Source organism: Equus quagga, chromosome 7, assembly GCF_021613505.1.
Source record: "Equus quagga isolate Etosha38 chromosome 7, UCLA_HA_Equagga_1.0, whole genome shotgun sequence".
In the NCBI taxonomy this organism is placed as follows: Eukaryota; Metazoa; Chordata; class Mammalia; order Perissodactyla; family Equidae; genus Equus; species Equus quagga.
This window is the reverse complement of record NC_060273.1, coordinates 109,415,053-109,703,410: the sequence shown is the minus strand read 5'-3', so window position 1 is coordinate 109,703,410 and position 288,358 is coordinate 109,415,053. Positions and strand designations below refer to the sequence as shown.

The window sequence follows — 288,358 nt, the reverse complement described above, 5'->3', positions numbered from 1 at the left end:
TGCCTCAAAGGCAAAGCTAACCCAGGGACAACCACAGTCTACTAATTCCTCTCCCCAACAGGCACTATTCCTTACAGGAGAGGCCAAGTTGAAACAAACAGATATAATCTTGAAAGAATAAACAGGCGCACACACACATACAGAGAAAAGCCTGGGAGTTTCCTGGCATTCTTTACACTTTTTGTTTGTTCCACCCAGTTAACTTTCCAAACATCTGCACTGTGTTTTTTTGCTCCAGGACAAGGACCTGAATAGAAGACACCACAGACACTCCCGCACTCCACCCCACCCCCACAGTACCCTTTGCCCTTCTGTTTGGTTGAGCCAACTGAAAACCCAGCAGAGTACTGGAGGGAAGCACAGGGCAGAGTGATAAAAGGGTAGTCAGGATACTTACTCTCCAGTTCCCTGTATGAGAAGTCACCTTGGAGTGGCAGCACCCTCTACTCCGACCAAAGGTCCCAGCTTCTCTCAAGGTGGTTCTTCTCCCAGGAGGCTGTCTTCTTCCAGGTTACAGAAACCGCTCCCCTCCTTGTTTCTTCAGGTCAAGAGTGATAACAGCTGTTACTGGCCTCAGGATACAACCTTCTACCACTTTTTAAAATATTCCCTTTATTAAACCATTCTTGAATTGTGCCATTTGCAGTGTGTCACTGTATCTGCTGGAACCCTGGCTGATAGACATGACAGTAGACAATATACCTGCCTCATTCCCTAAGTAGCCTGAATAATGCATAACAAGGGCGCAGAATAAACATTTAATTCATTAAAGAAAAGAAATGAAAGAAAATCTGCCTACAGGACTTACGTTTAAAATCAACAATGGAAAGGTCTTTCTGCTTTTCTGTTCCCTCCTTTGGTGATTATCTGGGAGAGGCATTTAGACTAATCATACTGTCTCTCTGCCTTAGGTCTCCTCTCCAACATCTCACTGGACTCTTAAAATAGCTTTAACTGCTTTCTCTGTCTTGATTTTAGATCTCCTGCAATTCATTCTCTGTGCAGCAGTCAGGTTGATTTCTCTAAAAATGCATATCTTACCCCTGTTGTTCCCAAGCTCCTCACAGGCTTGTAGATCAAACCCAAACTTTTGAACACGGCACATAAAATTTTCCATCCCTAGTTCCTACCATCCTCCTTAGACCCATCTTATCACATCCTTAATGTGAACCCTCAAACCCGGTTCCAGTTGCACTAAACCACTTCCTTTCTCCAAACATATCATGCCTTCTCTTGTGATCTTGCTCATACACTGTTTGTTCTTTTTTCGCTCCCTCATTCTTTGCCAGAATACTTCCTACACATTCTTCCCGAGCCAAAACCAGCATTATTTCATTCTAGAATCAAAGGTCCTTTCAGGAGCCTCCTGAGCTCCCACAGTGCCCCTATGCTTCCATTTCTCAGGGCATTTCTCATCTTGACTTGCAATTTACTCCTTATTTTACTATCTCCTTTCAGTGTTCAATATGCCCGGCATATATAAAGTGAACAGTAAATACTTGTTCAACGGATGAATGAACGAATCAGCCAGTCAATATGATCAATCTGAGCATAATTACTACTTGATTCAAATCCTATTTTCCAATGCTGATAACTTGAACATCCTAAAGATCTTCACTCTGACAGTAATCTGGCATATCCCCTCCAAAATAAAGAACTTTCAAGATGGACATGTTCTTGATCAAATATATTCTGGAAGCACATAAAGAGAAAAATAGTCTGAAAGTAGATTAGCGATCATGAAAGAAAACGAGTAAGAGATTTACCAAATGACAAAGTTCAAATCTCCTTGTCTTTACAACACTTTAGATATTTCTAATAGTTCCCTATTTTATATTCCTCATAGAAATCTGACATTTGCTATTTTTTAGGTACTGTTCAAGTTCTGTGTCAGAGATTTTGTTATTGCTTCAACATAAATGGATTGGCTAACACAATTGAAAAGAGAATTTATTAGAAAATTGTTAGGTAACTCAGAGTTTCAGTGAGAATAACAAAGATCCAAACTGGGAAAAAGGATAAAGGCAGGGATGCTCCCAGGGTCAGGGATGCTGTTGCTGCTAAACCACTGGAATGCAAGAACTCCAATTATTTTTTCTTTTCTCTGCCCATTAATCATGTGCACGGCACCTGGATATACACTCTAAGATTTTTACAATGGGGGAGGCGTAATTCTCTAAAAGGAAATGAAATGCCATTACCAAGAGCACAGAGACTAGATGCTGAGGTAAGGATACAAAGCCACTATGTGAAACAGCACGTGTCCACTGAAATTGGATTTAGTCATTTTTTTAAACTTAAGAAATGAAAACCAAAGTCCATACCTTAATGAATAAGACACAGTGATGGACTTAGGGACTTAAGAACACAGCCCACAGAAATAAAATATGATGAAGGAGTAAAAGAGAATAATTTTAAAATGTGTTTTGGATCACAAAATTCCATTAATTCAGGTCTAAGTTCCTATACCAAAACTAAACATCAAAACTCCCTTGAATATTTAAAGTTATTATTTGTTTGTGATATAAAATAGTTTAACTTTTTAAAGAATTTTCCTTCTATTGAAATGCTTTAGGACTATTATCTTTTCTTTCTTTCTGTTTTTTTGGGTTTTTTTGAGGAAGATCAGCCCTGAGCTAACATCTGCTGCCAATCTTCCTATTTTTGCTGAGGAAGACTGGCCCTGAGCTAACATCCGGCCCATCCTCCTCCAATCTATTTGTGGGACGACTGCCACAGCACAGCCCACCAAGCGGTGCCATGTCTGCACCTAGGATCCAAACCGGCGAACCCCAGGCCACTGAAGAGGAATGTGTGCACTTAAGCGCCACGCCACCGGGCCAGCCTCTAAGACTATTTGCTTTTTCCCTCTGTAAGAACCTTTTTCAGTGGGAGAACACAGCTAATCCAAGGGGACATTCAACGGAATAAATAGATTTGATACACCAAAGAAATATCACATTATGGGAACTGTTCAGAAAAGCAATTAATCAATAGACTAGGATGTACTTATTCTGTCATTTCCACCGTGATGTGCAAACTAAATGCCATGCTTTTTGTTGTTGCTGTTTCACATAGCTTGCAGAACGTATTACAGAATTATAGGTTGTCCACCCAGGATGTATGTCTAATCTCAAAATAAACACACCGTCCCATTTGTTTTGGTCCCCTTTAATATCAATTACAATGACTGTCAGTTTGACACAATTTTAGCACAAAGATTATAAGATTATACCTGGCTGTCTATCACCCATGGAAGGAAAGTTCAACATTTCTCAGCTCTATTATACTAGCCTTTTTCCATCTGCCTTCAACATTTATAGCCTTCTAAAGAAAGGGGGCGTCAAAGCAATAAGGCCCTGTCAGTGAAGACTACAATAAAACAGCTACATATTTTCATGTATAAGCTCCTCATCTACTGGTTACAGCTAGGACTTGGTCATAAACCAACTCACATAAACTTAAGTGAAAAGGCAATTGCTTAGTGCAACAAGATGTTGAATGTGACTTGGCGTTTTGCCGTGAAATTGGTGACTAGGACCTCAAATGAAAACCACAGGCTTTAAACATTGCCCATTCTAACAGGATTACCTCAATTGTCACTAAATGTTACAGGTTAAGTTCTCCAGAAAGCAGCCTCTGAGACAGAGTTTAGAGCACAAGATGTTTATAGAGGAGCACCGTTATAATCAACAATCGTGGAAGAGAATGGAAGGAATCAGAATTGAGCAGAGAAAGAGGCCAAACTGCCTCACAGGTCTGACAGCCTCACTAGGAAAGGTAGGAATCATCTGGAGCTAAAGTGACCCTTCACAGTTGTCCTGCTTTGAGACAAAACAGATGAGCCTTTATAGCCCCTCCTCCGTCAGTCATTGGAGGTGAACTGACCCTGGAAGGTCATGCCTTTAGGTGAGACAAGCCCTCGACAGTGAAGACTATTTGCTGCAGCAGCTGGGATAACAAGTCCCTCCTTGAAGACAGATGTGGGTGGCACATATTCCTGTCCAGACGGGCCCTTTGCACCACTGAGATCCATCTCTGCATATAAGTTTAGGGAACAGCATCTTCAGGAATCTAGTAAGCCCCACTTCTTGGGAGAAATGTGAAAGTTAGTGGACAGAAACTGCTGCCTGGGCCAGTCCCAGTGGCCTAGTGGTTAAGTTTGGCACACTCTGCTTTGGCAGCCTGGGTTTGTTTCCCAGGTGCAGACCTACACCACTCACCTGTCAGTGGCCATGCTCTAGTGGTGGCTCACATACAAAAGAAAAGAAGAAGAAGATTGGCAGCAGATTCTGGCTCAGGGTGTCCAGTCCACAGTTGATACTGATTTTCACCTTCCTCCACTCCCCATGCTAGATTCCCCTGACTCTCAACTACCACCTCTGCTGGTCCCTGGGGCTTTTTTGGTGGTATGACCCAAACTCTCATCCCAGAGGGGACTGGCCCCAAGTCAGTATGCTATTTTCAGGCTAGAGTTGCTATAACCATTAATTTACAGTTAAAAAATGGGCAACAAAAATGTATTAGGCTGTTCAAGCTGCCACAACAGGATATCACAAACTAGGTGCTTTAAACAACAGAAATTTATCTTCTCACAGTTCTGGAGGCTGGACGTCCAAGATCAAGGTTCAGCAGGATTGATCTATGGTAAGGCCTCTCTTCCTGGCTTACAGATGGCACCTTCTCTCCATGCCCTCACATGGCATCTCCCCTTTACATGTGCAGAGAGAGAGAGAGCTCTGTGTATCTTCCCCTTCGTAAAAGGATACCAGACTTATTGGATTAGGGTTCCTTTTTTATGACTTCATTTAACCTAAATTATCTCTTAAGTGCCCCATCAAGCTCCACATTAGGGGCTTAGGGCTTCAACATACAAATGTGGGAGAAGGGATACAATTTATTCCATAAGAAGGAGCATCAAGGGGTATTCAAATAGTTCATCTTGGTTACTTAAGTATTCCTCCCTGCCCCAGTTGCATATCAGAAGTCCTACATTCTCCTGATAATCCAGATCAATTACCCCTCCCAGGATGGTATCTCCACTTCTAGCCTGTTAGTCTCTGGACACAAAGAGTTCAAAATGCCCAGCTGTCTGAGATAGCTTGCAATCCAGTGGGACTCTGGTGAGAATGTGCTCACTTTGGGGACCAGAATACCTAATCCTGCAGAGGGTAGAGTTGCATCCAGCCCCGCTCAGGTCACTATGAGTGACACAGTAACTCTTTGGTTCTGTCAAAGGCAAACACAGTTGAGCATAGGTTAAAGTGGTGAAAACTTTTTATTTTATTTAGATTTTATTTAGTAACTACTTACAGTAGGAGAGAGAGCTGAGCTCCACTCCAATTTGTGCAGAGGTGATTTAGACATTTTAAAGGGAGAATGGTGGGGGGAGATTATGCAAATAAAATATACATTTTAAAGGTTTAGTCAACAAGAACTAACTATCAATATTATTGTCTTTGCATTTCCAAAACAGATAATTGAGTTAGAATTTTTATCTGTAGTTCAATGATAGAGCCAAGCTAACCGTTTCCCATGGATAATTGCCAATGTAACACCAACCATGAACACTACAACAAAAAATATAGTATTACAATAACTAAGATCCATTGCATCACATCTGTGTGCCAAGGATTCTACTAAGCGTTTTATATGACTTATTTCCTTAATCTTCACAAACTTTCTATTAGGCAGTTACTATATATATATTAATTCTAGATCATAAGGAAAGATGCATGCCCCAGACTTATTAAAAAATAAACATACACCTGCATATTTCAAAGTGCATGGTCCTAAAATACATTAAATATTTCTCCATAGTGAATCCTCCTATATTCTACAATACAGATTCAAGTACCTAAATAATAAATTTTTCATAAAGTAAAGCTCACCATGTATTGTCTCACTGAGAAAAACAATAAGCTTTTTGAGGAATTGTCAAATGACTTAGCTGTAAAAGAATAGGATTTATTACCACACAAAAGCTAACTCCTTGATAGAATTTACTCTGTCTTCATTTCACAGGAAGAAAAATAAAATCAAAGTGTCTGCTATTGTCCTCCAGTGCCAGTCAATGTCATTTGAAGCTTTCCAGTTACTGTGTAAAGGCTGAATCGCGGATTTGCATCAACCATTACACTTGTGTCAGAGGAGAAAAAGAGAAGGCGAGATGCGTGGTTATAGAATCATATATTGCCCCAGTCTGCATCACTGACTGGAGGGTACCCATCTCCTGAACCATAGCACAAACACTAATACATTGTGGGATATAGTTCCCAGTTCAACTTAAGTATTCGCTTAAAGTGGATTCCATTGTCTTTAAAATCCTCTAAATAAACCTCTATAACTTTTGAGTTTATTTAAGTTGTCACATTGCCATCTTGTGGCTGCAGTTGGTAGAAGAGGAAACTGATGTCTCTCCCTGATGTCTCTCCCTCTGCTTTGACTTGGGTTTGAATTTTGAGCTTGGGTTATAAAGGCATGATCTCATCTCAACTGCCTGACTGAGTCATGAAAGGTTAAAAATGATCTGTTGCTCTAACTGGAAGCTAAAGGGATCTGATAGAGGACAGTAGAACTATATAATACGGGGATATGATTGCTGAGCAGGAAAAGTCATCTTCTAAATTCAGTATAAAATAAGTAGAAACTAAGTAAAAATCTGAAAAGGTCTTGGTACAAAGCACCATATAGTGTTCCAGAGGAGGACAATGAGGTCAGATTTGCTCAGGAGCCTCTGCTGTTTTCTCTAACTCAGACAATTGCAGAATGACTGCTTTTCAATGGCATAACAGATTGGACATCCAATTCATGCAGCTACAGATCAAGTTTAAAGCAGAAGCCTCTCTAAGCAAAGTCTCTCTGCTTGGCTGATTTGAGAGCTCCACTAAGGCCTGCAGTAAGAAAACTATATTCCCATGTCCACTTTGTTGCCTTAAATTCGCAACTCAATTTTATTGAGTTATTTTTTCCAGAAAAAAAAATCTTCATTTGAAAGATAAAATGTAGCCATACTAGGGCACGCCTTTTAACATCTAATTCATTTGCCTGTGGATTCACTAATTTATCGAAATTTGTCAACATAAGTATTGGGATCTAATATAAAAAGCATGAATTTTGTAAATCAGTAGTTGTTTTTCTAGCATATTCCAGAGCAGGAAAATTTTCAAGAGAAAGGTGACGCTTCTGGGAGACGAAGTAAGCCGATTTTCCTAAGTTAGCTGGGGGGAAGGAATATATCACTGTCTAGAGAGCCTGGGAGGAGGAAAGGGGGAATAAAAGGCAGGGCAGGGCATTTAAAGAAAAATTACTGGATTTGGGAGATTGCATTTTACACTGCCTTAGTTTGAGACTGGTTTGCAATCTATGACCCATGACTATCTCTATGACACTTCAGGGAAACTTGATACAGAGCAAGTGGTAGTTCCCAAGAAGCTGGCACTATGACCAGAAGAAGCAAACACAAGGCTGAAGAGACTCAAAGACCTCCAGCTTATCCAGTAGAGCTCCTCTGCAAGTGAGCTCTCCAAAAAGGTTAGCTGCTCCACACATGAGAGATTTATTTCCAACACCCTATTCATTATGGGAGAATTATACTGATTAATAACTTCAAGGCAAGAAATAGTTCTTGCCATTCTTCAACTTGCCCAGCTAGTCATCAAACTGTGCGAACGACCTAAACTGGTTCTTAGGTTTGGAATGCCATTTTCTATTTCCTTTAAATCCCTACATTTCCACTAATCTTAAAAATGTTATGTTTTATTATTGCAGCGTCCCATTGACTCAAGACATGTGGATTTTTATAAACAGAAATACGTGTCTCTATCTCCACTTCAGGAAATGATTTCTACGCCCTGTATTTATTTCCTACTGTTAAGAGATATGTAGTGAAGATTATAATTTTGGGAACATTCACTGTCCTTATACACATGGATGCTCACTTTAGAAGTTAGCAGAGCTATCACTGCATCTCAGATAATGGCCTACACTTTGATCATCATGGTAATTGCATGACAGTGGTCAGCGGATCACTAGAGACGTTTGAAAATGAAATTACAAAATTGACTTGCTCTTGAAATAGAAGGAAACAATGAAGATAAATCATTTTAATAGAAATAGGAATTCTGCTCATCTCAAACGCCAGTCCTCTGAAGAACATTTGTCTTAGGGAATCTTTGTAAAGACAACTACCAATACAGGAATTTTTGGCTTAAGGAAATTGAAAATAATCTATAACAAGGGGACATTCTGGGAAGTTGAAACACTAGCTTCAGTTTTAACTGACTTTTTTATTTGGGTGAAATAGCTGGTCAAACGAACAAACTCTGGAAAGTGAGACCATCAGGTCAATTACAATATTTACATTGCAAAATACCAGCTTAGGTCAACTTTAAGATGCATTTGTGCATATTTCTCTTACTGTGTTGCAGAGGCCCCAGCTCCAGCCACGTTGCATTCTTTGCTGGGAATCAGAGCTGTCCAGGCATGACTGATGTCTGCTGGAGGAGGTGTGCAAGCAGGTAAGTTTTGTGGCCTGTGCTGATCTTCATGATGGGAAATGGATGCAGGAAGTCTTAGCTTATTCCCAGACTGGAATCTGAGCCAAGTGGCAAGTGGAGCCTCAGGCATATATAATTGAGTTATACTCATTACATACTGGACTTGCTGCCAGTCCTTCAGTAAGAAAACATAAGCTTGAATCAGAAAGTTAACATTCTCTCCAGTTCTGCTAAAACTCATCATAGCCCTAGGGACTGTAACACCCACCACTCTGGGTCCCAACCTTGCAAGTATCAGAAGCTAGGTTCTGGCACTGAGACTAGTAATGTCAAAGAAGGCATCAGCTTTAGTGAGAGACACCATACCCAAGCTTTTCACAGCCAGTGGCCATCATGGAGAGGGCTGCAGCTGCAGAAGAAGATCATGGCAGATGTTCACAAGGTAAGTGAAGAGCGAAACCTTTTATATCTTCTGCCCTCTCCTCCTCTTCTGATAGCTTGGCATAAGCAGCATGATAAGAGCAAGACTTCTAATCTACAGAAGCAGCCTTTTAGTTAAGCTCACATCTGGTAAGGTCATTTCCCTAGCCTGGAATTTTACCCTATTACAAAGCCATAGCCTATCCCCTCACAAATGTGTAGAGCAGGACATGGACAAGTTACTCACCTGAAGCCCTTACCAAGAGAAAAGTGAGTAGTATCGCAAAGCAAGGCCAGCCCTTTGTGTTCTAATCTTCCTTATGCATCAGCATAAATGCAATCTTATTCAGACTTCAGGGTTTTTACTGTTGGTGATGTGTATTAATTTGAAAGCATGCAGCTTAATTTTGTGATAATCAGTTAAGCTCACATGCAGCCTCAGAAAAAATTATGCATTTGGTCTGACAGCGCAATTGATATGAAAATCATAATTGATTAATGAATATAGAATAATTGGATAACATTCATTTTTCTGATTACTTTCATGGGTTTTCTTCGATTAGTCTTACTATCACATATTCCTTTTCATTTTTGACTTCCATTTACCAAAATAGGAAAGATATGGACACTAACTTGAATGTACCTCAGAAGAACAAGATTATATACATGGACAGTTGCCCTGGACAACAATGAACACGAGGCTGCTGGTGTTCTGGCTCCGTTCAGGGCCTTGTTACTGATGACCATCTCTCTTTAAGCCATAAGATAGATCTGAAAAAAAAGTCACTCTGAAGACTATGTGTTGGCTCAGGATATCCTAAAAATACATGAAAGCCTAGCTTTAATCCTGGTGTCTTGCTTGTCGTCTCATGTTACCTTTCCCTCAGCAGAAGCCTGAATTGGGTTGACGAAAAAAGCATAAGTATAGGATGAAAAATAAAGCCAAGACTGGGCAGGAAGACAACATAAGCAAGTGGGAGAAATTTGACTTTGACCACAGACAACCGCTAAAATAACATGCAAAGGCAGGTGTGATTAAAGGTCGAGAGTGAATTTACCTACCCCAGAGGAAAGCTATAGAAACCTATCTGCCATCATTCCCAACTCTGGTCTGAAAGAACAGTCTCTTCCTCCCCTCCATTCTCTCCCCAACCCAAGCTCCATAGGCCAGTTCATTTTTTCATACTCCACGTGGACTAGCCCAACCACATTTCTTCTCAAATTTTACTCAAGATATATTATATTTAAACACGAATCATTCAACCAAATAAGTCAGGGAAATAGGAAAAAAATCTAAGCCTCTAAATTGTCTTATAGAATGTTTAAACGTATAGAGTAAGAAGTAGAAATTGTATTTCATGATTTTTATAAAAAAGCAGAAATATTGTCTTATCCCCACCTAAGACAAAAAATGTACCCTTTCTTTTTCCCAATTAGATTTTACTGATCTTTTTGATACTACATTTTCCCTTGTTATTGAGAATCAATATCGGAATCATAGTCATTCACAGTTTTGAAGACATATAGTCACTGAAATTAATTAAAACTACATGTTTAGACATAAGTAATTCTATGTTTTTCCTTTTTATTGTGTTTCATTTAAAACATAGAGATTTTATATAAATCTTCATCAGAAATCTTCATTGCAATTTAGTTTTTTAAATTATTGGTGATGGAAAGTGGTGTCCTTACATTATTATCAAAAATATATTTTAATTCATGCTGGCCATATGGGATGATCTTGGAAAATATTAAAGGAAGGAATAGGATTCCTTTAATCAGCTCCATCATCCTTCCCTGTGTGTTTATTTACCAGAGTTTCTTGATTGCTCTGGTTCATATTTTACTTCACTATCTTTTAAACATTTATTGAACATTTCTTTGTGGCCTAGTATGTAATATTCGGTCATGGGGGAAAATATTGCACGAATGCATAAAAAAGTGTATTGGATACTGCATGTAAAACGTGATATACATTTATTGGTTCTACTCATTTACTGAATTATTTATATTCACTTAATTAACAATTAATTTGGAGATTATATGGCAGGTTCCCATTTAAATTTTATTTACAAGACCAGTCACAGATTCAATTTTTTTTTAGTCATCGAATACAATTATATTTGAATCAAATCTTTCTTTTGCTTTTAGAAATTTGTTTTCTATATTTTGATTTTATATTATTCAACATTAGGACTTCTATTTTTTGTTACATAATGATTATTGTTATTGCATTTTATTTGTTATCCATGCTTTCTTTAATTTTATTTTATTTGAGTTCAGTTCACTATATCTGTCATTGTTACATGCTGTTTTTTCAAGATCTCTAGCTTGCAAATGCCATGTTTTTGAATTACATTGGTTTTAAGTAATCAAATCTGAGACTTTACTATTAAGCAAAAAAGTTTGGACCACTTACTCTCATTACTAAAATTATTATATTAGGACTGATTTCAGTTTTTGTATCTAATACTTTCTACTTCCATGTTCTCTTGACACTTTTTAAAAATTTCATCCTGGGGCCAGCCCTATGGCCTAGTGGTTAAGTTCAGCACGCTCTGCTTTGGTGGCTCAGGTTTGGTTCCCAGATGTGACCTACACCACTCAACCGCAGCCATGCTCTGGCTGTGACCCACAAAATAGAGGAAGACTGGGAACAGGTGTTAGTTCAGGGTGAATCTTCCTCAGGTGAGAAAATAAAATTTGTCCTCAATGTATGCACTAGAACATATTTATGTTTGTTTTTCTTATTATTTACAAAGCAAAGGCCCTAGATTTCTTTTCTAGGAATTATTTTAAAACAAACAATTCACAAATATTTTAATAAGTTGTATATTTGTGATAATCTAATAAGAAAAATTACTCTTGATTTTCTTTTATTAAGGGCCACTATAAAGAATTAAATTGCTTTATCACATATAACAGAGAAACGTCATGAGAAATATCATGTTGAATTCAGGCTAACTAAATTTAAGATTGTGGGGTTTGCCTGATTGTTGATCTTTATCCTTAGAAAATAATTCCATTGCAATAGAAAAAACCATGAGCATTAGCATTGTCAAGAATTCCACCTTCTCTCTTTCCTTGTGTTTACCATGGTTCTTGATATGTAAGTCATTTATTGAGTCATGATATTGGACACAGGTCCATTGTTTCATCTTGATTCCCCATTTATATTCCATTTATTGCTCACAACAATGATCGCCATGTTTCTGTTACTGCTCTATCTCTATCTTGATTAGGCAGTTGTTACTAAATTGCCTTCCTTCACACTTTCATCGTAAAAAGGAAATCAAAAGTGATTTGAACTTTATTTCAAGCAGTTTATACCATTTATAGTCTTATGGTGTAGATATCCACCTTTTCCAAAAGTGCAAATAACCTTTCCTTTGTTAAAATCAAGTGGAGACCAGCCGTGAAAATTCTCTGAGCAGAGAAAACCAGTTTACGTATATAAATGAAGCTAATTTAGCTTATTTTGCAAGACTCTGGAAATCATAAGCAACACTTAAACTGTTTCCCAAGGTTCACGTGACGTAACGACTAACCAATTTCCTATCATTAAGGAAAATTCTTCTATTATTACTAATCCCTGTGAAGAATAAACAGTCACTGCCTTCTCACTGAATAAGCTGCTTTATAACAATACACTCCTGAGCCTCTTTCTGTGCTTTGATTTGAGTGCTCCCATTTCAAGAACCGTCTTTTGGCGTGTGCCCAATAAACTTCTACTAATTACTACTTTGGTGATTCATTGGCTTTCCTTCTGTTATTTCCGAACTTTTGACACCACCTCCTCCAAAATTCATGTTTTAAAATTATCATCATGGGACTCCCATCTCTAACTATAGAGGATTAAATTTTATAAAACCAACCTTCCTAATAAGAACAAATAGAAAATATGAATAAAATATTTTTAAAACTCTCTTTGACAATGTTAAGGGCCTACAAAGGCAGGAAAGGCTGGAAGTTTTAAGCTATTTGTGGTAGACAGACTCAGAAATGTCCCCAGCTCCCCACTCCTCCCAATTGTACCCACTCCCTTTGCAATTTGACTTTGTAGATCGTCCCATGAAAAGATGGACTCTTTTTCCACACCCGTTGTATACATGTGGATTGGTGATATGCTTTTAGCCAATAAAACACAACTAAAGACATGCTGTGCCAGTTCCAAGCCTAATCTTCAGGAAACTTTTGAAGTTTTCTTCTTTCTCTCACGGATCCCTACCCCTGCCATGTGAACACGTTTAGTGGAGGAGACACACATGTAAGACAGACATGTGGGGCACAGCGAAGGTGCCAACCAACTCAGAACTGTCTAGTTACTTGTAACTGATTTAAAGAGGAAAGTGATCTGAAACAAAAGTCCTCAGCAGAGTCTAGCCTAAATTGCAAACGTACAGAATCATAGCTAAATAAATGGTTGTTATTTTAAGCTAATTTTTGGAGTGGTTTCTTTCACAGCAGTTGCTAACTAATATAATCCTGGAAGAAAGAGAAGTACAAAAATTGAGCTCCAGTAAAACTATCCTTCAGCAATAAAGAACAAAAAAAGACATTCTCAGACAAAGGAAAATTAAAAGAATTTGTCACTAGCAGACCAACCATTGAAGGTGCCTGGCGGGCCTTTCTTCTCCTCTGTGACTCCAGCTGCAGCCACACCCCCAGCCATCGTCCAGGCACCACAAGCTTCAGCTCAGAAGTTCATGCATCCGTGCACCGCCATCTTCTAGAGGCATCAAGGTGTTCCAAAAGGCTTTGGCCTGTCCTCACGCCTCTGCGGGTCGACGGGTCGACAGCTTCAGCTTGCTGTCACTGTCCTGCCCAAAGTGGCCTTCTCTGCTGCCTGCAATTCAGCCTTGCTGCTCCACACAGGCCTGGCCGACAGCCAACCACCAGCTGTCCACCTGGCTGGACCAGCGAGTGTAAGATCATCCGCACCCACAAGAAGGAGTAACTGCAGGGCCCCAACGACACTTCGCCCTCTGCATTGAGAAGTTGCACCAGCTGGAGATGCAAAACATTAAAGGTGGTTTCTAAGAAACCTCCCAGAAATGTGAACGTTTTGAGGACATATTGGAGGAGACAGTAATATATACTAAAAAAAGGAGAAATCAAATATAGAAGAAAGCACCATTTCAAACCAAAAAGTATAATTCTGTTGCTTAAAAAACATAATGTTTAAGAGGGAATAATATGCATTTGATGTGTTGAACAGTCTGTTCCTGAACTAAAATACCTGCCATCACTATAAAATGTCTTCAAGTCTTGTCTCATATTTAGCATTGCGTACTTCCTTTCTCTAATAGGAAAGCCACGCCTTTGATAAGAGTGACCTGCACTTCTAGAGCCATCACAGGAGCTATCTAAAAATACAGCTTTCTCTCTGAAAGCTCAGGCTTCACAGCCATAGATGATTCAGGTACATGGGAAGTGCAAACTCAGTATCAAATCTCTGATCATCGTCATTTGCTGTGAATTGAAATTAAAACCTATATTCATTCACCACACCCAGCCATTAGCCAGCTATGTAATCTCCCTCTAGGTACCTACAACATCAGATCCCCGCCAAAGAGGAGCCGACGGTCCGCACCTGCTGCCGCTCTGATAGAACTGTTTCACAAATGATAGGGGTTTGCTTAATGGACACTTGCCCTCCCACCCGCCTCAGTTCCATATATCCTTTTCTTCCACTCAGGAAACCAAAAAAGGAGTGGTATAGTATTCTTCCCTTTTCAACACATTTATGTTCTCAAAAGAACGTATCCCCTTTAGCTCTCTTTGCTCAATGGATAAAACTACGTGGATGTTGACCATTTGTATGATTTGTGTAATAACTTCTCCCTGCCCATTTCATATCCTTCCAATTCTGTAGGTTAAAAAAAATAGCAGTGATAAGTTTTAAGAGTTTCCCCCAACAAATAAAATAATGGAAAATGTCCCTAGGTTTTAGGCTTTCAGCTTAGTGAAATCCATTTAATTAGGGGGAAAAAACTACGTTATCAAGAATGTAGCTTTTCACCATAACTTTAGAAGCACAGTAATAGTTATCCAAAGCTGTAATTAAGCTGACCTTGGGTTTAGTAGGATAAGCTAGAAGAGGTGAGTATTTGTATGAATGGAAAAAGCCAAGGTCTCAGTTATTTGTGTCAGTTCGTTTATGGTAATATAGAATTAGCTTTTCACGCCCTTTGCTTTAGAATCCACATATTCCCTTCCCCACTAGTCTTGGTCCTAAAGAGGCCTTGTTTTCCCTCTCCTATGCCTTTTAAGAGTGCTAAGTATAGATTATTTTACCACTGGGACACAGCACTACTGCCCAAAGTAAAAGAAGTCACCTCTGGTCAATCAACAAACCGGCAAATATGAAAAACAAATCTTTCTCTTTTCTGAAAGAATTTTCCCATTGCTGCACTGTTGGTGGGGTCTTCCTTCCCTGCTGGAGAGGAGGAAGAACTCAGACCACAGAAGGGCACACATGCTCCTACTCACATGCTAGGAAGTAGATTCTGGAAAGTCAACTTTTCGTCTGCCCAACTGTGTAGCAGCTGCCTTGCCCAGGCTTCCACATGTGCAAAGTTTGATGTGGGATTAATTCCCTGTCAGAGTCACTTCCGCCAGAGCTAAAACGTTGTCACGTCTCTGTCACACATCTCTATTAAGAGCTTTGTGGTGATGAGGACGTGATGCTTCTACTGAACTTTCTTATCCTAGCACGTGCTTCAGTAGTTAAGGAACTTGAAAGATAATTTTCTCTTCCTTTCCCTTACTCCATCCCTATCTTTATTCCCCACACTTACTTTTAAACATTAGTAAAATAATAATTAAAAATCATGCAAAGCCCAGAAAAAAAATAAATAACTAAAAGGAGTTTTTCAATCAGAAAGTAGATGATAAAAGAAAGAACCTTGAAGCATCAGGAAAGAAAAAAACATGGACATATGGAAAAAAATGGAAATATGGGTGCATGCAAATAGATTATCTTTCTTTTCATGAGTTTTCTAAATCATATGTAATGATTAAGACAAAAATTTTAACACCTCTGATACTCAGGACAATGATATTTAAAAATAACAAGAGTAGGTCCTCAATGCAACTCTTGTAAGTTTCTTGTATTGTTTAGGAGTGACAAAAGTACTAACTTAAAGCAGATTTTAATAAATGAAGACTGCATTTTTTTTTTTTTGAGGAAGATTAGCCCTGAGCTAACTACTGCCAATACTTCTCTTTTTGCTAAGGAAGACTGGCCCTGAGCTAACATCCATGTCCATCTTCCTGTACATTATATATGGGATGCCTACCACAGCATGGCTTTTTTTTTTTTGGCCAAGCAGTGCCATGTCTGCATCTGGGATCGGAACCAGCGAACCCCAGGCTGCCAAAGCAGAATGTGCGAATACAGGAAAAGTGGTATAAAGAAAAAAATTTAAAAAAAAACAGATGGGGAACATATAAAACAAATCTCAAGAGAGTAGATTTAAGCCAAATTCTATCAATAATTATATTTGATGGAATTAGACTAAGCTCTCCAAAAAAAAGAAAATCAGTATATGACATAAAAACAAGATCAAATTACACGTGTTTTATAAGAGACACCAAAAGATTGGAAGTCAAAGGATGAGAAAAAACATAATATGCTAAAACTGCACAAGTGAAAGTTGTTGTGGCTGTAGTAAGATCAGATAACTCAGATTTTAAGCAAAATACATTACTAGAGATAATGATGAGAGATTTGATCCAATAGGATAATATAACATTTCTAAATTTACATGCAACTAATAACATAGCTTCAAAATCTACAAAACAAAAATGAACAGAAATAAATGAAGAAAAAATAAATATGTTATCATAGTTACAGGTTTTAATGCATCTCTCTCAACAAGCTTGATAGAACAAGCAAACCAAAAAAAAATCAATAAGAATACACAAGATTTGAACTATATAATTAACACCTCTCTTATGAACATAATTTTTTTAAATGTTATCAGATCAAACCCAGCAACATATAAAAAGTATAATATCTCATCTTCAAGTGGATTTTATTCTGAGTATTAGGGGTAAGTAATAATTACAAAATTAAACAACTTATCTTATTAAAGTATTCAAAATCATATATAATTATGTCAATAAATGTCATTAAATGTGAAAATTATTTGACAAAATTCATTCATGATTAAAATTATTAGCAAAGTATGGAAAGAAATAGATTTCATCTATAAAGAGTATCTGTTAAATTTCAACAACAAAGTTGTATTTAATTATTTAATGGTGAAATTTTGAGAACTTGCCTGCTGAAATTGTGAATGAGACACCTCTGATTACTGTTAAACCTTCCACTCAATATTATACTGAAAGATCTAACTTATATAATACTGCAAAAACCAATTGGATATTTTGGAGACAGAGAAGCAAGAGGGAGTATTTTCTTTTTACTTATATCTTTATGTATTAGTTGAATTTTATACTAGGAACAAATATTACCCTTTCAAATATAATTTTAGAATATTAATTTAAAATCCTATTGTTATAAATTTATCCTCTTGGCTTAAGGCAATATTTTCTGAAAGACACTGTATTTGTCAGGGTTCTCCAGAGAAAAAAAAACCAATAGGATATGTATATATAGAGAGAGATTTATTTTAAGGAATTGGCTCACCCAGTTATGGTAGGCTGACAGTCTGAAATTCATAAATCAGGCAAGGTATCCATGTTGTGATCTTCAGGCTCTTAAAGTCTTCAACTAATTGGATGAGGCCCACTCACAATACAGAGAGCAATTTGCTTTACTCAAATACTTATTGTAAATGTTAATCACACCTAAAAAATACTTTCACAGCAATATCTAGACTACTGTTTGACCATACAACTGGGAACTATCCTATAGCCAAGGTGACACATAATATTAACCATCACTAATAGTATGTGAACAACTACTTGTGCACAGATTATTTTAGGTGAGACATTAATAAACTTTTTGAAACAGTTATGGATGATATTTATTTTAATGTAGACTTGAAAAAGCATACATAAAATATTAAACCCATGATATTAAGCAGGTTATTACAAAGAATAATTCCAAAGCTATTTAAGATAAAATAAATGTATTAATTAAGTAATACTACAAGTTGTATGTGGCAAAAGTTTGAAGGTGGTACTAAAATGACTGAAGTTTGGAACCCTGGCTGAAGAACTTGTACCATTACAAATGAAAATATCCTTTAATGTGAATGAAAATAGTAGATAATTTCCAAGGAGTGGGTTTTGATGAATGAAAGCCATATGCTAAGGATAGCATAGGAGACACATTTTTAGCAGTTAGAAGTAACCAATGAGATAAAAGTAGAAATTAGGTAGGGCTTCTGGGAAATATTTTGCCCCTTTCCCTTCTTCTTTTCTACGGCTAAAAGGAGGATATGATAACTTCAACAACCATGTTGGACCACAAAGCAAGCTTAGAATGAAAGCCATGTGCTAAGAATGGTAGTGTAGAAAGACAGAAGTAGTCAGGGGCCCTGATGATCACGACACCCACATACTAGTCTTTGGCTGCTCACCTCCAACTTCTTATACATGAAGAAAGAAAAAAATCTCTCTCTTGTTTAAACCATTTTAAGTGAACTGCTGCTTCTAGCAGCTGAATGCCATTTCTAACTGCTACAGGAGGGACTTCTAAGGAAATTAGAAAAGGAAAAACACTGAGCAGCAGGTAAGTTAAGAGGACATGTTAAAGACAGGATGTAAAAACAAACTGCTAAAACCAGCCTTGAAACAGACAGCAGCTCAGCTAACAAAGTGACAATTATTGAAATAGTTAAGACTTGTTGACCATACTAACATAGTTTCTTTTTCATTTTAACATTTCATCCTTCCTGAGTTTTGTTTTAATTGAAATGTGATAGAGAAATGTGAATATGGCCGGCCTCAGAATTCTCAATGAGACTTTGACCCTGCACGGTTCTGGACAGGAGGACCGAAAACTGAAAAACGGCAAAAACAAACGTGAGAGGGTATATATGAGCTAAAGGATTAAACATACAAATCATGAAGACCCACAAGAAATAACTAAAGAAAAAGATCACGAAAGAAAAATTAACACTGCTCTTCCATTTTATGGATGACTTAATGATTAATAGCTTTTCGTGGTCTTTACTACTATGTTAAAATCTAAAGAATAACATCTGAATTCACCAAATAGTCTTATTTATATCTTCCTAAAAGCTTCTTCACTTTGCATAATAAATTATTCTTGGATTACTTTAGTAGTGAAATTTTCTTGTGTATTGAATGATATAAAACAAAATATTACAGTGAAATGATTATTACATAAGTACTTACTGGACAAATGAAGAGGACAGTGCTCTGCTGCACAGAGGATGATTATAAGCAGTTTCTTAATTGGAAATAATATTAAGATATGAGGTTAAGGTAGTTACACTTTACAGTACACATGGTAACAGCCACAGGGATGAGCTATTTCAATAATGAAGTTTCCGCCTCTTTGGTTTTTAAAGCAAAATGTGTCCTCATTTTTCAAAATGTTAGACATAGTACTATTTTGTTACCTGCAATCCAGTTCTTAGCACATGCTTTGTTTTTCAGTTTTATTTCTTTCCTGGCTGCTTGCCTCCCACTTTCTAGTCTAAGGAGGTCAAGGAGAAATATATGAGAAGCGAAGTAGTTTTAAATGAGACGCATCATTTAGGATTATAGGAGGAAATAAAGTTAAGAAAGAAAGTCAGAGTTCTTGGCTCAGTGCTCCCAGAGCAGACTGTCTACCTGGAAGAATCAGAGAGGAGTCAGGACAACAGGCCCAGAAGCTCTCCTTCATGCATTTCTCCACCACTGCCTGGGGCCAGACGTCGGAATGATTCACCTCAACAATCCAAAGCCTCAACAGGGATCTAGGACAAAGAGCTTTGTACTTCTTATTATCTTGACTTGTTTCCAGTGGAGAGACAGATCATTGCGGATAAACTGGACTGTGTGACAGTATAAGCATGTAAGCAGATTGGATCAGAACCATTATTGTCATTGGAGGGGGGCCTGCTGTATCAGAGCTTTTCATGAAATGCAGATATTTCACACAGTAGAATTGTGTGAAGCTGTAGTTCTTATAGCGGGACAGTTATCCCACAGAAGTAGACATTTATTAATTAAATGTATAGATTGATTGCTCACACTTCATACAAACTTTAATGTGATAACCCATTTTTGCATCTTACTTGTCACATTTAAGTCTGGAGGACTTATCTTTCTAAATGTAATATAAATGATGTAGTATTTCCTCCCCTCAACTCTATGACTTAAATCAAATCACTCAGAACACTGAAAATTATCATTGCTTGGAATTTTTGTCTTAAATACGTCGAGGGCTTGTGGTAATACCCAAGAGTTGCCAATCCAAAGTTATCCAAGTCATAAAAACAATCTTGCATCTTGAGTTTTCATATGCAGAACAACAGAAGTCAATACATGTCATCACAAATGACCAGGTCCCCGCCTCCAACCGTATTTTCCTGCTTTCACCTCACTCTTAAATCTTCTCAGTTATCAGAATTACTTGAAGTTCTTATGGTGAACTGACTGAATTAGGCTGAAACTGTTATAGCACCCAGATGAGAGGCTATGTGGCCTAGACCAATGTGGCAGCAGCAGAAGAACTGCGTTCATCAAGTTCAGGGTATATACATGTATTTTTTTTTTTTTTGAGGAAGATTACCCCTGAGCTAACATCTGCTGCCAATCCTCCTCTTTTTGCTGAGGAAGACTGGCCCTGAGCTAACATCCGTGCCCCTCTTCCTCTACCTTATATTTGGGACGCCTGCCACAGCGTGGCTTGCCAAGCGGTGCATGTCCACACCCCAAACCAGTGAACCCCGGGCTGCCCAAGCAGAACATGCGAACTGCTGCTGCGCCACCAGGTCCACCCCCATGGGTATATTTTTGAAGATAGAGATGACTGCATTGCTCATGGTTTAGTCATGGTTTGGTTGTGATGTAGATGTCATTTATTGAGATTGAGTGACTATCCAGTTTGTGGGAAAAAGAAGGTTTAGGGTATATGAAGTTTGATAGAGAAATCAATTAGACATTCAAGTACAGAAGTCAAGTAGGCATTTATAGTTATTGAAGTCTGAGTTCAGCAACACAATGAGTGCTTGAGATATAAAGTGGAGAATTACAGGTACAGAGATGGTATTTGAAGCTATGAGTTTAGATCAGATCATCCATGACGTGAGTCTAAATTAAAAAAAAAAAATGCATGGACGAGCACCAGGTGCTCTAATATTTAGTGATTCAGGGGAGGAGAAGAAATCAAAAAGGGAGTTCCAGTGAGGCAAGAGGAAAAGTGTGTGGGGTTTTGAAGAGTGTTGTAGCCCAGAAGTCAAGTGGAGAACGTACTTTTAAAAGATGAGATAGATTAATAGTGCTAAATATGATTAAGAGGTCTAGTAAGGGAACACTGTGGATTGTCCATTGAGTCTCAAAGATGGAGATCACAGAGCACTTATACAGGAGAAATTTTAGTGGAGTCATGGAAATAAAGCTCTGATTGGAGTGGATTGAGAGAATAAGAAGTGAGTAAAGGAAGAGAATGAGTATATCTAAGTCTTTGGAGGACTTTTGCTATAAAATGGATCATGCAACAGTAGCTGCTGGGTCATATGGATCTCGGAGAATTATTTTTAATGGGAAATAACACATTATCTATATACATGCACATGTATATAATGCTATATAATATATAGTTAATAATTACCCAGTAGAGAAGGAGAAACTGAAGATGCTGAGGAGTAATGGGATAATTGCAGGAGGTTCTTGATGTTAGAGTGGATGGCATCCACTGGTCACATGATGGGCAAGACTTGGGTAGGAGCTCAAACTAGTCAACCAAAGCAACAAAAGAGAAAGCAGAGCAAAAATGCAGTGATGCAAGTAGGTGTGCAGATTTGCAGATGGGAAGAGAAGATAGTTTTCTCTTATTGCTCAGATTTTCTCAGGGAAAAAAGAGATAAAACGAGCTGAGATTAGGAATGGGGAGGGTGAGATGAGAATGGGAGAAATAGTTTTCTTGGAAGTAAGAGAGTGAATGTATACTCTGTCGTTATGGTTGAGTGATCCGTTCTTCGGCCCAAGTCTTGCCCATCACGTGACCAGTGGATACCATCCACTAGTCAAGAACCTGCTGCAATTAACTCATAGCTCCTTAGAATCTTCAATTTCTCCTTCTCCACTGGGTAATGGTTTTGCTGGACAGTCCTGAGGACTCACTTGAGATGTATGGTCATAAAGTAAAAAGAAGACCAATAAGCTGGATATTTTTCCCCAGCTACATTCATGTGGTTGGATGCAGGTAGTGAGTGGATAGAAATTTGGATTTAAAGAGCTCGGTGTTTTGCTAGATATGTAAAATTGATGGAGAGATGAGCAGGGGAGTTAGGTGGTCCTCTGCTTCAGGTCATCTCACTTAGTTGTCAATAATTCCTATCTTTGCAGCTCCCTGCATGTATGTGCACACAAACACACAGACACACACACACACACCAGATGAACATAGACTTTAGGAGTCATCAGAATCCTCACAAATTTGCTGCATGCTCGCCCTTGCTGTATACAACTCTCTCAAAGTTTTTAAATCATTTCAAGTTGAACTCTTTAAGTTGAAGCAGACAAAGACATAACATTTGGCTGACAAATTAAAATGGCTCTTAATCAACCCACAGTAATCCTGGAAACTGGGTAACAGACAGAATTTCAAGCATACAAACAAGAAGCTGTGTGAATAATTTATGTTGCAAAAATGATGACCAAACCCTACCCGTATGAATAAGAATAAAAACATCAGTGAATCTACTTCTGTAGGAGGTATTATTAGGTAAATAAGTATGTTTGATGGGAAAATACAAATTATGGATTTTAAAATTATTAATACTACACAAAATTCCTAAAAATTCCACTGTTACAGCTGACCATGTTAAGCTAAAGAGGTAATAAAAAAGTATTAGCTTAGATCTAATGTCTGTGAATGTTGCTTTTGGTCCTCACTATAGCATAAAATTATAGTGAAAAATAAGTACATATTGTGGCTACTAGAAAAATCTCATTCAGATATTTTCTAAATGTTCTGAGTTAAAAACAGGCGTGAATAAAGATATTTACTATGCTCTCAACACTGAAGTCTGTTGTATTATTCTATATAAATGACCCTAAATGTAGTTGAACGTCCACTCCCAAATTATATGGCACTACAGAATTTAGAGTCGATAGAAAGAAATAGAGATGGAATAGACATATATCCAAATATGTAAAGAACGGAACAAAAGGAGCTGATAGAACTCCAGGTGCAGTAGAAATACAGTCTGAGCACTCCACGTGATTGCTAATATCACAATATTATTCTTAAAATGTCTTTCTGACTTATTTTTCACTTATCTAGATCACTCATAGTGGTGATGTTTTACTTCATTTATTTGAGAAAAAAGAATTCAAGTGACTATTTTAGCATAACTAGGAAAAACAAAGTAACAATATACTCTTTTGAGTACCTATTTATTGGCATTTATTTATACCAGTAAGAAATTAAAAGTGGGCCTTGTGTAGCAAGTAAAATGTTTGTTGAACATCTCCTCATGTATATTCTCCTCTTTGTAAGCTTCTTTCTCCCTCCCAATCTCTACCTGCCACTAGGCTATCAGGAAAGGAAGCAGGGTAAATACCATTACAAAAAAGAGACTTTGATTTAAGGGAATTCCTGGTAGACAAGAAGAGAATAGAAAGGTGCTCCCCGAGTCCCCAAGATATGCTAAATAAAGGAGAAACAAGGTGATGACAGAGGCCAACCTATGTTATCATTTTTCCTACCGGGGAAAATTCCTGCTGAGAATGGCAGATGTTGAGAATAGGAGAAGGGGGAGAGGACAATGACGTGTTTACCCAGGATACTCTGGGAAGGCTGCAAGCCGCTGGGGCAGCGGTGAGCAAATCTTTTCTGTGAAAGTCCAGATGTTAAATATTTTAGGCTTTGTGTCCTTTACCATCTCTGCAGCAAATAGTCAACTCTACCCTTATAGAATGAAAGCAGCCATAGACAACCCAAAAATGAATGAGTGAGGCTGGATTCCAATAAAACTTTGTTTACAATATCAGGTGGCACGTGGATTTGGCCTAAAGCTGTAGTTTGCATCCCCCTGGTCTGGGGAAAGGCGTGCATGTGGCCACATTCAACACAGCATATTAAGAGACATTTAGTATCGGCAGAAGGAAGTGGTCAGAAAGACAGCCTAAGGTAGCCCTCTCTTCTAGCTCCCCTCCAACTGTGCGGGCTGCGGAGGGGCTTCAATAGTTTTGCTATACCCTGGCAAAGAGAAACAGTGGCTCATCAGAAGCATACAGATTTGGGATCAAGAGAATGCCGTGTGTAGGAACTTCATGACTGGTAGCAAAAGGTGGGAACCATGTGCTCCAGTAGTAAGTTTCAGCACAGTGCCCTGTTAAATCAATTAAACAAGGAGGCCATTAAACTGAGGTGGCTCTAATTCCCTGGCATCACAGCAAACTGAAATGTAAACCTGTAAATCCTTCAAGGTTACAAAATTGAAACCTAAGGGCAACCAATAACGGACAGTCAACTAGGCCTTAAGTTATAGTCAATCAATAATTTTCTTAGTTTGCTTCGGCTCTTTCTCTATAAATGTCTCTGTCCAGCCTCCTGTGGGTGCAGCACTCCTAACCTCTTCCAGTTGGGTGATGCCCGACTTGAACTGATTGCCACTCAAATAAACTATTAGAATTTTTAATATGCCTCAGCTTAGCTTTTAACAGACCAAACAAACATCCATGGAGCCATCACAGTGATCGCTAATTCAAGGAGCATACACAGGACTAGTCAACCCACAGCAAAGACCAGAGAAAATCAAGGGAAAAATCACTTGATCCACAGACCTTGTCTCCTGACATCACCATGAGGTCACATAAGCCCCACAACGTATGTACCCAAAGATATTTTAGCAAACAGCTGGAATGACAAAAAACATTGTTGAAATATCAAACCATCCCACAGAAGATGAGTTACCAAGTTACATAAAGAAATTCTTTTATTTTTAGCTGGAAATTTGTTGGGGTTTTTTTCATTAATTCTAAAGCTTTGCAGTTAGGACGCTCCCTTAAAGATTGAGTCAATGAAGTCAAGAACCCTCCATAAATCCCATGTTCTATTATTTTGTGACTGTAATAAAGCTTTTGCAAAGACCATTGCTATTTATTTACTTATTTGATTTTTTTTCCTACATGAAAGGAAACCTCATTCGAGAAAGAAGAGATTCTGACTCAATTTCTCTTAGTCATTAGAATATTGTGCAAAATAGAAAGAAAAAGATGCCTGGATCCCTAAAGTTACAGATAACTAACAGTATATGAAAGAACAGGGACAAGCATGCAAAACAAAGAATGAATACCATATTATTATGGTAATTATTATTTCAGAGAATTAATGTAGTATGATAATAATTAATACCACATTTAATTATATAAATCCATATTTTTTCCCCAACTTTTCACTCTTTTTTTATGTTTCTTTTTTTTTTTTTTTTGAGGAAGATTAGCCCTTAGCTAACTACTGCCAATCCTCCTTTTTTTGCTGAGGAAGACTGGCCCTGAGCTAACATCCCCATGCCCATCTTCCTCTACTTTATATGTAGGACGCCTACCACAGCATGGCTTTTGCCAAGCAGCGCCATGTCCACACCCGGGATCCGAACCGGCGAACCCCTGGCTTCCGAGAAGCAGAACATGTGAACTTAACCGCTGCACCACCGGGCTGGCCCCTCAAATTTTCACTCTTAATAAAGGGTAGATGAGTGGTATACAAGCATCCAGATTCTGATCTACGGCTACTCTTAACAAATCCTTTAAATCTCACCATTAAATAAAGAATAATGACTGCCTTTAAGAGCTCCTTTTATTTAAGGACATAGCTAACTAAAATACAAAAATACCCTTAATTGAGATCTCCATTTCCTAATATTTATTCCTTTTAACTACCTAATTCCACAAAGTACAATATGTCTGATCATGATAAAAGGAGGACAAATCATCAGAGCTTTCTTTTTAAGTTTGAATTTGGAATTCTCAAGCAACTTTTTTACCACAGATAAGGAAAAACAGGTCAATGTATTTGTACTCTCTGTAGTTTTACCCTTTTCCAATTTCAGGGCTTTAACCAGATCTTTAGTATTTCCTTGCTTAAAGAGTTTTGCAGAGTAAGAAATAAAATCTTCTCGAAGCTAAGTCTTTCTGCTGCCCTTTGAAAAACATTAGTCTAATGAAGAGATTATTTTAAGCATGATGAGGTGGGGAGAGAAATAGCCAAATCTTCCAGAGGGTTATGACCCTCAATATTGGGAAATAGGATATTGGGAAGTAAACCAAAGGAAAAAGGAGTCAAAATAATGCAATTTTCTTCTCTCTGAGAGGACAATAACCGCACAGAGTATCTCTAAGCTTTTTTCAATGCTCCCAAATCTTCATATTTGCCAGCAGTGATAAAAGCCAAGAGAATGGATTGAGAGGGAGGAAAAAAGGTCAATTGGAGATTACAGGAAGATGAAGAGGCATCTGGCAGGGAAAGTAGCATTCCTATTTCCACTGTAAATTCCCTGACAACCTAGGTTCATTATCTTTGATGCAATATAACTTCATTTCTGATTTATGTATTTTGTGAAGAGAAGTAAAACTTACAAAAGGTAAATGGTGATCGCAATTGATGTATTTCATATTATTGTTTCTTTCAGTTTATTTACCGAGGGGAAAAAAGTCAAATGTTGTCAAATAATCTAGATGATTTCCCATGCTCTTCTACTTACCAGGTTTTCTGCTAGTAAATTTTATGATGCACGCTGTTACTTCTAAGTATGGAAATTTATTTCCTGGACTATACTTAGTTAGAGAGCTGTTAGGAACAATTATTTGCTAGATTCAAAGCTGCCTCAAAAAAGACACCTTTTGTGTCTCGAAAAACATTCACCTTTTGTGAGTGTTCTGTGCAGGGAAGAGAGAGTGAGGTCTTCATGTTACTGTGCCCTCACAGCTCTGAAGTATATTCTTTCGTTTATTTTATAGAGGTTAGTTTGAATAACAAACAGTCATTTAACCTTCTCAAATTTCCGTTTCCTCATTTATTACACCCACCCCAAAAGGTTGTGTAGACTAAAGTTAATATATGTGAAGACACTTGGACTGGTTTCAGAAACATAGCAGATTATGAATATATCTAAACTGGATTGATTCATTAAGTACCAACAATGAGATAAGTGATTTGATGCATGCAAGGGTATATACGGCGCATTCTCTGCCCCAACTTTCTGAGGCACATTCATGGCTAGGTCAGTAACAGAACTTAAAGTATGACCAATAAACTTGCTACACATTAGCATTCTGTCCCTGCCAATGATTTACTCAAGGTATCCTACCTACTTCCTGCCTGGGCCATGGGGAGCCTTTACACCAGGAGCCCAGAACTCTTTCAGCACTGAATGGTCAGCAAGTCAGCACTGTCTGCAGGCTAGGAAGACTCAAAGTTGTGTGGACTAGTCTGAGTAAGTCACTGGACCAAGTTCCACAATGCTTCTCTTCTCCCCACCCTTGGTGCTCCATCATCATTTTAGCCATGACCTTGCTTTCTTGCTTAGGGAAAAATTACGAACAAGTCATGGATAAGCCACATAGAAAATAGCAAGCTCATAATAAATATGCCATGGAACAAAATGACTGGCAGATAATGCCATAGTATGGGAATTAGGTGGATAGGGGACGCATTCGCTAGATTTGTGTGACAAGCAATGTAATTTTTATGATTTGCTTAAGGCAGGGATTTCCATATCTTCTTTAAAAGAATGGGCAATATGATAAAAAGAAATGTGTGTTTTATGTTAGCACTGTGAGGACACTTTTGGCATTTCTTTTCATTTTCTGACAGATGTTTTCCAAGTTTCTCTCTAATATTTCCATAAATCAGTAGCTGAGTATATAAAATTGTGATTATGTAGTCTCTGCAAAATCACAGAAAACCTTTAGGTGGCTAACTTCAATATTTTCAAAATCTGTATATTTTATCTATTTTAAATATTAGTTTTAAATGTTAGTTTAAATTATAAGTAATCAACAACTTTCTGGCACTTCCAGCCTGCTCCATACCTGTGTCAAACTTACTCTCATAACCAGAGAATTCCCCCAGGATGTCAGTAAGTATGGCAACTGTCTTTGTGTAAGCTCCTTGGGATGGGCTGAAGGGACATGGCTAGGCATTGACAATATCTTAGTATAGTAAGGAATGCTAAACAGTCCAAACAATTTTGGATGATTTGAATCTGTGGGACTCAGAGGCAAGTAATAGACTAAGTATAGTCATGTTGATGCGGGGTCGGTGAGTCGAGGAGTCGAAAGAAAGATTTCTTAGACTCTCAAGATCTGGCAGTAGTGCTCTTTTATTTAGAGAATAGTGTGGAATAGCATGGGGACAGGACCCACGGGCAGTCAGAGCTTCTGCTGCTGCTGCATGGGGACAGGACCCATGGGCAGTCAGAGCTCCTGCTGCTGCCACATGGGGACAGGACCCATGGGCAGTCAGAGCTCCTGCTGCCCTGAGTTGAGGGTTAGGGCTAATTTTATAAGGCATGGGTACGTGACTTATTTTTACTGGAAAAAAAAAGATGATGTAAAAAGTCATTAAATGATTTCAGTGCAGATGGGGTCTGGTTATTGTGCGGTCATATAACTGTAGATACAAATCTGGCCATATAGATCGGCATGCAGGTGAGGATGCCCCGGGCTTGTCTCCCTGGGGCAGTCCTAATTCATACCATAAAAAAAGTCCACTGGGTCATATAGTTTGGCATGTAGGCCAGGTCACCTTGGGCTTCTCTAGCTGGGGCAGCCTTAATCCACATCAATGTGAAGAGGAATGTGTAGACCCTAAATCCAGTTTTGGTAGCACTGGCTGCGTGATGCTAATGGGACAATCAGAAATGTGTGCCTGGGACTTGAGAACTGGTTTGGGTGACTCTTATACAGCATAAACGAGAAGACAGGTTGAACAGGAGAAAAATCGACATCTAGACGGCAAGAAGAAGGCCCAAAAAAGGAATAAGCTTAAAGGCTGAAGAAGAACCTAATATTGATGAATTGTTTTCATTGACATTAAACTAGCAGCATTATGCTAGTTTTGCAATGTTAGAATTTTTTTATCCAAGATAATTTGCCTCTAACAATAGTTTGGAGATGTACCAAAATTTTATGGAATATTTGGTTTCGTAGTATTGTTTCTTTCATCACTGATTTAGGAGTGGCTATAAGAGGAAATGTATAGACTAATATTAACAAAAGCAGACTTTGTTCCTTCAGATGTTGGTTTTCAGATATTGCTGAATAAATTCTTCGACTTTCAGAAACATTACCCTGAGGAAAGCCTGAGAACAAATGTCAAAAACTTAAGTCAAAACTAGGTTTTATTTTAGTTAATTCCAAGTGATTAAGAACAAAGTATTTCGTTGAAAGCTAGTTTGTGACTTTATTGTATTTATTGTCACATACCCCATAATAACATCGTCATTCAGTCCAAATGATTTCCTTTGCCATCATTTAAAAAAAATGCTATTTCAATTTTTCCTAATTCATAAATAACCTAAAATAACACTGCCACTGCAAAATTAGCCATTGTTGGGATTGCAAGCGTTCTTCCCTAATCAGTGTCATACTTCAGGTCCAGATGCTTAGCATTTTTGTGACAAGAAAATATGACTCAGTAAGAGCATGTCAGAAATGTACTAGAAGAAAGAAAGAGAAAAAAGACCATGAGGTCCTGTTTGTGAGATTCTTCAGGCTTATTAATTCTCAGGATAGTATCTTAGCAGTGTGGGGACCTGAGGTTGGCCACCCCAAGATATGTCTCTTTGGCATCAGGATTAGTTGAGGCTGATTGCTTTTGATAAACTGGGACAGGGAAGGAGGCTCTGAGGAATGGAACTTGCCCTTTCTTAGGACACATTTACATTTGTAAGGTAAATCTCTATCTGTAAAGGTGCCTCCCTCTCTGTACCAGGAAGAAGAAAGGAGATGACCTTCTCTCTAGAAACTCTTAATCAATACCAAAGGCAAAGACTTAAATCTGCATTTTATAGTCTGGTAACCTCCTGTAACTGACTTCCCTCCCCCTCCCAACGTTGGCATCTCCTTAAAGATTAAGCATCTTTCTTTAGGCTGGGAACCGATTGCAGCACTCATCTGTGACCCCCCCAGCCAAAGGTGACACACCTGCCACCCCACGACATTCACTGAGACAGCAGACCTATCTGCTGTTTCCATCAAGAGCTGTGCTGACAGAGCAGCCTCGTGACTATTGTAAAAGGGACATTTCAATCATATGTGAAACACCCTGTTCGGGGGTATATAACCACTCTGTGCACCCCACTTCTTCGGTGCCCTTTCTTCCTTCGGGAAGAAAGGCCCCGGGCCATGGTTCCTCATAAAGCTTTGTTTAATTTTCTCTTGCTATTCTGTCTCATGTGAATTTAATTCGTTCTCCAGCCAGACGAACCCACATTTGGGAAGAGGGAATGTCTTCCTCCCCTACAGTTTCAATAGTCATACAATAATGCTATAATTTTAACTAATACAGAAAAATATACATAAAGTATAATCTTCTGAAAGGAAAGTTCCAGCACTTTATTTGCACAAGATTTCTATGTCTTACAAATTTTAACACACAGGAAGATTTTTTTTCTCATAATTTAACCATATTCTTCTTTATCGGTTACTTTTTAAAACTCTTTTTTCATAAGGCTATGGAGAATAGGATGATACCGAAATTTAGGTGCTGAATTTGACTCTCTGGCAAATCACACTCTAAGTTTGTTAAAATAATGTAAAAAAATAGTTATCGTACCTATCCTATGTACTAACCTTGTCATTTTTCTGGCAACCCACATAGATTGCTCTTTTTCTCTAAAAACAATTTTTAAAAAGAAGTGTGAAACTTGCCTACTGTCAGAAGGTTGTGGTAATGTTATGGGATACAAACTATTACAACATACAAAAAAGTGAAAATGTATATAAGTATAAGTCTATAATAATCATAGCTTTTTGAAATGTCTGAATCAGGTCAAAACACGGAAGATTACAAACTTTATGTCTAGCATCTGACAAATAGAAACGGCAAGCAATAGTTGGAGTATATGAGAAAGCCATTTGGTGTAAATCTAATTCGGCCTGACTGTTTTTTCCAAAAGGGCTTGACCGTGGCCGTTGAGCAAGCATTGTGTATCTGCTTTAAACATTTACTATGGCAAGAACAAATGCCCTTAAGATAAAGGTGCAACTCCCTCCCCACATACACACATTGGCATTTCCTTAAGGATAAGAATCTTTCCTTAGGCTAGCAACTGATTGCTGTGCTCACCTGTGACCACCCCACTCGAGACAACAGACCTGCCACCCTGCTGCGTTCACTGAGACAGCAGACCTACCTGCTGTGTCCATCAATCGCTGTGCTGACAGAGCAGTCTCGCGACTATTGTAAAACTGACATTTCAATCATATGTGAAACATCCTCTTTGGGGGTATATAACCACTCTGTAGACCCCACTTCTTTCCTTCCCTTTCTTCCTTTGGGAAGAAAGGCCCCATGCCATGGTCCTCACATTTTAGCTCAGAATAAACTCACCCAAATTTTCATTTATAGATTGGTTATGGATTATTTTCATTGACACCTCATAGTCTGAAACCAAACCCAAAAGGTTGGGGAAATATAATTAAAAACAGAATTTCCTCCCAACAGAAAAAAGCTACAATTACAAGTTTTCTAAGGTAAATGCTGTAAGAAAAGAGAGGGAGAAGTCTCTTCCCCTATTTTCCACATGGAGAATTCAGCCACTTGTTTTTAATTTGTCTTTGCCCTTATACATCCCAGGATGCCATAACGAACTCACAATGGCCTGGTGGGAGATTTAATATTTTTAAGAAAACACAGCAATACCTGCTAGCTGTTGTACTCTGTACAAACCACTGGCTTGAGGAATTCAAAGTCTTAACATTTGATTGCACTATATTGCTTTAGATGATGTCATATCTTTGCAAAGCTGGGTTTTCAGCAATCACTATGATAGAAAGCAAGTATCTATGCAAATCAGCGTGGGATAGGAAACAAGGATGGCGGTTTCCAATCGATTCCAAGATTGGAGATATTGTGCATGTCCCACAGGTGCACACAGTAGGAATTGTGATTATTTAACAATGAAATAAAAACATAATTTTTCTTTCTATTTATATGTGTTTTTTTCAAATAAGTATTAAACTTTTAGGAAATAAATATTTATTAAATTCTTGGACTTATCTACTTAATAAAAACAATTGTTAGCCATATCTTTGGGTCTCCATGTGCCATGTAAAAATTCCTGAGACACTAAGTCTGTTGTGCACTAAGAAAGTCCGAGAACCCCTGGACCGGTACCTAATCTCTGCAACTGCTCTGCACCAGCGCAGTGCAGTCAACTCGCCTCAGTCTGCATTCCTCACAGCTTTAATGGTAGAAGGAAAAGTACATGCTCCCTCTCACCCCTGAGAGTTAAGTGCACATTCATTAGAATGGGAATGATTCTAAGATGGTCTTTATATCTAGGACAGATTGAAGATAGCACCAAATTTAGGTTTTGTTTCTCCTCACTATCCATATGGTCCACTGGTGCCTTGTCATAGGAATAATAAAGCATATTATTCATATGTACATGAGCACGAGAATGAATTAATGAAAAAACTAATTTCCAAGAAAATGGAGACATCTACCCAACAGAGGGCCAGGCTTCCTGGGCCTAGCAATTCACTGAAAATTGGGGAAATGCTCCGACAACACATCCTTTCACCAATTAAACATTTATTCATGTATAAATCCAGCAGTCACGGGAGTGGTGAAGAGGATATGACTTTGGGAAAGTCTTGTCTTCAGCTAGAGAAGCATAGCCTATTGCATCTCCGTTCTTTAAGCTTTCATGTGTATAGATTATACATCTGCAATATAGCTAATTATCTAAGAATTGAAGAGAAGGATGAGGAAGGAAACAGAAAGGCAAAAGGAGCTAACCTGTATGCCATTGTACGCTTTTGTGTTCTCTTATAAATACTGGATTCATGAACCATTGCCAGTGAAGTTCATTCACTTTAGCTGGAATGAAACACAATAGCAAGGCAATTTTCTTAATCTCCTGTATGACTTTCCCTCCATGCATTACATTTCCATCCCTCATTTCTTTTGTCTCATTTCATGTCTTCCATTATCGTGACTTTAATGTGCTTACTCCCCAATCTCTTATTGGCCCACATTCAAACCATTTAATGTAAGTAATTAGCTCTCATGTGTCTGAGCCTATGTTATCTCAGCCAGTTCTTTTCACAGCAGTCTTTTGTGAGCATTCTTCTTATATCAGAATTTAAAAGTGTCAGAATAGGATCAATGTCTTTTGAGGACACTGTGGCTTAGTTTTTCACAGTTTCTGGCAATTAATTGCTCTGTTATACTCTTTTGATGAAAAACACAAATCCATTGACAAATGTACTGTTTAATTAAAAAATAATAGGTTAAGTCAGACCAAAATTTAAGAAGGGCTGCTATATTACAGAGTCCCTAAATCCGAAGCCAAATACCAAACAACCACAAAGATATGATGCATACAATGTGCTTAGAGAGACTTTAGGGCAAATTGAAATGAAGTCAGAATTTGCATTCCCTTGATGAAGACAGCCTTAGCATTTCCCTCAGCTTGACCAAACCTTGGTAAAGCTTCTTCCTGACTCCAGCCCGCGCCACCTCCCTTTTCTTAGAACATTACTTTAGAAAAACAGTCTTGTAAATTCTTTCTCTGCCCCTTTGAGATGTAAATATTTTTAAAGCTTCCTGCCTCTTTTACAACCTAGGAATGTCTTTCTCAACAACTAGGGAGCCATCCCTTTGAAATGTAGTCATTAAGGAAGATAGCATCCTATCCCCATTTCCCCCATTTCTGGGGAAAGATAGGAACCTAACTTCAGTGGGCTCTTTGCTCCCAGTTGTAAAGCTACCTCCTGCCATGAAGCTAAGAGAGAGTTTACTGTTCCTTTAGTGGAAGCCATTTGGCAAACACAGACGTCCTATGATCTCCCCTTCACCCCACCTCTTCAAAACCAAAAGGCCTTTTGTTTCTGCTGAGCTGAGTTCAGACTGAGTTCTGGTCTCTCTCCCCTATTGCAACAACCTTGAATAAAGTCTCCTTTTTCTATTTAACTTTGCCCGGGGCAATTTTTGCTTTGACACTCTAACACCCGATAAGATTATAAAATATGTTAGAAACCATTGATTTTATTTCATAGCTTTTTCCCAGGACTGGCTCTGGCCAATCAGCTGGGTGCTGTGGAGCCAGAAAATAAGAATTCAAGAGAATAAGCATTTCTATTTCCAGTTTGTATCAACAAGTGATTCATATTTCAGATGATTAAATTATCATACATTCATGAAATCAATAATGTTTGAAAATAAAAATTAAGACAAGAAATTAAATTTAGTATTTTGCCACTCTTGATTTTCCCTTGGTTCAATTATTTCTTGACAATACATATAGATAACGGAGAAATAAAAATTTAGTCTCGATCTAGACACGGCATTCTGTTTATTCTGCTACCACATAATACAACCCAATATATATTTATTGAAGAAATTTAAAACTATGTTTATATGTTATCCTTTCCTTGAAATTATAGCCATTATATGCAATAATTGTTGCCAGTTTTTAGTCAACTGTCAGATATGGGTTGTTTATGGTTTTAGAATAGGATTGCTGATGGGTTTAGAATACAAAGGAAGGAATCTGGGAGTCAGGTGGGTAGAGGCATTAATCAAAATGGAGAAAACAAGAGAGGTAAGAAAGGAGGCAGAGAGGTAGGGGCAAGGCAGATAGTGAGTTCAGTTGCTGACAAATTGAGTTTATGATGCCTATGATTTAACTCAAGGGAGATGTCCACTATAAGCCTGAATATGGGGAGGCAGATCAAGGCTGGAGTTGGGCATTTGGAAGGCATGAGGGGAGAGAGAGAATTTTCTACAGACGGGAGAACCTTGAACTCTTTAAATGTGAAAGAGATGTGTAGGGGAGGAAGACATTTCCTTTACCTGCTCTGGGTCCTTCTGGCCAGACAATGAATTAAATTCACATGAGGCAGAATAACAGGAGAAAATTAGACAAAGCTTTATAGCATGTGTACATGGCAGAGGCTCAGGAAAACTGAGCAACTCAGCCAACTGGCCGAGGCTGCCTGTTTAAGTATCTTCAGCTACAGACAAGGAGGATGTTTAGGGTAATGGTTTGGGTCTTCAAAGGGGAAGAAGGCAACCCACATGGAAATTCAAAAGCAAATGTTTGGTAAATGGAACTTTGATAAGAGTGGGCTTAGCAAGGATCCGCCCAATCTACTGGAACCCAAAGTTATCTATGGTGATGGCCTGTCCTTGGGACAGGCCTTTATTTTAAATTTCTTTTAGGCAATTAGAGGGGAAAGGTCAAATGTTCTTGCTGAGTCTGAGCCTTTATTGTCTTCAGCTCGAAATAATCTGCATACCAGAATGGCACATCTTGGGGCAGCCTGCCCTCAACCACATCAGATGGAAGAGAGAAGAGATGAATATATTTTACAGAATGGAGGGAAATTGAGTAAGGTCCAGAGAAAAAAGGTTAGAGGGAATCAGGACAGAATGAAGGGACTACCTTTAAACAGGAAGGACCATCTTTTCCGCTGAGATGAGACAAAAGATAGATAAATGTTAATTTGTAAACAGGGTGTAAAGAGACGTAAATAGAAGCTGAGAACAGTCCTATTTAATAGTCTCTCTCCTCTGTAAAGTAAAAAGCACTATCACCTGTGGAAAATGAGGTTAGCATATATAATCAGGGCTTCTAACTGTCTGTTCCACTATGGAGATGGCTCTAACTAAACCAGTTTGGGCATGGAGCTGTGCAAGTCATTTGTGGTCAGGCACTGCCTTGTAACACTACAACAATCCATCAGTTTCTAAATTGCTAATACAGCTGTAACTTTCCTGCATAAAAATCCTAGATAGAGTTGTTGAGTCACTCCTATCGTGTGTTCTGGTGATAATGTGAATACTCTGTATTATATTTCTTTATAGATTTAGCGACTGTAAGAACTGCCTTGGGACGGGGTGGGGGGGGGGCGGCAAGAGAGGAGGGGCTACGTTTCTGTATTATCAGTGTTAGGCTTGGCACCAAACTCCTCTAAAAGAAATGCCTGGTGATAAAATTGAACTGTGTTTCAATGTAATTGATTAAATACAGCTCTATTTAGAAAAGTCCATGAGCACCTAAAGACCGAGTGCCTCTCTCTCTCCCGGCCCCACCCTTCCAATTTTGGGAGCTCAAAACAGTTCCTGGCATTAAGTAAAGGGTCAACAAATGTTTCTGGAAGCTGAATGTTTCTACTTTTTGTTTAAATCTTGAATTACTTCTTGTTAACTCTTCACATCCTTATGATTTATTTCATCAACTACATTCTGAGTTTTTGAGCAGAGTAACTCTAGTCGTAACACTGCATGTTAAAGCCCCAATTGGCTTAAAAAGAAAACTTTGAGAGAGGCAGTTTTGTAAGAAAACCACATAACGTAATGCATTTCTTGGCTACCCAAAAAGGGGTTGAGAATTACAAACACAATTGAAATCACCTTTTAATAGTAAGTATATAATTAGTAGGAGAACATATTATCCACTTTACTATCTGTGGCACTGATGGAAGGAAATGGCAGTATAATAGTAAAACATGTTACTCATTTTAGTATGTACAGAATTCATCCTTACCAATGGAAAGACAGCCTGGTCAAAATTTTGAAATTTATTATTTTTTGGTATTTCTTTTTCTATGCTTTTTAAAGATCACATTCTTTCTATGGAAGATAATTTAAATAGCTATTTGGTATTTAAAAATAAAATATAGAATAATATCAAAAATTCAGTTTTGGTCAATAGCTGGAGAGAAAACCTGTGAAATCAGAAATATGTGCCATTCTATTTCTAAACGAGAAAAGAAGTCAAAATAGCAAAAGCTGCATCCACCAAGTAATTCTCTTTAGCTACTAAATTGTTTCTCAGCTAACTGGAAATCTTTCCAATGATCTGCAATGAGAAAAGGATTCTGGCAAAATTACTAGATGGATAGGAACAATGAGAATGACAAAATGCAAATACAAGATTTACTAAAGAGCCAGAAATACTCTATGAAAAAAAAGGAAATGTTTCAAAAAGCAAAGCGCCTTTACTGCGGTAGTGAAACAACACCGCCACCTGCCGGTGAAAATATAAATTGCAAACCTGGAAAGACAAAGGATTTAAATTTAACGCCTTTTTCTTGAGACAAGCACATTTTTATGTCTAACGCCTCAAATTTGCTTACTAACTAGAACTTCATAAAATATAATTTTTAGCATTAAAAGTGTTATGGGATAATCCCCAAAACTAAAAGTTGTGCTTTGGGTTTTAAAAAAAATCTATTTAGTTATTCCAGTGGTGGGGGAGGAGGGGCGGGTGGAAATCCCTAGCTTTGCAGCCACGGATACCTGGATTCAAGTTCAACTCTGACACACAGTACCTTTTTGGCCTTGAAAACTGAATTCCCTGGGCTTTAGCTGCCTCACCTGTGAAACAATCGATAGGATTACAGTGAGTATAAATGTGGAATACATCTAGCACATTTCCTTGTACCCAATTGATAGGCAATAACTGATACTTTCAACAAACAATAACATTTCACTCATTTTCACTAAAATTACTTGATCTTTGCTATATTTTTTCTGAAAGTGTTTTCACTAGCAGTGTTACCCAACAGAGTTTGCTGCTTGTAATTTTCAGACCGTCAAATTGCCTGTCACAGACGCATGGTAATTATCATTACACCCATTCACTCATAACAGGACAGCCAATAATAGGTTGAGTTAATCTAACCAAAGCCAAAGCAGGATGTATATAAGACAAGGAAAAGAGAGAGGAGAAGGGAAAAAAATTCAGACATGCTGGATACAGTAATTTACTTTTTTCCCTTCCTTGGCGAAGCCTCCGCTTTGCTGACAACTAGCAGAGACCAGAGTGTTCTGTCATTGGGAAGCTAGATGGGTCAGTTGTTTCCACATTCTTTGAAAGATCTCAAGAACATACCTGAGGAGCATGTGCCAAGATGTCTTTGTTTTATGTCTGTTAGTGTCTTTAGCATGTCTACTTAGTTATGTCAAATTGGCTCCATTTTCCTTATCATATTTCTCATATCATGATGACCACATGATGCCATGCACTCAACCCAACTACTCTTGGATCTCCCCATGAAATATCCTGTGGTGAGTGTTATGCCCACATTATTACAGACATAATGCAGGAAAAGAAGGAATTTATCAAGTGCTGTTCTCTAATTTTTTTTATTTCTGAGAGGAAGAGCTTTGGGGAAAATTTAAAAACAGGCCAATTTCTCTCCATTGCTTTCCGACTTTCTCCCACGCTTTCTCCCTGACTCACCTTGCTTCATCCCAGAGAGCCCATCCTTCTGTATGTTTAGAAGCCCCAGCAGTGTAGCTCAACCCTCAGAATTACCCCATTATTCCTTCTCTCTCCTTTGCTTTCAAACCAAACTTTTATTCTCTTAGAAATCAAAATAACGAATAAGAAAACATTAAATCACTGGCAACAAAATGTGATTCATGCCCTTCCCCCCAGCCCTTCAATGTGTTAGTTTACAGCGTCAGTTTCCAACTCTGATTTCACTTTAGAATCACCTAGGAACTTTTTAACAAACGAATTTAATTGGTCCCAAATAGGACTCGAACGTGGTTAATTTTTAAAGCTCCACAAGTGACTTCAATTTTAGTTATTGTTGCCAACCACTCAACCCAAACTCTAGTTAATGAATTTCAAAAAGTTAAGAAATGGATATTTTCACAGGTTAGAGAGGAAAAAATAAGCTAAAATTATGTTTACTTTCTCTGAGTAAGTAAAAGGAGGATACAAAGACAGTAAAGTAACTCGGAAAGGTGGAACTCATGAAAAACAACCTGTAAAGGGCCTTATTCTCATCTCATTGCTCCCTTCAAGTACATTCGGTAGGATCTACTAACCCCCCCCCCCCCCACCCCTTGACAACCTTCTTGGATAAACTCCACAGCTATGTGGCTGTCTTCAGTTAGAGAGCTCCCATTCCTCTCATGCCTCCAAATTAGAACTGACTTGTGAAAAAGCGTCCTACTAAGGGGGAGAGGGGATAAATTCCTCACTGTTCCCTTTCGTCTTCTGTACTCTCTGCATGGGGGACAAGGAGAGGGAGAGGGGTGAAAATCTCATACCACCAGGACCTACATAATTTTCTCTTGACTAACATGGCTGACCTCCATGCCCTCCACTACGCCAGGCCTCCAAAAGCTGGCTTAATTAGGGGGTGCAATTGTGGCTCCACACTGACTTCTGAACTGATCAATTCCCAGACAGACTGATGCTCCCTTGAGCTGATTTCTTAGACTTACTCCCCTGAGTTCCTGTCCCTAGTAGGAGTTCACATCAGGCAGCTCTTTGGGGCAGAGTCCCAACGAGACTGCTCAAGAACGTCACATTTCACATCTCATGGCATGGGAAATTCTCATCTTCAGATGTTGTAAGTGCAGCTATTCCTCTAAGGCTTCCTCTCTGTGTACTGTGGTCCCTAGGCTTAAGCCAGGAACCCAATTCTGTGTTCCCTTCCTGCCTCAACGTATCGGGGACATACTCCATTCTGATGGAACTGAACTCAAAATGCACCATCTTAATATGCACAGTTAAACAATTCGGAAAAAAGACACTAGCATCACCATCACAGGAAATATTTCTGCCAAGCCCTTTTGCAGATGTGGATTAACTATTTCTCGAATGCTGATTTCCTGGTCTAGATAATTGTCCTATGGATATGTAAAATGTTAACATTAAGGGAAGCTGAGTAACACTTTAAGGGGATTTGTATGTACTATTTTTACAACTTTTTATAAGTCTAAAATTATTACAAAATAAAGGTTAAAAAAGAAAGTCAGACAAGTAAATCTAAAAACAAAAAATTAGGATGTCAATTCTTGAGGATAATTTTTATAAGCTAAATTAATTTTAGCTAAAACACTAAAATGTTTTGATCCAATTTACTGATTCAGTTTTAAAAAATAGATTGTCTTTTATTTATTTTTGATCACTCAAATGTAATGTAAAGTTAATGTTTATTGTTTTGGGCACAAAAAAGGCTGGAAGAAGGGCTAGCCCAGTAGCCTAGTGGTTAAACGTGCGCATTCTGCTTAGGCAGCCCAGGGTTTGCAGGCCTGGATCCCAGGTGTGGACTTACACACTGCCTATAGAGCCATGCTGTGACAGCATTCCATATACAAAAAAAATAGAGGGAGGGCATAGATGTTAGCTCAGCAACAATCTACCTCAAGATGATTGGCAACAGATGTTAGCTCAGGACCAATCTTCCTCACCAAAAAAAAGGCTGAAGGAGCCTGAACGTGTTGTAGTGAGGGAAAAAGGACATCAAAAATTAACGTCCAATCTGATTTCTTTGGAAAATAAAATAGTACAAAATTATACTATTTTGATAACCCAAGACAAATTAGTCTTTCCAAAACACATCATTTTTGCGGTGTGAGATATTGCACAACCAACCACCTGCAACACGGATCCTGCTCATGTAAATCTTATACGGGTTTCCCTGCTATCTGAAAGTAGAGTGTTCCTATGAAATCTTGCCCCAGACAAAGAGGAGTAAAGCAAAGGTGTAATTACCATTTATTTATATGGGCAAAATTTTTGAGCATTCCCAGACCCCCAAAATAACCTACCCAAATAAATCGAGATAAAGCACAGATGCGCGCAGACACGGCTCAAAGCGGTGGAGCTTGATGTTGAGAGGCTGGGTGTGGTTCCCGGAGAAGGAGCTTGGCGGCGCCACTGCCGCTGCTCTGCTCCGCATGCGCGCCGCCTCCGGACCGGCTCCCTGCAAAAGAAGCGGTCAATGCAAAAGTGAATATCCTCTTCGGATTTCTCTGGGTTAGCAAAAATAGGTATTAATGTAGGTCTTTCATAAAAACAAAGTGGCGTAAAGCGGACTTTCGGATAGCGGGGAAACCTGTATATCCATCTGTCATACGTGGAAACTACTGTGTGAAAGAATTTTAGTGTTTATTTCATAATGAATGTGGTTTATATAGGATTAAATACACCTGTTGAGATACCAGAAATCATTGGATTAAATAAATTACATTCACCGAGTTCAAAAGTACACTGATTTTCCCTCTCCCAACCATCAAATGTGCGTGTATTCATAAACAGAGGTAAATCATATTTCAAAACGTGCCATTTAATAAGGTTAAACACTTAATCTAGTACAAACATTCTGGCTTTAAAAAATGCATATATACATTTTGCATAATTGTTTACAATAAAGAAAATCTTGAAAGAAAAGAGCTAAAATTTTATTTATATTATACTCTAATTTACATAGCTAAATCAGTTGTATACAGTTCTTTCCATGTATAAAAGCGTTACATTTGTATTTCCTATAATTAAGGAAATTCCAGTGTTATGATAAAAGTTTTAAGACATACATCCAATTATGTACAAAAATCACCATAGGTCCACTTTTAGATTCAAGCACACTTAAAAATCATTATAAATTGTGAAAAATATATATTATGAAAAATTTTGTTTTAAAAGTAGCATAATACCAACCCATATCATCTCGGTGAATCCACAAGTATAAATAATGTTTATAAATCACAATAGTGTCTATACTGCCCTATCATGAAAGGAAGTATTCTTTGTAAATATTTATATTATAAATAAGAGTCTGACTTTGAGTGCAAAATTATTTTCACTTTAACCATTTTCATTAAGAAGTTGGTAAAAATTTACCTTAGAAAATTGAGTGCACTGAATACAATGCAATCCTTGATAACTAAAAGTCATTATGAATGCCAATTATTTTGTGACTTGTGCATCAAACTATTTCTACGTGTGGGGTGACTTTTTCTTCTCTCTAAATTATGTGGCCTTGCCCTAACATGCTTCTATAGTCATTCTGTTTCCCCTCTTGCTGCTGTTTCGCATCTCGATCACTGAGTTCCTGAGGATTTGCTGCTATTTTACAGCTAGAAATTTTTTCTATTCAATTCCCTGCTTCCACATATAAGACACAGCCAGCCTAAACTCTCACTTTAGCCGTGGCGCCAACAGGGGGCAGCACGTAAAATGTGTCTGGCCAGGTGGGAGATTGCTTCTGAATTGAGGTATCACATGTTTGTTCTCCAGCTTGCCTCGCCCTGTCTCTTTGGTTGCTATCAATTTCCTGCTTCCCAAATACCTGGGTTTTTGACTACCCATCTGGTTGCACCTCTGGTGTTTATAGATTCCTGGTTTAAGTAGGTCTGTCTCTGATTCCTGACCCACTGCTCCTCTAATGCTCTAATATTCAAAGGTGCTTGCTAACCTAACTCTAATTCATTCCTTCTTGCATTTCCATTTATAAATGCTACTAGTTTCTTGAATCATCATTGGCCACAGACTACTACCAAACATAACCTCTTGAACTCTGTGAATTACTAGTCCTTCTGATCCTGGTTTCCCACCTGGTCTTTACTCTGTTATTCTGATCACACTGCTTACGTAAAAGGCTAACCTAGGGGAAAGCCGATAATTAATCTTATTAAATTAATAACCTTATTTTATGAAAATTTCAAATGGATATGAACTTCAACACTTTTCTTAATTGGGATAATTCTTGACCAGGTAGAAGTTATTTTTGTTGATGTTCACTGATCTATTTCCTCCATATTCTGAGTAGATAACGTTGGCCTAAATCTGACCCTGATAATAGAGTGTTATAATGTTATCAGATATGTGAAATACTTTATTTCAAATAAGTTAGTTAAACAGCAGAGTTTAATGTTTTAATCAAACAATAATACATGCCTACTAGGAGCAAAGCACTATTTTAGGTGCTATCGGTAATATACTAGGTGATCAGTTTTTAAAATGAGAAAAATTAAAGTACTGAGTATATAAACAGTAATCAATAGTTCACTAAGAGATCTGTTCAAAAGAAAAACGGGCTGACCCCGGGCCGAGTGGTTAAGTTCGCATGCTCTGCTTTGGCAGAGCTTTTGGGGTTTCGCCGGTTCAGATCCCAGGTGTGGACATGGCACCGCTCATCAGACCATGATGAGCACTGAGGCAGCATCCCACATAGCACGACCAGAGGCACTCATAACTAGACTATACCACTATGTACTGGGAGGCTTTGGGGAGAAGAAAAAAAAAGATTGGCAACAGTTGTTAGCTCAGTGCCAATCTTTAAAAAAAAAAAACAACAATAAAACGCATCTAAACCATTAAAAAAAGAAAGAAATCTTTTCATGTCTAATTGGCACTTTACTGAAGCTGGAAGACATGTAATTGAATAATACTATTGCATAATCATAAAAGGTAAGTGTTAAAAATCAGCAATATCAACAAATTATCTCCTGAAATTATTATGTTAAAGTGAAAATAATGTGTATACAATGCTGATATTTCTGTATTCATTATATACCGGAATACAAAGAAGATAACCTATATTCTAATAGTTCAGAAATTTTATGTGATAAAGGACAGACTAGTATCTGTAAATTTAAAAACAATATTATTTAGCCAGCTTTAAATTCATGGGTTTTCAATAGTTTTTGAAAATTATCACAAATTCAATTAGCTTAAATTTTACACTATAAATTTACTAAATAAGCTCAAACTACTGGCAATGATAATTAAAATAAAACAAGTTGTAAGAGGGATAGAAACATCACTTTGTTTTTAAAATGTAAACCGCTTAACTAATCATTGGCATTTTTTTCTAGTTTAGTTTATTAGCTGGGGATTTCAAACCTAGACAATGGGAAGTGTGTGTGTTTTGAGGCTTTTGGTGGGCTTTGAAGGCACACATCTGTTTCTTACATTAAAACAAAAATAAATAAGAGTCCATACATATACAGAAAACACATTTATTTAAAAATACCAATTTTTAAAATATCATTGTCCATATTGGGTAGATAATGCTGCAATGGCTTTGTGCATTCTCACAAATGAAGGCCAATTTTCCAGCTGTAAAATGGTCTCCTTTTTTTCTGTTTCACCCTTAATTTCTTGATTTGTTGAGATCACATTCTACTGAAACAGTAGTCACAACTGAATTCTGACTCCGAAATGTCACATCTGCACCTTCTGGTGGTGGTTTATACAAAAAGACTGCAAGCCCATTGAAGCAAATGGTGATAACTTTACAAATAACACCTAAATATAAAAACAAAAATTAATCATGCATTCAGGCCTTTAATTATTACAAAAATAAATCCTCATTGAGAAATTCTTCACGAATAGCAACTCACTACTTTAAAGAGAAGAAGTATATAGGCATTATGGTTCTATGTTTTAAATTTTTAAACCTTTAGGGAGAAAGGTGATATTCTTCAATAAAACATCTGTATACAATTCAATAAACTAGCCTTTATTTTCTTTTTAAACAATAAAAATGTACAATGATTATTTTATTCTTGGTTATGATTGTACATTCTTTTAAAATGCGTTGTATAGAATTAAGTAAACCTATGTTCTATTTCTAACTATAACACAATACCACAGCTATAAAAACTTGCAAGCAACCAAAAGTCAATGACACAGGAAAATAGCTTACAACATTCTCGAACCTTAAGAATAAGTTGCAGAATTTTTGTGTCCATGATGGAAAATAATTCTAAAAATAAAGAAGGCTTTGGAGTTCTTAGGAGAAAGGCTCTATGGGAATACATCAGATTCAATACTCAATCAAATTTACTTTTAAGTATCAATGAAAAATACACCATTAAGATTCACTTCACAAGCTTTGATTTGTTTTCAAAGAGCTCTGATTCTGAGCTCGGCTATCTCAAGAGAAACTAGTTCTGGCTACAGTACAAGCATTTAAGTGCCAGTTGAATAAATTAAATGACCTCACAATGTAGTTTTTGCAAGGGCTAATTTGTTTGTGTTAATCATTAATATTTTACTCAAAATGTGTATTTGAAAAACAGTAATCTCATTGAGCTAAGCATTTCTTGATTTGTGGCAAGATTAATTACAGAGGTACTACTGTTAAAATGTTTTGGAAAATTTAAAGGTATGTATGTTTTGTGAAAAAAGTTCTCACATTCATCACAGAGTAGGAAAAAGAACTTATCTATATCTTCTGGTCAAAAAGTATAACCATAATTAATGAAATGAATTTCTAAACATAAAACACATTGAATAAAAAAATTTTTAGCAGATAAAAGTGGTGGGAAGATTAATTTTGCCTATGCTAGTCAATCATTTACTCTCCTAATTTTTTTTGGATTTATGTATTTATTTCTTTAGTGGATATTTTATTACACTGTCATTATAAATTCAGACAGTATACTCTGGGTTTTAGCACATGTAAGAGTAATAAGCTATCTTTATACATGTGCCAAAATAATCACAATCACAAGAAAATCAGACATTATGTAAATATGTATACACACACACACACACACATATATTTCTATCTACAATTTCTCTTTTTTTTTTTGGTGAGGAAGATTGTCCCTGAGCTAACATCTGTTGCCAATCTTCCTCTTTGCTTGAGGAAGATTGTCCCTGAGCTAACATCTGTGCCAGTCTTCCTCTATTTTTTGCATGTGGGATGCAGCCACAGCATGGCTTGATGAGTGATGTGTAGGTCTGCACCTGGGATCCAAAGCTGCAAACCCCAGATTGCCAAAGCGGAGTGTGCAAACTTAACCATTCTGCCACCAGTCTGGCCCCAAGATTTCTCTATTTTTAAATACTCTAATTTCTCGTGTGGTTTTTAAAATTTTATCTTACTCTTATAAATTAGATGCATTGCTCTACTTTCTGAATCTTAATTTTCATTTATTGCTTAACCAAGATGATACAGCCAGCAGACTACCAAAGGCAAGAGGGCTAAACATTACAGCTAACTTTCTATGCTATAAAAAGGTTTCTTAAGGGCCGGCCTGGTGGCACAGTGGTTAAGTTTGCACATTCTGCTTCGGTGGCCCAGGGTTCATCAGTTCGGATCCCAGGTGTGGACCTACACACTACTTATCAAGCCATGCTGTGGAAGGCATCCCACACATAAGGTAGAGGAAGATGGGAACGGATGTTAGCTCAGCAACAATCTTCCTCAGCAAAAAGAGGAGGATTGGTGGCAGATGTTAGGTCAGGGCTAATCTTCCTGAAAAACAAAACCAAAAAAAAACGTTTCTTAAATGTGCCTTAGAGCCAAAAGATAATTCCCTACCTCAGCTCTGTGCTTTCCAAAGCCCAAGTACCTAGAGAAGAATCATTCCAGAGAGTTTCTCAGAATTCTCTTTTAGCTTTTCGTCAGACTTCCCAAAAGAGTTTGACAGAAGTTGTTAAAAAATAATTATGTGATAAGTGATGTAATGAAAGCTAAAATGTTATTTTCTTCTTTTTTTAAATTGAGCTTTTCATAACATGCTATGATAACTGATCTCTGCTTCAGGACGGTAAGATAGCCCAACAGTGTGGACTGAAGATGTCAAAACCTAAGTAAGTAACAATAAGATTTGTTTTCCTCTGGACATCATCAATTTACTCTAAAGTTATCAAGAAGTCACCACTTACTTATGGTCACTAGCATCCGCGCCATCTTGATGTTATCATAAATCCAGCAAGCTCCTTTAATTCCACATTCATTAATATCCCAGAGAATACATGTGCTGTCTATAGTGACTCCAAATATAATGGGTCCAGGTATTGTGCCTAGAAGAAATATATGTGAAATACACATGGATAAAGATTACAGTTTATAGTTAAAGATTTTTATATACATGGTTTATACATATATTTTATATAAATAAGTACAGGTATTAATCTGTCCATATGCAAATCAATCAGTTCATGTACAAGTAATAGGAATATAAAGAAACACAGATAAAACATTCTATAATTAATATATATTTCTAATCAATTCAAAAAATATTTTAGTAAAAATCTCTGGCCTATATTGAGGTAACATTTAGTTAAGTAAATATTTTAATTCACTGCTTTTCTAATTTAATGAATGTCTTTGAAATTAGCTATTATACTTTTAAAAAATCAAAATAAATTATTGAGGCACAAAATAAGTCTGCTGAACTACAGTATATGTGTTATGTGTATGCATGTGTGTGAGCATGTGTGTATAATGTGGGTGTATGTATACAGATACATACACACACTGAAATGTATGTGCATGCATGAGTGCACGAGTGCACGCACACAAACACACACGCATTCATACTAACATACCTAGGAGTACTACTATCTTAAACACACAGACCCTCCCTTGTGTGAGGTTGTGAGGCACTAAACTTCCACATAGTTAAGGAGCTTTCAATTGTTACAAACCAAATACATGATTTAAGTGGTATTTCTTAGACAAAGATTCCAGCTACATCCAGCCTGTTCTTCCATGAGCTGCAGCATCACAGAGTCAAAACAGCACTGGACTGAGAGGAAGCAGACCATTTTCCTAGTCTCATTTTCACCATTAATTGTGCAACTATGGGCAAATCCCTGCATCTCTCAGGGCCTTAATTCACTCATCTAAGAAATGGGAAAGTTGGTCTAGTTGGTCTGAGTGATCTCTAATGTTCCCGCTTTTGGTTTTTGTTTTTATAAATGATAGTAATATTATGTGTATAAATATACACACATACAATTATGTGAATAACTTAAGGTTTCTGTCTTTATTCTCATTGTTCTTACATCTGAAGCATTATAAAATTTTCTAGCATAAATGCTTTCTTCCATCAATTCTTAACTAGCCACAATATCTGTGCCACAATTTTTATTGAAATATTTTAACTCATTAGTTTTCACTGCTAACACAATATAATCATATACCAAATGGAGATAAATGCAGTGAGGAAAGGAATTACAGTAGTTATAAATAAGACTATCATAATCTATGTTATTAATAGGTTTTATATGAATAAAATATTCTTTTACTATGCTAATAGAGTATATTAAAGTGTCGATGATCATATGTTATATTTCAAATAATCGCGATATACTCTCTAAGGTTATATTTGCAACAGAATTGGAAACAACAGTTAACCAACCAGGTAGGTGAAACGTAAAGTCATTATTTTCTTATGTGATACATAAATAATATTAGATTTTGAATATTGGAAAACAGCTTTCTTCAATGGCAATTATATAGTTTTCAGTGCATTTAAATTAATTAATTAATAAAAATTAAAGCGCACATACCATAAATGAATACATCAATAACACTAATGAACGGAAATAACCAAGTTACCAATGAATTAAGAAAAACGGCATACCTAATAATCGAAGCAACATAAATTGTATTCCTAATGCTAGAGACCGTTGCCTTTGATTAACACACCTGCAGATATTAAATACACATGAGACCAAAAATGGTTGTGTAGTATATTCACTCTTTGAGCAAATTCATTTTTATACCAGCTTAGCATTTCTAGATTAAAGTAAATGTTATGCACATGAAAGAAACAAAATATTCATAACAGCTTACATACTGTTCAACCTTCCTGGAATTATAAAAGAAGAAAAATGTTGTCTGAACTGAAATACTACAAGTAACACCAAAAAGAGTCAAATGAATTTTAACAAATGTATTGAATATGGATGAATTTTAACAAATGTAAAGAAGAAAGGACATTCATTAACAAGACCTATTTTTGACGATTGTTTAAGTCACGAGTCACATGGACTTCCGCCACAAGCAAATAATTCTTACTCTAAACTCTTACTAACTTTGAGATAGAAATCATACCTATGTGATAAGGGTACAAATATGAGGCAACGGAAAACAGTTCCAGAGGCTCAATCTGATTCAACAGTAATTCTTTAAATAATGACTGTCAACGATGAATGAGACATCATGTTGGCACACAGGGAGTTAGATGAGAGATAAAAGAGACCAACTGGTCTTTAAAAAAAATATGTAGTTGAAGGACAACATAGATAATTTTTCAAAAATAAAATTTTAAAAAGTATATTTTCTATTCTCTAAATAACTCCAATTTCCATGTAATGTCAACAGACTAATTAACATTTTTAGACAGAATCTCTAAAATTTCCAATTGTCAAAAAGCATATGAAAAGGTAGTGATTGAGTATCAAGGAATAAAAATTGAAGAAGGAAAAGGTAGAGTTTGTTAGGAAGGGAACAGAAAGCGTCATGAGCTTATGGAAGGGCAGATAGAAAATATTTGTATAAAGTGGTATAGAAGGAGAAAGAGCAACTGAAAGCATAAAACACCACAAAGAGCCCGGTGACAGCCAGCTTCTTATCTCTCAGCACTGTTTACAGGAAAGTTTAACATCACAACACGTACAGGTCATTCTGATTCTGACATATATGGAGCACACTGTATTTCCATCATTCTCTAATGCAATTGAACATATCTTCATCTTACAACTGAAGCCTCATGACAGAAGCAGAGAAACTAACATCAAGCACATGCCAGGTAGGCAATGTTAAGACACTTTCACATGCATGATCTCATTTAAACCTCATACATCTACAGTCAATGAGGTAGCTTTTCCAATGCCACCGAACTAATGATCTTGTAAAGGCTGAATTGTTATTAGCACCAATGGTCAATACAAACCCTAAATTAAGCCGAGTCCATTTTCTTTTCACTTAATATCTTTCCTTAGGGATGGTAAATTTCACAGCATAATACATACCTTAGGATGGCCACAGTTATAGGAGTACCAGACATAAAGGTAAAAATAATTGCAGTAAAGAAAATGCCAAGGAATATAGGCAAATTTGTACACCGAGTTTCACATTTTCCGGCTCTAGCTTCAAAACGAGAACTTGCTGCAGTAGGTGATATTTCTATCTTCCTTGCAATACAGGAACAGTTGTAATATACCTAGAAATATTAGACATGAAAACACTGAAAGTGCCTATCTTGAAAACATACTTTATCATTGTAAATTAGGTGATCTCTAGACATGGCAAACAGTCTTACACAGTCTTAATCCATACACAACAAATAATGCTGAGAAAGAGTAATTAACCCTGAAGAAATTACGCAAGTGAAAACAAGGGGCCATATGTATGAAGCAGAATCATCTGTATTTGACTTTTGTATCCATTACTTTAACTTGCAATCTATTATTGACTCATGACTTATAAAACAAATTGATAAGAATATAACAATTACATGATCTTGTACATTCTAGACTGCTTTCAATAGTCATAATTGTTCAAATAGTTTTCCTGCTTTCTTCTTTTCTATTATAGGATGTAAAGAAATGCATGCATAGTGACAATCTCACTATCTACAATAGTTTCAAAGAACAAACACTATAATTTTAACAAATGCCACAGTTAAATTAACTAACATGGCACAAGACTTTGGGAAAGAAAATGCTACTTTCACCTAAGCCTTGTTACTATAATTTTCTGAACTTTTCTGACTTGCTTTACCAAGAGTAAACTGTATCTCTCTTAAGATGACATATTTAAGACAATCAAAAACTAGAAGTTATTATATTATCCTGAAGGCTATTTTATATATAAATAACATATTAACTATTTACTATATATACACATATATATGCATATATATATACACATAAATTAATAAGAAATGTTAGAAGTAACATTAGAAAATAATGAGTATCACTTTTGTAGGAAAAGGATTAGATATTTGAAAAATTAGGCATAATTATTTTTTAAAGTCGTTTTACATCTCAATTCCATCCTTACTATAAATCCTTTTGTACGTTTAAGGCCTCAGTAAAGTGAGAGCAGAGCCAAAGTAGTGAAAGGGAAGTGGTGCTTTTCTTGCTCTGAAGGCCAGAGACCTTTTTGGCTGCCAAAGCTCCTCTGAACCACTGGTAGAGACTCAAGAATCCTAAATATGCAGATGACACCCCCAAAACAGACTATTACATACTCAGCAATCGCATATATCAAATAATAAAGTAATGTAGCCCTTAAAAATTTTAAGAAGGAAAACTGAGAACAGTATTTTCTATCTTGATATACTTACAACTCTCTTACATAAAAAAGGATACATTTACCCACAATATAGCTAGCTGTTAGCCAACATCTGTTTTTGTAGTTTGGGTCACTGGTGTGAAATATAAGACTAATATTTCTGTGAACAAACGTGCATAGGTGTTTATTACATTATTATCAATATATTTTGCCTATCTAAAATATTCTATGAGAAAAAAAATCCTGTGAAAAAATAAGTTGTTACATGGACTAACTGGACATAAAAAAGCCAGAACACATAGAAAATTTGGAAGTCAAAATAACTTGTTTTTCCCAAACAATCCCTAGAAGACAATTTAATGTTTAAAATGGCAATTATAGTATTTAGTGAAAAACAGAAATATCAAATTAACCATATCAAAAATAATCAATACCATTTCAAGTGTGCTTTGTGTATTAGATTTTTATTTTAAATTATTTACTTATTTTGGTTTCCTTGTACAGAGTGGTATTTGTGTCTAAACATGTTATGTGAGTAAAACCCTTCCAATACCTTAAATTTTTGTCATAATCCTCTAAGCAGAGTTAGTCAATAGCACCTACTGGTTGTATTTTATATACAGGAAGATGCTGCCTACTTCCACACCTCTCAAAGGCACAGTCACCTTCCAGGTAGTTCCAATTCTATGGTATGCATCACACTCACCTATGGAATTTGGTTTCTTATAACTGACACGAACACCTAATTTTCTCAACCTCTTTTAAAATTAAAGCAATCCCAGATGCCCACTGGTTTGAAGATATGATAACTCTCAGTTTTGGGGTCTTAAAAATCTTCCTGATGTCTTTTACTAAACTTTCATAGGCGCTCCCCGGTAGGGATCTAATTAGTTTTATTTCAAGGATGAAATCTGCACATATGTCATCCAAGTCCCTCAGGTCTACTATGATTCACCACAGACAATTTTTTCTGACATATTTTTCAATGTTCTTAGATGATCATTTTAAAATCTATTTGAAAAAACGTACATTGTTTCTCACATTCTGGTTTACTCCCAGCAGGAAGATCAAATCCTAGGCTTTTGAGATAAATGTTTAATGTATTTATTACACACGAAATCATTAAAGATATGTATATATATATGTAAAAATATATATTTTTGTGTGTATATATGAACATAATGTGTATAACCACACATACATATCCACGTTAGCTTTAGAAGAAATCTGAAACAATTTTATAGATTATTTCAATTACTTCTACTTATTTATGTAGAAATCTTTTCTTGCCATCTTAAACCTATCTTTATATAGGAAAAGAAATGCCATTTCACTAATCCCTATTTCAAATATTTAAAATTGTGCTGTTTGGTCATATAATTCTAACACATCTTATTCATAGTGGTCTCATATCATAGTATGTATTTCCCTCAGGTCTTTCTAAGTTATCACATTTTCTATTAATATATAACATATTATGTACTACTAGTAATGCGAATATTATCTGTTCCAAAGTCTCTTAAATTTAACTAAGGTGACATCTTCAGACTGTAGATGTAGTACAGTAAAAGTCCCCCTGGATTCTCTTCAAGTCCTTAGCTGTATGAAAAAGAAATCAATCTAGGCAAACTGACAGGCATTCTAATACAGAATGAAAAGTAAATTTGTATCTGAGAATGAATTAAGGATTTGGATATTTCCAAACGAATCCATGGTGCTTCAAATAAAAGCAACAAATATCTATTATGTTTCTGTTGTATACACTGTCCTTAGTAAGAACAGGAAAAGTTCTCTGACTTTAAGAGGCATAACGCATAGCTGAGAAAAAATAAACCCAGGTAAATAGTATTTCACTCACTACTGTAACAGAAGTAATGTTACAAAGATGTATGTGAGTAACTGCCAAATTGATTTTTCAACAAGATTTGCACCTGAAGTATAAAGGAAGAAGAATCTTTTTCAGCTGGAGTAGTCACGGGCTTTTTTCTGTTTTTAATTAAGGTAAGAAAAGTTAATATGAAATCTACCCTCTTAACAAATTTTGAGTGTACAATCCATTATTGTTGACGATAGGTACCATGTTGTACAACAGATCTCTAGAGCTTATTCCTCTTACTTGACTGAAATTTTATGCCTGGCTTCTGAACGGAGGAGGTGGGCCAGGAAGGAGGGAAGAGGCCCTGCGTAATTCCACTGGAGGGATAAAGAAGGCCAGCCATAAATATACAAACACACTGCCTCGTGAAGGTCAAGTAGCAGACACGAGTTACCTTTGGCTGTCTTTTTGAAACAGAACTTTTACAACCTGCAAAGCAGGGAGAAAAATATTGGACTCCATCTCCTCCACAAAGAGGATAATAATATGATCGCATGCAGTTACAATCGGCATTACAAGGAGCGGTCAAGTTTCCCAGTGCTCCGGTCCTGTCAACAAGAAATGAAAGATGGGCAAATTATCTATGTTATAACTTTTAATGAACAGTTCAGAAGCATTGTTATATCTTGCTCTTCGGTCATTTATTCAATCACTCAACACATTTAATTTCTGAATGAATAAAACGAATACAATGTCTACCTTTTCACATAGAGCTTAACTTCTTGTGGAAGAGAGAGGCAGTAGAAACAATATTATATAAGGTAATGTCTATCAGTGATAATAAAAATAGGCAAAGTAAGCAAATAAAGCAGAGTTTCTCATTTGATACCCGATAATTCTTTTCTTGGGGGCGAGGGGGCAGGGGAAGCTGGTTCTGTGGATTGTAGGATGTTTAGCAGCATCCCTGCCTTCTACCCACTAGATGCCAGTAGCATCCTCTTAGTTATGACAACCAAAATGTCTCCAGGTACTGCCAAATTTCCCTGGAGTGGGGGCAAAATTTTAAACCTGGAAGGATGAATAAAATCAGGGCCTTCAACATACTGGTTTTATCAATGGGAAAACTGAGGCCCAGAAAGACTAAGTTACTTTTCTTTCTTTGCCAAATATAATACTCCTGATTCCTAAGCTCAGTGTGGTTCCATGCAGCCTCTTAATAAGGAGACAACATCTTTGATAATATAAAGGGTTATCCTAAGCAAAGATACTTCTCCAATCCCTTATTCATTCATTCATTCAACAATATATATATTGACGAAGTGCTAGGTCCCACAATAGGTATCAAGAATACAAAGCTGAGTAAGACAGTCACTGTCCTCAAAGATGTCACAGTCAAGTAATAGAGAGGGACACAGATAACTATACACTAATATGGCGAGTATGGTTATAGATATCTGCAAGGTGTATTTTAGAAGCACTGAGGAATGACACAAAACAAGCCAAAGTTTAGATAAGAGGGTCTGAAGGAGCTACTGCCTGAGATGAGTCATAAAGGATGAGTAATAGTCAGCTGGATAAATGGGGGAGGCGAAGGGCACCTCAGAGAAGCTGGTACAAAGGCACAATGATGAGAAACGGCATCCTATGCGGAGAAATATGACTGATGTCTGGGTCAGAGAGTGAGAAGAAATGTAGCTGGAGAGGAGTCAGAGACTAGATTATTGAGGGCCTAAGGGGCCTTGTTAAAAACAATGGGCTTTAACCTATTTTGAAAAGGTAATCAAAGTATTTTTAGACTGGAAAGTGATATTGTCAAAAACCCATTTTAAAGAAATAATCCTAGGAGTTAAACAGAACATGAATTTGAAGGAAGGGGACCAGTTACAATACCTCAGACAGTAAGTTATGACAATGTATAGGAGAACTCAAATAGGACACTTGATTAAAGGAAACAGACTTGAGAAATATTTTAGATGCAGAATCAGTATGATTTGCTGTTTGATTGATTGAAGATGGGAACAGCATGGAAGAGTCAAGAGTGACTCAGTGTCTACCTTGGTGTTTTGGTAGAGAAGAACAAGTTTTGAGGAAGAGATGAGGTATGGTTTTATACATATTGAGATTAAGAGTCTCAAATTTGGTGAAGAAATTTGGCCTGGAGCTAGCTTTCTTAATAAGCATTTGCATATAGATGTAGCTGAAACCATGAGAGTGAAGATCAACCATATGAAGATTGTAGAGTAAGAAGAGTACAGTGGTATTAGGAGTTCATTTATTTCACGAATACATAGTAAGCTCCAATTATGTGCTAGACTCAAAAGTGGTGGAACTACATCATCTAAAAGAAATAGAGAGAGATAAAGACAGAGAAAGGAAGGAAAGAGAAAAGGAAGGGGAGGGAGGGATTAAATCCCCTACAACCATGAAGCTAACTTCCTTGCACTGGGGTAAAAAACAGTAAATGGGGGGGCCGGCCCCAAGGCAGAGCGGTTAAGTGCCAGAATGCCACCTCAGCAGCCTGGGGTTCCCCAGTTTGGATCCCGGGTGCAGACCTAGCACTGCTTATCAAGCCATGCTGTGGTAGGCATCCCACATATATGTATAGGAAGATGGGCACAGATGTTAAGCTCAGGGCCAATCTTCCTCAGCAAAAAGAGGAGGATTGGCAGCAGATGTTAGCTCAGGGCTAATCTTCCTCAAAAAAACCCAACAAAACAGTAAATGAGTGATTTATCTAAGTATTAGGAGATAATAATTGCTATGTTGCAAAATGATGATGTTTAAGGAGTAGATGGAGAAAAAGAAGCTCATGAAAGAATAAAGAGAAGAATACAAAACAAACTGGAAACATATCAGTGGGGAGTTTGAGGAAAAGGGTGATCAAAAAGTAAATTTTAAGTAATTCTGCATTCTGCCTGGATTCTCCTCTAATTTAGTCCATGGGCTGCTGCTAGATTTCTTTATCAAGCATGATTCTATTCACAAAAGCAAGCATTACAGTCTCTGCCCACAACTAGTTTACAATATAGATGTGGAAATAAGGTGAGAAGACAAAAACTCTCTCTGCAACTCTAGAAATAGCCTCTACACAAGAATTTTTAAATTGAAATTTTCTAATGTATAATTCTCATATTACTGATAAATGATTACTGAGAACATGAAAGTTTAAGACAGTACGGTGCAAACTACGGGAGAAACAAAGAAATATAGCATATATTCCTTATTATCAAGGGTCAGTCCTTTAGCCTATATATTTTATAAAGGTTTACTTCATGAGGTAAAGGGGAAACTGTTATTAGGAAAATTGATTGCTAAGTTTAGTAAGTTGTCCTAATATATACATATTATTTTTAAGATATTTTAAATTTTTAAAATTTTGAATGTTTAAAACATATATGCATATATGCACATATATGTAAATATGAGAAGCATGTTTATCACAAATAGTAGAATTTAAACATTAATTTCTCATTTGAATCCAAACTAGTCTATAACCCTGCCTCTACAATAAGGAAAGATCTCCCTAACCCTATTGCAGTAGCGTGATACATTGGCCCCTTTAAGGTGCTATTTCAATAAGCAATGAAATTCTAGCTATAGGCTCAAGAGAGAAAAAATATTGTGTGTCCTTACTACGCTATTTCATATGTGATGAGGTTCTAAGTATAAAGTAAAACACAAACCACCATTACCAACACTGACTTCCAAAAAAGACCCAAAGACCCTATAGATGTCGAGGCAAAGTAAGAAAAATGGGAAACTTTAATAACTAATAGATTTCTAGAAATATATTTAGACCATCTCCTTTCAGCTGAATTTAGTGTTGTGCCCATATTAAACATATAATAATGAATTCATTTAAAATATTATGAATATTAAAAATATCTCCCGAAATAATCAAAATTATTGATCTTAAGCTTTTTGGATATACTGTTAAACAGGATCAACTTATCAATAAGCCTAATTCATTAATTCATAGTCTCAAAAGGTCTTTTTCACCACCGGTGGTTACATGGCAAAAGGCAAAGATTCTTTGCACCACTCTACTAGAAACCCCACATCTTCACAACCTCTTCTTTCTTCCCCTCACTAACAAAGTATTTCTTGAGTTTCTTAGTCTGTTCTTCTGTCTATATACTTTTCCTTATATACACTTTTCTTGGATGAGGCTATTTTGACTGAACTGTGCATGATACAGACATTTTAATATGCAGGGTACAGAGCTAAAATTAAGAATTTGAGGGGGATAGCTGAGTTGCATAGTGGTTAAGTTTGTGCACTGCGCTTTGGCAGCCTGGGTTTCATGGGTTTGGATCCCTGGAGTGGACCTATGCACCACTCATCAAACCATGCTGTGGCAGCATCCCACATGCAAAAAATAGAGGAAGATGGGCACAGATGCTAGCTCAGGGCTAATCTTCCTCACGAAAAAAAAAAAAAAAGAAAAAAAGAATTTTGGGCCACAGAGAAAAAATAACCTGACAGTCACACTTCCTTTGTGACATTAAATTCTATCTCTGTCTATATTTATATCTACACAAATGCGTGTTTGTGAACGTGCATGTATGTTTGTAGACTCATTTTCGTTTTTTTCATCACTAAGAATGTGTATGTACATTAAGCATGACCTCTATGACCCAGATCTTGATATCTCTCAATGATCAACCCCCACGTCAAACTGACACCAGCTCACTTGCCTTCCCTCTTGATCAGCTTAAGGACAACTCATCTGATGATGACTCTTGTTTAAGGTAAACAATACCAGATGGATTCACATCTACACCATTCACTGGTCAAGGTGATAGGCTAGTGTTAAACTATCCAGAACTTTCTTCTAAAAGGAACATAGAAAAAAAGTAGTTTCTTGGGATACATTTGGGTGAAATTCATAGGTATGAAAGTCAGGTCTGCACAACCTACCTCTACCTAGCTTTCAATATTTCCAGATATTTTTCTAATATTTCCAGACACATGACCTAAATTCCATTCAGACTGGTCCTTGAACCTACCTCACTTTCTAGCATTTATGCCTTGGCTTAATATATTCCCTCTGCCTTTCCTTCTTCTCAAATTTTTCTCTCAAAACTGTAGCCTTAAAGGATATTCAAACTCCATTTCTCTAATATGTCATGAAGCCCTTTCTCAATCCAATCAAAGGAAACTGAAAAGCTCTGCTTCTTTTGCCTTCCATAGTCCTGTCTATCTCTTACTACCTAATGCATTGTTTATTCACTGTTTTCTTTCCCAATCTCTCTTGCTACACAGTAAATTCCTTTAGAGTAGGGATTTTTGCCCTAAAGGTCTGCCAGAGGAAGCAGTCAACAAATGTTGAACAAATGTAATGGAGCTGAACTAAACACTGCTTTAGAACACTCAGCATCTCATTAATGTAAAAGAATGACAGACACGAATAGCAATACAAATCATAGTAATTGTTATTGGCAAACTTTTCCAGACAAAGTACATTTTCTTTAGGTTATCTGAATGCCATTTAACACAAAGTTACAGAGTCCTTGACCTGGAGTACCACCTCCCTCAACAGCCTCAAACCCATGCAACGAGACAATTGAAGCAGTACTGTGGGCTCTGAAATCCACGGCTATGCACCGCCCTCCTGCCTGATCCCCTACCCAGGGCTTAGGATTTCAAAGCTAAACAACCAAGGCAAAGAAAGACAAAGTAGTCAAACCAGTTATAGGTAGAAACATATTTACAGGTCACAACAAGAAGTTATTTATTTCTCTACAATAAACATGAACTTCTAAAGCAGATACAACCATTAGTATCACCTAGGACTACCTTCATTTTAATTTCTCTCCCAGTCTATTTTTAACCCACCTAATAAGAGAATTTCACCATAGGGAGTCATCTCCATTTTAAAACATTTAAATCAATAGAAACACATAAGTGAAACTCTCCCCAGGATGTTGGATCCTTTAAGGCAAAGGTTCTGTAATATTAATCTTTGTAATAAGCATAGTACCCAGTACAGAATAGCTGCTCCTTAAATGCTCTCTGAATACACAACTTTTAATAAGATATCAATTATTTAAATTAAAAAATAAAAACTACATATTCTTACATAGGAGCAGCCTTCCAATTTAAAAAAAAAAAAAAGCCAAGCTCTCATCATTTTATTTAAGAAAGCTTATACTTGGAAATACACACATAGTTGATTGCTCTGGTATTAATAGCAAAAAGCATTGAGATATATTTACCCATTATATGATTCAGACACACCAGCAAATGGCTCATTTTCACAGCTGGCATAAAGAAATACAAAACTCAGCACAAGTGCACACACAGATGAGAGCAGAGCAAACTTCATTATGTTTTTACATGTCATTTTGAATTTCGAAACAAGGACACCACCTAAAATCTGACCGAGAGCAGCTCCAGGAATTAAAACAGCCCCTAATAAAAGAGAAGACACAGCCAGTGAGAAAACACAAGTACACTCAGTAACTCAGACCAATAATTGGAAAACGCCAAAAACAAGCACAATATGGATTTAATATATGACAGCATTCATGTGATTTAGAAACATATGAATAAATGACTTAATAATTATATTAAGTAAGAGATTAATAAAATCAATGTTTGTAATATTAAGATTCATACATATACTCTCTTTAGCTATGTAGCCTCTGTATCTCTCAAGTTCATACAATAGATTGCCCAATGTCAGAAAATGAGAAACTTCTATCAAAATCAGTACAAAGTCTAAATTTCAAGGAGAGGGCTATCCAAAATTCTAAACTATTCTAAGACATTTAATGTAGTAAAGTAAAATTATTAGATTAAGTTAGAACAAAGAAAATGTTTTACCTCCAAGGGTAGCTGCAAAGCTGGATGACAATCCGAATTGATTTTCTATAAATTTAGGTAAAAACGTAGCAAATCCAGTAGTAATTAAGGCTTCTGAAGAAGTTGATACAACTAAACACATAAAGACAGTATTCCTCATCAAATTCTAAAGAAAAAATACAGTTCACCAAATGAATAACTATGATTATACTGCAAAATGCAGCATTAGAATGGTAGCAAGATGAAATGGCAAATTTTTAATAGACAATATAATTATAAAATTTTGGCATTTCTTTCAGCATAAAAGTATAAATATGGATTATAAGTAGCTTTATATATACAATGTTGAAAAAATTATATGTGGAGCACTTACAGAATTGACAGATGATTCATTAGTAGGGTGACTGAGCCTTTAGCATATGCAAGGAACCAGGGAAAGGAGGTAAAAGCCCACTTAGAAATGGTCCCTTCTCCAGCTTACTGTAAATCCCCATACAATCAATCTACACCTTATTTGATATTTTTATTGTGTTTTGAATTCCTATGTCCAGTAAAGGAAGAACTTGACTGTAAGCACATATGAGAATGGTCTCGAAGTCTCAGACGTGAGACTTGAGACTTGCTCTGAGCAAAGGACTCAGTAGTTAAGAACCTGAGATAGGTATAGAGTTAAACAATTTTAAATAGGTCTCTATATTGCTGGACTTCTCAGAATCTTATTACTCTATCAGAGGGGAATATAGAGATTCATTATTCCAATATATTTTACCATAAAGTGAAAACCAAATTATAATTCTGGAATATTAAATGCAAAAAAATTCATAAAACTGAGCAAAACACACACACACACACACACACACGCACCTACCCACACCCACACACGGGAGTTACAAAGGAACAAGATAAGAAATTTAGAAGTCAGAGCCAGATGATCTAATATAACAGTAACAATAATGACAAAAGGAGAAAAAGCACCTGAACGAAGACATGCAACAAGTAAAAAATAATAACAATAAATATTTAAGTCTTCAGATTGACAAGATAACGATTCCTAGCAAGGATTAAAGAAAAAAACACATACTTAGGCATAACCTAGTAAATTTCCTGAAATCAAAAGTAAATGAAAAAATTTACAAATCTGCAAATGGAAAGAATAAGTAAGAATCATAGTAACACAGATCTCAACTGCAACACATTTAAGTAGAAGAAAAGAGCAAAACAACATCCACAGACTACTGGGATTAAATGAACATGATCCAAAACTATTCATCCAGTCAGAAATATCATTCTGACACTCAAGGATACTTAGATGGTATCCTACCTGAGGAAAACCAGCAATAAAATGCTGTATCCAAGAGATCTGAATCAGAATCGAGATCTCGAAGCATGAGACCATAAGGATAAAAAAAGCAGTAGTGAGTAATGACTCTTGATGAGAATATAAACAAGAACTTGTAAAATAAATCAAATAGAAATATATGAAACAGAACAGAACTACTATAAAAGAAAATAATAGTAGTGGGAATAAAAAATTATGAACAATCTCAGCGAAACAACAAGAATGCACCTGTATGGGAGAGAAAGAGGGAGAGTTGAAAGGTGGAATGAATGGAGAAAAACAGTTTAAGGCTTTCATTTGAGGAGAAAAAAAATAATGGAAAGTATAATTTCAAATCTTGAAAAGTTAAAATTATAAACTCCCTTATGTACAAAATTTTTATAATGCTAAATTGAAAGACTGCTTTTCTCCAGAGCACAACAGAATAGACCATACCCTTTCATTTCTTTAACCTTAAATTTAAACCAAGTAAGCACTAACTGCACTTCTTTCACAAGGGAAAAATATTGGTTTGGCATTCTCAAATATATATTTATAATTCAGTGATAATTGTTCCATTTCATAAGGGAAATGGTACGGAATAATGGGCTGTGTGCTAATGAGGAACCACTGAAAATTGATATTGCCAATACGATAACTCATGTTCTTTCAAACATTCTACTCTGGAATAGTTTTGATTTACTCAAAGCACAATAAAACTAAATCTGAAGAGTCGTTTATAAGAGCTAGAATTATAGTAAATAAGCAAAAAGGAATGCATTATGACAATATTTGCATGTGTGTTTATTTATGTGTATATATAATATATACATGTATCTACATATATATTTGTGTGTGTGGCGTATGTGTGGGGGTCTGTGAGTGTAGAGTGGTATTTTACCTTTAGGGCTGCTGGAAAATCTTTAAAACTTTTCCCAAAATTCTGATCTGTCTGTTGTAAGGAACTCTTACTCTGATGAGTCTGGCAAGTTTTTCCCTCGTGAATTTTTGCTGTACCTAAAAAAACAGGAAATGTACTTGCTCTAACACTTCATTCTTCATTTTTAAAAATTCTTACTTTTTAATTGACACACACTTCTACAAGTATAGAAATTCCATAACATAAGGAGCCAGTTCCTCTCTTTGTCAACAAAATTCTATGAATGTCTTTGTCTGTAGTCTGGCTGTACTAAGAGCTAGTATGACCACCATTAGCTACAGAAGTCCCAACCAGTCTAAAAATTAAGATGAGACTATTTTTCTCCAATAACATATTTATTCTCTTTATTTAAAATCTCTCTTAACATCTTTTTTTTTCATTTCAAATCGTTCTCTTTATCATCCTTTAGACATTAAACAAATTATGTTTGAGGCTTTTTTTCCTATACTCTCTTTAATTCTAACGTGGTTTGCAGACAAAATAATATTTGCCATCTATTACCATGTTCCTTGGATATTTAATAACGGTACTGTCAATAAAACTGAGAAAACAGTCAATACATGGAATCATAAGTTGAATGGGCCCAGGGAAGAAAGAAATCAATGAGTCCACCTACTTCTACTCTCCAAATTTTCATTGGCCCATTTCTAAAAGTCAATCATCTAATCCTGTTACATATAACAATAGAAACAACTAAATACCTTCAGCCTAGAGAAAACTACCTTTACAGATACGTAAACTACATATCTGCACTATGTCATTACACAGAAGCAAAATCTCACAGAGAAAGGAATGGATATTCTTTTATATTAATCTTTTCTCTTTGGACAGACTGTTAGTCTTGAAATATGGCAAAAAATGAGTAGACTACAACATGACTGGTGACTATTGGAAAAAAAATACTTGTACTTTCATCAACAAATAATTAACATCAGTAATTTAAAGCAGATTGGCTCTCAAAGTTAGTGACTAACTGAAGACGAACTAACAGTTTACAAGCTAGGAGGTGAATATGTACAGCTTTATTGATTATTAACTGGAAATAAAGAAAAAACATGAATATTAAGATTGCTACCCAATATTTCCTAAATTAAAGACAGATATTCAAAAGTTTGCATAGGCAGACAACTGAGATTCTATAAAACAATGAATTTTCTAGGGTTCTTATTAATCATATAGAAAGCAACATTTGGCCTAGAGTTGAAATAAAACTCCCTGGTGTTAAAGAAAACATTTTTACCTGGTAAATGTTTTGGAAAGCAAGAAAAAGGTAAGATCAAAGACCAAGCAAAGAGCCAAGATACAAGAAATCCAATCCACCAGGCCCCCAGCCATCGCGGATCATCCTCAGTGATATCAATCCTTATGACAGAAAAACGAGAGGTAAAAGTCAACTCTAGCTTGTTAATTAAAACTCAGTTGGGATAATTATATGCTTTAAAACTGAAATGCATATATAGAGTAACATTATTATGATATTCAAATTTTAAGTTGAGCCATTGAGACGAATCAAACAACAGATAGGCATAAATGAAAGGTATAGGAATTATGGTTTACAAAGCATTTCAAAATGGCAAATATGACATGAAAGTTTAAAATATTTAATAGTAAATATAGGTATGCTGAATGTTTGAAAGCATACATAGAATTTCTGAACATTTTTATCTATATTTGACACAGTCGTTACTATATCAAATTAAATACATCTATAGCAAATCACTAATCTATATAAAAGCCCATACACTCTGCTTCAATTATGGCATTCATTTAAATGTAGAATTCTTCTTCATGTGATACCAGTTTTTTATAAGGGTTCTCATATTTTTACATCAACAGGCTCTTCCAAAAAACACATCACTCCTACAACTCATGTAATTCTCCACTGAAATTAAAATGTTCTTTCTTGAAAACCCAGTTCTCCGCTTTAAGGGCTTCTTATACACATCTTTTATATATAGCCTCTAAAAGATTAACCTAGGACTAACAGCTTAAAGAAAAAAGTCATATACCCATGACCAATTTTCTTATTCAATGCTCACAGTCATGCAAAGAATTGTATAGTTATGATTCCCGGTGGTAAAATGAGAAAATATGGCCTCACCAAAGGCCACTAACTTCTCTATTCAGGCAAAGGAGAAAGTAACTCAGTGGTAAAGAGGGCGATTTTGAACTCAAAAAGATCTGCTTCGATTCATGCCTTGGCCACTTACCAAGCTGTATGCCAATCAACTACCTTATTGGGTTATTAAGAAGATTAAATAAAATGGCCCGTAAAATAAGGTGATACACAAAGCATATGTTGTCTAGAACACAGTATGGGATAAATAAACATTACCTACTACTATCCTCCATTGTCACAGTTGTTAAAATCACACACTTGTGATCTCTATGACACCATCAGAGGTACACTAGAACTTAGTCTGAGAATCACAGACTCTTGAGACTCTTTACGCTATCTATCTCTAGCTAAATCTTCTGGAAATACAATTAATATTGATTTAATTCTTCTTTTTGAATGATACAAGGGGTCCTAGACATGGATTTTGAAAATTTTCACCAGGTGACCATTAAGCATCCTTATTTATGAATGAATGCATTATACTAATAGATGGGGTGGCATTAATTTAAGAAGCAATGCAGCCAAAAATATTATATAAAAATTGGTCATATTCAGTTTTTTTCTTGAAAAATCCCTTATGCTATACTAAGGAAATACTGTGAAATGTCCTGTCTATGACGTTAACCTTATTAAAATAAAACACATTTAAATAAAAGAAAAACAGATATTTCCTTGCCTTTGTCCCATACCAACATCAATGTACAGGGTTAGCAGTTGTCCTCCCAACACATAGCCAATAGCAGGGCCTAATATTGACATAGCATAGCCAATTCCTAGAAAAAGAACAAAGACATTGAAAATGGCATTCTGTACAACTTTGCTTTGCATGTCTAATAATAGTGAAGAAAGACAAATATTTTAGTGTAGAAAAATCAAAATGATTAGAATTATATCAAAATTACACATCTTTTCACTAAAAAATATAATTTGAATGGTATCACCTGTCAAGACACGGAGCTTAAAATATATAATTCAATGTAAAAGTTGTTAGACTATAATAATTGCAATAAACCCAACAATTATAAATCCACGGAAAGTTATATCCTGTTGACTGGCAGGAGGGGTAATACATCAACCATTACCCTGTACGGACGGTGACAATAATTATTTACAATTCTTACGGAAGAAAACAATGTGAAATGACAAGTTTTTTCCACTCTGTACATACTCCAAAAATACTTTTTATTCTGCACAACAGCAGCTGATCTTAAAACCTAGATCTGCTCGTTAGTCTGTTTCTTAAAAATAAGCCATTAATTTAAACCCCCACTGTTAGTAAATCTCCCATTTTTACTTGCAGCAGAATTAAACAGACGTTATTTCTCTTGGATACTTAATGTTTTGCCATATATGACATTTGATTTTTGCAAAAAAATTTATGCATACATCAGTATCCTAGTCTATTACCACCTTCTGGATTCTCATTCTCACACACAAATGAAGAGGAATACAGCATACCAAAGCTAAGCGTACATCAATGGCAAAAATGACTGATGTACTAGACCACGTCTCCAAAGTAAAAGTCACGCACAATGATCTAAAAACATGTAAGAACTTTTATTTACCTATCAAGTACCTTACATAAATTATAATATGATTATATTTATATCATAGTTATTAATTCTATTTACCTTATAATTAATATTAATCAATTTAATTCATATAATCAACTTGTTTGTACCTATACTTAATTAAATTAATATAAATTAATTTAAACTTAATTTATATATTGTTACATTTTAAAATGCAAAAAATACATTAGAAAATTTTAAGTATAAAATTTATAAATATGTGTGTATATAGAAAGGATTCATGCTCAAAAAAAATTTTTTTTTTTTTTAAAGATTTTATTTTTTCCTTTTTCTCCCCAAAGCCCCCCGGTACATAGTTGTGTATTCTTCGTTACGGGTTCTTCTAGTTGTGGTATGCGGGACGCTGCCTCAGCGTGGTCTGACGAGCAGTGCCATGTCCGCGCCCAGGATTCGAACCAACGAAACACTGGGCCGCCTGCAGCGGAGCATGCGAACTTAACCACTCGGCCACGGGGCCAGCCCCCATGCTCAAAAAATTTTATGGATAAAAGTACACGATTAAAAATGCTGGAAATAAGTAATTCTCAAATTATCTTTGGTGACAGACCTTTTTTTAAAAATCATTTCCAATTGGGTTTAGACTAATACATTTGTAAGGATACGTTATAAATTTTGTGGAAGTATAAAATTGCTATAAAAGTTTATTTTCATTATCTGACTTATCTTCATGTTCGCATGGTTCCATGAAACACACACTGAGTAGCACTGTCTAGATCACCTGCTTTTTCCAGTCTTCAGCAATTATTCCATGCATAGCGATAAGGACTGTTTTGTATATACTCACAAATATATTCATAAAAAGAAATACATCAAGAAAGCAAAAGATTTAAAGTCTTCAAGTGACGAAAAAGTGAATTTGATATAACTCGAAAATTAGTATAGAGGACTAGTGTTTCCAAACAAATTACTAAGGAAAACTTTTAAAAACTGTAAAAAATACTTTTAAATATCTGCTTGAAGGCAAACAGATAAAAATAGTGAAGAATCACTGAGTCAAGATTCTGGAGGAGACATATCTAGCAAATTGGGACTTAATTTTCCTAGGTATACTTGCTGATTTTCTACAAAAGGCACTGGGAGGGTAAGCAGTCCTTTGCTGGTCTCTAAGAAGCAGGGAAATAAAAGTTGCAGTCCAGAACCCCTGGCTTGGGAGTACATCTTGTAAATGTCACGCACCCTACATTTTAAGTTGGTGCCTAGGAAGCTATACTCTAAATGAAAGGGTGAGTTAGAAGTAAACTTGCCCACATAGTAAGTGCAGCCTAGCTTCAAATAAACTCAATACCTGAAAACAGATAAAGAGAATCCCAGATTGCAGTGTTCCCAAGTACATAAGAGACTGAGACATTATTAAGAGACACACAGAGTGGGTTTGGAAAAAAATTCTTGAACTATAAAATACATTCATCAAAATTAAAATGAAAGAGATCCATAGCAAACTACTCAAAATCAAACTGAGGATTACTAAATTGGAAGATATATCATTAAATCTGTAAATATTTATCAAGAAGCACAGAAGAAACAAAGGATAGAAAATACAGAAAAGAGAGTAAGAGACAAAGAACATATTTTAAAAAAAGGTCTAGCATACATGTAATTGGAGTCCCAGGAGAGGAAACAATATGGCACAAGTTATATTTAAATAAATAATCATAGGAAATATCCCAAGACAAGTGAAAAATAACAAGCAATATATTCATGAAGTCATATAAATCCAAAACAAGTAAAATAAAAGCAATTTTGCACCTATACACATCATAGTAAATAAAACTAAGGAAAATCAAACGGAAGGAGAAAAGAATCTTAAAAAATGGAAACATACACAACAGACAATGGAATGAAAAGACAACAGAACAATATGTTTAAAGTACTGAGAAAACTTAATGACCAACTAGTTATCTATTCCTAGTGAAAATGGTCATCAGAGAAAAGGGCAAAAAAAAAAAATCATTTTTAGATGAAAAACTAAGAGAATTCATCACAAGCAGATTGTTTCAGTAAATTAACTCAAGACAATTCTTCAAATTAAAGGAAAATGATTCCAGATTGAAGCTCAGAAGCGTAGAGGAAAGAAGAGCAATAAAAAAGCTGAACATGTGGCAGGGGACCAGCCCCGTGGCCGAGTGGTTAAAGTTCTGCGTGCTCTGCTTCGGCAGCCCAGGTTCTCGGGTTTGGATCCCAGGCGCTGACCTACATCACTCACCAGCCACGCTATGGCAGCATCCCACATACAAAACAGAGGAAGACTGGCACAGATGTTGCCTCAGGGCTAATCTTCCTCAAGCAAAAAAAGAGGAAGATCAGCAATAAATGTTAGCGCAGGGCGAATCTTCCTCAGTGAAAAAAAACACAAGCTAAACATGTTGGTAAAAGTGGATGAATATTTTTAAATAAAACATTAATAATAATTATCTCAGGAATTTAAGTATATAAGTGATTAAAGTACACAGAAATAATTGAATAAATGTTGGGAGGGGAATAAGTGAAGTTAAAGGGTTCTAAGACCTTTGTGATAATCAGGAATGTGGTAAAAGTATCAATTAACATTAGAATTTCATAAAATCAAGTTTGCACATAAGGTAATTTGTAGATGAATACTAAAAGAGAGACACCCTAGGAAATTAATAAAGAAGGGAATGAAATAATAAATAATAAGTTATCAAAAAGAAAGAAAAAAGGGGCAAGAAATAAGAACATACAGCAAATGGGAAGCCCATTTGGACACTAATCTCATTCATGAGGGCTCCACTCTCATGACCTAATCACTTCCAAAGGCTCCACATCCACATGCCAACACACTGGGGATTAGGTTTCAACGTGAGTTTTGGAGGGGATGCAAACATTCAGTCTATAGCAAGGACCTATTGCCATAGTCCTTGGAAGTCAAGTGTGTTCAATGCAGCCCCGAGAGAGACTACTAAATTGTCTTAGGCTCATCCCTAGTCTGGAAGCCACTACACTTCTACTCTATTCCTAGTGAAAATGGTCATCAGAGAAAAGGGTAAACAAAAAAATCATTTTTAGATGAAAAACTAAGAAAATTCATCACGAGCAGTGATTTTATCTTAATAGATGAAAGATTTAAATACAAAATAATTTTAATGAATTAAAAAGTCCAATTAAAGGACAAAGATTGTTAACCCAAGGAAACCATCAAAGACAAAGATATAAAGGATGAATGTCATGGAAAAGGTTGTGAGGATAGAGAGGTCACATTAACCACCTTTTTTCCTTCATTCTAATAGGTTGCAAATTTTGACTGTTTCTATTTTGCCCATTTTTGCCTTGCTATGCATAAAATGCATTTCACATAGAGGAATGTATGCTACCAGTAATAGAGACTATTTTAAAAGAAAGAAAGAAGGTAGGAAGATTTTGGAAATGGGGAAGTCTACAAATATTAAAAGCATAAGAAAGGAAGGATTTCATTCAACAAAACCTAATTATCCAATGAAACATACTGGTTTTCTGAAACTGAAAAAACTATATATATATATATATATATATATATATATATATATATATATATAACATACTATAACTAAAAGAAGTGTTCGTTTCTTCCTTAACAGAAAAATAAAAGGGACAAAATTAAAACGAGCTCCCAGCTTTGTTACTTTTGTTTTCTCTTTTACTTTCAAAAATTACTGTTTGATAAATTCCCATAATACAGGAAAGAGTTAACATGCAGGTCTGTGACGGCTATCTTTAGAAAGACCCGCTTGCAAGGTTGGCCCTTGTCTGGGATCTGAGATCTTAAATATCCAGAGAGATGCCACCATTCCCTAACTAATAAGTGTGGCTCACTGTGCCTAAACTTTTCGTATAAACGATGTGGTTTTGCTGAACACCTGTATTCCCTCTGAGAGTCTAGAACTGTGGCATGTGCAAGGCAGAGGGTCCTTACATGATCAACTTCTAATAAAATCCCTGGGCATTGAATCTCTAATAAACTTAGCTGGTAGAGAACATTTCACACATGTTCTCACAACTCGTTGCTGGCGGAATTAATTGTGACCTATAGGGCTCCACTGGGAGGGAGCGAACTCTTGGAAGCTTGCACCTGGTTTTGTCTGTACTTCACCTCATGCACCTCTTCCCTTTGCTGATTTTGCTTTGTATCCTTTTGCTGTAATAAATCATAGCCATAAGAATGAGTATATGCTGAGTCTCCTGAGTCCTCCTAGAGAATTATCAAATCTGGGAAGGGCTTGCAGGCCTCCACTCCCCTCCATGTTTAAGTAATTTCTGAAAAACTCCCTGTTTGTGTGTTACTAGAACATAAAGCTTAAAATTGTTTTATGAGAAGTATTGATCAGAAGAGGACTTAAGAAAGGAAATCTGTTGAACGGGAAGAGTGAAAAGCATTGCTATTAGCTAATTGAAATAAAAGCAATTGTTAAAATTAGTAAATACAGGAGAAGTTGTGCAGATCAGCCAGAAGGTGGAGAGAGAGAGCATCAGACCTTGTACGGAGACCAAGGTAAAACAAGAAGAGAAAACAAGTAGAAGTGTAGTGGCTTCCAGACTAGGGATGAGCCTAAGCCAATTTAGTAGTCTCTCTCGGGGCTGCATTGAACACACTTGACTTCCAATGACTATGGCAATAGGTCCTTGCTATAGACTGAATGTTTGCATCCCCTCCAAAACTCACGTCGAAACCTAATCCCCAGTGTGTTGGCATGTGGATGTGGAGACTTTGGAAGTGATTAGGTCATGAGAGTGGAGCCCTCATGAATGAGATTAGTGTCCTTATAAGAAGAGGCCCCAGAAACCTCCCTCATCCCTTCTGCCATTTGACAACACAGCAAAAAGATGGCTGTCTATGAACCAGGCCCTCAACAGGTATTAAATCTATGGGCACCCTGATCTTGGACTTTCCAGTCTCCAGGACTGTAAGAAATAAATTTCTGTTGTTTATAAGCCAATGAGTCTATAGCATTCTGTTATAGCAGCCCAAATGGACTAAGACACTCTCCTACATTAAAATAATAGACAGATAAAGGGAAAACTTATGTGCAAATAAATTATGCATTAATTGGATGTAGGGCCATGCATAGTCTAGTCAGCTCTACCTTGCAGGAACAACAGGGAAGGAATTTAAGAGAAACTTATGCTACATAGAATTAGATCACAAGTGAAAAAAAAGAAAACGAGTGTGGTTTCTTTTGTTGACTCTAGTTAAGTCCAGTAAGATGTAGTAAGTCACATAGAAGGGCACAGTTCACTCTCCACACCCTATGTAGATCAGCCTGGAATTCAAACAATCTAGACAGCCTACTGCTTGGATGGCTCTTCCAGGAAGGCTGGCGTGCCCAGAACAGGAATTGGAGCAGGAACGTCAACAAAACTCATAACCGCATTCAACTGAAGGACATGATGTCAGTAGGTAATTAAACAAAAAAAGTAATATTGCATTTATCTAATGGAATAACCTATGAAATTACAACTAACTTTATTTTGAAGTATAAATGACATACAATGTCCTATTAATTTCAGGTGTACAGCATAGTAATTTGATATTTATACACATTACAAAATGGACCACCACAAGTGTAGTTACCACTTGTCACCATACCAAGTTATTACAATATTATCGACTATATTCCCTATGCTGTACATTACATCTCATTACTTATTATAACTGGAAATTTGTCCCCATTCACCTATTTCACCCACTCCAATCCCCCCCAGCTCCTCTGGTAACCACCAGTTTGTTTCCTATGAGTCTGTGTCTGTTTTGTTTTGGTGGTTCATTTGTTTTGCTTTTTAGTTTCCACAGACAGGTAAAATCACACAGTATTTATCTTTCTTTGTCTGACTTATTTCACTTGCACAATACCCTCTAGGACCATCCATGTTGTCACAAATAGCAAGATTTCATTCTTTTTTATGGTTCAGTAATATTCCATTGTACATATACATTTTCTTTATCCATTCATCTATCAATGAACACTAAGGTTGCTTCCATATCTTGACTATTGTAAATAATGCAGCAATGAACAAAAAGGGGTGCATATATCTCTTCAAATTAGCGTTTTTATTTTCTTCAGATAAATACACAGAAGAAGAATTGCTGGATTGTATGGTAGTTCTACTTTTAATTTTTTGAGGAACCTCCATACTGTTTTCCATAGTGGCTGCACCAATTTATATTCCCACCAACAGTGTACAAGGGTTCCTTTTTCTCCACATCTTTGCCAATACTTATTTTTCATCTTTTTGATAATAGCCATTCTGACAGGTGTGAGGTGGTATCTCATTGTGGTTTTGATTTGTATTTCCCTGATGATTAGTGATGTTGAGCATCTTTTCATGTGTCTGTTGGCCAGCTGTACGTCTTCTTTGGGTTAGTAATGGATTTCCTTCTCATATAGTCTGGGTGCCCTTTAAACCGCTGTTTTTCTGATGTGCTCCAGGGCAGGAAAGCCTGCACTCAGGCCCCTCGGTGATACTCCTCCCTGCTGCAGGTCCGTGTGGAGGGTGCAGTCTTCCTCTCTCCTACCCATCGCTCTCGTTTGCTGTGCAGAAGCTGTGCAATCAGTTCTTCTTAAGGAGGAACTGCTCCATATGTAGGTGTAGATTCAGCGTGTCCATTCGAGGAGGTAAGTTCAGGGTCTTCCTGTGCCACTATCTTGGACCCCTCCATCATGTCTTCTTCACAACTAACTTTTTAATAAGCATATGGTATGCTTTACTTACAAGCAGTAAGATGAAATAATACTGAGACATTTATATTAGAAAGCCAACTTACCTATATAGAGAGAAGATTTGTGTGTGGGCACAGAATCATCAATAAAGGCTGTTCCCAGGGTATAGAGAGGAGTTCCTCCTGTTCCAAGCAATAGTTGTCCCAAGATGAAGACATACAAGTAGCTAGAAAGTGAAGAACTCGAAGAGGTACAACCGGTTCTATTCCTTGTTAAGCAAGTATCTTTAGGGGAAAAAAATAAAATTGTGAATTTATAGAAATGTAGCTAGTAATTTAAATATCTTACAAATTATACTTGCCTAACATAACCTTCCTTATTTCTTCCAATCGCTTTGATTATATTTAAACTATTTTAAAATACATATATTACTAAAGAAAATTTATGAAATATTATCATGTCAAAATTTAGAAAATATACAACAAAACTGAGAAATATTAAGAATCAAAATTAAAATATTTTCAGGTAAATTAATACAAACACAATTGAAGCAAGTGGTACCAGGGATACCAAGGATGGTACCAAGCAAGTGGTACCAGGATAGTTTTCAAACTAAGGGGAAAAAATTAGCCTTTATTTTTTTCCAAGTCATAAATACAATATAACCACCATACCAATCAACATCTTAAACACATTTTAAAAGTATACTTAGGTAATAGGGTATTTGGACCAGAAGAGTAATTCTCAATATTCACTACAGTATTCACTGCAGTAATATTTGGAAGTTATATTTAGTTCTTTTTTACAGCTCAAACTATTTTATTAAATTTACTTTTTAAAGTAATCTTTCAGTCTATAGGATAGTCTTTTGAATACCATCAAAGCAAAAATGATTATCTTTAAAATTTGATTAAAATCTCTTTTAAAATCACATTCAAAGGCTGGTTATTATGGTAAATCCATATTTTCTAAACTCAGTTGATAATATTAATGAACTAGGATGTTATGAAAAATATATTCCCAGCCCTTTCCCTTTGAATCTGGTGTAGCATTCAGGAATTTGCATTTTAACAATGGCCTCAGATAATTCTATTTTCATTTCCTTTATATCAGATCCAGATTTATTATTTCCTGATTGATGAAATAAGGCCCCCAAAGCACCAAACTTGAAGATTCTTTAACTGGTTCATGGTCATCAAATCTTCAGATACAAGTTCTATGCATAAAATAGGGATTTTTTAAATTTCAAATTTACAATATACCCTATAATATTGTATATATTCATGTTGTAAGAGGATGATGAATATTTTGGCAGATTATTTGTATTTATAGCTGAGTTGGGTTAGCATTATTTGTGTTACTTCCCTGGCCACATCAGACATATGACTTGTAATTCCTGATTTAAATATTCATTTTCCTAGTAGTAGATTAGACGAACAAGTTCTTATTATTTGACATACTGCAAAATTAAACATATTTACATGTATTTCTTGGTTTACTATTTTTTTCTATTTCTCTTTTATAACAGGTAAATTGCCTTCTTTATAAGAGGAAAATATCTTTTTGCAGTAATCTGGTAGACATTTGGATTACATGGGTATTCTATGGGGTTTTGGTCTTTGTTTCCAGAGGAAGTAATCCATGGGATTTCAACATGTTTGTTTAAACAAATTTTAAATAGCACAGAAGAATATCAAGATAAAAACAAAACTCTGCCTTACTCCCACCTGCCTCTATTTTATGCTCTCCATGTGACTCAGATGGAGGTAATAACCCCTTCTATCAGATCCTTTTATCATTTTTCAGACATTTTCTCACATTCATATGTTTTATATTTATTTACATTTTTTACACATGTATGGTCATACTAAACATACTACCCTTATCTTCAACAACTTCCAGCTTTCACTCAGTATGTCCTGGACATCTTTGATGTTGGAACTTATGGTTGTACTTAAATATCTTTGTTGGCACTGTTATAATATTCCATCACATAAATGTCCTGTGATTTATTTACCTACTCCACAACATATTTAATAATTAATAATATAACATATTATTAACATTATTATAATAGACATATATTTAGGTCATTACAAAGAATGTGATGAAGATTTTTAAGTTTATCTAGGCATATCTGTGCAAGCCTAAGCAAAAAGTTGAACTGCTAAGTCAAAGTGCATGAATATTTGTATCTTGATATTGCCAATTGCCTTATCAAAGAGTTATACAAATATAAAATTCCACCAGCAATGAAGCAACACTTTACATAATAAAACTTAAATCATTATCAATCTCACTGGTTAAATATATACATATATATACACACAGACATACACACACACACAAACACAATTTTTTAATTTTATTTTTTAAAATCATCAATGAAATTAAGCATTTTTCCATATGTTTATTGGCTATTTGCATGTTTTTTTCTGTGAACTAACTTTTCAAATTTATGTCATAGTTTCTGAGTTTGAATCTGACTTATGAAAGTCTTCCCTTCTCCATGATTACGTATAAATTAACATGGGTTTTATGCTAGCACTTTTGTTACTTTATTTTTACTTCATATGTAATATATTTCAGTGAGAAAAGACAGGAATGCAGCACTCTGTTGGATTAACCAAAGAGCACAGATTTCATTAAATTTCCTATGTGTAGGTTTATTTCTGGATGCTTGTTTTGTGTCACTGATCTTTGCTGTCCCTCTCCAGCACAAATCTCCTGTAACTACTTCAACTGTCTAAGGTTTGAGGGTATCAATATCTCAGCCCACTGTAACACTTCTTACAGTACTGTGCATGAAAGGCTCTGTAACAGTTATCAGATCTTATTTTATCATTTCTCCCAAATAAACAAGGACTAAGATCTACTTATAAAAACTATTGTATCCAATACATTACTCTCTTTGTATTATTTCTGAATAATTTCCCTTTATTGCTTTTGTTAGAACTGATAAAAGAAATGACATTTCAAGCCACAGAAAGGCATAGATGAATCTTAAATGCACATTGCTAAGTAAAAGAATCCAGCCTGAAAAGGATACACACTTTATGATTTCAAGTATACACCAATCTGGAAAGGCAAAACCATAGCAATGTAAAAAGATGAGTGGTTGCCAAGGGTTCGGGCAGATGGCAAGAGTGTTAAATAGATGGAAGCATAGGGTATTTATTTTTAGGGTGGTGAAACCACTGTACATGACACTATGTATTTGTCAAAATCCATTGACCTTTACAGCACAAAGAGTGACTATTAACATATACAAATTTTTTTTAAAATCATTTAAGAGGTCAATAGGTTCCAGGATGAAATGTAGAATGTGATAAAAGGATCTGAGCATAATTAACACAAATGTATCAAACAACCTTACTAAAAAGTGTGGGGAAAGGGTGCTGACCTGAGTAACTCTGGAAAAGAGTGGAGTCTGCAACACTGAAGGCAAAAGGAACTGTCCATAATCACTGTATTCTAAATGATAAAGTTAGTTCCCATTGTCTAATTAAAGAAACCAGGGCCCCTTGGAGAAATGGCTGAATCTAGGACTGGGGCAGGAAATACATAGGACGAACCTGGAGTATCTCATAGTGCCAAAAAGTAAGGAAGCAAAAAAATCCACAATGATGGACGTGTGTCAAGGGACACAGGAACCAACTGAAAGAATTCCAGGTAGCCAAGGCTGGAATAATTTGAACAAGAAAATAAAGTAGCATTAGATTATAACCCAAAGTATAAAAGATATATCCATGCATCCACCCTGCAAAACAAATGATTGAATAAATAGATAAATATGGGAGAAGAGACAAATCTCTAGGGCAGAAGAATTCCAAGTAATTTATGTAGATACCCCACCCTCAAAGAGGTGGTGCATAACACCCCACTTCTGAAGTGTGGGGTGCACACAGTGACTTTCTTCCAAAGAGTATAGTATAGAAAGTGGGGGGAAGAAAGAGTGACTTCACAGTGGTTAACCTGACAAACACTACCTCAGCCAGGTGATCACCAAGAGTGATAAGTCATGTTGATTGCAAGTACCCTTGATATCATGTGATGAGAATGGCACTTTGCCTGTGTGATTCTCCCCCCAAAACCCATAACCCCAGTCTAACCATAGGAAAAACATCAAACAAATCCCAGTTGAAGGATCTTCTACAAAATATCTGACCAATACTCCTCAAAACAGCCAAGGTCATCAAAAAAAAAAGAAAAAGAAAAGTCTAAGAAATTGTCACAGCCAGGAGGAGCCAAGGGGCCACGACAACTAAATGTAATATGGTATCCTGGATCAGATCCTGGAACAGAAAAAGGACATTAGATAAAAATCGAGGAAATCTGAATAAAGTATGGGCTTCAGTTAATAAGTATAAACATTAATAGATGATGTATGAATATTAGTTCATTAATCATAAGAAATGTAGCATACAAAGCAAGATGTTAATAATAGGGGAAAGTAGTTGTGGTTATATGGAAACTCTATACCATCTTCACAATTTTTCTGCAAATCTAAACTGTTCTAAAAATCAAGTTTATTAAAATATTTTTAAAGTATAGAATAAAATGACCAATTACAAAAAGATTTAAATTTTCATATATATTAAGAATAAGTAAATAAAAATATATAGCACCAATTTTAATTAAGCAGATACTACTGGGGATGCAAGAATAGATAGAAAGAGGCAAAACAACAGACTTTAACTTTCGTGTTTCTCAGTCCAAGAAAGCAAATTGTTAAAAATAAGCAAGGATAGAGTAAACTTAAAAACAATGTAACTAGTAACACTGAATTGAGGAAAACATGCCAAACTCCGTTCTCTGATAAAACTGGCCTTCCATTTTTAGGTCCCATGGACAATTCCAAAAAAACTGACCAAATATTATGCTACAAAAATATCTATACACATTCCAAAGAGTAAATAACAAAATATTCTATGACCAAAATGAAATAAAACTAGAAATTTATAACAGAACAGAAAATGAAAAGCCCTTCTATCCGGAATTTTAAAAATTTAAAACTCTATTAGGGCTGGCCCAGTGGCATAGCAGTTAAGTGCACACGTTCCACTTCGGCGGCCCAGGGTTTGCTGGTTCGGATCCCAGGTATGGAGACGGCACCACTTGGCATGCCATGCTGTGGTAGGCATCCCACATATAAAGCAGAGGAAGATGGGCATGGATGTTAGCTCAGGGACAGTCTTCCTCAGCAAAAAGAGGAGGATCGGCAGCAGATGTTAGCTCAAGGCTAATCTTCCTCAAAAAAAAAAAAAACCTCTATTAAATTATTCTCAGATCAGAGAAAATCAGAATTACAAAATATCTCAGAAATGATGAATACTAGAAACAATATACATCAAAATTTATATGCTATAACTAAAATAGCACTTATAGGAAAAGCACCTAATTCAACTATTAAAAACTGAAAGAAAAAAAGAAATCAAAATTAAAAATATATCTCACATTAATGAGTTACCCCCAACACTAACACACCAGAGCTAGATGAGCTCATCACAGAGTATCTACGCAGGAAATAACATGCAAAGGGACACCTACAAAAAAATACTGAAAAGGGCAAACAATTAAGAGGCTTCTCTAATTAAAATGATAGAGATTTTAGCAAATGAATAGAAATCTGATTAATAGAATGAAAAATAATAAAATTAGTCAAAAGTAAATCCTTTGAAATAATCATTAAGTAAACCAGTGCTAACATAACATAAAAAGAGAAATTATATATATATATAGAAAAAATACATGAAAAAAGAAATGAACTATAAAGAGAGGACACTTTTAAAAAATCACCAGGGGCTGGCCCCATGGGCGAGTGGTTAGGTTCGCACGCTCCGCCGCAGGCGGCCCAGTGTTTTGTCGGTTCGAGTCTTGGGCGTGGACATGGCACTGCTCATCAAACCATGCTGAGGCAGCGTCCCACATGCCAGAACTAGAAGGACCCACAATGAAGAATATACAACTATGTACCGGGGGGTTTTGGGGAGAAAAAGGAAAAAAAATAAAATCTTTAAAAAAGAAAAAAATCACCAGTCTACTTAGAGCAGATTTCTAGCAAATAAATATGAAAATCTAAAATGGTTAATTCCCAAGCCCAGATAGTTGCAGAGATGAATTTTACCAAACCTTTAAATATTAAATAATAATAATGACAATAATCATAATAATAATATGCCTAATGCTACTCAAACTATTCCAGAACACAGAAGAAGGATTAAGAATTACCAATATATTTTTATGAATTGAATACAAATTGATAACATGTGAAAAAGATTAACTACAAAAGAAACCCACAGACCAATCTCATATGTGAATATCAATGCAAAAAAAAATCATAAATTAAATATTAGCAACAAAACCCAACAACATTAAAAAATACAGCATGACTTTTTAAAGAAGCACACTAGCAAATCTATTAAGAAAATTTAATATATTAGATCTAATTAGAAAAATCACACAATCACTTTCATAGATTTTAAGTAGACATTTGACAAATGTCAACACCAAATCATATTATCAAAGTAAAATAGGAATAGATATTTAATGAATGTGATCAAATATATGGGTACATAAGTGAGTATACATACACATGTATGCATACGAATTCATACATACGCATATACACATACATACCACCAAAATCGTAAGTAGGACAAGGATGCTCACTATCTCTGCAACTTTTCAATACTGTATTAGAGGGAAAGAGAAAGGAACTCTCGAGGCCTATGAAATGGAAATCAAGACGTAAAACTCTCTCTGTTTGCAGCAATTATAATTGTCTTTCTGGAACACTGAAAATAATCAATGGAAAAACTACTTAAAAACAATAGAATTTACTAAAGCAGAAAAATATAAAATTAATATACAAAAAAAATCAGTGGGCTCCACATGCCAAGTTTGATGATGTGATGGAAGAAAAACCAATTTATGATAGAAAAAACAAACTAAATACACTTAGAAACAAATGGGAACATCCTACATGAAGATTACTGTCTACCCAGCATCACAGAAAAGCAAGTAAGGTGGGGGCAGATGGGGGAACAGAGTTTATCAGAGAGGCAAGGTGCCAGAGAAAGATTCTAAATTTGAACAGCAATCTTTGGATGTGAGAAAAAGTAAAAGTTAAATAGCTTACTTATGAGGAACATCTGTCTCAACCAGAGAGAATCCTCACTGTCCAGAACAGGGTTTCAGTCCCTCTCCTGCATGAATATCAGGTTACGCAGAACTCCAAGATGGTCCCCCAAGAATCCCCATCATAATTCCTGGGACTGTGAATACGACAATATCGAAACTTGACCATGTTACAGGGGCAAAAGGGATTCCGCAGAGCAATTTAAGCTTATTAAATCAGTTGACTGAATTTGTCAGAAAGGAGATTATACGGCTGTGCTCAATCTAATCACATGAGCTCTTTGAAAGCAGAGGGTTTTTTCTGGCTGGCAGGAGCAGCAGAAGTCACAGAAGTTTGAAGCAAAAGGATTCTATGAGCCGTCGCTGACTTTGAAAAAGGAGATGACCATGTGCCAAGGAATGTGGGGAGTTTCTACAAGCTGAGAACAACCCCTGTGACAATCGTCAAGGAAATGGGGATCTCAGTTCAACAATTCCAAGAAACTGAAACTTCCAATCATTTAATGAGCTTGGAAAAGAATTGTTCTCTAGAGCCTCAAATGAGAATGCAGCCAGCTGACACCTTGAGTTTGAGACTCTGAGCCGAGAACCCAGCTGAGCTGTGTCAGACTCTTCACCCATGGAGACGGTAAGATAATATATTTGTGCTGTTTCAAGTTGTTAAGTTTGCATAATAAGTTACACAACAATAGAAAAGTAATACAGACATCTTACAAAAAGCTGGCCAACGAATAACTGGCCTCATTCAAAGGTGAATAATAACCACAAAGGAAAAGCAAATGACAGGGCGTAATTGTCAACAGAAAAATGTCACCACGATTCACTGAAAAATGACCATATTGCCAAACTTGAAAAGAACGTGTTGAAAACAATTCCCTCTTAAAATCAAAAGCTGAAAACAGGGATTTAATAGGTTCATAAGCATGGCGAGATACGGGAAGAAAAAGATGGGCTCAAAGAATTCAGGAAAGACATGAAAACTACCACGGAAATAAAGGTCAAACCAGAAGGGACAAAAGAGAGAATAGAGACTGTGAGAATTACAAGGACAGACAAAATAGGCTTGAGAAATACAAAGTTAAATGAACAAAAACAAAGGCTTAAAAGATTAGAGAGAAAACTATAGAAATGAGAGCCAGACAAAGGAAACCAAACCTATGCATAATCAATCACAACAGAAAAATTATATACTCAAAGATAAAACTCAGGAAACTTTCCCAAAATAAATGAAGACTGATGTATAAGAGGATAAAGCATCCCAGGGAAATCTGATGCAGGACTTTCAACAAGAAGACAGTGCTTTGTAAAGTTACTGGACTTTACAGACGAAGAAAGACTTTGTTGAACATTCAGGAAAAAAGACAGTCACTTATGCACAGGAAAATAAAAAACCCTTTGCTGGCATCGGAATTCTCTAAAGCAATATTAATCACATAAAGATAGTAAAGGAATGACAAAAAAGTACTCCATGAAAGATAATGTGACTCACAAATTTTATGCTCAGCCAAATTGTCATTCAAATATAAAGGCAAAAGACAATTATTTAAACACATTTAAAAGCTTATGGATTTAGCCTTTCCTGAAAGAAGAAAAAAAAAAAAAACTAGAGAGTACATTTCAGCCCACCAAGAAATGCTTCATTCAGAGAGGGCATGGAGACCTGAAGAAGACCATTCATCAAAGTAACAGTAGATAATTTATTAAAATGCCTCTGTTATAACACAGCTTTATAAAATAGCTAGATTTACCTATTATGTGAACTCTGCAGTATTATTAGTTGAAGAAACTATTTGAACTAGAATTTCAATTTCTAATGGGAAATCAAAAAATATCTGACAAAATACTTTCACCACTAATTTAAAAGCATGTGATTTGACAATACACCACAAGAGGGAGCTCTTACGTTGTTTATGAACAAAGGAGCGTTGCCAATAAAATTAAGACTCAGAACTTCACTTAAGGGGCAAACCAGCGTCCAGTCCTGTCCACAAACATTTGCAGGAACCAAAGGCAAAAGGGCAAAAGAAAATCTACATACCACACATGAAAAGATGTTCAACATCACTAACTATCAAGGAAATGCAAATCAAAACTACAATGAGATACCACCTCGCTCCCATCAGAACGGCTATAACAAACAAGACAGAAAACAAGTTTTGGAAAGAAGGGAACCCTTGTCCACTGCTAGTGGGAGTGCAAACTGGTCAAGCCACTACGGAAAACAGTATGGAGATTCCTCAAAAAATTAAGAATAAAACTACAAAACAATCCAGCTATTCCATTGCTGGGTATTTATGCAAAGAATATGAAACACGAATGCATAAAGATACATGCACCCCTGTTCACTGCAGCATTATTCACAATAGCCAAGAATTGGAAGCAACCTAGGTGCCCACCAAAAGATGAATGGATAAAAAGATGTGGTATATATATATATACAATGGAATACTACTCAGCCATAAGAAATGATGATATCTGGCCATTTGTGACAACATAGATGGACTGTGAGGGTATTATGCTAAGTGAAATAAGTCAGAGGAAGAAAGTCACATACCATATGACCTCACTCATAAATAGAAGATAATAACAACGACAAATAATCACATAGATTGGTGGTTACCAAAGGGGAAGGGGGAAGGGAGGAAAGCGAAAGGGGTGATTTAGACACGTGTATGGGGATGGATGGTAATTAGTCTTTGGGTGGTGAACATGATGTAATCTACACAAAAATCAAAATATACATCTGAAATTTATATAATTTTATAAACCAATTTAACACAAAAATAAATAGAAAAAAAAAAGAAAATCTACATACCAGAACATTTAGACTTTAAATATTAAGCTCAGCCCAACCTTCAACCCCGCTCAGAGGCCCAGAGCCTGCTCCTCCCCAGGCATTTACCTTCAAAACCTGGGAGTTAAAAGGGACCACGTTTTCCTTTGGGCCCATCCTGCACTACCCCTGGCAGGGGTCTGAGATGGGCTTCCACTCCCCCAGCCACACTTCTGACAGTACGTCCAGGAGGTGCCCAGCCCTCCTGAGAAGAAGCATGGTTTTCTGGGGAACTCTGTTTGCCTAATTACCTGCATCAGGTACTTTGAGGTGGCCAACTGCAATCGAAAACAGCCTCTCTTTCTCCCTTCCCAGGGAGTGACGGTAATTTTCTCCCCCTGACTCCACTTCCCATCTCCTATCCACTGCCCTGAAGAAGGAGAAAAAGCTGTTGATTTTGTTTAAACTTGACCATTCCCAAGACTAAACAGCATCTTCTGGCCTGGAGACTACATCTCAATTCCTACGTCTCTCTCCTACAACCTCTGCTCACTTATCCTGTCACCAGTCTTTCAAAAACCTTTCTCACCAAACATTAAAGAGAAAAACAAATTATCTTTGAGTTTCAGTGTCTGTGATACAGGTCCCCCTAAGCACAGGGCTCAGGGCGCTTCTTGCCCAGGCCTAAGGGCAGCTAGTGGTAGAAGATTTGAGAAAGCTGCAAGAAAAATACTCTTCTTGGAGGTGAAGAGCAACCCTCCAAAGTCCAGATTTCCCTTGCCTGCAATAATTGACGTAGGAATGGGAGACGAGCCAGGTGGCAGCGGGGCCTTCTTGGGCTGCTTTGGTTCATAAAAAGAGAGAGGGTGGGATGGGAAGAGCCTGCACAAGGAATCTCACAGACAATTCAGGACTCTATCTTTGTGGGAACTGAAAAGGTGAGAGAACCACTGCCTGTGCAACCAGCCTGTCTGGGATGCTAGGGACCACTCACCTCCTATGGGAACCTAACTGAGTCAATAAAGTGATCCTCACAGGAGCTATCACAGCATCCATACAAAGATGTTATGAGAAAAAAGAAGAACATACTTTTATTAAAATTAAGATAGGACACTGACCACAAAAATATTTTCATGGAACAGATAAAATATGTGAATACACACTGCATCAAGAAATGAAGCAATTATTTATATGAAGTAAAATGGCAAAGCAGAAATGAAATAACTTAGAAAAGAAGTGGTGAGAGAAAGAAAGAGGAGATGAAACAAGCACTGGCAGAACTCAGGAAAGAAGTAAAAGGGAAAAATTTAAACCCCATAGAAAGGAAGATAAAATTGAAAGGGGCACAAGAGTGAACAGATTGAGAAAACACAGGCATATAGTACCAAAATGAGAAAAGTGAGTAAAATGAATGATAAAGAAAAAAGTAGAGGAAACGTTAAGTACATAAGGTGACCAAAAGAGATCATATATACAAATAATTGAAGTACCTAAGAAAAAAAACTAAACTCCTGGAACAAAATACTCAAAGATATAATTTAAGAAAATAACCCTACAATTTCAAAATATGCATGTAAATCTACATACTTCAATCTGTGTAACTGGGTGTCAGGAAACATGACGTGATCAGTCATTACCAAGACATAGCATGGACTGGACTTTGAAGAGACACTCCAAATTGCATAGGCACATGGACTTTGTAGAGAATCCAGCAGTATACTGTATATGAAGTGTCACAAGCACTTTCAAATGATTTCAGAGTACACAGGTGGGCAGAGGCTACTGAGTACAAGTCATGTGTCACTTAACAACAGGGATTTCATCATTATACGAACATCATAGAGTGCACTTACACAAACCTAGATGGTACAGTCTACTACACACCTAAGCTATATGGTACTAATCTTATGGGACCACCGTCATACATGCAGTCCATCGTTGACTGAAAAGATGTTGCTATGCAGCACATGACTATACTTTAAATAATACAAGGATGGATAAGAAATTACAAAAAAGGCAATGATCAAATTATGAATGTACAAAAGAGAAACACTGAAGTTACAAATATGAATAACATCTTGTGACAAACAACACACTAACTTTTAACTACAATGAAATATATCCTATTTTACCCACGTTGTATTGTTCAGGAGGAAAGAAAACTATATAAATAAATATGATTAGATTTTATGGCGTTTCTCAATACTCAAATCTTTCATGTACATTTCCTAGCCTAATCTTTACAACAACTTTCTGCAACCATTTTATAAGTGAAGAAATTGAAGCTCAAAGTTAATGCTATTCATAGTCACATTTTGCACCTTCACCCAATAATCTGATTCCTATTCTTCTGATCCTCCAATGTAGTCTCCATGATCTTTGAGCTACAACTTAATGAGCTGAGCAATCATCTAAAGAGGCATAAAGCAAGATTTCCCCAAGTATACTTTATGGAACCCTAAGCTTCTAAGAATTTCCACGAACAAAAGGGTTCCATGGTCAAGTAGTTGGGGAAACACTGTACTCTATTATTGCACCTCTCCTCTTAGAGAGTAATAAGCAAGCATTTATAAGTAATATGATAAAGTTTTATACATTATCTATCATATATTCAAGTTACTTTTTTTTCTCCATTCATGTCTAATATCTCACACAACTAGTACTCTATAAAACACACTTCTGAAAAATACTGGTTTCAAGTATGATAAAGATGTCAAGTAAAACAAAACAACCGTAGGTAATTAAAAAGTTTAAATTTAACCCTTGTAAAGACAGACAAATCTTAGAGGGTTAGGGTTATCAACGATTACTTAATGATTCCCATTGCCAAAATTTAGGATTTTGCCTTTCACCTTCTCTCTTACTACCTCCCTCCTTTGGACATCCACTGTCGCAGATGTAGAAACTGTGAAGATGTCTGCATATCTCAATTTTGCACTTCCATTATCTCTTACGCTCTAGAGCTATAGTTCTAATGCCAAATTTCTACCTCAAATCTCTAAAACAAAACTCACCATCTTTCTCATGAAACTAACTTCTCTACCTGATTTTCCAATATCTGTGCATAATATCCATTTTCTAGTCATCAAGTTTAAAACATCAAAATCATTCAATATATTCCTTGCCTATATAAGGAATTCAATATATTCCTTGCCACACTATATATTCAAAACCTTCAATATATTCCTTGCCTATATAAGGAATTCAATATATTCCTTGCCACACTATAAGCTTCTCCTACTGAAATCATACCCATTGTTCAAGCTCAGCTCAAATTCCACTTGCTAATAAAAGTTCTCCCAGTTGCCCAGAGAAAACTCTTTCTTCATTTACTAATGCAGCAGTCTCCCCTTATCCACTGGGAATACGTCCCAAGACCCCCAGTGGATGCCTGAAACCTTGGATAGTGCTAAACCCTCTCTATATATTTTTTCCAATGCATACATACCTATGATAAAGTTTACTTACAAATTAGGCACAGTAAGAGATTAACAACAATAAATAATAATAGAACAATTATAACAATATACTGTAATAAAAGTTATCTGAACGTGGTCTCTCCCTCTCTCAAAATATCTTCTTGTACTTCCTGTGGTTGACACTGCCGGTAACTGAAACCACAGATAAGGAGGGACCACCACTGTCCCTCTTCTTTCTTCATCAGTGGTTATAAACCCTGAAGTTTTAAGTGCTTGTATGACTCATTGGCTTCTCATTTATCAAGCCTTATTTATGTCTTAAACTCATTCATGTTAATAGCAATAATAATAGTAATATTTACTGAGTGCTTATCTTACACAAGATTCTTCACTGGCATGTATTATTTTATCTAATCTCCAGAAAAATCCTACGAAAGAGGTACTAGTATTACTTTCCTCATTTTACAGATGAATAAAGTCAGGATTAGATTAACTTCTCCAAAATCTCTAAGACTTAAGAATCTAAGCTTTTAACAGATTCATCTCATGCTTAATGGGGACATAAAGTAAAATTCATCAATTACTTAAATAATTTGGGATGTGAATTCAAAATCTTTCTATAAGGGTTTCTGACTATCAAGATAAAATAAAGAGACAAAAATTTTTGATATAAGATCTAACAATCAATCTCCCTATCTTCTCTAAATTACAAACCCATGATCTGAATGGCCATAAACCCATTAACCCAAAAACAGAATCCAACACCATGAATATAATAGAAATGATCATAAAGGCTTAAAAATCTTTTTAAACAGTAGAAAATTCTATATATAATCTTATACCAAGAAATTTGAAAATCTCTTAAAATAAAAATATTGACTATAAATGATATCAAATTTGAATGAAGCTATGATTCTGGAATAAATTGAAATGGGAACCAAAATCTACCTCTAAAATCAATCTATCTGAAATGGTTTTCCTGGAGAATTTCTGTGAAAGCTCAATCAAAAACAATCCTTCCCAATGATTGCCAAGAGGCACCAATCCATTGCCACTCCCTAGTTCCCTACCCTGTGCATTCTGGCTACAGAGGATCCAGCAACACAGAGTGGGTTCTGCGTTATTTAATGCATATACCGTGTTCTGTAGGGAAGGAAATCTCATTCCGCAAGTTATAACACAACAGACACAATTCTGGATGTTGGGGTACATAGTAAGACACACAAGTGAATTTCATGGGCAGGACTTTGTTACCATACTTATTCTGCTGCAAATGAGTTTCTTGGTCAGAAACAATGTTGTATAGGACATAATAGTGAACAAAGCATTTTGTAAGTCAAATAACGTTGAGTGTTCATAAAAGCCTTGCAGGCAGTGAAAACAAATTAATACCTAGAACACAGTCATGTGTTGCTTAACAAGGGCATATGTTCTGAGAAATGCGTCATTAGGAAATTTTGTCATTGTGCAAACATCATAGAGTGTAGTTACACAAACCTAGATGGTATAGCCTACTACACACCTAGGCTATATGGTACTAATCTTATGGGACCACTGTCGTATATCATATATGCCGTCCATCATGGACCAAAACATCATTATGTGGTGCATGACTATATATATTTATCCTAGAGGGCAAACTGCAACCAGGATAGACATATTTTGGTTGCCCTGAGGTATATTATTGGTTGCCCTGGGGAACGTTGCCATATCAGGAGCTCTCAGGACTGGCTCTTGCAGTTGGTAAATTGGGCAATCAATCTGCAGTACGGGTAGTTAGATCAGCCTTGATGAGGGAAAGGCATGTTTCTGAACCCATGCTTAGCTTCCTTTTATGCTATCTGGCCACTTTTTACATGGCACAATTCCACAAGCACCACAGCTGGTGGGGAAAAACACTGACTGACATTCGCTGGACAGACCGTCTTTTCCTCCTGATTGAGAGCCTCTTCCACAAAGGATGCCCTCAAGTGAGCATTAACACGTGGTAAAAATATCTTTATACTCTGCTTCTATGCCAAGAGGCATACTATATATCTCTCAGCTGGAATTCCTTGTGCCTTGTAAACAACTTTCATTTTTGTTTTTTCCAAGCGTCTGACTGGTCAGCTTATCTATTAGCATTGTCCATGAATCAATTTAAATCTCAGGCCTTCTTCTATCAAAAGTGAATTTCCATTTACCATTGCCTTTAGGGACATGCCTGATTGGGGCTGTTCTTCAAGAGCTGTCCACTTTTGATGGGTGGCAGCATACCTTGCAAACCCTCAGTAAATCAGGCTACACTTATTCCTCCTTTGTTAGCTAGCACAGGGAACTCTGTGATGTCCTTAGAATGAGGACCCCTAGGTTTTTGTAGTAAGGCCATGCTAACTTCTGCCTATAATGATAATCTTTCTCCATTCAAAACGAGGGAAGTGCAAAGCAACAAAAACCAGTAGCATAGTAGTCCGACATGCCTGCCTATATAGTTACCTGTGTCTTCCAAACCTACTTGTATCTACCATTTCATTTAACAATGAATGCTACTTCACATGTCTAATTTTATGATTTGTTACAGTAGGTACCACATTGTTCATGATGGCGAGTTCAGGTCACATGGCACTCATCATCATGTTTATGTCTAACATGCCAGCATCTAGGAACAAACTAAGAGTTGCTTTTCAAATGGAGAATACTGTAAGCAAAAGAAAGCACGTTCTTACTACAAAAACCTAGAGGTCCTCACTGTGATTTCCCTATGGAGACTTGCCAGAGGCTTCCTACATCATTCCTGTCTGCCATAAACACAGCCCATATCTACTGCAAGAACTTTATCTGGTGCTAGTTTCCACTCAAATCTAGCAGCCTTATGTATTACCTAGTAAATGGATTGGAGTAATGTACACAAATGAGGTAGATGATGCCTCCCAAAGCCCAAAAGGTACACCAGGCACTGCACAGGTGCAGAATGTACAAGGTGCAGATATTGTGACATGCCCCAGGCCACTGGACCCCTAGAAATTTAACTGCTATGATAGGCCCCTTAATGTTTTTGTGGCTTGTCTCCTATTCTCTAACATGCATATGCTTTACTAAGGCATTTAAAATACTTCAACTCACCAAGTCCAGTTAGCTTAATACCATCAATGTAAAGTCTAGCATGATGTTCTGTGAATAGTAAGATGATCATGCTATCTCCAGCCCACAGTTTCACAATCTGGGCACTACTGACATTCGGCATTTGGGGCCAGATAATTCTTTGTTGTGGGGGGCCCTCCCATGCCTTGTAGGATGTTTACCAGTGTCCCCGGCCTTTACCCACTAGATGCCAATAGTACTCTCCATCCCAGTCATAACAATCAAAAATGTCTCCAGAAATGGAAAATTGGCCCCAGTTAAGAACCACTGCTCCAGAACATACTATAAAAAAGAGTAAGAGGATATATGCAGTACTGAGATAAGACAATGATGGTGTACTCTTCTTCCTCCACAGAAAAGCAAATAATCTTGATTGTCTTTGCAGTTGAGAAGTGAAAGAAAACCTTTGTTAGCTCAACAGATGCCTACTAGTTGTTGGGCTCTGGGCTGATTTGCTCCAGAACAGACACCAAATCTGGAACCATGGCTATAATTAGTACCACCACTTAATTATGTTTACAATGTCATTTTCCATGACTTTCTTCTGCATTTGCTCTAAATATACGGGGAAAAAAGTGAAAATGCAGTAGGAATCACCACCCCTAGCTTTCAAATCTTTGATGGCATCACTAGGCTCCATAGTTCCCTTAAGGACACAGTATTTTATTTCTGGTTTGCTGTCTCATTCAGGGGCTTCTACTTAGCTCTTCCTACAATTATCTCTCTCAATCCGCAAGTCAGGCAACCAGTGTGGGAATTCTCCCAACTAGTATATCTGCAGCCATTCTACATCCTAAGCCTAGGGAAATAACTACATGATGGGCATCTCTGGACCCACTGTGAGGTAGAGCAGTCTTGAACCACCTCTATCGCTGGAACTCCGGAAGTCCCTCTCTCACCGGCAGACCATGGCAGTATTCTAGAACTCCAGAGATCAGATCAGTTCAGAGCCACTATCTAATCACCTCCAGTGAGTCTGAATACTACCCTTTCCCCTCAGCACTGGGATAAAAGGCTTCAGGCTAGGTTTAGGGGAACAGAAACATTATACACTCCCGGCTATGTTGTAAAGTTCTTCAAAGAGATCTAGCCTTGTATCAGTAATGAGCCCTGGATCTGTGAACCTGCTCAGGCCTGGAAATTGGTTAAAGGGTTGTGAAACTGCACCATATTGATTCAGATAGGACTTCTGACCATGAGACTTAGAACTTTTCCACTTATATATGTCAACTCAGTCTCTGTAACTTGTTTGGGTAATTAAGCCACTCTTGCCTCTGAAGGTTAGCATAGCCACTTAGTTTCTATTTCCCCAGGATCTAGATGGGCAAATGAAGAATATCCAGTACAATGTATATCCTATAGGTCTTTCTGAATTTGTGAAAAGCAAGGGTTACTATAAGAACATAAGATTAAATTAGATTTCATAGCAAAAAGCATTTCCAGAATAGCCAATATAGACCAGGCATATTTTAGCTATTGAAAAAGATGAACAAATTATGACTCCAGCACTTCCCAAAAATTTCAGTCTGAGGTAGTAACAATGGTAATTGATTTTACAAAAATTAAAACCTGATACCAAATTTACATGCTGTAAATATTATAGTAATGAAAACAAGCAAAAGGAAATCAGAAAGCAATGCAAAAACAATGAATTGAAAACATCAGAATATAACATTCATATAAAAAAGAATGGATAAAAATCATAGACCAAGCAATGCAGTAAGTGGAATTTTAATGCTACATTAGGACTTGAGAATATACTTCAGTTTGAAGTAACCAGAATTCTGTCACAAAAATTGTATGCTGGAAAATGGCATATTTAGCAAAAACAAAAGGACCAATATTTTACACTATTAATTATTATGTTCTCTTCTTAAAACCATAGAGTCTTTTAAAAAAAAAAATCCTGACAAAAGGTAAAATACTTTTTATTATAGAGTTATGAAATGATTTTATAAAACTGAAATTGGAGGGCCGGCCCAGAGGCATAGTGGTTAAGTTCGCACACTCCACTTCAGCAGCCCAGGGTTCACAGGTTCAGATCACAGGCATGGATCTACACCTTGCTCATCAAGCCATGCTGTGATGGCAACCCATATCCAAAACAAAGGAGGAGATGTTAGCTCAGGGACAATCTTCCTCAAGCAAAAAAAGGACGATTGGTAAGAGATGTTAGGTTAGCTCAGGGCCAACCTTCCTCATCAAAAAAAAAAAAAAACTGAAATTGAAAAAATGACTAGATTGATAATAATATTGTGAAAATAGGAAATAGAATTTACAAAAAGAGAGTGGCATACCTATAGTTTTTCAAGAAAGAAATATTTTCCACACATTATTCCTAGGGACCTTATGAATAATTCAGTAATATTAAACATCCTTAGAATTATTTTGATAAAGAAATTCTTTAACTTTGTGTATTCCTTAACTTTCTGAAATAGTTCCTTCCTCTCCTCCTCCTTCTTCATTGTGGGGGGCTCTCCTGTGTATTGTAGGACAGCCTTCCTCTTATTCAACAAATTTCTACTGTCTACTGTCTGCCAGGTAACGTGCTGAACAACAGTGCAAGCTCGTGTGCTAAAACTCTTTTTTTTTTTTTATTTTTTCCTTTTTCTCCCCAAAGCCCCCCAGTACATAGTTGTGTATTCTTCGTTGTGGGTTCTTCTAGTTGTGGTATGTGGGACGCTGCCTCAGCGTGGTCTGATGAGCAGTGCCATGTCCGCGCCCAGGATTCGAACTAACGAAACACTGGGCCGCCTGCAGCGGAGCGCACGAACTTAACCACTCGGCCACGGGGCCAGCCCCCTAAAACTCTTTTTTAAGTAACGTATTTTAACGTCCTACAGAACTTTATGGAACAATGACTTTCTGACCCCTACCAATAACCAAAAAAACTGACAGTAATGACATTTTTGGTGGTCAGTGGATCTTTGCCAAATATTCTGGATGGAATAAAAGGGAACAGAAAGACCAGGACTTTAGAGACGGAAGAGGCAACTGCTTCTTTTTTTTTTTTTTTTTTTTCTGCTTTATCTCCCCAAACCCGCCCTGTACCCTGTACACAATTGTATATCTTAGTTGCAGGTCCTTCTAGTTGTGGGATGTGGGACGCCGCCTCAACGTGGCCTGACGAGCAGTGCCATGTCCGCGTCCAGGGCTGGGTTGAACCCTGGGCTGCGGCAGCAAAGCATGCAAACTTAACCACTCGGCCATGGAGCCCGCCCCGGGCAACTGCTTCTCATCCAAATCCGATAAAGGTAAAACTCAGATGTCTTTGAACAACAAAGACCAATTAAAACAGCCTGTGGCCTGGATAAATCAAGGCTATGGCCCACCCATTTTTAATACCATTGAATGGATGAGGTGGCACCAAGCATTAAAAAATTCTTTTAATTGGAAAATATGACTCAGAGAAAAGTACCTAAGGGTATGACTTGCCCATTAGTCTGATAGGCTTAAATAAGTCCAGAGAGAGGCACGAGGCTAAGAAAGATGAGAAATATAGGAAAACTATGAGTGTGGTCATTGGATCTATTAGAGAAGAAACCAGTTTTCAAAACAGCTGCATTACCAAATGATCCACTAGCCTCTTCTAAGAGAGATGATCACTGAAAGAGTATTAAAATGACCCTTAGTTCCCATATTTCTACAGGGAAGAAACAAGCTAATACAGCTTCTAAGCACCCATGTAGTATATTCTCCATTTGCCCTCTTCGAATGTAGCCAAGAATGATAACAAAAAAGGCCCCACAGAGAACAGTGAACTATGACGCACCTCCCAAGGAGCAGAAGTAGGGTTTACTTGAGGCGCAAGCACAGCATTTTCTCAGTGGGATTTCAGGAATTCCCTGAACCAGTGACTCCTGTGTATTTTCCTCTTTCCAATCCATAATGATTATTGTAAAAAATACATTTCTTATATGTTTGGATTATCAAAAGAAGGAAGCAGAAAATGCTAATTGGGAATATAAAGAGAGTCAAATTAACTCAAAATGTATCACAGACTTAAACGGAAAAAGGAAAACTATAAAACTTTTTGGAAAAAAAAACATAGGAAAAAACCTTTGGGACCTAGGACTAGGCAAAGAATTCTCAGACTTGACAACAAAAGCATAATCCATCACAGGAAAAACTGATAAATTGAACTTCATCAAAACTAAAAACTTTTCCTCTGTGAAAAGCCCTATTAAGAGGATGAAAAGACAAGCTACAGACTGGCTGAAAAATATCTGCAAACCACCTATCTCATAAAGATCTAATACTTAGAATATGTAAGTAATTCTCAAAACTCAACAGTAAAAAATAAACAATCCAGTTAGGAAATGGGCAAAAAACATGAACACACATCACACCAAGGAGGATAAACAGATGGCAAATGAGCACAAGCAATGACACTCAGCATCATTAGGCATTAGGGAAACGAAAATTAAAACCGCAATGAGATTTCACTACAACCTATCAGAATGGCTAAAATAAAAAATAATGATAGCACCAAATGCTGGCAAGGATGCAGATGAACTGGATCACTCATACATTGCTGATGGAAATATAAAATGGCAGACACTCTAGAAAATAGTTTAACAGTTTCTCAAAAACCTAAACGTGGGGGGCCAGCCCAGTGGTGCAGCAGTTAAGTTCACACATTCCATTTTGGCTGCCCAGGGTTCGCCGGTTCAGATCCCGGGTGCAGACCTAAGCACTGCTTGTCAAGCCATGCTGTGGCAAGCATCCCACATATAAAGTAGAGGAAAATGAGCATGAATGTCAGCTCAGGGCCAGTCTGCCTCAGCAAAAAAAAAAAAAAAAAAAGAGGATTGGTGGCAGATGTTGGCTCAGGGCTAATCTTCCTAAAAAAAAAAACCTAAACATGGAACTATCATATGACCCAGCAGTTTTACTCCTGGGTATCTATCCCAGAGAAATAAAAACTATGTCTGCACAAAAATCTGTACACTAATGTTAATAACTTTATTTGTAATAGCAAAATACTGGGATCATCCCAGATGTCCTGTACCAGATGAATGGTTTAACAAACCGTGGTACAGCCATTCCATAGAATACTTACTAACTAGAAATAAAAAGGAACAAACAATTGATAAACACAAACTCACTAAGTCTTCAGAGAATTATTCTAAGTCAAAAAAAGCCAATTCCAAAATATTAAATCAAAATGTTAAATACCAAAATATAGTAAAATCCTTAAACATCAAAGTGTTATCATGAGGTAATTTATAATAGAAATCTTTTTAAATGTAAATATTCAACTCTATGAGAATGGTTTAAATATAAAATGGAATGCTATGCAAGAATAAGGATGCTCACAGGTTTGAAACTATGCAAAATATTATATTAACTCTGTCAAAAATAGGCACAGTAAGAACATTAAGATAATCCCAAAGTTGTTTTCCTTGAGAAAAGAATAATGAGGGCTTTTTCTCTTCTCACTCTATATTTTAACCATTCTCATCGAGTTGAATACTTACGTTTAAAATGTTTTCTATTATAAATTACCTCATGATAACATTATGTTTAAACATTTTTCTATCTTCTAAATGTCTTGCAAAGAACATACCATGTTCAAAATTAGAAAAAAAGATAAAGACATTTAAAAAGAGGGAACTTGGCTATTTAAAAAGCAATATTACGTTAACTAATACTTGAGGGTATTATGCTAAGTTAAATAAGTCAGATGGAAAAAGCCAAATACCTACTGTACATTTCACTCATATGTAGAAGACAAAAACAACAACAAAAACCCACATAGATATAGAGATTAGATTGGTGGCTCCCAGAGGTGAAAGGGGGAAGGCGGAGGGGGCAAGGAGTATAAGGGAACAGGTGTACGGTGACAGTTACAAAATTTTTTTAAAAGGCAATCTTATGTTATTTTGAGTGCATTCGATTAATCTGAGCTACACCAAATAAATTTATTTTCTTATCTCAAGAAGAATACAATCCAGGAAACATATCTAATTGAAATTCTTTCTAATGTATTACTTTGAAAGCGTTTGGCCAGATGTTGGGGATGCGTCAATATCAAGTGGCACCTACAAAAAAAATATGTACTACATTGAAAGATTTTTAGTTGTTCATATTATCTGGTAACTACCATTGCCAATAACTAAACAAACCAATAAAGGTAGTCTTTTTACATTAGTATAGCTGTTTAATTATCATGAACATCATTATTATTCATTGCTACTATTTAATGAGCACTTACCACACACCAGGCACTGCCTTATCACTGTATGTGTACATTCTCCTATGAGGTCGCAGTTATTATCACCATCATGATTTATAGTTGAAGAAATTTGTGCAAGGTCACATAGCTCTATCATAGTGCTCAAGTAAAATGAGAAGCATATTCAGAATGTAAACCCAGTTTTGTCTGACCCAAATATCCCTGATATACTGCTGCATACATTTGCTCAATGTAATATACTAATAGCACTTAAATAAAAGAGAAAAATACATTAAAACTCACATTAGCTAATTTGTGCATTTTTAAGAACAGTGACTAAGAAAATAGAATTTCCTCATTTCTTTCTTACCACAAACCACATTTTTACCAAACTTTCTGGGGAAGCTACAAAATCATTGCCTAAGCATTACCTCTCATACATTATATCTGGTTAGACACAGCTATAACTATGGTCCAACCCAACACCCTTCAGAGCATTTCCTTTTACTCTACACATGAAGACTAATAAGGGTAATTGCTACTAACAGTCTATCAAAAAACAATCCTGACATTTTAGCACCACCTTAGAAGTACAGTAGATACGTAGTGAAATCAATATTTTAGCAAGTAATTAAGATGAAAACCAAAAGGAGAATATCAAAACATTTTGCTACTATTTCTGAATATGCTTCTCATTTTAGCTTCCTTTTTCATGTTGCAAATTTTTCAGATCCCAAATCTTACCCATAGAGATCACCTTATGGCAAATAATTTTTGCCTCTGATAACACAGCTCTTCCCAATTCAGTGGCTATAAAAAGAGAAAACGTTCCATTATTCTTTAGACCACCTTTATGGAAAACGTGAACAGAGAATCCCAAACTGCCTTCTTCAGCCATTACCTACTCTTATGCCTTCTGTGGAAGGAGAAGTCACCAGCCTCCTAAAATACCTCCATTGAAAAGATCCATTCATTCATTAATATATTTGACAATCCAGCAAGCATTTCTTGAGCACCTACTGTACATCACATGCTGTTCTAGGTGCTGCCATAATGGGAAGTTTCTAAATTCAACAAGGACTTTCCAAATCACATCCTTAGCCTTTAAGACAGCATAGAGCAAATCTGCCCAAAGCCTGTTCACTAAAACACTAATCTGGAGGAGGAAACATAAAGTGAGCAGTGGAAGCAGGGTAAAGGGGATGAGCACAGCAATGGAGTCCCTTGGTCAATAAGTTCAGAACTCTACATACCACATCCCTTAACTGAAGGTTCACAAAATGTACTCACTTTTATACTAATGCAATAATAGGGATACCTCCTTAGCTTTCATTTTTTCCCAAACTCATTGAACCGTGGACCACATTTTTAAGATGCTCTTAATTCCTTTTGAAACTGTGCTCCACAGATCACACATTGGGAAATGCTGGGACATTATTTTCTCATGGTCAAAGCCATGGATTTTTTAAATCTCTACCTATCTGCAAGCCATAGCAGCGAGCATAACTGAGTTTGTGCTAACATATCACTGACAAATGCTTTCCTACTTATTTTTCTCTGTGAGTTTCCTCTATTTCGGAAGTTTGGTCATTTAAATTTCAACAAAACTGAGTACATTAAGGTACCTAGTATTTCAGGACGGTTGTGAAACTCCCATTTTAAAAGGAAGATATAAGGCAATAACCCCGAAATGAAAAGAAACCTTTCTCTCTATGCCCACAGTTGAAACTTCACAAAATAAATAAACACTAACTGAACACGTATTTTGCAAAATGGACTGATAAGATAAGCTAGGTAATTTTTAAAAATATAAATTCCTGAGTCCTACTCCAGACCTACTGAATCAGAATCTGCAAGGGCATTAAATAAGGTGATAACCATCCATCGTAATTCGTGCTATCTAGGAAGTTTGGGGAAAACTGAAGCATCTCTGACGTTAAAAAGCAGGATAGTTTCATCTGGAGCACTGACCGTCCCTAAAAGTTAGCTCTAGCCCTTTTATTGTGTATATTAAAAATCCTTTTGAATACTTTGTTTTATTACATCATTATATTTTCTAACATAAGAAATAACTTTTCTTATTCATTTCAGTTATAATAAAATTGAAATATAAGAAAAATAAAAGTGATTTCCATAAGGAAGAATATCAGGAAGGAAAAACACTCAGAGCCCAAGCAAAATTAAAGCATTAAAGCATCTTATATGGAATTAAAGGCTGAAAAACTCTTAAAGAGTTTAGGCCTTATGTTTTCTCCAATCCAGGCAAGCATTCTATATTAAAAACAAAACATCCTTAGGAATACAAGATAAAAGACAAAACAGTGACTAAAAACTAAGTCCAACTTTGAGTCTCTGTCTAATCATTTTCCTAGCTAAACTTTTTTAACCCTGCATAAACCAAGTCCTTTGGTGCAAAATTCCCCGAAAGTGTTGAGAGCTACCTTTTCAAGAGAACGAGATGAAAAAGAAAAACAAGAAAATAGCACAACTTAGGAAAAATTATCCAACTATCAATAAAAAAAAACAAAAGTTGTTTTACTGGATTTAGTAACTACTGCTCTACGATTCCTAACCATTTACTAACGATCTCCCTCCCAAAGCCTCAAAGAGATAAAAAGATTATTTTGCTTAACAACATTAAATTAACACTCATCCAAAAGAAATTAAAAAGTGCTAGGATGAAAACAAAATATGATGTGGTAAAGATTTATTTATTTGTTATATTTTTAAATATTTTAAAGTTATATTAAAATAAGTTGTTATACCAAAATATATCAAAAGTGGGTGTCAAATATGATTTGCTTGAAAATGTTTTATGATGCTATTCTATTATCAGTTAAAGATATACAATAATTAGCCCTTAGAAGCATTTATTTCTCTTAATTTTAATTCTTCCTTTCTTTGGATCCAATAACAACCACGAAAACTTCCCTTTGAAAAGTGTTATCTCCATTCAACGTTAGAGAATCACCTCGAACCCTTATGTCTCCACAAAAGCTTCCCTAAAAAAAATACTTTCCCAAACCTACTTAAATTTATTTTTTCACAGAACATTAGAAAATTCAAGCTGTTTCCAAACACACTTTTCTGCCTTTTGCTAACTCTTAACTTCCTTTTGTGTTATCCTCACACCTGTGGAAATTATACAAGCTTATCATATTTCATACTTTGTTTTCTTCTACTCACCAGCTATATTACATTACTTTAATATCTTATTACAGAGATTCTCTCATCCAAACTGGGCCCTGACTTTGGTTTCCTTCAAATTCAAAAGACACCACCACCAAAACAAGCACACAAGGGAATATGTCAATTCTCTCAAGGTCAGTTTCAAATTAAATTACATGTATGATTTCAATTAATAAAATGATTTCTTAATGTTATGCTCTTTAGGTTATTTATCTTATGTTATCTAAAAAGACTGTACATTCCCTTGCCTCTAATTTAGATACAGGCAGACTTCAACTCATTTGCTTTCCTTTTCCCAGTGAAATCTCCACTTTTCTTCTTCAGTCCCCGTAGTGTTGGACAAATAATTTAGATTTTTGGTTACAGGATCCCATATTTGCAAAAGAGGATTAATTCACTTGAGCAGACAAGTTACTATGTTTTAAAGAAAGTACAGACCATTATAATTGCCTATTTGAAATTGGGGAAGAAATGGAGTTTAAATTCATAAAAATATTGAAATTATTCAATATAGTTAATAGATCTATGAGTAATAAACAAAAACGTGAAAAACATTAAACAAAACATAAAAACTAGCATTAGTTTTAGCTATTATTGACCATCTATGAAATCTCTATAAAGTCACTTCACGTCTTGTCCTAAGGTTTGACATTGCAAAAGAAGGGATTTATGATTTCTAACATTCCTTCTGTTTCTGGATGTCCTTTAGAAATGTAATGCGATGTCAGTACTGAGTTTTGTATCTGTTATACTGTAAACACCTGTATATACACACAAACACACCACAATGACATTTCTACTACACTAAACTTTCAGGAAAAAAAAGAATGTAAAAATTCAAAATAGCAACTAGGCATTTTCATACAGTGACCGTGGAAAGTAACTGGTATATCCCTTCCTAAAAGTCAGTGCTCAGTGTGACACTATCTATCAAAAATTAGAATGAGGAAGCCCTTCAAATCCAGTATATGCACTTCTAGGAATGAAGACTAAAGAATGACTTGCATATTTACACAAACAAACACACACGGGTCAAAGACATATATTGCAACCCTGGATATATAATATGCAGTTCATACTAAATCCAAACCTAGATTCTTGATTTCCACTCTCAATTCTGTTCTACCTCGTCTTCCACATTCTAAGAAATGGCGCCAGCTGGTCAAGCCAAATGTCAAGGAGTATTTATTCATTCCTCCTTCACAATAAATCCACTAGAAAGTCTTATCTTTTTTCTTTAAAATACATTCAAAATGAGTCACTCCTCTAGATTCCTACCACTACCAACCCAGTCCCAACCCCTTTATCTCTCGCCTGGACAAAAGAAAAAACCTCCTGGGTAAATTCCTACCATTTACTCTTGCCCTCCACCACAACAGAAGCCAAAAGGTCATTTTAAAACTTATATAAGATCTTGCACTTCCCTGTGTCAAACTCTCTTATGACTTCCCATTGCACTGAAAGGAAAATCTAAGTGCCTCATGCTGGCATCTACCTGCTTCTCCAAGTTCATCTCACTCCATGTTCTCCCTAGCTTAGACCATGCTAGCCAAAAGTGACAATTCCTAAAATCTACCAAACTCTTTCCCGCTCCAAAGCCCATGGTCATGTTTTTCTTGAGCCTGGAAAGCATCTTTCGAGGCTGGCTTCTCATTATCCAGTTATTCTCACAATAGCTTTCCCTTGCCCACATATTTTCCCGTTTGTACACTGTTACTTCATACTGTTTGTTCCCTTTCTACACTCACCTCGATCTTTAATTATCTTGTTTATTTGCTTCTTAATTGTCTATTTCTTCCCACTAGTATATAAAATCCAGATGGCATGAGATTGTTTCACCACTATTATCTCAGCACCATATACAGTCCACATCAATATTCATTGTACGAATGACAGAATAACATAAGAGAAACCTGAGGTTTAGCTCTAATTTGCCACAGATAAACTATTATTTAAACTATGAATCTTAATTTAGAGTAAAAATTTTACAGATCAGTCAATTCCTCTATCTAATCTACTTCAACTAAAATAAGGAAACATATCAATAAGATGGATCAATAAGAATTTGGTAAAAACTTGCATGATACACAATAATATACTAAAAATTTATGATCTGGCTTCAGCAATCTTCTAGGCTTCGTCTCTGGCCACACACACACACATACCCCCCTTAATTTGTGGCCACTTCCCCTTTGGGAAATATAAATTGTTCAGAATGGCTGTAACTCAAGGTGTGCATGGCAAATGATGAAACTAAGAAGATTGTTGTGGACAGATCAGGCTTTTGTATCGGATTAGGTGTTTACGTTTGAGTTTAGAGTCAGGGGGTTTTATGAAAGTTTGTACACTTTAAGAACATGTAGGACATCTGATCAACTGGAAGAGTGAGGGATCAGATTCAGTACAAAGATTACCACCTAAATGCTATAAATACAATAATATTTTTGCTAACACAGAATCAGTATCATGTTTCTTCTGCGACAGACTAAAATTAGATCTTCCCTTGCTGTTAAGATTTCAGATTGTTATACTAAAGTCTATATGCCTTGCTCCTATGTGCCTTGTCCCAGTCAAATTATGTTGGCCTTCCAGAATCTTGTCCAGTCTTAGATAACGAACTAGAAGCTACATAGCTCTTTCCACTGATAACATAACATATTCTCCTTATCTCATTCATTCCAAACTGTACTACATTTTTAAAACATCCTGGGGCTGGACCAGTGGCGCAGGGGTTAAGTTTGCACATTCCGCTTCTTGGCGGCCCAGGTTTCACGGGTTCAGATCCCAGGTGCCATGTGGTAAAAGCCCTGCTGTGGTAGGCATCCAACGTATAAAGTAGAGGAAGATGGGCATGGATGTTAGCTCAGGGCCAGTCTTCCTCAGCAAAAAGAAGAGGATTGGCAGTAGTTAGCTCAGGGCTAATCTTCCTCAAAAAATAAAACATCCTCTATTGGTCCAAATAATTGCATATTCTATTTTTATTTCTAAGATGAAGACTGCTTACCTAATAAGTGTACTCCTAAAACCATGCTGCTTAATACATATTTAGTTGTTGAAAAGATTTTCCTATTTTGCTATTAAAAGTCCCAGGAAAGACGACAAAAATATTAAGGTCCACTTACATTAGCACATTCCTCTGGCTCTACCTTAATTGTTTTTCCATTAAAAATAATTCTTTGAAAAAAATAAGAAATATAACTAATCACATGTTCTTTTTGAGCCTTTGAATAACATACCTCTCCACCGAACAAGAGCAACACATTAGATAACTCAGGAAGCTCTGTCTCTCCAAACTAGGCAGTCCTAAGCAGAGCTAGCTTCTGTTTTTAGGAAAAGCCCCACTCCTATAAATTTTACCTCTCTTTATCTCAAATCAGGAGTCAACACGTGCAGGGTGCAGCGCTGTAAGCACAGCAAATAAAACCACAAAGAGAAAAACTACAGCTTTTAGAACCCCAGTGAGGTCACAGCACCTGCAAAGGAAGCCTGGTCATCGCTTTTTGAGGAGGACTGTGTATAATACAGGGAATGAGTAGCAGAGGATTAAAAACTTGGAGAACCACTGAAGCGACGAATAATGCCCAATCTGTCTCTGCAACCTCTTACTTCACACAATTCACATCACAACAAAGCAGTAAGCAGTGGAAAAGACTTAAACCCCTACCCTACTCACCTGTACAAGTGAGCTGCAATACAGAGTTAATGGCCCAGTTTCATACTACTTCTTCAATTAAAACAAACAAAAACACAACATACCTTCCAAAAGGGATCCCAATTCGTATTTTCCGCTAAAAAATTTGGGCAAGGAAAATACAAGTGCTCCCAGTCCTATCATGAAGGATGCAAATGCAAGCCATCTTGGTTTGTGTCCTCTTTCACCAATGAATGATACAAATAAAGACAACAAGCAGAATGAGATATCATAGCTCGACGATATCAGGCCCGTCAGGGAACTCTTCATTTCATAGCGCTTCTCAATCGTGGAAATGCTAATATTTACTAGGCCATTTACTACAATACCTAAAAGAGAGAAAAAGGAATTTACGTGCATTATTCCAACTTTACCATATAGATCATGATCACTAACACAATTTACTAAAGTTTGGTTGTTTGTTTCTCTTGATATTTTTTAATGAACAAATTTGTCTCAAAGTTTCAAAACTAGGCAGCTCAAACATACTTCCTTACAAATCAGTTTACTTTTAAACTGTACACTTGTGAATTTTCAGGTGTTAAACAAAAGCGATGCTTATCACACACTAAATTGTAGCTAAGTTCATTTTTCTTTAAGTGACAAACAGAAAGTAGACTAGTAAAGTCTCATGAAGCTGGTTTGCTTGAGAGTTTCCAAGGGTAGCAGACTCCCATGGATCTCACTTGGAAGGGGGCAAAAAGTACAGGTGACGCCAGAGGTCCTTAGAGTAATGCTCAATTGCTTCCCAAGGCTACTCAACCCTTAAATATATTTATGTAGAATAGGAGATCCTTGACTTAGTCTTAAGAAAGGTGAAACGGAGCTCTCAAACCTCTTTTTTCTTCTAACACTCTTCTAGACATTAAAGTTATCATTTGAAAGGTCCTGGAGAAAAATAAACATAAACTAAAAGTGCTATTTCTACCACTGGCATTCAAAACCATAGGCAAAATAAAAGAAAAAAACTTACGCTTCATCCGTTTATTATAACCATGATGCAGGAATATAAAGCAAACGAAGAAAATCTGGAAATCCAGTTTTGACTGACTTAAAAAATGTCCTGCCCAGATAAACATTAAATTTACAGGAATTTAAACATTACTACAAATTGAAAATAAAAAGCATCTGATCAAACTACAAAGTCTTTAACTAGTTACCACTTTTACTGAAGAGAATACCATGAATTGTTTTCATTCACTAATTAGGAGAAAGAGTATATACAAGCCATGATCTCTACAATCTCTTCAAATTGTGCTTTATCAAGACTATAACTGGGAATACCTTCCAAGAAGATTGACATAAGTTTTAACGTTCTAACATGATTTTTACATTTATGCCAGTTTAATAAGTCTATAAGCCAATTTACACTTCCTGAGATTTCAAGTATCCAAAGTTCCTGGGAATGACATCTTGATAAGGAGATAAAGTTATCTCAGAATGCGAAAATTTCCCCATCCAAAAATCAACTTCCCAACATAGTTGCCATACTGATTAAAAGTTAGTCGTTAGAACTCAATGACTTTATGGTAAAACTTCTCTGGAAAAGCAACTCTTGTAAACTCTTGTGAAAGGATAGCATTTTAACCTATGCACTCCAATGTGAATTCTATGCTATGCCAGTTCCAGGAACTCTGCTTAAAAAAAAAAAGAAATTCCATGAAATACTGCATACTGTGTCTCTCTACTGTAAATGCACGAAGATAGGAATCACATTAGGAAATTAAGTGATAGGAGAAATTACAAAACAGATAAGGCACAACTCTTTCTTTAAGAGTTTACCTTTAAGAAATGCTGGTTAAGTAAATTCATTTGGCAAATTTTAGGGACTTTTTCCCCCCAATTAAACACCTATTAAAATTAAAGACCATGGAAATGGTCTTCCCAAACATCATGTTTGAGAAACATGGTAATAATGTTTTCAGTCATTCAAACTTAAACTGAAACAAGAATTAATTTATTGGGTCACTTTCATCTCAGATTACACTTCTAAATTGGAGACTTCTGCATAAATGCAGCTCCACACTAAACCCGACACATTTCTCTAAAAGTGCCAATTATATTTGATAATAATTTTATATAATATTTTATATTAAAAGTCAAATGACGTATTCTGGAATGAAGTAGAAATTTCAGAATATATTTTAAGATAAAACACAAGACAAGAAGTTTTTTACTTATGTCCAACTTCATTGAACTTTGCATTCCTTTGACACTGAGATGCTTCAGAATCACTGATTTGGAACAACTAACATCAAGACATTGAGAGAAGGTGAACTTTGGTGGGGACAAGAAAGGTGGAAAGGGAAATAACTCTTGAGCACAAAACTACTCTTAGTAGAAGATCTGCCATTGACTTGGAATCAACAAATACTTAGCACCTAACATGTGCAAAGCAAGAGACACAGTTCCTTTGAGAAAGGGGAGCAGGTATAAGAGGAAGAATATATTTAGCTTTATTCTTCTGTTAATCTTTAAAAAGCAATTTCCAACCCCCTCTCTCCCAAACACTTCTTGGATTGTATTTCTTCCACTCAGTCCTTGATTGCCTCTTTACAAAATATTTTGAAACCACGACTCAAGTGACCAAAAAATATCTAGATACCATCAAATTCTAACTAACGTTCAGCATGTCCTTCAATGCTCCACCTTAATGCCCACCCCTCCTCAGGTAGTCACCTTAGTGTAACTTCCCATTTCTTTCATCCCCTGCATGAGATGCTACACCACAGCAGCTTTTACCTTCTCTAGGCTTTCTTTCTTACAAGCCATTCTCCTACCCTACCACTCGCTCCTCCAAAGAAGGCTTAGATTGCAAACTCCTGGGGGTATAAACCTGGGCTTTATCAGTAAGTCCCACGAGAGTCTAAAAGATACCCTTGAACAAAACAGATAAGGCACAACTCTTTCGTGTTTGAAAGGCTTCACCCTTTCAATAACGACTGAAGCGTTCGCTAACTTACTCACTGGGCTCCACTTGTGCCTATATACAACTCAAACTAAACACACCCATAAAACATGAATGCTTATGTCTAATCTAAACTATATATATTTCACAAGTTTCTCCTTTGGGGAGCCACCCTTCCACTCATCTGCAAATTTATTAATCCTTCCCTTCCAGAAACAATGTAAAAAATCCCTTTAATAAAGGGTTTAGCAAAATTATAAGCTTTTGTAATGTAGAATAGATTCCCCCAGGGAAAACCATTCCTCAAGGAAGGCTCCAGTAACTTCCATCCTCCTTGGAGGAATCGAATCTGCTCAACTGAGGCAGAACACCAACAAGAAAAGGCTTGTATCTCCAAGTTTTAAATGTTTGGATAAAAGAGAAGCGAAACCGTGGAAGCCTGAACCTGGCTGGCTGACGTCAGCGGCAACGCCCGCAAATCCCGAGCCGGGGGCAGCGGCGCCCGGAGCTCCCCGCACCTGCCGCGCCCCCGCCAGCCGCGCGCGCCCTCCGCGCCCTGCACTCGGCCGACGCCCTCCGGAGCCGGCGCCGGGCAGTACCTTGCGTGAGGGCCAAGAGGCAGTAGTGCAGCAGAAAGCCCTGCGGCGTGTTGCAGCGCTGGAGGCACGCGGGTTGGAAGGTCCCCCAGCCGCAGGGCCCCTCCTCAAACTCGGACCCCGACTCCGGCCCGGGCCGCTCTGGGGAGCCGGGGCCAGTTGCTGAAGGCAGCGGTGGCTCCGGTGACTTCTGGAGCTCCTGATTCTCCGGCGGCTGCGAATCCGCTCTCTGGGTATTGGCGGCCAAGACAGAGGCCTCGACGGAAGAGGGCGATGCGGTCGAGCGGCGCGGGGTGTCTGGGCTGGAGGCGACGAAAGCCGGGTTCTCAATGCCTCTGCCGCCCTTCATGGTCGGGATGGGTTCTCCCGACTCCCGCGCGTTGGAGCAGCAAAAAGCCCCGGTCCCGCTCTGGCTCCTCCCCCAGGCAGGTGGCAGCGCCCCCGTGCGGGAAGACGGCCCGCCTCCCTGCCGGCCCGCTCAGGGGCTCCCGCCGCCGCCGCGACCCTCCTCCGCGAGCGCCGGGCCGCCTAGCGGTGGCCTTGGCCTGCGGCCGCGTCCCACCTGTCGCCGCTGGGGCCAACCGGGATGCGCGGCGTGGGCGTGCCACCCGGCCGCAGACAGGTGAGGAGGCGAGGGCCGCCCGCCCGCCGCGCTCCTTCCCGGGGCCGAGGGACTGGGAACCAAATGGAGGTTGTGGGAGTCTGGTGGCCGTAAAGCTCCCCCGGGTGCTAACAGGAAAGCTGTAAACAGTTGCATCAGGAGCTTGCTCAAGGAAATATCCTGGGGTTTTCTTCCTTTGCCGCTTACCAAACCAGGCCAGGTCTGGACTCCAAGAAGCGAGCAGCCACAGGTACAATACTTCGGATTCCATGAACGTCATGGTAAGACTTTTACCTGTCATCTTCCCTAAAAACGGAAATCCCCACCCCTGCCCTCCATCACCCCCGCCATTAACATCACAATCTAACCACCTTTTTGCTTTTACTTCCTCAAGACTGAAGGAATTGAAATTAAGAAACTTTAAAAGCATATATATATGATATTCTTTCTGCTGTGTATTGTGTATCTAAGATCAGCAATGCTAATAACCATGTAAATGGTTTCTACCAGTGGAATAAATAAGAAAAACACTTTGAAGAACTGACCATTTTGTGACAGTACTAGTTACAATACTAGTTGCAATAATACTAGTACTAGTACTAGAATTCATGCATTCATTCATCAAAAAACATTTATTTCCCAGGTGCCAAACACTGTTCTAGGCTCTGGGGGTACAAAAGTGCACAAAAGCGGACAAACACCCGTACCCTTAGGGTGTTTACATTCCAATAAGAGACAGACAGTCAGTGGTAATAAATACGTAGAACATCTCATGGTGATAAGCGCTGTGGATAAAAGGACAGCAAGGACAGGCTAGAAAGTGTGTGTTAGGGGAGGGGAGAGAATTCCATGCAATTTTGAATAAGGTGGTCAGGGGAGGCCTCAGTGAGAAGGTGACTTTTGAGCAAAGATCTGAAGGAGGTAAGGGAGGGAGCCTGGTATGTTGGGGAAATAGAGTGGCTGGGGTTGATTGAGATGGTTGGAGAGCAGTTGAGTTGAGGGCAGGTAAAGGGGTACAGGTGGGGTGGGGGAGAAGAAGAAGTGATTGGGGCCAGACCTTGTAGACCAGTATAAGGACTTTGGCTTTTCTTGTGAGGGAAATAGGAAGGTTTGGAGCTGGGGAATGGCATGCTCCTGACATGATCAGGTTTTCAAAAGATTCTTCTCTCTCCTTCTGAAGATAGACTAGTATATCCCAAAGTAATACGTTTTAAACAAAGACGTTCTTAAAACCATATTTTAAGATCTCAGAATTTTTATCTTCCCCTAAATTAAATATTTATTCCAATAAGGAACATACTAAAAACCACACATGCTTCCTTCTTGCTATGTAATCACAGCTAGGTACACAAAGCTACTATGCTTCCTAAGACTGCAGACTGTTTAAGAACCTACTTCCTCATATCTAATTGTTGGTTATAAAACATCTCAAAACAATAAGACTGGACTGCCTTTAGCAAAAGTTAGAGATCTCAGATGTTACTGGATACTATACTGCTATATCATACTGTTTTAAGTACACAAGTACTATTATTCATTTATAAGCACCCTTTCATTAAAAGTTAGAGAACTTCAGTAAATATTAATTAATCATGGTAGCAAATTCTAGAGAGAGTTTTGAATCTTGCTATCTTCATTTAACACCTGGCTGATTGCCTGCCCAAGAAGCTACTTCTAGATTCAGTAATAATACCTGTCGAATAGCAATGATTTGGTAGTGTTTGATGTCATATCCAAGTGTAGCCTTAAACCCAGACAATATGGTGATGGAAAGGTTACCTTGCATCCTGAAACAAGATGTTTTTATTTCTTCTAACCACAGGCACTAGGCTCATTTTTAAGATGGCCTAGAGGAATGTTTTTCAGTTACTTCTTTTTTTTTTTTAAAGATTGGCACCTGAGCTTACAACTGTTGCCAATCTTCCTTTTTTTCCCCTGCTTTTTCTCCCCAATTCCCCCCAATACATAGTTGTATATTTTAGTTGTAGGTCCTTCTAGTTGTGGCATGTGGGACACCGCCTCAACTTGACCTGACGAGCAGTGCCATGTCCGTGCCCAGGATCCGAACCAGCAAAATGCTGGGCGGCCCAGCAGAGCGTGCAAACATAACCACTTGGCCGCGGGGCTGGCCCCTAACACTATTACTTCTTAATAAAATAAACTAGAATTCAGAAGAAAGAAAATACATAGTGCATGGCACATAATAAGATGAGTACCATTTTGTGAAAATTTTGTTTCAATTGTATATGCTTTATTTACTGAGTTGAGGGATTGAAATATAAAATATGTATCGTACTTTGAACAGACGTACATCATGTTCCTTCACTATCAAGAAAGATCTAGACCGGCCTGGAACACAGGGAATGAGTGGAAGTAGGAACTAACATTTTTTAAATTTCTAGTGTATGTTCCTTTGTTAATCCTTACAAGAGGGTTAGCTATTAGGATCTACATTTTACATGTTAAGGAAACTACATTCCAGAGAGGATTAGTGACTCTCCTGAAGTCATATAGCTAATAAGTGGCCTGCCACTTAGTAAGGATTTAAATTTTGTTCTCTCAGTCAGATGTGTTCCCTGGATTTTGCATTCTCTTTCTTTTAACTGCTACAGCCTATCTCTGTTGGTTACAATTATTGCATAGCGGTTCTGAGAGATCAAAACACATTTCTCTGATGTTGATGAGGTTGAAGGACTAATGCTTTGAATACCCCAGATTTTGCAGATATCCAAATTAGGCTTGGCATGTAATCCTCCTAAGCTTTCTATCAAAGAGAAAGTTTCGGCAGAAATGGACTTAAAGAAGCTGCCTAAAGGTGTAAATAGATATGATCACCATTTTATCTGAGAAATCTGAAGTAATTTAACCAATGAGAAAATTTTTCTTTGATGAGATGTGGTTAAATACAGTCATGGCTTAAGACTATTTGCCGCTTTGAATTAAGAAATTCAAACTATCCTATCAAAGCGGCATAATCATCATGCTCTTCGATACATGCTGTCTAAGGAGAAACCTCCACTCTTGCAGTGTTAGAGAGGAGAATTTTGTTGAAAGATTAGCAAAAGTGCTGTTGCTTCATCTTAAGTGCGTCTTGCTCTTACTGAAATTGTTATCAACACCGCTTTCCTGTTCCCCTACATCCTTTATGCTGCAATGATGGAAGGAAGGGGGTTCAGCTTTGCAACAAAGACAAAGAAAACAAAAAAACCTAATAGGTTTTTTCTCTGATAATTCTGTGGAAAATTGTCATTTTTCAGTTCTTTGGTCAATCTAGGGTAAAGCTAGTGAACAGTCAAAATACACCATGTTAAATTTCAGAAGGTAATTAATAAATTGCTATTCTTTGAGGGATTTTCTGTGCTATATTTTTAAAGGGTGAAGAATAGGAGAAAGAACAGTATCCACATTTTATAGTAAAGCTCCAACAGTGTACACAGGAGCAGATGTCCTGCCTATTAATCTCATTCTCTGGAATGTGCAGTAGGTCTTCCCTATCAGAAACTGGATGAACCAGGGTAAAGTGGCTTAATGACAGAAGCTTTCAAGATTAGCCCACTAATTTTCCTTGGTCTGATTCCACGCTTAAAAGCAATCTTATGATTATATGTGGGCTTCCATGTGGATATAGCTATAGGATGAAAAGGTACTTAGATGCCTATCTTGAGTACTTTTTCATTTTCTGTTCTGTGTGCTTTTAATACTTTATTAGTGCCGTTACAGTTGCAGACTGGATGTGAATTCTTTAGCAATATAACACTGTGAGGCTCATAGAGTATTACAATTAGAGGGATTTTGAGAGAGCCTGAGTACAAAGATGGTCAAATGCAGATATTATTGAGAATTAAAAATCCCAGTATTAAAACTTTATTAATACCACTGGATCTTATATTAACTAAATGAAAACAATGAAGCAATAATCTAAGTTATCTTCTTGGTACTCTTCATTTATCTTTTCCATTTTAAATGCTCTACAAAATGTATAATTAGAAGTAAATTATATCTAAGAAAAAATAATGCTGAACTAGATTATTTTTAATACTGTTTTTAATTGCAATTGCACAGAAAGATGTATTTATATTGAGAAGAAATGCAGCTATGCTTTTTCTTTTAGTCGTATTAATCATAAGTCATGAAGAAAGAGATACATCCATAAACATGGCTGATCATAATTTTATAAAAAGAAAATATGTAAACATTTAATACAATAATCCCATAAGAAAGCTAACCTAGTAGGTAGTGAAAAATATACTAATGTAAAATTTATGATACAGTATCAAGTTAAGCTTCTCACAGATAGATGATTATTATAATTTATTCAAAACACAATGAACTCTATAAAAGTATACTTATAATACAAATATCACAACATTAGACATGGTGAAGAAAGCATAGTTGGATTTATACATATCAATAAATAGTTTAAACTAGAAGAAATTATTCTACTATAAATTAGTAATTATGATATTATTTCTAAAACATTTTTCTTTTCTACTCAAGATCAGATTTTGATGCCTGGAAACAGTCTTCCCTATGCTATGATTCTATAGGATATACATAATCATAATGTCAATGATTATGACAAAACGCCATCTCTACAGAAAAGAGAAACAGCCATACTACCACTCTTGATAGTCCCCATCACACCCCCAATTTAAACACTACCCATTTCTTAACAAAGGAAAGTATATGATGAAGGTTATCAAAATTTAGATTTACAAAACTATAGGGACATAAAGATATAATTTGTTCCAGCAGCCTGCTTCTAGGAAGATTAATATCAAATGCACCCAAAAACTCAATGCAGTCAGAAACAGGAAATGGGCCAATAACAGATAAAGTGATAGTGGTGAGTGAGAAATTGTCATATATTCTTTCACAGTAATCTTTTCACGATTTACTAGGAGGTGGGAGAAGTCTAGCGTGAGGTTGATGGAGCTAGCAGGCCACTATTAATTAGCAAAATAATTTACCTGTAAATACAAATAAGAGCTCTAATGCACAGAGTTCACGGCAGTAGATGTAGGTAAAACAAAACAAAAGCAAAAACAAAACCTTACATTTCTACTTTATAACCTGTGAAAGCTCTCAGAACGTGCTCCTAGAGGACACGGACAAAGATTTAATACCCTACAAAGGTGATATGAAAATAAAGAATTGCTTAAGTGCACTTTGGAGAAAATTCACAGAATCAACTGTCTACTTTTCCATTAGAAGAGAATGTACAAGAATCTCCATACTCCAACTTATCAGAGGAGATGAAAATTTGCTAGACTAGAAAGACAAAATAATCCCAAAGTAACTTAAGAAGTAAAAACTTCTGAGGCAGTGGTGAAACAAAGACCAAACTTTTTTAAAATATAAAAAATGGAATATAAAAAACTGGCATTAAAAGTACAGCCAGTGGAGGGCCTTCCATTTCCAGCCAAGATGGAGTAGCAGAGACCAGATTTAACCTCCACTTGAAACACACAAAAGAAAAAGAAAAAAATATACGAAGGGAAAAAAGGTTTTCCAGTTACTGGATATCAGGAAATGAAGGACAGCGACCTCTAAGAGACAGGAAGCCAGATGAGCAGTTTACTGCCTTAAAACCCAGCCAACTGAGGGGAGGAGACAAAGCTGAAGGTCCAAGGAGACCAAGACCACTAGAATGTGTGGGGCAGAGTCCTGGAGAGGAGAAAGCTGCACAGAATTGATGTGCAGAGGGTCCCCTCAAATATTCAACATGTGTATGAAGAGACTAGCTTAGTCCAGGGAAAGAATCAGAAGGGATTAGAGGGACAGTGGCCCATATTCAGACAAGACCAAATGAAGGTAAAACAAAGAAGTTCTCAGACATTTCAAAAAAAAAATCATTACCCAGAGTACCTGCATACATGTTAAAAGAAGTCCTTCAGGCAGAAGGAAAATGATACCTAGTGGAAATAATGATTTATACAAAGGTATAAAGAGCACCAGAAAGGAGGAGGTGGAGCTTAAGACCCATGAAGAAATACAAATGATTTTTATTATTTCAGTCTCTTTAAAAGATAAAGCACTGTTTAAACAAAAATAAAATAGTATTGTGGGATTCATAAGTTATGTAAAGGTAAAATGTATGACAATAGTGCAAAGGCCAGGTAAAAAGAAATGGAAGTATGCTTTTGTAAATGTCTTATATGTAAAGTGACATGTTATACGTGTCTTATACATGAAGTGATACCATGTGAAAAGTAGAACATGATAATGACTTGTACCATAAGATTTAGAGCAACCTCTGAAATAGCAACATCAACAACAAAAGAGCCAAGAAAGGAATAAAGCGGAATCATAAAAAATATTCAGTTAATCCAAGAGAAGGCACAAAAGGGGGACAAAGGGAGCAAAAATGGATAAGACAAAAAGAAAATAAGTATCAAGGTGATGATTTAGACCAAACTATATTAAATCACATTAAATGTAAATAGAGTGAACATTCCAATTCAAAGGAAAAGATGATCAGGTCTGATATGAAAGACAAGAACCAATTAAATACTACTGCCTGCAGGAAACACACTTTAACTATAAATGCTAATAGGCTAAAAGTAAAAGATTGAAAATGCTATGTTATGCTTGCCCTAAGCAAAAGAAAGCTGGAATGGTTACATTAATAACAGACCAAATAGCCTTCAGAGCAAAGAATATCATTGGAGATAAATTATCTGAGATATTCCTGATAAAGGCGTAGGTTCATCAAGAAGACTTAAGAATCCTAAACAATTATGCATTTAAAAACAGAGTGTCAAAATTTGTGAAACAAAAACTGAAAGAACTGTAAGGAAAAATAGGCAAATCCACAATTATACTCAGAGATTTTGATATCTGTCTCTCAATAATTGATAGGACAAATAGATGGAAAATCAAAAAGGTATAGTAGGGACTGGCTCAGTGGCATAGTGGTTAAGTTAGCACACTCTGCTTCAGTAGCCCAGGGTTTGCAAGTTCAGAGCCTGGGTGTGGACCTACACACCACTCATCAAGACATGCTGTGGCAACATCCCACATACAAAATAGAGGAAGATTAGGACAGATCTTAGCTCAGGGCCTATCTTCCTCACCAAAAAAACAAAATAAAAAAAATTTTTTAAAGAGTATAGTAGACTTGAACAACACTATCAACAAACTTGACCTAACTGACATTTATAGAACTTCCCACCACCAACAGCCTTACACATCTTTTCAAAGTGTACATAGAACTATTTATCAAGATAAATCAGATCCTGAATCATAAAAAAAGTCTCAATAATTTTAAAAGAATTCAAGTGATACAAAGTATATTCTCTGATCACAATGGAATTAAATTAGAAATCAATAATAAAGATATCTGGAATATCTCCAAATATGTAAAAACCAAATAACATACCTCAAATAACCATGAGTCAAAGACAAAATCAAAAGAAAAATTGGAAAGTATTTTGAAGTGAATTAAAATAAAAACAAAACACCAGAATTGGTAGGATGCTATTAAAGCAGTACTTAGCGGGGAACTTATAACATTCCTATGTTAGAAAGAAGAAAGGGGGGCCAGCCCACTGGTGCAGTGATTAACTCTGCATGGTCCGCTTCAGCCGCCCAGGGGTTCGCCGGCTCGGATGCCGGGTGCAGACCTATGTACCACCTGTCAGGCCATGCTTTGGCAGGTGTCCTACATGTAAAGTAGAGGAAGATGGGCACAAATGTTAGCTCAGGGTCAGTCTTCCTTAACAAAAGAAGGAAGATTGGCAGCAGACGTTACCTTGGGGCTAATCTTCCTTAAAAAAAAAAAAAAGGAAGAAGAAAGGTCTCAGATCAATGATTTCAGTTTCTACCTTAAGAAACTAAAAACGAAGAACAAATGAAACTCCAAGTATATAGAATTAAGGAAATAATAAAGATCAGAGAGGAAATTAATGAAATAGACAAGAAAAACAATAGAGAAAATTAATGAAATGAAAACAGAATTCTTTGAGAAGATAAATGAAGTTGGTAAACCTCTAGCAAGACTGACCAGAAGAAAAAGAGACAAAACATAAATCACCAAGGTCAAAATGAGAGAAGTGATATTACTTCAGATTCTACAGATATTAAAAGGATAAAATTATAAATAACTTTATGCATATAAATTTGACAGTTTGGATGAAATGAACAAAATTTTTATAAGACAAATTACAAAAGGTCTTTCAAGAGGTAATAGATAACTTCAACAAGCCTATGTCTATCAAAGAGATTGAAATAGTTAAAATCCTTCCCACAAAGAAAACCTCATACCCAATGACCTCAGTATAGAATTCTACTGAGCATTTAGGGGAAAACCAATACCAATTCGACACAAATTCTTTCAGGAAATTAAAGATAAGGGAATACATTCCAACTCATTCTATGATGCCAGCATTACTCATCATTTATCTGAATTTCACCAGAGCATCTACCAAAAATTACCTTATATTCTTGTGGATATGAGAAATAAATGTGGGGTAAATGACAGTACAGTTGGTACTATTTGTACAGTGGAGACAGTATAGTCCTTTTTGACTGAGTGACTATGGCAAAACAGTGATTGAATTAACAGATTAATGTCAACATAGAGAGTTTTAATAAAAGCTGAGAACATGTATTAGGTTAGGCTCTCAAACAAGCCCATGAGCTTAAAGCAATAAATAAGTTTCTTTTTGGCTCATGGAAGGTTCAGTGTGGATTTTCCTCTTTAGGAGGCTTTCCTGGAAAGTTCTCTTTCAAATGGTGAACCTTGGGATCCAAGTTCCTCCCACTTCCTAGTTCCCTCAGTTCTTTGCTTGCAGCAAGTCGCTTGGGGAGAGTGCACATGTTTGCACTGCGTGTTTCTGGCCAGCACTAAGATGGGTCAGATGGCACTTCTGCCTAGATCCCAGTGACCAGAACTCAGTCCTATGCCCTACCTAGACACAAGGGGGGCTCAGTATGTAGTTGTGCTGTATGCCCAGGAGGAAAATAAAACAACTTGGTGAACACATAGCATTGTATCTGCCACAAATATTATGAGTACTTTGACTAACGGCATCAGCATCCACAAGCTAGAGACGTGATTGATATCTAACAAGATTACATTAAAAAATTCTATAAATCAACTTAAATCAAAACTGTAAAATAAGAAAGATTTGACTGAACATCAGCAAGTTAAAATATGGATCAAATGTGTATGAATTTAAGATTTTCTCTCTACTCCACACCATTCAGACTATACTGAAATATTGTATTCAGCCCTAATTGTTGCACCAAAAGAATCATTGACTAATAGGACCAGGCCACGGGATAATATAACTAAGATGGAATGAAAAATTGAAATTTGCCACATGATAATTAGTTGAAAGAACTATGAAAGTTTATGCTAAAGGAAAGATGCAGGGATAACAAAATAGGTGTCATAAAATATTTGAGTAGGGAAATTTTTTGAAACAGAGAACAGATTTATTCTTTATGGTTCTTGAGATTAATACAAGGAATTTGAAAATAGAAGGAAAATATGGACTCAAAGGAAATTCTTTATAAATAATTGGTTCTAAAAATGTGATCCAGGAACCCCAGGGGCAATCTGAGACTTTTCCAAGGGGTCTGCAAGTTCACAACTGTATTCAAAATAATACTAGGATGTTATTTGCCTTTTAGATACTCATTTTCTTACAAGTGTACAGTGAAGTTTTTTAGAGGCTCCTTGACATGTCCTCTTACAAAAAAGAAGACAGAAGAACCTCTTGTTAAGCCAGACATTAAAGAGATTTAAGAAAAGGTAAAACCATTCCATTCTTCTCACTATAATTTTTGAAAATATAATTATTTTTCCAGCTATATTGAGGTATGATTGACAAATGAAAATTGTATATATTTGGGGCTGGCCCAGTGGCATACTGGTTAAGTTCACCTGCTCCACTTCGGCAGCCTGGGGTTCACCAGTTCAGATCCTGGGTGTGGAGCTACACACTGCTCATCAAGCCATGCTGTGGTCGTGTCCCACATAGACGAATTAGAAGGACTTACACCTAGGATCTACAACTAGGTACTGAGGCTTTGGGGAGAAAAAAATAAAAGAAGAGATTGGCAACAGATGTTAGCTCAGGGCCAATCTTCCTCCGAAAAAAATTGTATATATTTAAGGTGTACAACATGATGTTTTGATATATATACATTGTGAAATGATTACCACAATCAAGCTAATTAACATATCCATCATCTCACATAGTTACCTTTGTGTGTATGTATGTATGTGTGTGAGTGAGTTTGTGTGTGTGGTGTGAAAACACTTGAGGTCTACACTCAGCAAATTTCAAGTATACAAAACTTTATTATTTTAGTTACTAAGCTGTATGTTAGATCTCCAGAATTTATTCATCTTATAACCAAAAGTTTGTACTCTTTGACCAACCTCTCTTTTCCCCTACCCACCAGCCCCTGGTCACCACAGTTTTACTCTCTGTTTACTGTAAGTTCAATGTTTTTTTTGGATGCCATGTATAAGTGAGATCATGCAGCAGTTGTCTTTCTGTGTCTGGCTTATAATTATTAAAGTTAAAAAATATTTACATTAATATGCAATGGGCTTATTTTTAAATGAATTATTTAAACAGTTAATTTTAATTTATAATATGATAAATATCAATAAATATATTCCACATAAACAAAAGTTCTTTGTGATCCTCAGTAATGGGCTAAGGGTATAAATCGGTCCTGAGACAAAAAATTTTAAGACCCATTGAATGAGAGCTACACAAAATGGGATAGACTGCCTCAGTAGTTAATAAATTCTCCATCACCAGAGGAGCTAGCTGGTCAGTTATTAGGAATATTGCAGGAGGCATTCCAACTTTAGAGATTTGGGTTGGACAACCACTGAAGCCCATTCCAAATCTGAAATTCAAAGATACTAAAACTCTGTAATCATCCATTAATTTCATAAAATACTGGCAAGAATATAAACTTAGTTAAAATTAGTTTCATCAAACATCAATTTAGTGTCAGAGCCATAATTAGAATTCTGTTGTCTTTCCACCAGACCCCTTGTGTTCCTTCCCCTGATCCTAGTCCCATAGCTAGCAACCTTATGTTTACCTCCAGGCCTTGGCCAGACAAATGGACCGTCTTCTCTTCTAACTAGAACCATTCATCAGCTCACTGGCTAAGATGTTTGTTGGCTGAGACCACCTTCCTTTCTCAGCACTCCTTGACTGAAAAGACAATAGATCTCTTAGACTTCTGATTTACTGTTTACCCTGACTCTTGTTTTCCATTTTTGTCTAAGGCATTCAAACTACATGTTGGCAAAGAAAGAAAGATTCAGTTCTGGGATGTGGGTGGGAAGTAAGAAAACAAGAATGAAGCCAGATAGAAGGTACCACATAGTTTTGTGGTCATTCATGTAGTGGGATGAGTCATAAAGCAGTAAGGCACATACACTTAGACACCAACAAATGCTTTCCCAAATAATAAACCCGAATATAAAAGGTATATTGAATGAATGCCATGCAAGACTTACTAAAGGAAGTATAATAAATCAGTAAGTACAGTATGCCATGAACATGAAGATACTGTAAGCATAAACATTAATTAGTTACTATAATGTATGTGCCAGAATATTCAAGCATCGCTGTTGTTGTCAAAGTTTTGCATTCAATTACACACTCTTTTATAATGCCCATGGTTCAGAAACTTATACCTGTATTTCCTTGCCAAAAACAAAAGAATAAAGGCAAAAATCCTAAAGTGAAATTCAAGCAGTAAAATAAAATTACCCACAGGATAATTGCAATGACGCCAGACAGTATAGACTAATCTGAAAAATAGTTTCCCATCAGCCAGTAGCTGTGGCCCTCCCAAACTTAAACCCTAGAGATCATTTTAGTAGTCTTCAAATATTTTTGCATTTATGATGTGCATATTTAAGGAGAAAGCCAGGCCTGATGGTCTAGTGGTTAAGAATCCCTACTCTCACTGCCACATTCTCACTGCCATGGCCCAGGTTCCTCTCTTGTTCAGGAAACTACACCAACCATCTCACGGTTGTCATACTGTAGTGGCTGCCTGTTGTTGTGTTACTGAAAGCTATGCCACTAGTTTCAGACACCAGCAGGATCACCCATGGTGGACAGATTTCAGCAGAGCTTCCAGACTAAGACAGACTAGAAAGAAGGAACTTGCCACCCACTTCTGAAAAAGTTAGCCATGCAAACCTTATGAACACCAGCAGAGCATTGTCTGATATAGTGCCGGAAAGTGAGAGGATCGTGCAAAAAGACTGGGCAGGGTTCCGCTCTGCTGTATACAGGGTCGCTAGGAGTAGAGATTGTATTCTTACCTTACCTTTCATAGTGTGATGGGCAGCTTCTGAAATGGCCCGAGGAACCCTACCTCCTGATATTTATGCCATTATGTCATCTCCTTCCCCATGAGTGCTGGCTGGATTTAGTGACTTGTCTCTAACAGGATATATCGAAAGTGGTGGGGGTGGGATGATAAAAATAACTTTGCTGAACTGAAACTTGGTGTATACAACTTGACCAAGTTACCAAGGTTAACAAACACTGGCAATACATGTTGACACTATGCACCCATGATATGATACAATGGAAAGGGCAAATCACTCCTGCGTTACCTTTCCCATAATGCAAAACCTCTATATAATGAGAAAATATCAAGGAAACCCAAATTGAGGGGCATTCTACAAAATAACTATCAGTTGTTCTAAAAAATGTCAAGATCATGAAACACAGGAAAGACTGAGGAATGATTACAGATGAAGGAGACTAAAGAGACATGACAACTAAATGCAATGTGACATCCTGGATTGTCACAGGAACAGAAGAACATACGTGGAAAAATTGGTGAAACCTGAATAAAAGTTGTAGTTTAGTTTCTTTTAAAAGTCATGTGATGTCAATTCCAAGACTAGACAGAAGACTGTGGCTTCTATCTTGCTTGCACTTACTATGTGGCTCTTCTTGCTCGCTGCTCTGATGAAGCAAGTTCCATGATGTGAGCTCACCTGGAGAGGCCCACATAACGAGGAACTGAAGGTGGCCTCTGGTCAAAAGCCAGGGAGTCACTGAGGCCCTTGGTCCAACATCTCTTGAGAAACTGAGTCCTACCAACAGCCACACGATTATCATATGATTGCATTTGGAAGCAGATTCTTCTTTATGTGGGCCCTGAGATGACTGTAGCCAAGCTGATGCATTGATTCCAGCCCTGTGAGACCCTGAGCCATAGAACCCAGGTAAACCGCCCCCAGATTCCCAACTCAGAAACTGAATGATAAGTGTTGTTTTAAGCCCCTAAGTTTTGTGCTGTTTGTTACACAGTAATAGATAATTAAGACCCATGGTTCTATACAATTATTATTCCCATTTTTCCATGGAGGAAAGTGTCTTAAATAAGTTAAATAACTTGCCCAAAGTTGCATAATTAAGCAACAAAACTGCAATTCAAACACTGGTCTCTCAGAGACAGTCTCTGATCTTAATCACTGCATTATAATGTGCTCACAAGGTCCCGCATGATAGCAGATATATTTCTATTCATGAAATTGCTCTAAACCAGAATGAGGTTTTACAAAGCATCTGAACCTATTGCCAAATAAATTTAAGAAAAAAATACTCCTTAATATCTATGTCAAAGTAAAACCATGGGTTTTGGAGGGGGTAATTATTCATCACAATCCAAATGGATAATATTAAGTAATCCCATTTAACTAGTGAATTCTCTCAGCTACTTGGAGGTACTTTTGGCAATTGACATTTAGTAGGCCCAGCAATGATAGACAAAATCAGACATTCTCTAAGAGTCTATAACGAGTTTGAGGGATTTCAGGGCTGATCCAGGAAAAAGATATGACCATGAGGTGGCAGTAGCACATATGAGCTATATCTGGGCAGCACTTTGACAGATTTGCATGTAGAGGAAGTCCCTCACGGCACGATATTGTCCAGAGGCTTACAGCACAGGGGAGGGAATGAGAAGTACTTTCCAGAAGGGGAGGAGGGCAAGGGAATTGCAGGGGAGAGGGGCATTGGAGAGGGCAGGGGTTTACATGTCTAGCTGTTGTCATTCAGCAACCAAGCAGGGAGTCTGCATCAGAGAGCTCCAAAGGGCGCAGTGGCTCAGGGTCTTTTACAGGGTTTATTTTATTTATGGCTAGCGGATGTTGGGCACAGTTTCCCATCATATGCAAAGCAGGCAGGCTCAAAATGAGTAAAAATCTATTTATCTGGGCTATGATGAAAATATTTGGATGTGTAAAAACTTTAGTTTGGCACCAGTGGTGTATTGATCGAACAGGTCCCAGACCACTGTGAAGAAATAAACAACCTAGGGGCCATCTTTGGTTCATGTATGTAACAGATTCACACTAAAGTTCTTCCATAATTGACTGGGTCAAATGATAACAACTTGCCTTTAAAAACCTGTAGGCTAAGATAAAATCGTAACTTTTAGTTCTATGGCAGGTAACTCCGAACTCACATGCCTGGCAATTCCATTAGGCCCAGAATTAAGGGAATACTATTAAAATAAAAACAATCATAGTATATTCTTCCTAATTGCTTCTGAAACACTTATTTCTAAGGGGAAATTTTTAGCTGTAAAGAAAACCATCACTGACTGCTTGAAATTGCTAGTTTAAAATTTGAATCACATTACCCTCATAGTAAGATATGTGAAAGATATGTAATATGGTAAAGTATGTCAACAAACTTCTATCTAATCCTATAATTCCTCTAATTAAAAAAAAATCTCAACATAATACATGAAACATGTAAATTATGAATCTGACATTTTTAGCATGTGCTTTATAAAGTAGATAATAGTTGATATTCTGAAGGGGTGATCTATTTCCACAGTATATTTAAATCATCAGCCATAATGAGCATTTGAGGAGTGTCTCAAGCACACGCCCATTCGAATTGGTGCAAACTAACTGCAAAATGTTCTAATGTAAATGTCCACATTCCTTGTGGTATCTGACTACAGCAGCCCCAGATATTAGCTCTGGTTTTATTAGCTCTGCTTTTACTTCTTTGATTCTGATGACCACAAAAGAATAGGAAAGTTATAACACTCTGAGTGATTCCACTTAGTTTTGGAAATCTAGAAATATTTCAGAAGAATAAACAAGAATATTTAATTAGTGGCCAAATTCTTAGGCTATATTCATAAAAGTGTGTTTAACCCTTAGTGTATCTGAATTATAGGAGAAATAATAGGATTTCAGTTATGCCTAATTACTAGGATAAACATCGTTTCTGAGAGAAAACTAATTTTAATTTCTAAAGTAGAATTACAAAAATATGTTTCTCCCTCTTTACTCACTCCCATGAAAGAAAGCAGTAATTTTCCCATAGTTACTGCTCCACTGTGGATTGTCCATGCTTTATACTAGGAGAGAGATACTTTTCATGTATATAAGAAAAGGTGCATTTATATATTTACAGGCAGAAAAAAAGATAGTTATTTAGGTCAGTAGTGCTTCATCTGGGATTTTTATAGGCAATAATGGGGAAACCAAAGCTATTAACAGTATTTCAGAAAAACTAATTACACTTCCTGTATCGGTATCACACTTGCTGATTTCAAACAATATTACAAACCTATTAGCAATCAAACCCATATGGTACTGGCATAAAAACAGACATATAGGCCAATGGAACAGACTAGAGAGCCCAGAAATAAATCCATACATATATGGTCAACTAATATTTGACAGAGAAGCCACGAATACTCAATGGAGAAAACATAGTCTCTTCAATAAATGAGACAACCTAGATAGTCACATACAAAAGAATGAAATGGAACCCTTGTCTTACACCACTCATAAAAATTAACTCAAAATGATTAAAAGTTTAAATGTAAGACCAGAAACCATAAAATGCCTAGTAGAAAACATATGGAAAAGTCTCTTTGACATTGATCTTGGTACAATGGCACCAAAAGCACTAGCAACAAAAGCAAGAATAAACAAGTGGGACTACACCAAATTAAAAAGCTTCTACACCGCAAAAGACAAAATCAACAAAATGAAAAGACAACCTACCAAATGGGAGAAAGTTTTTCAAATCATACATCTTATAAGGGGTTAATATACAAAATATATAAGGAACTCATACAACTCAATGGCAAAATATCAAACAATCTGATTAAAAAGTGGACAAGGGACCTGAATAGACATTTTTCCAAAGAAGATATTCAAATGACCAAGAGTTACATGAAAATGTGCTCAACATTATTAATCATCAGGGAATGCAAATCAAAACCACAATGAAATATCCCCCCAAATCTGTTAGAATGGCTATTATCAGAAATACAAGAGATAACAAGTGTTGGTGAGGATATGGAGAAAAGCAAACCCCTGTGCATTGTTAGTGGGAATTTTAAATTGGTGAAGCCACTATGGAAAACAATATGAAAGTTCCTCAAAAAATTAAAAATAGAATTACCATATGATCTAGCAATTCTACTTCTAGGTATACATCCAATGGAAATGAAATCACTAACTCTAAGAGATATCTGCATTCCCATATTCATTGCATCATTATTTACAATAGAAATATATAGAAGCATCCTCAGTGTTCATCAGTGGATGAATGGATAAAGAAAATGTAATATACATTCTTCTCATGTGCACATGGAACATTTTCAAAGACAAACCATATGTTGCAAAACAAGGCAAGCCTCAATAAATTTAAGAAGATTGAAATCATATCAAGCATCTTTTCCAACCACACAAATATGTGAAGATTCAACAACATGGTACTGAACAACCATTGGATCAATGAGGAAATCAGAAAATACCTGGATACAAATGAAAATGAAAACACAACATACCAACTTTTATGAGGTGCAGCAAAAGTGGTACATAAGAGGGAATACAGGCCTACCTCAACAAACAAGAAAACTTGTAAATAAGTAATCTTAAACATATGTAAAAGTACTAGAAAGTGAAGAACAAGTAAAGTCCAAAGTTAGTAGGAGTGAAATAATAAAAATCAGAGTGGAAATAAATGAAATAGAGACTGAAAAAACAGTAGAAAGGATCAATGAGACTAAGAACTGGTTCTTTGAGAAGATAAATAAAATTGACGAACACTTAGCAAGATTCACTAAGAAAAAAAGAGGGAAGAGTCAAATAAATAAAATTAGAAGTGAAGAAGAGAAATAACAATGGATACCACAGAAATACAAAGAATTCCAAGAGAATACTATGAGAAGCTGTATGCCAACAAACTGGATAATCTGGACTAAATGAATGAATTCTTAGAATCATACAACCTCCAAAATTGAATCAAGATGAAGTAGAGAATTTGAATAGACAATCACAAGTAAAGATTTTGAAATAGGAATCAAAAACTTCTCAAAAAACAGAATCCAGGACCATATGGCTTCTCTGGAGAATTCTATCAAACATTCAAAGAAGATTTAATATCTATCCTTCTCAAACTATTCTGAAATATTGAAAAATACGGGATGCTGTCTAACTCATTCTACAACATTACCCTGATACCAAAACCAGACAAGAACAACACAAAAAAGGAAAATTACAGGGCAATATTACCAATGAACATAGATGCAAATATCCTCAACAAAATATTAACAAATCAAATACAACAATACATTAAAAGGATCATACACTATGATCAAGTGGGATTTATTCCAGGGATGTAGGGATGGTTCAACATCTGCAAATTGATCAAGGAGATACACCACTTTAACAAAATGAGGAATAAAAATCACCTGATCATCTCAGTAGATTCAGAGAAAGCATTTGACAAGATCCAACATTGATTTATGATAAAAACTCTCAATAAAATGTGTTTTGAAGGAAAGTACCTCAACATAATAAAGGCCATATATGACAGACCCACAGCCAACATCATACTTAATGGTGAAAAACTAAAAGCCATCTCTAGAGAACAGGAACAAGACAAGGGTGCCCACTCTCTCCTCTCTTATTCAACATAGTACTGGAGGTTTTGGCCAGAGCAATTGGCAAGAAAAAGAAATAAAATGTATCCAAATTGGAAAGGATGAAGTAAAATTCCGTTTGTGGATGACATAATTCTATACATAGAAAACGCTAAAGAATCCATTGGAAAACTGTTAGAAATAATCAAGAACCACAGCAAAGCTGCAGAATACAAAATCAACATACAGAAATCAGTTGCACTACTATACACTAATAACTAGCAGAAGGAGAAGTCAAGAATACAATACCATTTACAATTGCAACAAAAAGAATAAAATATCTAGAAATAAATTTAACTAAGGAGTTGAAAGACCTATACACTGAAAACTATAAGACATTATTGAAAGAAAGCAAACAAGACATAAAGAAATGGAAAGATAGTCCATTCTCATGGATTGGAAGAATAAACATAGTTAAAATGTCGATATTACCTAAAGCAATCTACAGATTCAGTGCAATCTCAATCAAAATCCTAATGACATTCTTCAGGGAAACAGAACAAAAAATCATAAAATTTATATGGAACAACAAAGAACCCTGAATAGCGAAAACAACCCTGAGAAAAAACAATAAAGCTGGAGGTATCACAATCCCTGCTTAAAAATATACTACAAAGCTATAGTAACCAAAACAGCATGATACTGGCACAAAAATAGACACACAGATCAATGGAACAAAATTAAAAGCCTAAAAATAAAACCATACATCTTGGGGCTGGCCTGGTAGCACAGCGGTTAAGTTCACACATTCCACTTGTCCGTGGCCTGGGGTTCCCTGGTTCGGATCCCTGGTGCAGACATGGCACTGCTTAGCAAAAGTCATGCTGTGGTAGGCATCCCACGTATAAAGTAGAGGAAGATGGGCATGGATGTTAGCTCAGGGCCAGTCTTCCTCAGCAAAAAGAGGAGATTTGGCAGTAGTTAGCTTAGGGCTAATCTTCCTAAAAAAAAATCTAAGGAGAGCTAATCTTTGAAAAGGAGCCAAGAACATAAAATGGAGAAAGGAAAGTCTCTTCAATAAATGGCTTTGGGAAAACTGGACAGCCAAATGCAAAAGAATGAAAGTAGACCATTATCTTACACCATACGCAAAAATTAACTCAAAATGGATTAAAGACTTAAATGTAAGACCTGAGACCATAAAACTCCTAGAATAAAATATAGGCAGTACACTCTTTGACATTGGTCTTAGCAGTATCTTTTCCAATACCATGTCTCACCAGGCAAGGGAAACAAAAAAATAAACAAATGAGACTACAACAGACTAAAAAGCTTCTGCAAGGCAAAGGAAACCAGGAACAAAATGAAAAGACAACCCACCAACTGGGAGAAAATATTTGCAAATCATATATCCAACAAGGGGTTAATTTCTAAAATATATAAAGAACTTGTGCAACTCAACAACAAAAAAAACAAACAACCTGATCAAAAAATGGGCAGAGGATATGAACAGACATTCTTCCAAAGAGGATTTAGAGATGGCCAACAGGCACATGAAAAGATGTTCAACATCACTAATTATTGAGAAATGCAAATCAAAACTAACTACAACAAGTTTTCACCTTACACCGATCAGAATGGCTAATCAACAAGACAAGAAATAACAAATGTCGGGAAGGATGTGAAGAAAAGGGAGCCCTCATTCACTGCTGGTGGAAATACAAACTGGTGCAGCCACTATGGAAAACAGTATGGAGATTTCTCAAAAAATTAAAAATAGAAATACCATATGATCCAGCTACCCCACTACTGTGTATTTATCCAAAGAACATGAAATCAGCAATTAAAAGAGACGTATGCACCCCTATGTTCATCACAGCATTATTCACAATAGCCAAGACATGGAAGCAACCCAAGTGCCCACCAGTGGATGAATGTATAAAAATGATGTCATATATATATACAATGGAATACTACTCAGCCATAAAAAAGGGGAAAACGTGCCATTTGCAACAACATGGATAGACCTTGAGGGTGTTATGTTAAGCAAAATAAGCCGGACAAAGACAAACACCATGTGATTTCACTCATATGTGGAAGATAAACAAACACATGGATAAGGAGAACAGATTAGTGGTTACCAGAGGGGAAAGGGGAGAGGGGAGGATGAAAGGGGTAAGGGGCACATATGTATGGTGACCAATAAAAACTAGACTATTGGTAGTCAACACAATGCAGTCTATACAAAAACTGATATATAGTAATGTACACCTGAAATTTACACAATGTTATAAGCCAATATGACCTCAGTAAAATAATCTTAATGTGATACATATTTTTTATATATTATATGTATATATTATGTATATATATTAATATATAATGGAATATTATTCAGCCATAAAAAAAGGAGGACTTCCTTCCATATGACAACATGGATGAACACTGAGGGGAGTATGCTAAGTGAAAAAAGTCAAACAGAGAAAAACAAATACTGTGTAATCTCACTTATATGTGCAATCTAAAACAGTCAAACTAATAGGAGCAGAGAGTAGAATGGTAGTGGCCAGGGCAGGGGTGGGGAGGGAGGGAAATGGGTGAAGGTGAACAAAGGGTACAAACTTCCAGGTATAAGATGAATAAGTTCTAGAGATGTAATGTACAACATGGTGACCATAATTAATAATACTGTATTTGAAAGCTGCTACGAGAGTAGATCTTAAGAGTTCTTACCACACACACACACAATTATAACTATGTGAGGGGATGGATGTGTTAACAAATGTTATTGTGGTAATCATTTTGCACTATATACATTTATCAAATCATTATGTTGTACACCTTAAACTTACACAATGTTATATGTCAATTATACCTCCATAATGCCGGACAAACAAAACTAATAAAAACAGCATATTTCCCCCAAAAAACTATGTAATATTTTCTTTAATAAATGCAGTCTATTTTTGGGGGGCAAAAATCTTTCAAAGTAACAGACCACAAGGAGAGGAAGGGAAAAATTTAAAACAAGCTTTTTGGTAAAATAGTTTGGAACTACCATTCTAAGTTAGTTAGTATTTGAATGTTCTAGAAAGGACACTGTTGAAAGTCCTGCCCATATAAGCAGTTAATAAGCACAGTCTTCGGGCTGGCCTGGTGGAGTAGTGGTTAAGTTCACATGCTCCACTTTGGCAGCCAAGGGTTCACGGGTTTGGATCCTAGGTGTGGACTGACACACCGTTCATCAAGCCATGCTGTGGCAGCATCCCACATACAAAATAGAGGAAGATTGGCACAGATGTTAGCTCAGGGCCAGTCTTCCTCACCAAATAAATAAATAAATAAGCACAGTCTATCCTATAAAATATAGTGCTAGTCCATAACTCGCATTTATAGATTATCTTAGGATGGATTTTCATTACAATGTGGGAAAATTTTACATTATATCTTTTCTTCAAAGAGTGAAAAATCTTTGCTAAATTCTAAGAAGCTATTTCCCAAGGACACATATTTTTGAATTTACATCTTGTTATTTATTTCAGATATGCTTCTTAGTATACATAGTTATATCAATATGTTAGAAAAATAATAAACAGTTGCCAAACAACCATACCCAATAATCAAGTAAATAAAAATTTTATATCCAGGGGTAAAGAATGCTGTTTGTCAGATACCACCTGCAAGCAAAGAGCAAGGATGTAACCAGCACATTAGCAAAAGATAAAGCAGTCCGATCCATCATCTTTCTTGATGGCAAATGACCAACAATTTAGGCCACACAGATTTAAGGGCATAACTCTTGATTTTCCTCTTCTCCTCTACTCACTAGCTCCCAATAAACAAAATTCCTTATGGTTTATGCAGGGGAAGAATGTATGGGCCAGAAATGACTCCTACAGTCTCCTGCTTTTGCACAAGATATTAACCACTGGCATTCACACCTAACTCTCTTTATCTTCCTCCTTCTCCCTGAGCTAAAGTAAACAAAAAGCTAATTTTCCTTAATAATACGGGCAATCCTTGGGTCTAGACTTGCCTACATAAAGCAGAATTACATATTAAAAATAGTAATATTACACTAACCACTTTAGATAACTCATCACCATATAATAAGTCTATCTCAGATAGAAAGTAAATTAACTTGTTGCAATATTTTATAGTAAGTGAAAAATAGAAATTATAGCCCATATTGATTTTTATTATTCTCAATCTCCTTGGTTCATATTATATGACTAATTACACAGTAGTTTCATCTGTCAACTCCTAACACAAAAGTTCAATTGATATACTCTTTTGAAACATTTTTGCATAAATCGAGATAAATATACTCACTGCAATCTAGTTCAAAAATTAAATTTGTTTGCTCTAATACCATCCTAAATGTTTACTACTGAAAAAAGGATTACATTTTCACTGAAAGGTGATAAAATATGTTTAAAGAAATGCTAACTTTCGTTTTTGCTATCTCCAGGTTCAATAAACAGTGAAAGAGGTGTACCTTTGTATTTTCAAAACAAACTCCCATGTAAGCTTATTTTTTTGTCAGTGGTGAAGCAGTTTTAGAGCTGGAACATTTCATAGTTTTTATTTTTTTTTGTGATCTTCCTGAAATCATTTAGCATGGAGACTTCTGTGAAATTTCTTATGTGAAGTCCGTGACTGGTGGCAACTCTTTCCTACCACCTACCTAGTCATTGTTTCCTTAGTGTCATTCATGGCAATTTAAACAGATTAACGTCATTTAGAATCTTTCTTCTTAGTCAAACAACAACATTGAGGTGAAAAAGAAAAAAAAATTCACTGAGGAAATAAAATTTTTAAAAAAGCATGGGATAAGTGCACTTTTCTTCTAAAGATAATAAAGTTACGTCAGGGTCAAAATTGTACATGGTATTGCAAACAATAGCTTCCTGGATGGTGAGAGTGGAAAACTTTGATTAAAGAAGTGAGGAAATTTAGTTGGAAGTTTCATAAGATTCTTGAAATAAATCTGAGGGAAAAAAATGTATATATTTTAAATATATATATTGGCATGGCATAAATATATATACTTCTTTTTTTGTCTGGCATAACAAAGTACCAAAAATCGCATGACTCAAAACAACATAAACTTATTCTCTCACAGCTCTGGAGGCTAGACGTCTGAAATTAAGTTGTCAGCAGGGCCATGCTTCCTCTGAAGCCTCTAGGGAAGAACTCTTCCTTTCCTCTTCCTAGCTACTATATTCCTTGGTCTTCCTTAGTTTATAGAGACATCAATCCAACCTCTGCCTCATTCTTCACATGGTGCTCTCCGCTGTGAGTTATGTGTTCAAATTTCCCTCTCCTTATAAGGATGTCAGTCACTGGATTAGGGCCTACCCTAAACCAGTATGACCTCATATTAACTTGATTCCATCTTCAAAGATCCTATTTCCAAATAAAGTCACATTTACGGGTACTAGGTATTAGGACTTGAACATATCTTTATGAGGAACAAAAGACAACCTATAATTGAACGAATTTTGCTGAAATGAGCTTTTAAATAGGAGACATGCAAATGAGGGAGGCTACAGCAAGTTGAGAAGCAGCTTTGAAAAGAAGTCCCTAAGATCTTAATTGTGAATTCTCTAAGTCCCACAGAAGACTTTATCCTTGTATTCAGCAATCTATCATCTGAGAATCTCCATAGAAAGCAAAGACTTTGGTGCCAATGGCATTAAAGATAAAGTCACTAGCCATTCATTCATTCATCTAATATCTTTTTAGTGTTTATTACATAAAAAAGAATGAGAACAGAGTAATGAACAACACAATACTTCCTTTCTAAGGCTCATAATCTAGAAATGAGCCAAGCAGGTAAACAATTACAACTCATTGCGTAACATGATTAGATTGGCATTTCTGAAAGATTCCTTTCACAGCAGGGAGGAGAGTGGGTTGGAAGAAGAAAAGGCCAAGAAACCAGTTAGAGAGGTATCATGCTGATTATGTAACAGAACATAGGTTGCAAAGATTAGGTCATGAGGAAATGACTGTAAGGACAGAGAAAAGAGACACACTCAGAAGATCCTGTGGCTTGAGGAATTCTCTCAAGTTCCAGCCACCAAACCTACAAAATTACCTGTGGTTGCACCTTCTCTTTCCTTTGTGCCCTCTGTTGCAAAGCAAGAAAAAAAGCCCTTTCTCTTTATTACAGCTGATCTTTCTTCCTGTGCTTTGGACTCCATTCTATCCCCTTCTGAGTAATCTAGCTCAACTGATTATATTCTTGCTGTTAGACCACAACCTCTTTCTACTTGCTCATTTTCACAAGCTTTTGAACGTGCTCATCCATAGCCCATCACAATAATACCAACAACCACCACATCTACCATCCTTGACAAACCTCAGTACTCCAGCCAACTACTGTCTTATATCTCCTGTTCACAGCTGTACTTACAGAAGTTGTTTACATTTGATGTGTCCAGTTGCTCATCTCCAACATATTCCTTATCTACTGTCATTTGGCTTCTGCTCCTACAATGCCTCTGAAATTTCTCTCCTCTCAGTTTCCAATAAACTCTTCGTTGTGAAATCCAGTAGACATTTTCATTGCTCTTACTTCTCTTGACTTCTCAGCAACATTGGACAGTTTTGACTACTCCCATCATCTTCCTCTGCTCTCTCACCTTGCCTTTTACTTTGATTTCAGCCCTGTTTTTCTTCTTTCTTCTCCTTAGTCTCTTCCTCTAGCCATTTCGTTTATGTTATAATCTTCAAAATTCCTCAACTTGTAGTAGGTTCTTTTCACTTTTTGGGCAAATTTATCTTTGTCCAAGGATCAAATAATCATTTTTATACTGATGATCCCCAATTATGACTTCAATTGAGATCTTTCTCCTCAGATTCATATCTGTATTTTCAACTGTCAAATGGTACTTGACTGCCTCATTGGTACTTCACACTTAGTATGTCCAAACTGAACACACCTCCTCTTCTAACGCCTCTATTCCTCCTCTGTTCCACATAGTAATAAATAGTAACACTCTATATCAAAACATACAAGCTAGCTACAAGGCTACCAAGCTTAATTTCTCTTGCTCTCTCCCCCTCTCTCTCCGTCACCCCTCATCCCTCAACATTCACAATATAGCCTTAATCCCACTGTTACTACTGTAGTCCTGGTCACTATAACACTTTAACTCCTACAAATTTCTTCTTCCTAAAAGGATTCCAGGGGGTGGCCCTGTGGCCGAGTGGTTAAGTTCGCGCGCTCCGCTGCAGGCGGCCCAGTGTTTCGTTCGTTCAAATCCTGGGCACGGACATAGCACTGCTCATCAAACCATGCTGAGGCAGCATCCCACATGCCACAACTAGAAGGACCCACGATGAAGAATATACAACTATGTACCGGGGGGCTTTGGGGAGAAAAAGGAAAAAATAAAATCTTTAAAAAAAGGATTCCATTTTGTTCATGATATACGCCTTTCTCGAACTGCCTGTGCGACCTCTGAGAAGCTGATCTCAGCTTCAGCTCCAGAGCTGGGACCCGGTTAAACCATCCAATGATAGCAATTATATTCCCCCTGGCAATGATAGGGGAGCTCAATTAATTTTAGGAGCTTAAATTTAGGAGCTCAAATTTAAGTCAAACTGGTCATTGTTACCTTTTCAATAATTACTGTTCCAGGGATGGGCATATAACCAAAATTCATCCAACCAAACTGAAGCAAGGGAGTGTTTTTTTCAAATTTGGGGAGAGAGGTTGTTTCTCCCTCAGTGCATGTAAGCCATGCAGCATCTTACCTTTGCTGCCACAACTGATGTTTTAGAATTCCCTTAAACTTTTTTATAATTCTCTCACAGATGTATATACCCATAAATGATATAATAATACATGTTATAAACATAGATATATATAACCTGAAATTTATCATTTTTGTTCAAAATTTTATTTGTACGATTTATTCACTTTGATAGCTACACGTCCATTTCATTTGCTTTCATAGTAGTATGGTTTCCATTACAAAAATATAACACAGTGTATTTAAGGATTACCTTAATATTTATATTGTTTCCTAATACAAACGAATGCTTCTGTAAACATTTTGAACATGTCTATTTTTAAACATATGTAAGAATTTTCGAAGATATATATTCCTAGGAATGGAATTTCTGGGTTACAGGGTGTACACTTTCAATTTAGAAGATAAAACTAATGCTTGCACATTTTACAATTTCACCAGCAGTCTAAGAGAGCTCATGTTGGGCCAAATCCTTGGCAGGAGATTTTGTCATGCTTTTTAAATTTTTTCAATTCTAATGAGTATGAAATAGCACTTTTATTATGTTTTTGAATTGGTGCTTTCATGATTACTAATTAGTTCAAACATCTTTTCACATGATTATGGACACATTTCTTCCTCTATGAAATACCCATTTTTTTTTCAATTAGGGGTTTGTTTTTTGCTTACTGAATTCTAGAAGTTTTAATATTTATGTGTATTAATACATTCACTGTTGCCTTAGACCTAGCAAGAAGTACCCTTGCTTTGGGGTCTGTGCTTTATGAGACCCTACCCACTCTGGCACAACTCCAGCTTCTCCCCTTCCTACTGGGTGAGGAGTCCATGAGGCCAAGGGAGTGCCAGGAGCTCCAAGAACGTGGAGTTTCCTGATCCAGCAGCCCTGAGCCAGCTTCCTCGACCCTCACTGGCTTCTTCCTCTTCCATCAGCTGGAGGTCAGACCACATCGCTAGTATGCACACACTCAGGCCCAACAGGTGGCCAAGGGGCAACTGTTTGCAGGGAGGTGGAGGCTACCCTATAGGGCTCCGGGAATGAGGAATGACGTCTCCATACACCACACACAGTGCTGGTGAAACCTAAGCCACCAATTTACTTCAAAATAAAAAAGAACAGAAAATTCAGGAGAAATAAAAAGCAAACGCAATGTAGTAGAAATTACTAAAAATGTATTAATAATTATGTTTAGAATATATGGTTTAAATATTCCACTTACAATGCAAATATTATCACATTGGATGGGAAAATGCAACTAAAATATAAAGACACAAGAAAGGTTAAAATTAAAATATGGGAAAAGTTGTAACGGGCAAGTAAAAAATACTAGTAAAGCTATATTATTATGATATTATAAGACAAAAGAGAATTTAAAGCAAAGAATATTGTGTGATAGAAAAAGGTGTCTTGCACTTTTATTAACATTTTATTAATATTGCCCTTATATTAAAATATACTTTTTAATAATATTATTATTATTACTGCTACTACTTCTTTAATCAGCCAAGTTTGCTCAGATTGGGCCAAATTTTCCTTTGTTCACAATTCCTTCTTGCCTCTTATACTGTCTTTCTGCAGTCATTTTGTACCAAAGGAAATATAAAATACTTGGGTTCTGTAATACTTTTTATACATCCAGTATAAAATACTTCAGCTCTGTAAGCATAGGGTTCTTCTAACATAACTCTCTGCATGTGCAGACAGATTGATGAACAAAGCACAAACCAATGCTATGCTTTATTTTAGAAACATTTCAATCAAAAAGATTCAGAAACAAAAATAAAGTAAAAGAGTAGGCATAAATATACAAGAAAACACAACTAAAAGAAAGTTGCTGCCATCTTAATATTTGACAAGGTAAATTCAGAACAAAGGCATTAAAAGAAGGACTACAGAATTATTAACTATACAACCAAAAACATAGTAACTGCTTTTGTAAAGTATAAATTACAGGAGATTGAAGAAGAAAGAGACGAATACTAAAAATACAAGACTATCATACTTCGCTGAGACTGCACGCCCCCAGAAGCCCAGCCTGGGACAAAGATTTGAGGGCAAGTGGTTTATTTGGGAAGTGACCACTAGGGGCACCAGAGGAGGAATGGGAGGTAAGATAGACAATGATGCAAAGAAGCCAATAGACAGTGCACTAATGCACAGATTATTACTGAAGGTATGTGGGGCCTGATCCTTTCGGGGCCCTCTAGAAGACCACGTGGAATGTGCATCAGAATTGTCTCACCTTGGGCGCAAGGAATATTTCTCTTTTTTAAAAAGATTGGCACCTGAGCTAACAAATGTTGCCAATCTTTTTTTTTTCCTTCTTCTCCTTCTCTGGAAAGCCCCCCAGTACATAGTTATATATTCTAGCTGTAGGTCCTTCTGGTTGTGCTATGTGGGACGCCACCTCAGTATGGCCTGATAAGCAGTGCCATGTCCACACCCAGGATCCTAACCAGTGAAACCCTGGGCTGCTGAAGCAGAGTGCACCAACTGAACCACTCGGCCATGGAGCTGGCCCCACAAGGAATATTTCATGATTATTCTCCAACTCGAAGGCTGAAGGCAAATCCTGGAGACATTAATTCTTTGAAATTTCTGGCCTTCCCTTACTCACAGGCTGAAAGAAACCTCTAAGTTGGGAGTTACAGGAGCTTGTGGTAAGATGCCTTTGGCATGTACTAGAACAGTGAACACTTGAGAATGTGTGGGTAGCACAGAGAGACATATGGTACAGTTCAACCCTTGTACAGCTCAGATTCCCTTGTGCTTCACATTAAGTTCACTGAAGTTCCATTGTTCCATTTATCACCTGGCCTCTATATATGAGTGGACAAACAATCAATTAGGGGCACTGACACCAAGGAAGTAAGGATTGTGTAAAAGGCAATCAATAGTGCCTGCCGCTACTCCCAGCAATCACGCACAAACTTTTTCCTATGTATACACCTTAAAATGTCAAAACTACATTAAGGAAAAAATCTCATGCCCTCTATATGTGGAGACAGTCTCATCAAATTACTCCATGCAGCTCCAAGTCCAGAACTTCTGTGATACGTTTTATCATTACCACTAGGTCTATATGTAGTTTGTTGTGTGGCAGATTACTAGAGAGAATACAAATAATCCCTATATAAATAATCAAGGAAACTTTCCAAAAGTTCTATTTTGAAAAAATATGGAATAGGTTTTACAACAGAGATTTAAAAATACGAAATGGAGGGGCTGGCCTAGTGTGTAGTGGTTAGGTTCACGCACTCCTCTTCAGCAGCCCAGGATTCGCAGGTTCAGATCCCAGGAGTGGACCTAGCACTGCTCCTCAAGCCATGCTGAGGCGGCATCCCACATAAAATAGAGGAAGATGGCCACAGATGTTAGCTGAGCGACAATCTTCTTCAGGCAAAAAGAGGAAGATTGGCAACAGATGTTAGCTCAAGGCCAATCTTCCTCATAAAAAATATGAAATAGAAATATGGAATAAATTTCCATTTTCTCTCTCCTTCTCCTCCAAAGACCAAAGCTCTCTGCTCCCTCCTCCCAGAGCGAGGGAATGGACTAAGACAGACTGACAATCTGAAACATAAAGATGAAGGTGACAGGGAAGGCTCCTGAACTCACATCCTCTCACGGACACACCTACGTATGGAGCAATTCCCTCGGAAAGAAATCCAGAAACTAGCTGAGCAACTCCTACACATTGGGAGAACAAGAAAATACGCACCTCAAAACTGGTCTTGGCACACCCTCAACTACTGGGAGCTATTAAGAACAAAGAAGGCAGCTTAGACAATCACAGATGTTTGAGAGACAACTAAGAACTTGGGCCAGGCCGAACCAAAAGGTATATTACCTACACGAGACCATGCTGTCAAGAACGGGAGGTGGCTGTTTTATCCCACGCACAGAAACCAACACATAGGGAATAAAGAAAAATGAAGACAGAGAGTAATATGTTCCAAACAAAAGAACAAGATAAAACTCCAGAAATGGATCTTAATGAAATGGAGATGAGTGATTTACCTGATAAGGAGTTCAAAATAATGGTCATAATGATGCACACTGAGGTCAGGAGAATAATCTATGAAAAAAGTGAGAATTTCAAAAGGGAGATAAAAAATATAAGAAAGTACCAAATAGAAATTATAGAGCTGAAGAATAAAACAACTGAACTGAAAAATTCAACATCAGGCTAGATCCCATTTACAACAGCATCAAAAACAATAAAATACTTAGGAATAAATTTAACCAAGGAGGTGAAATATCTCTACACAGAAAACTACAGGACACTGATGAAAGAAATCAGAGAAGACACAAATAAATGGAAAGGTTTCTCATGTTCATGGATTGGAAGAATTAATATTGTTAAAATGTCCACCTTACTCAAAGACATCTATAGATTCAATGCAATCCCTGTCAAGATTCCAGTGGCATTTTTTACAGAAGCAGAAAAAACAATCCTAAAACTTATATGGAACCACTACAGACCCCGAACAAAGCAATCCTGAGAAAGAAGAACAAAGCAAGAGGCATCACACTTCCTGATTTCAAGCTATATTATAAAGCTGTAGGATTCAAAAAACAGTATGGGACTGGCATAGAAACAGACATCTAGACTAATGGAACAGAATCAAGAGCCTAGAAATAAACCTATGCATATAAAGTCAACAAATATTTGATAAGGGAGCCAAGAATACTCAATGAAGAAAAGAGTCTCTTCAATAAATGGTGCTGGGAAAAAGACATGCAAAGGAACAAAACTAGACACCTATCTTACACCACTCACAAAAAATTAACTCAAAATTAATTAAAGACTTAAATGTAAGACTAAAAACCATAAAACTCTTAGGAGAAAACATACGGAAAAAGCTCCTTGCCATGAGTCTTGGCAAAGATTTTTGGGCTATGACACCGAAAACACAGCAACAAAATAAAAAACAAGTGGGACTACACGAAACTAAAAACTTTCTGCACAGCAAAATCATATATCTGATAAGGGGTTAATATCCAAAATATATAAAGACTCCATACAACTCAATAGCAAAAAACCAAACAATCCAATTAAAAAAGGGCAGAGGTGGCCAGCCCAGTGGTGCAGTGGTTAAATTCACACATTCCGTTTCAGCCGCCCGGGGTTCACCAGTTCAGATCCTGAGTGTGGACCTAGGCACTGCTTGTCAAGCCACCCTGGGGCAGGTGTCCCATATATAAAGTAGAGGAAGAGGGGCACAGACGTTAGCTCAGGGCCAGTCTTCCTCAGCAAAAAGAGGAGGATTGCTGGCAGATGTTAGCTCAGGGCTAATCTTCCTCAAAAAACTAAAAAGGCAGAGGATCTGAATAGACATTTTTCCAAAGAAGACATACAGATGGCCAATAAGTCACATGAAAAAATGCTCAACATCACTAATCATTAGGGAAATGCAAATCAAAACCACAATGAGATATCACCTCATGCCTGTTAGAATGGCTATCATCAAAAGGTCAAGAGATAAGAAATGCTGGTGAGGATGTGGAGAAAAGAAACACATGCATTGTTGGTGGAATTGTAAATTGGTACACTACGCAAAACAGTATGGAAGTTGCTCAAAAAACTAAAAATAGAATTACCTTATGATCCAGCAATTCCACTTCTGGGAAGATATCCAAAAGAAACAAATACACTATGTCAAAGAGATATCTGCACCCCCATGTTTATAGCATCATTATTTACAACAGCCAAGACATGGAAACAACCTAAGTGTCCATCAATGGATAAAAAAGTTGTGATATACACAATGGAATATTATTCAGCCACACAAAAGAATGAAATCCTGCCATTTGCAATAACATGAATGGACCTTGAGGGTATTATGCTAAGTGAAATAAGTCAGACAGAGAAAGACAAATACTGTGTGATCTCACTTATATGTAGAATCTAAAACAAATAAATAAATAAATAAATTGAAAAAATCTCATGGAAAAAGAGATCAGATTTGTGGTTACCAGAGGCAGGGGTTGGGGAGTAGAGGAATAGGATGAAGATGGTCAAATATACAAACTTTCAGTTATAAGATAAATAAGTACTTGGGATGTAAAGTACAACATGATGACTATAGTTAACACTGCAATATGGTGTATATTTGAAAGTTAAGGAAGGAGATCCTTTTTTTTTTCTTTTTCACAAGAAAAAAACATTATTTTCTTCTTTTTTTTAATATCTATATGACATGATGGATGTTAACCAAATTTACTGTGGTAATCATTTCACGATATATGTAAGTCAAGTCATTATGCTGTACACCTTAAATTTATACCGTGCTGTATGCCCATTATATCTTAATAAAACTTGGAAAAAATGAGAGTAAACTCTTAGTGTTGAAAAGGGAAATATGCCATTAATAAATCAAAACTTGATACTTTTCTAGACTACCTATGGAAGATTAAATGGTATATGCTAAAGCAGGAAACTTTCAATCCAATATAAATAAGAATCCAAAAAAGAAAAAGACTGAGGAACTAGGGTTTTCATAGTAATTATTCTAAGACTTTGGAGAAAACGCAATTTGAAGAACACAAATAAATTCTCATCAATTCTAAAATATAAGCACCTCTGCTATAACATTAAGTATGCATTCCTTTAAAATGTCCCCTTCTGCAAAATCAAGCACCAGAAATAACTAGGCCTTGGGGAAAATGTTGTAGACGTAAAGCACTCAAAAACCTATGTAACTTTGTAACCAGAGTCCTAACAAAAACAATCACAATCTTAATAAATCTTAGCACTGCTAAATCTCTACTAGTTTTCACCCAGCACGAGAGTCACTCAACCCTTGGTAGGTTTAAATGCTGGGGCTCACCTCCCTCCTTTGAGATGTAGCTCTTCGAGGGCACGAATTCTCAATAGAGATCAGTTTCATCAAAAACTTAAAATCTGATATTTAGAAATATCTTTGCAGCTTCTTCATATGCACTTGCAGCTTCAATTAGATACACTAACATTGCAGAAAGCAAAATGATTCTTGATAACATCAAATCATTCAAAAGTGACTCCAAAGGAAGGTACTTCTATAGGGTTTTTAGCTGTTTTTTCCTAAGACGTCATTTATTGCTAAGGTCTTCTCCTTAATAGTGAGAAAGCTTCCCATGATTGTTTCAAAAGCTGCTAAATTGTTGTTAACAAATGGAACTTCTGGGTTATACTTACATAATTTCTCTATGTACAACCTGCTATGAACTGGTTTGTGACATAGAAACGTGTTCTGATGTAGCAGAAAGCTATATTCAAATTTAAAGGCTTAACACTACACCTCAAATTATTATAATTTTTACTATACCTTTGCTGGTGTATTTTCTGAAAAAAAAAATATAGAAATTAAGCATTAATACATATACTCACACATGTATTACAAGCACCTTCAAAATGGATCTGAATGTTATTGTTTTGCCTTATTTCCTAGTTGTATAAATTTTCAAATAATATTTTTAGACAGTAGAATATTAAGAAAGAATATAAGTAATCTAAAATTATTCAACTTTAATTCTCCTATTGTACACTGCTTAAAATCCTATATACATTAAAAACATATGAGAAATGTTTTGCAAGAAGAGACTTTATTATGAAAATACAGATCATCGTGGATACATTTCTACAATTTAGGTAAACATCATATGTGATTTTCCTTTTCTGAATGCAGGGCACAGCAATGTATCTTGTAGAATCTTTAAAGGAGAAACTCCTGTTTTCACACTCTGATCCTCAGATGTTCTGCAATCCTGCTGGTTCAAACAGAGAAGAGTGAAGCAAATGTTCAAGAAGTTTCACGTAAAGACTAGTTTATAGATTTTCATAAATGCATGTTGAAGTTAAGGAAGAAAAATACGTAGTAAGATATGAATACTCCCTGCTTCGTGTTTCCTTCTCCCAGGCATGACCGTGAATAGGGCATTATAACAAAAACTTTCTGTAGAAACCACATTTAAGCTTAAGAAAAATCCCACAAATGGTTGACACATTTTCTACAGGCAAATTTGAATATTTCTTCACATGAAAAAATTATGATTAATCACAAAATAAACTATAAAAGCACAAAAATAGATATCAATTCAGGTATCAGGTAGTATTTACCAATAAAATTCAAGTCAAGGTAAAAATAGAGAGTTCTATGATCATACCGAATTTCATGTCTATTACAATTAAAGGAGCATGAAAATATGTAGTATTGCAAACTGGCCAATTAACCAGAGAAATTTTCTTAGGAAACCTCGCCATGATCAATAAATAAAATGTTAATTTTTAAAACGTTTAAAATAGACTTCTTTTCTAGAATAAATATGACAATTTAAATTTTTATTACATGAACTGGATTGGCACATCTAATTTTATTTTGAAAAATTACTGACAAACATCCACGGACCAAATGAAAGCAACAAGAATAAATGATATGAAACCTAAGTCATCCTACATAACCAAAGGGCAATAACTAATATATATTATTGCAGTCAGAATTAACTTATGTGTATTTTCCCACATCTACTTCATTCTTTTCTTTCAAAGTACTATCTTTCTATTGAAAGTATTAAATGTGTATCTTATAATATCTTTAAAAAATTCAAAACAGAGACTATATTATTAAATTTATACTCAAAATATAATAAAACTTATAGGGTCATATGAATCACATTCATTTACTAAACATGTAACTATAACGTAATTATTTTAAATCTTAATATAATATTCCATTGATGGATTGACAACATATAATTCTTACGCAATGATGATCCAGTTATAAGTCACTTTTTTCCCTTTTTTTTACTTTGAGATGCTTCACAAGTGTAGGCAGTATTTCACTGTTTTCCTTTGGTAAGTGTTTTTGTAGCCTAAGTGCAATAGCAGTGAAGAAGATAGTAAATACTTTGCACAAAAAACCTGAATTAAAAGAAAATACAACCATCAGATGAGTCAATTTATTTATAGCAAAAATGTTTGTGGAAAGAATGGCATTTACTAAAGAAAAGGCAAGTACATTTTATCTCTAAAGGTATCAACTTCCCAATTGTAGAATGTAATTAATATCATAAACATATCAAGTTACTTAAAGGAGAGTTTCTTAAATGTTTACAAAACATTTTAGATTTCTTATATAGCCCACGAAAAATGCAAGGTGTGCTATTATTTCACAGAATGTGTTAATTCTAAAACATAAAATACATTTCTACTTTCAAAACTTAATTATCAACAGGAACTGGAACCTGTTTAAGTCACCTCACGCAGCTTTACTCTATTTGAAATATTCACCATTTTCTAAATATAAACAGAGATACTTTAGAAAAGTTAACTGATTATGTAGGGATTTTTAAATTTATTTTCATGTCTCAAATTTCAGGAAGTTAATATATTACAAGGATTATATAAAAATACTTAAACTTTGGATGAAAATGATCCTGTTAATGAAGTTAAAAATATTTTACAGCAGTAATGTTAATTATCTGACAATATCAATTATAGTAATTTCAAAAGATAAAATAGGAAATATTAATAAATCTATGTCATTTATAATCACACAATATTTCATACATTTGTTTATAACAACCAAATACTGTAAACAACCCAAATGTACATTAACAAGAGAATGGATAAACTGCAGTACATTCACAAAATGAAACAGTGCTCAGAAATTTTTAAGAAGCACAAACTATTGCTATTGAATCTCCCAAAAGCATAACATTAAGCAAGACAGACCAAAAAAACAAACAAAAAAACTCCACTTGCAACTGTATTCCACTTGCATAAATTTCTAGAACAGGCAAAACCAACATACTGTAATAGAAATCTGAAAGGGGTTTATCTGTGGATCAGGGAAATTGACTGAAAAGGGGCTTAAGAGAAATTTCTATAGCTTGCTTTGGGTGCTGGTTCCACAGGTGCACTCAATTATCAAAAGCCATCAAACTGAACGTCTAAGATCAATGTTAACTGTATGTTAATTACATCTCTCTCTCTCTCTCTCTCTTTTTTAAAGTACTGCTTTATATATTCTTCACAAACTAAATACGATGTGACCAGCATCTGGATCAAGAACAAAACATTGTCAACACTTGTTGACAATGCCTTCCTCACGTTTGCTCAAAGTCACGAACCCAAAAGGGTTGGTTTTGTTTGTTTTTGAAGTATACAGCAGGTCCACATTAAGTAGGTGGAATCATACAGTGCATACTCATTTGTGTCTGCTTTTTTTCTTTTCATATTGTTTATGTGATTCATCCATATTTTACGTAGTTGTATACCTTTCATTCTCATTGCTGTATAGTATTCCTTTGTTAATTTTTTATTACAATTTATTTATCCATTCCATTGTTTATTGCCCATTTGATTATCTAGTTTTGTGAAGAGGTCTTTCAAGACTATTGTCCAGTTTTCTATTAAGTTATCTATCCTAAGCCTATTATTGATTTATGGGAGTTATTTATATATTTCAGACATTAGTTCTTGTTCACTTTACCTCCTTCACTGTCTTCTACACTCTGATTGTCTCTTCAATCTTTCAGTTATTTCTTCTGATGATCAGAATTTATTAACTTTAATATAGTCTGATTTTTCTTTTATAGGTAGTGCTTTTTGTGTCCTGTTTATACAATCTTTTCCTACTCCGAGGCCATGAAGATATTCTCCTATTTTTCTCAAAAGGTTTTATCTTTCACATTTAGATCTGCAATGCATCTAGAATTGATTTTTGTATATGATGTGAGGTGGGGATCAAGATACATTTTTTAAAATATGCATATATAAAATGATTCATTACCCTTTATTTAAAGGACCATCTTTTTACAATTGCAGTATCTCCTTCCTTTGTCATAAATCAGTTGAGTGTGCATGTGTGGACTTGTTTCTGGATTCTCTATTCTGTTCCATTGATCAGTGTGATGACACCTGCACCAATACCCTACTATATATTAATTAGTATGGCTTAATAATAGATTTTGATACCTGGTAGCATATATCTTTCAATTTTGTTTCTTCTTCAAGATTCTCTTAATAACTCTTGATCCTTTGGCTTTCCAAATGAATTCAATTCCCTTGTCAATTTCAAACAAGGAAATGATAACTTCTGGGATTTTTTGGGGGATCACATTGATACTACAGATTAATTTATAAGAAGTGGCATTTTAAAATCTTCCTATCTGTAAACATGATACATTTTTTCACTTATTTTGGTTCTAATTTCTCTCAAATTTTGCAGTTGTAGAGGTCTTACACAGCTTTCATTAGATTTTTTTCTTGGTACCATATTTTTTGATGTTATTGTATTTATTATATTATTTTTATGTTTGGTTGTACCTGGTATAAGGAAACACAATTGATTTTAGTGTATTGATTGTATATTAAGCAACTTTACTAAATTCACTTATTAATTTTAATATATTGTATTTCTTGATATTGATGCTAATTACAGGTGTATTCATAAAAATGTGTTGAGCTATACATTTATAATATGCACTGTTTACTCAATTAATATACATAATGTTATATTTCTATAAAAATTCTACAAAAAACCCAAACCCAATAAAGTGGTAAACTTGGCAAGTTACAATAGGAAATGTTTGCAAGAGACTTATAAATCATCTCTCTACTGCAAATAAACTAGAGCTGATGGAATCCTTCATTTGAGCTAAATGGCACTTAATGAGTCATCCCAATGAAAACGAGTTTGAGAAAGATAAGAAGAATTTCCTTGCTACCAAAGGCACCTGATGGGTTAATATAATACATTTTTTACTAACTTTTTTTAGTGACAAACTTTTGAGATTCTAACGAATGCCACAGACTTCCTCCACAGGGGAAAACATATTGTACAAAGAGAATTTTAGGATTTCAAAAATATACTAAAGTTCAATTTGGGCTCCTAGGGTTCATGGATCCCTGTTGAACAAGCCTTGCTCTAGAGTAGTGGTGTGCATAGAACTTTCTGCAACAATGGCAGCGTGCTACATTTGCACTGTCCGATAGAGTCGTCAAATGCGACCATTAAGCAGGAGAAATTTGGCTATTGTTACTGAGGAACTGAATTTCTAATTGCATTTAATTACATTTAAATGTAAATAGTCACATGTGGTTAATGTCTACCATATTGAACAGTATAGCTCTAGAGTCTCTCACACAGCTGTCTTCAGTTTACTGTGGTTAAAATCACTTAAGGTGCTTTATTAAAAATACATGTCTACCACTGATGCCTGGTATTCTAATTCAGGGCCTCAGAACTTACATTTTTAGCAAGAACTGCAAGTGATTCTGATTCAAACGACTCATGGAATATAGTTCAAAATGTACTAGTTTACACTAAATTGCCAGAAATGCATACTCCTATTGCAGTTTCCTGTGTTTGCCCTTTCTGCTGTAATCCCCCATGTTCTTGATTATTATCTCCTTTTAGAAGCTCCTTAGTAGGATCTCCAGTATTTCATCAATTTTCTCACTTATGTGCTGTGTTTAAAAACAATTAAGCATGTTACAGTTATATCTAAAACAAACATTAAAAGTCTAAGCAGTGTCTTAAGCAGACTTCCTTAAGAACAATGACTTGTTTTGTTTAATTACCTCTGAGAAATTAATTTTGACTTCTTAAATGTCATTTTTTACTTTAATTTTTTTTATTTCATTTTACTCAGCGTTCAGTGTTGACTAAGCTTGCTGGATAATTGACTTCTGAATTAGAAGGCATTGCTGTATACTGTTTATCAAACAGATATTTGTTACCGTTAAATATTAGAGTTTATCATTATGTGGTTCTTTGAATTACTGAACATACGCAGTAAAATTACAAAACATATAAACACTTTTAAATATTTAACACACTGATAGTATCTATACAATAAAATCATTGAATGTTAGTGCTGATTAAGACTTCAGAAACCATGTAGTCCAACATCCTCATTTTACAGATGAATACATTGAGATCTAGGAAGATCTAGTGAATTTTCTGAAGTAATACAAACATATCCAGGCTTTCCCAACACTTTAACCATAGCCTATACCACCATAGCAGCCCAATTCCCGATATCTCTTATTTATTCAACAAATACTGAATGCTCTTTATGTGCCAAGCACTATAATATCATTGATCAAGAGACAACTGAAATTTACATTTAAGTGGGGGTAAGACTATCCTGATGCTCTTTAGTGGTGTAAAGTTTTTTTTAAAAGTTATCCAATCTTTTACTTTGGAAATGGAAAGGGTCACAAGACCAAGCTAGGTGGTTGTATATGTATACAGGCAAAATTACTTCCCAAATTGAAATTCTGCTAATTATTACCTTTTGTTCAGGAATAACAAAAAACAACTGTGCATTTAATGCAGTGACTCAAATATTTACGTAAATTCTATGGTACTTTAGTTTCTAAAGTATTTTCTGTACAATAATATAAGGCTTCTTTAATCATCAAAGTATCCATTTGTTCATAACTTATTATTACTGTACCTTACTATAAACAAGCATAAGTTTTTAACCCAATTTTACTCTCTGCACTTCAATAGATATCACTTACATACTCCAACCAATAGGTAGGCCATTTTTGTCCTGTTATAGATCCAACAGCTTCCTAGGTTTCCACAGCGTCCAACATCCCGAAAGATACAAGAAGTTTCTCTTATAATTTTAAAAACTAATGGTCCAGGTATACTCCCTATGAAAAATGCAATGATTGTAAATGCTCCATGAAAACACTATAGATTGAGATCATAATGATTTTTATCCTAAAATTAAACATATACATATATATTTAATCATCGTAACTGTAAACACATCATTTAAAATTATCTAAGAATTTACTTATAGATAGGATTCTTAATAACCGAAAACAATGACTGTGTGTTTTTGAAAAATCCTTATTCCTGTGGGCATAAAAAAATTAGTAGATTTACATCTTTTCAGAATGGTGTGCATGTTGCTATTTAGTTGACATCTCAAAAGTTTTGTTAATTTTCGAATGAAAAATTTAGGAAAAAGTATTTAAAACGGAGAAACTAAATATTGATTTTATGAACTCAGTGTACCTTCCAAGATTTCAAACTGTGAAATTTTCAATCACTGAAAAATTAGTTTTGTAATGCAATGTATACCGATTATTTATCAAGATACTGGAAGAAATAACTGAAAATGTAAATGCTTTGGTATGTTTGTAATAGCCCTGGATTCAGACGACCTCACATTCAGAACAGTCGTGTGCTGCACGAGGGAAATGTCTGTATACTCTCAGAGACAACACCTCCTCAGCAACAACGTCACTTTCAGCTAAAAGTGCATGAATAGTGATTGAAATTAAAAAAAAATAGTCATCCCCAAAGACATTAGAACCAAGTTCTCAGAACTAACATGACTAATGATTGATGATCTTCTTGAAGAAATTATCAGGGCCCTATGCCTCTCTACTCTTGATTCCCGCCAAAGACCACTATCTATCACCAGACTTCCCAATCTCAGTGAGTGCTGGCACTGTTTATAGTTGCTCAAGGTGAAAAACCTAGGCCTACTACTCATTTTTTCTATTTCCCACCATATTTTTCCAATTCATGATCAATCTTTGTAACACTAACTTCAAACATATCCTAGATATCTTGATTTTTCTGTCTCCACTACAACCCCCACAATCCAATTTAATATGACTCTGACTTAGACTTTAGCAAAAGCCCCCCTGTTCTATTCCTCCACATTTATCTTCTATAAGTATTTCTCCTCCCAGCAGCAGAGTTATCTTTTAAATGCAAATCAGATAATATCTATCCTCCGCTTAAAATTCTCTGATGGCAAAATCCTGCAAGATCTAGAGACAGTTTATAACTAAAATATCAAGTTATTCCACCCTCTCCTACTAAAAAATGCATCAGCCTCACTGGCTTCCTTTCTGCTGCAGGAAACTCTGTGCACTTGCTGTTTTTGCACTTCCTTTTCCACTACATGTCTGTCTTTATCTAGTGGATCATTGTCCACCATGAAAATATGCTCTAATTTTCCCAACTAAAAAAGCTATTTTTAATCCCACATATTGATCTCGCTATAAAATTATTTCTCTGATGCCCATCAGAGCCACACTTAGATTTTTCTACATTCTTAATTCCATTTATCATGTGTCTTTCAGTCTTCAATCCATTCCAATCTTGTTTCCTTACTCCATCGATATTTTTAATCAACTTCTTGAACCATGGGTCCTAATATAGTCATAATGTAGATTTGAAAGCTAGTTTTAGCTATTTTAAGAAAACCTGAAGTACAGAGTGCAAAATCAATTTGTTCTTTGGATATAAATTCTTAAAAACATCATATTCAGTGTCTTTGGTGATGAAAACATTTAAAAGCACTAGTCTAGGTTAGTGACTCCCCAAACATGCAAGCAATGAATAGTTTCAGTGCTTATATAAGTGTTTTGTTTCAGTTCACCAAACCATTTCTATGAGCTTGACGAACATACTTCTGATCAAATAGATTGTCTCTTCTAATTGAATACAACATTAACGCATATTTTACATGACACCTAGGAAAGACTTTACACTAGGTATTATCTTTTTACATTAAGTATTATCTCCTAAATTCTGCAAAGCAGCTCCTCCATTCACTTGTTTTGTGTCAGTTTACCATTATTATTATTTGAAATTCTACATATACATGTAGACAAATACACATATCAAAAAAGAAACTATTCAATGCAATAAAAAATTGCCAAAAGTCCATACCAAATATTCTCAAAATCACATAGGCCATACCCAAGGCCATAGCCCGTTGTTTGTCAGATACGATCCTGCAAGCAAACAGCAATGATATCATCAAAACTTCATTCTTATTAGCTATAGGGAATGTTTATTATATAATATGATATGTAATATAATAATATGATATTTATAATGATATATAATATATATATTATTATAGAGAATGTTTTTTAGGTTCAAGGTTAATTTTTTTTTCTTGTGCAATAATTAGACTAAGAATCTTTAGCCAGTTCACACAGTTCAATCTGGTTGAATTGAAGAAATGCAACTTCTTGCATGTCTCCATATCCCGCCCCTTGCCAACTGATTCCGAAGCTTCTTGCTCTTCAAAAGGAGGAAGCAATGATGGCCCAAACGCTCTACCCCAGCCTCCTTTTCCTTTGCTGGAAAAAACTTAGCACTAGCTTTCACACTTCTCTTGCTTCATTCTGTGGTACACACCCATTGTTCTAGATTTCTTCTTTTTGCCCCTGTGAGATCCACTCTCTACCTTTCTCTACCTTGCCCTCTGCCCTGGGAGACTAACCTAAAGCACTATAAAAATAGGTTCTCTTGCCTTCTGGCTTCTGATTGGGTTCTGCCAATGGAGCGCTCTGAGTGAGGAAGGAAAGTGAGGTCAGTCTTCATTCCAAGGCCCCCTCCCTGCAGAGTTAAGTCAGGTTGTCTGGGTCCTCAGGTCTCTCTCCTTCCTACTACCCCTGTTTCCTTTTGGGCCTGCAGTGGTAACCAACCAGACACCGCACTATGCCTTGGGATTCCTTTTGCCCTGCCCAGATTTTAAATAGCCACTTTATTCAACCTTGCTTGCTTGAATTGTCCTAATTTGAAGGTCTCACCTCTTTCCTGCCAGACCTCCTCCTGTTACCTTCACTATTGAAGTTAAAATAAACAAAAAATAACTTTCCCAAATGTAAAGAATGAAGATTTCTGTATTTCCTACTAGGCAAACCAAGCATTTGTTTAAAAAAGAAAAGTAATGCATTACATCACATATTAGTAGTTTGGAAAATAAATTGAATATATAGTACAAAATAACCTTTGAACATTTTAGGAAGTAAAAAAATAAGAAGTATCTCATCAAGATGGTGGTGGGAGCAGATGTTGAACTCGTCTCCTCCCACGAACACAACCAGGTTACAACAATTTTTGGAAGAATCACCCTGGATTGAAAACTGAAAACTGGATAAGAAGAACCCCCACAACAAGGGACAGTCCTGACGAAGGCAGAAGAGGCAGTAATTCCTGCTGGAGAGGAAAAAGGCCACCTTTGGGAGCAGCAGAGCTTCTCAGCTGGCCAGGCGGGAGCCACCCTAAGGTACGCAGCCCTCTCTGGAGGAGTGAGGTCTGCAGCGGGGGCAATACTGCTATAAGCATCCTTCAGACTCAGCCCAACTGAGACGGGGGTCTTACTGTCTGGCTTTGCTGGCTATTAACTGCAGCGAGGGCACCCCCAGAAAAGCTATCGGCCAAAAGCTGAAAAGACCCTGGTCTTAAACGGTCCACGCACAAACTCACTCATTGCAGCAACCTAAAATCACCAGAGAGAAGGCTGACAGTCCTTTGGTGAAATGAAACTCACCTGGTGGGCTCTGGGGGCATCTTGGTGGGAGGAGGGACTTCTCCAGAGACTGAGACATTGGTGGGGGCCATTGTTCTGAGCTGGTCCAGGCTGCTGATACAGACACCAGTGGGGGCCATTGAGGTGCATCCCTTGGGCTGTTAGCCCAGGGTTCTGCCATGCCCACTAGAGCACAGATTTAATCCAGTTCAGCCAGGGCAGGCAACCTGCACTAGGGACTGGCCCCAGCTAACAGCAAGCCCTCAGGCTACTTTTCAGGCTGCATTGACTGGGTGCCTTGATCCTCTACAGGCAGGCAAGGGTGTCTGCCTCTGTGGGGCAGGGCCTGTGTGAGGACCAGGTGAACTGTAGGGGGCATTGGTGGAGAGGTGGGGGCCTCTGCAGTGTGGTGTCAGGGTATGCTCCAGGGGGTTGAGAAGGGTGCACGGACCAGGACTGTGTTGACAGTATATGTGGCCCTGTGGGGGGTAAGGCTTCTCAGCAGCAGAAGACTTGTGCTTCACAAATAGCCATGAAAAGGACCAGCCCACCTTCAGAAGCCTGAAACAATTGAGTGCCCTCATGCCAAGGGCTAGTCCCACTCAGCTGCACTCCTAAGAGAACTGACAACAGCTTTGTTGGCCGGAGGCCTATCACAACTGTACGCCCCTGAGCCTAGCAACTAGCTACACTGGGTGCCAACCCAATTAAGAGGAAAACTGCAATAGAGAGTGCTGACAGACCTTGTAGCCAACAGTGCTGAGGCTTCCCAAACCAGACTTACAAACAGCTGGCCAGGGAAGGAAAGATTAGACTCCCTGGGTACCCGCAGTGGGAGCAAACCCTGCCACAGCAGAAGGACACAAGTAGCCCACAAAGGGGTCACTCCTGCTTCTTATGGACTGGTGACGAGAGGGAAGCATACTGCTGGGCCTCATAAGGCATCTCATACATAAGGCCACTTCTCCAAGATCAGGAGACTTAATCGACTCACCTACTACAAAGAAAATAGCACAGAGAAAGAGGCATAATGAGGAGGCAAAGGAATACTTTCCAAGCAAGGGAACAGGACAAAACCCCAGAAAAAGGACTAAGTGAAACAGAAACTAGCAAGCTATTTGACAAAGAGTTCAAACAAAATATCATGAGGATGCTCACAGACATGCGGAGAAGAATGGATGAACACAGTAAGCACATCAGCAAAGAACTGGAAGATATAAAAAAAAAAACAATCAGAAATGAAGAATACAATACTTGAAATGAGAAATTCACTAGAGGCACTCAAGAGCAGAGTAGAGGAAGCAGCAGAATGGATCAGCAAGCTAGATGAAAGACTAGAGGAAATCACCCAAGCAGAACAGAAAAGAGAAAAAAGAATTAGACAGAATGAGAAGAGTGTAAGGGAACTCTGGGACAATGTCAAGCATGCTAACATTCAGATTATAGGGGTCCCAGAAGGAGAAGAGAGAGACAAAGGGGCAGAAAATTTATTTGTTGAAATAATAGAGGAAAATTTTCCTAACCTGAGGAAGGAAACAGACATCCAAGTTCAGGAAGCACAGAGAGCTCCAAACAAGATAAGCCCAAAGAGGCCCACACCAAGACATATTACAATCAAAATGTCCAAAATTAAAGACAAAGAGAGAATCCTAAAAGCAACAAGAGAAAGGCCACAAGTGACATATAAAGGGAAGCCCATCAGGCTATCAGCGGACTTCTCAGTCGAGACCCTACAGGCGAGAAGAGAATGGCATGACATATTTAAAGTGCTAAAAGGAAAAAACCTACAGCCAAGAATACTCTATCCATCAAGGCTGTCATTCAGATTGGAAGGAGAGATAAAGAGCTTCTCAGACAAGCAAAACTTAAAGGAGTTTATCACCAAGAAACCAGTTCTACAATAAATGCTGAGAGGACTTATTTAAGTGAGAAAGCAATGACCACAAATAGAGATTAAAAAAAATTATCAAAAAACCCCCAAAACAACACCACCAAAAATCCAGGCAATAAAATCACTTGTAAGGTAAAAATATAGTAAAGGCATCAGAGCAACTACCTGTGAAGATAATATGAAGGTTAAAAGACAAATGTACTAAAATCACCTATTTCAATGATAAGAGGGTAATGGATAGACACACACTAACCAAGAGACTATATATGATGTGAAAAACATATAATGTGGGAGGTGGAGAGTGAAAAAGTAGAGCTTTTAGAAAGAGGTCAAGCTAAAGAGTCTATCTACTCAATATAGACTGTTATGTGCATAGTATATTAAATAGGATCCTCATGGTAACCACAAATCAGAAACTTATAACAAGCAAGAAAAAAAGTAAGACAAAAGAAATCAAACATATTACTAAAGATAGCCATCAAACCACAAGGGAAGAGAGCAACAGAAAAAGAAAGGAACAGAGAAGAACTACTAAAACACCCAGAAAAAAAAGTGACAAAATGGCAATAAATACATATTTATCAACAACTACTTTAAATGTCAATGGACTAAATGCTCCAATCAAATGCCATAGGGTGGCCAACTGGATAAAAAAAGACCCATGTATATGCTGCATACAAGAGACACTTCAGACCTACAGACACTCACAAACTGAAAGTGAAAGGATGGAAAAAGATATTCCATGCAAATGGCAAAGAAAAGAAAGTGGGGGCAGGAATACTTATATCAGACAAAATAGACTTTAAAACAAAAGCTGTAATAAGAGACAAAGATGGGCACTACACAATGATAAAGGGAACAATCCAACAAGAAATATAACACTTGTAAATATCTATGCACCCAACATAGGAGCACCTAAATATATAAAGTAATTATTAACAGATATAAGAGGAGAAATAGACAGTAACAGAATAATAGTAGGGGATTTTAACACTCCACTTACACTAATAGATAGATCATCCAAACAGAAGATCAATAAGGAAACACTGGCCGTAAAGGACACATTAGACCAGATGGACTTAGCAGATATATACAGAATATTCCATCCAAAAACCACAGAATACACATTCTTTTCAAATACCCGTGGAACATTCTCCAGGATAGATCACATGTTAGGCCACAAAACAAGTCTCAATAAGTTTAAGAAGACTGAAATAATACCATGCATCTTTTCTGACCACAAAGGTATGAAACTGGAAATCAACTATAGGAAGAAAACCAGAAAAGCCACAAAAACGTGGAGATTGAACAAAATGCTACTGAACAACGATTGGGTCAATGAAGAAATCAAAGAAGAAATAAAAAAATTCCTGGAGACAAATGAAAATGAAAACATGACATGCCAAAATCTGTGGGATACAGCAAAAGCGGTTCTACAAGGGAAGTTTATAGCAATTCAGGCCTACCTCAACAAAGAAGAAAAATCCCAAATAGACAATCTAAAAGTGCACCTAAAGGTACTGGAAAAAGAACAACAAACAAAGCCCAAAATCAGCAGAAGGAAGGAAATAATAAAAATCAGAGCAGAAATAAACGAAATAGAGACTAAAAATAACAATAGAAATAATTAATGAAACCAAGAGCTGGTTCTTTGAAAAGATAAACAAAATTGACAAACCCTTAGCTAGACTCACCAAGAAAAAAAAAGAGAGAAGGCTCAAATAAATAAAATCAGAAATGAAAGAGGAGAGATTACAATGGACACCTTAGAAATACAAAAGATAACAAGAGAATACTATGAAAAGCTATACGCCAACAAATTGGATAATCTAGAAGAAATGGATAAATTCTTAGAAACATACAACCTTCCAAAACTGGACCAAGAAGATGTAGAAAATTTGAATAGACCGATCACCAGTAAGGAGATCGAAACAGCAATCAAAAACCTCCCAAAAAATAAAAGTCCAGGGCCAGATGGCTTCCCTGGTGAATTCTACCAAACATTCAAAGAAGATTTAATACCTATCCTTCTCAAACTCTTCCAAAAAATTGAAGAGGAGGGGAGGATTCCTAACTCCTTCTACGAAACCAATATCATCCTGATACCAAAACCAGATAAGGACAGCACAAAAAAAGAAAATTACAGGCCAATATCACTGATGAACATCGATGCAAAAATCCTCAACAAAATACTAAGAAATCAAATACAACAATACATTTAAAAGATCATATATCATGATCAAGTGGGTTTCATTCCAGGGATGCAGGGATGGTTCAACATCCGTAAATCTATCAAAGTGATACACCACATTAACAAAATGAAGAATAAAAATCACATGATCATCTCAATAGATGCAGAGAAAGCATTTGACAAGATACAACATCCATTTATGATAAAAACTCTAAATAAAATGGGTATAGAAGGAAAATACCTCAACATAATAAAGGCCATCTATGACAAACCCACAGCAAATATCATTCTCAATGGAGAAAAACTGAAAGCTATCCCTCTAAGAACAGGAACCAGACAAGGATGCCCACTGTCATCACTCTTATTTAACATAGTATTGGAAGTCCTAGCCAGAGCAATCAGGCAAGAAAAAGAAATAAAAAGGATCCACGTTGGAAAAGAAGAATTGAAACTGTTACTCTTTGCAGACGACATGATTTTATATCTAGAAAACCCTAAAGATTCCACTAAAAACCTTTTAGAAATAATAAAGGAATACAGTCATGTCACATGATACAAAATCAATGTACAAAAATTGCTTGCGTTTCTATACACTAACAACGAAGTAGCAGAAAGAGAAATTAAGGATACAATCCCATTTACAATTGCAACAAAAAGAATAAAATACCTAGGAATAAACTTAACCAAAGAGGTGAAAGATCTGTACACCAAAAACTATAAAACATTGTTGAAAGAAATCAAAGAAGACACAAAGAAATGGAAAGATATTCCGTGCTCTTGGAATTGGAAGAATTAACATCACTAAAATCTCCATACTTCCTAAAGCAATCTATAGATTCAAGGCAATCCCTGTCAAAGTTCCAACAACATCTTTTACAGAAATAGAACAAAGAATCCTAAAATTTATATGGAACAATAAAAGACCCCGAATAGCCAAAGGATTCCTGAGAAAAAATAACAAAGCTGGAGGTATCACACTCCCTGATTTCAAATTATACTACAAAGCCATAGTAACCAAAACAGTATGGTACTAGCACAAAAACAGACACACAGATCAATGTAACGGAATTGAGAGCCCAGAAGTAAACCCACACGTTTATGGACAGCTAACTTGGCTCCTTGGACAAGGGAGCCAAGAGCATGTGATGGAGAAAGGAGAGTCTCTTCAGTAAATGGTGTTGGGAAAACTGGACAGCCACATGGAAGAGAATGAAAGTAGACCATTCCCTTACACCATGCACAAAAATCAACTCAAAATGGATTAAAGACTTGAATGTAAGACCCGAAACCATGAGACTTCTAGAAGAAAATATAGGCAGTACGCTCTTTGACATCAGTCTGAGTAGCATATTTTCAAGTCCCATGTCTAACCAGGCAAGGGAAACAAAAGAAAAAATGAACAAATGGGACTACATCAAACTAAAAAGCTTCTGCACAGCAAAGGAAACTATCAGCAAAACGAAAAGACAACCTAACAATCGGGAGAAGATATTTGCAAACCATATATCAGATAAGGAGTTAATATCCAAAATATACAAAGAAGCAATACAGCTCAACAACAAAAAAACCAACAATCCAATTAGAAAATGGACAAAAGATCTGAACAGAGATTTCTCCAAAGAAGATACAGGGATGGCCAACAGGCATATGAAAAGATGCTCAACATCATTAGCTACCTGGGAAATGCAAATCAAAACTACAATGAGGTATCACCTCACTCCGGTCAGAATGGCTATAATTAACAAGACAGGAAACAACAAATGTTGGAGAGGATGTGGAGAGAAGGGAACCGTTGTTCACTGCTGGTGGCAGTGCAAACTGGTGCAGCCACTATGGAAAGCAGTATGGAGTATCCTCAGAAAATTAAGAATAGATCTACCATATGATCCAGCTATTCCACTGCTGGGTATTTATCCAAAGAACTTGAAAACACAAAGGCATAAAGATACTTACACCCCTATGTTCATTGCAGCATTATGCACAATAGCCAAGATATGGAAGCAACCTAGGCGCCCATGAAAGGACGAATGGATAAAGAAGATGTGGTATTTATACACAATGGACTACTACTCAGCCATAAGAAAAGATGAAATCTGGCCATTTGTGACAACATGGATGGACCTTGAGGGTATTATGCTGAGTGAAATAAGTCAGAGGGAGAAAGTCAGATACCACATGATTTCAATCGTAAGTAGAAGATAAAAACGACAAAAAAAACACATAGCGTTGGAGATTGGATTGGTGGTTACTGTAGGTGTAGGTGGGAGGGAGGAGGGCAAAAGGAGTGATTAGGCACATGTGAGGGGATGGACTCTATCTAGTTTTCGGGTGGTGAACACGATGTAATGTACACAGAATTCGAAATATGATGTACATCCAAAAATAAAAAGAATTAAAAAATAAATTTAAAAAAATAAGAGCTACATTTTAAATGGACATTTAAACAAACTCTATTTTTATCCTTTGTTTCCTTGTTCTAGAACTTGAACAATAAACTAGTACGACCAACATCTTCATCCAAAATGACTCAATTTATTAAAATGTAGCATATGTATATTTTGTGACAATTGGTGTGACCCATATCAACCCGCTAAAAATATATATTCCTTCCTCAAATGTTTACTACTAGGAAAATGAAAACAAATTAGCCAATTCTCCAATGATAATTATATTTTTAAATAAAAAATAACTTACACTTTTATTATGAGCAGATTCATTAAAGAGAGGTAAAAGAAGTAAAATGTCGCATTTTAGAATCACACTTTAGTATAAAGTTTTCGGTATAAAGTGGAAATGTTGGTCATATGCTTAACTATAATTGAGTGTTCTGTTTCATTTAGCACAAGTAGTTTTCTTATATGCAATATGATATTGGTGCTCTCTGAGGCATATACAGAGCTGATCATAACTCATAAGTATAATCATTAAGAAGTATTTGTTTATCTTCAATTTGATTATAACCCTCTTTCTAACTAATACACAAAACAAGATGAAAAGATTAATGATTCCTAGGATTTTCCAAAAATCAGCTAAATGAACAGCCCCCAAATAAATAATAAATATGTATTGAAAAAACAAATTTTTAATGAAAAACTATTATGTTTTAACAATGAAGTGAATGCTTTTTCGTATTTTGTCTAATGAGTAAAGATATGATAGGATGATGCAAGAATTTCATGCAGTAAACAAAAAATTTATTAGTACTCTTGCACAATGTGAAAGGTGGCTCCCACCATCTCATAACTTATAAACTTAGATTTTCAGTCCATGCCTTTCTTATGAAACATCAGTTCTAGATTTAAGTTCCTGTCTTGCACAAAAGTTGCTCTTTCCCTAGTGCTCCCTATCACAAGAATTGGCACCATCATCCATGCAGTTTTCAAGACCCAAACCTGGAAAGAGGCATCCTTGATACCATCCTGTTCCTCATTCACCACAGACAATCAATAATCAAATACAGCAATTTTTAAAAACAAATTTTTTTCATATCTCTTCCTCTGATTTTTTTCACCTCTAATTCCACTTGCCAATTCTCAACCTATATCCTCTGCCCGAAAAGAGATGGAATGACTTCCTGATTTATCCCCCAAAAACCATCCTTATCCTTTCAGTCCACTCTTCACATAAGAGCCAAAGTGAATTTTTAAGGTGAAATTCTGATTATTTCACTGCCCCACTAGGATCCTTAGGGGGCTTCCCATTGTTTTTAGGATAAAATCTAGAATTGCAAAAATATTTACAGGGGTCAGCCTGCTCTCATGAGTCTCATCACATGCCACCTCACAGCTTTTGCCTTTATCACCAACAAAGGCCTTCTTTAATACAGCACTCTTATAAAGCCTCATCTCTCACTTGGAATCTTCGCATATGTTGTTCCCACTGTATGAAATACTCATTCCCCATCCTATGGGGCTCTGCTTAAATGTCATTTCTTCAGGGATACCCTCTCTGAATCCTCAGACTAAGTTAGATTGTCCTATAGTTTTCTCATTGCGTTTTTCTACATTTTCTTTGTAGCATACTTTAAATATTTCTCCTTTATTTTACTTTTTTTCTTAAAGTGCTCATCTGCCTTCTTGTTTGAATCCATGCTGACTATCACAGATGAGAAGACTTCGAAGCATGTAAACATAATGACGGATGGAAGGAAAAGAACTGAAGAACTAGTTTTTCTTAATGAGCACCTTGATGGAGACTTATAGACAAATTGTTATACTTTTCTGTTTAGACCTAAGCTTCACCTTCAGATTTCAGCAAATTTCTCCAAAGGAAAAAGAATTTTGTCTTTCTTAGCCTCATGTGATCACCTAAAACTCTGCCAGGTTGCTTGTCACCCACTAGTGACCGTCCCCCAGGACCTCGTCCAGATTGTCAGCATCTAGCCCTCATCAAGAATTGACAAACACCTCTTTGCCTTCAAAAGCTTCTGCTCTCTCTGGAATTGGCCTCTCTCTAGTCCTCTGCCACTTTCTGCTTTTAAATATATAATTTTTATCATTTAACCCAGCGTTTCTGGTTATCCTCTGGAGGAGCACTGGCCTGCTGCAAACTACTCCATCCTACCCTACTTCCCTGACTTTAATTATCACTTATTTGATAATGATTTCACAATTTATGTCTTTGGCTTTGACTTTTATTGTACTTTTAAAAAATTCAACTTTCTTGAATTTGTGGTATAATTACATGCTTTGGAAAACAAACAATATAAAAAAACACACTGGAGAGACTTGCTTGCATAAACCCCTGCCCTCATCTACCCCCATTTCTACTCCACCTCTTTAGGTTACTGTTTTAATTACTTTCTTGTTTATACCTCCAGTGTTTCTTTATGCAAATACAAATAACTATAAATGCATATCTATAGATATAGATATAGATATAGATATAGATATAGATATATAGGGAATATATATATATATTCCCTTCTTTCTTCATAGGAAGTAGCATACTGTATTCACTGTTCTGTACCTGATTTTTTCCTGTAACAGTACATCTTTAAGATCATTTCCTATATGAACATAGAGCTCCTCCCTATTCATTTTTTTAGTTGCATTATATTTTATTGTGCAGAAATGTAATTATTTATTCAACCTGTCTGTTGCTTCTTTACACTTAGTTTTATCCCAGTGATTTTGTTATATATATAACAAAATATATGTATTTTATATATATAATATATATTATATTATAATATATATAATATATGTATATTATATATGTATATATGTATACATATATTATATATGTTTAATATATAGTATACATATATAAAATAAAACAAGTAGCAAAATAATAGAGGGAAAATAATGAAAACAAATAACTTGATCAATTCAAAATAGTAAAGAAAGAAACTAAAAGAACTAGTAGGAAACATTTTAAGACAAACACTAAGATGATAGATGAGAACCCAAACATATTAGGAATTCTTTTTAACTTAGTAGTCTATCTACTCCAATTGAAAAACTAAATTGTTAGACTGGATTTTCTTTTTAAAAGTCGGCTATACACTGATACTAGACATACCTTAAATATATTGTCAGAGAAAGGTTGAAAGTAAAAGGATGGAAAATGTGTACTGTGCAAATGCTAATAAAAATATAGCTGATGAAGCAATATTAAAGTCAGAAAAAGCAACTCGAAGACGAAAAGTTACAAGAGATAAAGAGGAATATTTCATAAGGATAAAGGGATCAGTAAAGCAGGAAGTTGTAGCAAGTCTAAATTTGTTTTCAACTAATAAAGACTTAAAATATATACAGCAAAAATGATAGGAAAAAAAGAATAGACAAACCCACCTTGATAAACAAAGCCTTTAAATCATTTGCAAATCTAAAGAAAGCAAGCCATAAAAAGGAAAGGAGAGAAACCATAAAAAGACGTTCTCTGAAACAGTGTACTTAATCTAAAATAAAACTATAACAAGAAAATTTCCAAATGTTTAGAAATTAAACTATACACTTCCAAGTGACACATGGTCCAAATAAAAAAAGACATTGAAAGGCATATTTAAGTTGAAAGAATGAGAAAAAATATATATCAAGATTTTGGGGATGCAGCTAAATTCATACTTGGGTAGAAAAGGTATATATACCAATGTAGGATATGTGTAAATAAAATAAAAATACTATAAACATAAAAGTAAAATGATGGAAATTATAAAGATAAAAGCAAAAAGACTTATTAGTCCCATACTCATACACACACACAAAGACATTCCATCTTTAATTCAAAACCTTCTCAAAGAAATTTCCAGGCCCAAGTGACATCACAAGTGCTTTCCTCCAAAGACTTAATTTAAAAAATAACACCACATCATCATAAAATAGTCCAAATATTAGGAAAAGAGGAATTACTTCCCAGCTCATTTATGAGGCCAGAATATCATCAATGTCAAAACCTAATAAGCACATTAATAAAAAGGGGAAACTAAAAGGCAACCTTATTCGTGGATAGAGATGCAAAAATTCTAAACACTATCAACAAAACAAATCAAGCTACTGACAAATCCAATTTAGTCCTATAATAAAGTAGAAATATCATATTGTGATCTCCTCAATAGATACAGCAAATGCATTTGATAAATTTCAAAAATTATTAGTTAAAAAAGTTTTAGTGAACTAAGAATGGAAACAAACTGGTTTCTTCTGATAGATGGTATCAATACCACACTTAATGGTGAAATTTACAGCAAATTTCATGCCTAACAATGAAATATCAAGAGTCTTCATCCTGATGAGCATAAGAAACAAGGATAGAACTATCATTACTTCTATGCACATTGTACAGGATAGCTTAAGCAGTGCAAGAGAAAAGAGGTGTAAAGGCTGGAAAGGAATAAAAATCATTGTTTGTAGATCATGATTATGTACATAGAAAATCTGAAATCATCTACCAACTAACTATCAGAAATTAATACAAGCACAGTCACAGAATATGAGGTCAAAGCACAAGAATAAATTACATTTCTTCATACCAGCAATAAACAACTATATCATACTATGCTATACTAAACATCAAAAACAGCAAGTACCTTGGAACAAACCTAATGAAGGAGGTATAAGACTTCCACCCTGAAAATGAAAATTATCAAACATTATTGGGAGAAATAAATAAAGATTTTATTAAACAAAAGAAGTGACTGATTGATAGACCTAGTGTGGTAAATATAGCAATTCTCCGAACTGGATTCAAAGGCATTCCAATCGAAATCTCAGCATGTTTTTTATTGACATTGACTAGGTCATTTTAATCACCTGGAAATACAAAGGGCCAAGAATGGCCAAGATAATCTTCAAGACAGATTTACAACAAAGACTGATATAAATATTCACAATAAATATACAGCAATTAAGACAGTGTAATATTGGTGCCGGGATGCACAAATAAACCAATGGAACAGAATAAAGAGCAGAAATAGACCCACATACATAGAGTCTGTTGGTACACTGCTGTGGGGAAAGGATAACCTTGGAAAAAAATGGCATTGGTCAATTAGTATGCATATAAAAAAGAATAAACCTGGATCTCTACTTTGTACAAAAAAATCATTTCCAGCTGAATTGTTTACTTTATAATCTTTTATTAAAATAACATAGGAAATGTCCTCATGATTTTGATTAAGCAAAGAATTCTTAAACAGGACATTAAAATTAAAAATTTGTTTCACTCAAAAGATGCCATTATCAGAGGGAAAAGGCAAGCCACAGAGTTGAATAATATATTTGTCATGAATATATATGACAAATGACCCCCCAATTGGACTATGTATAAAGAATATATAAAGAACTCCTGCAAATCAATAATAAAAAGACAACCCAACAGACATTACAACCAAGTGTAAAAATAGACAAAAGGACAAAACAGACATTTGACAAAATTGCATATTAATGTGGTTAATAAATAAATGAAAATATGCTCAATAACATCAGTCTTCTGAATAAGGAAGTTCATAATAACATCAACACACACACATCAAAATTGCTTGAGTTTAAAAACAATTTAAAATAGACTGCTAGAAGAACAATGAATTCATACAAATACTTTTTAAATTTATAAAAAGCTTAACATATATATACCCTATGACCCAGCAATTCTGCTGTTTATATAGGTACTCAACAGAAATAAATTCATATATTCCCCCAAAAGATAAGAACAAGAATGTTCAGAGAAACAATAGTCATAATAACCCTAAACTGGAAACAACATTAACTGTAGAACAAAGGAACAAATTTTAGTATATTCATACAATGAACTACTACAAAACTACGCTGTACAATATGGTGACCATTAGCCATATGTGCCTACTTAAATTTAAATCAATTAATGCTAAGTAAAATTAAAAGTTCAGTGTCTCATTCACACTAACTGCATTTCAAATGCTCAATAGGCATCTGTGGTTAGAGGCTACCATACTGGACAGCAGAGATGCAGGTAATTTCCATCATTTTAGAAAATCCGATTGGATTACTATAGAGCAATCAAAATAAATTTACGTTATACGCACCCATACGAATGACTATTATAAGCACATTGTTGAATAATATAATGCAGACACAAAGGACTATGTGCTGTATCCTCCTGAGGGTACATACATTTCAAACACAGAACAAATTAACCTATTCATTATAGAAATCAGGATAGCAGTAATCTTTAGGGATGAGAGGTTAGAGACAAGGATTTGGGGAAGGGGCTTCTGGAATACTTGTATTTGTCAATTTCTTGAACTGGATTGTGGTTACATAGGTGTGTTCACTTTGTAAAAATCCATCAGTCTGTATACTTGCGATTTGGGTACTCTCCTGAATATATATTATGCTTCAATAAAATGTCTGTAAAAATGATATCCCGTGACTCTCCATTATTATCCAGCCAGCAAGCTTACCCTTCTTTTGATCTCTACCCTGTTTTCCTCTCTCATTTTTGTTAGTTGTGTAATTTCTACTTAATCAAAGCATATTACATTTCATTCTATTTTGCCACCTTTATGCTCAGCTTAGTTCTAGCATAAATTAATTATATTGTTACACATATTAAATATAAGTTGTTAAATTTGTTTAGTTTAACATATTCAATGCTCACCACCAGATCTTTTATCAAAGTCTCCCCAGTCATATCTTGGTTGGTTATAACTTGCCTTGCTGTGGATTCTTAAGGAGTTTCTCATAACAACATTTCTTGGGTTCTTCCATATCAAAACTGTTTATAATTTTAGGGCAGTCTGTTGATGATGAATTAATGAGCTCATTTCTTTCCTTGAGGATCTTTCAAGTGTTTCTCCAGTCTTCTTGAGGTGAGGGTTGCTGCTGAGAAATCTGATGCCAAACATTTTTGCTTTCTCTTTTTTTTAGATGACAAAAGGATTATTTCTTCACCTTTGCATTCAATAATTTTACTACAGTATATCTCAATGTTGACTGTTCTGGGTCAATTTCCCTAGATACTTGATATGCCATTTCAATATGGAAATTCAAATCTTATTTTATTTCAGTATTTATTCATTATTTATCATTATTACTTATTATTTCAGTATTTATTAAATATCATTTCAGTAAAGTTTAATTTAACTATAGATTTAAACATTTACTATTTGTTCTAGTTTTCTCCTTTGGGGACTCCAGTTATGTGTACGTTGGATCTCCTTTTCTTATCTTCTACATTTGCCTCTTTTCTCTAATACTTTTGTTCTTATTTTTATTTTATATTCTCCATTTCTATTTCCTTTTGTTTGTTTGTTTCCTATGCCCCACACATGCTTTCTGTGTTGTCTTTACTTCCTTATGTGCTTTATAATTTAGTTCTCATTTCTGAAGTTTTTCCCTTTTCTTTCTTTCCTAAGTTGTGTCTGTTTTCATTCCATAGGCTCCTTCCTCTAGCTGTTCTTCTCTTGTTTTGTAGCCATGATTGATTGTTTAATTTTTGTAGTTTAAACTTACATATAGTTACATTTATTTTTTATCTGATTTGTGGTTACATTTTTCTAGTGAGTTTTCATTGTCTGTAGTAAAGTAATGCTTAACAATTTCCATTTCTTTCACTATAATTATTTTGAATGTAGGAAGAACCTTCTCCTTTTCTACTTACTCCTACTTGAATGAGATGGGTTTTCTTAAACTACAGGCAGAAATAGTGTGGGGATGGAACATGGACCAGGGCTTCCAAGCTTCAAAACTGAAGAGTTATCTCCTCTGTTGATAGAGGAGAAGATTTAAATATATTTCCTATGTATGATTATACATTCTCTGCTTCTCCAAATTTGACCTGCTTCAAAAGAACTTCTACTGCCAGCCCTGGGCTTCTGAGATCCCTTCACATTCCTTGCCTTCCTAGGTTATATATTCATTTATGGAAAGTATATTTTGCAGCACTTTTTGAGATCTGTCATGTCTGGACATCCTTGGCATTTTCCAAGCCTTTTCTCTCATTCTTTCCAGAAAGACTCTGCCTTGACTTATCTACCTAGATCCTGCTCCCAGAACTTCCGCCTTAGGGTGGGGCCCTCTCTGTCTGAGCAGAAATATATGCTACAGGTATCTGAGATCTGTCAATACTGAGACACTCTCCACATTTCCTGTTATCCTTTGTAACATCTTTGTGAATCTACAAGCTGGCTTCCAGTTATGCTACAATTTTGGCAATACTTAAATGCAATTTCAACTTGGTCATTTTTTATCTATCTCATAATTGTACTGAAACAATAGTATATGCATGCACGTGTGTGCATGCATGTGTGTTTTATTCTCCTTATTGCTCTGAATAATTACCAGGAGAAGTGAGAAGATTCAGAACTAAACTTGTGGAAAATTACTATCATCATCTTTCTCATCTCACTGCTGGGAATATTTCCTTGGATGTTTCACATGAATTTTAAATAAGGCACGTTCAACATTGTACTGATTATCTTCAATCTGAGCTTTCTCTTCTTGAATTTCTTATCTCAGTTAATGGATTATCATTCATATAGTTCCCCAGATTGGAAATCTGGACATAGTCTTAAATTTCTCCATATTTTGTATCAGGAATATCAAATTAATAACTTTGCCATTTTACCCAAACTATTTCTCAAATATATTCTATTATCTCTCTCTCTTAACAGAGATAAATTCCAAAATGTGGTCTTCTAAATACTTTCCTTTTTCTCCAGTTTTCTACCCTCAGCTTCATCCTCCACACTATCTTCAAAGAACTCTGTCGAAAACACATATTTGATCACTTTTACTTCTGAGGTTTACTGTTATCAATGGCTTCCACGTATACACAGGATAACACCATTCACGTTAACATCGCAAAGAAAGCATCCGATGATCAGGCCCTTACTAAGCTGAAATCTCCTTGTCCCATTCACCATCACGCTACTCTAGGCATAGCAAACTTCTTGCTAAGATATTTCACACATTTTTGACTACTTTCACTCCTCACTTTTCCTGTTAAGAATTTGTCCCCACTCTGCTTGCATTATGAGAAATCACTTATCTTCGCGACTCAGTTCAAGTGCCACTCCTTCTATAGAATTTCTAACTCATCCTAGATAAAAATGACCATTTTCTCCACTTTGTTCCTGGATCAGTCTGTATAAGCTTTAATCAAAGCACCTCTAAGTATTCACTGCACTTATTTTTATATGTTTTTCTCCCCCTCTCAAACTCTAAGCAACTTGAAGGCAAAGTCCATATCTCATTGGTCCTTGTTTCAGTGCCAGACACGGATAAGTGAATAAAAAAGCTGCTTCACCGTATTTCTATGTCCCAGGTTTCTCTCCCACCTAAATTGCAAGTTCACTGAAGGTAAAGACCACATGTCCCAAATTCAGATTTCTTTCTTTTTGCATATATTTATTCATGTTTTCTAGTCTGCTTTCCTATGGGACAGCAAATTGCTCTTCATGACTTAAAGGTTTATGTTAGTCTCTTAAAAAGAAGAATTTGAAGATGACCAATTATTCTGCTACCATGATAAAAATAAATACTAACTATATTTCACACATTCAGGAAGAACAAATGAATAACAAATGTTGGTTTAATTTAAAATAACAATAAATTTATGGACTGAAACTCTAAAATTCTAAAAGCTATTATGTTCTTTTGTTATTGACACTGATGTTTTCTCATGGTCAAATTGCCTAATATAGAAGTAGATAATCAATAAATACCCATACCCAATGAATCAACATTATAATTGCATCTATGTTAATAATTAAGAATTTTCCTATAATTATGAATTTTCCATGTGTTAAATAAGAAATAAACTTAATTTTAAATTACACTTAAATTAAATGTGTATCTATACACTTATGCAGATAAATTAGATAAAATAGAGAATTAAACATATACATGAATTTTGGCAATGTAACAATTTTCATATATATGAATTTTCCAAGTATTAAATTTAATTAATTGCTTAATTAATTAAAACTAAATGTGATATCTACACACTTATGCAAACAAATTAGTTAAAAAAAGGAAATAAGCATGTGTAGGAATTTTGACAATGTAACAATTTCCCCGCTAGCAGTTGCTACCTTGAAAGAAAAGAGTAAATCATTTACTACAATATTCTAAAATCTTCCTAAAATTGCCTTTATGTATTAAATGAATATGATTTTGTATAATGTATACATACCGAACGATGGCCAGGATGTTTGGTACACCAGAAAAAGCAGCAAATACAATTGTAGAAAAGACAAAAACAATGAACAAAGGTAATTTATAGCACTTTGCATCACATGTCCCACGTCTAGCATCAATAAAATCACCTTGACCGTCTGAGGTTGTTAATCCTTCTTTAATGCAAGAACAATTATAGTATGCCTGTGAAAATAAATATAGGAAACAATCTTTTAGAAATATAGTCACAAAGCAAAAACTCTTTTATTGTAAAATAAAAATTAAATCAACAACTGCAGGGAGACTAGCCAGTTCTGTTAGTAAATATCATTACATTAAATCTGCCACTCATTATTTAGAAATGAAACATTACTGATAAGTCCAAGGTATTTTACCTAACAAAGAATCATATGGGGGTGTGTGTGTAATTACAGTTACTTACCATAAATTCTACTGATTTAAGAAATTTCACCAGAAATATTTACATTCAATTCCACAAATGACTGTTGGAGGGCTATATGAATTGAGGGCAATTAAGGAAAATGTAACCAATAAAATGGACGATTGTGGAAGGTTTTAGAACCCTACTGAAAAGATAGGACTTTATTTTGTATGTAATGATGACAGGGCTGTTATGTATGTTATCTATGAGGCAGAGTGGGCACAGTGCCTAGGGCCCACAATACGTTCAGAGCCACATAAAAATGTTTTAATTTTATTGTCTTTTAAAATCAAAGAAAAAAATAAATATAATGAATCAAGCCTGGATCATATTTGTCTTCCTAACAATATAGCTGTACATTAAATCTCTCTCTTTTTTTTTCAGTGAAAGAAGGGGCTTACAAAGTCAAAAGTGTCTAGAGCAAAGAAAGTCATAATGTAGGCCTGCATGAGAACCAATGAAAATTTTGGGTGGTTGTTGTAGGGTTGATAATTCAAGGAAGATGAATAAGTGATATTTTCTAAGAAGAACTAAACAGAGTTTAGAGATACTGAGGCCAGTTAAAAATTTATTAATCTATTGAAAAGACTCTAAATTAAAAAGTCTACAGCCATACCACCCTGAACGCACTGATCTCATCTAAATTAAAAAATAACAGTAATAAATTCAACAGAAATATTGAATTAGCTTATTAGTGAAGGAATCAGAGGAAATAAAGATGGCTTGAATCTGAGTGATTCAGAAAATGATGATCCAAAAATCATGTTGGTTTGCTTTTTTCCCATCTTTCTGATTTTCTGCTAGGACTCCTTATTATCTTAACCCAGTCAGAAGTCAGAGGGCAAAGGAGCTCTCAAGCTATAGTTTAGTCTCCTAGAACAATGAGGAGGAAAGAGAAAAGTAAATCTGAAGGTCAGATAAAAGATATCAAGCACAATAAATAGTTGCAGGCCATAGAACCTAAGATGACTAAGGAGAAAAGTGAAAATATGAAGGTTTAGTGAGCAGACGGTAGAATCACAAGATATTAGACTCTGGCAGGGTGGAAGAACTGTGGAGTTATATCCAAAGAGATATAACCAAAATTCCAAAAGTCATATTAACATGAAATAGTAACATCTTTTCAATTCAAATAATAAAAAATTAAGGTAGATCTAAATCCACCATATCAATAATTACAGTATATGTCAGTAATCTAAAAACTCCAATTAAAAGACAGAGATTAACAGAATTGAAGATAAAGCAAAATCATATTATACACTGGCTATAGGAGATACTTTAAACATAAAGACACAAACAGAAAATAAAATGGGAAGTAAATACACCAGGGAAACAGCCAGCAAGAGAAAGCTAGAGTGACTAGTTAATGTATAAAATCAACTTTAAGACAAAGAGTATTACCAGAGATGGAAAGAGACATTTTACAAAGATAAAAAACAATTCATCAAAAAGATATGACAATTATCAATGTGTATGCACATAATAAGAGAGCTTTAAAATGCATGAAGCCAAAATAAAGAGAGAAATAGACTGTTGTATAATTATATTACGAGACATTTTTCAGATACAGTGTTCAGGATTTAATAGAACATTATAAGATTTGCAGAATGACAAGAATAATTGGCTTAAAATTAAGAGAAGAACAAATATAAATAGACTCACAGGTGATCCAGATAGTAGACTTAATGGCAAAAACTTTAAAATAGGTAAGATTAATATTTTCCAGGAAATAGAGGAGAAAATGGCTAAAATATCTTAAATGATGTGGAATTTCACCAGGGATGGATTCTATAAAAATATAACTGAAAATATAGTTAGAACTGAAAAATACAATGAGTAAACCGAGAACCTCAGTTAATGGGTTTCATAGCAGAGTAAACACTGCAGAGTATAGAATTAGTAACTGGAAAACAGGTCAATAGAAAATATCTATATTTAAATAAACAAATGAAAGGAGATGGAAAATACAGAAAAGAGCAAAAGAGAATGGGACAGATCTATTTGTAGTCTGTGTTAGGCAGAATTCTAAGATGACACCTAAGATTCCCACCCGCCTACTATATGAAGCTTGTATAATCCCTAGGACTGTGAATTGATGGATTTTACTCCCCTTAGTAAATTACACGGTATGACATAGTTGATTTAAGAAAGTGAGGGTAAATCTCACCTAATTAGGTGAGCATTGAAAGGTACTGGACTTTTCCTGAATTCAGAGATTCAAAGCATGTTACGTAAGGGAGATTCTCTGTTGCTAACCATGAAGATGGAGTGAGTCATGTGGCAAAGAATGGAGATGGCCTCTAAGATCTAAAATTGGCCCTCAGCAGACAGTTAGCAAGGAAACAAGGGCCTCATTTTTTATAGCCCAACAGAACTGAATTTGGCCAGTAACCTGAATGAGCTTGGAAGCAGATTATTTCCCAGAGCCTCCAGAAAGGAATGCAGTTCAACCAACACCCTGATTTCAGCTTATGAGACTCTTGAGCAGAGGACCCAGTCATGTTGCATCTGGACTTCTGACCTTAGAACTGTGAGCTAATAAATGGGTATTATTTAAAGACCCCAAGGCTATGGTAATTTGTTATGTAGCAATAGTAAACTAATACATGGTCTCCCCCCGCCCAAAAAGAGAAGAGAGTGAGGAAGAAATAATAGCTGAGAATTTCCCAACTGATAGACATACATCCACAGACTAAAGATGTTCTGTGAAACCCAAGCAAAATAAATATAATGAAAACCACATGTAAGGTGGAATCACTGCCAATATAGAATTCCACACCCAGTGAAAACAGGTTGTTTCAAAAATGAAGGTGAAATATGGTTCTTCAGGAGGAAATAAAATAATCTCATATGAAAGCATGGAAATGCAAGAAAATGGGTAAATATAATTGCATACTGACTGTACAAAACAACAATAGTTTGTGTCATTTAAAATGTATTAAGAAATAAAATACATGACAAAAATAACACAAAGGTGCGAGATGAGTAAATGAAGTTAAAATATTCTAAGGATGTTTCAACTGAAAGACACCCTAAAGCCTGGCTTCTTGAAATCCTCAATGCTTTGGATGAGATTGACTTTCCCCTCTAGAGATCATTAGAATAAGGCTCCTGTTGGACTAGAGCAGCCTCTGGAAGAAGCCCCCTGCTCTGCTATTTTATGATGAAAGCTCTATCAGCTGCTGAAAAGAACTAGTCCCAATGAGAAGATCATGAAGAAAAGCCCAAGATTGCTTTCATATCTATAAGAGGAAATTTGAAGATCTTCGGCAGCATGAATAAGAAGACTACCTGTGGGTCTCAATGAGGGAAAACCATCCAGGAATATTATCAATATGAAGAGCAGACAGTTATCTATTTTCAGTTTTAGTAAAGCTGCGATTTTCTATAGAAACTAAGAAATCTTCAGAGGTGTAGTATTTCCTACCACTCCTCTTGCAAACTTTTGCAAAAGTATAACTGAAAGGCATCCAACTCTAACTCATTCTTACCCTAATCACATTTTGAATATGAATATTTAATCAGAATTATTTCAAAGTTAACATATTTTCATTGAAAAAATATTTTCCAGAGGGAATTCCATCAACACCATTTAGATACATCATCATTGTTTATATACACTGTTTTTCATATAATTTTCATTTTGTTAGTTATTTTTATAGGTATCAATTCTTTTCCATTTGAAATGAATGCATATTTTATCCATTAGTCAGTTCCATCCATATCAAACTGTACTAATAATAGCTTCTGCTATTGTCAGTTTTCCTTCAGAGCCATTATTTCTATCAAAACTAACTGTCTTGGATAACTTCTAACAGATCTAATTTTTGTCAAAAATATTTTATTCTTTCAATTTTGATTCTGTATCAAATGTTATTACACAGTTTGATTGACTATTTTATAGATTATTCATATCACTGTTATTCATTACGAATTAATTATTCCTTAGAGAAATGCAAGGAAATTACAAAGATTTTTATGAAATAGAAACAAAATCCCTAAAAGGATTCCCCAGAAAAAGAAAGAGGCTTTGAAGCTATATACTGGATGGGCTTCTTAGCTCTTGAATACCCCATGGGATCAAAACACCGAGGTCAAAGAGTTCTGTTTTATACTGTGGTGACAACATGAGCATTTAAAAAATCATTTACTCATTTCAAACTAAAATGGAGGAGAGGAAGTAAGCAGGAATATAAAGTAAGATTTTCCATAAGTTAACAAATTGTTGAAGATGGGTAATTGACATATAGCAGTTCATTATATTTTCCTATTACATTTAAAGCTTTCCACAGGAATATATTTTAAAGATTTTAAAAGTCATTTTAAATATATAATGTAACATTTAAGAAGAAGGATTTCCTTTAGGGTGTGTAACCTTTTTATATTAACATTCAATAAAAAACTGAAGACACATTATTAAATCGTAAGCCAGTGAAAACATGACTATGAGGAACGAAAGCTGGTCAGGTATGCGAATATCTTGTAATGAAAAGATCTGTGTGCAACAGTGAAGGGACTATTAGTATGTAAGTGAATAACTAATAAAGGACTTTCTTGCCTACTAGGGGACGTGGTGCATATAATGCCTATGGGTCAGGCAATAAACCTCTTGGTTGCTCTCTCTCTCACAAAGACTAACCAGAGAGGGGAGAAAAAAAAAAAGAATTTTTAAAGCCTCGATCCTTGCTTCTGTGCCACTTAAAAGGGAGAAGCTGAAATTACAGTCCATTATTTAGCTAAATGCTCAATTACGTAACTTTGAATATAAGAAAATTACCCTGGAGTCAAACAAGTAGCAGAGTGGTCAACTGCTCTGCATGATAAAATAAGAAAATTTGTCTGGAGGTTGGTAGGAAGCCCAGGGAAATAAGAAATACTGAGAGTAATGGCCCCAAAGATAAGCAAATAGGGGAATTTTAAAATGAGTCCTGACTCATGTAAACGTCAAAGGATCAACAGGGATAATGTATATTCAATTTTAAGTCATTTGTATTGCTGCCATATAAACCTTCTCTAACTCTCTTACCTTTCTGGAAAGTCTGATATGTTTAAAAGGCCTTGTGTGTATGGTGATCTCTGGCACACAATAAAGGGACTGATTTCCACATCTGAGTTAATGTGAGGTAGAAACAGAGAGAGAGCTAGAGGGAACAGCACAGATATTTTGAATTCCTCAGAAGGAAAAACTGAGGGAACAGTGACCACAAGGATAATATTTGTCAACCCATTGGAGAAGGAAAGATTGTGGTTCAACATTTTGGTGGATTGGGGGCTGCAGATAGGTAGGACAGAACTAAGATAAACTACATAGGTGGAAGACAAAATATGCTCTTAGACTGCTGCTTTCAACCGTGCTACAGCAAGAGCTAGATGATAGTCACCTACTGCTTTAAAACCATAAAACTGAAATGATGTAACAGACGGAGGCATGTTTTAATGTAGGAGTATATTTTCCACTCCCAATTCCCGTAAGCCCCTTGTATTGTGGCCATGTAAAGCAAATATTCTTTTCTTCTTTTTAAAGTTTTCCTTAAAAGGGAAAATAAGGCGGGAAATAGCTTTTATAGAGAGCTAGGAGTAAAATGTAAACACCATCCAGGAGTTGAACATTTTACCGGAAAGGAAGAAGTAAAATAAAAAACAATTACCTTCTGATTGCCTAGTGCTTTAAAATTTGTACAGCCTGCAAAGCAAGGAGAAAAATAGCCAATATCATCTCTTCCACATATAGCAGAATAAACTGTAGATGAGCAACCACAATGAGAATTGCAAGGAGCTGTCAGGTTTCCCAACTGCCCTGTTCTGTAAAAAAAAGAGATGGAATGTAACTATGATACCACTGTATTATACTTATTAATGTATATGTCGAGATGTCAGTGAGATCAATGATTATTGAAATAATTTCTTTTGTAACAGCTTTATTAAAGTATAACTGATATACAATAAATTGTACATATTTAAAGTGTACAATTTGAAATTTTTTGTTATATGTATGCACTTGTGAAACCACCACCACAATCACGTTAACAAACATAACCATCACTCCAAAAAGTCTTCTTGTGTCCCTTTGTAATTCCTCCACCCCCTGGCATCTGCTGCTCTACTTTCTGTCACTATTCATTTGTCTGAATTTCATCACATTTTATGAAATGGAATCATACAGTACGTGTACTTTCTTTTTCTGGCTTCTTTCATGCAGCTGGTCTTTATATGGTCTTTGTATGGTCATATGCTTCTACGTCTCTTGGGGAAATATTAAGGAGTAGAATGTTTGGATCAGATGGTAGGTATTCATTTAACATTTTAAGAAACTGTCAAACAGGTTTCCAAAGTGGTTGTGCTATTTTTCATTCCCACCAGCAGTGTATAAGAGTTTCAGTTGCTTTCTACACTTCATATGGTCAGTCTTTTAACTTTAGACATTCTAACAGCAATATAGTAGTTTCATATTTGGGTTTTTAATATGCATTTCCATAATGACAAATGATGAGGATTTTTCCATGTGCTTATTTTCCATCTGTATATATTCTTCTGTTAAATATCTGTTCAAATCTTTTGTCCATTTTTTGTGGATTGTTTGCTTTCTTATTAGTAAGCATTGAGAGTTCTTTCTATATTCTGGAAACAAGTCCTTTGTTAGATATGATTTTCAAATATCTTCTCAGAGTCTATAACTCATTTTTTCATTCCCTTAACAGGATCTTTCAAAGAGCAGAGGTTTGTATTTTGATGAAGTCCAATTTATAAATATATTTCTCTATAGATCATGTGTTGGAGTCATATCTTAAGAAATCTCTGCAGAACCCAAATTCACAAAAATTTTTATTATAGTCTTGGAATTTTATATTTAACTAAAGATAAAATATAATACTTTTATATTTCACTAATTTTATATTTCAATAATCATTTTGAGTTAACTATTTTATATGGTACAAGATATGGATCAAAGTTCTCTTGTTTACATATGGATATCGAATTGTTCCACCATCATTTGTTAAAATGACTATATGTTCTCCCCTAAATTGCATATGCACCCTGTCAAAAATTAATTATCCATATATATGTGGGCCTATTTCTGGACTCTCTATGCTATTCTACTGATGTATTTCTCTATATTTACATCAATACTACTTTCTTGATCGCTGTAGGTTTATAGTAAGTCTTGAAATCAAATAGCGCTAGTCCTTCATTTTTGTTCTTCTTTAGAATTGTGTATGGTTTTTCTACACCCTTCACATATCTAGATTTCTCCAATATCTAAAAAAAAAAACCTTCTGGGATTTTTATTGTGATTACATTCAATGCATACATCAATTTGGGGAGGACTAACATCTTAACAATACTGAGTCTTCTAAACCCATGAACATGGGATATCTCTCCATTTAAAAATTTAGGTCTTGGGGCTGGCCGTGTGGCCAAGTGGTTAAGTGGCCCACTCTGCTTCAGTGGCCCAGGGTTTGGATCAGCTTTGAGGTTTTGGATCCTAGGCACAGACCTACACACCACTCATCAAGCCATGCTGTGGTGGTATGCCACACAGAAGAACTAGAATGACCTAGAACTAGAGTATACAGCTATGTACTGGGGCTTTGGAGGAAAAAAAAAAAAAAAGAGGAAGATTGCCAACAGATGTTAGCTCAGGGCCAATCTTCCTCATCAAAAAGCAAAAAAGTAAAAGGAAAAAATAAAAGTCTGGCTCCATCACTCACTTAGCTGAGCAAATCACTCAGCTTCTCTGTTAAAAAAAAAAAAATGGGTCTTTAATTTCTCTCATCAATGTTTTGTACTTATCAGTGTATAGGGTTTTCACATCTTTTATCATATTTGTCCTTAAGTGTTTCTTTTTCTTGACACTATTGCTAATGGTATTTTTGCTTAATATCAATTTCCCAGTTGTTTGCAGGTAGTATATAAAAATACCACAGATTCTTGTATATTGATCTTTCCTTCTACACTATTCCTTTTTTCTTGATACTATTGTTATAGTATTATTTTTAATACTAATTTCTGCTACTCTGTAGATAGTATATAGAAACACCATAGATTCTTGTAAGTTGCTCTTGTATCCTAAACTTGCTAAACTCATTTTATTAGTTACAGTGGCTTTTTGATTTTCTATATAGACGATTGTGTTGTCTTCAAATAAACAGTTTTATTTCTACTTTTCCTGTCTGATGCCTTTTACTTATTTTTCCTACAGTATTATTATGGCAGGAACCTCCAGCACAATGTTAATATAGAAATATTGAAAGCAGACATCCTTGTTATATTCCTGATCATTCAATGTTTCATCATTGTTTTAGTCAACTTAGGCTGCTATAACAAAATATCATAGACTGGGTGCCTTAAACAACAGATATTTATTTCTCACATTTCTGGAAGCTAAGTCCAAGATCAAGGTGCAGGCAGCTTTGATGTCTGGTGTGGGCTCTCTTACTGGATTGCAGACTGCCACCTTCTCACTGTATCCCTCAGAGGGAAGGCTTTGGTCTTTTCCTCTTCTTCTAAGGACACTAATCCCATCATGGGGATCCACCCTCCTGATCTCATCCAAACCTAATTATCTCCTAAAGGCTCTACCTCCTAATACCACCACACTGGAGACCAGGACTTCAACATATGAATTTCGTGGGAGGGGGAAACAAACATTCAGTCCATAATAACCACTAAATATGATATTAGCTGTATGTTTTCACAGATTCTGTTCCATTCCTAGTTTCCTAGTTTATCAGAAATAGACGTTACACTTTATCAAGTGCTTTTTTGGCATCTACGGAGATTACAATGTTTTTTTCACTTTTAGCTTTGTTAATATGGTGGATTACATCAATTGATTTTCAAATATTAGGCCAGCCTTGCAACTCTATGTTAAATCTTGATCATAATTTATTTTCCTTTTAATATACTATTGGGTTCAATTTGCTAAAATTTTGTAAAGAATTTTTGCATCTATGCTCATGAGAGATATAGGTCTATAGATTTCTTTTCTTACAATGTCTTTCTCGAATTTTCACATCAGGAAAATGTAAGTCTCAAAGAATGAGTTGGGAGGTATCCATTCCTTTTCAATTTTCTGGAAGAATTTGTGTAAAATCAGATATTCTTTACACGTTTGGTAGAATTCCCCATTGAAGTCATATAAGCCTGGAGTTTTCTTTGTGGGATTGTGTTTAACAACAAATTTCATTTATTTACTTGATATATAAATTATCTGTTTCTCCTTAAGTGAGTTTGTGTTGTGGGGGATCAGAATTGGGCGCCCCAAAATGTGTCTCTTTGCCTTGCCTTGATTTATTCTTTTTAAAGATTTTATTTTTTTCCTTTTTCTCCCCAAAGTCTCCCAGTACATAGTTGTATACTCTTCGTTGTGGGTCCTTCTAGTTGTGGCATGTGGGACGCTGCCTCAGCGTGGTTTGATGAGCAGTGCCATGTCCGCGCCCAGGATTCGAATCAATGAAACACTGGGCCGCCTGCAGCAGAGCCCGTGAACTTAACCACTCGGCCACGGCCACGGGGCCAGCCCCTGCCCTGATTATTTTTAAGAACAGAAGATTCTGAAAGAAACTTTGACCTCCCCCCTAAATGCCTAAAAGAAATTTAAGATAAAGGCCTGTCCCCAGGACAGGACATCACCATAGATAAGTCTAACTGGGAGGATCCTTGCTAAGCCCACTCTTACCAAAGTTCTATTTACCAAACGTTTGCTTTTCCATTTCTGTGTGAATTGCCTTCCTCCCCTTTGAAATCCCAAACCACTACCCCCAACATCCTCCTTTGTCTTTAGCTAAAGATGGTATTTTAGATGAGAGCCTCCATCATTTTGGCAAGTTACTCAGTTTTCCTGAGTTTCTCCATTTATGTTATAAAGCTTTGTTTGATTTTCTCCTGTTATTCTGTCTCATGTGAATTTAATCCGTAGACCAGCCAGAAGGACCCAGAGAGTAGAAGATATGTCTTCCTCCTCTAGAGTGTCTTTGAAAGGATATATCCATTTCATGGAAATTGTCAAATTTATGGGCATAAAGTTGTTCATAATATTATCCTTTTGTCTGTTTAATACTGGTAGAATCTATACAAACATCATATCAGATCTCTAACTCTTGACATTGGTAATTTTTATTCTCTAGAGGTTAGCAGTTTTATCAATAAGTTATTTAAAAGTTTGTTCTTCAGTTTTCAAATACTTGAGGCTTTCCCAGAAATCATTCTTTATTATTTCTAATTTAATTCCATCATAGTCAGAAAACTGAACTCCACTGTATGATTTGATCCTTTAAATTTACTGAGACTTGTTTTATAGAATATGGTTTAGTTTGCTAAGTATTTCATATGCTCTTGAAAAGAATGTGCACTTTGCCTTGTTACATGAAATGTTCTACAAATGTCAATTAGGTCAAGTTGGTGGCAGCATTATTCAAATCTTTTGTATCATCACTGGGTTTTTTGCCTACTTTTATTACTATGAGAGGGATATTGAAATATCTGACCACACTTGTGGATTTCTACATTTCTCCTTGCAGTATGTAAGTTTTCGTTCCAGATATTTTAAAGCTCTTTCATTAAGTTAGAAAACATTTGGGATTGCTATGAATTCTTGGTGAATTTACTACTTTGTCGTAATGACATTATTTATGTCATAAATATTGTTATTTATTTATGCTGATACTGTTTGCCCTCAAATCTACTTATTTTGATATTATACTCCAGCTTTCTTTTGGTTACTGTTAACCTGATACGTCTTTTCCCATCCTTTCACTCATAATCTACTTGTGTACATATTTGAGTGCATTTCTTTTATGCTGCATATATAGTTGGGTCTTGCTTTTTTAAAATCAAATTGGGATTCTCTGCCTTTTAACTGAGCTATTACAAATGTTTACATTTAATGTGATTACTAATGTGATTAGGTTCAAATCTATTCTCTATTTGTCCTATCTCTTCTTTGTTCTCTTTTTCCTTTTCTCTGCCTAATTTGAGATTAAACAAATATTTTGCAAAATTTTATTTTAACCCCAGTGTTGGCTTATTAGCTGTGACTTGTTATTTTAGTCATTGCTTCAGGGTTTATACTATACATCTTTAACTAAACAGTCTTCCAACATATGATAATATAGCATTTCATGTAAACCAATATTACATGTTAATCTGATTTAAACAATTATTTTTAAAGATATTTAAACAATAAAAATATTTTCAAATACAGTTACCATTTGCTTTGCTCTTCTTTGCTTTGCGTAGTTCACATTTTCATCTCATATCATCTTTTTCAGCCTGAAAGACTTCTTTTAACACTTATATAGTGTTGTCTATTGATCAAATATTACTTACATTTTTTTATGTCTAAAACTAGTTCTCCTTCATCTTTGACAGATATTCTGACTTGGTATAGAATTATAGATTAATTTTTTTCTTTTGGTACTTTAAAAATATTGTTCCACTGTCTTCTTATCCACATTGTTTCTGACATAAAATCTACTGTTACCCTTATCTTTGGTCCTTTGTGTATAAAGTAGTTTTCCCACCTCTCACTGCTTTTAAAATTTTCTCTTTACTCTTATTTTGAGCAATTTGATTATTATGTACCATGGTGTGATTTTCCTCATGTTTCTTGAACTGAGTTTTGCTGGTTTTTTTAAGTCTGTATGTTTATAGTTCACGTGAAATTTTAAAATCTTGGTCACAACTTCTTCAAATATTTTCTTTACCAAGTCCACTCCTTTGGGAACTTCAACTACAAATATAGTTGGCCACCTGAAGTTGTCCAAGTCACTGATGCTTTGTTCATTTTATTAATTCTCTTTTCTCTCTGTGTTTTATGTTGGATGGTTTTTATTGCTATTATTTATTTATTATTTATTAGTTTCAAGGTCACTAGTCTTCTGCAAGGTCTAATCTATCATTAATCTCATACAGAGTATTTTTTCTGCACATTCTAGTTTTTATTTCTATCTGTTCAATTTGGGTTTTTAAAAATATCTTCTACTTAACTTTTTGAACACATGAGATACTGTGTTAACATCCTTCTCGGATAATTTAACATCTGTGTCTATTATGGGTCAGTTTTCATCAACTGATTCAGCTCCTCATTATGTGTTGTATTTATTTGCTTCTTTGAATTCCTTATAATTTTTCATTGGATACCAAGCCTTGTAAATTTTACCTTATCTATTTGGATCTTGCTTCTAAGATTTGATAGGCAGAACGAAAGCAGTGCTAATTTTACTTCAGAGCTAATTATTACTCACTACTGGGCAAGATCTTTCTATACTTTATGCTCTGTGATTTTTCAGGTTCTCTGGTCTGACTGATGAGAATAGATATTATTCCCAACCCTGTGGGAGGGGTGGACACCGTGTCCTTTAATTTTTTTGGTAGTCTTTCCCCTAATTCTGTTTGGTAGCCAGGGACTTTCCTCACACATATGATAATTAGTACTTTGATGCATACTTGAGGGAGATTTCTGCAGATATGTCCTCTGGTACACTACCCTGTGAACTCTAGCTGTACTGGTCTCTCTCAATTGTCAACTCAATCATCTCAACTCAGGAAGTCTGCCAGAACCTGTCTGATTCTCCCTCCCTGTGCCACAACCTAAAAACTCTCTTAAGGGGGCTGGCCCTGTTGCTGAGTGTTTAAAGTTCTCTGTGCTCTGCTTCAGCGGCCCAGGTTTGAGGGTTCAGATCTCAGGCACAGACCTATTCTATTCATCAGCCATACTGTGGAGGTATCCCACATGCAAAATAGAGGAGGAGTGGCACAGATTTTGGATTGGTGACAGTCTTCCTCAAGCAAAAAGAGAGGAAGGTTGGCAACTAATGTTAGCTTATGGCCAGTCTTCCTCAATAAAAAAATAGAAAAGGAAGAAAAAATTCTCTTAAGGCAGTAAGCTGGAGAAATTATATGGCTCACCTTGAATGTTTCCCATCTCTCATGTATCACTGTCCTTCACTGACTTATGCCTATGTCTTGAAAACCATTGTTTCAACATTTGTCAAATTTTGGGTTGTTTCTGGTCGGAAGGGAAATCTGTTATCTCATCTTGGCTAAAAGTGGAAGCGCAGAACAACTTCTGAATATAAATTTAGCATGAAATAAAAGGGTCTTATTTACATTATTAATCATTTGAAAAAGAGGCTATATTTCACAATCATTTTTAGGATTACTACTTTTTGATTTATAAACTATATATTTGAACCAATAAAGGCAGCAGAAACTAAGTCTGGATAATCAAAGTGAATGAATTTATTAAAATAATGCCTAAGAGCTCACAGAATGGATAAGAAGCCTAGAAAAGTAGATTTTGAAAACCATCAAGAACCCAAAAAAGGCAAGCAAGATTACATCATGGGACTAATCTTAGCAAGATGGCTCCCCAGCCCCTCTACACCCAGGACCAGATGAACTTGCCGTTCTCTTAGCTTTGCATTGGCTGCTGCAGGTAGTCTCTGACTAACCATGGGTTTTTGCATTACTTTCTCAAAAATCAAAATCTTGAGGGAGCAGTCCAAACAGCTGAGCCTAGGTCATAGCCTTGTTGATGTCAGGAAGATGAGAAAAGTAATATTTATCTCCCTTTGATTTATTTAGAGGAAGGCAGGCCCTGACTCACATATATACTAAATGAGCCTCAAATAGAAAAGATGATGAAAGGCATCAAAAAGACAAGGTTTTTTATACATTGTTGGATTCAATTTGCTAACATTTTGTTGAGGCTATTGCATCTAAGTTTACGAGAGGTATTGGTCTGTAGTATCCATTTTTTGTATTGCCTTTGGTTTTGCTATCAGAGTAATACTGGCCTCATAAAATGAGTTAGGAAGTATTCCCTCCTTTTCTAATTTCTAGAAGATATTATGTAGGATCACTCTTAATTCTTTAAATGTTTGATAGAATCTCTAGCGAAATCATCTGGGCCAGAAAATGTTTTGGGGGAGTTTATAAACTGTGGATTCAATTTCTTTAATGGTTTCTTTTATAGCTATTTGAATGATCTATTTCATATTGGATAGGTTTTTTCATTTGTGCTTTTCAAGGATTAGTCCATATTATGTAACTGTCAGATTTACATGTGTGGAACTGTTTGTAGTAGTCCCTTATTAACATTTAAATATCTATGGGATAATGGTATTGCCTGTTTCATTCCTGGTAATAATTTGTGCGTTGTCTGCTTTTTTTCTTTGTCAATCTTGCTAGAGATGTGTCAATTTTATTATCTTTCAAAGAACCAGGTATTCATTTCATTGATTTCTACTTCTATCTTTATTATTTGCTTTCTTCTGCTTCCTTTGGGTTTGTTCTGCTCTTCTTTTTCCAAGTTCTTGAGGTGGGAGCTTAGATTATTGATTTGAGGCTTTTCGTATTTTCTCTTGTATGCATTTAGCACTATAAATTTCCTTCTCAATCCTGTTTTAGTTGTGTCCTCCAATTGTGATAGGTGGTATTTTCTTTTTTTTTCAGGTCAATGTATTTTATTTTAATTTGTCTTCAGATTTCCTCTTTGACACATGGATTATTTAAAAGTGCATTATTTAGTTTCCAAGTGTTTAGAGATCTTCTCATTATCTTTCTGTTATTGATTATACCTTGATTCTATTGTGATAGAAAGCATACTCTGTATAGTTTCAGTGCTTTTAAACTTTTGAGGTTTGTTTTATGGCCCAAAATATGCTCCGTTTTGGTGAATATTCCATTTTTACTCAAAAAGAATACGTATTCTGCTATTATTGACTGGAGCGTCCCATAAATATAAATTAGTTTAAGTTGGTTGATTGTTTCCTTTAGTACTTCTTTATTCTCCCTTGAGAGAGTAATGACCAAGTTTCCACGTATATTTCTAGATTTATCTTCTTTTCCTTCCAGTTGTATTAGTTTTTCCTTCTTGTATCTTGAGACTCTATAGTTAGCTGCATACATAAATAGAATTGTCTGTTCTTTTGGGTAAATTGGTCATTTTATCATTTTGCAATATCTCTTCATCCCTGTATATTTTCTTGGTTCTGAAGTCTGATATTAATATACTCATTCCAGCTTTCTTTTGTTTACTGTTTGTATATTAAAACTTTTCTCATCCTTTTTACTTTTAAAGTACATATGTCATTATTTGTTGTAGGTTCATCTAGAGTGAATTTAGTTGGGGTTAAATTTTTTGTCCAATCTGACATTGCTGCTTTCAAATAGGTAGTTTTAGACTAGAGATCAACGAATATTTTTTGTAAAGAGCCAGATAGTAAATATGTTAGGCTTTATAAACATAGTACTGTCTGCTATATATTGTTCTTTTTTAAACTAATGGACTTTATTTTTTAGAACAGTTTTAGGTTTACAGAATAATTGAGCATATAGAGAGACTTAACCATATCGCTTTCCTCCCCCTACACACAGTTTCGCCTATTATTAATACGTTGCTTTAGTGTGGTACATTTTTTTACAATTGATGAACCAATACATTTGCCTCTTCCAGAACATCGCATAGTTGGAATGACACATTATATAGCCTTTCATACTGGCTTCTTTCACTTAGCAATATACATTTAAGGTTCCTCCATGTCTTTTTCTGGCTTGATAGCTCATTTCTTTTATCATTGTATAATATTCCAGGTATAATGTACTGCAGTTTATCTATCTACTCACCTATTGAGGGGTATGTTGGTTGTTTTCAATTTTTAGCAGTTATGAATGAAGCTGCTATAAACACTTATTGGCAGGTTTTTGTGTGAATATGTTTTCAACTCCTTTGGGTAAATACCTAAAAGCATGATTGCTGAATCATATGGAAAGACTATGTTTAGGTACATAAGAAACTGCCAAACTGCCAAAGTGACTTACCATCTTATAGCATCAATAGCAGTGAACGGAAGTCTTTATTGCTCCACATCCTCACCAGCATTTCATTTTGTCAGTGTTTTAAATTTTAGCCATTCTAATACATGTGTTGTGCTATCTTATCCTCATTTTAATTTGCAATTCCCTCATGGCATATGATGCTGAGTACATTTTCATATGCTTACTAGCATCTGTACATCTTTAATAAGGTGTCTGTTCAGACCTAGTGGCCATTTTTCATTAGGTTATTTGAAAATTGATGAGTCTTAAGAGTTCTTTGAATATTTTGGATATGTCCTGTGTCAAATATGTATTTTTCTCCCAACTTGTGGCTTGTCTTTTAATTCTATTAACAGCGTTTTTCATAGAAAAAGATTTTAATTTTAGTGAAGTCCAACATACCATTTTTTTTCTCTCATACATCTTTTTTTGGTGTTGTATTTAAAATGTCATCACCAAACCCAAGGCTACTTAGATTTAATCTTATGTTGTCTTCTAGAAGTTTTATAGTTTTGTATTTTACATTTAGGTCTATGATCCATTTTGAGTTAATTTTTGTGAAGGGTGTAAGGTCTGTGTCTAGATTCCTTTTTGATCGCTTGCTTGCGTTTTTCTTTCTTTCTTTCTTTCTTTCTTTTTTTGCACATGAATGTTTAGTTATTCCGGCATCATTTTTAAAAAGATTACCCTGGTTCTTGTCCAATACAGCAACATAGGAGCCTCCTGAACTCACCTCTTCCCATGGACAGACCAAATCTACAGCTACGCACGGAGAAATTCCCTCTGAAAGAAATCCAGAAACTAGCTGAGTGACTCCTACACATGGGGCAAATGAGAAAATCCCACATTGAAATGCGTAGGAAAAGCTGGGGCGCATTCTCACCATAAACTCCACCCCTAGGACAGTGCCATATAATTGGGAGGGACCTCCCAACTCCTGACTTTTCTCTGAAGAGCAAAGAGTTTGGACCTCACATCTAGTGTGCCAACTTTTAAGACTCACACCTAAGGGATGGGCCCCTCAAACACCTAGTTCCGAAAGTCAATGGGCTTGCATCCACAAGACCCACAAGCCTACAGAAAACAAAGAAACAGTTCTTAATGGGTTCTCAGGAGGACTCACTAAGGATTCACTGTGGCTATCCCCAGAGGGCGCAGGACCTAGGAATCAGGCCAAATATACCCATCTCTCAGTGTTTTCCTGAAAAAAGGCCTATTTACATACTTTAAAAGCTGCTGCCTGAGGGTCTGGGTTCTAATTTAGCATGTATCTGGGGGCTGACTGCAATCTTCCCCAAGCCCAGAAAAGCCAGCAGACACAACCTTTGCCTTCTCACTCCAGCCCACTACAAATCACCAACATCTGCCTGGAAGGAGCTTGTACACAAGTATGGAGCCCCAGGTTCTGTGGCTGCTGTCCAAGGGACAGGACCCTGGATCACCTAGCTCTGATAGCCAATGGGGCTTGTATTCATGAGTCACACAGGATTGTAGTAAACAAAGAAGCAGTTATCAACAAGCACAGGAGTAGCCCTCTGCAGCTGTACACTCAAGCCCGGCACAGAGGGAGCCAGCAAAAAAGCTCACCTCTCGGCTTCTCCCTGGAAAGGTCAGTCCTAACCACATACTTTGCTAACTACTGCCTGCATCTAGGTGCTGAATGCAATCTGCCCCTTTGGGACAATGACAGATCTTGGCACACCCTCAATTGCTAGGACCTACTAAGAACAAAGAAGGCAGCTCGGACAAACACAAAAGTTTGAGAGACAACCTAGAGCTCAGGCCTGGCTGAATGCTAAGGTTCATCTAGCTATTATAGATATAGGTAAGGTTATAGTTATATATAAGGTTCATCCATTTAATATAGTTATTTAAAATAAATATAACCAGAATAACCACAAGGTAAAAAGATGTATAAGCTGTGACATTAAAAACATAAAATGCATGAGGAGAGTAAAAATAAACAGCCTTAATATGTGTTCGAGGTTGTTATCAGCTTAAAATAGGTTGTTATAATTATAAGACGATTTACATAAGCCTCATGGTAACCACAAGGCAAAAATTTATAGCAAATACACAAAACATAAAAAGAAAGGGATCTAAGCATACCACTAAACAAAATCATCAAACCACAAAGGAAGAGAAAGAGAAGAAAGGAACACAGGAAATACAAAATAGCCAGAAAACAATTAATAAAATGGCAATAAGTACATATCTATCAATAATTACTTTAAATATAAACAGACTAAATTCTCCAATCAAAAGACATAGAGTGTTTGGAGGCCAGCCTGGTGGTGCAGCAATTAAGTTCACACGTTCCACTTCAGCAGCCCGGGGTTCACTGGTTGGGATCCCAGGTGCAGACATGGCACTGCTTGATAAGCCATGCTGTGGTAGGTGTCCCACATATGAAGTAGGGGAAGATGGGCATGGATGTTAGCTCAGGGCCAGTCTTCCTCATGCTGTGGCAGGCATCCCACACATAAAGTAGAGGAAGATGGGCATGGATGTTAGCTCAGGGTCAGTCTTCCTCAGCAAAAAGAGGAGGACTGGCAGCAGATGTTAGCTCAGGGCTAATCTTCCTCAAAAAAAAAAGACATAGGGTATCTGAATGGATAAAAAAACCAAGATTCCAGGGGCCGCCTCATGGCATAGTGTTTAAGTTCGCATGCTCCACTTTGGCAGCCCAGGGTTTTCAGGTTTGGATCCTAGGCACTGATGTACACACCACTCATCAAGCCATGCTGTGGCAGTGTCCCACATACAAAATAGAGGAAGACTGGTGAAGATGTTAGCTCAGGGACAATCTTCCTCACCAAAAAAACCCACCAAAAACAGGTTCATCTATACACGGCATACAACAGACTCACTTCAGATGTAAGGACACACACAGGCTGAAAGTGAAGGGATCAAAAGAGATATTCCATGCAAATGCAAACCAAAACAAAGCTGGGGTAGCTATACTTACATCGCACAAAATAGGCTATAAGATAAATACTGTAGTAAGAGACAAAAAAGGTCATTTTATAATGAAAGAGATCAATCCAACAAGAGAATATAACATTCATAAATATTTATGCACCCAACATAAAAGCACCTAAATATATAAAGCAAATAATAACAGAACAAAAGAGGGAAACAGACAGCAATACAATAATGTGGGAGGACTTCAACACTCCACTTTAAACAATGAATAAATCAGCCAGATAGAAAACCAATAAGGAAACATGGGACTTAAACTACACATTAGACTAGATGGACTTAACAGACACTTAGAAGACACCCATCCAACAGCAGCAGAATACACATTCTTCTGAAGTTCACATGAAACAATCTCCAGGACAACTCATTTGGTAGGCCACAAAACAAGTCTTAATAAATTTAATAAGATTGGAATCATGTCAAGCATCTTTTCCAACTACAATGGTATGAAACTAGAAGTCACCTATAAGAAGAAAACTGGAAAGTTCACAAATATGTGAAGATTAAACAGCATGCTAGTGAACAACCAAGGGGTCAGAGAAGAAATCAAGAAATACCTTGAGATAAATGAAAATGGAAATATAACATACCAAAACCTACAGGATGCAGCAAAAGTAAGCCTAAGCGAGAAGCTTAAAGCAATAAATGCTTATATTAACAAAAATAAAGATCTCAAATAAACAACCTAACTAACCTCAAGGAACCAGAGAAAGAACAAACTAAGCCCAAAGTTAGTAGAAAGAAGGAAATAAAGATCAGAGTGGAAATAAAGGAAATAGAGACTAATAACACAACAGAAAAGATCAATGAAACTAACAGCTAGTTTTTTGAAACGATAAACAAAATAGATAAATCTTTAGCTAGACTTGCCAAGAAAAAAAGAATACTCAAATAAATGAAATTATAAATGAAAGAGGAGATATTACAACTGATACAACACAAATACAAAGGTCACAAGAGACTACCATAAACAATTATATACAAATTATTCTTTCTTATTTTCTCGCATGCTTTTTTGCTGTCATCGTGCCCTCTTTTTCTGCCTTCTCTTTTTTTTTTCTTCTCCCCAAAGCCCCCCAGTATATAGTTGTATATTCTAGTTGTGAGTGCCTCTGGTTGTGCTATGCGGGATGCTGCCTCAGCATAGCCTGACAAGCAGTGCCATGTCCACGCCTGGGATCTGAACTGGCGAAACCCCGTGCCGCCGAAGTGCAGCATGTGGACTTAACCACTTGGCTATGGGGCCGGCCCTCCTTCTCTTGTTTTGAGTATTTTATGAGATTTCATTTTCTCTCATCTGTTATCATAGCAATTATACTTCTTTTAATAATTGTCTTAGTGGTTTCCCTGGAATTACCAATATACATTTACAAGTAATTGAAGTCCACTTTCAAATAACTCTATACCACTTCACGGTAGTGCAGGTACCTTAGAACAGAGTATTCCCAATTTTCCCTCCCCTTTTATAAGATTGCTGTTCTTCATTTCACTATCCATAAACTATAATCACTGAATACCTTATTGCCATTATTATTTTGAACAGTTATCTATTATACCAATCAAAAATAAGAAAAATAAGAGATTATATTTTACTTTTATTTATTTATGTCTAATGTTGTGTCTTTCTGTACGTGGATCCAGATTTCCGAGGAACATATTTCTTTTTTCTGAAGAACTTCTTTAAACATTTCTTGCAAAGCAGGCTTACTGGTGACAATTCCCTTATTTTTTTGTTTGTCTGGGAATATCTTTATTTTTCCTTCAATTTAAATGATAGTTTCATTGCATACAACATTCCATATTGATGAGGTTTTTTTCTCCAACCCTTTAAATATTTCATTCCACTCTATTCTTGTTTGCAAGGTTTGTGAAGAGAAGTCTGTTGTAAATTATCTTTGATTCTCTATATGTTAAGTTTTATTTCATCTGGTTTCTTTCAAGATTTTCTTTTAGTTTTTTGATTCTGCAGTCTGAATATGATACATCCTGGCACAGACTTTTTGGTATTTACCCTTCTCGGTATTCTCTGAGGTTCCTGGATCAGTGGTTTGGTGTCTGTCATTAATTTTGGAAAATTCTGAGCCATTATTACTCATTTATTTCTTCTGTTCCTTTCTCTCCTTCTTCTCCTTCTGGTGTTTCCATTATATGTTTGTTCTACCTTTGTAATGGCTGCAGTTCTTGGATATTCTGCTCCAGGTTTTTTCATTCTTTTTTCTCCTTGGTTTTCAGTTTGAGAAGTTTCTATTGACACATCTTCAAAGTCAATGATACTTTCCTCAATCCTGTCCAGTCTACTGATGAGCCCATGAAAGGAACTCTTCATTTCTATTATAGTATTTTTGCTTTCTAGAATTTACTTTTGATTTTTTTCTTGGCGTTTCTATTTCTCTCCTTGCATTACCTATTTTTTCTTTCATGGTATCCACTTTTTCCATTAGAGCCCTTAACATATTAATCATAATTATTTTATGTTCCCATTCTGATCATTCCAAAATCTTTGTCATATCTGAGTCTGTTTATGTTGCTTGCTTTGCCTTTTCAATCATCTTTTTTGTTTCTGTTTTTGCCGTTTAGAATGCCTTATAATGCTTTTTTTAAAAGCCAGACATTATGTATCAGGTAACAAGAACTGAGGTAAATAGGCCTTTAGTGTGAGGTTTTATGGGTTTTTGTCTAGGTGTTAGGCTCTGTTTAAAGTTTGTTGTAGCTGTAGGTATCAGAGGCCTCAGTTTTCTGTGGTATCCTCATTTTGTCTTCCCTATTGTCTTTCCTTAGAAACTCTTTATCAAATAGAGTGTGTCTTGCAGTTCTTTCAGTTGTAATTCTCTGTTATTACACTAGATATATGTTTATATGATGGTAATGTATTGCAGAGAGGAAGCATTCTATATTCTTATGATTAAATCTTAGGCTTTATGGGATTTTTTTTTTTACTGAGCATTCCTGAGTCTTGCTGTGACCTTCAAAAGTTTTTCTTAGCCTTTTTATTTTCTTTCCCTTCTGTGAGACAGGAAGGTTAGAGAGGGTTGACTTGTCTAATTGCCCTCCTTCTAAAATTTGGCAGGAGAAACTCTGGTAAAGTAGTTTCCCTAGAGGGAAGGCTTTTGTTACAAAGAGCAGACTTCTCTAGGGAATACTTCAAAATGGTTACTTTTCCTTTCCCCCTCACCTAAAACACAAGAGTATTTTACCCCCAACTTTACTGTGAGAACCTGATGGAGCACCTGGATGTTAAGAGTCATGAAGGTATGGCAAATAGCCCTAAGACTGTGCCCCCAGGAGTTTTTAATTCTCAAGTTAGTCCATGCCCCACCTCCAGCAATTAGTCAATCATTGTTTAATTTTCAGCTCCAATGGCTTCTGCTCCCAGTAAACTGCAATTCTCTCTGTTTGCTTCTCTCTCCAGTTTTGGGGGCAGCAGTTTGCCCTGTGATCTCAAGTCTCCAATTAATCTAAGAAGAGCTGTTGATTTTTAATTTGTTCAACTCTCTTCTTGTTGTGAGAACAGGAGTGATGACTTACAGGCTCTTTATATATTGGAGTAGAAACTAGAGGTTCTATTCCATTCTTAGCTTGCAGACTATACAGAAACAGGCAGCAGTTTATATACAGATATACATATACATATACACACACACACACACACACACCCCTAAACTATATATATATATATATACTTAGGTATACTTTTATATATATACATACACACACATACACACACACACACACACATATATATACACTTACTTTTCTACTTCAAGTTGACATTTTACCACTCCATTTAAAATGAATAAGTCTTATAACCAAATAGGTCCTTTTACCCTCTCCATTTAGGTTACAGTTGTCATATGTATTACAACTACATTCTTTAAAAACTACATCGGACAATGTTATAATTTTTGCTTTCAAAAGTCATATATACTTTAAACCTAAGATGAACATTTAGTCTATTTACTCATGTATGTACCATTTCTTTTACTCTTCCTTTATCCCTTCAAGTTGCAAGTTTCCTCTAGTATCATTTCACTTCAGACTGAAAAGACTTTCTCATTTCTTTTTGAGTTAACAATAAATTTTATTAGTTATCCTTCACCTGAGAATATCTTTATTTCATTTTCTTTTTTCTTTTCTTCTTTTCTTATTTTTTAAGATTGGCACCTGAGCTAACATCTGTTGCCAATCTTCTTCTTTTTTCTTTTCCTTCTTCTCCCCAAGGCCCCCCAGTACATAGTTGTATATGCTAGTTGTAGGTCCTTCTGGTTGTGCTATGTGGAACGCCACCTCAGTATGGTTTGATGAGCAGTGCCATGTCCATGCCCAGGATCTGAACCAGTGCAACCCTGGGCCCCTGAAGTGGAGTGCATGAACTTAACCACTCAGCCACGGGGCCAGCCCCTCTTTATTTCATTTTCATTCTTGAGGATATTTTCACAGGATTATGAATTATGAGTTGACAGCTCTTTTCTTTCAGGACTCTAAAGATATTGTTCTACTGTCTTCTGAACCCACAGTTTCTGATGAGAAATTCACAATCATTTGTATTATTGTACCTATCAATACTATTTTAAAGTTCTTATTTCATAATGCCAATATCTGGATCCCATGTGGGTCTATACTCTTGTCATAGTTTTTTGCCATGCCTGGTAATTTGTTTTTATTGCAAGACCCTTGCCTAAGACATTTTACAGCTGTGTATGATATTATCTTTCTTTCAGAGTTTTGGGTCTGCCTTTCTGCTGATAGAGTGTTGGCTCACCACATTAATCCAATTACAGCCCAAATTAACTCTTGGCTGGTTACAGTACTTTAGGAAGGTTCTCACTCTTAGGGCACAGCCTTACAGGATATCAGTTGAGAACACATGATGTTCACCATGGTTCATCTCCCCAGCACATTCTAAACTCGAACACTTATCTACAGAGCAACACAATACTGCTGAAATTTTTCTCTCCTTTTTACTTGATTTCAGCCTCTTCACTTCATAATTCAGCAAACATACTGGGCTAAAACCCAACAGAGTGCTGTCTTATTTGTCTACCTCTTTCTTCTCTCTGGTATCCCACCCCATCCCATTCCCTAATTTTTGTCTCTTTAGGCTCATAGCTCTGTAAAAAATTTGTGCTGGTTTCTTGTCACTTAACTAGATTCTTTTTGCCCAGACCCTCTGCCCGAATTCTCAGCTTCTTGTAAGGTCCAGAATTAGCAAATAGCCTTAGGGGAAAAAGTAACTGCAGAAGGTTGCTTCTCCTCTCAAGGGTTTGCCTCTCTCTCAGGGTTTTGGCCTTTAAATTCCTACTTGCCTAAACAACTCTTTGATGCTTTTAAACAAATCTTTCAACACTTTGTTCATCTTTTCTAGTTGTTCTCAGGAGGAGAATTTGTCTGCCATAAGCTACTCCACTGTAGCTGGGAGTGGAAGTTTTATTTTATTTTCTTATTTTACTTGCTCAGTGGATTGGTTTCCAATTCCAGTTGTGATCCCTTGTATTTAACATTAATCTCTGCCCAGTTCTCTGAATTTTTGCATGTCTAGCTTAAAGAAGACATTACTCTTGCATACTTTCAGATGTACTTCAGTTCCAATCTTTGATGTCTATAAGAAGGCAGACATATCAATTCAGGAGCACAAGGTAAGACTGACTTTGTACAGTTAGTACTGTCTCCTAGTTGCTACCCACTATAAAACAACACTCTACTTCCAGGTTCTGAATCATTTCAATGTGTTTTTTCTTTAGTACTTTATGAATGCATAAGCAGTCATGTCACAAGCTATCATTTGATATTTCTGCTCTTAATACAAAAGGTTAAACTGTGCTTTATACTTTTTTCACATGTTCAACAATTCCAAGAATCACATGACTATATAAGGATTACTGGATAAAGAATTATTAATTGACTGAGAAATACGTTGTTGGGTTTGGATGTAAAAATCTAATATACGAAATTATATTTACCCGCCATAATCTTCACTGATCCCAGCAAATGGTATTGGATCACAGCGTATAAAAATTATAAATGCAAGTAGTACAAGTGATATAGCAGATGTAACTATCATAAATTTCATAAGACCTTTATAAGACATTTGTAATTTGGAAACAATGACACCTCCCAGAAGATGGCCAACTGCACCTGCTGGAATTAAAACAAGTCCTAAAAGAAACAAGCAGGAGGAGAAAACAGTTAAAATATAATCAGCTAAAGATAGTAAAGAAAATTCATACATTGATGCAATCCCCTCTGCTCTAAACATACAGCAAACATAGATTTAAATAAAAGTCAGAAAACTTAAAAGCATAATAAACATCTCAACAAACCTGAACCTTAAGAGAAAAACAAATTTGTGAGTGGGGCTGAAGCTTTAGGCCTAATGAACTCTGGGGAAGTGATGGTGAAGTTTTTCTCCTAGGTAGTAAAGGCATCTAAAATAAACCCACAACTTAATCCATGAGAAACAAGATGAGAGCTATCTTATTGACAGCTATAATTGGATAGCTGCCTGGATTTATGGTTCATGGCAAGAACCATGCCCACAGTGACAAGAGTTCACATATAGAGATTTGTTACTAAGACTTAAGCCAGGCCACTCATTGGTTCTATGAATGGATGTGCAATATTAACAATCTCACAACAAATTGGGACTCCAGAATAGTCACTATGAGACATGGTTTTCTTTTCAATCAAACATAAGGGATTAGAAAGAGGCAACCAGAACAAGGAGGAAAAAAAGGAGAAGGAGAGAAAGGAGGAGGATAAATATAGTTAGAAAATAATCAAATGAAGATAGCACAGTAAATTCATATATTGATGAAATCTCTTCTTTCCATAGAAATGGTTGCTTTAAATAGAAATATAGCAGAATAAATATAAAGGAAAAGCAAACAAAAACATACCAATAACACCAGATTAAATTTATATCATAAAAGTATCTGACAAAAGAATTGGAGGGGCTGGCCCAGTGGCATAGTGGTTAAGTTCGTGCACTCCACTTCAGAGGCCCAGGGTTTGCAGGTTTGGATCCTTGGCACAGACCTACACACAGCTCAACAAGCCATGCTGTGGCGGCATCCCACATACAAAATAAGAAAGATTGGCACAGACGTTAGCTCAGGGACAATTTTCCATCAAGCAAAAAGAGGAGGATTGGCAACAGATGTTAGCTCAGAGCCAATCTGCCTCATCAAAAAAAGAAAGAATTGTAAATAAGTAATTTTAGAACGCTCAAAAAAGTAAATGACAGTGTAACTTCCATAAAAATGAGGAAGAAATGAAATAAAAAGAGAAAGGAATGAAATAAGAGCACGGAGATAAAAAAGAACAAATAAGAAAACTTGATATTTAAAAATATAATCATTAAAATAAAAACTCAAATCCTAGGCTAGAGACATTTGAAAAGTGAATTAGTAAATTGGGAAAGAGCATTGTGTCATCATCCACTATGAAATGAAAAGGAAAAAAGAACGAAAAAAGAATAACCAAAATAAGCAGTCAAAAGACAATGAGTACAGTAGAGAAATCTGATAAACACTACCTCACCCAGATGATCAAAGTCAAATTCAAAAGTAATAAGCCATGTTGATAACATATACTCTTGACATTATGTGATGAAAATGGCACTTTAGTTTTGTGGTCTTCCTTCCAAAACCCATAACCCCTGTCTAATCATGAGAAAAACATCAGACAATTCCCCATTGAGGAACATTCTGAAAAATACCTGACCAGCACTACTCAAAACTGTCAAAGTCATCAAAAACAAGAAAAGACTGAGAAGCTGTCATACCCAAGAGGAGCCTAAGGAGACATGACAACTAAATATAATGTGGTATCTTGAATGAGATTCTGGAACAGAAAAAGGGTAAGAAAATCTGAACAAAATACTGACTTTAGTTAATAATAATGTATTGATATGAGTTCATTATCTACCTAATGGAGATGGAAGATGTTAACAAAAAGGGAAACTAGGTGTACATTACATGAAAAATCTGTACTATCTTCATAATTTTTCTGTAAATCTAAAACTATTCAAAAAATAAAGTTATTTAAAAAAAAAAGACAGTGAGAGCAGAATAAGAGGCTCCACACAATGTTTTACAGCAGTTGTGAGAAATATAAGGAAAGGAATAGCAGAGAAACAGTATTTAGAAAATTGTAGCTGACGATGAGAAACTTCCATAATTGAAGAAATGCTAGCCCGGGGAATAAAAGTGTGCTCCAACTACTGAGAGGGAGTGAAAAATAAATAATTAACTCCATCCTTACACATACGGAAATAAGGTGAGGAAAATTCATAACATCAAGACTAAAACAAAAATTGTAAAAGCTGCCAGAGAGCATGCTACTTGCAAAAGAATAATAATTATAGCTAGTTTTTTTAAAAAGATAAAACTGATGACCTAGACCAAACATGCGTACCCACACCCTGAGGAGTGGGGCTAGTAAACTGACAGTGAGTGAGCAGTTAAAATCTCCTAAACCAACCAAGTGGGATAAAATGAATAGAAAACTAGTCCATTGAGAGAAGACAGGATGGTAAGGAGAAAAAGCAGCAAAATAGAAGAGTAATAAACCAAAAAATACAAATAAGAAGTTAAAAATAACTTAAATATATCAGAATTCACAATAATGGTAAATGGATAAAACTTAACTATTAAAAAGACAGATTATCAAATTGGATATTTTGTAAAAAGGAAAGTCTGAAAATAAGGTAGTGAAAAAACATACCATGAAAATTTAGATCGTGAACATGTATATACCTTATGACATTATACAAAATGTTATGTAAAAAGTGCCCAGATTTCAAGAAAATCAAAAATCCATAAATAAAGTATTTTAACTCAGCTTTCTCAGAAACAGAGACTTAGCTTACAACACTATTTAAAGCTATGGAAAGTATTAATGGATTTGAACAATTAAAAAGAGAAACAAAAGCACATACTATTTAGAAACTAAAAATCTCCTCTCAAAAATTCATGGCTTAAATAAAAATATGATGATGAGAATTAAAAATGCTTAGAACTGAACAATAATAAAAACTATATCTAAGTGTATTAGATGCTAAAGAAAATCTACAAATAACGATACCTCCCTCATAAGGTTATTAGGAGAATGAAATGAATTAATATTTAAGTGCTGAGAACAGTGTCCTGTCGCAGAGTGAACATTACATGAGTGTTTGTTAAAAGGTAAACATTTACAGACAAATTCATTTATTAGAAAGCAAAAAAAGTACAAATAGAGAAAGGGCAATATTTATCAAGAAAATTGTGGGAATTACACAACTTTTTCTTTTAGTTAGTATTAACACAGTACAAGTTTTTCCGTCCTTTTACTTTCAACCTTTTCATATACTCATATTTAAAGAGTGCCTCTTGTATGTTAACATAGTGAATTCTTCCCCCAATCTGACAATCGTTATTTATATGTAACATAATTACTATTCTATTTATTGGGAAACAATTCTCCACTACCCTCTGATGCTGTATATCTTTCAAGCAGAAGCACTGACTGCTGTTTGTTCTATCTTTTCAAGGATATTTATATAGTAAACAGCCTTCGATAACGGAGATAGTGTCCCCCTCAAGAGCAGAGGGCAGGTTTACTTATAGTTTTGGAAGACAGAGATAGTGTCCTCTCCGGAACTAAGAGACGATATGCTTAATGTCAAGTATACTAAAGATAATGTCTCTCTCTGGATCAAAAGACAAGCATGATTACTGTCCATCATAAACGATTTGGGTTCCCTAAGCCCAGGGAAATGTAATGCAATCCACTCTCGTAATGCAATCTTGTGTGTGCAAATGTCACTGGCTCTCCTTCACATCACCCTGTGGGAAATGGGCCTCAGAAAACTCACACATACACACACACACACACAGATACTCTAGCTACTGCTATTGCTGTGAGTCATAAACTTTTCTTCTCTGACCAAGGAATTTTAAGTCTTCTGCTAGCATCCAAGAAACTACGGTAGACTAACTCGTGAGCTTTCAAGTAGGGTAAATTCAAACTCTTCATAGATTTCAGCACTTTTGGTGACAAAGATGGGATGCTGACAGAAACACAGCATTCTGTAAGAAGAAGAATGAGAGCCTCATGAGCCGATTAACACCATTTGAGAGAAGTACTGGAAATCAGTAGTGAATATGCTGATTTAGCCTGTTAAGGATGAAAAATTGGGGAGGTGGCTGCAGGCTGAAGTAGATCTAAAGACAGCTCCCCAGAAGGTGCAATGGTTATTATTAACTCTCCCCTAGGTGAGGGGACTTCCTCGCCAACCTGGCCATCAGCCTCCAGGACTGCCCCATTGTGATAGCTATTACTAAGATTCAACCTGGTTGGATGGAAGATTCCTCTTGATTTCAGACAACAGTTACAGAGATGTGCAACTACACTGAGTGTGAAAGGAGGGAAACTTACAACCACAGTGGACAGAAACCAGTGACTAATTAGAAGTTTACCTGATTTGATTGGTTGATGAGGGAGTGGCGCGGTAAGGTGAAAATTGCTTGGTAAGGTGAAATGGCAATAGCTGAGCTGAGGGCCCAGTTCCTCCCTCCTGCAGTCTATCATGCTAAACTGGGATCCATTCTAAGACAAAAGTAAAAGATCTCAGAGTTGTTTTGCAGTGTCTCCTGAGTGCTACAAGGTAGCTGTGACCTTCTCAGGAAGATTTCCCTAAGATAGATGTATTCCTGTGTGAAACCACAGATGAGGCACTGAATAGAATTTGGACTCTTACTGCCTCAGAAAAGGATGTAAAATGACCTTGTGAGTGATGCTTTGGACAATTTCCATGTACTTTTGTTGTGGCTTCAATATACTAATCCTGTAGCTCCAATTTCAAAATCTATAATAGGTAATTATGTTTTACAAGCTTGTACTGTATAAGCTCCTGGATGCCAAAAGTGATAGCAGAACACACAAATTGCTCCTCGAACTGTCTCCCTGTCTCCTCTTGTATGGTCCTACAGAAACAACATAGAACCCCAGGAGGAGAAAGGAAAGTCCCAGCTTTGATCATGGACTTAAAGGAAGCAGAGATAGTAAGAGATGCAGTATCTCAATTCAACAGACCAAATGTCCAGTGAAAAAAGTTATCAAGGACTTGAGGTTTACAGTGGATTAACCACCAGTTGAATTCACTTGTTGCTCCTATGGCCCTGGATGTTCCAGACATCGTGATGTAAATAAATTTATGGCACAGACTGGTGGCACTTGATATGCTGTCTTGAACATGGCCAAAGCCTTATTTTGAATCCCATTAGCACCCAAAGACAAAGACCAATTCTCTTTCACGCTTCAAGGCCACAAATACACATTTGCAGTACTCCCTCAGGGGCACCTAAACTCATCTGCCACTTACTACAAGGGGGTAGGTCAGGATTACTGTGACTACCACTACCCTCTGATATCCAAAGCTTTCACAGATAGATGATATTCAGTGAGCTGGAGGGTCAGAAGCCTCAGACTCAATGGCTCTGACTTTGCTGTTACCACACCCTCATCAGCAAGGGTGACTGATGAAGCCCAACAAAATCCAGAAGACTGCTCATCAAGTTTTTAGGGACTATTCAGGCAGATTTACAACACTCAATCCCTCTGGCACTTAAGGAAAAACTGTTGTCTCCCTTCCCTCCAACCAAAAGGCAGCCTAGCATCACTTTGGACTCTGAGTATTAGAGACAGTAGATGACTGACTTGGGCATTCTACTTGGTCTTTTCTATCAACTAACTCACAGCGAATGTAATCCACAGACCCACACTGGAAGCTAAACAGCACGCTGTGGCATACTCTCTACTTGGAGGTACTACAAACCTAATGACTCATTTGAGCTATAAGTTTCCATGACTGATGATTTTGTGTGCTGGAGCCTCTGGAAAAAAGCAGCCTTCACTCGGAAGCACCAATTGGGGTATAGGACTCATTGACTCCCTGCAACAACTACGTTTGAAAAGCAGCTCTTAGCTTACTACTGGCTTCTTGTCAAAACCAAAGTTCTGACCCATGGAGGCTGGGTGACTCTGTGGACTGATATTCTCATTTGGAGATAGACCAAATCAGACTCACAACTAACCATTTGACAAGCTTTACTTGTCAACTGGAAATGGTATATTCAAGCCATAGGAGGGTCATAAGATTTTCAAGTGTTTAAAGAAACCCCATCAGTAGATCACACAGCCTTCAGAAGACTATGAAAATCTCTCTTAAATGAAGTTTCTCTTAGTTACTTAGGAGTGCTTTCTGGAGGGATTACTGACACATTATTTATATGTGCCCTGATGGCAGTTTCTCTCTACAATAAGAGCAATCCAATGAAAAAGCGGTACAAAATTTGTCCCTGACTTTAGTTGAAATAACAATGAGACCACCTAATCCCTGGAAATCTAGCACTCTAGTCAGCCTCAGACACTGATCAGCATTGTTATGGATGATAAAATTGCCCAAAACATCATCTTCACAGGCCAAGGTAGAAGATATGCAATTGTTAATACATTCTGTTACACCTGGATTAACACCTCAGGCTAAGTAGAAAGGTCAATAGAGAAATTTAAGGAGAAAGCCATCTTGCTTTCTAAGGTAGACCTTGAGGACCAAGTGATTTGTTTAGCTTGCTGGGTCCAGGACCTTGCTGGCATGGTTGAGGCCAGTACTGCAGTGGCCTTATCCTGTTGTTTGGAGTCCTGTTGATATTAGCCTTAATTAAATACCGTATGAAACAAATTGAATGGATTTAGTCCCAATCTCTGATAATTTGATTAATCAGAGTGGCGAACAATGTGGTGTACTCACGGAAAAATTTGTCATTACGGACATAGAAACTGTGTCATGTTTTTGGCTTATTGGACTATTTGCAGCCTGACAATGGTGTGCCCTCTATCACAAAACTTAATAATAAGCTGATAGTCAAAGTTTTTCACATCTTAACATTTGTTTTTCATTTGGTCCCCGTGTTTTGTGTTCCTTCTTTCTTTCCTTTCTCTCTTTTTTTTATTATTAATCAAGTTTTTCAAATTAATATACTCTCTTACTATTCTTTTTATTATTCTTTTACTGGTTACCCTAAAAGTTACAGCACGCATCCTTGACTTTCTACAACATAAGTGATTATATTTACCATTTTCCCATTAATGCTAGAACTTTAAAACATTTCATTCCATTTGCAACTTCTTTTGGAGAGCCAATTCTCAATATCTAGTAAAACTGAAGACGTACACAATAGCAATTCCCCTTCAATGTCTAAACCTAGATCAACTTTTACAAATGTGCACAATGAGACATGTGTGTTTGGAAGAGTGAAAAACCTGGGGGCAACTTCATGTGCGTTAATATGATAATGGATAAATAAACAGTGGTAAATTCATCAGACAGAATCCTACAGCACAGTAAAAATACATTAAATAGAGATTAATATGAATCTACTTAATATAATTTCAGATGAAAGTAACAGAAGAATACATACAAAATGATACATGAATTTTAGATTGTATACAGATAGGCACATAAGCAATAAAAATAGACAAACGTGTGGAAAGGATGCACCCTAACTTTAGAAGAGCGGTTACCTATGGGGAGGGAGGAAGAGAAATAGGATAAAGGAGGAATGCGAGAGTCTTAGAAGGTTCTATGAGTTAAAAAAAAAATTGAGGCACTGATGGCAAAGTGCTCATATTTTTAAAATTTGAGCAAACAGTATTTAGGTATTTAAAATATGAGCAAATGCTATTACTCCTTCTACATTCCACTTATTTAAAATACTTCATAAATATATATAAGAAGACTTTACATAAAAATTTCAAAACAAGTACAATGAACAGAAAAGTACCTGCAAGTGTAGTTGCATCACTGCGTGTTAGCATAAACTGATTTTCTATATATATAGGCAAAAATTCAGAAACTCCAATCATAACTAAAGAGTCTGAAGCTCTGGACAGAGATAGGCACACCAACACTGAATTCTTCATCAGAACCTGAAATATAAATGTTACATATGAATTATTTTCTTTTGTTAGGTAAAGAGGAATAGATAACCCCCTCACATGTTAATGACCAATCCATTAAAAAAGGTAAAAAAATTTACCTTTCCCAATCTGAACTGAAAACACATATATATAAAAACCCAAATATCAATTTACAACTCACCAATATACACATACCATAAGAGACATGTAATGTTTGAACTCCTTTCTTTTTGGTGAGGAAGATTCACTCTGAGCTATTATCTGCTGCCAATCTTCCTCTTTTTTTTGCTTGAGGAAGATTAGCTCTGAGCTAACATCTGTGCCAATCTTCCTCTACTTTGTATGTGGGTTGCTGCCACAACATGGCTTGACAAGCAGTGTAAGTCCACACCTAGGATTCAAACCCACAAACCTAGGCCACCAAAGTGAAGCACACTGGACTTAACCACTATACCATGGGGCTGGCCCCTGAACCATTTTTATTTGTAATTTGATCTCCATGCCACTATAATTTTTATTTGTGGGTCTGGCAGTGTGCTAGAAAGATTAATTAAAAATATCACTAACCAGGCATCTAGAATTTCCCTTTACTTTTATCTATATTTTCTTAGGAAACCTCTTTAACTGAAAAACAAAACAGAAAATTTAAGCAACACTCAAAGAAAATCACTAGGATTGCAGTCAAGATTCTACAATATTTTACTCCTTGGCATTCTACATACATAAAGAGTGAAGTCATCTAAACTCTGCATGTTAGTATATTTTTTTAGCTTACTCAGAAGCCTTACTATTACCTATTACACTACACAGAGTAATTTAACATGACAGTAAATTACATTAAAATATTAACTTCTGAACTAATATCTGTATTTCCTGCATATGTATAAACCTTTGAAAATATTTGGTGGTGTTTTATGTTTGTACATTTTTTTAATTAACTTAAAATTTCCTTTTCTAGCCCTAAACATTGTTTTAAATATCTTATCATATTTTGCATATTCATCTAATTCATCTTCTGAGTGCTTTTTAACTTTATTTAACCACCCCCAAAAGGTTAAATGCTTAGGCTGACTTCAACTCCCTGCTGTCACAAACAAGGCTACACTGAACACCCCTGTGCATGCCCCCTTAAGGACCTAGGCTAGAGTGCTTTGGAAGTATATATCCTAGAAAGAGATTGCTTGGGCATACCTCATTCCATTATTTCTATGGATATTTTCTCCAGAACGTATGAATTTACACTCTCACCAAAATGTAGGAGAGTTCCATTTTCTTCAAGTAGCAGCTTACTTTCTAAAATTCATCAGAGCAATATTTCCGGCTCCACACCCCTTCCAGAACTTTGCCACTCCTCCACCAAGAAGCATTGAACCCGGAAAGGCCTTCATGACTGCCTCAACAAAGCAAGTAATGCTGCATGACTTCTGAAGTTGGGTCATAAAATGACAATATGACTTCTGTAGAGAGCTCTCACTCTCTCAGGACTCTGGTCCTGGAACTCAGCCACCAAGCTGTGACAAAGCCCAGGCCAGATGCAGAGGGCAGGCGTGGATGTTCTAGCAAACAGTCAGTATTAAAAGCTAATATTTGAGTGAACAAACTTCCTTCAGATGATTTCATCCCCCAGACTTAGATCACTCCAGTTGACCACAAGAAGAGCTGAAGGCAAGCCCTGCCCAAACTGCAGATTCATGAGCAAAACAGATGTTCTATTATTTTAAGCCACTAAGTTTTGGGGTGGTTTTTCATGTAGCAGTAGTTAACTGGTCCACCCCCACACTACTGCAAACACTTGATATCATTAGCTGGCTTTCAAAATTTTGCCATGCTGATGCATGTAAAGTAGTATTGCAATGCTTTATTTTCTATTCTCTCATTTCAAATGTAACTGACCATTACTTCATGTAATTCTTAGCTATTTAGGATTTTTTTGGGCATGAACTGCCTATTTCTATTTCTATCAGGCCTTCTGAAATTCTTGTGTAGCTATTTCAAGAATTCCATGTTTATTCTAACTATTAATCTCTTACTGGATTTAGACATCTGTCAGCAGTCTTTTAACATTGTCTAGTTTCCTTCATAGAACAGAAATATTTGACTTGATATACTCTAATTCATAAATTTTTACTTCATATTTTATGCTAATGCAATCTTGTTTAATTTTTCCTACCCCTATGTCACAAGGTATTTCTTTCATTTTTAACATTAACTGTGCTGTTTTTTTCTAATCACATTTTATTAACCTAGAAATCACCTTCGTGCATGATATGAAGTAGAGATTCAAATTCATTTCATCATATAGAGAACCAAATTTGTCATCACATCTACTGAATAATTACCTTTGCGGTGCCTCTTCTATGATATAGCAAGTTCTTATATATATTAATTTGTGGCTGAGTTCTCTCTTCTATTCCACTGGTCTATTTATCTGTCCTGAGGAAATGCTACACTGTTTTTACTATTATGGCTTTGTAGCCTGTCTTAATGTGTACTAGGACCAATGCTCTTTCTTTTATCTATTCATGCCCTTATTCTGCCAGAACAATTTTAGAAACAATTTGCCTTTTGCTAAAAAAATAAAATTCTTGCCATAGTATTGATTATATTGCATTGAATTCAAGATTATTTGAGAAAGAAATCATATATGAAAGTTGTCATTTCATCTGTTAACATGGTATATCTTTCAACTTACCCCAGTCTTTTCTAATACTGTTACATAGAGTTTTAAATTTTTTCATAAGGTTCTTAGCAGCTGTTAAAGCAGTTCCTAAATTATTTATACTTTTGTGATTACTTTTTACTTTATTACTCTTTTCAAATATTATTTATTTGAATAGTTTTTAAATTTTATATTTATTTTATGTTGTACATTCAGATATTGTTCAATTAGCAAATGATAGCTCTTTCATAGGTCCTTCTAGTTCACAAATGTTAATTTATTCATAATAATTATTGAGGATTGAATATTAAGCACAGTCCTTACTCTAATGAAAGTTATAGCAATATCCCATGATTCTATATGAAATGCCCTTCTGTATTAGGTATAACAGACAGAACAAGGGACAGAAATCTAGTTTTTGTCTTGGCTCTGCAACTGATTTTTGAAGTAACAATGAGCAAATCACAATTTCTACATATCTCATTTTTAGGAAGTATTACATAATAGTAGACAGAGCAATGGCGTTAGAGTCAGACACATGAGATATTCTTCAATTCTTAAACTCAATTCAGCCACCTGTATGTGTGTGTGTGTGTGTGTGTGTGTATGCATGTGTGTCCAAAGAGGTATGTGTCTTTGGAAAAGTTACTCATCCTCTTCAAATTACTTGTTCATCATCTGTAAAATAGAAAGAATAATATCTGTATTTCTGGGTGATTATGAGAATTGAATATACATAATAATTTAATGCAATTTCTGGCACATAGTAGGTGTCCAGTAAAGAACACACATTATTTTCATAACTTATAAAGTTAAGAGAGTCACAGTATATTACTAGATTGTTGATTGCAAACTTTAGTGTACCTTGAATCATTTGGAGGGTGTAAAAACAAAGATTGCCAGGTCTTACCTCCACAGTTTCTGATTCAGTTGATCTAGAATGGGGCCCAAGAATTTGCATTTCTATAAAATTCCCAGATGATGATGATGATGTTGGTGAGGGAATCACACTGAGGACCACTGCACTAGAAAATTTTTGTGTTTAGGCTCTTTGGGATTAAAACAAACAAACTCACTAGTTAATTCAGTTGATATGACATATCATAATTTTACACAGGTGAGTAAGAAAGCCAAAAACACTTTCTCAGTAGCTAGCTAAACAATTCTTACTCATAAAGAAATATAACATCATTCAGAATAACATGACAGCTTATTTTGTCTCCTTCATGGTGAGAGTTCCATTGCTTTGTCTTGATTTCTTCAAAGGCCCAGATAGTCAGCTTCTTCCTGTCAGCTTATTGTGTCTATGTCTACTTTTATTATAGTTACTGGCTATTCTCTCTCCATGTGCTTCTCTTTATAAATGGCCTTTGTTCATTCATTTTCTCTGTGTCAGTCTATCAAAGCTGCATTGTTTGAATTTCCCTCTTTTTCTCCTATTTATACTCTCCCAAGAAAGAGGAATTGACTAGATTAGTCAGTTTACAGTGAGGTATCCCTATTGGACACTGTTCTCAAGATATGACATTTAATAGGTTTTTGGGAAATCTAAAGATTGCTGTCTTGAGCTCAAGTGCTGATCCCAGACCTATTTTAGCTAGAACATTTGAACTACACCATATGGTATGGCCACTAATGCACAAGAGACACTTCTGGGCACTTTATTCAGAGAGGAACTGTGAGCATAACAAACACTCAGAATACAATAGATTCCCTTCCAATAAAATGTCCCAGTTTTCCTGCTTTTAAAAAAAAATCCCAGGGCCAGGCCCATAGCCAAGTGGTTAAAGTTCCAAGTGCTCCGCTTTGGTGGCCCAGGTTCACAGGTTCTGATCCTGGGTGTGGACATACTCCACTCATCAGCCATGCTGTGGAGGCATCCCACATACAAAGTAGAGAAAGACCAGCACAGTTGTTAGCGCAGGGTGAATCTTCTTCACACACACACACAAAATTCGTTTCTTTTCTTAGATATAAATATGGGAGGCAAAGAAGAAGGGTAGTTATATAAATCAGTATCTAAGGGGTTTCATGTAGTGAACTCAGGCTTAATTCTGGTAGGTGTTGATATTCAAAGGGAGATATCAAATTAGTTCTGCACAGTAGCAGATAGTTTTATGCAACAGCCATATCTTACAGTACTGTGGCTCCTAGTTAGGCCTAGTCCATCACAGAGTTTGTCTACAACCAGGGTCTTTACCACACCACAGAAGGTTCCTGCTGGTCTGGGAGTGTGATTTCAAACAAGCCTAGGTACTTCTGCATGTGCTTACTTAGTAGGAGCCTGAAATAAGGACAGGATCAGCAAAATATAGAGTATAGAGTATAGTGGCCACAGAAATGTACACAAGGTTCAGGCCAGGGCTCAAGTAGCAGTGGGAAATAAATGTTAATGAAGAAATCAGTGCAGAGAAATGTTGCAGGAAGGAAAGAGTTCCTAAAGGCTCAACCAAAGTTCATTGAAGATGGGGTTTATAATGTCACAATTAATTCTACAACTTTTTCTTTCATGTGCAGCATTAATCTATTTCCTACCCTAATCAAGTATAAGCGGAGACACTGATCTTGCCAGTTAAAGGCCTTGATGTCTACAGGCAAATAGGAGGAAAACATAAACTGAGGAGGACACCAATAAACTTCTTTGAACTTCTCAAGTGTTTTACTTGATAATTTCACTTCTCACTTGCTCTGGTCTTGATTCTTTATGGTAGATATCTATAATTAGCCATAGAAAATAAGTAATGGTTATCTCTATTAAATCTGTCAATAAAAGTAAAATGCTTCACCTAGAAAATGCCGCTTATTGCAAGATTAAAAATGTTGCAGCCTTCCATGCTAGAATCTCAGCTACTCAGCTTCCATGAACACCAATTTATTTAGAGTCAAACCTAGTAGACAACTCAGAGACTAAAACTAGTACAAAATGTCCCGACACAAATACAAGTGAGAAATATATTTTAAAAAATCACATTACTTACATTAAATATACATTGATTATACTTTCTATGATAGTAATTTATTTGCTTTCAAAGGAAATTGAGTATTTTTACTACCAATAATACAATATCTGAATAATTTGGACACTGGCTTCCTTTGATATACTCTGTCATCCTTTAACAGTCACATAAGCAATGAATAACACCTCATATTCATTTGGTCCTTTATAATTCACAAAGTTCTCTCATATCATAATATTCATTGACACTTCTTTGTTCATTAGCATCCTAATATATAAATATCTTTCCTGCTAATAAGGTATGTGACTTAAGGCACGAGATGAAGAAAAAGATGGTAAAAGTGTTGATCTCTCTGTGTCAGACATTTAAAAGGTGGTTTTCCCCTATAAAAATCTTATCACTCCAGCATTATATTTTTATTCTTTTAAAATACATTTCTAAGCTATTTTATTCTTATAGCTATACATATTGTTCTTATTCAGTGTTCTACTTTCTATTGTTCAAGTTTAATTCCATCTACTTTTATATTTATAACTTTTCACCTCAGGGATATTAGAACTTTATAAAAATGTTAAGTATTTTGTCTCCATTCTAGCTTTTTATCTTTTATTATGCTTGTGTCCATTTTATCTATTTTAAAATCATAAAAATTATTTTTACTAACATTTTAATAAAACTCTTTTCTTTCCTTACTTGATAAATTTTCTAAAATATACAATTTATATAAATAATATATATAAATATACTATATATAAAATATTAATATAGTATAAAAATATATTATACATAAAAATAATATAAATATACAAAATAGATAATGAAATATGGTAGTAGTAGAGAGAATCCATTCTAAAAACAGCCACTTCAACAGCTCCCTTTAGAAATACAAATCAAAACTACACTAAGATACCACCTTACACCTGTCAAAATGGCTGTAATCACTAAGACTAAAAATAGCAAATGTTGGAGAGGGTGTGGAGAAAAGGAAACCCTCATACACTGATGGTGGGAATGCAAACTGGTGCAGCTACTATGGAAAACAGTATGGAGATTCTTCAAAAAACTAAAAATAGAAATACCATATGACCCAGCCATCCCACTACTGGGTATCTACCCAAACAACTTGAAATCAATAATCCAAAGTAACACATGTACCCCTATGTTCATAGCAGCACTATTCACAATAGCTAAGACATGGAAACAATCCAAGTGCCCATCGACTGATGATTGGATAAAGAAGATGTGTTATATAGACACAACGGAATACTACTCAGCCATAAAAAGAGACAAAATCATCCATTTGCAACAACATGGATGGACCTGGAGAGAATTATGTTAAGTGAAATAAGCCAGACTGAGAAAGACAAACACCATATGATTTCACTCATATGTGGAATATAAACAAACACACGGACAAAGAAAACAGTTCAGTGGTTACCAGGGGAAGGAGGGTGGGGAGTGGGCACAGGGGATGAAGGGGAGCACTTATGTGGTGACAGACAGGAAACAATGTACAACTGAAATTTCACAATGATGTAAACTATTATGAACTCAATTAAATTAAATTAAAAAAATAGCTCCCTTTAATAAAAATTCATGACAAGAAGACTTTTAAAAATAATCTATGCCTAGAAAGTCACAAGGTGTGTATTTCAACCAGCTGTTGGTCAATAAGTCTTATAATGATAGTGACACATTCTACTGGCTGATACATTGCTTGCTGGAATGATTTTCCATCAGTCCTTATCTCAAGCGCTTCTAAACAGCCATTGGATTTCAAGCAAACAATACCAGCCAAGTGTCATGAACCAGGAGGTACTGAATTATAGGACTGGTAGAGGAAGAAGACAGTAGACCTTTGTTCAGCCAACTTCCGCATATTAGTCTCCTTAATTTTCTTATTTTCTAGTTGATAACCCGCTCTTCTTATCAAGATAAAAAAAAAAATCTTGTTCCATAGTTTTTCCCTAATTTTTTTGCACAGTATCCTTCCCTAATCTAAAATGAGAAACATCTCAAGTAGGCATTCATATTATTGATGTATCTATTGAGTGTTTACCATGGACTATGCACTGATCTATACACCTTACATTCCTATGAGGAAGGTGCCATTATTGCATCAATTTCTTAGCTCAGAAGTAAGGCTCAGAAAGGTTTTCTTATTTTCTAGTTGATAACTCACTCTTTTTCTCAAGCTAAAAGAAGAATCTTGCTATGAAGTTTTTCCCTAAGTTTTTGTGCAGTTTCCTTCCCTAGACCGTGTAACAAGGCAAACAGTGGGAATTGTTTTCTGTCTAGTAGACTCCCTAAAGTATGGCCCGTTATCCCTGTTTTCTTTCTGAAGCTCAGCCTGGTACAATTTTTAAAGGCAAGAGCCTAGAAGCATAGGCTTTTCTGCTGGATCTTAATATTACATGTCTATATTTAGATTTCAGAACATTGGCTTCTCCATATTTTAGTCTTTTGATTTATTTTCTTTCTTTTTTAAGGCTCCAGAAACTCAGATCATGCTGGCAAATCATCCTTAGTAGTCCTGAATTTTATAATACCAAGTGATTCTTTAACTGACCCCTGCAATTGGGTCTCATATACTACAGCTGAATAAAAAACTCAACCATTTACAGTACCTAGGGAAAACTTCCCGAAACAACATCCAAACTGCACTGCCTTTTCAATTCTTATCCCATTCTAATCCATTTTTCACAAAAAGTGATGTTTAAAAGTTCTTAAAACAAAATTTATATCCTGTTCATATTATTCCCTTACTTAAAATATATTAGTGACTTCCTCTTGCATTAAGAACAAAGTCTAAAGTTCTTGCCATGTCGCACCAGGACCTTCATGAGCCAGCCTCTGCCTGTCTCACCAATCTACTATTCTATCACTCTCCCCATCAAGCAAATACGCTCCAAACACACAAGTCTTCTCTAAACTGAACATGCCCAAATCTTTCCTGCCTCAAGGTCTTTCCACATGTGTCACTTGTGCTTGGAATTTTCTTAAAGATCATTCTTCACATGGCTAACTCCTTCCCACCCTTTAGGTTCCTCTGTTTAAATGCTCCCTGTTCAGTGAAGCCTTCTTTACCCCATTTACAAAGTAGGTTTCACAGAGAATTTTCTCTACTCAGTTGTTAATCAGGTTTTTTGAAATCTGTGTTTTGGTTTTGGTTTTTAATCTGAGACCCACACAAGAACATAAGCTCCATAAAGCCAAGGATGTTAGTTACTATTGTATCTTTAGTACCTAGCACAGTGACACTACATAATAAAAAAGGAGATGAATATGAAAAACTAAAATAATCACTTATATTGTATTACTGTATGCCAGGGACTGTTCTAAGCACATTACACATGTTAATATATTTAATTCTGAGTACATATGTAAGGTATGTACTTTTATTACCATCGTTTTACAGAATAGAAACTAAGGCACATAAAATAGTAATGTCCCCCAAACTATTTAAGGACCCTTTTAAATGGTGGGCTTCAACAACTGTTAACTTGTTCTCATTCAGAAATTAGATGGGTACTGTTCTATCAGGTTGTAATGAAAAAAGTCTAAATTTTCTAAAGAGTAACAAGTTATTCCATTTAAATTACACGTAGCCAGTTCTTACTTGATAAATTGAAAAAAAGAATTTCTCCAATTACTGTTACATAAAGTCCAAGTGGGTTTAAAGCAAGGCAACTTCACTCTCGGCTATTATTTTGCTCTTGGCCACCTTGTGGCAATGTGTTAAGAATATCACAAGGTTATTTATGGTTTCCTAACCTTCCTTCTTCCTAAGACAGGCACCTATCATGTACTAAACGTACAAGCCAATGACATATGCAGAACCTGCTATGAAACTGTGCTTTCAGAATTAGGGTAAGTAGAAAGGTCTCTGATAAACTAGATGGGTGATTCTTAAAGTGTAGTCCTAATTTCCAGAATTTTGAAATGGTTGTTGACAATTTTGCCAGTTTCAACCACTATTTTTGGAGGTGACGATTTTCCAAGGTCCTCATTCTGACATTCTAGAAGTCCCACCTTCTAACAAACTTTAAAAAGGATTAAGATATATTCTACAGGGCCGGCCCGGTGGCACAGTGGTTAACTTCCCACATTCCACTTTTGACACCCTGAGGTTCACCAGTTCAGATCTTGGGTATGAACCTACACACCGCTTGTAAAGCCATGCTGTGGCAGGCATCCCACATGTAAAGTAGAGGAAGATGGCACGGTTGTTAGCTCAGGGCCAGTCTTCCTTAGCAAAAACAGGAGGATTGGTGGCGGATGTTAGCGCAGAGCTAATCTTCCTCAAAAAATAAAAAAATTTAAAAATTTAAAAAATTTAAAAATAAAGATATCTTCTAGTTACCCACTCAGCCAGTGTCAGGCAGAAGCTTAAGACCATTAACTAGGCATTATATTCTTTTGCATCCTCACAAATAATAATCAAAGCACTCTATTTACATTTTCTGAAAAAAGTGTCTTTTATCAATTGTATCAATTTTTAACAATATGAAAGAGGTTAAAGCTAATTTATTTCTGTATTGTTAAAATATATACATGTAACATTTTGGCAAAAATCAAAATTAAATAAAAATCTGAATGAACTATAATCCATCACTAGGAAGGGTTCATGATTTGATAAAAAGATACACATTTGGTGTTTGAATGAAAACGAGTAAACAAAATTTCTGATTTTACACAACATATCTATTCATTTTAAGAAGAGTTAGACTGTATATATCTGCCATATAGATGAGATTAGATTAGAGTTTGAATGAAGAGCAGTGAAAGCATTAAGGAAGCAGAAACTCATTTTGCCTAGGAATGTAAGATAAGATTTGACAAAGAGGTTTTTTTCCAATGGAGAAGAGAGAACATCTGAAGTAGAGAGATTAGCATCTACCAAGGAACAAAACTATGAAAGCAGCTAATATTTCTAGGAAAGAGCAAGTGTCTGAATGTGGGGGAGACAGCAATAAAATTCTGAGATGAGGCAGAAAAATTCAATTGACGTTGTTGTGAAGAGTCTACAAAGTCCCGCTAAAAGAGCATGAAATTCACCTACCCAGCAATCTGGAAAATGACTCGATACAATCTGCATGTGAGAAATACAGTTCTGCAGGCAACATAAAGGATGAAGTTACGAATAGGAGAAGAGAAAGCAAAGTGAATGTAGAATCACTATTTAGAAGTTGAGGTTTTTTAACCCCACTATGCCTGTATTGTATGTCTTGTTTCTCACCTAGAAAAACAAAGAATTCTAGGGCCGACCCTGTGGTGGAGTGGTTAAGTTCGTGCCCTCCGCTATGGCGGCCCAGGGTTTCACTGGTTCAGATCCTGGGCGCGGACATGGCACTGCTCATCAGGCCATGCTGAGGTGGCGTCCCACATGCCACAACTAGGAGGACCCACAACTAAAAACAAATATGCAACTATGTACTGAGGTGGAGGTTGGGGAGAGACAGCAGAAAGGAAAAAAAAAAGAAAAGAAAAAAGAAGATTGGCAACAGTTGTTAGCTCAGGTGCCAATCTTTAAAAAAAAAAAAAGCAAGTATTTATTAAAAAAAAAAAGAAAAACAATTCTTCTCCAATTCATACTGAGATATTTTCCATAAATTATGTTTTGGAGAACATTTATTAACTTCTAGAGTTCTCTTCTAAGTCATTTAAACATAATAAAAAGATAATGTTAATACCTGCATGCCATCTCAGTAAACGTCTTATTTATTTCTGCAGGGAAAAAATAAACACAAAATAATTAAAAATAAAATTGAAATAGAAGAAGGAAAATACTTGGCACCAATACCTAACACTAGCCAAGTTCTTGGCAATGCCATTTAGGTAAGGTGGGTCTTATTTTCCACTATCTGTAAATGCATAGGTTAATTAAGACTTCAGGTCCCACTCAGATTTAAGTTGAACTCTTTATGGTTATTTTCTTAAGTCCACTATTAGAAAACTGTACAGGTCAACTTAATTGGCTTGTTCACGTAAAATATTTTACTTTACCCAAACAGTAGCAAATAAATCCTTGATACTAGTTCCAAATTCTTGATCTTTAGGCTGTTTACGTTTCCCAGCTTTTATCTTTGCTGTACCTATATGTTAACAAGTAAAAGAATCTTATGACATGTTCAAATAACTAAAACACATATATACATATATGTATATATCTCAATAAACCCAGTTTATCTTGGAATGGCAAGAGAGCTATTTTTGACCAAGCTAAAGTCAATCTAATTAAGCAAAGTCATGTTCTTCTAAAGCAATGCTGTCATAAAGAACGTTCTGTGATAATGAAAATTTTCTATATTTGCACTGTCCAATACTGTAGCCACGAACTATATGTAGCTATTAAATATTTGAAATGCAGCCCCTACAGGTGAGTAAATGGATTTATAATTTAATTTAAAATTTAAATAGCCACATGTGGCAAGTGACTACAGTATTTAATAGCACAGCCCTAAAATATGAAACAGCAATCTTTGCCATTACTAAAACTATTTTGTGCCAATGAAATGTACTACCATTAGGAGAGTATTTGATTTCTCTAATTTTACATGTACTTTTTAATGTTTCCAAAAGAATGTTAACCATATTATTTTATCTTATAACAATTCTATGAGGTAGTGTATGTATTAAATAATGCTAGTAAAATAGATTTAAATATGCTTCTTTTTATTAAGAAAACTTATGAACTCTAGATATAAACCATCTTTAAAAAGAAATGACAAGAAGCAAAAATATATACTAATGAAAGTCTGGTACGTAAATAAAACAATATTTGGATGCAGGCAGCTTCATTTGTTCAAATAATACTAGCACATCAAACTCATGAAAGAAAGAAATGTAGTTCAGCCATATTCTGAAATAGGGGATGGGGGTGGGGGTAAAGAATCTACTGTCCTTTAATCTAATGAACGATATTCTTATAGTTACCTCGGACATTGTTTGGAAAGCATGACAGTGGTATTAACGCAGACCATGCAATAAGTGAGACAAAAACAAAATGAATCCACCAGGTCTTCAGCCAATATAGATTATCCCTACTGTCTTCAACGCTTTAAAAGAGAAAAACAAAAATCTTCAATTTTGTGTATTGTATTACAAACAAAGCCATAATCAGAGAGAAAAAGAGAGAGACAAAGGGAACATTTTCTGTTCATTTGTCTCTTTTGTTGTTTGTTTTGCTGAGAGTGAATGGTTGTGAGTCCCCCAGTTACGTAGTTCTCTTTTGTCCTGAAGGATCCTAAATTTTTCCCTTTACCTTATTTTCCCCTGTCCACTCAGGTGGCAAAGAGTAATTCTGATCCTTTTTAACGTTTTTCTCCAACAGAGGCCATGCATTTGGAAGACTATCCGTTTAAATCTCACCTTTCCTTTAAAAATCATTCCTGCCCCTTTAATTATGCACCTAGCCCTTTAAGGCAAGCCTGGCCCTTTAAATTGCACAATCTGGCATCTGATCATTTAAATCACACATACTTTGAAATCTCTTTCTTACAGACCCTTCTTCGAACTCTCATACTAAGCATGACTTACCGTTCTAGAGACCATATCTAATCACCTTTAAGACTCTGTTAGTCTTCGTCTTGTCTTCCCTGCAGTTTTTCTCGGTTTGCCTTTGCCAAACCACAAAGCTTTGCAGAGAGCAGGGTGGGATGGGAACGTGAAGGATCCTTTGCTGGAATTTGTTGATTTTCTCTTTCCACTCACAGTTATTTTGCAATTTCAGCATTCTTTGTCTTCAATAATGCAGAGGCCACAATTTTGTGGAGAATTTTCAATGTGGTGAAGTTATTTGGTATCATTTATGGAGAAGATTTGAGGAAGTTTATTACCACACAGCCTCCATTGTCTTCAGTTCCACACATTTTTAAGACCTTGTCCAACCAGCCATAGTGAAAACACGCCCACAGGCATAGGAGCCACAGATATGGAGGTGCTGGTTTCTCATGGGTGACTCTATTGCCAACAGAGACCTGGTGAGTAGCTTGCTAATAGGCCTAATCTTTCATAGAATATGGAGAATATTCTCAGTTTTATTCATTGATGGGACAACTCCTTATCCATTGCTACATTATTCCCGGATAGAAAATCCAACTTATAATGACACAGGTTTGCAATCTTGATTTCCATTATGCAGGAGGCATATACATTTGATTATGCTATGCTCAAGGACTTCCAACTCCAGATTGTCACTAGGGTTACATGTTTCCTTGTTGATTATAATACTCAGAAATTTCCTTTTTTTCTTTTTTCGCTTTGAACTCAGCTATGTATTCTAACTATATGCATTATATTACACATAATGGTATTAGATATATGTAAATAATTGAGTACCTAGAAGATTGAGGAAAATAAACTAAAAGAACTACAAAGTGTAAAGCAAAAAATTTAATAGAGTGACTTATATATATAAGACAAGCTTAGAAATCAAAAGATTTTCCTCCCACTAGAAATAATTGATTAGGAAATGTAATAACATAAAGATTCCATGCACAATACTAACAAAATACATGAAATTACTAGGAATAAGCTTAATGGGTTATCTTCAATAAAGAAATCATAAAACTTTATTGAAGGGCATAAAAGAAAAGCAGAAAAAATAGAGCAATATAACATGTTCCTGCAAGAAAAGGTAACAATTAGTCCCAATATGACATGCAAATTCAAGTTTTTCAAATCAAAATGCTTTGATTATAACCTGAGACTATCAAATTTATCTCGGAGAGTCATTTTGCAAAAATAGCCCCTGATTTTTAATGAATAATAGTGAGTGGGGATTTATCCAACCAAATAGCAAATCATATGCTAAAGCTTTAATTATTAAAACATCATAGTCTTGGCATGGGAATAGAAAAATACATCAGGGAAGACATGAGAGAGACAAGAGACAAGAAAATCTATATATATATATACAGCAAAATTTAATTTATGATAAAGATGGTAAGTTCAATAAAAAATTAATTTTTTAAAAAATGAAATGTTATCATAAATGTTATCAGTACAATTAGATATCATTTTGAGGGAAACATAGAAGTTTGACCTATGCCTCTTATTGTATGCAAAAATAAATTGAAATTGGATTTTAAATTTAACTATACAACCAAAACGAGATGACACTACAAGAAAAGAAAATTACAGGCTAATATCCTTAATAAACATAGATGCAAAAATCCTCAACAAAATATTATCAAGCCTAAATCAACAATACATTAAAAGAATCCTACCCCATGATCAAGTGGAATTTATTCCAGGGATGCAAAGATGGTTCAACATCCACAAATCAATCAATGTGATACACCACATTAACAAAATGAAGGATAAAAATCATATGATCATATCAAGTGATGCAGAAAAAGCACCTGACAAAATTGAACATCCATTCATAATAAAAAATCTTGACAAAGTGGATACAGACAGAATGTTCAACAGCATGATAGAGGCCATATATGACAAGCCCACAGCTAACATCATACTCAACAGCAAAAAGCTGAAAGCTTTTCCTCTAAGATCAGGAACAAGACAAGGATGCCCAATCTCCTCAGTTTTATTCAACACAGCACTGGACGTACTGGCCAGAGCAATTAGGCAAGAAAAAGAAATAAAAGACATCCCAATCAGAAAGGAATAAGTAAAATTTCTCTGTTTGAAGATGACATGGTATTATATATAAAAAACCCTAAAGGCTCCACCAAAATCTGTGGAGGGCACCAAGCCATGACACCATTCTATCAAGCTGGCTATTTCCGGATAAGGGGGCACAGAGTAAAACCAGTGAATTCTGTATTTATCATCCTGAGGGCCAACGTAATCAACCTGATAACAGCTTGTCTCCCAATGGATGTCATACTGGTGACTCAGGGTTGACCTTTACTGTTGATAAGTTGGATACTCAGTAGTAGTAATATTCATATCTTGGTAAATATTCTTGATGAGACAGTATTTTTAGTGTGAAGAAGTCCATGTTATTGCACTCATGCCAAGTCACCATTACTATCACCAAGGCCACTTTTTACATGGGATTTTTGAGGAAGAACTGGGGTGGTTAGAAAGAGAGAGAGGCTGACTGACGTTAACAGTATCGATTCTCTTGTTCAACTGATTAAAGAGCCTCCCTCAAAGTATATACTCTCTTCAGGTGCCCATTCCAAGAGGTTCATTCACCTATTCTACTTGTTATCTATTTTCTGATCTTGTTCTAAGTCCCTGGTTACTCAATCATAAATCAGCAAAAAGTTATACCTTAGACCATCCCTCCTTCTATGCTAAGCAGAAAACCAGCCTAAAGTTCCATGCACTAGAAGGATTTCCTATATTTTAAGCCACGGCTGTGTGGAGCTATAAAACAGTGGTTATTCTCTTTCTATCTCGATGAGAGAAGCTAATATCCGCACCCTTAAATGGTTCCTTTTCCCTGGGAATGTTCTCTGGTATTGTTAAAAGAAGCCATATGACCCAGAAGTCTTAAAATCACTTTTGTCACCCTAATGATTAAACATTACAACTACTTAATTTCCCAGTCTTGCCCTCTCCTGGACTTAATCCCATTCTACAACCTGTGATCATATTAATAACTATGTCTGATTTACCCCCAGCAAGGAGGTTATATGTGCATACAAATATGCAACCCAGTTCTGGAGTCATACTGATACTTCTGATACTATTTTTAGTATCAGTCAGGATCCTGGTAGGAAACAGATGGTATAGTCACATTAGATAATTTGAAGATACAGTGACAAGTAGACTATTTCCAGTGATGTGGGCAGAGTTTAGGGAAATGAACGAGGCCTAGTACAAAATTCTGGGGATAGTAACAGCAATAAGCTGTTACCACAGGCCTGAATGTCAAGTGAAACAGTGCTTAACAATGGAGAGGGTAGCCTAAAAGGAACCGTGGCCTTGAGAATAGAGGTACAGCCAATCTGGGTACAGCCCCCTCAGGACGGAGCTGAGAGGATAAAAGAACTAGCCTTAATATGCTCCTGCCCTCTCATTGGCCAAGTCCAACTGAAATCCAGAGTGCAGAGGATTATGTTGAGGCTCTTGATTCAGGTCAGCTTCCTGGGGCACAGAAGAGGTTAGGGAAGATTTTAGAAAGAAGAGCGAAAGTAGAGAGTCAAACAAAATATATCCAACATACAGCTTATTCTCTGACACCTTATCTGTCCCTCTTTATGACACTTGTCTGGCAGCTACTAAAACTTCACACTAGCAAGGTAAGAACCCAGATGACTTGGCAGGGGAGCTGGCAGAAGAGCTTCTATGTAGTATCTGTAGCAATAAATAATTATAGAATTAGCTGGCTAGTTGGCAATAAATAAGAGGAGCTAGTTGGCTCCTCTTCCTGAGAGTTCATGTGACTTGCTTTATTGAAATATCCACTTTATTGTGATGTCTGCTTTGTTGCAGTGGTCTGGAACTGCACCTGCAATATCTCCAAGGTATACCTGCACAAGGCGAAAGACTTGTAGATTGAAAACCACAAAATATTGCTGAAAGAATTAAAGAAAATACAGATAAATGGAAAGACATCTGTGCTCCTGGATTTGAAGACAATATTGTGAAAATGCCCTTACCACCCAAAGTGACCTATGGATTCAAAGCAATCCCAATGAAAATCTCACTGGAACTTTTTGTAGAAATAGAAAAGAAATCCTAAAAATTCATATAGAATCTCAAAGGACTCCAAATGGCCAAAACAATCTTGAGAAAGAAAAACAAAGCTGGAAGCCTCACACTTCCTGATTTCAAAATATACTACAAAACTAGAATAATCAAAACACTATGGTTCTGATAATAAATACGGATATATAGACCAATGAAACTAAACAGAGCGCCCAAAAATAAACTCTCATAAATATAGTCAAATGATCTTTGACAAGAGTGAAAAGAATACACAATAAGAAAGGATAGTCTCTTCAATAAATGGTGCTGAAAAAACTGGATATCCACATGGAAAAGAATGAAGTTGGGCCCTTATCTTACAACATATACAAAAAAATAACTCAAAATGGATTAAAGATCTAAATATAGGACCTGAAACAATAAAACTCCTAGAAGAAAACACGGGGAAAGCTTCATGACGTTGGATTTGACAATGATTTCTTTATATGACAGCAAAAGCACAGGCAACAAAAAAAAAATTACACAAATGGGACTACATTGAATTTAAAAACTCCATGAGAAAGGAAATAATCAACAGAATAAAAAGGCAATTATGGAATGGAAGAAAATGTTGGCAAACTATGTATCTGATAAAAAGCTAATATCCAGAATATATAAAGAACTCTTTCAACTCAACAACAACCAAAAATGTGATTAAAAAATGGGCAAAGGCTGTGAGTAGAAATTTTTCCAAAGAAGATATACAAATGGCCAACAAGTATATGAAAAGACGCTCAACACCAATCATCAGAGAAATGAAAATCAAAACCACAATGAGGGGCTGGCAGGGTGGCGCAGCGGTTAAGTACGCACATTCCGCTTCTCGGCAGCCCAGGGTTCTCCGGTTCGGATCCAAGGTGCGGACATGGCACTGCTTGGCAAAAGCCATGCTGTGGTAGGCGTCCCACATATAAGGTAGAGGAAGATGGGCATGGATGTTAGCTCAGGGCCAGTCTTCCTCAGCAAAAAGAGGAGGATTGGCAGTAGTTAGGGCTAATCTTCCTCAAAAAATGAAAAAACCACAATGAGATATCACCTCACACCTGTTGGGTTAGCTGTTTTTTTAAAAAATGCAGAAATAACAAGTGTTGGCAAGGATGCTGAGAAATTGGAAACCTTGTGCACTATTGATGAGAACGTAAAATGGTGCAGCCACTATGGAAAACAGTATGCAAGTTCCTCAAAAAAATCAAAAATAGAATTACTACATGATCTAGCAATCTCACTTCTGGGTATATATCCAAAAGAAGTGAAAATAGAATCTCAAAGACATGTTTGCACACCCATGTTAATTGCAGCACTATTCACAATAGCCAAGAGGTGGGAGTAACTTAAATGTCCATTGACAAACGAATGGATAAAGAAAATGTGGTAGATTCATGCAATGGACTATTATTTAGCCTTAAAAAAGAAGGAAATATGTCATGTGCTACGACATGGGCAAACCTTGAGCACATGTTAAATGAAATAAGCCTGTCACAAAAAGACAAATACTGCATGATTCCACATATATGAGGTCTGTAAAGCAGTCAAACTGTTAGAAACAGAAAGTAAAATGGTGGTTGCCAGGGATCTGGAGAAGGAGGAAAAGAGGAGCTGTGCAATGGACATAGACCTTTAGCTGTGTAAGACAAAAAAGTCCTAGAGATCTGTGGCACAACAATGTGCATACACGTAACACTACTGTACTTACACCTAAAAATGGTTAGGATGGTAAATATGATGCTATGTGTTTTTTACCACAATTTTTTAAAAGCTATATGTGGAATCAGTAGTATGGTTGTCATTATAAGTAGTGTTTTTTAAATTACATTTCAAGCTATAAAGTTAAAAATATATACTTTAGATGTATTTATATGTACACATATGTGCATATCAGTCACATTTACATGTATTTTTCTAAATGTATGGTTATTACAAATTAAATAAATATATTTATAAGCTACAGTATCTATTCAATAAATATTTTACACAATGTAAACAGAAAAAAAGGAAAGAAAATGGCTTACTTTTCCTCAGAAGTACTATTCTTAGAGGCCTTAATTACAGATGCTCCTGTTGCATAACTCAAAGCATATCCAAATATTTCTGAAGCTTCCAAAATGCCTGGAAAATAAATATGGAACATCAAACAACTACATAAGCCAGCTTTGTCACAAGATGGTAAAAATTATGTCACCGAAATGGATTATTTCTGTAAGCTCCATAGCATCCTTTATTAGTCAGAGTCCTGCAGAAAAACAGAACTGATAGAATATTGAGAGAAGGAGAGACTTTAAGGAATTGGCTCATGCAATTGTGGGGCTGGCAAGTCCAAATTTAGGGCAGGCTGGCAAGCTAAAAATTCAGGTAAGAGTTAATGTTACAGTCTTGTATCCACAATCAAGTCTGGAATCCACAGGGCAGGCCAGCAGGCTGGAAAAGCTCAGGCAGAGTGTTTATGTCACAGTCTGGAGAAAGAATTGCTTCTTCTTTGGGAAACCCCAGTCTTCAGAACCCCAGTTCTGAAAGGCTTCAACTGACTGGATCACACTCATTGACTTATGCAGGCGAATCTGCTTTACTCCAAGTCTACTGACTGTAAATGTCAGTCACATCTAAAAAAGATCACAGAAACATCTAGACTGGTGTTCGACTCAACAACTAATTTCCTCAACCTAGCCAAGCTGACACATAAAATTAACCATCATATATGCTATCCAATGCATGTATTAGAGAAAGTCAGATAATTATATAATTCACTGTAACTTATTTAATCTATATATTTAACAGGCTGTAAATAAATATATTTATATTTAATATAAATATAAATTCAATATACCTTATTTCACTTTAATTCGTGGTACTAAAGCAAGATGATACTTTAACATAATCATCACCTTTGCATTCCTCACCTTAGCTGCCAGGGTAGCAGAAGATGGAAATAAAGTAAGCTTCTCTCGGCAGTGTACAGACGTGTGCTTTCATTACCATTCAGTAGAACCAAAAATAAAACAAGCAGATTTGTTGCCACCCTCGGCCAACCCTAATAAATCACTGCAAAAAAATTTTTTTCTAAAAGCAAGCATAAATATGAATATCATCTATTTTAGTTTATTGACATGATTTTCCTTGCCTCTGGTGGAAAAATTATTATTTTGCTGCAAAATGCTATTTTCTTTTAAGTCATCTTCACAATAAGTATAGAAAAACAACTTCAAATTTTTTTCAAAAGTGACAGATAACCCTGTATAAATAGATGATCTACCAGGACCAGGAGCTATGGCAATCTAAGGAAGTACAGATTATTCTGAGATATACCCTGGGGTTACTTACTGTCAGATACAGTAGCATAAAATGCTGTAAATGGAGGATACTACACTGTAGTCAATTAAATAGCATATCACTTCTCTCCCTGATAAGATGAACAAGATTATGTTTTCATTAACTTCAAATTTCAGAGTCCCCTAAAGACATTCGGTAAGTTAATGTATGTAAGAGCTTAGTACAATAATGATGATGATTTCAGGACCACACTGAATCTATCATGGAGGAAGCATAAAACAGTTTCTTTTTCCTTTTGGACATGATGGCAGCAACTTCCCACCTATATCCCCAAAGTTTAAACCCACAGCTACTCAAGCAATTCAACCTGGTAATTTAACATTTTTTTCCCTAGAGAAATGAACTGCAGCCTACATAGTTTGACATGACAAATATATATAAACACAATATATATGTAGGGAAAGAGAATAGTTTTTATTACTTAAAGTACATACTTTTCCTTTTGCTCTATATCTTTCCAGTGACCTTCAGATGACTTACTACAATTCCAAATCTCAAATAAGTGCTTCAATGTGATACTAGAGACATTTGGTCCAGTCAAAAGGCCCTTGATATTTGGTCCTGTCCAAAATGTCCATTGAGACACTTGGTCCACACCAAGAAGTCCTTGAAATTTGGTCCTATCAAAAACGTCCACACATAGAAAAGGTTCCTAAGTTCAAATAGCCCATAACATTTATTTATACTTTTGGTTTACAGGATTAATACATAAACAATACTACCATGTTTCATTGGTCCAATAATCGTGTTGAGGCTGTATTGCCAATAATAACCCTTCTTGCCTCGGTAGCTTAGCTGATAATGGCACATGGGCTTAGGTAGATGGGTTGGGGTTTGACTCTTGCAGAACAGAGTGATTTATATTAACTATGCACACAGAGACAGACCTAAAGTTAGAGAAATGCACAGAGGATGACAAGTAGGGGATCTCCCAATGCATGGTGCATTAATATGTCACTGGGCATGTGGCTGGATGTGGCTGGGTGGTTCAATAAGGGCAGAGTTTGAAAGGAGGAGCTTGGTCAAGCCACAGTGGAAAACAGGCAGCAAACACGTTGATGTAAACACAGGTTCTTCAGAAGAAGAACCACTGTGGCTCTCCTACCACATAGCAGTCAGGTCCAACAGCCACCATGAAAGAGATACTGGGCATCTAATTAACCGCCTACAACTATCCCATCACCCAGGGTTAATGGGTGATGTTTCCTTTGAATTGATGTCCTATAAAAGTACAATTGTAGTAGACCACAAGAAGTGTCTGCTGCTATTTATAGAGATTTTAGTATATGACTCCACACTTACCTGCCAATTAGCTGGATCACCACACCCTCAGCTGGTGCCTACCTACTAGCTGATGCAGCCTAGCTGAACTGGGTGTCAAATCCATAAGGCATTACTAAGGTTTCCCCAACCAGTAAACCAACAACCATTGGTCAGGTGGCTACAAAAGTAAAAAGAAAAATAACCCTTCTTCTGTTGCTTCACAATATGACATCTTTATTTGAAAATTCTCAGTAGAATATGGCAGAAATAGTATACTCACAAAACGAAAAGCCAATGCTACATTATGATAGTTTTTGCTACCATTTCCATTCCTTTAACAGAGATGGAAGCAAAAGGTCCTGGTGCTGTGAAGAAAGGAGAATCTGCAATGCCCGATGTACAACTAATCAGGATTTGGATAACATTACAATCATTCAAATAGGACAGAAAAACATCAGCACAACATTAGTGTTGAGGGGAAGTAGGGAAAATCCTGAATAGGTTAAAAAAAAACGCGCCGAAGAACCAAATGCAACACCATCACAGGTACTTCAAAGAACTCTCCGTAATATTCATGATGAAGAGATCCCATTAATGCTATCAGAGAGAAACTCTTTAACGAGACAAGTAAATAGAATTCAAAACAGACATCGACCTCCAAACCCAATTTCACTATATGGAATTGAAATTCCAGAAGAATATAAAGTGACTATACGGAGAAAATTATTTATGATGCACAAATCGGCACCCAAGATGATAAAAGAATTCTTATTTACATAACTTATGACAATATTTGATATTTAAGTGGCAGTACCACATTACTGAGTGATGGCACCTTCAAGATGGCACAAACGCAGTTCACTCAGAAATTTACTGTGCACGGTGTAATACTGGGTTATACTATGCCACTGATTCATGCACTAACAATGAAAAGGTGAGAAGAATTACAATAAAAATAATGTAAATAAAATTTTAATGAAGTTAAGTGTTTGCATTATTTAACAAATCATGGACCAAATGTCTCAGTGAACATTTCGGGCAGGGCCAAATATTAAAGACCTTTTAGCGTGGACCAAATGTCTCCATGGATGTTTTTGGACAGGACCAAATGTCCTGCAAGGCAATGTGATTCTGAAGTTAAGCATAGCAGTTATCATTTATTACAATGTTATTATATGGGCCAATAATTAGCACTTACATATCAGTTTAGATACACACAGCAAAATATAGAAACAATAAAATTTCAAAATAGGTCAATCATATTAGAAGGGAAAAAAGAAACAACTTGCCTAGATAAGTACCAGATGAGTGTGCAGCAACGTTGTTTTCAAGAAAGACTACTCCAAGGACATAAAGAGGAATTCCTGCAATTCCCTGCACAAACTGTCCAAGGATGAAGAAAGATACATATTTTGATTTGAATGATGATGAGGTTTTCCCGCAAGTTCTGATAATCTTCATTTTTTGGCAAATATCTTTTGAAAAGATAATTATATTTTTGTTAAATGAATCAAAAGTTAAACATACAACAAATACGCAGTATCTTTATTTACAAGCTATTTCCACCACACTGTTTTCTTTTAATTAACACTTCATTTACATTGAATGTAGTAGTTCTACCATCAATCATCATGTTCTCAGAAAATGCAATGACAAAAGAAAATTTGTGGGAATACTGGAAAAGATGCACATATCATAAACCAAATATAAATGTGTACGCATGATTATATGTATATACACACTTACGTGTGCATAGGTATATATACATACACACATGCATAACACACAGAAAGATATTCCTCTTAAATTTGGCATCTGGTACCCTTGACTTTTAACCCCAGAGTACAAGTATTTTTTAATATTCTAGATTATCTAAATTATCAAAGATTATTCTGAGTTTAGTTCTATATCCACTTCTTCAGCAATCTTCACATTAACTTTGTGTCACTCTGATTAAATAATTTCCCATTTTAGTCACTAACTTCTAGAACTTAGGTTCATAAGGACAAGGCATTATAAAATAAAAATTTCTTTCTGTTAGAGCTACTCATTATATGGTAATCCACTAGATTTTAAAAACCTTTGGGTGACAGTCTGTTTCTTATGCTTTTTTTATTCACATGGTTGTAGAACAATAGTAAACGTTTGTTGGAATTGCATTTGTTACTAAGTTTGTAGATACAGGCAATGCTGTTAGATCATTCTGATTGTGTCCATTTTGACTGGAATTTAACAAACGCTCTTAAAATATTATTGTGGAAAACTGGTTAAAGTGTAAATTGCAAAATAGCACCCTATGGAAATTTTCAGCTGGTTCACTACTCATAGGGAAAGATATTTTATTCCATGTCAGATGTGAGGACGTCTCTAGAATTGTGATTCAGAACACTGATGATTCAGTTTTACAGAGACATGTTTAACTTGTGCTGATATCAGTATTCATGTGGTATTTCCAATACCCTGCCTCTTCGTTCCTTGAACTCTCCTCCCATGTACTTGTACTCCACTTACCTTAGCTACTCATTTTAAATTTTCAAAAAGAATAATTACAAACCTTCTTAGTTGCACTTTGAAGCACTCTACACTCAAACCATCCCTATCTTTTCAGCTCACTCCATCTTGTAATCCAATTCCAACAATCCTTACAACCCACCAGCACCTATAATCCATTGACCCTGCTCCTTTTCACTATCCCAATTTCCCCTTTGTGTCCTTTCTTCTATCGTTGTCATCTTAACACTTTTAAACCCCCTGCTCTCTGTCATATAATGCAATCCTCCAGGAAAACTGCACCCTAGTCAACTGAAACTCTTCTTCCTAATCTACACCTACACTTTGAAAGCTGAATGTGGCTGGAGGAAAACACACAAGCATGCAAATCTCACTGTGAAGTTGTGATTATTGAACTCAAACATCATCCTCCTGATAATGAAATAGTTCCCTAGTCTACTACTCTTGCCTCCTCCTAGAAAATTCAACTTGTTTCTTTCCCTTCTCTTAGGGATCATGGTCCTGAGATTCCTGCTGTCGAACATCTGAAAATAAATGTTTTCCACCAATAGAATAAAACTAGTCTTTTAGAGCTCTTCTTTAAGTTAAAAAAAAATCCCTTGTTTGGGCTAAATTTCAAGGAGGGAGCAGTCAATATTACAAAATACTGGTAATAGTTCAAGAAATATAACAAGTAAAATGGTTTATTTATATTAAATATCAATAAATTATGTTGGTGGCTTGGTGAAAATAATTCTGCTGCTGTGTTTAGAGCGGAAGAAAGAATATGAGATGAAGCCAGAAAGCATGGAATTCTTTCAAACAGTTTGTGAGTGAAATGAAGAGGTTGTGCAAAGTAATTAAAAGAGGACTATGGGTTATGTCTATTGTTGTTTTTGTCGTTTAAGAATTGGAAGAACTTGAGCACATTTAAGTGTCAATGAGTGGAAACCAAAAGAGAGCGAGAATTTGCAGAAGGAAGAGGGAGCCGATCACCAATGGAATAAAATCCCCAAGGAGCAGGAGAGCATAGGATGTTTAGCAGGAGCATAGTGCTTCCATTTTAACAGGAAGGAAGAAGTAAAGAATGTCAACATGTAAATATAGGTGGAATTATAGTTTCTATGGTAAGACGTTAAGGCAATTTTCTATTATGTCATGTATTTTCCATCCAACACAGAAGATAAGAGTTAAGAGAGGTGCTATAGACTGAATGTTTGTGTCCCCGCATAATTCATAGGCTGAAACCCTAATCCTCAATGTAATGGTATTTGGAGATGAGGCCTTTGGGAGGTAATTAAGTCATGAAGATGGAGCCCTCATGAACAGGATTAGTGCCCTTGTAAGAAAAGACACAAGTCTCTCTCTCTTTCTGTCTCTCCACTATCTGAGGACATAAGAGGCTTCTCACCAGGAACCAAATTGGCTAGCAGCTGGATCTTGGCCTCCCAGTTTCCAGAGCTGTGAGAAATAAATTTCTGTTGTTTAAGCCACCCAGGCTGTGACAGTTTTGTTATAGCAGCCCCAAACTAAGACATGAGGAAAGTCTAATATTCTTGTTGTAAATTATGGGAGAGAGTGGATCCATTTGAGAGCATAATAGAGGTTGACATTAACAAATTCATTGTGGGACTAAGCTGTCCTCTTGTGCAATTTTTCTCTAAAATACTCATCAGCAGCCCAGGGATATAAAGGAAAGATATATGGCTGGATCAAAAGTTTTCCAAGCCAGGAATGAGGAAGAACAATGGGACAAGGGGCTTAGGATAATGATTAGAATATATTTGAAATACTCTAATATTTCATATTAAGGAACATAAAATAAGCTATAAATGAAAGAAAGTAACAGCAAGGAGAATCTGATAAAGGGAGAAAGTACATGTCAATAGATTGAAGGCTGCAATGAAAGGAAAAAACTGCTATCTTTGTTATATGAGTGAGTTGGAAGAATTAGTGGCTATAATCAGAGAGTGGAATAATAGATATTTAGGAAGTTCTCAGTAAAGAGACAGGACATTACAACCATGGGTATGTTAAATGTAGAGATCTAGAAACTAAAGATCAGACTGTGACCCAAGTGTGTTCATGAACTAGTGGAAAAAATTCAGTTTTAACTAGTGGAGCATGATAGATACATGTTTGTTGAGGCATGGGGGCTGAAGATCAACGTGGCATGAGTGTATAAAACTGTGATGGGGTTGGGGGAGCAGACAAAGAGAGTGGGAGGTGGTGGTAAATGCACTATTCTAAAGAGGTTCAGACCACTTATCAGGGAAGATGAGCACACCAGCTAACTGGGGAGTGTAGAAAAGAACACAATAGAAGAGATATTCAGAAAAGAAGAAGACAAAGATCACATAAAAAAAAGGGTGAAAGAAGAGACTATAGGAATTCAAAATAAATATATATAAACTGAGCTGTGAACATAGAATAGAAAAATTAGTGTTGTAATAACTAAACCTTTAAACAAAATAAGTAAAATATCTACATAGATAGATGTATGAAATGAGTACTTCTACTGCAAAGACTGTTTACTTTATTTCTGCTTTTTTTAATACCAAGCAGAGGGTCACCCAGTAAATATGCTGAATAGGTGTCGTTTGATAAACTGTATGTTCCTAATCACAAGCAGAAAACAAAATATGTATAATCTAGATGATATAAAAAAGACACAAAGGAAGAAAGACTGTACTATTTCTACCCCCGTGACTCCTCATCGAGTACTGATCAAGCAGCATTTTTCATGTGTCTTGAGCAGCACTTCATAACTTTGTACCCTTTCTGACCAGAAGAGGGAAGAGGGAAGAACGGGAATGAAGTGTTTCCCATCCCTCTCTTTCCATGAGCCATCGTCTAGTTCAACCAACTGTCCACTCTACAAATATAACAAACACATTACAAGTATATTTTAAAAATTAATAAATCTACTTAGTCTACATATTTATATTCTATAAATATAATAAATATATTATAAATATATGTACATATTATATAGCTTAATATCTGAATTATACAGTATAGAAACATATTAATTATATTATATAAATTATTATATGAACTATTTTTCATTTATATTGTAAACACACATCATAAACATATTTTTTAAACATCATAAGCATGCACCTACAGGTATACACACACACAGAGACATCTTCATGCCTTTGTCCACCACATCTTGCTAAAGCCCAGCTTAAAGTTGCCAAAACAGGAAAATGCATTCCAACACTTTTACAAGCCTCTACACAACAAGAAAGTCCCTGACACAATAGTGTCAGAAATAGTGCTATGAAACTTCAAATGGCCTTTATGTACTGAGAGTAGCAAAAGGATTGCGGCATAAATTGAAAAAATGAACAAACTGAAGATGCCACCAATCTTTTTAGATTCAAAGTCCTATGTCAAAGGGCAGTTCCCATTTTGAAATGGTAGGAGTAGCTAGCAAAGGTCTGACCTTTCTTTCTGTGTGTGTAAGTTTGCTTATGTTTGTATTTGTGCTGTGTGTATGTGTGTTGAGGTGAAAATAAAGGGATTAATTAAAGCATATTGTGGAAGGCAGAGGAATTACCAAAGTTCTCAAGAAGTTTATAATATATATGAAAACTGATAAAAACAATTTCACAAAATAATTATCCCAAAATATTCTTTCTTCTTCCTAAGCACATCTCTTACACGAAAGTGTATATGATCATGAGATGAGAGAATGGCATATATGATACTAGGGATCTACAATTAATTTGCTTAATAAACTTGGTCATACAAATAGATACATACGGATGGCTGTAAAGACAGACAATATCACAGTCTATTTTAAGATCCTAGAGCTAACAGTTTAAAGAAATAACGATTTGATGTATGACAGTATCTTTTAAAACCTTACCTTCAGTTTCTACATTCAGTGGAAGCTTTTCACCACTAAAGTATGGAAAAGCAAATAAAAGTGATCCAAATCCTATTAAAAAGGAAGAAGCTGTAATCCATCTTAGTATTTTTCCTCTCCCTCCATAGTATGCCACAAACACTACCACCAGGCAAGATGAAATATCATAACCCAATGACAACATTAAACTCTCAATGGTTTTCAGTTGATTGTCCTTCTCAAAAGAGTCAATGCTCAGATCTATAAGACCAAACACAATACCTAAAATGTAAAAAGAAAAGAAGAAAGCAATAATATGCATTTTAAGAGAGAAAATAGGTCAACATTGTAATCTTACAAAGCAAAACTTAATTTACACTGATTCATGTTTATTTTACGTTAGTCTGAATGTTTAAGATCTATAAGCACATAATGATCCCTTTTCTAAAACACCAATAGGCTTTAACCTCAATGAAATATTTGCTAATTGAATTTCTGTAGCTGTTTTTTAAACTACATTTATGAGTAATTTACTGAAGAATACTGATCTTTTTAATCAGCTCACTTAGTATTGATTTTTATTTTAATATATTTCAGAATAAGTCACAATCTAATGAATATTTGTTTATCTACCATGCAGAATAGAAAATAAAACATCAAAATTGTTGAAGCTCAACATTTACTCCCAAATTCTTCTCTCTCCCTCCATAACCTATACCTTATATTTGAACTTTACCATTTCTGAGTCTTTTAAACCCTTTTTGACAATGATATATCTTTGAACAATATAGAATATTGTTTGTCGTGTTCTTGAACATTAAATAAATGGCATACTATCTGTGCACTTCTATCATTCAGCATCCAACTAGGAGAAAATAATCATACTACTTGTTTGAAATAAAAAGAAACTGACATAGGGTTAGGTACAAAATAATACACTTGTTGGAATGAAACGGGAAAATAGTTACTAATCAAAACTCATGGGGCCCGGCCCCATGGCTGAGTGGTTAGGTTTGCACACTCTGCTGCAGGTGGCCCAGGGTTTCGGCGGTTCGAATCCTGGGTGCGGACACGGCACCGCTCATCAAGCCACGCTGAGGCGGCGTCCCACATGCCACAACTGGAAGGACCCACAACTAAGAATACACAGCTATGTACCTGGGGCTTTGGGGAGAAAAAGGAAAAAAAAATTTTAAACAAAAAAAACATGATATCTATGCAGCCCAAAATTGCTGGAGAATTGACTGCTACTGCTGCTGCTGCTGCTGCTGCTGCTGTTGGAACCGCTATCACTATCTCTTGCCAGAAGCCAGGCCCCACACTCTTGCTAATGTTATGAAAGCCAGCTCACAGTCACCTGCTGCTTCTGCTGCTATTGCAGTTGCCAGAGGCAGAACCCTTGACTACTGTGCTGCTGAATCATCCACTGTTCCTGCTAAGAGAGCTGCATTAATTCCTGAGCAAAAGTTCAGGAGCCTTCACTTACCCAGGATTTCTGCTGCTGCCAAAAACATCACCAGAAACAGAGAGGGGGAAAAAAAGTCTTCCCTTTGCCCCTTTGTCAAATCTACTGCCATAACCTCTCACTGGCAAGACCTAAGTGGAAGCCAGCTGGCAAGAAATTCTGGGAAATGTAGTTTACAGGCAGACAGTCCCCTTGCAATAGGAGTCCAGAAGGGGAACAATGGAGTTTATGGCCAACAGACAAATAACTTGTAGAGTTCGCTCTTTAGACTACTCAGGATACATTTTCACCCTTCTTCCCATATTTAAACTTCCACACTAAATTAATAGCAACATCATCAAGTTTCTGCCAAACATTTTGCAATTATCATTCCTATAAACAAAGATGTTCTCTTTCCCAAAAAAGAGAGACACATAGTCCAATCAGTCACCATACCCATCTCAAGGTAATGCTAATCCTTCTTCTAGTTCAATCACAAATCTGAATGGATTTTCTTTAACATAGAAATTAAATTGCAAAGGTATAAATGGTATAAACAGGTATAAATAAATAATTAAGCAAACATATCATAGGCCTAACTAAATTTGTGAGGGGATTATATTGCAAAAAAAAAAAAACCCCCACAAATTGGACTTAGAGACACAACAGTTTAACAGACCAAAACCGGCAGGAAAAAAAGATATAAAAACTTCACTGCAGCCAAAATTTTCTTCAAGTCTCATTTGAGATGTAGCCAAGGAAGATAAGAGCCAAAGTAAGAAATGTCCTTTCAGTAACCGTGCCTATCTCTGGGGTTGGGGTATTAATTCTTCTTCAAATTCAGGAATATTCTGTAACCTAGAGACAAATTGTAAAGTTAACCCCCACAATACTCTTTTGTAAAATAGTAAGGGAAAGAGGAAGAGAAAAAATATAAAAATTGGAACACACACAAACGTGTATAATGTTTTGGGTGCATACACAGAAAACAAACGAGAAAACTGCATAGTTGCTACAGTTTTTATTTCTCTAAATGGTTATGAGACCACAGCTGATATTTGTAACTTTCTTCTTCCACTACTCACCTCCTCTTCTACCTCTTGATCTCAGATAATATATATAGATTGCTATCTCAAAGCATATGCCTCAACCTATAAGACAGAACCCCAAACTTTTTGATTGTTGTCTCCTAGCTGGAGCCTTATCTGAGTCTTCAATAGGACATTATAATTATCTACAAGGCCAAGAGTTTCTGGTTATTGAGACAGGTAGTCAGATCAGTGAATTCCATGAACATGAACTTCCTGCTGTACTTCTTTTGCAATAAAATGAGTTCCTTCACTAAAAGCAATGTGATAATAAATAAGATGATCATAATGGTGTATAAGGCATTCATTAAGTCCAATTATAGTCATTGTGGCAGAACTATGGTGATAAAGAAAAAGAACCCATATCCAACTAATTATCTATTTTAGTGAGGGAAAATTATTGCCTATTCCGTAATAGAAGTAGACAATGTAATCAACCAGCCTCCAGGTAGCTGGTTGGTTTCACTAGGGAATAGAGAAATTTCCCGGATTGTGTTGACTTTTCCCAGTGGCAAGTCAGACGAGACAATCAGTAGTGCAACAGCCAGATCAGCTCTGGTGAAGATAAATCCATGCATTCAGCTCTTGTATAACCTCCATGATGCAATTGTCACTATAAACATGAACCTATTGAACAAGAGATACAATGGCTGGGGAAAGAGGCTGTCTAATATTCACAGGATGGTTATCTATCTACCTCATTATTGAGAGCTTCCTCTGCAATGGATTTCTTCTGGTGAACATTCACATAGGATAACTCTGCCCATTCAGAGAGACATACCACTTACCGAGCCTTCCTAGCCACCAAACAATCTAACCATTAGGCAATGGCAGCATGGTATCTAGGCAATATGGACAATCAGATGTACTGCTCAACGTTCTGCCCTCTGGAAGGATTTCCTTTTTCCTCTATTTTTCAGGGCCTCCCCTGAGTGACGCTATAATACTACCACAGCATACCTTCAAAAAACCACACGTTCACCAAAAATTATGTTTCTTTCTTAGTGGTGGGTGGTACAAATGAAGAAAGTTTTCCTTCATTTTAGAAGAGGTAGCCCATCGCTTGGTAACCCAAACAAATTCGCCCCTAGAGACATTACTGAAGTAACAGGCAAATTTTTGGTGTATAAGATATGATGTTGATCATTCTGGGAAGGGTGAGATCTGATTCCAGGTATGAGTCTGGCAGCAACGGGGCTGGTGGGGAGGGGGCATGGTAGGTCATGTGGGCAATCAGCACTCCCTTAACTCCAGTGAGCTAAATCCAGTGTCTTCAAGCAAAGAATTGCCTTTTCTTCAGATGTAGGAGTAATAGTTGCTCCTACTGGGAAAGAAGGTTCAAGATTTTGGGGTTTACAATTCTCAGATTCACTGAATTCCCCCCAAATGCCTTTATCCCAATTCTCGGGATTCCACTTCTCCCCAATTCTCACATAAGTGATCTGGTGAATCTGTGAATTCAATTTATGTTGCAAATCTGCAACCATGAATAAGGGTTGGTACTGTTCAAAATATGCAGTATGTGGCTAACAGTGAAGAGATTCTCATAGAACCATCAGAGAAGCTCGTATATTTTCTAATCATGCCCTAAAGTTTTCATGTTCTTTCTGTAAACTTTCCAGTGCAGTCAGAAGCAGTTAGTCAACCCTAGAATTCTGTAGTGAAAAGTTTCACCACAGGAGTCAATTGCAGAAGCCATTGGTCTCCCAAAGTCTTGCCTTCAATAAGAACTTTACCCCAGGCAACATTTAAATAACTCTTTTATCATTATATGCCATGGACTTCCAATGTACCATTTTCCATAGGCACAAAGATTGCTGTTTTCATTGCTTTCAAGCCCAGTCAGGTCAGATAACCAATTCCAAATTCCCATCTTTGAGGGTTTGTTTTTTTTCCTGGTTGAATGCCTGGTATGGAGTATTATATCAAAAATCATATGGGGGCCAGCTCAGTGGCATAGTGGTTGAGTTTGCACGCTCTGCTTCTGTAGCCCCAGGATTTGCCGGTTTGGATTTGGGCACAGACCTGGCACCACTCATTAAGCCACACTGTGGCAGTGTCCCACATAAAGTGGAGGAAGATTGGCACAGACGTTAGTTCAGTGACAATCTTCCTCAAGCAAAAAGAGGAAGACTGGCAACAGATGTTAGCTCAGGGCCAATCCTCCTCACAAAAAGAAAAATATTATTTTTGTAATTTATAGACAAATTATTTTTATTATATTGGTGAAGCTAAAAGTTTAGTCAAAACTTTTTAAACATCTTTATACTATATATCATAACCTTTAAAAAATAAAGGAATATTCTTCTTGATACATACTCACATACTTTAACCAATTTCTTAGCCATACTTATCTCTAATAAAACATTATTCATATTTTTTTCCTGAAGAATATATTTTTAGTATGGTCTTACTTCTAATTGTTCTCATAAAATTAGCCACAATTCATCAAAGTTGCTTTTTATAGTTTTGCAGTAAATGATTAACTCAGCAAGCCATAGTTGCTCAAAAAAAGTCTGCCTTCAAGACTTGCCTTTGATTGGCTCCTGGGAGATGACTCTGAGCCCTTGGAATATGCTGCCTGCTATGACTGCTTTTATATGCCTGGGGCCTTGCGCCATGCTGTAACAGTTTGATCAGATAGTTTATGCTAACAATATGATTTATGGTGAGTACCTTTTTTGTTGTGTACATGGGAGTAGGGTAATGGTGTCTGGGTAGCTGACGTCAGTCACACAGATAGTGCATGCCTACATGATTGATCCCCCCAAAAAAACCCTGGACACCAAGGCTCATGTCAGCTTTCTTGGCTGGCAACTCTTTACATGTGTTATCACTCATTATTGCTAGAAGAATTAAGCACATCCATGAGACTTCACTGGGAAAGGACACATGGAAGCTTGGGCCTAGTTTCTTCCAGACTTTGTCCCATGTGTCTTTTCCCTTTACTGATTTTAATCTGTATGCTTTCACTGTAATAAGTCATAACCATGAGTATATCTTTCTCTGAGTCCTGGGTCTTTCTAATGAATCATTCAGCCTGATTGAGGTCTTAAGGACCTCCAACATAATACAGTCACATGTTGCTTAATGACAGGGATACGTTCTGAGAAATATTCACATTTCATATTATATTATATTACAATATATATTCATATTTCATCATTGTGCAAACATCACAGAGTGTACTTACACAAACCTAGACGGTATAGCCTGCTACACACCTAACTAATATGGTACTAATCTTATGGGACCACCATCGTATATGCATCCCATCATTGACCAAACCATCACTATGTGGCACATGACTATAGTTAATAAATTTGAAGTTCTTAAGGGTTCCAAATGACTCTTCACTGTAGATTATAATATTTTAATTGAGAAAACACTCTTTACATGTATGTATCTAGTAAGTTCAAACACTACTAAACAAAAACTACCAAATAATAATTTCAGTTCTATTTTTATACGGAAATATTTCAGCCAAAATACTCCATTTAGAGAATCTTTCTCTGACAAATACTTTACAAGTCAAAACTCTTCAAATAAGTTGTCTCTATTTATGTTTATTTTTAATGTTTTGCCAAATTTAAGTGTGCAAAGCTGTAGGCCTCCTTAATTTCATTCCCATATATGAAAATGAATCAATGTAATTCACTATATTAATATAGTAAAGGACAGACACCACATGAACACCAAAATGCAGAAAAACCATTTGACAACATCCAACACACTTTCATAACACTTTCAATGAACTAGAAACACAAGGCCACTTCCTCAAACTGATACAGCATATGTACGAAAAACCTACATCACACTTAAAAAGTTAATCACAGAATTACCGTATGATGCAGCAAGTCCACTCGTAGGTATAAATCCCAGAGAAATGAAAACATATGTCCACACAAAAACTTATACACAGTTCCAGTTTCCCATGTAAGGAGCTTAGAAGTTATCACTCTCTCTTAAAAAGTAACAAACTGAACAGACTGAAAAATTACCAATTCTTCTTGTATACATAAAAGAGGGGAAGACATAGGAAAACTTGAGATTGTGAATTCAACTGTCATTATAACTCATCAACTCATAAATTTACAATTTTTGTTTGATTTCCAGAAATATCAGCTCTATGGTTAAAAGAAATGAGAGCTTACTTTAGGACTTTGATGGGAGCTCTTGAATTCTGAGACCATGATTTGAGTTGACAGTTAATAGACCTGAGTTTGTCATTTTCTCTTCCTCAGTGCTTCAGGGCACTCAAAAAATTACATCCAACACCAAAGTCCTTACAGTCATCATTACTACCTCAAGGCAAAGTGCAGCAGCCACTTGGGCTTTCAAGGTACATACTTCAATTGGCACTTCATCCCAATCAAGCAGAGGTGATAACTTGATTAATCATGATGCCACTGCATGCCAAGAATTACTACCCATCTCTCATTGCCAGAGAACTCAGCAAAGTCACTCAAGACCAAAGGCATAATAAAGCCAATTTTAAAATCCCACCTTTTGGGTACATCTTCTGGGACCACTCCTGATACCAATTCCATAACAGTCTGAATCCAATCAGAAGAGAGAAAACACACAGTGATTTGAAGATGGAAAGTTTAATATAAAGAATTATTAACTATAACAGGGGACTAGAGTGACAAGCCATTAGCTAGTAAAAAATAAAGAAAATGCTAAAGGATATAGAAACAGCCAATTTAAAGAATAGCCAACTCCCCCCTAGGGCTGAGATAGAGCACTCAAGGGCTAAAATCCAGGCCTTCTTGAAGACGGCTCAGCCATGGTTTACTGAATGACCAAAAAGTCACTGTGGTTCCATAAAACAAACAAAAATATTCTTTTTAAAAAATTTTGGCAAATTGAACTCAGTAATATATAAAAAAGATAATAAGCCAGTAATAAGGGTTTATCCCACGGATGCAAAGTTGGCTAAATATCCAAAAACCAGGGTTCAGTCCTGTGGCCAAGTGGTTAAAGTTCTGCGTGCTCTGCTTTGGTGGACCGGGTTCACAGGTTCAGATCCCCGGTGCAGACCTACTGCACTCATCAGCCATGCTGTGGAGGCATCCCACACACAAAGTAGAGGAAGACTGGCACAGATATTAGCTCAGGGCTAATCTTCCTCAAGCAGAAAAAAGAGGAGAATTGTCAATATATGTTAGCTCAGAGAAAATCTTCCTTACAAAAAAAAATCAAAAAATGCAATATATCACATTTAATATATTAATATTAAAGTAATTATTTTTATTAATATATTAATCAAAAATGCAATATATAAAGTTAATATAAAAGAATAAATAAGAAAAACATATGATGTCTCAATAAATACAGGAAAAAATGATAAAATTCAACAAAAATTCATTATAAAAATTCTCAACCAACTAAGAATAAAAGGAAATTTTCAAACTGATAAAGGGCATCTACAAAAAACCTACAGTTAACATATTTAACTGTGAAAGGCTAAACGATTTCTACCTAAAATCAGGAAAAATAAATGAATGTCTCTTTTCAGAACTTCTATTCAACATTGTACTGGAAGTCCTAGCCATGTAACAATGCAACAAAAAGAAACAAAAAGCATACAGATTGGGAAGAACAAAGTAAAACTGTCCTAATTCACAGAGACATGACCATGTATGTAAAAAATCCTAAGGAATGTGCCAAAAGGCTCCTATAACAAATTAATTTAGCAAAGTTGCAGGATAGAAGACCTAAATGAATAAAGAAATATACCATGGTCAGGCACTCAATATTGTTAAGAATTCAATTTTTTCCAAATCTATGGAATCAAAGACATCTCAATCAAAACCCCAGTAAGTTTTTTACAGAAATCAACAAGTTGATTCTAAAATTAATATGGAAAGGCAAAGTATCTAGAATAGCCAAAACAACTTTTTAAAACAACAAAGTCAGAAGAATATCTGATTTTAACATATACAATAAAGCCACAGTACCAATGTGATATTTGCATAAGCACAGACATAGTAGGTCAATAGAACAGAACAGAGAGGCTAGAAATTGACTCGGAAAGAGATCAGAATTTCAACAAAAGTGCCAAAGTAATTCAATTCAATGGGTTAAAAGACAGTCTTTTCAATAAATCATGCTGGAATAAAGTTCTATGGGGAAAAAATGAACCTTGACTCTTTCCATTCACAAAAAATTCATTCAAAATGGATCAGCGACCTAAACATAAGAGCTAAACCATAAAATTTCTAGAAGACAACAAAATCAAGAAGCAGAAAATCTTCATGACATTGAGTTAGGTAATACTTTCTTTGACAGAAACCAAAAAGAATGAAACATAAAAAAATGTAATAGGGGGCTGGCCCTGTGGCCGAGTGGTTAAGTTCACGCGCTCTGCATTGGTGGCCCAGGGTTCGGATCCTGGGTGCGGACACGGCACTGCTCATCAGGCCATGTTGTGGTGGCATCCCATATGCCACCACTAGAAGGACCCACAACTAAAATATACAACTATGTACTGGGGGGATTTGGGGAGGAAAAAAGCAGGGGGAAAAAAAAAAAGATTGGTGACAGTTGTTAGCTCAGGTGCCAATCTTTAAGGAAAAAAATGTAATAAACTGGACTTCATCAAAACTGAACCTTTTTGGGGGTTGGCCCCGTGGCACAGTGGTTGGGTTTGCCCACTTTGCTTCAGTGGCCCAGGGTTCACCAGTTCGGATCCCGCGCACGGACCTACACACTGCTCATCAAGCCATGCTGTGGCAGGCGTCCCACATACAAAAATAGAGGAAGATGGACACAGATGTTAGCTCAGAGCCAATCTTCCTCAGCAAAAAGAGAAGGATTGACAGCAGATGTCAGCTCAGGGCTAATCTTCCTCAAAAAAACCACCAAAAAACAGAAAAGCAACTGAACCTTTATTTAATGAAAAAGTCAAAGGTAAGAAAATGAAAAGATAAACCACAGATTGGGAGGAAGGAGGGAGAAAGTGGAGGGAGGCAGGCAGGCAGGCAGGGCCTGACTCCGGTCATAAAGAAATATCAAACATACTCAGGTTGAAGTTCAACATACAGGATGAAAGACTCATATACTTTAAGACTCGCATGGACATAAGAAACACAGAAAAAAATGAGGAACTATTGCAAATTAAAGAAGTCTAAAATATGACAACTAAATGAAATATGTGTTCATGGATAGAATTTTGGGTCAAATGGAAAAGGAGACAATATCGAGACAGTTGGCAACACCTGAGTGGGGCCACCAATTCATAATTTGAGGGTAGCATGGCACTGATATTCCTGACTGGGAGGAGTATGTGGTCGTTATGGGGAGAGCGTCCTTAGTTTGGGAAGATGCACAGTGGAATATTTAGCAGTATTGGGGCACCATATCTAAAAAAAGTCTATATGTATAGGGAAAGAAAAGGTAAAGGAACAGATGTGGTAAAATGTAAACTGGAGAATCTGGGTGAAGGGGATTCAGTAACTCTTTGTCTTGTCTTTTCATCCTTTCTGTTTAAAATATAACAATAAATAAATAGATCAACTGATAAATAGGTAAATGAAGAGAGATACCATTTTTACAAATGGAAGACTCAATATTATATCCAAACTAAGCTAATGACCTCTATGAAGTCAGTTAATAAAGAGTGGAGCTAAAACCATTCACCGTCAACCATTTGTTCAGAAACCTTCAATGGCTCCTCATTACCCACCTAATAAGGAGATTATATTAAGCGAGAAAATGCCTGTGAATCACCTTGCTCATCACCCAATACATTAGTGGGAAGTAAACACCTTTTAGTGTCCTTTCAAAATTCTCAGGCTGATATTTAAAGACCTTCATAATGTAGCCACAATTCATCTTTTCCTTCCTTTTTTTTATTTATGTATGCATTCAATACATATTTATTGTCTTTTCTGCCTCAGTCACTATATTAGGTCCTGGGAACACACAAAATATAATTATCCCTTTTGGTGCTTAGGTGAAACCATCAGCCAAACTTGTCACTCACCATTCTGAAAGGAGGCTTTCCTGTATCTGAATGTTTGTTTTTGAAAACACTCACTCATTCATTCATTTCCTTATTCAATAAAGACTCCTTAACTACATCCTGGCTATAATACCTATCTATCAAGGTCTAATTCAAATTCCTCTACTTCAAACAAACTTCTTTGATAATCTTCTTGATAAAACTGATTATTTATTTGTTCCTCTCCTATGGTTCTTATCACATATAACCTCTTTATTGTGCTTATTTAGACAAAGATTTTAGAGCGAAAAAAGATCCTGTTTGGCAAACTCCAATGCCATCAGCATCCACAGGCTAGTAAAGAATCTAGGTGTCATGGGAGTGGTGAGGGTTTCGGCCAACGAGAGAATGCTCACCCTCTCTAAAGGCATTCAAATTCACTTTCTTCTTCAAAATGTGTGGACAAGGATAAAAACCTTTGAGTTTGGGTTCTCTGATGCAGATTATTTAAAGTCTCACTCCACCTCCTCGGTTCCCACATGAGGAAACAAGATCCAAACGGGAAGTGGCTTGGCCAGTGTGTCTCAAAATTGTGGGCAGAAGTAGAAACAACCTGGTAGTCACAGACACCGTTTTCAACTTTATTTTAATCCCCCAAGTGATTCAACTCTGAACTTCTCAGGGTTGGTGATCAAACAACGTGAAATGATTCATCATCAAGTTCCCTCCAGCTGGCTACCTGGAGGCCAGACTCCCATCACCCACACTGTGAGGGGGCCCTGTGGCAAGCGGGTGCCTGACGAAGTGAAGCAATGACAGGAGCCCAAACCCAAGGTGGTGGCCAGTTTAACCTGCTTTGACTTCACGCACACCCTGAGAACACTAGAGGGGACAGCCGCCTCAAGTAGGGCCTCTACACACACCCCATCCCAGTCCCGCCTCCCTCAAGTAGGCGACCTTCTGCCGCTGCTGCCCGCCTCCCCAGGACGACCCCCTCCCCACTCGGGCTCACCTTGAGAGGTGACCAGGATGCAATAGAAAATCAGGAAGCAGTAGATGTTGTTAAAACGCTGACAGATGGGAATAACGACACAGCCCCATCCACAGGACCCTTCCGAACTTTCTTTCCGTTCTCGTCGTTTCTTGCGAGCAGGCAGCGGGGCCTCAACCTCGTTTCCTTCCTTTGAGAAAGACCGCAACTTAATCAGGCTGGCTGGAACCGTCAACAAACGCTGGGGTCTTTTCTTGGCCTTCCGGGACTCCCTGGGCGTGGTGCTCTCAGGACGCTGGGCCTGTGCGGCCTTGGGCTCCGCGTCCACTAGGGCTTTGTCCATGTCCCCCGGCGGCCTGCCGAGGCTCGGGTCAGGGCTCACGCTGGGCTGGCGGCCTGGCCTGCTGTCCCCAGGCGATGTGCGGCCTGCTCCGCCTGCTCCGACCGAAAAGCCAGCCGGGCTTCGACACCGGGGAGGTGGTGGCCACCAGGGGCGCTTGCAGCCCGAGCCTCCAGAGGGAACGGTTCTCCTTGGACAGGAGGCAAACGTCCCCTCAGGGAAGATGACAGTTGCCCCGGAAGAACTTCCAAGGCTGTTTCCTTCTCTGCTTCCACGTGGAAAGGTGGGGGAGGGGGGAGGGGGGAGGGGGGAGGGGGGAAGCTGGTAGTATTGCTGGATTCTAATAACTGCTAACACAGGGAGTGCAAGAGTAACTCCAGTGGAAGTGAAAGGATGTGAGTACTTATTTAACACTTTTTCATTAACAAGCAGGGAAAGAGAAAGATGCAATGATGGGACAGTGGCACTATCAATCACTCAATTTCCCCAAACTTTTTTTTGTAGTGTTTTTTAAACTGGATAATCTCGCTAGAAGCTTGAAAATTGTTGAAGGACCAGGAGAAATCAGAAAACATGAAAAAGGCACTTCTCCCACATCTGGAAAAGGCAGCAAAGATTATAAAACAATGTACCAATGAATGCTCCAAAGTGAGGTGTTTTACACATTAAAAAAAAAAAAAGAAAGAAACTCTACCCCTAGCCAAGAACAGAAAGGATTATTATTTTCCTCCCTAAATAGAGGGAGGGGACCTGAAGTGTGATTTACCTTCCCAGGTGCGAAAATCTTACTGAAAAGAAAAATGTAGGATAATAGTAGCAGGGTATGAAACTTGTGGGGTTTTTTAATATAGAAATGCAACTTCCTACTGGTTTTCTTTCCTTAGGCAGAATTATCAGTTATTCAGACCATATATATGAGGAGGGTGACTTTCAAGGAGAAATGAAACTATCTTCCCTCCCGTGGATCAGACATTGTGTTACCAAAAACCATCTAGCTCTTCAACAAGTTTTTGTGCTGATAGAAAGTGCTCGCCTGGTAGAAGAGGGGGAAAAAACACCAAGAAGAGTTGGGGAGGAGGGTACCACAGACCCCATCGCTGACCTAAGGCCTCAGCTTGCCTGCACAGAGCTATATGCCCATCCGTGTGTGGAAATGTTATTTTGTCTGTACTAAGAGACCTAATTTGTCAAATATATGGTCACTACATAAGTAGGAACAATGCCCTAGTTTTCCCATGTTTATCATACTCAACTATGATGCCCCCTTACATTGCTCATGACATTAACGAGCATAAAGGAAACAGGATTCCTAGGAGGTCAGAAAATGAGGGGACTCTTATTCTTGGGCTTTGGTACCAGACTGGGCACTTCCTGGCAGCGGAGGGGGGAAGACAACTCTGTTCAAAATAAATGGTACCAGGACTTTTGCTTCTACTCAGAATGTAGAGAGCCACACACAGTATTACCCCCATCTAACAACAATAACCACGAATAAATAAATAAATTTTTTTAAAAGCTGGGTAGTATAAAGAATTATCACTTTTTGAGCCCATTGGAGACCTACATTTGCAAAGCAACCTGGTGAATTGATTCTAAAGATTAACAAACACTTCAGAAGAAGGATGAGACGCACAAACTGTTTCACCTTTGGCAGAGCACAAAAGGAAGAGGTAACAACCATAAAAGAAGATAGGATGAAAACACCTGAAATTTTGGTGAATTCTTAAAGGCCAAATGAGGGATAGCATAATGGTTTAGAAACCTAGGAACCTCAGGAACAAGGGAAACTGATACCCACTTGCCAGATCTTTGCCATTTGACAGGGCAAGAGAGCCCTCCTCAATGAAGAAAGCACTTGGTGGTGACAGGCTACCACTTAGGGCGAAGCAGGAATGCTCCCTCACTGTCCTACCCTCCAGGGCTGGGTTTCTGACTCTTTCGGGATGCAAAGCTAAAGTGGTTCTGCCTCTGGGCTGGAGGCAGGAAAGTTTCTTGCCCTCTAGTCCCTGGCAAAATTTTGCTGTTACAGGGAGAGGGACAGAGCAAAAGCCATTTGCCATTGAGGGAGGGGAAAGAAATCATCCTGTCTTATAGTCAACCCAAAAGTTGGCTACCACCAGAAGGAAGGGTAGAAATAAAAACTATCTGCCAAAGATGGAGGGCAAGAACATCATTGCTTCCCAAGAACTGCAACCAAAACAAGGCAAAGTCTCACCCTTGAGGCTCAGGCACTCAGGGCCTAAGATTGAGGCTGGACCAGGGGAACCTATTCCCTGCTTCCATTATGGGCTTTGTTTTTTTGTGTTTTTTTTTTTTAATGAGTAAAAAGCAATAGCACTCCACCAATATAAGTGGGTCAAAAGAGCAGAGGAAGACCCCATCTGTGGTGCAGGCATACTGGATGTGCTGAAAGCTGAGGGTGGAGTAGTAACACTGACAAAAAACCCTCAAGCACTCCAGCTTTCACCCAAAGCACAAGGGAGCTGCAGTCCCATTAGAAGAATTTTAAACCTGTGGCTTACTGAAGATAAATATAGCAAAAACAAAACCCAAATCAACTCTGCTGGCTTCTGTCAACATTGATAAACCTACACTAATAGCCAGACAAAAGAAGAATCATCACTTCCAGGTGTAAATACATCAGTCTCCAATATTATTTTATATACAATGTCTGGAAATCAGTTTTAAATGGTCTAACATATGTATAATTGAGGTACCAGAAAAGACAATAAGGTAGAAGAATTATTTGAAGATATAATGGTCTTTAATTTTACAAAATTAATGGAAGATTTAGAACCACATATACAATAATCTCAGAAAACTCCAAGCAATAAAAATACAAAAAAAAAAAACACCACACCTAAACATATCATAGTCAAGCTGCTAAAAATTAATCCTAATTAGAAAAATTTGAAGGAAGTCAGAGAAAAAGAGAAACATAACTTACAGAGAAACAAATTTTTTTAAAAAATATACTATCAGAAACTATGCAGGCCAGAATACAATGAAATCATGTCTTTCAAACATGAAAGAAAAAACTCCAACCAAGAATTCTTTACCCAGCAAAATATCTTTTAGAAATATGTCAATAACTGTGAAAAGTCCACAACAAAATATTAGCAATCCAAATCCAACAACATATAAAAACAAATTATATTCCATGACCAGTGAGGTTTATCCTAGGAATGCAAGGTTGGTTTAACATCTGAAGATCAATTAATGTAAAACACCATATTAATAAAAGGCAGAATCCACATGGTCATTTTAATAGATGCAGAAAAAGCCCTTGAAACTATTCATCACCCTTTCATGATAAAACACTCAAGAAACTGAGAATAGAAGGGAAGTTTCTCAAACTGATAAGTAGTATCTGTGAAAAACTTCCGTATCATATTTAAAACCGTATAAGACTGAATTCTTCCCTCCATGAGGTCAGTAACAAAACAAAGATGTCTAATCCTGCCACTTCTATTCAACATTGTACGACAATTTGGTATAGACTAAATGCGTACTCCCACCAAAATTCATACATTGAGATCCTAACCCCCAGTGTGATGGTATTTGGGTGTAGGACCTTTGGGAGGTGATTAGGTCATAAGGGTGGAGCTCTCATGAAAAGGATTAGCGCCCTTATAAAAGAGAGCCCAGAAAGCTCCCTCTGGGGAACTAAGAGTAAATTTTTTTCTCCTTCTTCTTCTTCCCAAAGCCCCCAGTACATAGCTGTATATTCTAGTTGTAGGTCCTTCTGGTTCTGCTATGTGGGATGCTGCCTCAGCATGACTTGATGGGCAGTAAGTACCAGGTCCATGCCCAGGATCCGAACTGATGAAGGCCTGGGCCACTGAAGCAGAGCGCAAGAGATTAACCACTCAGCCATGGGGCCAGCTGCAAGAGTAAATCTTAAAAGTTCTAATTACACGAAAAAAATTGTAACTATGTGAGATAATAGATGTTGACCAAACTTAATCATGGTAATCATTTCACAATATATACATATCTCAAATCATTGTTGTACACTTAGAACTAATACAATGTTATGTGTTGATAATATCTCAATAAAACTGGACAGAGAAAAGAAATAATATGACATCTATACTAACTCTTCCAGAAAATAGAAGGAACAATAGTATAGCAACTGCAAGAAAGAGAATTATTAAAACAAGATATTACTGTTTCTATATATGTTCATAATATTGCTTAAGAAAATAAATCCAAGAGTTGTCACAGTTATATTACTAATATTTCCCAACTTTAGGGATAACTGAATGTAGAATGAATTTGAATGGTAAATATGAATCCTACAACTTGTAATACCAAAGTGCTAAAAAGAACCCAATAAGAACTATTCAAGGGGCTGGCCCCATGGCTGAGTGGTTAAGTTTGCACACTCCGCTTCTGTGGCCCAGGGTTTTGCTGGTTCGAATCCTGGGTGTGGACATGTCACCACTCATCAAGCCATGCTGAGGCGGCATCCCACATGGCACAACTAGAAGGACCCACAACTAAAAACACACAACTATGTACCAGGGGGCTTTGGGGAGAAAAAGAAAAATAATAATAATAGAACTATTCAACATTAGCCTGGTCCATCCTTCTTACTGGTTTGGTATTTTGATCACAGTTGAGAGAAAGTGAAAATGAAGTGGAAAGAGAGGGATAAAGTAAGGAACTATGGGTAAAGACAGCTCCTATATGGGCAATGTCTGCTTTCAGAATTATATGCAATATCACCTTTCAGAATATTATTTGCTGTCCTTACATGTAATGTTAAGAATGAGGTTGATAGTTGAACTATTTCGTAAAGACCTGTCATCAAAATACTCTTAGTGTATAGAAAACACTCAGTGAATATATCTTCCATATATTAAACTGACCAGCTGCCTTTACCCAGGCCCCTTATTATCTTTTTTTCCCTCCTTTCTTCCGTCTTTCCTACCCATTCTCCCTCCCTGCACATTTTCTGGATCATTTTTCATTTGACAGTGATAATCTTTGGAGAGAACTCTAGGCATTCAGCTCCAGAAGCTCGAGATGAGCTGAGTGACTACGCAGCTTACATTGAGTTGTCAAATTTATCTTTGTTATATTGAAATTCCCAGGTAGTTTTGGTTAAGGACCTTTCTCCTCTCCTTCTCTAACAAAAGGAGTAGCATAGATCTCAAGCTAGTCACAAAAAGAATTCTAAAATTCTTCAGTTAAACTGAAATTTAAAAACAAAAATCTTTTCCTTGTGTCAGTGAGTTTTGAAGTTAACTGGTTAGACCTTTCTCATCTGTCCTTATTTTGGGAATAAATACCATTTTGTTTTACATCCTTCATAACTTTTTCAAAGTTATAGGAATACAGTTTGACTTAACGTATCTTTTGAACTTCTACTTTTCTTTTCATTTAATATCTTAGTATTCCATTTCCTAATATTTCTCACTTGATTCCCAAAAACTATTCTGTGACTTTTAAGTGTGTCATAACAGTAATTTATAAAAATAATACCATCAGTTAGAGCTACCCAAATAGAATATTAAAAGTAGTTACTATGCAAGCGACTGGATGGTTTCTCTTGAGAGAGGAGGATGTTTAGCTAATGATTTGGCAGCTTCTTCTATGATTAAGAGCATGTTTTTATTGTAGAGTCTTGGCTTAAAAACATAGGCTTCAAAAAAAGAAAACTTGTTCATGAGTTTGTACAGAGAATTGTACATTTGGGCAAAAGTCCATTTCACACTTCTGTGTAATTTTTTCCATAATATTTATTACATGGTAAATTAAGTATAACTTTTATAAATTTTTTAAAAACCAATTAAAAAACAAACCAGTTTGTCTGCATCCCCCTCAAATCTTGAACTGGATTGCCTGATAGTAAATAAATCTTTAAATAAAGAAAATATGTGCTTCAACTAAATATGTAGCATTGTATTCAAATCATATATTTAATCTAGTAGAAGGTAGTTATTGTAAATGAAAAATGTACCACATTTGGGATCTTAGCTCAAGATCGACCTCCCATACTTATTAATCTAATGTCTTTGACAAATCACTTAAACTCTCTCAACCCAAGAATCTTTACTTATAAAATGGGGATTCTCCCTAACCTATTTCACATAGATTTGTGAAAATCAGAGATGGCAATATAAACGAAAGTAAATTAAAATTACAAAATACATATTTAAAATTTAAAAATAAATTTTAAATTATTTAAATTTAAAAATTAAAAAGAAAATGTTAACCACCATTCTTTTTGCCAGTGTTTACTGCTTGAATTTACTTGTAGTTCAAAATAGAGTCTCATTTACCACACAAAGATCCTAGAAGGTAAACAACTTTGTAAGTTTTTGTTTCCATTTCTAGAATCTAGGGTGACTTGTTGGATTTTCAAAATTGAAAAGAAGGAGGAAGCAAAAGAATAAAACCATAATTTGTTATGTGCCTACTCTCTATCAATCACCATGCTAGACATTTAGCATTTCACTCAGTTTTTCAGACACACTGGCTCAGGGACGTAAAGCCCTTTGCTTGAGATAACACACTGGTAAGGAGGAGCTGTGAATTCTATATTTGTCTAATTCAGGGGTTCTTGACCTGCGGCAATTTTGCCCCCTAGGGGTCATTTGGCAATGTCTAGAGACTTCTTTCTTTGTCATAACTCAAGGTGAGGAGTAGGATGCTGCAAAACATCCTACAATGCACAGAACCAGCTCCCACAACAAAGAATTATTCAGTCCTAAATGTAAATAGTATCAAAGTTGAAAAGCCCTGTTCAAATTTCAAACTCATGTTCATTCTAACATGTGATATTGAAAATAAAAGTTGTTTCTAAATTTAACTATTCCACAATATTTAGCTGTCACCGATGTACCAGCTTCAATCTAAGATATTCTCTCTGGGTTCTGAGTGTGTCTGGGGAGTTCCATTTTAAGATCCCATTAAGTTCTCTTTTCATTCAAGCAATAAAGAAGGCTCCTGGAAAATTTTCATGCTAATCAGTCCAAGGAATGACTAAGGGTCAGACAGCAGGGATGATTTTGAGAAAGGCTGCAGGTCTATTACTCAGATCAAGCTCTGGCCTCTTTATCACACCCACCAAATATCATTGTGTCCTAGTGAGAGAGGTATGAAAGCAAACACACAAGTAGCTTTTTCACAGAACTCTCTTTAAAGCACTGGGAAGCTCTATAACAGTTAACATCAAAGAGAGACTACCATTTCCATTTGGAGTTGCCTCTTTGGACATGATGTGGATAGGAGAATAAGAGCAGTATTCGGCCCCAACCTCAGTTTGGGCCAGATGGGACTTCATATTTTGAAGCAGACCACATTGGAGCTTCATAGTGTTCAAGGATTTGTAGCTTCAAAATACTTTCTTTTATGAAGCTTTGGCAGCCAACAATAACTCTGAATCTAGAGAAGAGAGTCAAAGGCCAACTTTTTTGTATTCCTTGACTCTGTGAATGGCACCAACATCCACTCAGTTAGAAGTCTTGGTAGTCATTCTTAATTTCTTCTTCTTCTTAACTCCTGGGGATTCTTCAGACCCAATGATAGTAGAGGATTTCCAGTATTGCAACCAGAGTAGCAATCTATTTACCTGTTTTGCCCATTGAGACTCTATGCAATATTTTCTTTGAATAAAGAATTCCATAATTTAATACCTATTGGAAACCTGTGATTTTCAGAAATAAATCTGCAAGGCTCTTCATGCTCTGACTGCTGCCTTCTGACTGACTTTATGATGACCTGTTCCAGCTATGCTCACTTCATTGTGACTCCCCAAAGACTTCATGCTATCATTTCACTTTGACCATACAAATCTCCATTAAAGTAAGTATCTCATTGTATTTGTATATATATTTCTTCATCAAACTGAAAGTATCTTGAGGGCACAGTGCTTAGCACTTTGAAGAATTTAATTAATATTTGATTAATTAATAAACTACTTAATTTCTTTATTAACTGATTACAAGGTGGATGCTACATGATGTCTGAGAAACCAATGACTACAATCCATGAAAATTACCAGTAATAGAGAAATCTTTAAAGAAGCATATTTGAGCATTTTACTGGAGTGAAGATAAAATCAGAGAAATATTGTCCTTGGATTGATTCATCCTGGGAAAACTATGCAGAGAACAAAGAACATTCCAGGAACAGAAGATTTTATGACAACTATTTTTAGCTAGAAATATTAGACTTCCAAACTATGATTCTACAAACAACATTTTACCTGTTAATATCTGCATATTTCTAGATTCTGAACTGCATTGCTTACTTGGATAGTTCTAACACCTTATCAAAGAAACTGACAGAGATGGTCTCCTTTCCTCTAATTCTGATTTCTTCTTTATTGACCTTTTACTTGCTTCCAAGGTAATTTGAGTAATCCTTTATGCAAATAAACAACTGTATGGCCATGTAGTCATATTTTAAATGCCCAACAATATTTAAAATATCCAAGGAGAAAAAATAAAATAGTTTAGCCTCTTAGGAAAGTAAGTCTGGAAATCACTACTGGAAGCAGTAGGTGACAGTCATAAAATATGCCCTTTTCACTGTAAGAGCGAGCATGTGCTAGAAGGTCAGGGCAACCACACCTATAGTGTTTTTCACTAGAATAACTGTGTGTCACTGCAAATTATCCATAACCAACCTATAAATCAAAATTGAGGTATGTTTACTTGAGCCAGAGTGAGGATTGTAACCCGGCAAGGACTTAGAAGGTGTTCTGGAGAAGCATGGGTTTCAGTACAGTCTTATATCTTTTTAGAACAAAGAACATACGTTAAACACACCCAGGATACATCTTCATCAAAATTTCAAAGAGGTGTTCAGTTGCTAATTGGCAGGTCAGCATGACTGTGATGTCGTGAAAGGGACTAATCCAGGCGTTACCAAAAGGGCATTACCAATAGGGTATAGGAAGGGAAGTATGCATTCCCATCTTAAGAGAGTGCATTCTTTTCTTTAGTGGTTAAGCAAATGTACAATGTATGTTTGAGAGGCCATAAGTCAGGATTTTTAGTTCAAGTCAAATCAGTTTTGAACCCAAATAGTTACCCCATATACCTAAATATGTGAAAATCTCTTGTCATTCTACCCTTTTGATCAATAATCTTTCAATAGAAAGCATTGATCAAAATATTGTCTCTCAGTGCCAGGGTGGTTGCTGCCTGCCCTGGGTCCATCATGTCCCTTGTTGCTAGGCTTTTATTTCCTTGATTTGCCCAGTTATCCACATTGGAGGGACATAGATATAGTGGAGAAGCATAGAGGTATATCTTAACAGGGGAAGTGTTTCATAGGTTATGTAATTTGTGGATTATTTTTAGATTATCCCACAAACATTGCACATGTGCTTTTACATGACTTCCTATAGTTACATTGTTTATAAAAATTATAGAACAGGTAATCCAATACTTGAAATGATTAGCTTAAAGTGAACTCTTAGGCATAGCCTTAATAAGAAAAGGGGATTCATCCAGGGTTGTAAGATCAATCAACCATCTCAAGACGCTGAGCAATCATTACTATAGCTTGAATACAAGAATTCCAAGGAGTAATAGAAATATGAATTGCAATCCAGGTCACAAATGGAAGCCAATACTGGAAGGGTGCCAACTAAACAAATCAAGACCAGGTATAGGATGGCTTAAGGCATTCACTTTTTTTTTTTCATGTGATTTAGCAGAGATGATACATTGGAGGACTCGTCAGGTTTAAAAACACAGTGTTCAGTTTGAATGATATATATTAACCTTGGGATGCTGTAAGAATATCTAAGGCCATTATATTTTGAAGGACAGCCTTCTCATTAAAGACATTTCAGTATCTAATAAGGCTATTCCTGCTTGATTACTGTTAAGGGCTTCTGTATGTGATATGACATCCTCTAGCCCCAAAGAAGGAACAACTACAGCTAGCTGCTCAGTGGTCATATCAGCAGAACACTGAATGAGCCCACCTGGCCTTAGAGAGAGGGAGATTGGCAACAGGGGTTAGCTTGATGTGAATTCTTCCCTGCATCCAAGGTAAACTCAGGGTGCAGTGTTTTAGCCATACAGGAAGTAGCAAGGGCCAGGGATTTGTTCCGAATAATCATTGAGTTCCATTAGGAGCCACTCGATAAATGCCTGGCCTTCAAGACCAGTCTGCTCTAAATCAGTCACTTTCTTCAAGTATGATAGTATTTTGAAACTTTAAATGGAACACTTATAAAATAGGTATACAGTTTAAGCATAACAAAGATTTAAATGAGGAAATACAAGGTTGGGAATACAGGCTTAGTCTGGAGTCTTGGGACAGCTGTCTACAACAGATGCTACCTTCCTCTCATCCTGGTTTGGAGATATTTGTCTTGGTCAGTTGAAGTCAGGTATCAGAAATAGGAACTGAAACTGACTCAAGTGGAGAGGGTTTTTTTTAAATTTTTATTTTATTTTATTTTTGAGGAAGATTAGCCCTGTGCTAACTGCTGCCAATCCTCCTCTTTTTGCTGAGGAAGACTGGCCCGGAGCTAACATCCGTGCCCATCTTCCTCCACTTTACATGTGGGACACCTACCACAGCATGGTATGCTGAGCGGTGCCATGTCCACACCCGGGATCCAAACCGGTGAACCCCGGGCCACCGAAGTGGAATGTGTGCACTTCACCGCTGCGCCACTGGCCCGGCCCCAGTGGAGAGGGCTTTTTTAAACAAGAAATGTGAATCCATGTGTCTATGCCTTTTGATTCTGCAGCGCATGAATTGGTTAAAAGTACCTGGTGTGGTCCTTTCCAACAGGGCTGCAAAGAGTCTTTTATTTGATGCCACTTCTGATAAATAAATTCTTCAGGTTATAGTCCATGATCCTTAAGGTCTGGGAGCTCTCTGTGAAAAGAATCAGCTACCAACTTTTCATTTCTTTTAAGCACCTCAATGGGACGCTGATAACAATATAATATCCCCCTTAAGCAGTCGGTTCATATATTTCCTCACCTAATTGCATAGCCCATGCAGTCAGTATCTCAAAAGGAGACAGCTAATGTTTACCAAAGGGAGTAGATCTGACTGAAGAGCACTAGCAGAAGAGCTTTTGGTCATGAGAGATTAAATGTTTCTGAAAGCTTTTCCAAGTTGGGTTTTTTAAAAAAAAAGATTGGCACCTGAGCTAATAACTGTTGCCAATCTTCTTCTTCTTTTCCTTCCCAAAGCCCCCCCATACATAGTTGTATATTCTAGTTGTGTCCAATTAAGTTTTGATTGTGCTATTAGTTCGTTCCATTAATCCTGAGGATCAGGGATGGTAAGCACAGTGGAAATGCTGCATTATTGGCCAAATGTTACAAACAGATTTAATTATTTGTCTGGTGAAGTGATTTCCCTGGTCACTGTGTAACTCAGTAGGAATTCTTCAAACAGGAGTTATCTTTTTCAATATAACTTACCTAAAGCTGTCACTCTTCTGAAGGAAAGGCCTCAACCCAATGTGACATATCATTACAAGATACATTTATCCTTGAGATGGTGGCATTTGGACAAAGTCCAATTGCCATATCTCAAAGCATCCCTTAGGAAGGGGAAAGCGGCCTTGTGATTCATAAAATAGTTTCCCTAGATTATATTTTGGGCATATAGCACAATGAGTATAGGCTTTATGAGCCACTGTGGAAAAAGCATCTAAAAGCATTGTTTTCTCCCTCTTGTTGTCACCTTTATTTCTTTTCTTTCATAGCAATTTCTTGAGCCTATAGAAGGAAATCATTTACTGGATTAGCAAAGTTAATAGAAAGTAGTGGGCATTCTTGAGGTTGGACAGCACATCCAGCTTGATAAAATCTTTGCTTATCATTTAAGTAAGACCCATCTGTAAACCAATTAAATATTAGAATGCAGCTGTGGTCTTTTCCTCTTGTGATGTTGGAAGCAAGGTAGCAGGGTTAAAATAGTGAATAATATTTGCCTACACAATGTAACCTAAGAAGGTTTATCATCGTTTACTTGGCAATGCTTCCCATGCAGTTTAGCATACCAAACAAGCCTAATTAGTATCCCCCCTTTTATAGAAAGAGAGAACAAATTTCTTTGAGGAGTCTCAGGGGCCCTCTGAAAATCCTCAAAGAAATTCCCTTCCTTCTTCCAAGTCAAAAGAAAGCCTTTCTTCAGGATTTGAATATTTGGGGAGGGGGGGCAGCTGGTCAAAAATATCAAAAGGTTTTAAAACACTTGTTCAAATAGGAAACAATTCTTACTGCAAAACAATACTCAGTTATCTATTCAAAGTAACAACAGAAATGGTCAGGGGCAAACAGTGAGTTAGAACAGTCAGAAAATCTTAATAGAGAGACCTCAGTCTTTCTGAACATAGGAAATTATTTTAACAAAACGTACATTTTCTGCCTTTTAGGTAGAAACGCTCAAAAATAAAGAAAAACATTTCATAACCTCTTTATCAAGAACAGACTGAGAGTTTAAGAAAATTACTCCTTTTAAGAGAGAAAGCCAAATTCTAATTCTTGTACCAGTTTACTTTTTATATTAAAACTTATTTACTTAATTAGATTCATTTCAATTTTAGCCAACTTGACTGTGTACAAAACTCCTCAGAGTTTTACTTCCATCAATCTCTGTCACTTCCTTTTAACATTCAGAATTTGTCCCATGCCTTTCTTTTTCCCCCTAGTACTTTGAGGAAAATTTATCTTTCTTAACAAAAGAAAGTACTTCCATTCTTTATACCTTCTTCATTGAAAATACACATTTTACTTTCCTTGAATACAAAGATGTTTTCCTTATTACTTTTTAGTAGCTTTAATTACATATATTAATTAGAATTTTTAACCCTTAGAGACCGTAATTTCTAAGTAAAAACCAAGACAGCCGTTATAAACATTCTTTTACATCAGCATTTTGGGACTTGGCAAATTTATAAACACCTTTTAAAATTTCTAGAAACATTTTACCTTTGTAGTACAATCTCTCAATAAAATACAAGACAGGTTTACTAATAGACCAAAACACCTTTTAGTTTCTCTGTAATAAGAAGCCAAAAGTAGACAATATTTCAGTATTTTATCTTATTTGAAAATGACCTAGATGCTCAATAAATTTCTATCATTTAACCTAGTTTAATAAAACTCTAAGGTTTCAACTCACCAAAAGGTTTTGAAATTATTTTAAATATACACGCCATAATTATTTTATGCATAACATATTTTCTTTTAGGTACAGTTACTCAAAAATATTATATTATAGAAAACACACAATTATTTTAAAAAGTTCACCCAACACTTTTGTCTTTTTTCACTTACTCATTCTCAATAATTATTTATATTGCCTACAAAACTTCGTGAGACATTAGACAACATTAGTCATCATTTTAAGTTACTATTTTTGCTAACCAGTTTTGTAATAGAGACAACATCAGTTTATTTGACCAATAAACATAGAGTAAAATACTGTGTGTCTGCATCATATCTAATGCTGACAACTCTGAAAACATGTTCATTTTAAGCAAACCAACAAACTTAAATAAGCTTTCAGTCACCAAAGATTAATTTTATCATGTTAACTTGAATGACATTTGGGTTAGTTTCTATTACACTTAGAATTTATGTAAGCACTTACTTTTAGCCAATTGAATAGAGCTCTTTGGAAATTATACCATCCGGAGGTATCACACACATATAACATACATTTAGACACATGTACACAGAGTGTCCACACTTATTGTTTTAAAATTACTGCCAATGAATCACGTACAATAATACACTAGTTATGAATCAAAATTTTATTTTAAGCCTTTTTACTAATATTTGTAGAGAAGACACTCAAGATGCTAGACTTGGAGCGAGGATGCTCTTGTGGCCATTTTTCTGGCCTTTTTCCCTTTTTTTCTTCTTCAGTTTTAGGAATTGGTGATGAGATAGATTACAGTTCCCAGAGAGGCAAGGCCATAATCCTTTTTGAGATAAAGGAATTGGGTGGAATCTGAACTGCCTCTTGGACTGCTTTTCCAGTCTTACAAGGGTTTGTAAATTGAGGACAATTGTTCTACCTGTCCAACCGTATCGCTCTAATTTGCTTTTTTCCCCTCTGGATGCTTAGTTTTATTTTAACTTAGGGAAGAAAGCCCGGAAAGAAGATTCCTATCAGGCTCTGAATATCAGCTTCCAGTATGGCCAAATTTCTGATCCTAAGTGGCTAAATCCTTTCGAACACCTTGTCAGGTTTCAGCCAGGACAAACAGTAACTACCTGGCAGTATTGAACAGTTCCAGTAATCTTTAAGGTAGCAGTTTCCCAGAAAATCAGAGTCTCATTAACTCAAAGAATAGAAAAGTCATGGCCTAATATTTTCCTTTAAGTACTAGTTATAACTTAATTTTCTATTTGCAACAAAACTTTCAATAAGATTATTTTGGAATTTTAAAGCCTTTGCTTTTAAGTGAACTTCTTAAATCATCTTATCTAATTGGAACATTCCTTCTAAGAGCTGACGTAATTCCCCTGAGGCTGGTGCAGTTTGGTAGGACCCTTAGCTGTGAATGGAGTGCAACCAACGCTTCTCTCTGTCTATCTCTGACCACAAAATGGGGTGCAACTGCATTTTGTCTGACCATATTTTGGGACCTCTAGCCTGACAATTATTAAGCTAAGCCCTCAGGACATGAAACAAGCTTGGTAAGATATTTTTTTGCTGCTCTCAATAAATATTTACAGCTTCCAGAACCTTTCGTTTGAGCAATTGTGCTGGAAATTGGCGAGCTTGATTCTTTAAAAATTTCTCTGTTACCTGGCTCTTAAAAAGGAGCCCTACAGCAGCCACTGTAATTTCAAATTATCCCAGGTCATCTTGCCAGCCATTTATAGTGACGCTTATTTCGTTAAGCACTTGCAAGTCACAGCATGAAGCCAGCTGGAGTTTGGAGGTGAGGCTGCCCATTCTGGAACTGGTTGGCTTTTAGAAGCTCAATTTCCCTCTTTTCTTTTGATTTTGTTCTGCTGTAAAGTCTGAAAAATTCCTAGGGACAGTGTAGTGGGTGAGAAGTGTGTTGCTTGTGAGTGTTACTCCCTAAAGAAAGGTCATAAACACTCTCTTACATGCCTTAGTTTCTCCCACCAACAGCCTAAACCCACCATGGGGGCTCAGAGCTCGGGTGACCAACCCTCACATGAGCTTCCCCGGATGAGCTTTTAATTAATTAACATGAATGATAGTGGAGTTCCCTATAGGATGCCTACACATCGTGAGGATTTGACCCTCCAACACTCCTGCTGAGGTTCTCAGTCACCTGAGAATGCCTTTGGCCAGGGGGAGCAATGTCCCTCTTCTTCAGAGCTGAACACATTCAGTCTGTCACTTTTCTGTCAAGCAGTTTGTTCAGACTTTATATAAACACAATTCTTTCCAAATTAAAGCCAAATTTAAAAGGTCAGACTGCCCTATTCACTCCAAAGTTTCCACTAGGCTCCCCTGGCCTAGGAAATTCCCCTAGGTTCCTCTTGCCTAGGGTATGTACCAGTACCTGCTTAACACACCTAGTCTTAAGGTTTGAAACAGCTCAGATAAACTCTTGGACCATTGACTTAAAATAAGGAGGTCTGGGGGGCTGGCCCCGTGGCCGAGTGGTTAAGTTCGCACGCTCCGCTGCAGGCGGCCCAGTGTTTCGTTGGTTCGAATCCTGGGCACGGACATGGCACTGCTCATCAGACCACGCTGAGGCAGCGTCCCACATGCCACAACTAGAAGAACCCACAACGAAGAATACAGAACTATGTACCGGGGGGCTTTGGGGAGAAAAAGGAAAAAATAAAATCTTAAAAAAAATAAATAAATAAGGAGGTCTGGGTTTCAGGAGAACTCACCAGGGTCACCTGAAGAATCCAGTGACCCAGAGGGGCTCAGCGGGCCCCTATTGGTACCAAATTCTACTTCAGTATAGATTCCAGGTGGTCTCCAGTGAGTTTCTCTGAAATCCTGCCACAACTATGCCAAGAAATGTGGATGCAAAAAATCCATAACCAACCTATAAATTAAAATTAGGGTGAGTTTATTATGAGCCAGAGTGAGTATTGTAACCTGGGAAGGCCTTAGAAGGTATTCTGGAGAAGCGTGGTTTTCAGTACAGTCTCATATCTTTTTAGAACAAAGAACATACATTAAACACACCCAGGATACATTTTCATCACAGTTTCAAAAGAGACATTCAGTTGAAAATTAGCAGGTCAACATGACCATGACGTCAGGAAAGGGATTAATCCGGGCATTACCAACAGGGCCTTACCAATAGGGTGTAGGAGGGGAAGTACACATTTTATCTTAAGAGAGTGCATTCTTTAATGGTTAAGCACGTGTATAATGTATGTTTGATAGGCCATAAGTCAGGCTTCTTAGATCAAGCCAAATCAGTTTTGAACCCAAATAGTTACCCATATACCTCAATATGTGAAAATCTCTTGTCATTTTCCCCTTTTTATCAATAATCTTTTGATGGGAAGCATTGCTGATCAAAATATTGTCCCTCAGTACCAGGGTGGCTGCTGCCTGCCTTGGGCCCTTCATGTCACTTGGTGCTAGGCTTTTATTTGCCCAGGTATCCATGTTGGGGCGAAATAGTCAGATATAGTGGACAAGCATAGAAGTACATCTTAACAGGGAAAGTATTTCATAGGTTATGTAATTTGTCAATTATTTTTAGATTATTCACATGTGCTTTTATATGACTTCCTATAGTTACATTGTTTATAACAATTATAGAACAGATAATCCAATACTTGAAATGATTAGCTTAGAAATAAATCCTTAGGCCTAGCCTTAATAAGAAAAGAAGATTTGTCCAGGGTTGTAAGATCAGTCAACCATCTCAAGTTGCTGATCAATCATTACTCTAGCTTGCATGCCAGTCTTACAACACTGAGTAAAGAAAACAATAATTAGTTTGAATATTATGAATCATACAAGAATTCCAAGGAGTAATATAAATAGGAATTGAAATCCGAGTCTCAAATGGAAGTCAATACCAGGAGGGAGACAACTAAACAAATCAAGTCTAGGTGTAGGGTCATTGAGGGCATTCACCTACTTTCTTATGTGCTTTAGCAGATATGACACATTGGAAGATTCATCAGGTATAAAAACACAGCATTCGGTTTAAATGATTGCACACATACCGCCTTGAGATTCAGTTAAAATATCTAACGCCATTCTATTTTAAAGGGCAGCCCTTCTCATTAAAGACATTTCAATATTTAATATGGCTATTCCTGCTTGACTATCATTAAGGGTTTGTTGAGTAAATTTAGTCAGGGTTTCTATATGTAATTGAAATATAAAATGTGATGTATGACATCTTCTAGCCCCAAAGAGGAGCAAATAATAGCTGCTAGGTGGTCATACCAGTGGAACACTGAACATGCTCATCTGTCCTTAAGGAGAGGAAGATTGGCAACAGTTGTTAGTTCAGGGCAAATCCTTCCCTGCATCCAAGGGAAACCCAGGTGCGGCATCCTAGCCATACAGGCAGTAGCCAAAGGCAAAGGTTTGTTCCACAAAACCACTGAGTTCTTTTTAGGAGCCACCCAATAAATGCCTGGCCTTCAAGACCAGTCTGTTCCAAACCAATCACTTTCTTTAAGTATGAGAGTATTATGAAAATCTTAAATGGAGCTATTAGAAAATGGGTGTATGTTTTCAGCATTACAAGGGGTTAAGTGAGGAGATATAAGGTTGGGAATACAGGCCTGGTCCGGAGTCTTGGGACAGCTGTCTACAACAGATGCTGTCTTCTTATCCTGGTTTGGAGGCATTTGTCTTGGTCAGTTGAAGTCAAGTGTCAGAAACAGGAATTGAAATCTACTCAGGCAAAGGAGACTTTTTTAATGGGAAATGTATATCCATGAGTCTATGCCCTTTAATTTTGCAGTGCATGGATTGGTTAAAAGTATCTGTTATGGTTCTTTCCAATGGGGCTGCAGAGAGTCTTTTATTTGATGTCTCTTCCAATAAATAAATTCTCCAGGTTATAGCCCATGATCCTTAAGGTCTTCACCTCCTTGGAGCTCTGTGAAAGGAATCAGCTACCAACCTGTCTTTGTTTTTAAGCACTTCAATGAGACCCTGGCAAAAATGTAACATATCTCCCTAAAGGAAAGTTGGTTCATACATTTCCTCATCTAATTACATAGGCTGTCCCGTTATTATTTCAAAAAGAGACAGCCGATGTTTACCAAAAGGTGTAAATCCAAGATTAAAAAGTACTAGTGGAAGAATTTTTGGCCATGAGAGATTAAATGTTTCTGAAAGCTTTGCCAATTGAGTTTTGATTGTACCATCAGTTGAAATGTTGTATTATTGGCCAAATGCCACAAATGGATTTAATCCTTTGTCTGGTGGGATGAGCTCCCTAGTCACTGAAGAACTCAGTAGGAATTCCCTAAACAGGAATTGTCCTTCCCAATAACTTACCTACTACCAAAGTCATCACTCTTCCACAAGGAAAGGCCTCAACCCAATGTGAGAACACACAGATCATTACTAAGATATTTATATCCTTGAAGTGGTAGCGTTTGAACAAAGGTCAATTGCTACACCTCAATGGGTCCCTTAGGAAAGGAAAGGTAACCTTGAAACCCATGAAGTGTTTTCCCAGGATTATATTTAGGACATATAACACAACGAGCATATGCTTTATCAACCACTGTGGGAGAAAATTTCCAAGAATATTGTTTTCCCCAAAAAATCATCTTTTCAGGTGCCCAATGGGCAATTGATGCAACTGTCGGAGCAGTGGCAATTGTGCTCCAATGGGCACTACAGTTGGTTATCAGGCTGGAACCAAATCTGTATGGTGGTATCAAAAATTCCCCCTTTTTGTTGCCGCCTTTGTTTCTTTTCTTCTGCGGTGATTTCTTGAACCTGTAGGAACTCTTTCACTGGGTGAGGAGAGTTAATAGAAAGTAATGGGCATTCTCGAAGCTGGACAACATATCCAGCTTGATAATGTCCTTGCTTATCACTTAAGTAAGACACATCTGTAAACCACATTAGATAACGGAATGCAGTTATGGTTGTTTTCCTTCTCTGGTGCTGGAAGCAAGGTAGCAGGGTTAAGATAGTGAATAATATTTACCTATGCAGTATACCCTAAGAAGGTTTCTCATCATTTACTTGACAATGCTTCACACGCAATTTAGCATACCAAACAAGCCTAATTAGTTCAGCAGCTCCCTCTTTACGGGGAGAACAAATTTCTTTGAGAAGTACCAGAAGCCCTCTGAAAATTCTCAAAGGAAAAAAATGTTTTTTCAGGTCAAAAGAAAGACTTTATTTAGGGTCTGAATTTTGGGGGAAGCTTGTAAAAAATATCAAAAGATTTTAAAACATTTGGTCAAACAAGATCAAATGTTTGGTGATCTTGTGTTGCTCTGAAACACTGATTGCTGTGAAATAATGCTCCGCCATCCATTTCACCAAAGTGACAACAGATATTAAAGAAAAACGGTTAAAAAAACACTTTAGTTCTCTTAATATAGAGATTTTAGCCTTTGAGAACATAGGAAATTATTTTGAAAAAACATATAATAGGTAGATTTACCAAAAAATAAAGAAAAATTGTCTTCAGATATGAACTCTAACCTGTTTTTCTCTAACAGAGAGTTAAATCTAACTTTTGGGGACCAGCCCCCTGGCCAAGTGGTTAAGTTGGTGCACTCTGCTTCGGTGGCCCAGGGTTTCGCCAGTTCAGATCCTGGGCGCAGACCTAGCACCACTCATCAAACCATGCTGAGGCAGTGCCCCACATGCCACAACTAGAAGGACTCACAACTAAATTATTCAACTATGAACTGGGGGACTCTGGGGAGAAGAAGAAGAATGAATGAATGAATCAATCAATCAATCAATAAATAAAATATTTTAAAAATATCTAACTTTTATGTTTGGCCTAATTCTCTTGTCTTCTTGTAAGGTGCAGGTGTTCCTTTATCTAACACCTTGGGGCTTGAGCTTATGTGGTTTTCAGCTATGTTTCAAGAAGAAGCTCTAGGTGACAACCGCCATGGACCCAGCTGTGCTGAATCAGACTAGGCCAGTCCAGAACACAACTGCAAGACTGGTGCCTGCATAGACAGGCCAAGAGCTGTACTAAAGTAACTTGTATGCTAAACATTGTAAATTCCCCTCCTTTGGGAGGGGAAAAGCAGCCATTTTTAGGTTATGCAATGTATGTAGAAGCATGATTTCAAACCATGCATGTGCAAGCTTATGTCCACCTCTACATGTGATGATGAAACTTCTTCTTTGAATATTCATTCCCTACCCCAAATAAAGATACCCATCCCACTGTGTTTGGGGGCCATAGCTTTGTGAAAGTATTCCCTAGGGTCTCCATCTTTTTCTTTGCTGCATGCTGCAAATAAAAATTGGACTTTCTGAAAAAACTGTTTCTGGTGCAGTTTGGTTCAGCTTCCAAGAAGGGACCCACGTTTGGTCTGGTAACAAAACTTGTGATATACTCATTATCAAGAGCTGACTAAAAGTCTAGGAAAATTAACCTTTTAAGAAAGAGAAAATCAAATTCTAATTTTGTACCAGCTTACTTTTCAAGTTAAAACTTATTTACTTAATTAAATTTATTCCAATCTTAGCCAGCTTATCATGCATAAAACTCTTTTCTCAAGGTTACTTTTTCACAAACCTTCTATAATTTTCTTTCACATTCAGAATTTGCTCTATGTCTTCTTTTTTCCCTAGTGCTTTAGGGCAAATTTATCCTTTTTAACAAAACAGACAAAAATATTTCCTCTCCTTATACCTTCTTCACTGAAAACACGCAGCTTACTTTCCTTGAAGACAAAGATGTTTTCCTTACTAATTTTTAGTAGCTTTAATCACATATATCAATTAGAATTCTTAACCCCTACAGATCTTAATTTTCAGTAAAAACTAAGAAGTAAGCAATTATAAACTCTCTTTTACATTAGCATTCTATGGCAAATTCATAAACACTTTTTATAATTTCTGGAAAAATACTACGTTGTAGTACAATCTTTATAAAATACAAGATATATGTTTACTAATAGGCCCAAACATCTTTTAGTTTCTCTGTAATAAGAAGGCAAAAGTAGATAAACCCATTAGTAATTAATGTCTAATATTTTATCTTATGTGGAAATGACCTAGATACTCAGTAAATTTCTATTATTTAACTTAATTTAACAAACTTCTAAGATTTCAAATCACCAAAAGTTTTGAAGTTATTTTAATATATACACCATGACATATAATTATTGTTAAAAAGTTCACACAAAAACTTTTATCTTTTCACATCTATTTAATTTATTTGTTTCTAAGAATTATGTTTGTATGACCTACAAAAACTTCATGAGATATTGGACAAAATCAGCCATCATTCTAAGTTATTTTGCTGACAAATTTTTTAACAGAGATGCATAAGCTTATTTGGCTAATAAACCCAAACCACTTGTCTGCATCATATCCAATGCTGATAATTGAGGATATACCTATTTCAATCAAACCAACAAACTCACACAAACTTTCATTTACCAAAGATTATTTCATATCATGTTAATTTGAAAGACATTTAGGTTAGTTTCTATTACATTTAGTAATAATTTATGTAAGCACTTACTTTAAGTCAATTAAGTAGAGCTCCTTTAGAAATTACACCATCTGGAGGTAGAAAAATATCACATTTATAACATATATATAGATACACCCAAACATATAGACAGATGCAGCAAAGAATTTTTATAGCCTCTGCTTTAAATTTTTTCCTTAGATTTTTGGGCAAAGGTGCTTTCATAGCAGTCTGCATGTCCAAAATCTTCTTCTCCCCTACACCCTCTTTTTTTTTTCCAGACTCAGGAATCTGGGATGGTCTAGATAATAGCTCCCTGAGGTCACAAGTTTTTTTTTGAGATAGATAAACAGCAGAGGTTAGTTACTTATCAAAGGACCCACACACACATCCAATTACATTTTCCTTAATTTGCTTCTTTCCCTCTGGGTGCTTAGTTTTATCTTAATTCATCTTAAAAAAAACTCCTTTTGGGCTTTGAACATCAGCTTCCAATTTGGCCAAATTTCTGATCATAAGTTACTAAATTCTTTCAAATATCTTGTCAGGCTTTAGCTGAGACAAACAGTAACTATTCTCAGAAGCATTAAACAACTCCATTAATTTTTAATTTTAGTTTCCCCTTGACTGTTTAAGGGTAACAGTTTCCCAGAAAATCTTTTAGAGTGGAGCTGGCCCCATGGCCGAGTGATTAAGTTCACGCACTTTGCTGCAGGCGGCCCAGTGTTTCGCTGGTTCGAATCCTGGGCACGGACATGGCATTGCTCATCAAACCACGCTGAGGCAGCGTTCCACATGCCACAACTAGAAGGACCCACAACGAAGAATATACAACTATGTACCGGGGGGCTTTGGGGAGAAAAGCGAAAAAAATAAAATAAAATCTTTAAAAAAAAAGTCTCTCAGAGTCTCATTAACCCTGAGAGAGGCTCACAGTGTGTCCTCCTTTGAAAGTTAGATTACGAGGGTGTCCTTAAAGCCAGGACTTAATAAGTGCAATTCTTAATGATATTGCCTAATTGGAACATTCCTTATAATGGTCAATGTACAAGTTTTGGAGACTCAAAGGAGCCTCAAACTGGCCTCTATAATTTTAAATTATCCTGGGTTATCTTGATCCAAAGATCCAACCATTACAGTTATCCCCATTTTGTTAAGCACTTACGAGTATCTGCTCGACCCTACATATTGTACATGAAGCCAGTTAGAATTCCAGGTGGAGGCTGCCGGTTTCGGAACTAGTTGGTTTTTAGAAGCACAATTTCCCGTTTTCTTTTAGTTTCATTTTACTATAGTCTTAACAGTATCTACGGACAGTGTAATGGGTCAAGAGTGCTGCTTGTGAGTGTCACTCCCTAAAAAAGATCCTGAGCACTCTCTTACCATGTCTCAGTTTCTCCCTCTGGCAGTCTAAAACTACTGTGGTGGTCAGGGCACGTGAATGACCAATCCTCATAGGCACTTCCCTGGATGAGCCATCAGTTACTTAAAGTGAACAATCTTGATGGAATTCCCTATGGGATCCCTGCATGTCCCGAGGCTCAACCTCAGACAATCCCACTGGGTTCTCAGTCAATTGAGAATGCCTTAGGGCTGAGAGGAGCTGGTGTCCCTTCTCTTCAGAGCTGAATGAGTTCTCAGTCTCTCATTTTGCTGTTAAACAATTTGTTCAGACATTACAGACACAATTCTTTCCAATTTAAAGCCAAATTAAAAAGGTCAGCCTGTCCTGTTCACTCCACAGTTCCCTCTAGGCTCTCCTGGCCTAGGAAATTCCCCCTAGGTTTCTCTTAAGATACCTAATCTTAAGACTTGAAGCAGCTTAAGTAAAAGTCAAGATCTACCACTTAAATAAGGAAGTCCAGGTTTCAGAAGAACTCACTGTGGACACCTGAAGAGTGCCAGGAAGCCGGAGGGGCTCCAGGGGCCCACGTGGTAACAAGTGCCAATTCAAAGTAGATTCCAAGTGGTCTCCAGTAGGTTTCTCTGAAATCCTGCTGACTTCACCAAGAAATGTCAACACAAAATAAGCAATAACCATTCCATAGATAAGAGAAATAAGGTGAGTTTTACCTGCCCCAGAGTGAGGGTTATAATCCAGGAAGGCCTTAGAAGGCGTTCCAGAGAAGCATGGTTTTCAGTACAGTCTTATACCTTTTCAGAACAAAGAACATACATTAAACACGCCCATGATACATTTTCAACACAGTTTCAAAAAGGTATTTAGTTGCAAATTAGGAGGTTAACACGACCCTGATGTTGAGAAAGGGACTAATCCAGGGGTTACCAATAGGGCCTTACCAATTGAGTGTAGGAGGGGAAGTATGCATTCTCATCCAAAAAGAGGGCATTCTTTACTTTAATGGATAAGTACATGTACAACGTATGTTTGATAGGCCATAAGTCAGGCTTTTTAGTTCAAGCCAAATCAGTTTTTAACTATAATAGTTACCCCATACACCTCAATACGTAAAAATATCTTGTGAGTTTACAAGTTATTTGGGGACTAGAATTTGTTAAATCGCAGAATTAATAACAATTCTTTCAGGTATTACTTACTTAACTGATGCCTTGGTGTTCTATATCATTTAGATTTTACTATGAAATGATGGGGTTTTTTCCCATTTTTATAATAAATTTGTTCTTTAAAGCAAGCTAAATGACTTGTCTTTTTTTTTCTTTTCTTTTCTTTTTTTTTTTTTTGCTGAAGAAGATTAGCCCTGAGCTAACATCTGTTGCCAATCTTCCTCCACTTAATACGTAGGTTGTTACCACAGCATAGCTGAAGAGTGGTATAGGTTTGCGCCTGGGATCTGAACCTGCAAACCCAGGCCACCAAAGCAGAGTGTGCCAGGCTCAACAACTATGCTACAGGGCCAATCCCCTAATTGTGTGTTTTTTAATCTTAGCATTCATTCAAATGGAGAAACATCTAATCACAAGGTTCTTATTACGTAATAGACGGCACTGCCGTCCAGCTCCAAGAATTGTAGTCCAAATATTTAAGAAGAAATAGTGGATCTTTGTTTGCATTGCATATTTAACTTTAGTAAACATCACACAAAAATCTACATCACCCAGCTATCTCTATACGAAGGTACAATGTCTGTACCAAATTCCTTTGTATGAATTTACTATAATTTGTTTAACCACTCCCATATTGATGATATTGGCTTGTTTCTAATTTTTACTCTGACAATACTGAAATGAACATCTTCACATGTAGAGTGTTTGCCTGAAAGTCAGATTATTAATTTAAAATAGTTTTTCATAGAAAATGTGAATAAAGTTATAAAACAGCTCAATTTTGGAAATACTAAACGTGAAAAAAACACTGCCTTGGAACCTATAAAATTATGGATATTAAAATCATTTTTCATGTTAAAATTTCCATATAGATATTGAAATACTACTGCCAACTAAAGCAATCCTTGATAAATTTAGCAATCCAAGAGTTTAACATAGTTGAGAGGCCAGTTTGAATTAAACAATGAGTCTTTATGAGGAGCTGTTAAATATCCTTCACAGAACATCTGTTTCAGTTAAAACCTCTAAACACGTGTGTAGAAAGAACAACTCGCTACAATAACCTATCAAGGGTTATTCATACAACTCTTTTTAGCGAATGACTCAACAAAGCGGATAAACAACATGATGCTACAAATTACTGTAATGTGGCTTAATTCAGGGATGACCTCAACTGCTGAGGGACAAAAAATTGTTTGCGCCTTTAGTAACGGCCTTTCGTAAATGTTTGCTTTGCTGCCCTGGTAAATGATTCTTGCTTCCTCACTGATTGAGAGCAGTGACTTTTTTGCTACAGTTTCTAATATGCTGCTTCCCGTGATTATGTAGTGAAACTGACAACATATCCTACATAAAATGTAAGATCCACAAATTCTAGGCTGAAAGTGGCTGCAACTTACAGCTAAAAATATTAAATATGTGGGTGCTGTATGTACTTACTTTTCTTATTGATTACGAGGTTTTTATTTTACTCTATTTTTTGGCCTCCTGTGAGTCTCTTCACTTTACTGAGATTAGGAGTCGAATCACTGGATAAATGAAATGTTAAATAATTTTGTATAACCAGAGGAAGACAAAAGTGGGAGGGGCATGAAGGAAGCATCATGTATAGAGAATAAAACATAGGATTTGGATCCAGCTCTTCTGCCAAGTTATTATATGATTTAGGGTAAGTCTTTTAAACTTTCAGACCCTTAGTTCCTCATTTGTAAAATGACAATAATAATAACCTATTTGAAAGATTGTTGTGAGGATTAGAAGTAATATACTAAAAGTGTCTAGCACAGTTTCTGGCATATAGTAGAGACTCAAAAGTAATTATTTGTCAAATTATTAGAATCGTGAACATTTATATTAAAAAGTACCTACTATGTGTAGCCCTCTATTGGTTAGACCCACTATCAATGGGTAGAAGTTATCTCAACTGAGGGGAAAATTATATTAGCAGATGATCTCATAAAAGGCTATTGTGAGAGGATGGCATTTGAGATTATCCTTAATGAACTGGTAAAATTAATAAGTAATAATGTTTACAAGAAGCATAACAGCCTAAATCAATGTTTGCTGTGTGGGACATTAGAGATAAGGTCTAAGACACTTAGAAAGAAAGTTAAAAGCCCTAACGATGAGTTTTAAGGCTTCCTGAACAGCTCTACAGACAACAAACTACTCTGAGTAGGAAGGAATTGGAAAAAAAGAACAATATGTAGATGCCCAGGAATGACTCCCTCATGGACATCTTTGTGGGAATAGGAGGCGCTCAGAAGTATCCGGGAGAGCTAAGGTCCAACAGTTAAGACTGTGTGGCATTGAAATAAACATAAAGTTCTTTTTACTCATTAGCCAGCGAAGGTTAGGAATTCAGTGTGCAAGATGATCGACTGGATTGGAGTTGGAGATACTAGAAAATCATTTAGGAGGTCAATAAAGGAAGTAATACACAGCTGCATGAGAAGATAGATGACAAAAAGAAGATCTTTAGAAATACATTCCAGTTAGAGATAATGAACTTTAAAAATAGCTTCAGGTTTAAAGCCATCCAGAATAATTGATAGATTACATGTTAAAGTTTTGAAAACAAGTAAAACATTAAAAAATAAACATGATGGGGCTGGCCCCATGGCCAAAAGTTTAAAGTTCTGTGCATTCTGCTTCAGCAGCCTGGGTTTGCACATTCAGATCCAAGCACAGACAAACTCCACTCATCAGCTATGCTGTGGTGGAGACCCACATACAAAATAGAGGAAGACTGGCACAGATGTTAGCTCAGGGCAAATCTTCCTCACCAAAATAAATAAATAACAAACAAACATGTATTATTAAAGAAAAATTATTCTCACAATTGTTAAAATGGTAAGGAAGACAGTATTCAATATTATTTCAATAGGGGTGAGAAATTGTGCTCAACTCCAAATACAACAAAGACAAGTAGAGATTTATAGACAAAGAGCATATTGAAGGATGAACAATCACTAAGAGGAGACATCAAGAGTAGGGGGATTCTTGCTAAAGGCAGGCCAAGGATTTATACATCAAAAGCAGGGAAGAGGAACTCAATCAGATAACCAAGGGTGACCAGATATCAAGGGTCGGAGGATGATAATGTAGCAGGATTCTGAGGTAAGACTGGGTTGGGTAGGCTGAGGGCAGGGCCCAAGGTTGAGGCCTAGTTCAAAAGAGGGCTCAGAGGAGCTTGTCCAAAGTTTGGTCAAGGAGTGAGTCTTTGTCAGTGTGCATATTTGATGGTTCACTTTCGCACTGCTGATAATATTTGACTTATATTACCTGAAATAAATCTATTTCTATATTATAAGCAACTTTGAAGATAACTCCTTAACAAGTTTGGAAATAGGATGTCTCATTGACATATTAAAGCTCATTGGCCAACACCACCAGGAACACCTCTACAAGTCTAACTGCAGCAAAAGAGAATGAATACCAAAGGAGGGAGTTAAGGAAGGGTACTTAAAGGGTTTAGGGTACCAGAGTTAGTCATGGGCTGGTCTCGGCAAAGACTGCTCAGAATTTGTAAAATAGGCCGGTCTCTGTCACAGTCAATGACTGTATTTTCAGAACTCATAAGACTGTGGGGAGCTTCTGTTGGATCATTTTGTCTGGGGTGTTATCTTAGAACACATGGGTCCAAAAGAATTGGTGTTAAAAGAGTTTGACTTTAGGAGCTCAATATAGATAGTCTGTAATCACAATTTGATTGACAGAGTTTATCTGATGTGCCAGTGCGTTTTGAAATTCCTAGTTTCCCCTCTAACAACTTAATTGTCACCCCCAACTTCCCTTCCCTTCCACTCTTCTGCTTTATTAGAGGGACTTTCTTTTTAAAAAAAGATTTCGTTTGCTGCCATCTAGTGGGCGTGTACTTTCATTTTTACCTTAAATCTAAACGAAATGGATTTAGACATTTAAAATACACTTCACATGCTGTTACATTTGTTACTTACATTTTCTTTCAGGAAAATACTTTCAATTATTTTCAACCACAAAATTATTTAGTGTTCCTAATCATGCTTCCAGTACTTTATGAGAATTGAACTGGAGTTGTTGAGTATATTCAGTGTGCAACAACACATTTTTGTTTATACTGTGCTAACTTTTACAACAGCACATAATATATTTGTAAAAGTTTAAAACAAAAACTTTTTAAAGAAAAATTTTAAACTCTTTTAATCAGGATTTTAAAATTATTCTAATCAGGAATGGCCAGTTTGCAAGTTTTCAAGGTAGGGATTGACTGCATACAAATTGGTGACAAATGAGACTAAACTGGCCCACAGTTGGGTTTTAGCAGGTTGATTGACATTTTATGTAGGTTGTAATGTGACTGAGGGAAATAGCTATTGTCCTTCTCTCATTTCTACAAAGAGAGAGGCCTTCTACCATATTCCCCAGAAAGGAACACTGGGGATTTCTTCCAGTCATTCCCTCTACCTCATTATGCGAATATCCCCCAAGAAGAGGACTTATTTATCAAATTGGTGAGAGTAGAGAAAGGACACTGAGCATGCTGGACCGAGGCCTGCAGGCTATCTGTTCTCTCTGCCTACCACGACGTGGTAAGTTCCATTCAGTGGAGGAAGTAAGATGCATACTTCACCTTCAGGCCCCAGTTGAGCTCTTCGAGCTAGCTTTTCCAGCAGTACAGCTGATATTTTGCTCCTTACCTCTCTTCTGTATCCACTTTTTTTAATGCATTCAGAACTCAAAGGCAAAAAAGGGGTTGTAATGAGTATCACCACAAAAGTCTGTATTTCACATGTCTACATGTGAAACAGGACAGCAATTCAGAGGAAGTGGAAAAAAATGGCAAAAGATCTCTTTTTTTGTGGGATTTGGAGATGAGTCATAAATAGAGAAAGATCTTTGGGGGGCCAACAAAGGAGACTGAAAAAGTGTTGAAGTAAGTACAGGGGCTGAGAGAGTGACCACTTATTTAACTCAACCAAGCTGACTATCTTCAAATAGGAGGAGTTTCGAGAAATTTAAAGGGGCTGGCCTGGTGATATAGTGGTTAAGTTCGGCAGCCTGGGGTTCACTGATTCAGATCCTGGGCACGGACCTACACACTGCTCATCGAGCCATGCTGAGGCAGCATCCCACATAGAAGAACTCGAATGACCTACAACGAGGATACACAACTATGTACTGGTGCTTTGGGGAGGAAAACTAAAAAGCATTTAAAGAAAATAAGTGTATTAAATTTAAAAAAAAGAAGTTTAGAGCAGGACAGCCCTTTGTATTCTCAGAAAGTTTTGGCCTGAGTCCAAGTCCGGGAGCATATTACAAAAGTACTTTTCTTCACATCCCTAGTAATTAGATAAAGACTCTAAACGGCCAATGAAATAGAAAACTGGAAAAAGTAACTATTGAACATTTATCAATCTATTATACGTCCCACTGAATAACACACTGGTATTGGCCCATTTCTGCTCCTGCCCCTTCTTCCCTCTTTTACTGTTCTGGTCTCAAACTGAGCTGACCCTGCAGGCTGCAGTTCCCAGGCTTTGTAATCAACTGCTCCCTGCTAGGTTTGGCCAGTGGGAAGGTGGGAAGAAGGAATAAACCAGGGTATATTTCTCTCCTCTGTCTGTCCTGGCAGTTTCTCTGCCAACAGCTGCATCTTCCCCATGTTTCCAGTTTCCGTCATTCAACGCCAGCCAGTGAGCTGCAGAAACACTGCCTTCTCCTTTCCCTCCAGCCCAGGGGTGAGCAGCTTCCTGCTATTGCTAATCTCTGGAGTGCCCCACTGTCACCTATTTGGTTTCTCAGTCTCTCCATCACCAATTTAAGCAATTCCTGGTATTAACTTTTTTAAAAAATATTTGTAGAGTGGTATCTAGATTCGACCTTCCTGTTATGACCCTGGCGATATATACAATACACACATATACATATATGTGTACATCTGGTTTTCTTCCGATTCTGATTCCATCTCCAGCTCCTTCCTAGGAAAGCATCTTTGGTGAGACTGAGGAAAGCAACAGAGACACTTTTAGGATCATAAAGTGGTATAATGAAGCTTTAAGAAGAGGTCTATATTGGTAAAAGAAAGGTTTGGTTTGTAGATGTTTCAGTTTGAAAGCTCTGAAAAATCTGCACCACCCCTCACCCCACCACAACATCATTGATAGAATCCACTGACTAAGAGGAGGGCCTCTGCCGGCAGGGAAAAGGCTGAGGCCTGGGGGCTTGGCAGCGAAGATGAAGGAGGGACAGAAAGACTTCCTCACTCCGGGAACACCCAATCTCTTCATCATATTCATAGTCTCCCTCACCCAGGGAGGGAGAAAGGATGCAGAAAACCCAGACTTTCACCAGGTGCACTCCCTCAACAAATTTCTAGGATATTTCTTAGGAATATTAACACATTCCACAAATCTCTAATGTCAAAGGATGATTTTCAAAAATATGAAAACATCACTAACCCAAATAAAGTCAGCAGTGTCAAATTTTATTTATCTCATTAATGAGGGAAGCAGAAAGATGGTGAAGTTGATTTTAAAAGAATTGGACAATATCAAAATATTTATAGTGGCTTATTTTTATTTATTTTTTTTTTTTTGAGGAAGATTAGCCCTGAGCTAACATCTGCTGCCAATCCTCCTCTTTTTGCTGAGGAAGACTGGCCCTGAGCTAACATCCATGCCTGTTTTCCTTTACTTGATACGTGGGATGCCTGCCACAGCATGGCTTGACAAGTGGTGAGCAGGCCTGCACCCAGGTTCTGGGCCAGCAAACTCCAGGCCTCCAAAGCAGAACGTGCAAACTTAACTGTTATGCTACCAGGCTGGCCCCTGTAGTGGCTTAAAGGATAGTAGAATAAGAATGCTGATTTAAATATAAGACTAGTTAATATTCTGCAGGGCAAAAACTTCAACTTCTGGGGTTCATCTTTTTTATAGGACAGAAATCATTTCATCTCTTGAATAAAATTTATTTGCATTGCTCTCAGAAAACAATCATATACATGAGTTTCTACAAGTTAATATCAACCTTTACAGAAATATCAGATGTCCTAATCAATATTAAAATAGTAAGTCCAACAAAGGTATTCACCCCTAGAGAATCAGATAAGACCTCTGTGGACTGGCTAGACAATACCTTGCATGGCACTGCCTATTGCTAAAATTTGGATGCTTTTTCTTAACATTTGCTTGATACCTGAACTGCTGCCTGATTCAAGTAAAGACATGGCGCACCTCTTCTAAAGGTTGCCACTGACAGACGTGAATCTAACTTTTTCCAGGCTGTTACTCTTCTCTCCCAACAAGTTAAGCTCAAGTGTAGACTCCAGCTACAGGACCCATCATCCCAGCTTGCCTGAGACATGGGAATTCCAGGATTAAACTAGGAAAGCCCAGGCAAACCTGGACCAATTGGTCATCCTAACTCAAGCCCATCTCTTAATTCCACAAAAAATACAAACCCAATATGATATAACATAAACCAACATTTTACTAAAGTCTTCAGGATATTATAAGACAGAATGACCAAAGAAAAACTAAAAACTAGACATTACCTGTAACTACTCTCAGAATCCCCTGGCCAAACCATTTGAATGTAACTCCTTGTGGACATCTCTACCCTTTGTCTCCTGCCCCATTAGATTTAGCTCCTGCACACATGAGTGTCCTTCAGCATGACTGGCGCGCCCAGAATTCAGGCCCAGGACTCCATAGGGACTCCAGAAAGGGAGAAAATGGGGAGGTTTTCATTCTGAAAGGAAACAAACCTCAGAGATGTGGCTCCACTTCTAAGTAGGAAGAACTTTTATTTATAGTGCACAGTACGTTTACTCCTCACTATATTATATCCTTTCATTTCAGAATGGGATATCCACTTACCACAGGAAAAGTCCTATTAAACTGTTTAGATTTCTTCCCTAAAACAAAAGAGACAGCTCCTCTCAAAGTTAAGTCACGCTTCCCCATTGACAGAAACAAAACACTCCTTGCAACTTGAAAATTGCAAGGTTTCACCCTTCATAATATGTGATATTGTGTAGTTTTCAAAGATGGTTCAATAACATATCCCACCCAACAAGCTCTCTCACAATGTGACATTGAGCTTGCCATCAAGAGGTGGGATCTATGTGTCTTCCCCTAGATTGTGGGTGGGCATGTGACTACAGCCAGAGAGATGTCTTCTGCCTTCTGAGGCTAGGTCATAAGCAATTTGATACTTATCATCTCCAATTATATTTATAATATAAATATAAAATAATTTTTTATTTTGACAAGGGACACATGACAAGCTAAGAAATTTGTTTACATACAGAAGTAAATGGGAATGGAAGAATCCTCTGTTCTCATCATGTCTAATTATTTCTAACGACCTGTCAGTTGAAAACTCAACTAGGTCCTCCTTCAATTTTGTTGAAAGCAAAGAATTGGAAATTACCAGACTTGCAAAAAACATATTTTTAGTCATTAGTGTCACTCCCTATCTCAACACTGGCAACACTATTTCTCATAGTCCCTTTATTTGGCACTGGGTGATTTACACATTAAGTGACAGCAGTGCAGTAAGATTCTGATGGGTAAGAGGCACACCTTATTTTGGAATGTGGAAAAGAACAGTTGTGAAAGAGAGGAAAACAGGCAGGACACCTCTGACATGACCCTTTCTCCGGCCACAATTTCTTGGGCAGAGTACATGCGGAGTTCAGCATCTGGAAAGTGATCCCCTTAAAATTGTCCATACTCTTAAAAGTGCTCATGTACCAGGTTCACACCACCATATTAATTCATTTTATCCTTAGAATGACACCATGAGGCAGCTGCTGTTGTTAATCCGTTTTACACACAAGAACATTTGAACAAAGATACATAGCATCATTTGTCCGAGGTCACAAACTTACCAACTGGCACAGCTATCATTCATGTCCATGTGTCTCAAAGGCCCACATTCTTAGACACTCTCCTCTGTACCTCTGCTACATACTGTAAATGCAAATAAATATGTATTTACAACATTTTGCTTTGAAGTCACATATCAGAAAAAAAGAAAAATTAGGAAATAATGACTACTAAGTGAGAATAAAGGAAATTACTGACGATCTCAAAGGTATTGCTTCTAAATGTCTAATCCTATGTTTCATTTAATATTTAATTCATAGAAACTTACAAACAGAAGGAGGATTATGTCATTTGATTTCATTTTCTTTGTTTATCTAGTCTTACCCTCTGGTAATAATTTTTAGATCCTACAGTTTTCTACTTGCCAAAATCTCCCTTTCACTCCTTTGCACTGCTGGCACCAGGAAGAAGCTGTCAAGAAGGAAAACATGATCACAAATCAGCATCTCTCTTTTCCAGTCCTTGCCCTAAAATCTCATTTGTCCTATTGTCTCCAGAGCAGAAATAAAGATAAGGTGTAATTAGTGTCTTTGGGAGATATGAACCCCTGAATTGATGTTAGTGCAAACCTTGGAAGTTTTTTTTCTCTTTCACTCACAAGAAAAGGAGTGGATCAGCTCCTTGCCATTTTTTCCCCCTCAAATAAGGAGTGACCATTTTACTTATATTTGTATCAACTCTAGTTTATTGATTTTTCTTAATAATTTCCCAATAAATATTTTTTATGAACTACTTCAGAAGAATCCATTTTAAAGTGTCAATAATCCTTAGAATTAAATATCCAAGTAGTATATTAAACTAAGTTCCAACTGAGGGTAATTTTTTTCCTGCATGACAATAAAAGACAACCTGGCCTTTGGAATTGTGATCTTCAGATTCATGCTTCCGATAATTTCTGAATCTGTGTTTTGACTCTTGAATTTATAAGAGGGTGTTGGTAGAAAGAATCCAGAACCTTCACTGGTACTGTGCCATAAATCTAGGGTATTCCTCAGCAAAGCAGCATGTCTGGGGAAATCATCTTACTGCAAGTGATGTTAACCTTACAGGCTTCAGGAAACTCCATTTTCCACAGTCTCAGGGATAACAGACTTAGCCACAGTCTACTGCATTTCAATAGTAATTCAACAGGCTATTGCAAATTTTTTGTTAGAAATCAGCTCTCATTTAGAGTTCAGGTAAAGACTCACTTGTCTGAAATACTGAAAAAAAATTGTACAGTAATGGTATGAGCCACATAATGGGAGGTATTGCTGGTACATTCTGCCTGCTCTAGTCGTGACATCTGAGGCCATGTCCATGCTTATCCACAGAGAGAGAGAGAGAATAATACACAACATTTTGAGCCTGAAGTGGTGAAACAGTGTCATTAAAAGTTTAGTACATTGTATACAGAGAGAATCAGGCTCATTTTTCTATTACTTTCAGATTTGGGATATATTGGTCACTAGTGTGTCCAATAGGGCAATAAATCGCTTGCCTATAAACAATGTAAATAAAGACTTCTATTGTTTATTGAATTGCTCTTTTTTTGTCTCTTTATGTTTATAACTTTGCCCTAGATTGTCAGAGCATTAATCTTATCAGTCAGCCACTGTAAATATTTAACATCTCTGAACCTGTTTCCTTATCTATAAAGTGTGGATAATAAGGCCTAACTATGACTTTTCACTGGGTATGAATTAGAATAAGTATATTAAAACTTACTACTGTGCAAGCACACTGTATTTTTTTCAGTAAATGATGTAAATGATGTAAATTCAGTATACGTAAGGTGATATTATTATTCTAGAGGCAGAGAACTTCTTGTTCCAGTTATTTAAGTTGGACATACGGGTCACACCCCCCATGAACTCATGTGTTAGTAATCATTGTTCTTTTCTGAAGAGAGAAAAGGTAGATCTACTTTCCCACCTTGTCAATTCTCGACCATGTGCAGTTGAGTGTACTGTTCATGGGCAGATCAATAGAACTGGGACCACATCTCTCACTATAAAGATGAATGATAATATAACTAAGGCAAGGTTTGGAAGCAGTCCAGCATATCAAAGTCAGGAAAAGAAGACGGTGGGCAGAGTTGTGGCAGACTGAGGTTTACAAGAGCTGAGAGTAAAGGAAGCTTGGTCTGGAGTTCAGGAGAGCTTAATAGTTCAGGTCTGAAGAGTTGCTTCAGCACTAAAATCCTAGCATTAAAAGCCATTTGAGGGGCCGGCCCAGTGGCATAGGGGTTGGGTTTGCACGCTCCGATTCAGCGGCCCAGGGTTTGCCCATTCTTTCCTGTGTGGACCTACGCAACACTTATCAAGCCGTGCTGTGGCAGGCATCCCACATTTAAAATAGAGGAAGATGGGCACGGATGTTAGCGCGATCTTCCTCAGGAAAAACAGGAGGATTGGCGGCTGATGTTAGTTCTGGGCTAATCTTCCTCAAAAAGGAAAAAACCATTTGAGATTAGTGATATTCTTTGTTGCTGTTGGGTTCTAGGTAGAGGCTCTGCTGGATTTGGGGGGGCTTCACCAAATGGTAAGACAATTTTGGCAGAATTCAGATAAAAAGTCAGGGAGGTCGATATGAGCCCAGGTTAGAGAAGGGCTTTAAGGGTCCCCATTAAATGTCAGTGCACGTTAGGATCTGGTCTGCCAAAAGTCTGTGTGGATCTGTATTAGTTTGCCAGGGCTGCTGTAACAAAGTACCACAAACTGGGTGGTTTAAACAACACAAATTTATTGTCTCAGTTCTGGAGACTAGAAGTCCAAGATCAAGGTGTCAGCAAAGCTGGCCAAGGGCTGTGAGAGAGAATCTATTCCATGGCTCTCCCCAAGTTTTTGGTGGTTTGCTAACAATCTTTCGCCTTCTTTGGCTTGGAGAAGCCTCACCCCGATCTCTGCCTTCGTTTTCACATGGCGTTCTCCCTTTGTGCATGTCTGTGTCCAAATTTCCCTTTTTTTTTTTTTTTAGGAAGATCAGCCCTGAGCTAACATCTGCCTCCAATCTTTCTTTTTTGCTGAGGAAGACTAGCCCTGAGCTAACATCTGAGCCCATTTTCCCTCTATTTTATGTGGGATGCCTGCCACAGCGTGGCTTGACAAGCGGTACATAGGTCTGCACCCGGGATCCAAATTAGTGAACCCCAGGCTGCTGAAGTGGAACATGCAAACTGAACCACTACACCACCGAGCCTGCCCCCCCTAAATTTCTCTTTTTAAAGGGGCCCCAGTCCTATTGGATTACGGGCTCACCCTACTGCAGTATGATCTCATCTGAACTAATTACATCTGCAATGACCCTATTTCTGATTAAGGTCATATTCTGAGGTACTGGGGTTTAGGACTTCAAGATATGAATTTTGGGAGGATAAAATTCAACCCTCATCAGGATCCTTGGAATGATCATCTGTTGCTATGGGCTCCTGGACAAATCCAGGATGTTACAGGGAAAGGAGTGTGAGTTCAGAGAAGTAGAAATATGTGTGTGAGTATATTGCAGACAGCCAGTACTGGTAAATCTTTTCAATGGGACATATTAGCCAAAAAAGTGAGTTTCATAGGAAAACATAGGGGAAAACGAGTCCCAAGTATTGGGAGACAATTCTTCATGGGTCTCTCTCATTTTTGCATATCTTACATGAAGTGAATAGATTGAAGAGCACTTAAATGTTGGGGAGTTTTGAGAAATTAAGGGTTTAGAAGCATGAATTCTAAAGACCTGATGTTAAGTATTTGTTGAAGATGGTAAAAAAGTACCCAATTTTAAGATAAAACAAAATCACTTTTCTGTGACTATTCGTTTGCAGTTTATCTCAAAATTGCAATTTGACTCTTCATGTTGAAGAGTCAAAAATAGAGAGTGATTTATTTAAACAATAAAAGAAGGGCAATGAAGTTCTTAGTAGTGAATAATATATTTGAAATGATAGTGAAAGACTCATCAGGTAATGTGCAGAGTTCAGATAATAATAGGAACATTTAGCATTATCTAGGGAGAAGCCAACAAATTAGGATGAAGAATGATCTTTTATTTATTTATTTATTTATTTATTTATTTTTGAGGAAGATTAGCCCTGAGCCAACTTCTGCCAATCCTCCCCTTTTTGCTGAGGAAGACTGGCCCTGAGCTTACATCCATACCCATCTTCCTCTACTTTATATGTGGGATGCCTACCACAGCATGGCTTGCCAAGCGGTGCCATGTCTGAACCCGGGAGCCAAACCGGCAAACCCTGGGTCACCGAAGTGGAACGTGTGCACTTAACCACTGTGCCACTGGGCCGGCCCCAACAGTGATCTTTTAAATGAGGGAGACTAAATTTTGAATTTCAGGTATAGAGTTGTTCAATGAGCATAGGAGAAAGTTCTCCTGGATATGGAATATGGTGATCATTCTACTATTTGGGCTCTAAAGCTTGTTAACTTTTGGACAGAAATTCTGCTCCAGCAGACTATATGATTGCTTTTAAGGGTTTTTTGGTTTTGCGGGTTTTGTTTTGTTTCATTTTTTCCATGAACTCATTATCTCTTCTTTATTTCCATTCCCTAGGATCTGATTATTATCCAATCCATTTGAAGTGTTTACTTTGAAAATCAGTGTTATTCAGGCAAAAATAATCACATACTACTATTTTTCAGATGGCTATGTGTCACAACTTACTAAACACAGCTGGATTTCCAACCACAGCAGACACTGATTTGGCAGTACTGTCAGAAGACCTTCCCCCTACAATGTCAAGGACAAACATTAAGTGACATTTTCTGATAAAAAAAATAAATGCATGTAGGTTACCATAAGTTTGACTCTGGCCTCAAGAAAAAAGTTAAATATTAAATGTATATATTGAATTAACAGGACGTATTAAAAAGGTGATTGTGTGTGTGTGTGTAAATCAAATGCTATGGCTCCAATAGATCAAAATTTTCTCCCAGAAACATATATCCAGCTCTACAAAAATACCCTCACATTATTCTAAATGCTCTGACCAATCAACATTGCATTCATGAAATGTGAAAGGGCTGGCATCTCTGTCTTCTTTTTAAGTGAATTAATATCAATTTTGGTTTCCTTTTCATTTTAGCTCATTATTTCCAGTCAGTCATGGCATAGTATCAGGGCTAGGTCTCAATAATCATTAAACTCTTCATTCAATAAGCATCTTTGAATTAGAGGTAATATGGTGATTAAGAACATGGGTTTGGACATTAATCTACTGGATTTGTATCTTGACCCCGTCATTACCAGCTCTACAATATTTCAGTGCTTTGCTTTCCTCCAGTGTAATTTAAGGATAACAATACTGACTCTCTCATAGAGTGGTTGCTGTCTTGAGACATGCATCCTTCCTAGTCTAAAAGCTATTGCTGGAGCAGTAGGAGGGGGAATAGGAGTTGGGCCAAGGCAGGGCTGTAAGGCCTGTGGATTGGGTAGATTTCCTTAGAATCAAGTGTATGTGTGGTAGACAAGGACTGACATTGCAGGAAGAGAGAACAGCACACAAAAGCATGCCGATGTATAAAGGGAGCACATATTTGGAGAATTTCCAATACTTTTCCAAGGCTGGAATAAAAGGGAGTCTAAGGGAACAGTGAGAAATGAGCCTGGAGAAGAGAGTGAGCTACATATCATTATATGTTTTATATGAGTATTATATTTATATTATATTATATATTATATAGTATTTATATACAGCATGTTTTATGTACAGTATTTCATATGCTGCAAAAAGTTATATCATTTTAATTTTAAAATTTGTATTTATACATATATTAAAAATATTTTTTAATTTTAAATATTATAGCTAACTTTTATTGATCACCAGAAGCACCCTAGGACCCATTATAAATAATAAAAAATATGTTATTACTTTGTCCCTTTAACGGAGATGATATATAACTAGCAGAGTCTCTTTGGTTCATCTTCACTATCTTGCTCTCTGGGGGAAAAGAAAACAGCAATGTCTATTGTGATTGCCATTGTCATGACATGTCTTGAGGCGACCTGAAGATTTTGGAATTTCAAGTAACCATGACTTACCAGTAACAGAGATTGCTTTTCCTCTTCTGGTAATTGAACTCTCTTTTTCTTTTGGGAATTGCTTTTTCACCTATTTGATGTGATTCTAACAGTATGTGAGTTCCAATCAACCCAGGTTGGCCAATCAAGCACCACATGCCTCTGAAGTTAATGACTACTTCTGGAGTAGACACTTGACCCAAGCGGAGCCAGTCAGTTCTTTTCTGGCAATTGATATGAACTCTGGATGAAAAGAGCTCTCCTTCGGAGATTGAGAGCTCTAGAGATTATGTAATTCTGGACCAGTTTGCAGGGTCAACATCAATGCCACATATAGAAAGTCTGCCTGACTCCAATACAGAGGAAAGCAGAGCCAAGAGACAGAGAAAGAAAAAGATATCCTGGATAGAGTCAAGTCCTAAACCAGCACTAACCATTAGGATTATCAGTTATATTTGCCAATAAATTCCATTTTCTTTTTAAACTAATTTAATTGAATGTCTAACTCTAGTACCTGAAAGAAAACACAGATGATCTGGAATATGAAAACCTTGATCAAGACAACTGAATAGACAAAATAAAATAAACATAGACATCTCTGCACATTTTATCTGTGGTGGTCCATTTCATATCTTTCATAAACATTTCAATAGAAAGTTCTACTATATATGTTTACTTAAAAGGGTCTTGGGGGGCCAGCCCAGTGGTGTAGTTCATACACTCTGCTTTGGCAGCCCAGGGTTTGTGGGTTCAGATCCCAGGTGCAGACCTACACACCACTCCTCAAGCCATGCTGTGGTGGTGTCCCACATACAAAATAGAGGAAGACTGGTACAGGTGTTAGCTCAGCGACAATCTTCCTCACCAAAAAAACCAAAGGGGGTCTTGGGAGAATCCAACAAATAAAAATCCCTATCCCTGATTAGAATTGCCTGTTCTTAGTAAACTCACTAGGAATTCTAATTTTTTCTTTCAGGAATCATGTGAGAAATAGGCAAGATGATTAAGGGAAATTGACTTCAGAGCCCTTAGAACCCTTCAGAGCCCTACTGCAAGGGTTTGCAACAATGTTTCCCCCCTTAGTAGCCACCTGACCTTAAGAAGTCACATAACCTCTTTGTAGCTCAGTTTCCTCTTCTATAAAATGGGTATAAGAATTGTTCCTATCTCATAAGGCTATTATGAAGATTAAATGGGTTAGTATATGAAAGAGGCTTTGAGCAATGCTGGGCATATAATAAACATTACCCAAATGTTTAAAAGAGAATATGATGCCGCTTTTTCAGCTGTGGTGTAGAACTACAATATACTTTTTATTAAATAAACAAATGCAAAGAATAATCTATAAAATTACTGTGGTCACTAACAACCTTTCTGTTAAATGGTGAATTTTGGGTTAATGAAATGTATATAACTCTGTCTCTGGCTCTTTGAATTATAAGCCATTTTGCATACCTTTTTCAGTTACTTAGGTATTTAAAAAATTAACATCCAAATGTGCATACTTAATCTGAATCATTTGACAACTAAATTGCTCCCTAAGAACTTTATTGAAGAAAGACTACAGGAATCACTAATTTAATTAAGAGCTGGAAGTCAGTGGAGATAATTACACTGGCCTTTCCATGGTGAACTCTGACGTGGGAAAACGACCTGGTAAGGCATTGCCCAAATTTCAACAGTAAAATCAATGATCAGCATGACCTACTCACCAAGTTCAGTAATAAATATTATTCCTCTGCAATTAAGCCTTGATCCATAAATTGTATTTGTAAGTAAATTATAAGTCGAAAATTGTAGACCAACCCTTGGCAATTTTAATATTTGCTAAAAATTAAGGAAAGAGATTAAATACTTAGAAGAAGAGGCAGAAAACTAGCATTGTCCCTTATCAGGTAAGAGATTTTAGTTAAATCATATAATCTCTCTGTGTCTCAAGGTCCTTACTTATAAAACAAATATAATGCTTGCCCTGTTTAATGCAAAGATTGCTGTATGGTTCAACAGAAATAATTTGGATTATTCTTTTCAGTTTAGTGATGTGATTGCAAACCACCTCTTCTAGGAGCCTTAGTATCTCCCAGGCAAATTGCCTCAAACACTTTTCCTATACTAGTGCTAATTAGCAGATCCTTACTATGAAGCATATACTATTTCCATTTTACAATGGGTAAAATGAGATGTAATAATGATAAATTACTGCTCCAAAATGACTCACAGAGCAAGTGAGGGAGTCCAGATTCAAATCCAGGTTGTGTGTCATAAAAATGTCTCAGATTGCTAACTCAGATGTCCAACCTCACTTTCCTTCGGCCTCACCTCTGATTCCAGCCTTCGATCTGGCCATCAGCTAAGGACTTGCTTTGAATCACGTGGTGCTGACAGTGTCTTGCCTCAAGCAACTGTCCCAGGGCCTTTCCAACTCTGTGAAAGTCCTGAAAGTCCTGCAGGATCCCATATGGCATGCACACAAGGGCAGCTGGGGAATAACCCTCAATCATTGGTGGATGAGAGCTAACACAGGAATGCACCCTCAGGAGGACAGTTCTGAGGCAGTCTACGCCCTCCTCAGAAGGAGGGAGGCCCCGTCACCTACTGCAGTGACCAACTCAGAAACTTACTTTTCTCTTGGCTTCTCCAGCCTCCCTGCTTGACCTTCCCCTCCCTGCTGCTAATGGGACTGCCTCCCAAATAACCACTGGCACACAAATCTTTTTTTCAGGCTCTGCTTTCTAGAAGATCTCAGGTTAAGATAGGTACTAACGGAAGAATTATAGGAGACCAAATTTCAACTAAATTAAGAACTCTTAATATCAAGCACTATTAAAGGAAAGAGCCTCACTATTCTAGATGTTGTGAACAAAACAGAGAGAGAAATGGCAGAAAGCACTCACAGTTCTGGTCACAGGAGAATGAATTCACCATCTGGCTATTCTTCCTCAGGATAGACAGGAGAATGATGAATACTATGTTATGAGCCTCTCAGGCAAAAGCCAGTCTCCACTGGGCTTCCAGATTAATGATTTATCTTGTTTTTACGGAGAATAATCTACCGGCATACAAGCAGGGGCTCAAAACGTAATTAGATCAAGCAAAATGTCCTCCATACCCACCCCACCTCTAGACTCGCTTTTAGTGCTTCGCCTTCGCATACTCACTTTCCCAGCCCCTGTCAATTAAATTAAGCCTACATGTGATGGATCTTGTCCTCTAAGGCAGACAGAGCAGAAAGAGAGAAAAGGAGTCAGGGTACAAAAGGACTGTTATTTCTCCTTGCTCATTTAAAATCCAGTTAAAAGAGCAAGTAGCTCTAATTATCATTGGTCCATTTGGATTACTTTCCTTAGTAAAAAAATTTACTAAAATTAGAAATCAAACTATTTCTCTGATTAATGCTGGCCAATACAAGGTGGCCTTGGGTCTATTTCAGGTCTGGAAACCCTTCTCTGAATTCTGAATATCTCCACATCACTTTCTCTTCTATTTTCCATAGGGGGAAAAAAAAAAAACCTTGAGGCTACTCGTGGAAATAGTCGCACACTTGTTGGGCTTTTCTTGTCCAGGCTCCAAGATTACATAATCACAAAGAGAACCATAAGAAATAGTCCACACAACACAATACCGACCATTTTCTACTATTTAAATTAATAGGAGAGCAAGGGTTTGTGGGGATTCATTAGTAAGGTGGGTGGTACTAAATTCCAATAAAAGCACTCACCGGAATAAAATTAGTATGCATCATTAATCTCCCTTGCCATCAGGGTTCCCATGTATAAAGCTGGGATGATAAGATCTACTTCACACAAAGGAGACGAAATAAGAAATCTATGTAAGCTCCCTTGCTCAAAGTTTGATATATTCTAGTTACTCAAAATATGAAATAAGTATTCCTTCCTTTCTTTGATATGTAGAAATGAGAGCTTTTAGTTACTCCTAATTATACCAAAGTGCATAATTTTACTAAAATTAAATATAATAGCTACTTCTTAGTACTTATTATTTGTCAGGCACTGTGCAAAGCACTTTTCATGTGCTTTCCCATTTAATTCTATATTCTATGATTTAGGCACACATATTATGCCAGTTTCACAGATATAAAGGAAAGGAAGCAAGAGAAGTTCCTAATTTGCTAAAGACACATAGCTAGCCAGAATTCAAACGGGCCTAACACCAGAGCCCAAGCTATTGACCAAATGGATATTTATAAATATCGCTAAATTATTAGTTTGTCAAAGACTTAACACAAGCTCTGGTGAAAAATAACCCAGTGATAACCACCAGAAGAACATTCTGATAATACAAGCTGAAAATCCCGTGAAACTAACCAGAAATTCCATTCTTTAATAAATACTGATTATTCAATATGCTTTATCAATGTAGATGTTTCATATGTTAGAAATATCACAAAATTTCAATCTCAAAATTAACCAAGTATTTCTGGCAGAAAAACAAGGGCAAATGTAGAATTGGTGGGACATTAAATATACTCTTGCTGATTGGGAGGGCTTCAAATGTGTTAGTGCAACCTTAACCACATAGAAATAGCCTCACCAGCAAAATGTTCTAGGAGATGCTGCTTACCTGTTTCTTTAGGGGGGGGGTTGTTGTTTCACCCATTCTGGAATATTATATTGTTTTTCTAAGTGACATGCTACCGCAGGTAATTCAGTTTATTCCTAAAGCAGAGGTTCTCAAGTGCAAGTACATACTGTAATCCCCTAGAGAGTTTTAAAAAATACTGATGCCTGAGTCCCATCCTCGCTGATTCTGAATTGATAGGTGTGGGGTGTGGCCTAGGCATCAGGAATTTGAAAAGCTCCCCAGATATTTCTAATGTGCAGTCAGGGTTGAGAGCCAGTGTCCTAAAGCCTCTTAGAGGAACTATTCATTTCACATAGCATTGTATTGCTTCTCCATGAAAAAGAACCTTCTAGGTGACCAGCTTCACTCTCAAAGTGGATCTGTACAGCTGTCGTCCTCTTTGCTGCTCTGTGCAACACACCTGATGGCGACTCAGCCTTGGTCCCACAGGGGCTTCACAGAGATACATGTTGTCTCATGACATGAGCTAGAACTGCTTGCACCTTCACTTTGCTCACCAAACAAGCATTTTACCAACTTAAAATGCCACCGAAAGCAGTCAGCTGGTATTCCTCAGACTAAATTGCATACCAAGGGACAAGTCTCCTAAATGTGACAAGTCATGATAAAGGGGAGATATTTAGTTTCAAATACCTGGGTTTCTCAAAGCAAAAGGATCTATTCTAAAAGGTGAAATTCCTACATCTGTATAATTATCTAATGCATATTAATGGATTCTAAGAGTCCTTTATTTGGAAAATAGTAGTCGTGTGATAGGAGATATTCATGGTATAATTATTCAAGTTTAAATGTCATTTCTGCAGAACCTTGGAACATTTCAACTACATGGTAATAATTCAGCACTTTTGCTATCATATGTATACTTGTTTATTGTTTCAGAAAACCAAAATGAAAAATTATATTCTTTCTAATTCCTTCAAGGGGCTAGTGAAGAGAAGAAAGTTCTTTTGGATATTCTAACCTCTTTCAATCTATTTGATTTCCACTTTCAGAAGAAAGGTGGTAAACGATGTGGAATGGTTTAAATAATATAGGAATCATCTTTTGTCAATTCCGGTCAGCCAGCCTGGAACACACCTGTACTCAGCACAGGTAGGTTCATCACTTGCAGCAAGGAAGACTGCACACCATGGGAAATGGGTGTGTCAAAAGTAGAGAGTTAGGAAGGAATCTTACAGGGTTTGGAAGCCTGGAGTCGGAAATGGGATGGGCTAGGTAGGTATTGGTCACAGTTTGCAAACTAGGCAATTGCTGGAGCAGTAAGTGGTCTCCTCTTTAGAGAATCTCCGAGGAGTTACTATTTCATCAATTTGTCTGTGGTCTTACCTTGAAATGTATTGGCCTGAACGAACTGGTGCTGTAAGTTGCGAGCAGTTTTCTCTCATGTCGTGAGGTAACAACATCTCTGTGAAGCCCCTTCAGGGCCAAGGCTGAGTTACTCTCAGATGTGTTGCACAGACCAGCAAAGAAGGCAACAGCCCTGCGGACATCATGGCTTCCTTCAGTCCAGTTTATCCGTTTTGCAAGGCATGGTGTGGTACCCTTTGAAAAGTTGTGTTTTGTGTTTCAATTCCCAGTTCCAGCCTCACAAACTAGTTGTCAGCTGGGTCATTTATCACTATAAATAGAACTCACCCTTATGACCATCAAGCCTGCTGATTTTTCAATGGTAGATCTATAATTATATTTCTGATCTCCTTTTTGGATACTAAACATTATACCTTCCAAAGTATTAATGAAAGACATATATTAGGTGATTCTGAGGATGTTAATGCTTCAGAAAGGCCTTTCCTAACTATCCTATCTAAAGTAACCCCATTCCCTGAACCTAGGACATGAGATTCAAACATGAGTGCCCCCCATCCCACTACTCAGTGGTGGTATCAGCATAGCTTTGATCATCTTTTGTTAGTATCTTGTTTATCGATTTATCTGTCATTTTGAAAAGTAGGATCCAAAAGAACAGAATCTCATGGCTGTAATTCCAGCACCTAGATACCACCTACCACACAACAGTGCCCAATAAGTATTTGCTGAATGAATAAAATAAAATATGCACATAATCTGATAACTTGATTTAACTTATTGATTTGAAAGACATATCAGTGAGTTGATAGACAATCTAATTTTGTTTTATATAATCTTAAAATAGTTTTTAGAACTCAACTACATTATCAATTTTTGTATTCAAAACTATATATAATGCAGCATTTTCATTTTAATTTTCCCCTTTTTTGTAGCTACAGAAGAATGAGAATAATTTGGTAAGATCTCATGAAATTATTGTGAATATTTAAGTGAATCTTTAAGAAATATATTTACAATATTAAGTTAGATGGATCTAGAAATATTACCAAATTAAAATAATTTTAAAAGATTCATGTGACTACAAAAGCACATTTATGAATTCTGAAGAGTTTTTTCATTAGGAAATATATATACTTAGTAGAACTAGTATTTATTATAAATGTGAAATTCTAGATAGTTTTTGTTTTATCTACATCAAATGAAAAGGTTAAAATAGGAGGTTATACAGCTGTCAATTTTCACTTTCCTTTACAGGTTTTTTTTTTTCGTGGACTGAGGAGACTAACAGGGAAGTGAACTTCCCTTTCGCTTGCTTTCTCTCTCTTAACCTACAAATTAATTTTCAAATTAGAATTAGTTATCCACAGCAGGGAGAATGTTCTTCCTAGACTTTCAGAATAAGTTACATTTTGGACTATTATTTTCAAAATCTCTGGTGAATCTGAGTATTTATTTCCCTCCAGTTCACTAATGCAAATATCTTTTAAATTAACATCAGCAACCTTGTACAAAGACGGCCCTGAATTTATTACAATTGTTGACTTCTAGATAACATTGCTAGAAATCACTTTTTTCACTAGGCAAGGATTGGTAATAGCTACAGAGAGTGTCAAGAACATTAACTGGTAATACCATATGTTTTATATGATCTAGGTATAAAATCTTCTCTGACAAGGTTAATCAATTTTTTTCTTAAAAATTACATAATGGGGTCCCTAGTGGGGTAGTGGTTAAGTTCACGTGCTCTGCTTCAGCGGCCTGGAATTCACAGGTTTCAATCCTGGGTGTGGACCTAGCACCGCTCATCAGGCCACACTGTGGCGGCATCCCACATAAAAAATAGAGAAAGATTGGCATAGATGTTAACTCAGTGACAATCTTCCTCAAGCAAAAAGAGGAAGATTGCCAACAGATGTTAGCTCAGGGCCAATCTTCTTCACACAAAAAAATAATAATAATAAAAAATTTAAAAATTACACAATTAAAGGTTATAACATCTATTCCTGGAACACATGTCAAATCTATCTATACACAGATAGAACCACAGGCTTTAAAAATCCATTCTCAATAAAATAATTTTATTTAATAATTATTGCTTTGTTTTCAGTTAGCCACATGTAAATTTGAAAGGAGAATTGCTGCTCTGAGGACTTATCTTCATTTTGTGTACCCGACAGCTATCATCAGTTTCGTGTCAGCACGTAGTTTCGTACAGTGAACATGAATATACCGTCACCACAATCAGAATCATTAAAATTCTGTTATGACAACTTTATTTATACGTTTCTGCCACTCAAGTCAGTTAATTGAAATTATCACACTTTTCCTTCAGTACCATTCGCCTGTAAGATTTGCAAATGTAATTAGTTACATTCAGATGGCTTTTATTTTTTAACTACCTAAAATTTATAAAGAAGATTGAACATCAAGAGCGTTAATAAGTAGGCTATACCCTCTTTCTATTTTTCCCATAATTATAAAACACATTTCTCTGGCATTTTGCCAGTAAAGTGGCCTCACTTGATTTTTTTTAAAAATCAAAGCTGGTAAACGACTGCTTCCACCACACGAAATTAAAAATATCACTACAGTGGGGAACTTTTGTTGGTTTGCTTTTCTAGTATCTCTTCTCCCTTCTGTGGCAACAGCATGAAGTTTTCTCCCAGGTGTCTCGTTTGGACTGTTCCACGTAGCACCCCTTCCTGACTTCAGGGTGGTCACATGATCCAGCTGGCCCAGGGCTGGTCACAGGGCTCAAGCAGGAGCAATGAGAATCTTCACTGAAACTGACCTAGAGATATTACGACTTTTTCCACTGAGGTTCTATCGGGCTGGAGGTAAATTTGAGCAGACAGCAATCTTCTTCCCTAGCATAAGAAAAGAGCCTGTCTCTAAAATGAAAACCCACACGCAAATAGAACCAGGAATGGAGACAAAGAGAACCCTGATAAGATTATTTAAATGTCTTACCCCTGAAGCATCTCTCTTGCATCCCAGTAATATGTGCCAATGAATCTTTTGGTTTTTATTTTCTTTAGTCTGACTTGTGCTTTTATCCCTTACAACTTAGTGACTCCTGACTAACATAAATTTGGATCCCTAAATGTGGTACAGATTCCAAATTCTCCAGCAGAGTCATTAATTATATTTGAGCTTCATCACTAAATTCCTTTTTTTTTTTTTACTCTTTTGAGTATTTTTAGAATTTATGTGCTACTAACACTGTAGGGTAACTCTTAGAAAAGTTTTAGGAAAACATTTTATATCCTTAGTATTGTGAATTATAAAAAATATATATATACTATCCTTACTGTTTAACCAGTGTGCTATTGTTTTTAATTCTGTCCCTAGAGTGCCCTATTTGTTCTGTTTAAAGTAACCAATTGCTATCTTACTGGGATTTTTGTTGTACTAAATCCTCTGCTATAATTGCTTCATCATTAGATTTTATCCACATTTCTCTACCCAGACCTTTGTGATGTGGGACAAATACTGGATTCTTGAAAACTTTCTTCCTCTGCTTGGCTCTTTTCAAGTATAACTTCCAGTCCTTTATCTAGGTCTTTTCATCTCCATGGAATCCTTAAACCAGGTCAGATAGAACTACATTACAATAAGGGGGAAGTGGAAGAAGAAAGCCGTGGGTCTTGGTCATTGGCAGGAAGAAATTGAGCTCCCTACAGCCCAATCTGAGGAAAGATGGAAAGAGGATTGCTGGCTTGTTGCCCCCCTGGGCTGTCTGGTGGGAACAAATGTTCACAGCCAGACTGACACAGTTAAACCTCCCTACTTGGCTGTAATTGGTATGCCTTACTGTATCGGTAAGCACTGTGGAGAGATGGGGTGTGAATTATCTCCCAGAAGAAAGGACAAAGGGCTGAGAAAACTGCTGATTAGCGGCCCTGACTCTGCCAGGCTGTATCTCCTGGGCAAGGAAAACAACAGGCCAACAGGGGCTGCCCAACTCTTATTTCCAAAACAGGATCATTAAGAAGGCTTACTGGATGGCCATTATGCGTTATTTTAGATTGTCTACTTATTATGCTCTAAACCAAACAATATCATGCCTTATAACAAACTGTTTGGGCAAACTGTGGAACTTAAAGATTACCATATTTCCTCTTTAACCTGCCATGGGGATGCCGATGGAAGCAAAGTGAATTTATGGAATGGTTACTGTTCCTCACTAGGACTGAGACGAGAGTTATATGAGATTTTGCCAAGGTCATAATTTTCATTATACTGCAAATTGTGCCTCAAGGGAATAAATTTTGATGAGGCTATTTTTGTTTATGTTTTACTGTTTTGTTTTTTACAAAGCAAAATTCTGTAGCACAGGAGCTAAGAAGACCCAGAGGAAATTACAGTGAGATACACAGACTAAGCCTTATGAATTCTATGACATATTCAATTTGGCTTGACTTATGGGGATAAAAAGAAGAGATAAAGCTGAAACAGGTATCATGGATCATGAACTAGGAAAAAAAAGAGAGAAAAGACTGCCCAGAATATCACACAAGAAAGGAAAAATAAAACCACAACAAATGTACATTTTTAATATCCCTTAAATTAAAATGTACCTTGGAGAATTTCACCCAGATGTTTCTGAAATTATATATAATGTAACTGCCGTATCTTCCATTTGTCACTGTATTTTTAATACGGCACTCACCATCCAGAACTGAG

At 36.5% G+C, this 288,358-nt stretch overlaps 2 protein-coding genes across 3 annotated transcripts; both read right to left on the bottom strand.

The window, feature by feature from the left end:
• Positions 1-43,801: 43,801 nt before the first annotated feature.
• Positions 43,802-105,775, bottom strand: SLCO4C1 (solute carrier organic anion transporter family member 4C1). 2 transcript variants are annotated; one of them, XM_046665359.1, is made up of 13 exons: positions 105,310-105,775; positions 101,868-102,131; positions 72,397-72,576; positions 64,727-64,823; positions 63,172-63,293; positions 61,893-62,008; positions 59,695-59,839; positions 59,085-59,280; positions 53,321-53,474; positions 49,784-49,974; positions 48,391-48,455; positions 46,685-46,822; positions 43,802-44,311 (listed from the first exon to the last, which is right to left on the bottom strand). In XM_046665359.1, the coding sequence occupies exons 1-13, from the start codon at positions 105,653-105,655 to the stop codon at positions 44,157-44,159; spliced, it is 2,169 nt and encodes a 722-aa protein (XP_046521315.1). In that variant the 5' UTR covers positions 105,656-105,775; the 3' UTR covers positions 43,802-44,156. The 2 variants fall into 2 exon arrangements, 1 of the variants encoding a protein (XP_046521315.1); XR_006889239.1 differs by lacking the exon at positions 48,391-48,455 and having other exon boundaries at positions 44,180-44,311.
• Positions 105,776-140,346: 34,571 nt separating this feature from the next.
• SLCO6A1 (solute carrier organic anion transporter family member 6A1) lies at positions 140,347-280,263 on the bottom strand. The gene is made up of 14 exons (XM_046667813.1): positions 280,082-280,263; positions 238,474-238,982; positions 227,003-227,263; positions 221,925-222,110; positions 218,058-218,154; positions 211,318-211,439; positions 210,388-210,476; positions 198,630-198,774; positions 190,764-190,959; positions 171,651-171,804; positions 165,577-165,764; positions 147,286-147,350; positions 145,104-145,241; positions 140,347-140,489 (listed from the first exon to the last, which is right to left on the bottom strand). The coding sequence occupies exons 1-14, from the start codon at positions 280,261-280,263 to the stop codon at positions 140,347-140,349; spliced, it is 2,475 nt and encodes an 824-aa protein (XP_046523769.1).
• Positions 280,264-288,358: the final 8,095 nt, after the last annotated feature.

What these genes read in the sequence shown, in the direction of transcription:
- SLCO4C1 (XM_046665359.1), bottom strand. Translation starts at nt 105,655, where the DNA reads ATGAAGGGCGGCAGAGGCATTGAGAACCCGGCTTTCGTCGCCTCCAGC. An exon ending in GATGTTGGTATGGGACAAAG is followed by an intron (nt 63,294 to 64,726) that starts GCAAGGAAATAT and finishes TTCTGTCATAAG; the next exon opens with GATTGATATCACTGAGGATG. An exon ending in GCGGATGCTAGTGACCATAA is followed by an intron (nt 44,312 to 46,684) that starts GTAAGTGGTGAC and finishes TTTTATATTTAG; the next exon opens with GTGTTATTTGTAAAGTTATC.
- SLCO6A1 (XM_046667813.1), bottom strand. Translation starts at nt 280,263, where the DNA reads ATGATTGAGGGTTATTCCCCAGCTGCCCTTGTGTGCATGCCATATGGG. An exon ending in CTTTCCAAACAATGTCCGAG is followed by an intron (nt 210,477 to 211,317) that starts GTAACTATAAGA and finishes GTTAACATATAG; the next exon opens with GTACAGCAAAGATAAAAGCT. An exon ending in ATTTATTTGCTACTGTTTGG is followed by an intron (nt 198,775 to 210,387) that starts GTAAAGTAAAAT and finishes TTTATATTTCAG; the next exon opens with GTTCTGATGAAGAATTCAGT.